The following is a 288,358-nucleotide window of genomic DNA, read 5'->3' as shown; positions in this document are numbered from 1 at the left end:
TAAAAATTATTTAAACAAACACACTCCTGATTCCCCCAGGTGGATCTCTTGTCTGTGCACATTATTGTTGCCAATTTTCATTGTGTTCTTGTTTTTGTGTGGATCCATACAGTTGGAGATTTCCTGCTGTAAAATGCAGTCCTCAAACTGGATAGAATGCAAGTAACTAGGAAAGTAGTAAAAATCAAAAGTGAGCTTAAAGAACAACAGGCCCCTAACAAAGTAACTGTCACGAAGTATGGGTTAGATAGCACGGATGAAATTTAAACTAGAGGGCGAATGTTACTATTGAGAAAGTCGATGAAGAACAATGAATGTATGTATAAAAACAAAATCGCATCTATATTTACAATTCTACCCATTGTATACCCTCACTTCAACCCCAAATCAGAAATACATAGTCAGGCAGGCTCTGAGACCCAGGCCTAAGGTCACTGAATGACAGATCACAGCTCGGCAGCAGGTACCCGGTAGACAAATGATCAAACAGGAAATCCTAGATCAATTCCACAGATATGCAAAGCAGCACCACAATGGTCCAGGGAGATAGCCCCAATAAAGCACACATGGCCAGAGGGATACACACGCTCCCAAAACACCATAAAGTCAGATGCTACATAAGTTAGGAACATATAGCCAATCAAGACACAACACACACAGTACACATAGTGATCAAGCTCTCTTCATGCAGGACATTTGGACAAGTTACCCACTGGCTGTATTGTGCCAACACAAGTTTGAGGGGCACCTGTATTCCCCATCGAACAAATTAATTTACGACTCCAAAAGCAGCAAATCGTATTCCTTACCATACAAGGATCACCAGAACCATTTCGACATTCAATGAATTGTAGAGACACACATCTCAGATCGATTATAAGTAGAGACAGTCCTCAGACCCTATGCCTGTAACTGTAATCCCGGGCGAATTGTTTAATTAAACAAACTGTTCCCGTTTTGCCAAAAGTCTCTTTTTTTCCAAGATATTTCATGTTCAAGCAACATTACTTTTCCTAACTATTTATTAATCATCAGATGTCACCATTCACTATGAAAATAGTTGCTTAAATATTTTTCTAGCTGATCCCAATCTAAGATATATTACTATTTTCATCTGGACTCTGGTTTTCAGCATTTCACAGCAAGGACTGACACAGTGAAAATTGCTTTTCAGGCCTTGTCACTGAAGGAACATGATGATATTAATGTTCTACATGTCCTACTTTCAAAAAACCATGTATCCTACTTTGTGAGCTACAAGGGGTTACATAGGAGTGACTTGTTAATATTTAAAAGGGAGTTCTTTCTCTGTTCTAAACAGGTATTTTGACAGGTAGCATTGCAGGTTTTTACAAAGTAACAGTCAGGCTAAAATGGTAGGTCTGAAGTCATGTTTTATAGTGCTTCACTGTGGATGGCACAATATATGCTGCAGTCCACAAGTTGAATTTAACAACCAGGCCTCTGGGTGCATTTTTTGCAGCATATATTAGGGATGTAGAGACAAGATAAATGTGTTTGAGAAATTGGGTTGTTGGTAAAGGGGGTTGTGAACCCTTCTCAAGCAACAGCCACAATCCTTGTATGGATGAACCACAAAGAGTCACTAAATTAACCTGTGCATAACCCTGTGGTAGCTTGACACAAAAGCAGGCCAAACTTAGAGGCAATGTGTAAGATATTTATGCAGCACAGAAACAGCAATAACGTGAAAACATAACACAAGAAAAATACCATACCAATTTTGCAAAATAGAGTAAAATACATTAACTTATTTGACACTAAAACAACACAAATCCAATCAGTAGAAATGGAGATATGCAATTTCAAAGTTTTAAAGTAAGTGTAGCACCAACAAGCACAAATGGCCCCAGTGGTTATTTGGTCATGCCAGACCAGGACAAAGTCACATGTTTAGTCTGACCGCGATGGAGCACCAGCTGAATACACATGACTGGGTTAATCCCACTGAGAATTGTACCTTAAGTCCTTGATACAGGGCGTTGTATCAGTGTTCTGTCGAAGTGCTGCGAGGGCTGCGATGCGAGGTTCTAAATTGCACTGCCTCAGTTCAGATGAGGAGGTGCCAGTGTCGCAATGCAAGGTTCTGTGTCAAATTGCGTTGCACTGTTTCAGTTCTGATAAGGAGGGTTGAGGGCTGCAGCACGAGGTCCTGCATCAAGTTGTGTCACGCTGCGTTGGTTCCAATGAGGCTGCCAATCAAGGCTTTGGTGGGAGGTCCTATGTTGCACTGGGTTAAGTTGCAATGGTTCTAGGGGAACCCACAGTTGGAGCAGAAGAAGTACATTCTGATGCCAGCTAAGGGTTCAGGACCTGGGGTCACCTCCAGAGAATCAGAATTCATTCCAGCAGAGGCCAGCATCAAAACACATGGAAGCTGGGCAGATGGAGGACAGCTAAGCTGATGCATGGAGCTTATGTCCCTGTAGTTCAGAACAGGAGGCCAGTCAGCTAGCCCTTGGAGTCACTCTGGCGGTTCTGGATTCAAGGAGCAGGTTGAGTCTTCCTCCCTGAGGCAGCAGGGCAGCCCTTCAAGTTGCAGAGTAACAGAGTAGTCCTTATTCTGAGTCTTCCACCGTCCAGAAGTGATATGAAGAGTGGGTCTGAAGGTCTTACTTTTATAACTGGTGCCAGCTATGAAATGGGAGATGTTTCTGAAGTTTTCCCCCAACACAGGAATTTCCTGCTTCCCCTCCCGGTCTGGAGACACAATAGGCTAGTATAATGCTTTTTGTGTGTGAGCTAAAGCAGTGACATTGAATTGCAAGTGTAACAGGTGACACCTCTGCTCCCTCATCAAGTCAGGATGGCCCGTCCTGCTATCACCTAGGCCCACTATTGTGATACGGTCGGTGAGAAATTCACAAAGGTGAACTTCCAACTACACCAAGCCATGTGACCCAGGAAATAGGCGGTACAAAAGGGGGTGGTGATGGACGGAGCATCCGAATCAATCAAACACTCACACCCAGTCAAAAGATCTGGGTTTAATCCATCACCGTTCTTTAGCCCACTCTGCCGCCCCAGTTCAGACATGGCTGAATGCAAATCAGTCTGACCCTGTGCCTCATGGGAACAGTCCAGCCCGAACTGCGAAGCCATGTCTTCCCTAGACCGGAAACAAGCTTCCGAGGACCGGTTTCTAACATTCCAGTCGTCTTCAGCCAGGCTTGCTTGAATCCAGTGGCAAAGTGAGCAAGGGACTCACGTCTGAGCATACCCTGCCACACTTATGGCGGCCAAAAGCCGTACAAAAGGGGGTGGTGATGGACGGAGCTTCCGAATCAATCAAACACTCACACCCAGTCAAAAGATCTGGGTTTAATCCATCACCGTTCTTTAGCCCACTCTGCCACCCCAGTACAGACCTGGCTATATGCAAATCAGTCTGACCCTGTGCCTCATGGGAACAGTCCAGCCCGAACTGCCAAGCCATGTCTTCCCTGGACCGGAAAAAAGGTTCAGAGGACCGGTTTCTGGCATTCCAGCCGTCTTCAGCCCGGCTTGCTTGAATCCAGTGACAAAGTGAGCAAGGGACTCACGTCTGAACATACCCCGCCACACTTATGGTGGTCAAAAGCGGTACAAAAGGGGGTGGTGATGGACGGAGCATCCGAATCAATCAAACACTCACACCCAGTCAAAAGATCTGGGTTTAATCCATCACCGCTCTTTAGCCCACTCTGCCACCCCAGTTCAGACATGGCTATATGCAAATCAGTCTGACCCTGTGCCTCATGGGAACTGTCCAGCCCGAACTGCCAAGCCATGTCTTCCCTGGACCGGAAACAAGCTTCCGAGAACCGGTTTCTGGCATTCCAGCCGTCTTCAGCCCGGCTTGCTTGAATCCAGTGGCAAAGTGAGCAAGGGACTCATGTCTGAGCATACCCTGCCACACTTATGGTGGCCAAAAGCGGTACAAAAGGGGGTGGTGATGGACGGAGCATCCGAATCAATCAAACACTCACACCCAGTCAAAAGATCTGGGTTTAATCCATCACCGATCTTTAGCCCACTCTGCCACCCCAGTTCAGACATGGGAAATAGGCTGCAGGCACCCAATAGTTAGGATAAGACAAAGTCAGCTTTCTAAAAATGCCTTTTGCAGAATTGTGACCTAATTGTGACTTAACTTTACTAAAGAGGGTTTTAAATAGGGGCCGTGGCCGAGATGGCGGCAGGAGTATTAGCATAACTGCACGCTCTGTTCTGGTGCCGCAAGGATCCTGCTGAAATTGTTATTTTACCCCCACCCCACATGTGAGAACAGACCACGGAGTCAACCCATGGTTCGACGCACCAGCAGAGAGTCATTTCCAGCTGTGTATTCTCACTGAACACCTCGGGAGCTGTCACAACATGCAGTGGCCTGCAAATAGCTGCAGCCATTGTGGGCAAGTTTGAGCACCATCGTAAGCCCGAGATGAGGTTGATCCGCTGGCCAGCCCTGTGGGACGCCTCTTGAGACACTGAGTAGCAATACGCAGAGCTGTGGGCCATGAGGAGGTTGTGATGGGGCCTGCAACAGCGAGAGCAGCTGAGCATTTCTCTCCCCCTGTTTTGATATTGGGAGGACTGGGACTACACAAGACCGGTCAGGTGGCCAGAAAATCCAGAACGAATTTCAGGTCCCCAGGATGAGATCGAGGTGCTAGAGGTATGGATGTGAGCTCTGGGCCAAGAGAAGATGGTGGCAGTAACCGCAATGGATACAGAGAGAGCGGGTGGGCCTCCCCCTCTTCCCCAATCAGAACAGGGAGGTTGTAAATTACACAAGGCCCGGGCGGACAGCTGGGAAAGCTCCATACCTTAATGATCAGTTCAGCAAGGCAGGATCTTGTAGCACAGGCAACATTTGTAGCCTGTTAAAGACTTTTGGGCAGATTTTGCCTTGAGGATCATAACACTGCAGCTTAGCAGTCTTCTTGGGCCTACTTGAGTTCTCTGACATAGTACTCCAGAACCCTGAATATGGACTAACTGTTGGGCCTAGGGGACTAGGCATTGTTTTGCCCCTGTAGATTTGTTTACCTTTGGGTGTCCCGCCTGGTTCTTTGCGCACCCTCACAAGACGGAGTATGCAGAGTGATTGAGGCTCACTTTGGGGGGGGGCACCCCCCTCTCTGCCCTGTCAGTTGAAGACCTAAGAGTGCCCCTGGATTGAGAAGGGAGTAAAGAAGTTGCAGCATGGGATATACCCATTGAGAAGGTAGGGGGCGATTGGGAGACATGGTCTGGCCACATGCTGGACAATAGTTGTGGTAGCATGAGGGTGAAACAGAGCCAGCCAGCCCCCTCCATTATCGGCACCATCTCTGCCCTGGTCAGGGCACCTCTCAATGCAGAACATACACTGCAGGGCACCAATGCTAAATTTATGAAGCTTCTTGCTGCTGTGAAAAATTTGAAAACGTCTCTGTAACTGAGGTTGCTAATCTTCAACATGGTGCAAGGTGGATGATGCAGAAGGCCTATCATGTCGCAATAACTCAAGGATGATGGTACTACCTGAGAAGATTGAGGTCCCAAGCATGGACCTTTATATAGAACAATGGCTTGCACAAACAGTCCTGGGAGGCAAGACATCCACTTTCTTATCTGTGGAGCGCATTGAGTGCCGGTCTTGCCCCCCCACCTGGGCCACCCTATGCCCTGCGATTGCACAGTTGTTCAACTTCCCCAACAGAGACAACATCCTGCAAATTGTGTGTACAAAAGCCCCGGGCAGGTGGAAAATCATGCACGCAGTCACAATTTTCCAAGACTACACAGCGGATATACAGAAGCAGAGAGCCTCATATATTTCAGTGAAGCAAAGACTTAGACAACTGGGGCTCAAGTATGCTTTGATATTCCCAACCAAGCGCAGGGTCCTGGAGGGAGACAAGACATTTCTCTTTCAATTGGCAGGGGAGACCTGAGAGTGACTAGAGCCCAGAGCAGATCGCCCACCTTTAGACTAGTTTGAAGGGGGGCTGGAAGACAGTGGGGAGCAGATGCTGATCTTCCCGTAGAATCTGCATTCAACCGTCCAAGGAACATGTGGCACATCCGAGAGTGCAGGTGTTTTTTTAATTCGAAAGAGTAGGAACCCCTGGTTCTGGCTTTGGTTACTGAGATGCCACTGTGTGCTTCCCTCCCAGATGAGATCCTGGAGGCCTTATTTGGGGCCCCAAAGTAACTACGATGAGAGAGGATCTCTTGTAATTACTCTTGCAAGAGCGTCTCCCTTGGGCAGTACCAGGCCCTTTTCCTGGCACGATTTAATAGGCCCTTAGGGTATCCTTGGTCTTTCAATTTTCCAGTTAGGACATCTGTCTCTCTGTAGAAATCACATTTTTTAGAACAGTTTTGGCGCAATCTTAAAAACTGGCCATATGATGTGAATCATACTTTAGTGCAGTGTTCTGCTGTGTAGGTTTCCTACAGAGTGTAGTAAAGATTCTCCCTTCTACACTTTTAATGTGATATCCAGAAAGCTTATAGCATTGTTGCTTAGGACATTGTGAATTGTATATCGGTTGATCGTCCATTCAACCAGATTTTGAAGTCAGTTAGACTCTGTTCTGCTCCTGTCCATATCATACGTACATCGTCGATGTACCGCTTCCAGACTGAAATATTATCCAGGTATGGATTGGTAAGGTCATACAGGTATTTGTCATCATAGTAGTCCATGTTGAGGTTTGCTAGACTGGAGGCAAACCCGCCCCCATTGCAACACCTTTGCATTGGGAATAATAGGTGTTCTAGAAGACAAAATAGTTCTTTGTCATGTCTATTTCTAGTAATCCCACTAGAAAGTCTGTTGGGATCCAAGTTGGTGCCGGTCGTTTCTCCAGTGTCCTACGTATCACATCCATTGCCTGGTCCTGAGGTATGCATGTGTATTGTGAGGAGAAGTCTAGCATCACAAGCAACTGTATCTGGATATCAAGGTTGATTTTCCATTATTTGAATTGTGTGTATGGTATCTCTTACGAATGAGCATGTTTCCACCACAAATGGTTGCAGAAAACTATCCAAGAATTGGTTGAGCGGCTCCAAGATTGATCCACATCTAGATACAATCGACCAATGCGTGAGCAATTGGTTTATAGGCGGTAGCCTAGCCGTGCAGAGGGGTTCTACATGCATAATTATTTAACTGTCAACTCGTGGAATATAGTGATCGTGTGGAGCAGGGTGCGTGGTACGCCGTATCTGGCAAGGTATAACCCCAGCAGGATGGTTGGAAGGATCACAGTGCAGTGCTAACATAAGTTATGGTATTCATAATACAATCGATCAAGCGGTATTAATTGCAGCAGCTTAAAAGAGTCAATAATGCAGTTAAGGGCAATCACAAACACTGTACATGATCTGGGTTCAACAGCTAATAGATGGAATATTGGTGTCTAATAGTAATTGACATGTATCCAAGGCGATCCCAACATGAGGAACATAATTGCAGTGATTATAGTAATTAATAACCAGCCAGGACGCTGCTTGGTTACGGTAACACAGCATGAGGGAAGAGAACAATCCTTAATTTATGTTCACTTGTGAGTGTGGCGATTCTAATGGCTGTGAGTGTAGGGAAGGTAGGGGCGTGTAACCCTGCTGTGGAGAACCAGACGGAGAAAGGGTCTTACGCATAACCAAGTCGAGGTAGCTTGCACGGTGAGACGGGGGCTGCTGCGTGGGTCTCCCTTCCATTTTGTTGCTGTTGCCTCATGTGTTTTTGCTGGTGTTAGCTGATCAGAGCACTGTGCCACTGCCAATCAGTGCCACAGTGCAAGTGCTCCCTGTATAAAATGTATCTCTTGATTGGATTCCATGATTGGCTTATTTGGTTTACTGTCAGACCCCAGTAAAGTGCACCAGGAGTGCCCAGGGCTTGTAAAACCAAATGCTGCTAGTGGGCTTGCAGCACTTGTTGTGCCACCCACAGAAGCAGCCTTGTAAAATGTATCTAAGACCTGCCATTGCTGAGCCTGCGTGCAGTCTGGTACTGTCATGCCGACGGGGCAAGTGCACCTACTTGCCAGTCCCTAAACATCCCCTTAACTTCATATTAGTCACCCCTATGGTAGGTCCAAGGGCAGGGTGCATTGTAAGCATAAGGTAGGACAAGCCCTGATGTATGTGGCATATCCTAATAGTGAATTACAGCCATTTTCGTTTTACACTATTGCAAGGCTACCTGTTCTGATAGGCCAGAATGGGCTGTTAGAATTGTTACATTCTATGATCCTAACAGACTCAGGGACATGGTAGAAATTCGAGTTTAGTATGCCTGAACTATATATAAAATACATCTTTTAGTAAAGTTTATTTTAATATTCTGTGTATCAACAAAGTGCTCAAGAACTGGACAGAACTAGGCAAAGGCCCCCTGGCCTCAAAGAACAAAAGAATTGTGGTATAAATATTGGGGCCCTGCTCCCATGAAATCAGATCCTGGTGAAACAAGAAGAACCTCTGCCCAACGAGAAGTACCTGGGAAAGCTGTAAGGAGGAGTACTGTCCCTGACCTGGGGGATTGGCCTGCAGTGGTTGCCTTGCTACTGAAGGAGAGGGAAAAGACTGGAAAAGACTTTGCTCAACTTGTGCTTAGAAGATCTACAAGGGCTTGTGAGTGAGCTTGCCCCCTGAACGGAGTCCCAGGACCAGTGGACTCCACCCACCTTGAGAGAAACGCCGTTCTCCTCGCAGCGCTGAAGCTGGGAGCCGTGTGCGCCTCGTAAGAAGCAACGCGCACATTGAGAAGCCCGTGCTGAGTTGTCCACCTCGAACAACGTGAACTGTGGCCCCAACGAGCCGTAGCTCGCAACGTGAAGGAAAGACTCCGCTTCACACTTCGCTTTTCCCCCTTCGCACCGCCCTGTTCAACGCGCACCCTGCCGCTGATGTGAAAGGCTGCAGCGCGTAGAGCGGCTGGGTACGTCTTGCGCCATCGCAGTGTACTGTCTACCTCGCACCGCGCTCCAAAGGATTACAAAGGCACCCGCTCTCAAGGTACGGCGCGTACGCCTCAACAAACTGCAACCGCACTGCACAAGGCACCGTCTCCTCAAGTAACGTGACTCTGGGCCCCTACCAGCCGTAGCTCGGACCACGAAAGGACGATATCGCCGCATGCACGCTTTTGCCTTCACCGCATTGTCCGTGTCGAACTCTTCAAGTTAAGGTACTGTGTACGTCTCGCACTCTGTGTTCGAGCGCATCGGACAGGAGCGTCCACTTCGTGTGTCAGACTCTGTTGGTTCATTTTATCACCGTAGGGCTGAACTGAAGGATACGAAGCACACAGACTGTTGAATTACGCATTTTTAACATGAACTCTTTTGCTAAATGAGTACTGTGGATTATTTCTGATGTATTTGGTCTTGTGCTAAGCCTTTACATAAAAGATTTTTTATACAGAAACTAGTGTGGTGTCCATGTGTGGTGTTGTCACTGAGTTACTGTATGTGTCCACAAATGCTTAGCCTGTAACGCCTCTGAGATAAGCCTTGTCTGCTCGCGCCACACTAACTAGAGGGTGAGCAGGGGTTATTTTAGAGGGTAATCCCCTTGTCCTGACTAGAGGAGAGTGTCCCTGCTTGTCACAAGTACTTACCTGTGCCAACCAGAGACCCCCAAATCTAACAGTAAACTATATAAATATACGTTTATCTAGTGGGTCAATGTGGCGCGTAACAGGAATGAGACTCACCAATAGAGTTAATTTCCAAGAAACGTACGAGGGGTGGTTCCTTGTAGCGTACTGTGATCGGCTCAATCTCCTGTGGAAGGGGGAGGGAGATTAGTGCGTCGCCTGCATGGAAGAGAGCAGCTTCGGGGGACGCGCGGCTAGCGCTTACCGTTTCATGGTAAGCTTTCCTCTGATGATCAAATAGTTACAACATACAACTGTTTTAAAACTCACACCTAAAAGCAGCTCCTTTTAAAAAATGTTAGGATGTCCTCCCTTTGTCCTGAAGATGACCAGCCCTGACGCACCCTAGAAGTGGGCTGTTTCATGGTCGAAACGTCGATGACATGCCATGTATGTCCGCACAGCCCTCATGATCACCATTTAATTTATTTTTGGATCTAGCTGCCCATGTGCAAAAAGAGACAGGACAAAACAGTCGCCAAACTTCCTTCTCCCCCCCCCCAGTTATTCCACATGTATTTGTTTTGTATCTAGTGTACTGTCTATATCACTTAATCTCTATATGTCACTTTGTTCACCACAGTCACTCATTGTTTAATGACACAATTGAATGTGTTACTGTGACAGCCCCTAGTATTTAATACTTATTCAGAATACATTATTGACTATTATAACCTGGTGTGTGTTTTCTTGGGCTGTGAATTAAATTCTTTTGGGAATCATTGATGTATGCTTTATAAAAAGTAATTTACTTAGTATTACAACAGTACTCTAAGTAATCGTATACATCCCAACAGTACCAATTGTTTTTTCTGATTCCAATACCCAGGTTCTGATGGACACCGGGTCGCCCCATTATTATTAATGCCACATTGGTTGCAATGGCAGGCTTGAAACGTGCTTTAAAAGGGCTACTTATGTGCTGCAGGCCCAATAGCAGCATTTAATTTACAGTTCCTGAGTAATGTAGTACTACTTTACTGGGGACTTGCAAGTAAATGAAAGGTGCCAATTGGGTGTATGAAAATGTTACCATGTTTAAAGGAGAGGGCAGATACATTTTAGCTTTGGTGAGCAGTGGCAAAGTGCACAGACTCCTAAAAGCCAACAAAATTGAATTCAGCCGGAAAAGAAGGGGTGAAGGCAAAACCTTTGGTAGTGACCCCATAGAGAGGGCCATTACAACAATGTGTCTTTCAAGAACAAGCCAATTTACCCATGTTTAAAAGAGGGGAAAACGCAATTTATTCTTGTCAGGAAACATAGGGTCAAGAAAAAGGTCAAAATTCATCTGGGGTGACTATGCAGAAAAGGTGGATTTCCTACAACTATTCTGAAGAGCAGTGCGTTAAGAATGGTTAAATAGAAGAAAATACACATATATACGTAAAGAAAAAATTGAAAATGTCATTGAAAATATCACGGGATCTGATTTACCCTTCTCCCTAGCGTGCCCAGAATAAAGACTGCAAAGATTTGTGCAGACTTGGTTTCATACTCAGAGAGCACCCATGGCCCTCAGGAGATGAATTAGAACAAATAAAAACAAACAACAATCCCTCTTAACCTGTCCTTCATGAGTGTGTCACAGAAATAATTTCCTTTTAGTCCTGGGTGAGCCTTCTGTGTGTTGTGCACCTCCGTGGCTTTGAGAGTTTCAAAGTGATGCAGGTGGAGGACTCAAAGTATCAGGATGTACATTCCATTTGCCAAATCCACTCAAGTATATTGGGAAGGCCACTTGAGACACTCTTATCTAGAAGGATTTCCTCTGCAGCCAGATTTGCAAGGGCTTAGAGCCTGCCTGGCCAACCTTACTCACTAGTGAAATCAAGCCTGTAGTGTGAAGTCAGTGGGATCCAGTGCATATTCAAGTGTGTGACAGAATGCTGAAGAAGGGCACAGGGACATATACGCGATGCAATGTGATTCCTGCTACCACAATCAATCAATTAATCAATCATTATTTATAAAGGGCAGCTAATCACCTGATAGGGTATGCAGGCGCTAGGAGGCCCAAAAGCTTATTGGAACAGCCAGGTCTTGAGGGCCATTAGGAGTTCTGGAAGTGAGGTTATGGTCCGGGGGTGTGTGAGGAGGCTCTTATGGGAGAGTGTCCTCCACATCTGCTTCGGTAGATGCAGGGAGTATTGGCAAGTGAAAGGGAAGCAGAGCATAGTCTTCTGGATGGTTGGTGGAAGTTCAGGACCATTGAAATGGCCCAACTGAGCCCTTGCTTTCCAGAGAAGCAGCTTGGTTGCAGATAGCTGTTTCCGCCTGTCCTTATATATTAGAGTGAGCCCTAATTTTGGAATCTGAGGCATTAAAAGATGTTTTTAAATTGACAACATTTTCTGAGCAATGACAGATGTTGACCACACTGGTTCAATCTATTCATTTATTTGCAAATAGCATTACATGTAATTTGCTCTTAACTGCAAGACACTATTAGATTGGAAGAGATGCCGAACTTCAATATATCCATGTCATCATGTTGAACATAGGACTTTATAATAAAGGACCCTTGATTGAGAATTAATATTGACTTATCACAGACCCATTTAGATGGGCCTCGGTGCTGTCTTCATACAATACAGTCCGAGCCAATGTGACGTCAGTCACTTCTAATGATTGCTTTGTGTGTTTTGCGGCACAGTATAAACGTACATCACAACAAACATTCAGGAATTGTACACTGTTTTGCATTTCATTGGATCCCTAATGTAAAATGACTTTTCATCAAATAGGCAATTTCCGCATGCCATCTTCCGAGCCCGCATGACAACCATAGCCCTCCATTGTCCACCGCTATTATTACAATATTGTTATCATCTGAGGCTGAATCTGACACTTTCTCTAAGACCTTCCAAATAACCCCTTTACTAGCCTTCAGTACCAAGCCACTCAGGGCAAATCCCTGCTTTGTGCTTGTCAGCCTTAATAGACTGGATGTCACTTCTGCCTGTAAAGAGTGCCCGCGCTCCAGCTGTCAGTCAGTCCGTGTGGTGTCAGCTGAGCGCGTGGCTGGAGCCTGCTGGATTAGACGGTAGTTACCATAGCTGTCAGACTACTGACAACCTGACACCCGCACTCCCAACTTCCTTTACTGTATTTTGGTATTTCTAGCTACATCCTTTAACCTTTTTAAGGCGGATCTTTCATTTTAAATGAGATTCCGCTTTAACAAAATATTCCAGGAAAAACGCCCGATTTTCAACTTGTGCAGTTTTTTTGGGAAATGGGGTTTGGTGTAATGTAGTTTAAAATGTTGTGAATAGTACGGATTTTTACTCACCCTTAGCCTTGAACGTGTTTGTGTCTGTAAAGGGTAGGTGTGATTTCATGACACATCTCCCAAGGTTTGTTACTTTACTTTTTATGAAACGGGCTAATCACCCGTGGAGTGACAGCAGCATATAAACTAACATGAAACGCATTGGTATATTTATTCAAGGGGTTCTGCCTTTTACCCACCATGGGAGAATACTGTTGCTACAGCAGCATTAAGGATAAGAGTGAAATGTAGTATTTTACTACAAAGCAAGCCATATATTGTGTCCTACATTGTGGGATTTTTTTCTACATTAAATGTTGTAGTTTTCGAAAATCAGCTTGCTCACTTATGCCGAACGGGCAGTGTGCTTAAACAGTGTGCTACATTGTGGGATGGGTGAATCGAGAATTGTGATTCAAATTAACTCCGGCTGGGCTATGCTCAGTTTCACTCCTCCTTAACAGCTATTCAAATAATAGGTTTTAATTGAGTTGAATGTGTTTGAAACAGCTCAAGCCCTTTCGTAACAATGCAGTTCTTACCAGGGATATAAAATAACCTGGTGACATGCTGTGGCTCTTTCTAGCAATACCAGTTTGTACATATTGTTGATGTCCCATCTAACGTATTTATTTTTTCCTAACATGAAATTCTGGAGGAGTGAAACAATTGAATGAAGCACTCACCCCTTGAGTGACGCCAGACTCAAATTGCACTGGCATTCCAATATGTTTTGCTATTCTAAATGATACCTTTGACACCCCAGTACAGTAATGCAATCTCTTAGAAGACAAGTGTGGACCAGATTTGCACTGGGCATGTCATTAGGTTAGGTAAATGTGCTAAATAAAACTGGAGGTGACACTTCAAGAGTTGTAAGTTGAAAAGTTCATGGTGAGTTGTTTAACTTCCCCATTGAGTGTTCTGGGTTCTGGAGCTCTGAGGATGGGGTGGAACGTTGCTGCCTAGGGTACTGAGGTCCTAGGGCCCAGGTCTAGGGCCTTGGGCCACTGAAGGCACCTAGGGCCCGATGTAGGTACCAAATACCGGTCGGAAACGGCCGATTTCGGCCGTTTTCGACCGGTATTTGGCCTACTGAGATGTAGGGGACCTTTTTTTGTCCGATTCGGTATTTTACCGATTCGGTAAAATTACCGAATCGGTAATTTTACCGATTTTTTAAATTTGGGATGTAGGTGGGACTACTTTCAGTCCCACAGGCCCTTCAGATTCGGTACTTTAACACCCAATCCAATTGGGTGTTAAAATACCGAATCCAGGTGTGCATGCACACCTATGCCATGTGACAGACAGACATGCCCTTAGGGCATGTCTGTGTGCCACATGCCTCACATGCCTTTTTTTGGGGTGCTGGAGGGTGTCAAAGTGACACCCCCTGCACCCTTGCACAAATCTACCGAATCTGAAATACCTACATCTCCCCCCTCTAATTTACCACTTCATAAATACCGATTCGGTATGATTCGGTATTTATGAAGTGGTAAATGTAGATTTACCTACATCGGGCCCCTAGAGTCTAGGGCATGACAAGAGAGGATCTCCATGGAGCGAAAGGTTCTCCAAGCACGTAAATCCATCAACAGATGTGTGTCAAGGTGGGTGTACATCGTATCACTGTGATTAACTGCTTCAATGTGGCATGAGGAAATGGTGTCAAAAGTATCTCTTGTGTCAATTTGTTTAGTGTTTGCTTTTTAAAAAAAAATCTTTTTATTAACAGCTTTTTACATTGTATTTCCCCCCCCCCCTGCCCCGGGAGGGGGTGAGGAACAGTTTACAAAATCAATTCCATCATATTTCATATTTCCGCCTGGAAAAAATTAGAAATAATATGTGAACTTAACGTATATACAACACATGACACATTATTGCGAATAAGACTCCTGAAATTCCTACCTCCTGCCCTAATATTTTTTACAAGCCGTATTTATCATATATACAGTATATACATTGTACTTCTTCTTCTTCTTGTATTGCATATTAATACATCATACAGCACGTAATTTCTTCTTAACTTTTAGAACCCATGTGACCCTCTCTCATAACCCAATAAGCATTACAACCTTATATACATTATGTGCATTGTGTACATTATGTTTCTTCCTTCCATTTTGATATTGGCTCCCATATTTTCAATCCTAGCTTCCTCCCATTCCTTCCTTTTCTTGAATATATTGCTTTTTCCAGACTATATATACTTAGAACCTTAGCTAACCATTGGTGAAACACTGGTGCGGTCTGGTCAAGCCAAGCTGAGGCAATACATAATCTGAACACTGCCATAGCAACAAAGATGAAATATTTCCCCTCCCCTTGCTCGCTGCTCGAATCTATTCCCAATAGTACAATCGTAGGTGATAAGCTGACAGTTAATTTCAATGCCCTTTGAAGAAACATTTCTATGTCGTTCAATACTGTCGATAGACATGGACATGTTGCAAACATATGGATCACATCCGCCTCTAGACTTCTACATCTGGGACAGTTTATACCGGTAGTAGCCCCCCATTGTGCAAGTTTTGTATAATATAACCGATATATGGTTTTATAATACTGAGCCTGGAGAGACGCAGAACACAGTATATTATTTCCTAATTCTACTGACATTTCAAAACAATCCTGCTCTATATCCAGCTTTGCCGACCAACTTTCCCCCCACTTAACCATATCGTCCGGTTTTGATTCGATTAGCTCCGCATAGAAACTTTTTATTGTACAGTTTACTCCATTATGTATTGCCTCTAGTATATGATTTTTCTCAAACCCACTCGTTCCCCCCCTTTTGTTTTGCAAATAGCTTCTTACTTGTAAGTATTTGAAAAAATGTCTTGTTGCCAAATCGTATTTCTCCTGCAATTGCACAAATTGTTTTATCCCCTGTGGTGCCATCAAGTCCCCCACTTTTAATATACCCTTCCGATGCCACTCTGTGTACACTAAATCTGAAAATATATCTTCAGGAAATGCTGTATTGTCTTTTATTCTCGTATATCTATTAATTTTCCCCAATCCATATTTTTTAGTAAAGGCCTTCCAAATATTATACGCTCCCCATACAGTCTTGAATCGCGTTCTTTTAAAGTAAGCTGTGTCAAAGTGTTTCAGAAATATATTTTTACCTTCTTCCCCCATCAATAGACCATATATCGCTAATGAACCTAGTTCATCTTCTCCTTCCGCTTCTGCTCCCCCTATTAACCCAACCATATATTGTAAGGCTGCAGCCCAATAATAAGATTTCAAATCCGGCAATGTCCATCCTCCTCTCTCCCTTGGTAATACCATATATCTAGCTGCTCTCCTAGTTTTACCTTTAGACCAGATAAATCTATTAATCATTCCTTCAGTCTTTTTAAACCAAAGGTTGTCAAACCATAACGGAATTGTCCTGAACAAATATAAAAATTTCGGTAATATTAACATTTTTATGATGTTTACTCTGCCCACTAGTGTAAAATGTAGATTATCGAGTCTATCTAGGTCTTTTCCCACCTTTTTTATAATAGGATCTATATTCAGTTCTACTACTTTTTCTAAATCTGGAGTGATGATTATACCCAAATATGTTCCTGTGTGGACCACTCGTGAATCTCGACATACTGCTTTACTATTTTTTATTATTTGTGTTTTCCCAGTGTTTAAGGAGTATCCTGACACTTTTCCAAACTTTATGGCCTCCAGCTCCACTTGTCTAATAGCCTCTGTGGGTGTTGGTGTTACGACAGCCACGTCATCGGCATAAGCAAGTATCTTACATTCCCCCCTAGGTGTGACCACTGGGGGTATACTCCCATTTGCTTCCATTCTGCGTGTTAGTGGATCTAAATATATAGCAAAAAGTAGCGGGGAGCACGGGCATCCCTGCCTGGTACCCCTATTAATTTTCACTTGGTCAGTTGTTCCCGAGTTTATTCTTATCGTGGCCACTGGGTCTCTATACAAGGTCTTTATTGCCGTGAGGAACCCATTTCCAAAACCCATCCTTTCTAGCACACTCCACAAATACACCCATGTTTCTCGGTCGAATGATTTCTCAGCATCTAGCAATAAAACCGAAAATGGTTCCCCAGAAACCTCCATTTTATCCATAAGTGTTATTAATTTCCGTGTATGATGCGTGGTTCCTCGTCCAGGTATAAAGCCGTGCTGACTAATAGTGACTAATGGTGTTATTACGTTGGCGAATCTTATTGCCAGTGCTTTTGAATAGATCTTTGTGTCGGTATTCATCAACATAATTGGTCTATACGATCCCGGATCTGTGGGTATCTTTCCTTTCTTTAAAATAACAACTATTTCTGCCCCAGACCAAGAGTTTGGTATTGACAATCCCATCTGCGCTTGTTCCATAATACGTAGCATATCCTCCCCTAACTCCTCCCAAAACACCTTATAAAATTCTAGTGGAATCTTATACGGTCCGGCCGCTTTGCCAGATGGAAGACTCTTCAAAGCACTTCTTATCTCCTGTTGTTCTAATGGGTTATCTAACCTCTTTTTTCCCGATTCATCCAGCTCGCACCCTTCATAATTACTCAAGTAGGCTGCTATCTCTTCAGGATCTTTTACGTCGTTTTCTTGATATAGATTCGTATAAAATTTCCTAAAAACCTCTCTAATTTGTTGCACGCTTGTTACAATCTTTCCTGAGCTATCTTTTATAGCTTTTATCTCTCCAAACGATACTTTTTGTCTTGCTCTGATTGCTAACAATTTACCAACGCGTTCACTCAGTTCATAACACTTTTCCCTATTAGCCGCATATTGTTTTGCTGCCTTCACAGTTATATTTTCTTCTGCTTCCATTCGTAGTTTTGATAACTTCATAAGGGCAGGATTTAGGGCATCTCCTTCGCCATTGGCAGAAACTGGACTCTTACTCACTTCTTCCTCTGCTAAAAGTATCTCCCTCTTTAGGGCTTCACTTCTCTCTTTCTCCTGTTTCCTTCTCCTAGCTCCAAAACTAATAGTCTCACCCCTTACCCCTGCCTTGAAGCAGTCCCATACCATCCCTGCAGTTGCTGTGTCTCTATTAATTGTCAGAAATTCTATTATCCACCTCTTCATGTGTTGGATATATGCCTCATCTTCCAGCAGTGCTCTTTCAAAAGTCCACACTGAAGCCCCCCTTACCACTCCCAATCCCTTTAAGGTAACAATTAGAGGATTATGATCCGACAATAATCTTGGTAGTCTCTCAATAAGTGCGCCATCGATGCCCTGACTGCCGATCAAAAAGTAGTCTAATCTTGCACTTACTTTGTGTGGTGCTGAATAATATGTATACCCATCCTCTCCCGGCTTGAGAGTGTCCCAGACATCCAGAAGCCCATTATTCCTAGCTAGAGCGCAAACTGCTTGAAACACTCTTTTCTTCCTTCCTTTATATTTAACTGGAGGTCCTAACCCCAAGCCTAGTCCACCAGCACCATTGATGTTAAAATCCCCTCCTATTACTACATATGGAGCCCAGGTTGCCAACTCAATATCGATCTGTTCAAAAATTTCCGCATCGTCCCCTGTAGAACCGTATATAGATCCAAGAGTTACCCATTGCTCTCCTACCAAACATTCTATCAGAGCCCATCTCCCCCAAGCATCCTCCCATTTTTCCTAGTAGTGATATCTCTTTGTCTTGCCATTACAGCCACCCCCCTATTCCTAGCCTCCTGTCTTGAGTACGCTAAAACAGTAAGGCCTAATTGCTCCAATAATTGAATTTCAGACGCTTGGATATGTGTCTCTTGCAGTATTAGAAAATCTAGCCTGAGACTCTTAATCAAGATAGCCACCTTCTGCCTCTTCAATTTGTCATTTAGTCCACAGACATTCCATGTCATTATCCGAGTACTCATCCTGAATTTTTTGGTAGGTCAGTATTAATTATACCATTACACAACTCATTGCTTATACGTAATGAGCTGACAGCCATATAAAACTCATAAGTTTTCCCTGTTCTACTGGTCCTTTATGAAGTGGTAAATGTAGATTTACCTACATCGGGCCCCTAGAGTCTAGGGCATGACAAGAGAGGATCTCCATGGAGTGAAAGGTTCTCCAAGCACGTAAATCCATCAACAGATGTGTGTCAAGGTGGGTGTACATCGTATCACTGTGATTAACTGCTTCAATGTGGCATGAGGAAATGGTGTCAAAAGTATCTCTTGTGTCAATTTGTTTAGTGTTTGCACTGATAAGCATGATGTCTAGTATTTGATCAATTGGACAGTGAGCAGTGATACTTGGGATGTGTAAGAGGTTGCTTGAGTTGGATGTGCAGCTGTGAGTCATGCAAATGGGGTATTTCTTCTGTGAGTGTGTGTGTAGGGGTGGTAATGTGCAGGATATGTGTCAGAGCAGGCATAAAGCGACTGTTTATTTGAGGTGCTAAAGGCATCTTTAAGGGCAAATCATTTATTTAATTTCTTTGTAACACTTATCTAGATCTCCATGGGAAGCCACCTGAAGAGCTATGAGGAATGACGTTTTGAGGATCATACAATCCATTTACAGCCACGTAAAGCAAAAATATACTCTCAAGATGACCATATGGTATAAAGGAAAAATTGCCAATTTGTTACCCTAACAAGCAGACTCCTTAGCAAAATTACTTTGGCAGAGCCTTATGAAGACTTTCATGTTGCTCTTCAACGTACAAATATAAATCACGTTATTTAGACAACATGATCGCATCCTAAACAATACGATCGATCTCACCTCCCCAGGATTGAGGAAGGGATAATGTGGCAAATTGATGGTGATATGATGGTTAGACTTTTCAGGCTGTTCATCATGAGCAGAACTTATTGTAGTATGGGCTCCTTGTAATTGATTCTTCTTGCTGGTAGATCGGTGTTTTTTGGTGGATAACAACATATAATGACTGTGGTCTCATCGCAGCTAAACCGAGCACTTGCAGCTTTCAAAATAGTTATCATGTAGGTAAAGACAAATGGCTGGAGATTCTTGGGCAGCAGATTTTCCAGCAAAGACTTTAGGAGCAAACTTTGTCATCTTGCACTGCGGATTTTTCTTGATTGTGGTTAGGGTTTTCTTCAGTGGATAGCAACATTAATTGAAGTCATATGATATGTATCATGTGACCCTTCATGGCCAATCAAAGAGAACAAATCTATTGTAAAGTTTTTTGTTTAGTGGTCTGTTGAAGATATCTATGTGTAAACTGAAAGGTCTCGGATTGAAAATCTAGAAAGGGCAATCCGTCCTTCCGGAAATCTACAAAATCAGTGGGCAATAACACTTCTTTAGATGCCAGTGTATTATAAATGTACTATGTGACTGATTTAACAGTTTTTATTTTATCACAGCTGCTAATCGGCTTTCTTCACTCCAAGCACTGAGAAATTACTTGATTTCAATATTTTTATTAAATGAACTGGGGCGGAAAAAGGAACACAAATAATCCCGCTTTCATTGCTCTGAACAGTTTCAAGAGTTCCATATTTTACATTAATGCTAAAACAGTAAATACCAAAACTAAAATGGAAACTAGGGCAAGAGGTCTAGCCTACCTAAACCTAACTAAGAAAGATGCAAAATTGGCAGCTTCATCTGAGCATTTATTTTAGCTCAGATCTTTTTGGGCATCCATTTTAGGCTTCAAACGCCTTACCCTCACGCAGCCTTCTGCACTATATTCTTCTTCTTCTGAAGATTTTTGACCAAAAAAATTCCAAAGCTAAAAGGGTCAAACCACTAACTTTTTACCCAGTCAATTGCTTATCACTGGCGAATGATGGCTAGGCAGTGGTGTACTACACCCAATAGATTAGCATTGTTGTTTTACTGCCTCCTTGTTTTTAAAGTAATGTTTTGTTTTTGCCTTAACTCTTCTGTACTTTATCTGATTTTCTTTCTTTTTGTGTCAATTTACCAATTATATATTGTTTTCATCTTCACTGTGGTATGAAAATGTTACCTTTTTATTTCTGTATTGTTGTTATGGTATTTTAGCAATGTGCTGCATTCCTTTCTTTGAGGAAAGCCTTACTTCTTGAGACAGTTACAAAGATGTGTCATATATTTCTCACACAAAACGATTTCCCTTTTTTCCAGTCGTATTGTTTGGACTTTACCGGGGTCTCATTCACAGCCCATATCAAGACTTTTGTTTTCTATCTATGATGGCTTAGCATTACCATTTCCTGCACTAACCAGTCTGGGTCTATGTTGCAAATTGTTTAAGAATTTTAGAATTAGATGAAGCCCACATTATTCACTTAGGGGCAGATTTACAAGGACTGGCGACACGCTGGAATACCCTTGCGCCACCATGGATGAGCCGCATTTACAATGCAACGCACCGTGGTGCAAGGATAGCCAGATGCGTGTTGCATCTTCTGGCGTAAGGGCAGCGCATTGCTGGAGTCGTGTTGCAAGCGTGACACAACTCCAGCAATGTTCAGGGGCGGACTATACCTAACATGCTGCATCACCCCTTATGCCTGCTTCAAGCAGGCACAGGTGTTTGATGCAGCATGGGCATAAAAGTGACTCAGTGAAATCTTGTAGATTTCACTGCGTCACTTTAATGGGGCATCCTTGCAACGGAACCCCCACCCTGCATACATTATACCTGATGCAGGTATAATGTAGCGCAGGGCTTTACAATGTGATGCATCTCACTAGATGCGTCACATTGTAAATCTGTCGCATGGTGGCGCATGTTTTACGACACCGCCGCGTCACAGAAGTGATGCAACAGTGTTGTAAACATGTCGCAAGGGGATTGTAATTCTGCCCCTAAGTTTTTCTTAGTTTCAGATATGTTAACTGATCTCTAGTATGTGTTAAGTTTAATGGGCCTTTAGGATGAGGCTGTGAATAAGTAACAAGGCAGACACTGTTTTTACTGGGTTCTGACTACCAGGTATGACCCTCTGGTCTTTATATTACTATTCCCCATCAAGCTACGTGACCGGCGCTTTCCGCTCGTGCGTGATAACACAACCAAAATAAAACCAAGAAAACAAAAATGCCATAGCCAAACATCGCACGGACCAGCGAAAATACATGAACCAATGCAGCCTCATGTGAGATAGAGGCACTTCATTCTATTCCACACAAAATCTTTTAACCTCTATGAGGCACTGGATCGAGGGCGCAGATCATATCTTCCCATTCCCTTTGACTGGGGCCACATTCCCTGCCCTCCGGCTCGATATGAGCGGGAGGAAAACCAAGTAAGTGGTCTGCACTACTGGGACTTCTCCCACCATATTCCTGGGACTCCGGTGAATCTGTCCGCCTCTGGTTATGAACAGGATAATGCTCTTCTGGCAGAGGAGAGGAGGAAGCATCCCCATGCGGGAAAACATCCTTGTTATCATAATCTCCGCATCCCGCCGTGGAACATGCACCATGAGGATTGTCCAAGACAGACTCTGGCTGCTGGTACAGTTTGAAATGGGACACATTCCTCGTGACTGGTTCTAGTCGCCTCCAGGCAGTGACCATAGTTTCTTTAATATCGCTCACTCTCCATGGCTTAATCTCAAAAGGCAAACGAAACTTGCTGCCCGGAAGCGATTTAGGACCAGCACCAAGTCACCAACTCTAAACTGCCACACTTTGGCTCATCTCCTCCTTGACATGCTGTCATTCAGCACCTTGGGTGCTGCAATCCTTCTGCGGCTTTCTCTTGAAGTGCTGATGACTCCACAATGTGAGGAATAGTTTCTCCCACCATCCGACTCATGCACAGGGCACTAGGAGACACTCCAGTTGTGGCATGGGGAGTGAGGCGATACTCTAAGAGGAAAACATACAGTGAGCACTGCATGTTCTGGCTGGTGGCTAGTGCTATTTGCAAAATTTTACTCAAAGTTTGCATGAAGCGCTGTGCTTCACTTTTGGCTTGTGGCCATTGAGTAAATTCTTTTCCGATGATGCAAGCCTTGTGACGCGAGACACTCAGCAAATTCTTTTTTTTTAGTTCAAGAAAAGTTTATTAATCATAATAAAAGGTAATAATACAAAATACAGTAAAATAATTGTGGTGAGGGAACATGGAAGGGGAGAGGTGAAGGGGAGGGAAAGCATATAAGGAAAATCAATATGCAATACAAGGATAATAAACAATGAACTCAATCTAGGTATTAAGAAAAATAATAAGAAGGGTACAATCAGTAAATATAAACAGTAAATGCCAATGGGTTTATGCAAATAAGTATGTTAACAAAAGAAGTGGAATAAAAAAAGGGCATTAAGGGGGTTTGGAAACCTCCTGCTGGGCAGGTCGTAGACAAAAGGAACGAGTCATACAATTATGCCACAAATCTGCACGTTTAGCTGCCATTTGGGCAGGAAAGACAAAAGCTGTATCAAGCCTATGATTATGACAGACATTATAGCACCATGCTTTGAAAGTAATAGTTGAGGAAGACTTCCAATTAATAGTAATTTGTTGAAACGCAACTGCTAATAATAAATCGACAATACGCACAGAAGAAGTAGTCATAACCCAGAAAGGTGAAAGACTTCCCAAAAAGAGATGGGTGAGGGAGAAAGGAATACAGGTGTGAAAGATAACATTGATTTGTGGCCAAACCTGTAACCAAAAAGCATGCACATTTTTGCAAAGAAATAACATATGAAATAAATTAGTATTGGGTAAAGAGCAAGACCAGCAAAGGTCTGGAGTGGCAGGAAATCGTTTATGAAGAATAGTAGGTGTCTGAAGCAGCCGGTTGTAAATAAAAAATATAGATGGCGTCAAGGACACCGCTCTAGAGGTTTTACGGATTTTAATCCAAATTTTGTCCCATAGAGATATCGGCCATGATGTAGAAAAATCATTTTCCCAATGTTCCTCCACTTTGGACTTGGGTCTAGGGAGTGTATGTGTGTGAAGGTGTTTCTAAATAGCAGAAGCTTTGGGAGTAAATTGTAACATAGAGTGAAGTTTGACGGGTAGGGTTAGGTGGAAGAGGGGAAGGGGTCACCTGGAGGAGCTTCGTATAAACCTCCAGAAGAGGGTATTTGGAAACAAATGAGGAAGGTAAATCAAAAGTGGAACTTAAGACAGCGAAAGGCAAAAATACGGAATGGGAGAAAAGCTGTGATATACAGAGCAGTCCTTTTGACCTCCAAGATTTCCAGTAAAAGGGCTTACCTCGAATTAGAAGATACTTATTATGCCAAATAGGAGAGGAGAGAAAATCAGCAACCTGCATAGGGGGAGGAGGATTAGAGGATAGGAGTAGTTTAACAGTGTATCTATGAATGAGGGTAGGAATCAAGGAAGGCTTGTGAGAGAAAGAGAGATATTCAGCAAAAGAGAAAGGGGAAAGAAAGAGACGTTCAACTTTGGTCCATAAAGGGCAGGGGGGAATCAGGGTCCTGTAGCCAAAAGGAAGCTTGACGCAATAAAAAGGCTTTGTGGTACGCTGGGAAATCAGGAAAGTTGACTCCACCTTCAGAAGTTGGGCGCATGAGCCTGGTAAGGGACATTCTTGGTTTTTTGTTGTGCCATAAAAAGGAGGATAAAATTGAATGTATTTTCTTTAAGAACTTAACCGGGATGGAAACCGGAATATTGGAGAGTGTGTACAAAAGAATGGGGGATAACATTGTCTTGATAGTGTCCAAGCGACCCCACCAAGACAAATAAAGAGGATGCCATCTGGCTGTGAGGTCGGATAATTTCTGGGTGCACTTAGTGAGGCATAGGGAAATAGTATCATGAATGGAAGGGGTAATGTGCAAACCTAAATATTTAATGTGGGAAGGGCTGCAAGTAAAATTGGAGGCACTAAAATCAGGTTTAAAAGTAAATTTTGTTAGGGGGAGGATCTCGCATTTATCATTATTACGTTTATAACCAGAAATGAAGGAATATTGCCGAACTTCCTCCAGGAAAGCAGGAATGGAAACTGTTGGATTTGAGATGAAGAGTAAAATATCATCTGCGTAAGCAGCAAGTTTGATGGAGGATTCCGTGGTCTGAAAGCCATGGATGTCAGGGTTTTGGCGCAGCTTGGACAAGAAAGGTTCTAAGGCAAGATTGAAAAGAAAAGGGGAGAGAGGGCAACCTTGGCGAACTCCTTTACCAAGATCAAAGTAGGGGGAAATCTGACCATTAGCATAGACTGCAGCTCTTGGGTGTGAATAACGATTCAGAAAAGGGGGTGGTGATGAACAGAGTGTCTGAATAAAGCAGACCACTCTTACCCAGTCCAAAGATCAGGGCTTGATCCATCACCGTTATTTAGCTCACTGCACCATCCCAGCTCAGAAATTGGCTATATGCAAATTAGTCTGACCCTGGCCCAGTGCATCATGGGAACAGGGCAGACTAAACTACCAAGCCAATTCTTCACCAGAAAGGAGACAAGCTACCGGGGACCGGTTTCTGGCATTTCAGCCGTCTTCGGCCCGGCTTGCTTGAATCCTGATGGTGCAGTGAGAAAGGGACTCATGTCTGAGTATACCCTGCCACACCTATAGTGGCCAAAAACGATTCAGAAAAGGGGGTGGTGATGAACAGAGTGTCTGAATTAAGCAGACCACTCTTACCCAGTCCAAAGATCAGGGCTTGATCCATCACCGTTTTTTAGCTCACTGCACCATCCCAGCTCAGAACTTGGCTATATGCAAATTAGTCTGACCCTGGCCCAGTGCATCATGGGAACAGGGCAGACCAAACTACCAAGCCAATTCTTATACTGGGAAGGAAACAAGCTACCGGGGACCGGTTTCTGGCATTTCAGCCGTCTTCGTCCCGGCTTGCATGAATCCTGATGGTGCAATGAGCTAGGGACTCACATCTGAGTATACCCTTCCACGCTTATGGTGGACAAAAATGATTCAGAAAAGGGGGTGGTGATGAACAGAGTGTCTGAATTAAGCAGACCACTCTTACCCAGTCCAAAGATCAGGGCTTGATCCATAACCGTTTTTTAGCTCACTGCACCATGGATCAAGCCCTGATCTTTGGACTGGGTAAGAGTGGTCTGCTTAATTCAGACACTCTGTTCATCACCACCCCCTTTTCTGAATCATCTTGGGTGAGAATAAAGCAGTGAGATTAAAGAGATAAAGTTAGGGCCAAATCCGAACCATCAAAGAGTGTGAAAGAGGTAAGGCCATTCAACCCTATCGAAGGCCTTCTCCGCATCTAGGGCAATTGCTGCGAGGGAGTGTTGGAGGATTTTGATAGAATATTAAATAAAAGCCTGGTATTATCAGTAATATAATGACCTTTAACAAAGCCAGATTGTTCTTCACCTAAGAGGTCAGGGAGGAGATGATCCAATCTTATTGCCAATGATTTTGCGAACATTTTATAGTCAATATTAACAAGAGATATGGGTCTATAGTTTTTACAATATTACACAGCTTTGCCGGGTTTAGGTATTAAACAAATGTGTGCATCTGAGAAGGTCCCTGAGGAGGCTCCGGACATAACAAAGGAGTGAAGGAGCGAATATAGCTTTGGAAGCAGTATTTTTGAGAAATGAAGGTAAAATTCAACGGTGAAACCATCTGGGCCAGGAGATTTGTTGAGTTTAAGACGTTGAAGTGCAGTGAGCAGCTCTTTCTGTGAAATGTCAGTTTTCAAAGAGGAAAGATCAAGAGGGAAATGCACTGGTTTTTGAATAGTGGAGAAGAAATGTGTAAGAGAGTGAAGAGAGGGTTGGGTGTCAGAGGTGTATAGGGTCTCATAGAAGTGGGAAAATGTAGCAAGAATATCAGCATCTTTGTGTTGCAAATGTGCATCAGTATCATAAATAGATTCAATAGTCATTTTGTTATGCTTAACCTTCAGGTAATTAGCAAGGAATTTTCCGGCTTTGTTCCTTCCACCATAGAATTTAGCACTTGACTTGAGTAAATATAAGGAGGCATCTTCGGTAGATTTTTCATTAAATTTGAGTTTGGCAGCGACCAGAGTTGTCAGACTGTCTTTGAATTTGTGAGGTGTAATAGGTGTGTTCCAATCGCTTAATATCCAGAAGGAGGTTTTTAGTAGAGTGGCCAGCAGCTCTGCGCTTCTTAGCAACATAGTTGATAATGAAGTCACGTGCAGCTGCTTTGAAATTGAAAGTATCCCAAACAGTATGTTTGGAGATGGGTGGAATGTCGTTCAGTAGAAAAAATTTGTCAAAGAAAGCGGTAAAGGAAGTGGAAAATGTGGGATCTAAAAGGAGGGTATTATTGAAATGCCATCTTCTGGGCCTATCAATTTTAGGGAGCACATCAAGACTAATCACAACAGGGGCATGATCCGAAAGCAAAATCTAACTAATGTCCGCTGAGTGAAGTATTTGAGCCAGATCATGGGAAACAAAAATGTGATCAATCCGTGACTGTGAACGGTGATATGGCGAATAAAAGGTATACTCCTGCAAAGTCGGGTTACAAAGTCACCAGGAGTCGACAAGCTTATGCTGGGAAATAGCCTGGGTAAAAAGTTTGTGAGAGTTAGTGGGGACATAGGTGGCATCATATTTCCTATCAACAAATGGATCAAGAGGTTGGTTACAATCCCCTGCAAGGATGAAATTTTCGTCCATGAATTGGGTGATGCGGGGAGAAAATTCTGCCCAAAAAAGGGGTTCTCCAGTGGTCGGTCCATAATCATTAAGGAGACAGATTGGAACACCTCTAAGCGATAGTCTAACATGTGTCCATCTGCCATTAGTATCGGATTCTTGGGAAATGATTGTAAAAGGGAGAGACCTGCGACATAAAATTGCAACACCATAACGTTTACCATCACCTTGCGAGTAAAAGACTTCACCAACCCAACCTCTTTTAAGCTTGGCAGATTCAATGTCAGAAAGGTGAGTTTCTTGAAGAAACGCAATATCAATATTTAACTTAGCTAGGTGTGATAAAATACGTTGACGCTTAATCGGGGAATTGATACCCTTAACATTCCATGATGTTATATTCAGTGACATAGCATACACATTAAAATAACGAGTTCATAGCAATTACAGAAGCATTGTATAAAAGCTATGCAGTAAAATAGAACGTATATGAAAGGAAGACAAAAATCCATGAAAGAGAAAAGGGAAAAGGGAGGTAAAGATAGAATGGAGGTTAGGAAAGGAAAAGGAAGAATAAAATGAGTAAGATCAAAAGGACACAATACAAACAAATATGGAAGGAACATATCATAAGGAGAAATGGAGCAACAACTTATGGCTAGTGATGTGAAAAGTAGTGAAAAACGCAGGAAAAATAATGGAAGTAAAGTGACAATCTGAAGAAAACTACAACCTGTAAAAGAAGAAGTTATAACTTTCACATGAACAAGGGGACTCAGACAGAAAAGGAAGGGTAAGGAAAAAAGGGAATAGAAGAACAAATAGGAATAAGGGGAAAACGTACCTACAAAAGGAGAAGACAAAAATGGAATCGGGGGGGAGGAGCCACCGAGGCAAGGCAACAGCATCATGCGCGGCCAAGCAGAAAGCCGGGGAGACATCATCAGACGGGGCAGGAAACCTGTGGAAGCAAAAGGAGGAAATACAAAACAATTATATGTTGGGAACATAGGAAAGAAAAAGCATGTAACAGCAATATGAAAAAGAGAGGATAGGTAGCAAAGAGAAAAACTAGGAAGAAAGGCAAACATGGTCAAAACAAGAACATCAGCATGGCAAAAGCAATCAGAAAAATTAATCAGCCAGGATGAGACGAAGAAGGTCCGGAAGAGTCCATAGCAGTGGTTTTGTGCACATTGATGAAACTTTGCAGCCGCACTGGATCTTCGTAGGTAGTCGTCTTATTATTATAGGTGACTTTGAATAAACAGGGATGGTACAACCCATATCTGGCACCCATGGAGCGAAGGACATCCCTCATACCGAAGAAGGCCTTCCGTCGATTGGCAGTCGCTTTAGCATAGTCTTGAGCAAAGAACAAAGGAGAACCAGACCATGTTAGTTTGGATGTACCATGTTACAACGCATACCATTACAACTACCTACCATTACAACGCGACCATTACAACGCATACCATTACAAGGCATAGCGCTTAGAGGTGCTGGATAGTGGTAAGTATAATTTACTATTCCAACTCAAGTCCCCGTGGACACTAGGGAAGGTGTTGGATAGTAAATTATACTTATTCCCTATCCTAGAGCGCCCCCCAGCGCAATGCGTTGTAATGGTATGTGTTGTAAAAGTTGCGTTGTAATAGTAGGTAGTTGTAAAAGTTGCGTTGTAACAGGTGTATACCGTTAGTTTTGGTGAAGCCTTAGCCGCCAGGAGAACTTTCAGGAGGTCAGTGTATTCCAAAAAATAAAGGATGATGCCTCTTGGACGTTGTGACATGGAGGCAGACGACCCAATCGATGAGCCAGCTGAATGTTAAGAGACGTTCCTTCTGGTAGATGGAGCAATTTAGGAGGGAAGGAGCTGAAGAAAGAGATTGAGTCTGAACCCTCAAGACCCTCCACTAGTCCGTAAATGCGCAGGTTATTATGTCTATTCCTGTTTTCCAATTCCTCCACCTGCTTCTGGAGGGCGCCAACCTGTGAAGTTAAGTGAGAAACTGTGGTACGAGTTTCCTGGAATGAGGCAACAGACTGCTCGACTGAGGAAACTCTGGTTTCAATTTGTGACCAATTGTCCGTAAAATTCTGAAGCTTAACATTAGTTTCCTCCATGAAAGGGCGCAGGGTACCAATTTCCTCCAGAAAAGGGCGGAAGGATCTCATTTCTTCCAGCAAAAGATCCATAGAAACAGGCGTGGACGATTTGAGAGGTGAGGGAGGATTTTTTTTTAGTCTCTTGGTGGTAGCTTTTCCTGATGCCTACTGAGGAGGATCCATGACAGTATCAGAGCTGGACGAAGTGAGAGAATCCTCTAATTTGGAAAACTCTGAGAACAATTTAGAGTTTTTCACAAAGGCCACCTTTGTTTTGGTTTTAGAGGGTAAAAGGGCATGGATTTCAATCGTCACATAAAAAACTGTAGGAAGCTATAACAGCTATGACAATCTATGAAAGGCGCACTGCCTTTGTAATAGGTATGAAATTAGGTCAAGGAGGCACAGAAGAACATGAGGTGAAGTCAATTCAGTTCAAAACGTCACTCCTGAAGATGAGAAGCTTTGCAATAAAACACAGTTGAGATTTCAGTACATCCCCTGTGACATAGGTAAAGAGAAGGCAAATACCATGGAGTGTACGGCCATGAAATGAAATCATTACAATAAAGTCAGAAGGCCATAGAATTAATGTGAGCGATGGTTGTTATGCAGTGAGTGGCATTATGAAAAAAATTGCCTGAACGTAGTCATCACAGACCAAGTAGGGAGGCAAAAGGATATGCGCATATTAAAGAAGGAGATGTCCTTGGATATATGGTACAGCGTCCTAATCTCAGAACCATAAACTAAGCTTGTGGTAAAAAGTCAGAGAAAGAGGAAAGCGGACACTCCGTGTAATAACAGCTGCGCAAATAGCGAGGTGAAACAATAGTGAATATCCTAACAGAAGCCAGCCACCACAGTAACGAAATCCAGGTAGTAAATCACCTAGATAACTGGAATTGAACAGCTCGTACTTCAGTTAATCATGAGAATGCCGGTATCACCACTAATTCTGACACTGCCAATCACCATGTCTCTGGTGAGACGAGAAGAGAGTTACGCAAAATGGCGGGTACCGGATGACAGGATGTGAAGGTCAAGCCGGAATAGCGGCATAAACAAGACAAGGGACAATGCGCAACACTGCGTTGAAAGCTGAAGGGTGCTGGCAAAATGGGAGCTTGCAGGTCTTTAAGGGTAAGAATATCGCAGGACGCACCATAAGGCGAAATTAGAGTAGAGAGAAAGCTTTGTCACAAAATGGCGGCCGCAGCGTACCTGAAGCGGCGAAAATTGTAAATGCAAGGTCTGAGTGTCAGGGCATTGTTTTGGGTCGGAAACAGCCGTGCCAGCCTCCAGGGGTGTTCTGACGTCAGGAAAGGCAGTCCAGCAGGTGAAGAGCGGTAATTAAAACATCGAAGCTCCCAAGCCTCTGCGGAGCCTCACGCCAGTGCTGCCATCGCCATCGGGTGCCAAGCCACGCCCCCACTCAGCAAATTCTTAACTCGAAAATGGGGGACCGTTGCCAGTCCTGAGTTCCTTCAACAACCAATGAATAGCCATTATTTTCTCCAAATGCCAAACCCGGAATGCTCTGTTCAGGAGTTGTGGACTACAGGACCCCAACTTGGGGATATTCTGAAAAATCAGTCATTACTACCACCGTATGTCGTCCATTGGGTCGACTGCCGCAATCCACACTTACTCAGTGCCAAGAAACAGAGGAGATCAACTCAGTAATGAGGGGTGCCGGCGATTCAGCCGGGCCAGCAACTTGGCACAATGAACACTCCTTCACCGTTCATTCAACCAAGTTATCCAGACCTGGGAACCACAGCTTACATCGTAACCTGGACTTCGTCTTCACTACCCCTTAATGGGCGGAGTGAGCAAGATCGTCCAACATTTTTTGCAGCAATACCGGAATCACTGAACGAAGACGTCTTAACAGACATCCTTCCGAGGATAAAGCAAACTCCTGTCTAACATGATACAATGAGGATAACATCATGCATGCTTCTTCGTTACGCCGAGAGGCATTTTGGGTAAGGGTGCTCCAATTTCCAGATGCCACAGCCGAGATAACTAGCTGAAGACAATGGTCAGTCCGAGTGGCGGCCACAATGTCTCTCAATGAGATGGGTAATGATCTTTTTTTTTAGATATTTTTTATTAAGCAAGAGAAGGCATCAAGTAAAAACCAATACAGTACATGTTATATGGAAATAGAAACAAAGAACCAGTCATCTGATATTCCTGAAAAGAAAAAAAAATTGGGGTGAGAAGTATAACAGTTTACAGTTTCATTCAAAAGATACGTCCAAAATTGCAGTACATTTTAGCATAGAACAAGTTCCTCTCGACCCAGCCAATAATCATTCCATATCATAAATTTGTTTTACTAACAGCCACCAATCCATCACGGTTGGAGGTTTCGGTGATATCCACACCCTGGGTTTAACTAATCTTGCTGCAACTAATAGAATACAAAACAAACTATTACAATTTATATTCCAAGAGCTGTATCCCATCATAACCTCAGATATCAACAGAGGTGGTTCTATCTCTAGCTTTTGGGTGTAAAACATCCCCGACATTCTGTCAAAATGTTGTTAATTCTGGGCATGTTAGGAACATATGTTTAATGTCTGCTGCATATAGATCACATTTTAAACGTTTTGTACGTTTACTATTAGCATTAATAACTTAACTACTCGATGACCATTTTACAATTCTATCTGGAGTATAATATAAAAGATAGATCATACGCTGCTGTTGCAGTCTTAACTTGGTCACGTGTACTGCCTTGTCTATGACACTAAAAGCCTGTGAAATAGTACCAGCCGCTACTGGAGCCCCCAATATTCCACTCCACCGTTCCGCCAATCTCCCACAATCATCGGGTCTCCCAATACTAAGCCATTTATAAGATAAATTTATCATAGATTTTGATTCATTTGTATTGAGGAAACCCCATATCTCTGAGTCATTTGTGTTTTCAATTTTTAGACTTCTCAGAAAGAATTCTCAAATCTAATAATACTTTAGAAGCATAGACCCCGGTAGCTTATGTTTTTTCTGTAAGCTCTCAAATGAGACAAAGCCATTATAGTCATGCATATCTCACATATAGTTAACTCCATATCTGGCCCACTTCCTGCCTACCAAGTCATGGAACATCTCAGGTAATCCAGGTTTCTGCAAGACAGGTAGCTCGCTGTGTTAGCAAGAAATATTCTTACTTAACAGAATTGAGCACCAGACGCTTACATCGTCTCTTACAGTCTTAAATTTACCCTCCTAAAATAGTTAGGATCGTTAAGTCTGTATAAAAACATATTGCTCTCAACCCCCAAAAGGAATTTATGGCTAAAAATAGTGCTGGCTGGATTGATAAGGCTACGTAATCTGATAAAACACGAGGCCCAAAAATATGTTTTAAAATCTGGGAACTCTAGAACCCCTTGACTAAAGAGAAGTTTTAAGAGATCTGTTGCTCTTCGTGCCTTCTTATATCCCCATATGAAACTACCTAATATCCCGTCCAATTTTTTAAGGAATATATTTGGAACCCGTAATGGGATGGAGCGAAAAAGATACAGGAACTTAGACATAATTTTCATTTTGATAATATTGACTAGGCCAATAATCACAAATGGTAGCTTATGTCATCTTTTTAAAGTCCTACTCGTCTCTTCTAATAATGCATCATAATTCAAGGACAGTATATGATCAACCTGTGCTGTTATCTTGCCACCTGAATAAAAAAACATTTGACAGGTTCCAGGTACTGGTGTCACAGGTTTATAATTAAGGAGAACTTGCGTCTTATTAACATTTAATTTATAGCCTGAAATTAAGCCAAACTGTCCCGCCACTTCTGTTATAATATCTAGTGCTTCTCCCGGTTTTGTTGAGAAAACCACTACATCGCCTGCATAAGCGACAACCTTTAAAGAGTTCACACCCAATTTAAAATCCCTTATTCGAACATCATTTTGCAAAACTGAAATAAATGGCTCTATATAAAAAGCAAATAATAAAGGTGAAAGAGGGCATCCCTGACGGGTACTGATCTTGATCTCTCTACCACCAGCCGCACATATTCCTCCACCTCCTCAGCTTTCGATCTTCGCTGACAGTTGCAGGCCTGGCGTGTCGGAAAAATAGTCTGTTGGATTCTGTAACCTTAGTTGCTATGCCAGTGTGAAACAGTATTCTTGCAACGGGAGGATCTATTTTTCAATTCTAGGGGGTGGTTTTGAAGAGGATACTATGAACAATGGTATCAATGGTTTGTGGTCCATGTGCACTACAAACTGGTGACCATAAAGATAGAGATGAAATCCCCAATGAACCGCAATGGCTTCTTTTTCAATGTGGGAATATCACTGTTCCGTGTCTGTAAGACAGGCGTAGGCTACCAGAACCCATTCACCGTTGCCCTGTTTTTGGGACAGCACGGCCCCCAGGCCGGAAGAACAGGCATCGCCAAACAACTCTGACTCATGACGAGGATCAAAGTAGGCCAGTGTGGTTTGTGGTGATAGTGTTTGTTTTGTTGCTTGAAAGGCTCTCATTCCTACACTGCTTGCGTTTTGGTTAGTTTTGGTTAGTTCTCGAAGTGGAGCTGTGAGAGTGGTCAAGTTTTGAATGAATCAGCCGCAGTATGTGACAATCCCTAAGAAGCTGCGGACACCAGTGACGCGAGTTGGGGCTGGCGCTGATTGAATGTCTTGAACATTAGCAGGGTCGGTCATGACACTGTACTTAGAAATGCACACTTTTCGCTGGAATGTCACCTTTAGCCTATCAAGGTGCTGTTCAATGAAGGGAGCATGCACCAGAATGTCATCACTGACATTGATTACCTCCTCCAGACCAGTCAACACACCCCTGATGGTATCCTGAAATACTTCAGCTGCCCTTGACACTCAAAAGCTTAGGTGTTTATATCGCCAGAAGCACAAATGAGTGGAGAAGGTAGTGATGACTCACAATTCTGGATCCAGCAGCAGTTGATGGATCCTGTCTGAAAATACATTTTCGAAAACCATTTGGAACCACTCACTTCTGCCACAGTATCCTCCACTGTTGGGGTGAGGTGGCATTCACGTCTGAAGGCTGTGTTGGGTAGGAGCATGTCAGTACAGATCCTGACTTTACCATGCTGTTTGACTTACGGGCTATCACGATTGGAGTGACCCACTGCCTAGGTCCCTCCACCTTCTCTATGATGTCAGCTTGCTCCAGTTTTCGCAGCTGCTCTTCCAACTTCGGCGCAGATGGAAAGCCACCCTGCGGTGTCACAGAGCAACCAGCTTTATTGATTCATCATTGTGGAGGTGAATGAGACAGTCCTTTAAACAGCCAATGCTTTAGATTAGTGTTGAGAATTCAGCCACCAAATCATCCACACTTCCTAGATGTATACTGAAGGCAATTGAGACAAACTGATGTTCTGCTGTCCGGCAACTCAACAGCATACCTGAGCCATTTTTGGTGAGATGGTCCTTGGCACGCATTGAGTAGTAATCATAAGCAATCTCCGGTTAAACACCCCAGACAGTGGAAGTGGTGTGGATGACCCATATGCAAAAAATAGGGTGGTAGTGGGATGCAAGATAGGATGTGTTGGGAGAGTCTTCAAAATGGACTGTGCAAGAATGTTTATGGGTGCTCCTGTGTGGATTATGGCCGGGATCTAGGGGCCTGACAAAAGTACTGTGCACTTTGGTATATGCCCTCTGGGACATTCTCCGGGCATCATAGCACTTATGAAATGTATTGCCCCTTCAACGTCATCGTCATCCATGTCTTCTTCGTCTTGGGTCATAGGGGTCCGCATGGCATTCACTGCCTTGTGTTTCTGTATCTTAGTCTGTGTAGAGGAGTTGCATACTTTTGAAAAATTTGTTGCAGGCAGAGCACCGTTTTCCCTGAGCAGGGCATGATACTTGATGAGGATAGGGACCCTGTATGTGTAACAAAATCTGGCGCTCATAGCCGGCTTGGGATGGGTCTTTTTCTTGTCAGCTCCTCTAGCTGTCACGGCATTTACAGGCTCCGTTTTTACGTGCCACTGTAGAGCTGCTTCCGTGTACACAACTCGCACTTGGATAGTTCTTTTGATCGCCCCATCATGATCATATCCGCCATGGACGTACCTGGGGCCTGGAGAATATTTCCCCTCAGCTTGACAGATATGCAGCCCTGTATAAACTGGGCGCAGATTTCATCATCTGTGTCAGGTAATGTGCAGGTACTAGCAAGTTCTTTTAGGTGAGCATAAAAGTTGTCTACCAACTCATCGGGGAGTTGCCTGGTTTGGCGTTGGAGAACATGTTCATAGCCAGGATTCGCAAGCGATTCAAAGTATACAGCAAGAGCTTGTTTCAATGTAGCATATCTAAATGGTGGACTCTCCTCCACTACCGATTTTTCCAGTTTGTGAATGGAAGCACCCCCTAAGGGCAGGAGCATGGGACGATGTCTATCATTTACTAGAGCAACTGCAGGAAAATAGTTCTCGAGTCTCTCAATCCATTCCTTCCAAAGCGCTGCCTGCGCAGAAAGGGGACCTTCCACAATAAAGGTTCAAGTACTGGTACTGACGCCATTGACACTACAACCTGGTCAAACTGAAATGGGGCGGGGGGGCAGCCTTTAGGATGAGGCTGTGAATGAGTAACGAGGCAGACATGGTTGTTGCTGGGTTCTGATCATGAGGTACATCCCTCTGGTCTTTTTGTTGCTTTTCCCCGTCACGCCCAAGCAGGTCTCATAGCGTGACGGGGAAAAGTAACTATGGGGCATATTATCAAGACAGGCGATAAAATTATCGCAGCATTTTAGCGGCAGAAAACTGCAGCTAAAATGGCTATAATGGGCTTGATAATATGCTCTATGGAATTCCAATTGAAGCCCATGTTAGATGTGAAGGACATCTAACCTGAGCTTCAAGCCTCATCCAAGACCATCATTTCTTTTGCCCACCATGCCACCTCAGATAACTATACGCAAATCAGGGGGCTGAGCTTGGCTCGCAACTACGATGGCCGATTGAGCCTTGAGCTCAATCGTACCGACTAAAGAACCTGTAATTATCTGGCTCACCATTAACGCAACTCTGGTTCAGACGACACTCCTTGCCAGAGGAGAGTCGTCGCAACCAGTGCAACTAACCCCGAGCCTCCTAGCTCCTGTCCGGCCGAAACTGCAGCGACGAACGAGCCGCTGAGAGCTGGGCTGCTGATCCCACGCTGAAGTGGGGAGTGGGGCAGAGCCGTGTCCCTGTGCCTGCGGCAGAGAGGTGCAGGGTCGGGTCGGATCCTCGCATCTCACATCTCTGGGCCGGACATGAGCGGGCACGAGTGAAGACTGAGGCACTGCGCAGTGGGGGACACCTAAGCTGAGGTGCCCAGAGAAGGCAGACTGCTGCTTGTGGACATAACGGAGGCGACAAAAGCTGAAAGCTGGGTGGTGCCGCCATTTTGGATGTAGCTGAGAAGGCCTGTGACTCCAGCAGACTCAAGAGTATATCCTGTGGGTGCGCCTGGCTGCTTACTTGAGAGCAGCGGCGGTCAGCGCTGGTAGCGGAGAGGTGATCTGCACAGCTGTGGGGGATGTGTGCCCAGGGTCGTCTGGCAACCGAGAGTGCAGACACCCATTGCGGTTCTGGGCAGACTGACATGGAGGGAGCCCCAGGCTATTCCTGCACAGTACCTGTGACTGCTGACAATCAGCCTACACGCGCAGAGTCTTTAGCCCGGGCAGGGCTGTACTGCTGAGTGAATCCAGGCGATCCATAAGCTACAGTGGCAGCAGGAGTCCGAGAGAGGTACGGGCCCAGCGGTCTTGCAGGGAGCTGCATGGCCCGCAGTTGACAGTGGGGGACTTAAGGCTGCGGCACAGCGAGGCCCACATCCAGGTACAACAGATCATTGGTGGCGCTGCCTGGGGGTCTAGGTCAGGCCGGGCAGAGCTGAAGATCACGGTGAGGTCTCTCCAGTGGGAGACCCGCAATCCATTCAATCAGTAATTCACCTGCAGATGTAACATTGCTATTCCTGGCCTCAGCGGAGTTGAGACGGGCCGGACACGGGGCTGTAAAAAGTCACCTGCTGGACTGGCCAGTGGTCCGAAGGCGCAACAGTGGGTGGTGCGAGCTACATAAACATCCCCTGGGAAGTTGCTGGAATGACAATAGAAAGCGACTCAAGTACCTACGGGAGGCGCACACTGCAGCCGTGGGAGAAAATTTGTGGTTTGTGAGTGTACTGCAGACAGCAATATCTGAATAGAAGCCCTACGGACTGTTGCATATGTAGGGCTCCATGGCCATGTTTCTGGCCGCTTGCTACTAGTGGGGTCTCACGTAACGGCCAGCGCACAATTACTCCACATAACGGGAAGCAATGGGCAAAACGGACAGGACCCAGCCCAAGCTTACTTTTGAACAGAAGCGCTCTAAGTCACACGACCCACACCTCCTACAGAAGACGAGCAGGACATTCGAAGTTTGCTGCTGTCCATGGACAGGGGATTGCAGAACGGCATCTCATCCCTGGGTACTAAAATCAACGCCCTATCCTACCGGATGGATAGAATGGGGGAACGGCTGGACAAGCACGCAGAGAGGCTCAACATGGCCGAACGACGACTCACGGAAGTTGAAGAGGCGCAACTACTTTGGACACGGATCATAAAAAACTGGGTAGGCTTATGCAGGTACTGCAAGATAAAACAGATGACTAGGAGGCCCACTCGAGGCACTGCAACCTACGTATCACCAGCCTGCCGGAGACTACTCAAACCGGGAACATGGAGCGGTTTATAGAGAATCTACTGGTTGACTCATTAGGAGCGGAGGTGTTCTCAAACATGTTTGTAGTTGAAAGAGCGCACCGCTCCTTATGTCCCCGTCCCCAACCAGGAGCCCCACCAAGCCCTATCATAGCAAAACTTTTAAATGACTGTGACAGAGACACAGCTTTACGCGCGACGAGGGACAAACAAATGCTACCATACGAGAGGTCAAAAATCCCACTCTACCCGGATTTCACCGCTCGAGTACAGGAGGCACGCCGAAAATTCATCCCCATGAAGTTGCAGTTGCGGGAGTTGGGTTTAGACTACGCGATGCTGTACCCGGCCAAGCTGAGGGTGAACTCCCACATCTTCACGGACCCTAAGGCTCTGCAGAAGACGCTTAAAGACTGGAACAGGGAACAACAAAAGAGCCCAGAACTACAGCTTCTAGACGAAGCTGCTGGAGGTTTACTTGAAGGACAAGACTGAGCCGGACCAGAAACATGCAATCGATAAGTATCCTTGGGCTGGGGGGATGTAGGAAAAAGAGTAGGGAAGATGGAAGGGTGTAGATTGCGGACATTTACAGATATTCTAACAAGCATATTTTCTGTAGGACTACTCACAGTCTGTATATATATGACAGCCAAAAGGTAATCAGGAGATCCTATTATAAGCCTTGGCATGGGTTGGAGGAATTGCTCATTAGGCTACGCGACTCCATATGATCTATGGCAGTAGGTTGAGGAGTATCACACTTCCATATGTTGCAGTTACTTGTGGTGATGGGGTGATGCTAGAAGTCTGTGCACCGAGACAAGGGAAAACGGGCAGTTGTGTAAAGAGTGACCTCCGCCGCAAGTGTAAAACACCGCCTCTGTTAACTAAGTAGAGGGCTGGAGGGGGGAGGTGTGGGAAGTACCTATAAGGGATGTTGCGCGACTCAGTTGTGGGTGGTCAGCTGTGGGTGGGGGAGTGGGGAAGGGTGGGGATAATGTTTTTCATTGGGAGGCTAGAAAGGTTAGCCATATTGTTGTTCACCGTACAGTACATATGTCAATTGCAGGACTCAGGACAACATTTCACACACAACAGACAGGATGGTAATGACTAGAGAGGTCACTGGCCAGAGACCTGTAGATTCCCTCAGAGCAATAACTTGGAATGTGAGGGGCCTCAAAGACTGCCTCAAGTTGCGCAAAGTGCTAAACTATCTCACTAGATATAATGTAAATATTGCCTTTCTGCAGGGATGCACCTCCCACCGTAGAGCCCGATGATGCGTTCCAGAGGCCTAGTGGGAAACTTTAACACTGCAGGTTTCACAACTCATGCAAGGGGAGTAATGACATGGGCTAACCCCAGGTCCGACTATTGTTTACGACTGCTGACGGCAGACACGGGCGGCAGGTTTGTGATTTCCGGCTGTCAGGGAAGGGGGGTTGATTTACTTACGGTTAACATCTACGGCCCTAACTACAACTGTCCGGAGTTCTTCACCACATTGTCTAGCACTATTGGTGGACACAAGACAGCACAAATACTTTGGGGTGGAGACTTCAACCTGGTCAGGAATCCGGGCTTAGATAGATCAGGAGGCCCGTTGAGGAGGCCCGCGACGGTAATCAGAGTGGTAGACAAGGCTATGATCAGCTTAGACCTCATAGATGTATGGAGAGAACATCACCCTCTGGAGGGTGGTTTCAATCACTACTCTGCTTACTCCAATTTACATTATTCATTATTGGCTTGTTTCATCGCCCCTCAAATTCCTGATCCGTTCTTGTGAGGTCCTGCCGCGCACTTTGTCGGATCACTCCCCTATACTACTGGTCTTGTCCACCCCTCAGAAGACTATTCCTCTGTTTACATGGCATTTCCCCCCTATTCACTGTTAGATCCTCTTTTTAAAGAAACAATAGTTGAAGCGATAGAGACATTTTTTACCGCTGATATAGGATCTGTTGATAGTTTCCAGACGGTATGGGAGGCTTTTAAAGTGTACATCAGGGGGGTGGCCATGTCTAAGCACTCAGGGGTGCTTTGTGACATTCCACAGAGACTATCTACGCTAGAGCGCAAATTGGGTGAACTGAAGACCAGTCAGCAGGCCGGTATGGATGGGAATCACACAGAGGTGCTGAAGGAGTTGTTGGAGGAGTATCATGAAGCAGCAGACAGCGAAGTGCAGCATTTGGGGGAAATATGCCACAGCGCTCACATATGGAGAGGGCGATAGGCCGGGATCCGTGCTGGCCAATATGTTGAAAGCTAAACAAGGCAGGACCGCATTACCACTATTCAATCAGAGGAGGGTGAACTACTCACTGAGGAAGTGGATATCACAACTAGATTTAAACAATATTATTCAGGTCTGTACGCTTCCCGCCTGACAGACATGGATGGGGTAATATTAGATTATCTGGAGCACATTCAGTTACCCTTTTTAACTAACACGAACAGTGAGTTCCTATCTCTCCCTATAGAAAAAGACCAGATTCTTGATGCACTGCCGGGAATGAAGGCGAATAGAGCCGCAGGGACAGATGGACTCACAGTGAACTTTTATTAGACCTTTATAGATCTTCTGATCCCACTCATTGCAGAGCTCTTTGAAGATATGTGTGTAACGGGACAGGTGCCGCAATCAGTGAGAGAAGCCATATTCGTAGCAATGCCTAAACCAGGTAAACCCCCAGAGGACAGTGGATCTTACCGTCCGTTATCATTACTAAACGTGGACACTAAGTTGTTCGCGAAAATCTTAGCTACCCATCTGGCCCTTTTGATCCCAGAACTAATTGCTCCGGAACAAGCAGGGTTTGACCCTTACAGAAACCTCACTTATAATTTGCGGACGGTTTTCGGCCCAATGCAACATGTTTGGCAGGACACAAAGGCAGTCGCTGTCTTCTTGGACATGGAGAAAGCTTTCGACTCGGTGGAGTCGCCCTTTATGCGACACTTGTTGACCAGGATGGGACTCGGCTCTGTCCTTTTGCAAATGATTGGGGTGTTATACAATACCCCTCACTGCATGCATCCGGCTGGGGGACCTGATCATGGATGCCATTCCCATCACTAGAGGAACACGCCAGGGCTGTCCTTGGTCACCGACGTTATATGCATTAATTGCGGAGCCCTTGGCGTGTGCTCTCAGGGAATACCACAGCCACAGGGGTGTCTGTTTTCCCACCTACGAAATCGTGGTTTCAACATACGCGGACAACACCCTGCTCTCCGTGAGGGACCCCAAAAGTAATTTTTCCCCAGTCTTGCGGGAGGTGGTACATTTTGGGGCACTATCTGGGTTAAAGGGCAACTGATCTAAGTCTATAACCTTTCCGTTAACCCCGTCCACTCAACCTTTCGAGATGGAGTACCCGCTGCAGTGGTCAGTCAACTCTGTTCCGTACCTAGGCATTAGATTGCACTCGGACTTGGAAATTGTTTTTAGAGAAAATTACGGGAATGCCGTAGCGAAGCTAGAGGGTGATGTTGAAACTTGGATTGGGTTGCCGCTATCGCTAATCGGTAGGTGTTCCATCATGAAGATGGTGGTACTACCTACATTCCTCTTCTTGTTTACAAATATCCAGATTGTGCTTCCGGGCTCCTTTTTCACTAGACTCACTAAATCACTGGTGAGGCTAAGCCTGGGCAGGCAAGCAGGCTTGTGTTCAATGGTGGGTTCTCACATTGCCATACCATCTTGGGGGATTGGGTGCTCTGATTTGGAACTGTACTATTGAGCAGCGCAAGAGGCGCAAGCACACAGTTGGATTCATGGTGCAGATAATGTATCATATCTTAGACTTGAGAGACTGTTCCTGGACCCTCTACTACTCCCGGACGTTATTTTTGAGCCTGCGGACCGCAGAACTGGGATTCTAGATTCCCTAAACTCAACACGGCATGCCTGGCACTGCTTATTACAGCAGCAAGCGGAGGCACTGTTATACTCTCCTAAGATGCCTGTAGACTTGGCGGTCTGGCTGTCCCCTTGCAGGGACAATGGGGTAGTACGTGCGCTCCGAGTGTTGGGCATTCACAAGGTAGGAGACCTGTTTGCAGATGGAGTCTCTAAAACATGGGACGCAGTCATGACCACTATAGATAGGCCTACCTTACTGCAGCATTTCAAGTTCCATAGAGTGCATGGAGTGCTGCAGCAGCATCTTGGGGATGACATGGAAGAGCCCCCGGAGGATTGAGAACTATCGTACCTCATTAAAACTAAATCTCCCCGCAGATTGGTCTCCAGTTTATATAATTTGGCAATGTCCCAGAGAGCAAATCAGTACACTAAAGCCAGGCTGGCCTGGCAGCGCGACTTGGACACGACAATAGATGACGACATGTGGTCATATTGCCGCACCAAAACGAAGCACATTTCTCTGCATGGTAAACATAGACTGATACCTTTTAAATACATTAATAAAGTGTACTATACCCAAGAGAGATTGCACAAGTTTGGCCTGCGAGAGAACACAGCTTGTGACAGATGTCGTTCCCCGATGGCGGATTTTTTACATTTAGCGTGGGGTTGCCCAGGGGTTTTCCAATTCTGGGAAACAATATTCCGGGAGATAAGCACGATCGCAAAGATGGAGATCCACCCTGACCCAGCGGTGGCGCTGCTGGGCTACTCTAAACAAATTGCCGAAGGCTGCTCGTATACTGGTAGATTTAGGACTGCTTATGGCAAAGCGTAGAGTAGCAATGTGTTGGCTTAGGGGTCCCTTGCCTACAGTGGCGCAATAGTCATGCGAAGTTCTTTACTGCTGTACACAATCAGAAAACTTCAGTGAACTTCTCCCTCCACAGAGCAGTCCAAAGAACTTCTGGGGACTTTATACGACTTACCTGAAAGGTGGAGGAGAGGGTACAGCTGCAGAGACACCAACAGGGGCAGCAGTGGGAACCATCACTCTGGAGTTATAAAGGGGATTGCAACATTGTGGAATAGGATGCGCTCCACAGGCAGGGGGTAATGCTGAGTCCGGATCGCAAATGGTGCTTGAACGTAGTGCGGAAATTAGCGCTGCGCAATGAAGATAGCGTGTGTGTTTTGTGGTAGATTGGTGACATAAAGGGAGCCTTATGGTCGTGTTAATACACTAAGGTCCGAGTCCTGACAGCGATCGACTGGGCGGACGCCTCCTTGTTTTCTCGATAAAATGTATATTTTGTTATTCATTTAACATCTCAGACATGCAGCGAGCATGCTTTGTACATTGACCGGCACTGGGATTTTTAAGTGCAGCATTGCCCGGCCCCTGGGATGTGGGTAGCGCGGTTGTGAGATGTGCCTTATGTATTTACGCAGCCGGCCCCAGGGTTGTAGGTGATTTGCTGCCTCTGTCAAAGTTTTTTTTTCACAATAAAAAAAAAACTATATGCAAATCAATCTCAATCCTGCTCTAATAAGAACAGCCTACCCCGAACTGCCAATGAGCAATGGCTGCAGAATTAGAGAAGGTTGAATTGGAGGAGGTTGAGATACCCAAAACATTTACCCTGCCCTTAAACCCATTCAATTGAAGGGGATTCCCATTAAGTGAGGGGAAGAGGTACAACCGGTGGTTGGAGCAGGTACATTACATACTAAGAGGTTTTTTACTCCTGGATTGAATTAGAGTCTGTTCATGCAGCAGGGTTACTGACAAAATATTTCAAGGTAGGTTGTATGATCCTTTTCTATAGATTAAAGTGCCTTTGACTTACATTGAGCACTTACTATTTTTTCAGGGAAAAACTTCACATGTTATACAGATGGTATGTTTTAGGTCCAATCACAGTGCCAGGAAACACCTGACATATATTAGATACATAAACACCACATAGACACAGCATGATCACCTTCCTATAGCAGAAACCAGAGAAATGCTTTCTGATGTCATAAATATACATAGACAATTAAGACAATACATATTACAACATCGAGGTGCTAAAACTGCAGGGACTATTCAAACACCTAAACAAACACAAGCAACAGGGGCATTGTCCAGCTGAACAAGATGAAATGCCATATCGGTTAACCAGAAACACCTACCAATTAGAAGTAAGTTTCCTTATTCTACTGAACAAGATAAAAACCAGACTTTGAATATTTGCCTACCAGGAAGCAGGGTATCAAATGGAAAACAATGTCAATCTTGGGGAGATGTATCTGCTACCCTGTATATTACTACAAATGGCATGCCATCAATTGCAGTAATACTAGAAATATGCATAACAGATGCATGAGGAACATCGAGCTTCATTTGCAGTTGATTGAAGAATGAAGCTAATAACTAAAATAGATCCAGTAGCTGAGGTAGTTCTCTGTAAAGTTACATGCAATTCAGCGCAATTGACCACTTCTCAGAAATATGTTGCAATTCCACAAAGCCAGAAATAAATTAAGCTACTACTATTACTACTATTACTACTACTACTACTAATAATAATAATAACAATAATAATATCTCAAGCTTATGTCTCTACAGGAGGAGATATCATTGAGGCAAAACCACACAGATCACAATTGAAAATTAGATCAGGGATCTAAAATCTTTCAAATTAAAGGAAGCTAGAACAGCAATGATCCAGAGCAGAGAGTACAAAGTTCAAGGATTCAAAAAGAAGTAATGAAGATGAGCAGGGAAGATATAACCTCATAGGCACGAGGGTCAAAAGAGATCAAGAGAGATATCAACCCTCTGATGAGTGCTATTTATGTCCTTCACAGTATAATGGAGGAAAAAGTTGGAGTCAAGCAAAAGTGCCCATTCTTATCTAGGACCTGCAAGTCAATCACCATGAAAGAGGAGATAGTCGGGGCTTGGGAACACCAAAGCAGCCATTTCAGAAGAAATTAGTATCTTTGGTAAGAAAACAGGACTCCTCACAGAAGGAGAGTTCTACTGAAAAGCGGGACATGGGTAGTAGCTGCTCTAAATAGTAAAACATAGATAACAATTGCCTACCAGCAGCCCTAACCCCACCAGATTGTGTAGGAGACTATATACAATAGAAACACACAATGGCAAACTGAATGTGCCAGATTTAGGGCCTGATTTAGCTCTTGGCTGACAGGCTCCCCTGTCACAACGGTGACAGATATCCCTTCTACCAAAATAAAATTTCATAGTATTGAATGGTATTTATATTTCGGTGGACTGGCTATCCATTACCGTTGTGATGGAGTAAATCGTCTGCCAAAATCTAAATCAGGCCCTTAGTTTGTAACGTCTGGATTTAAATTGAAGGAGGAATTGAATAAGCATTTTCAATCTTTTTCGGGACTCAATTGACTGACTCATGCTATAATTCTTGCAAAAGTTCTCACAAGTTAAAACTCAGACATCATTATAGGTGCAAGTTGTAATGGGAGCATTCTCTTCCCTAATGCCCCAGCCTCCTACTGTCCACCATGTCAAAAAATGTACAAGTTCGTATAGCATTATACAAAAACCAAGCGTGAATGGATAAAGAAGCAACACTACATGTGATTCCTTTAAGGGATGGACAGAAGGTTCAGAAACCCAACCAAGGCTCAAAAATATCTCAAACGAATTGAGAAAGAATGACAGTATCATGGAATCAACATCCCCTGTCCATCAACAACAAACACCCTTGTTTACCCAGTTTTGAAGCCTGATAATTCTTTGGAGAATTACATTGGACTTTCACAGTTTGACTTTGCATTGCAAAACTAATGCAGTTCAAAATACACTTAGCGCTGGATTAATGATGCAATTTACAGGCAAAAACACAAGACCACATTAGATATTACAAATGTGTTTTTTGCACAAAGTTTAGAGCCAAAATCTTATTATTTAACATCTTCCTCATTTGGGAGTGTATAAAGAGCCTATAAATACAATATAAATAGCCCCAGAGTAGACTCAGCAAATAATAGTTGAAGTATTACAGTGTGGTTTGAGAGTAGTTAAATATGTTGGTAACATATACATAATAGATGATGACTTCAATGATAATTTCCAGCATGCAGACAGAATAATCACAGTGATTGTTGAAGGAGACTACAAGCAGAATTTCAAGAAATCCAAATTGTGATTTTTGAATGCAATAGTTTTATGATATGAACTAACCAGTGAATAAAAAGGGCTCATTGACACATTTGGGGTACATGAGCATCTGAGTTATCTTAGAGAACTAAAAGCATTAATGGGATCGCTGAATTTTGGCAGACTATATTTACAATACCATGCAGATAGGAAGAAACTTCTGCAGCAATGGATCACGTTTTCATTTATCAAGAAGGATTGGAAAAATGAACATACAAAAAGACTTAGAAAGTTACAAAGATACACTATCACAACGGCACACTTACAAACAAATGATTATACTCTTGATCTCAGAATCATGATAATAATCAATCAGCCAGGACACTCTTATACAAAAAAAGATACACTATACCCATTGTCTATGAATCTAATTTTTTTGTAGCAGTGAATGGGTGATTTGCTGTGACACAAAATATACTCACTACTGTGAAAACTTCAATTATTAAAGAATAACCCACAGACCAAGGAAATAAATTAGTCTGCAGAAGAATAACTAAGCAAGGGGCAAGATGGCTCCAGACAATAGATATTCCTAAAACATGAGAACGATACATACCGAATACTGGACTTTGTTGCAAGGTATTTGGTGGCTAAAACCTACTCTGCATTTGTTAGTCCTGCTGCTAAGTCTAGGAAGCATCACAGGGAGTCACCACCACAAGTGCTGGTAGTGTGAAGGGGAAAGTCGAAGTTCTCTGCATCCACTGCGGGATCAAAGTCCCAGATCCTCTTTCTCTTCCCACACCTGCAGCCACTCAGTGTTACTTAACCATGGCACAGTCCCGGTGGAGGGGGGGGCGCTGGATTTGTTGCAAGGTGTTTGGTGGCTAAAGCCTGCTCCTCATTTGTTAGTCCTGTTGCTAAGACTGGGAAGCAACACAGGGAGTCATTTCTCCAAGCACTGGTAGCACGAAGGGGAAAGCCGGCACACTCCGCATCTGCTGTGGACTCAAAGTCCCAGATCCCCTTTTTATTCCCACACCTGCAGCCATTAAGTATTTCTTCACAAAGTCACAGTCGAGCTGAAGGGGGACATGCTGGACTTTGTTGCAAGGTGTTTGGTGGCTAAAGCCTGCTCCACATTTGTTAATCCTGCTGCTAAGACTGGGAAGCATCACTGGGAGTCACCGCCAAAAGCCCTGGTAGCACGAAGGGGAAAGCCAACACACTCCACATCTGCTGGGGACTCAAAGTCCCATATCTCCCTTCTCTTTCCACACATGTAGCTATTAAGCGCTACTTAACCAAGGTGCAGTCACACTTCCAAGGACAGGCCAATTTGCCCCCGTCTACGAGAGGATGAGTATGGGCTCCATCTCTTGGCTTTGCTACTGCCTGCAATTCAAACTGCTGACTTGAAGAGAAACTAAAAGTATTACAAGTAAGTGGATATGGTCTTATAGACCCTTCCTGTTTTGTTTGTACTGTTCTGTCCCATGGCGAAGTCTGTGAGGATATTTTGTGGCCTAATATATGGCATTTACTCTGCTGACATTAGATCGTGATACCTTGCATTATGCACAAAAGGAAGGCAATAAGTCTATACCGGGGGGTAACTCACCACAATAAACTAATTTTTGGCCAGAGCCATGAGGGTTGTATCAAAGGAAACTAACTTGGCCGAAAGACGTTTGTCCTTAGAATGTTCTGGAATAGCCCCTCCTTTCACACTGGACATAATTGACATGGTGAAGGTGGTATTTGATCCACCTAACCTGTATAGCTATGTTTTAGAACTGGACCAGGGGGCGATCTCTTCTTCTACTAATATCCCCAAGATAGTGAGGAATTTATGGTGCCTCTGTCACTCGCACCACTGCCAGCCACCAAACATAAGCAAAAGACCTGGAGAAAAGTAGACAATCGGTCAAAATGTCAGGGGCAGTAGATCCAAATTGTATGGGGGTCACGAGGATTCTGTTTGGGCCTCTATTAAACAAACATTTACGGTGTTACTTAAATGAGTGCCTGAGACCTCTGAGAGAGAAGCTGGACAAATTGGAGTCGGCAATGGGGAAAATTTTGAATGTGTTTCAGCAGCAACAGAAGACTGGTACAAGCGAGCCTATGAATATTATCTTGACCTTATTCAGCTGACCTCCTCCCTCCACAGCCCCTTCTACAACTAGCATGTACACACCCACCAGTCATATTGCCCCTCAGATATCAGGGCTCACTTCCTGGTTTGATGTTTTTTCAGATGTTGCAGCTCATGCAACAGGGCCAGCTAGTTCCTTGTGCTCCCAGCTATACCCTGCATGACAGTGCGAGAGACTCAACCCGTGTCTCTTCAGTTAAGACTCAACATGTGTCTCTTCAGTTACCTGTGACTAATCTTCCCCCTGCCTGTTGTCTATATGTTGTTGTTCTGACTGGTGTCCCCTCATTGTCTAACTCTAATCAGGAGTCAACTAATCAGCTCCAGAACAAGGTGCTCCATTGGCTGGTTAACCACTCTAACTTCAACATATAGGTCTAATAGAATATTTTGTTGGCAAGTTGTGTGGCTTGGATTGACCCCTTGTTATAACTAAGGTTTCTACCTTACATCTTTCCTGTTTCTCTGCCTCTGCTGTTCAGCCAGTGAGAGTAGAATGTTAAGTGTGGATGGTGATGTCATTGGAATGTGCGGATTGCTGTGAGTAGGACTGTCAGTTGCATCCTGGGCTGAGCAGCAGAAAGGCTGCTCCTGGTGGGGCTTTTATTACATCTTTACTGGAAAACCTACTTAACATCTAAGAACAATAAACTTATCATCTGTAACCTAACCAAGTCTACTGGAACTCCTTACTTACGACACAACATAAATTGAGGACGAGGATGGGATAACTTAGAATTTGGATTCTGATTGTGTTATTCCTAGTGAGGATTGTGCATAAAGCATACGTTCCAGAAACAGAGGATCCAGATGCTACAATTAAAGTGTTAAACAAACAATATCAAGTGCACCGAGTAATGAAGTTTGATAGCCACCCTGTTACAATGGTGTCTATTGGGAAGAATTAGCACATTAAGTTGTAAGACCAATGGAGACTAAGTTTCACATATCTTGCCTTGATTTAGTTGACATCTTGCCTAAATGTCCTTTTTCTGATGAATGGGAGTGAGACACTAGGGAGACTTTACTCACAGAGAAATTCAAATACATGCTTAAATATACAACACCAATCCTCATCTCACTATGGGAAGCCACAAGCAGGTGTTCTGCTACCATTGTGATACTGACTGGTATCTGCATATATCGAATGCAACAAGAACAATGTTTGGAACCAACAGTGGGGCACTGCCAAGTTCTAATTGAAAATGAAGCAAGGGTAATTTATTTCTAATCTACATTAAGAAGTCATAATAATGATGATTATTATACACGATTTGCTAAAGATGTTGCAAGGCAAATACCAAACAAAATAGAGACTTACGTGTAGTGCAGTTGAACTTTGGTAGGGTTGGTCTAATGTATACTCAGTAGAACACATAGGCACATTAAATGGAAACGTAAATATTTGCATTTACCTTAAAGGTACAAAGTAACAAAAAAGAATTAAACATAACTTGATTGTATGAACTGTAATAGTTATGATGCATAAGGCTGCAGCAGAAGCCCTTCAGAAAATTTGAGAAATAGACGTTGCAAATATTCAGGTAGCATCTAAAGTAAAGGCCAATTTTCATAAATGATAATACAAAATAATATCCAATTTCAGAAATTACATTGGTTGCTTTTAATATTATGAAAGGCATTAGAAAGATATAACTATGAACAAGAACAAGTCAACCCTATATTTATATTGCAAGCCGCTTTACAGGAGTTCAATTTGAAATCACCTTAAAAGCAACTTAAAGAATGCAAAAAAAGTCTATTGTTTGTGTGTTCACCACCAATTTCTGTCGACACATGCTGTTGGTATTTTAACTCTGTGCACTTGGGTACTACTGTTCAGTCCCCAGTGTATCAGCTGACCCCTAAAACATAGTAAATATGGCTAATGCCCAATTGGCTTATTTAACTCTCCTTTAGGATTATAGCACATGCTATAGAAAGGTGAATCTCACCTGTGTACTGCAGCACCTATTCTTCCATTTAATATTCCGACAAGGAAAACACAGCTTCAGACCAGCATGTGCAGCTGGACTCCTGCAGCTTTTAAATCTGTTTGCAGAACTGTAAAAAGAAACCTTTTCAAAGGAGGGAATGCCTACTTTTTAATATGACTTCAGTCACTCCTAAGTGCGCTTTGCAGCCCACAAGGTAGGGTGCCTGGTATTTAAAAGTGGAACATGTAAGAAGTTACAGTGTGCATGTTCCTTCAATGACTATATATATATATATATATATATATATATATATATATATATATATATATATATATATATATATATATATATATATATATATATATATATATATATATATATATATATATATATATATATATATATATATATATATATATATATATTACCTACTGGCGGTCGCCGGTAGGTATACATAGGGATTTCTGAAAATTCTATGTTGAATAACTTTGGCGTTGATGGTCGGAATTGGCTGAAATTTTCAGGAAAATGGCACATTTTGTTTCTGAGCGTCCCCTGAAAGTTGGGGGGGGGGGGTTTCGTCAAGCTGTGGCCGAGAAAAAAGGGGGGTCCCAAAACGTGTTTTTAACATTGAGTTTTCCATAGGGCAGTTGGGCTCACTTTTAGCTCGAACGGCTGAATGGATTTCCACAAAACTTGGCAAAATTGTAGGGACTGGTAGCCCGATGTGCCTTTGCTATGTCTCAAGATATATGCTCCAGTGGTTTTTACGAAAATTAACTTTGAAAAATATATATTGGGCTACATTGGGCTATATATATGTTAGAGCCCAAATGTAGCCCAATGTAGCCCAATGTAGCCCAAAGATGGCCACCAGAGACAAAAAAAACAAATGTAGCCCAAATATCAGCCAGATGTAGCCCAACTATAGCCCAGTGACAGAATGTCCCAGAGTGTTCTAAAGAACAACTAGAGCGCTAACAGTCTTACTTATGACAAAAGTATGGCACACCTGAAGTCATCTTGATTGGAATAAAGTGTTAACACTTAAAACATTTAATTTGCAAAGGAACAAAATGAGGGGGTTTATTTTGCCATAGAAATTATGATTAGTGCTGAAGAAAGAAAAATTAGGGCACATTTTGAGTGACTTCTCAAATCCTCTTATATTTCATTAGAAAAATTCTGATATGCAGTCTCCCAAGATGGCCACCAGAGACAAAAGAGCCCAAATTTAGCCCAAATATCAGCCAGATGTAGCCCAACTATAGCCCAATGACAGGATGTCCCAGAGTGTTCTAAAGAACAACTAGAACGCTAACAGTCTTACTTATGACAAAAGTATGGCGCACCTGAAGTCATCTTGATTGGAATAAAGTGGTAACACTTAATACATTTAATTTGAAAAGGAACAAAATGAGGGGTTTCATTTTGCCATAGAAATGTTATATATATATATATAGATATATCTATATATATATATATAGTTAGGATTTTTTTCCTATGGGATTTCTGAAAATTCTATGTCGAATAACTTTGGCGTTTGTGGACGGAATTGGCTGAAATTTTCAGGAAAATGCCACATTTCGTTTTTGAGCAGCCCCTGAAAATTTGGGGGGGTTTCATCAAGGGGGGCCGAGAAAAAAGGGGGGTCCCAAAACGCCTTTTTCCTATTCATTTTTCCATAGGGCGGTTGGAATCACTTTTAGCTCGAACGGCTGAATGGATTTACACGAAACTTGGCAAAATTGTAGATATGGTTTGCCCGACGTGCCTTTGCTATGTCTCAATATATGTGCTCCAGTGGATTTTGAGAAATTAACGTTTTAAAAAACAGATATATCTGTAACAGCGCTCCGGTTAGCGCTCCGGTTCGCGTACCTGACGCGTAACGGAACTTCGCGAAGCGAAGCTGATTGGCTCTCCAGTGTCTGTCAACATTCTAAACAGTCCGGACCGGCCGCCATCTTGTCTCTCGGTAGGATCGAGAGACAAGAGGTGGAGAAAAACGAAGGGGGAATTTAATGAAAGGGGACAAGGTAGACCCTTCCTGACCCCCTAGGAATGATGTGGGGGTTATTAAAGGGTCCCGTGGGGCAAATAAAAAAAAATCGATTTTTCGCGGTAGAAGCGCTTCCCGGTACGCGAACCGGGTAGCTCACAGGTAGCGTAACGGGAGTTCGCCATTTTGTGTTTCGGATGAAATAAATCACAAGATGGAGGGAAAACAATGCGGGAAATGGGTATAAGGGGGCACGAGAGACGTATCCTGACCCCCTAGGTTTTCTGAGGGTGGCTGAGGAGGCTCATATATGTCGGGAAAAAAAATTGCATTTTTTGCGCGGTTAGCTGCCGGTACGCGAACCGGGTAGCGAACCGGGAAGCGAACATAAGTGAAAATTAGTGAAAAAAGGTACATTCGAAATTTAAAAAGAGTAATTATAGTTAAGGTAGCTCTGAAAAGAGCTTTTGGGTTCTGTGTAAGCTCTAGGTACTTATAAGTAGGTACCAATACACAGTCTTAAATTTTGTATGAAAACTCTGTTTCCCTCATCTGAGAAGTGCACACCATCTCCTCTGTAGATATCTTGCATGTAGTAACGCAAGTTATTGTTGTAGATGGCGCCCATTCCATGGTCTCTCATATAAGCTGAAACAGACTTATTTACATGTTTCCTCGCTTTCTCAATTTGTGGACAAATTTGATTGGACCACCTCCATTTCTGTCTTTGGCATATATTGGAATATACCAAGGCAGTTTGAGGAAAAAGTGCCATCAATTGCTCAAAGGTGTCCTTTAAAAGCATTTCCAAACCTACCCCAGTCAAAGTGCCCAAATCATTTCCTCCACAGTGCACTATTATGAGGTCAGGATTTGGCAAATGTAAAAAGGTTTTCACCAATGGTATCAATTGGTGACATCTCAATCCTCTTTGGCCAATCCATTTGATTTCCACATTTTATAAATTGAGGTTGTGTAAATTTCTGTTATCAGCATACCTGTGAGCCCAGTGGATGTAGCTATGTCCAAGAATCCAGACAGAAAACATGGTGAGAGGAGGTTCTGCTGCAGTCAGATGAAGTGTGGGAATGAAATGGCAGTTGAAAGAGTAGGAGTGTGGAGTTTCAGTGCTAATGATTCACTAGCAGTGATTGGTGGATTTCCATTTCTGAAAACAGAAAGTTAGGGTGCATGGATGTGTTCTTTGAAAGATGTAATTTGAATAGTTAAGAAAAAATGATTTTAAGAAACATTGCAGTGGATTTGCAGGTGTACTGAGAGTTCAGAGTTCATTTGAAACATTGTTGTGTGAACTTGTAAACATGAGAGGTCTTTCAGGAGGTAGTTGCTATGGAAAAAGGGCAGAAAGGGCAGAGGGGGGAAGGGTGTTGATTTGAAAAAAGTGAAGGAAGAGTTTTGATTGGGTGACATGAGAGATATGTGTGATGAAATACAGCATGTCTGTGCCTTTGTTGGTTGCAGCCTCTGGAGTGCATACCCTTTGCTCTGCTAAAGAAAAATTGGTGTGTGTCTGAGACTGTTTTGAAATTCAAAAAGCATTTGCTAAGGTGAGAAAAAATTCATTTAATTTAGATATAGACTAGTATAGTTTATGGAGAAAATAAGGAAGCCAGCTGTGCATTTAAAATGTTGTTTTGTGTCAAGTGTTTTCATTATTGTTTCCAAAAAGATTTTGCTTCTTTGACAAATTATAATTATAGATAATGTGAAGTATTAGTTCTGACAGGGTGTGCTTGTACATAGGAGGTATGCTGTGTTTTCAAATTATGACCAGAAAATCGTTTTTTAACAAAAAGACATGCTTTTTACATTTAATAGAAGGATAACATGGGGTGTGCTTTTGTAAATAAATATTTCACTTCCCAACATGAATATGGGAGAATAATTTGCTTGTTTGTTGGTTTAAAAACTCGTTTCTTGAAGTCATTTGGGTTTCACAATATGTTCTGCAAGAGTTACATAATCAACATGGGGGCATATTTACAAGGCTTATGAGACACATTCACGTCATTTTCCCCATTTTAAAAGTGACTTTAAAGGTGGTGCAAGGTCCTTGTAAATACACCCTCATGAGTGCTTTGCAAATTTAAATCATTTTCCCCTGGTGTATGTGCCTTGTAAATACGCCCCTATGTGTGCTAGACAATTTTAAGGTACTTCTCCTATGAATCTGGGAGACTAATTTGCTTACATGATGTGTTTAAAAATCGTGCTAAGGTGAGAAAAGATTTATTTAATTTAGAAAGAGATTAGTATGCTTTTTGGAGAAAATAAGGAAGCCAGCTAGGGTGTGCTTGTACATAGGAGCTGTGCTGTGTTTTCAAATTATGACCAGAAAATCGTTTTTTTTTTAAAAAGAAATACTTTTCACATTTATGAGAAGGACAACAAGGGGTCTGCTTTTTTAAATAAATATTTCATTTCCCAACATAAATATGGGAGAATAACTTGCTTGTTTGATGGTTTAAAAACTCGTTTCTTGAAGTCATTTAGGTTTCACAATATGTACTGCTAGAGTTTCATAGTCATTATGATAATTATGATATACATTTAGGACTGTTTAGGGGGCATGGATATGCTGAGGCTTCTGTAATTGTCATTGGAGGAGAATTATGTACATTGCACTGCTGCATACAGTCCTCACCTTCTGCGTACTCTTGGATATGCTAGACTATATCTTCTCATTGAGATACCTAAGCGGAGGAAACACAGGTGATGTGATTGTGAAATGAGCAAAAATATTTGCACGGTTTTCAATTACATCACCTGTGTTTCCTAACATTACTAATCACATTGTGCAGATGAGGTTTAGGCCTGTCCAGGGAGACAGAGGAGGTCTGGCCTTTGTTGAAGTGTGCAGTGGACATGACTCACTTCATCTGTTGGCCTGCACATGTATTATGTCCTCTGTACTCTTCAACAAGCCAAAATTTCATCTGCAACCCTGAGTAGGCCTCACCTCAAACAAACTTTTGTGACTGCAAGACCTGCCTTTTTGCTCCTAGATATTTCTTGGTTTTACCATGGCAGACAGACAATCCAGCATACCTCTGGATAGGCCACACCTTATGGTGGTGCAAGGGCCTTGTAAATACGCCCTCATGTGTGCTTGGTAATTTTAAGTCACTTCCCCCTGGTGCAAGGGTCTTGTAAATACACCCTCATGTGTGCTTGGCCATTTCAAGTCACTTCCTCCTGGTGCAAGGGCCTTGTAAATACGCCCTCATGTGTGCCTGGCAATTTTAACTCACTTCCCCCTGGTGCATGGGTGTGGTAAATACCCGGTGCGCTAACGCGGCGCGTCATAAGACGCATTACGCGGCAATGCGATACGTCGCGTTTACGCGACGCGTCACGATATTGTTTTCTTGCGCGGCAGTTGCGCTAACGGAACGTTTCCCGGTTCGCAGACCGGGTCGCGGCACCAAATTGAGCTAACGGGAAGCTACCCGGTGCGCGGACCGGTGGCGAAACAAAAAATAATAATAAAAAAATATATATAAATAAAAAAATTATATTACAAACATACAAAATATATTTTTGCATTAAAATAAGAATACATTTTACAGCTTTTGATATTTGCTATTAAAAAACCATTGAAATTCACTGAAAAAAACATAGGTTATAGACCATATATAGTTAGGAATTAGCATTTACAAAACCTTAAAAATTCACTGAAAAAACCATAGGTTATAGATCATATATAGTTAGGGATTAGCATTTACAAAACCTTATTTTACTCGCACAAAACCATTGAAATTCGCATATATAGTTAGTTGCACTAACTATATATCGCGCACCCACAATCCACTGCTGATGATGTCACATATTACATCATTCATGACATGGTCAGTGACATCACTGATGACATCACTGATGACATCTCAAATGACATCACTGATGACATCACTGATGACATCTCATTTGACATTACTGATCACATCACTGATGATATCATTCATGTGATAATACGTTGAACCTCTTCAGACTCTAATATAACCTTACATACACTCAGTGTAAACAGACACTCACAGACTGTCACTCATCCATGGAGTTACTCACACACCTAGTCAGTCATGCAAAGAATCAATCACACCTCCATTTCCTCAACTATACAGTTATACACACCTTACTTATTCAAACATATACTAACACATATTTACTCTTTTATACAATCCTTGATTGAAGTTCACAATGATCCATACAGCCACTCACACATTCATTGGCTCTTATGCACAGTTATTTATATATGTCAACTCTCACATGTACTGTGTTTTACATATGTACTTACTTTGACATGTAGCACTGAGATATCCATTTACTCACCAATACACTCATGCACACAGTCAACTGCCCATACAGCTGTTTCCACATGCACTTTTGAACCCAAACATCTAGTGAATCAACTGCTCACACATCTATGCACAGAGTCATACACCTCCCAGCCACCCACACACATACTCAGTCTCCCATACAAATACTTGGGCAACCAATCAATAACCCATATAGTTACTCATATAGCTACTGATTAACACATGCAGCAGTTTACAGAACAACAGACATAATGATGCACAAATTAAGACAGTTTAGTCACTTACCCATGCACTCAGTGAGACACATTTAATCACTCACTCATACAGTCATTCATGCACCTACTAAATCCTTCATCCAGACACTAATACATCCACTCATTCTTCAATATGTAAGACATATTTTAACTTTACAGAAACATACAGTCACTGAATGTTGTTATCAGTGATGTCATCAGTGATGTCATTTGAGATGTCATCAGTGATGTCACTGACCATGTCATGAATGATGTAATATGTGACATCATCAGCAGTGGATTGCGGGTGCGCGATATATAGTTAGGGCAACTAACTATATATGCGAATTTCAATGGTTTTGTGCGAGTAAAATAAGGTTTTGTAAATGCTAATCCCTAACTATATATGGTCTATAACCTATGGTTTTTTCAGTGAATATATCTATATATATATATATATATATATACATATATATGTAAAGTTATACTTCCCCTGCCTGAAGTCCTTGCAGGCTAATTAGCATTGGACTGCCTGCAGCTGGCCTGCTAGTGCTGATTTGATTAGGTTTTAAATACGACTCAGTCAGGAGAAAGAAATCTTAACCAGTCAAAGGCACAAAAACTACCAGTCAGAAAAGAGAACTTTGGTATCCACAGAATTAGAATTTTCCCGCTCAGATCTTGTCCTTCAAAACCAATGGCTTCAGAAGAACCTTGTCCAGTGGATATCTGGATTTCAGAGGACTCAATCGAATGCAGCCTTCAATTTCGGCTTCCATAAAAAAGACTAAATCACACAGTAAATCTTTGACAGGTATGGCCCACTTGATCTATCCAACCTCTGCTCAATCTCAGTCAGCCTGAAATTGTGCTTAAGTCTCAGTTAACCATGAACAGTGATTTCCAAGAGAGGCTTTTCACCTTAAAGCATTCAAACTTTAAATATTCAGGTCTCCAGTCACCTTTTTGGATGTTGGTCATTTGGGGTTTTTCCTATTAAATTTCTCTCAATTTGTTGAAATTAGTTGTGCGATTTGAATTGTACTATGTTTTAAATGTTAACTTAATATTGCTGAATTTTTGACATTTTATCCTAATCTAAACCTGTCTACTCTGTGCCAATACTGCCAGATGCTGAGCCCAGGCTATTAGCCCAGTATTAGCTACTGGAACTGTGTTTTTGACAAGATTTGAAGACACCCCCCTCCCAAACTAATAACAATTTTTTTAACAAAGTGTGTCTCATGAAGCAGGACGGTGGGCGATCCCGACAGCCTGGAAGTTGATATTTTAAATATTCTTGCGAAATTCCATATTCACTGTGTTGTTTGCTTTAGTACCAATTTTTACTTTCAGGTGCAAAGAACAGTGCAATGCTTTTAGAAATATCACTAATGTAATGTAAAAATACTTTTTTCCATAATAAATTTAAAGTATCACCAAAAACAGAAGTCAATTGAATTTTAAAAACATTGAAGGTGGATTCATGTAAGGTACACAGAAAATAAAATTGCTGTTCACTCAGCAGAGGTTACACCTATTTAGTCACTATGAGTGAGGCAGCTTAACTGTGTATTTATATGCCACATCTGCCAACAGAAGAAGTATTAACCACACTTCATTGGTGAAATGCTAACAAACTCTTGGATGTGAATAATAATAATTTGACATGCATATTTTCAATATTATCAAAACAAGAGTTAGTGCTAAATAGAATGAGTGATTATCATATTGCCCATGTTTATCACAGTTTAAATAAAATAACACAATAGGCTTAGCAACACATATAAAACCAATAGGAAAAGAGGACTATTCAAAAACACAATAGAGTCAGCTCCTCCTGCAAAAGGGTACATGCTTTACCATTTTTTCACAGGATTGGTGTCTATTTAAGCAGTGGGTAGTGACACTTTACAATGCATTTTTTTGTAATATTAATCTTGAAGAAATAAAGTAACTCAGCGGACCAAGGTAGGTGTTCCAAGTGTGGGTAAATTGAATGAAGAAATGGGTGAAGGAGAACTTGGAGCATTTTTAACCTGAGAGTTGTTATCCTATGAAACATGTGAAGAATTAAACTTGACGCTCTTTTAGCCTACTGAAGAATAGCACCATGAAGCACTACGGTCTGAAGCAATAAGTAACATTTTGAACCCCTGAGCTTTTCTTTTTACTTTATAAACCAATCCAGAAAATTATATTGCATTACATTACATATAGATAATTGATAGATGTAATAAATGACTACCAGTGGTTAATTAGTTAAAGAATAAGTTCCGGGGCTCTCGTCAGGAGGCAGTTTGCACCATCCCATTTCTCCTGTTAGCGCTGCCTAAAACAGAACCAACTACTAACCATGGAAGCGGGGAGAGGATGTGGCATAATGGCCAGAGCTGCTGACTTCGTAGGTAGGGAACCAGGTTTGAGTCTCTGCATTGGCTCAACATCCTGTGATTCTAGGCAAATCACTTAATCTCCCAGTGCCTACCATAAATGAATGTGTCCTTAACTGGTGAGCTTGAAAAGCACTGGTGTAGGTGATCATGTGCCTGTGCTGAGCACCAGAAACCACTGGCTCAAACTAAGCATTAATGACTAGAGTTACAAAATTTGCTTGCAAATATTATAGAAGGTAATGAATACAACATTTTGGTAAATGATTGTCATTCTGACAATTGTTGAGGACTTTTGTTGTGACACATACATGTTACATACAAATCAGGCCTAATTGTATGCCAGTTTTTTAGAATATTTACATATGTAAAGCTTAAGGCCTAGAACAGAACTATTATGAATGGTAATGCTAACAGTGTGTGCACGAGATTTCCATATTATTTTCAGATATTCTTTTCAGAGCAACAGATAGACACTAGTTGGGATAACAATACAAAGAACTAAAAATGTCTTTTGTCTGAAAGCTGCGGGACTTTAATCATTATAGTTGCAAGGCTATTTGTCCATGCACAAATCAGGCTTGGAAGGAAGTACACGTCTCAACATTTGCCTGCCTCCCATATGTTTTTGTAACAAGACACTGCTAATGTTCTGGAGTGATGACATGGGAAGCAGCACAGCAGTTCCCCCTCCGAACTTCGTAGAAAGTCACAGTTGTTGAAGGTATAATGAGTACAGTGATTTGAGTTTGGCAGATAGGAGGACTGATTGCTAAGGGGACGTGCTTAAGAACTATGAGACTGAAGACCCAATGACTTCATAAGGTATGCGGATATACTTATAAGGCGTGGCATGTGAATAGATAGGGCATTCTAATAACCAAACAGCCAATACAATAACGATGAGCCTGATAACATATATGCCAATGTAAGGTAGGCGCTACACTAATCTAATAGACAAAGTAAGGATGTGTGATGTAAAATGTTCAAGGCACTTCTGATATTTACCTTGGTTTATATTATGACTGGTGAGTGCCATCATTCTGATACCTAAGATTTACGTACGAATTGTACATAATAATTAAATATCTATTGTAAAATACCAAAAAGTGTGTATGTGCCCACGGGCCAGGGTGTGGTTGCATGTAGGATCATGCTAAACAGTGAGTTAATACCATGGCTAGTAAGGCTAACCTCTAGATTTGACTCTCAGATACAGTGGAGACCGAGGTCTAGACCTAGCTGGAGTTTTTATTATAGCCTTATAGCCCGCCGTAGAGGGCTATAGCGGCTATTAAAGGCCCTCTCCAGCGTTAAAGGCCCTGAGCCGAAGGCGAGGGCCTTTAACAAGGGAGAGGGACTTTAATAGCGGCACAGCCTATCTACGAAGGGCTACAAGGCTATTAGAGCATTCTGTCACTAGAGGACAGAATGTTCTAACAAAAAAAACAAAGCCTTTTGGGAGCGTGAGGGGATTGGAATCCCCTCAGGTTCCCTGAAGCCTTTGTTCACAGCCAGAGCTGTGAACAAAGAAACATTGGAATGTTGGAGCTCCCGTCTTATACCAGCCATTATAAGCCCTGAGCACTCCATTGTTTTCAATGGAGCTCCCAACATTCCAATGTTCTAATACGTGTTAAATGTCACAGCATTTGCATATTCCGTTTGATATGCGTTCATGCTATTTAATGTACTTCTTGCCCCTGCACAGTGGTTTGAACTGGCATTGTTTCAACGGTTGTGGGACATTTGATCTCATTCAATGTATGGCAATGGTAATGGCAGGAATTTGTTACTGAAACGCAGGAACGCTGGACTTTCCCTAGTGGTTACAATTAAAATGTACAACAGAACGACCACCCTCAAAAGGTGGCCCGTTGGTAACATGGATCTGCTGGTGGAAGAAGTGGAAGCTTTGTTATCAGAAACATGGCACTTCCCAAAACCCTGAAACGAGAGGGAAAACCAAGAGTTTGACAGGTAGGTCATCTGCCACTTTTTCATAGACGAACCACACCTGCAAAACACTAAATTAGGCCAATTGTCTTCTTCGACCATTCTCCTACTCATTCTCTGTGTGACTTTACTATGCATCGCTTTCAATTTTCACTTGAGATACAGGCCAAGTGCAATTCACTCAACAGATGCAATCCTACTTGATTTTGCTAAAAACTATAAAAAAAAATCCTGAAAAACAACCAGCATATTTATTCAACCTTACAGAGTTTGTCAATTGTGCATTTTGGAAATGATCATCTTTTGTATGATTTACCCTCTGATTGTTGACTTGACAGATATTGCTAGTTTTAGAACTTTGCATCTGCTAGCCGGTGGTTTAGTGCCCGTGCTGCCCCTTTCAACATGATAAGATCAGCCTATCCCGATTGGCATATTCAATTTACCTATAAGTTCCTAGTATATGGTACAAACGTGTATCCAGGTTCTGTAAATTAATTGACACAAGTGGATTACAGCACCTTTTGCGACAACAATAATATAAACAGGACTGCTGGCTTGCCATGTGTAGCTTGACTGTGCAGGTTTAGACTGTAAATTCGACCTGTCAAAATAATCTCTTTTAACTGCCCTAAACCTTCTTTTTAAATATTATGACATCATCCCTAAGTAGGTCTTACTGCCCAACGCGTAGGGTGTATGTATTTAAATATAGGACATGTTACATTTAATATTAAACATGTTCTTACAGTAAAAAAACCCTTAAAGATATTTTCAATGTAGCAGCGTTGGTTCCTTCATCTGTAATAATTTTATCTCCAACTAGAAATCAGCTACAAATGTAATGCTTGGGCTTTTTTGGTATTTACTACAATCCCAATTCACTGGTGAAGTCAAATTTGTAATACATTTGTTGGAAATTGAACTTTTAGAAAGCTACCTTTTCCTTGCCTAAAGACCCTTAATGCCCTTTTGCATGAGCCCATCTGTCACCCGGGAGCTGCATAGCTCCCTTGATGAAGTGTAAACTTGCTCCCTGAGCTGAGGCAAAATCCTTGGATGTGGAGAGGTGTTTCTCTGACAGGATGCAAAAATGCAATAGAATGATGAATTTAACCTAGATCTCTTGACTGGGGGTGAATGTTATGATTTGTTCTGCATTCTGTCCATCAATTGTGTGTCTTTTGCTCTCTGACAGGATGACCATCTTGCTGGTTCCAGGAACTTAACGTCAAAAAGACCTACCTGTCACAGGCAAATGATAACTTACACCTGGGCAGAGCCCTCTTACCTGGCCACACATCTGAGGAGGGCACATAGTCTCTCTGCACAAGTGGAGAGGAGTTTTACCATTTTGGATTTGGGTGCACAGGATCACTGTGGGAACAGGTTGGTGCCAGGCATAAATGTAACATCCACAATACCCTCCTCAGAACACTTTCTGGCCCTGTGGAAGAACAAAAGAAGACTGGACCTGCTATCTGCCATCTGAGAATGGCCTAGGAGACTAGACCTGCTCTTCCTCTTGTGCCGTGGCAAAGAGCTGACTCATTAGGCTGACCTCTTGTTCATTATACAATAAGCTACAAGAGGCCTTTCCTGCAAGCACACAACTGACCAGTTCCAACTACCCAACTGAACAGTTCCAACTAGACTTTCCTTGGATCATGCTGGTGGCCTCTGCTGTGGGTCAAGAGTGACTCTTGACACACATCCAGTGTGCTGTCCACCAGGAACTGGACCATTGGCTGGTGTTAAAGTGTACTCCTGATAACTGTTCCTTAAACCTCTGACTTAGCGTGTTCCCGCTGGGCCAAAGATTCAGGCTGCGCTGCAGCCAATCCGACAGACTTCAGCCTTGCCCCAATGAAAGAATCCATGCTCCAAAAAAGGAATTAAAATTGAAGGTGCAAAAAGCATCTCAAGATGATGGACCTTCCCTGGGTGTGAAATTCATATTTTTTCTGCTACAATTCAACAGCTTCACTGACTATCTGACAATAAAGAGTCATCTTGGGCCACAACCTGCTGCTTTGCACTGCTGAGTATTTTTTACTTCAATTTCAGAGACACTAGGGCCTGATTAAGAGTGGGTCGGTGTGTTCCGACCCATATGTAAACCTCTGTTTACCCACAGGTTGAAATTACTAGTTGGAAGGTATTTAATGTATCCAATATTCAGATGCGTTAAATACCTCAACCTTCAATAAATTTCGTTAGGTCAAAGCGTCTGAAATTTAACAGGTGAAAAGCATGCATATTTACCATATTGTGCAGATTTTAGTGCATTAAAAACCAAAATCTGCATATTATTCTCCCGAAACTCATAATAGTTGCTATTTACGACACCCAATAAATAATGCAGCCTGTGGTGTAGTTATTTATCAGGAGCAATAAATGACACCTATACTTATTACCAGGACCTGAATCCGAAGGGATAACTTCTGATCAGTTTGAACCTGCTTTCTGTATTCAAGCTGCACTCCATCTCAATCAGCCTTAACTTGTGCCTAGATACCAGTAAAACACAACCGGGTGACCACGGTTGGCACTTACCGCTTGATTCATCAAGTTTTTTTGCGCTCGCAAAGGGCCAGATTCTGAGAATCTGGCCCTTTGCGAGAGCGATTTTTGCATTTGGGATTCAGCATCCCAAATGTAAAAATCGCTAATTGCGATCTCGCAATTTTGCGAGGAATTACATTTAAGGAATCTCTATTTGAGATTCCTTAAATGCAATTCATCATCCTATTTTTTTTTGCGAATTCGCAATTTCTAGGCGCAATTTACCGCGAGGTCAGACCTCGTGGTAAATTGCGAAAACTCAGAAAAATGCATTTACATGCATTTTTCTGAGTTGCATGTTACACACACACATGTCCTTTGGACATGTGTGTGTGCAACACCTGTGTAAAATGTCATTTGAGGGGTGCTACAGGGTGTCCTGTGGACACCCCTGGCACCCTTCAAATCGCTATCTTATTTGCGATTAGCAAATTGCTAATCGCAAATAAGGAATACTCCCCATTCATTCCTATGGGCCTTTTGGCCCATAGGAATGAATGGGGAGTTATTCCTTATTTGCGATTAGCAATTAGCTAATCGCAAATAAGGAATTGTAAGGAATCGCATTTTTTATGCATATCCCTACATGAATCCCGTTTTGCGAGTCCTTAATAGCGATTCGCTATGAATCGCTATTAGGGCCTCGCAAAACGGGAGCATGATGAATCAGGCGATTAATGCTTTTTGGCACTGTTTTTACATTTAAAGTTTAAACATTCCTAACTCTTGTTTCCCTTCTCGGATTTTTGTAATTCTATTTATTAAAATCTTCTCTATTGTTCTAAATAGGTTTGGTATTTTTTGTGTTGTGTTTTGTCTTTATTAATGTTTTGGTTCTGCATAAATACTTGACACACTGTTTCTAAGTTAAGCCTGTCCGCTCTGTGCCATAACCACGAATGGGAGCTCAGGTTAATTTAGTGACTTTAGTGGTTCACCCTAGTTTGGGTTTATTACTTGAAGTGGGTACTCACCCCCTCTACTAAAACCTACATTTCTTACAGTGCCTATCCTCCACTACTTAGAGAACCAGACCCCTTAGCATAGAAGATGTGTGTTACTGACAATAGAGGAGCCTGGAACTACAGTTCAGAGAGCCAGAGCTCTTGACTTTAGGAAGCTGAGAAGTATAGTTGGATCAATTACATAGTCTTTAGTGATCCTTCAGATACAATGAGCAAGTGAGGTGAATTTGCTAGACAACATCCTGAGAAGTTTCTGAAAATCATTTTGGTAGTGTTGCTACTATTTTCCAAATACGTTTACCACAGAGGTAAAATTAGAGGAATGGTGAGACACAGTTGCACCTATCTGACAAATGAATAATTTCTACAATGAAGAATGTCCTGGAAGGAGAAAACTCAAACTTACAAAATGTGCTTAGGTGACCACTTCTGTCTACAGTCCAAGTTTGAAGAGGCTTGCTTTGTAGTTCACTGGCACTGTTTGCTGGAGCTGTTCGAGGTCCAAAAAATGTACAAGAACAGAATGTGGGATTGCATCAGAAACTGCATGTAAACTCCCATCCACCATCAGACATCCAAAGGCTCCTTCTCCTAGACTGAGCTTTTATCTTCACTTTTCTTCTCTTCACTGAAGGCTGCAGCTCAGCAAACATATAGTTATGGACGTCTGGTCATATTCACCTAGGGCCCTCATCCTGCAGGAGTGATTTTGCTCCATCTTAAAGACTCAGGGATAGATTTACAAGCCCCTTGCACCTCTTTTGCGTCCACCGTTGCGTCACTTTGGTGACGCAGTGGCGGCGCAAAAGATGTGCCATGGTGCGGGGTATCAACATCGTGATGCATCTGGGAGATGCGTCACGTTGTAAAGCCCTGCGCCGTAAGGAGGCGTTCCTGCGCAGGGGGGCGTTCCTGCTCAGGAACGCATCCTAACAGTTGTTGAGTGAAATCTACAAGATTTCACCTAGTCACCTTTAGGCCAATGCTGTGTCAAAACCCTGCGCCTGCTTGAAGCAGGCGTAAGGCTTGAGGCAGCATTGAAAGAATAGGCCCCCCAGAGCATTGTTGGAGCTGCGTCGCGCTTGTGACGCAACTCCAGCAATGCGCCGCTTTTACGGCACAGATGCGTGACGCATCTGTGCCGTTTTGGCCCCATGGTGCGCCGCATTGTTAATGCGGCGCATCATGGGTGGCGGAGCTGCGGCGCACAATTACTGGCGCATCCCTGCTAATTTGCAGGGATGCGTCAGTAATTATAAATCTTCCCCAAAGTGCAAAGGTAAAATATATGACCAGCCAGGTCACCAGCTTGAACTGAGTGAGATAACCCAGGAGTTGGCCTCACATGAGCCCTAGACTCTGCTGATAGCTCATAAGGGGTACTTTTTCCGAGAATTATATCTGCCCCATTGATGTCTGTATGAATGGAACTTTAATAGAAGCCATGGAAGCTCAACAAAAAGAAAAATTATAACCGCTCCTTTCTGGTCCTACCCAGCAATATGGAACGCAATACATCTGGAAACCAGATTTAACCGCTTCACTACTTCCTTCAAAAAATAAGTTAAATTGCTACTGCTGAATAGATATTCTAAACAGTAGACATGAAAATTCTCAGAGTGACTGTTTTTCCTTTATACATTTCTGGATCTTTAATCTACTAAGAATTTACTAAGTTGTTTGCTACATTTTATATGCATTGTTTTCTTTGCTTGCTCCTTTTCGCTTTCTATGCTTAAATAGATTTGTTATTTTTACAACATTTGCTGGCTATAGCAATATCTGTTTATTGCTTGTCTTTAACTTGTTGATGCTATTTTGTATAGTGCTCTGATAACCGGATGGGTCATGTTTTCGCTATATAAAAACTCCTAAAATAAAATAAATAAATTATGATTGATTACTATTCTGTGTTTTTTATAAATGCTAAATTGTACACAGTGTTTGCCACGTTTAAGTGCTGTAAAGTTGTTTTTCCTAAATCCAAATGTAATGATACTTAATTTAAAAATATTGTTAGAAATGGGATCTCTGGTTGGCTACGGCTTGCACCAAAGCCAGGCAGAGACCACCACTCTAGTCAGGGCTTGGGAGTTACATGCCAAAGATAACCCCTGCTCACTCCCTTGGTACTTGGCACGAGCAGTCAGGCTTATCCCGGAGGCCATGTGTAAAGCGTTTGCGCCACACATACACACAGCAGCAACACACTAGGCACACCACAAAAGGAACTCCACACAAGGTTATACATAAAAATAGCCTTTGTATTACCATAAACACATTAGATCATAATCACACAATGTACACTATGCCAACTGGCACTGGGCAGTATCTACAAGGGATTATATACACATGACAGGGTCATATGGACCACTGTCAGAACCGTCACAAAGCGAACTTGGTAAAAGTAAAACAGATCATAAATGTACAACCAGTAACCACTGGTAATCACTGTACTTAGCATCAGCCTGTAACATAAACTACCTTATGCACAGTATCACATCAGGCGCAAATTACATTCTGCGCCAACCTCACCAGCATAAACCATAATATGCAAAACAACCTCATAATCATAAAACACATTTAGAGGTATAAAACAGGGTGCATAAAACATACTACAGACATTACATTTCCTATCCCCACCATCACATTAGGGCCGCCTGGCGCCCTATGAATCCAACCGTCCCCCTGGTCAACTGACTATCCAAAAAGGGGCTCAAATACCCCATGTCCCAAAAGTCAGAGCGTGCTGACTAGGCAACGAAAGTCAAGGGTGCGCAATCTGCACAGGCCTAAACGTGGCAGCTGCCCACTACTCGCTGGGCAGCTGGGAATGGATGGTGGTGAAGGAGTGCGTCTCACTCCTAACTTCAACCATGCCCCCAAAGAACTGTGCTCCTAAACTGTGCGCCTAAACTGTGCAGCTGCCCACTACTTGCTGGGCAGCTGGAAATGTTAAAAGGAGGCACGGGCTCTCAATGGCCCTCAACACAAATATGCCCAACGTTGGAGCCATATGGGACTCAGCAATTAAATATGCGAGCGTTGGAGCTCCACAGGGCTCTGAAGGAAACTAAGGCCCCCAAGCACTGTTGCCCTTGGGGGGAACATGGGCCCCTCTGGGGCCTCTATTCCAAACAGCCCCCACTCACTGGCTCCATGGGGCACAACAAGGGGTGAGAACACGGGCCCCTCTGGCCCTTTAAACAAATACGACCACGTAGGAGCGTCCCACTGACAGGCGGGCCGCTCTGACCCGGGGCCCCACACTGGGGCCTCTTAATTAAATAGGCCCCCCACGTTGGAGGGCCCGCTCAGGACCTAGGCAGTGTCACTCTGCCTTAATCAGCATCAACCCTGCCCTCACGGAGCTCCACTCACCCGTCTGTTGCGGGGACTCCCCTCCAGCGCTGCTCCTGGTGCCTGCCCTGTTCAGTGAAGCCCTCCTCACTGGGGCTCTCTGGTGGCTGTAGATGGGACATGGGGCTCTCCTTACCACCTGGGAGCCCAGCTTCGATTCCTGCTCAGTGCAGCCTGTCTCCTTTTGCTGGTGATGCTGGGGACAGCTTTCTCCTGGCCGGGGGAAGCGGAAATGGAGCCCGCAAGGCTCCTCTCTTTGTCTCAGCTGGCCCCGCCTACCGTCAGGGGCCGGCTTTGGCTTTGGTTTGGTTCTTCTCTGTCTTTGTGACAAAACAGGGTGGGCACCCGCTTGTCGATTAATCTTTTAATGCAGGGTGGACACCCGCGAAGTACGCTATTACGGGGTAGGCTCCGATCTTCTTCATAAAGTTCCTGGTGGGGTGGGCACCCGCTAGGGGTATTTCGAACAGCAAATATGCGGGGTGGAACCCTGCATGGACTATAACATCAGGGGCGGCATAAACAGCATGCTGGGCATCCGCTGTCAGGAATAAATAATTACTCCAATGCGGGGTGGGCTCCAGCTTGAGAAAGGCACAAGGGCAGGGGGATCCCCACACTGGGGATTCCCTTACAATAGTCGCAGCTCCATGCTCCGGCCAACAAATAGAAGCGCTGCTCCTCTAAAGAAAGGCACCACAATAAAGCGCTCCTCAGGAAAGGAAGATCAAGCACTTCTTCAGAATGAACAAATAAAGCACTCACAGGAGCTGCAGCCCCAAGGTCCAGGGAAAGCCTTTTGGAATGAAGGTGGGAGCAAAGGCTGGGCCCAGGCAGGCCAGATCACAGGGCCCTCCAGCAGGGAGGTAGTCCCTTGTGCTGGGTCCTCCTGATGCCCAGTAGCAGCAGCAGGCCCCCCTCAAGTCAGGAACAACAGAGAACCACTTTCATGGGGTCATAGCCCCTTCTTTTATACACATATTCCCCTTTGTCACACAGCACAGGGCTGGGAAAAACCAGGTGAAACTAGTTCGGGGTATCTTTGAAGCACTTTGTTGTGCTCACCTCCTCTCTCCTTTGTCAGGTGGGGGCTAAGTGCTCAGGCGCACCACAGGGGGTGGAGCCAGCATTGTGGAGGGAAGGCACAGCCCTATTCAGGTCCCAGGTGCAACCCCTCCCCCCCATCTACATGCAGATCTCCCTATTCACCACTGGGCAGACTCATCCTGTCTCCTGGAGCCAAGCACACCATCCAGCCCCTGTCAATCACAAGCCAGACATGCACTCCACATCAGGCAGGCAGACACACAGCACACAGAAATTCCATCTTCTAAACGTGGCACTTCTCTACAAGTCACAATAAATCTGCGCACACCATTGCGCAGCATTTATTCTCACCAATTCGCCCATACGGTACACAGACAAAATATCGATTTTTAAATATCGATATACAAAAATATCAAAGTTTAAATATCGATGGGACAAAATATCGAAGGTAAGTAATATCGACAGTCTTAATATCGATATTGGTATGATATCAGTAATATCGAAGTTGTAAAAATCGATGTCAATAATATCGAAATTAATAACTTTGATGTTACTAATATCAATTTTTAAATAAATTTAGTGTATATTATATTGTATTTATTATGTTTTATTATTTATTTTTAATGTAATTTAATTAAATATTGTCTTTTACTACTGTAGCGGGTTGTGGGTTTATAGGGGAATAGGGTGGGAAGTAATTTAATTATGTTAAATTAATTATTAATTAGTAGGAATTATTAATTAATTAATTGAGAAATAATTTTTAATTATTTTTAATTAATTGATTAATTGATAAATATGTTCTGTAGCGGGTTATGGGTTTATAGGGGAATAGGGTGGGAAGTAATTTAATAATAATTAATTAATTGATATATGTTTGTATATATTTTAATTAATAATTAATTGGTAATTAATTTCTATTAATTCGTTAATTAAGTAATATAATGTTTTACATATTTATAATTATTAATTATTTGGTAATTAATTAATATTAATTATTTAATTACATTAATTATAGTCATTTTTTATATATAATTTATTGTTATTCTTAATTAATTAATTGGGAAAAATAATATTAATTATTAAATTAAATTAATTACAGCAAATGTGCTAATATATTTACTTTATTGTTATTGTTAATTAATAATTAATTGGTAATTAAATAATATTAATTAATTTTGGGTAAAGGAGTATTTTTAGGGTTCAGGGTCAGTTTTCAGTTTTTGGGTAAAGGGGTATTTTTAGGGTTCTGGGTCAGTTTTCAGTTTTTGGGTAAAGGGGTATTTTTAGGGTTCAGGGTCAGTTTTCAGTTCATGGGTAAAGGGGTATTTTTAGGGTTCAGGGTCAGTTTTCAGTTTTTGGGTAAAGGGGTATTTTTAGGGTTTATGGTCAGTTTTCAGTTTTTGGGTAAAGGGGTATTTTTAGGGTTCAGGGTCAGTTTTCAGTTTTTGGGTAAAGGGGTATTTTTAGGGATAAGGGTCAGTTTTCAGTTTTTGGGTAAAGGGGTATTTTTAGGTTTCAGGGTCAGTTTTGGGTTTTTGGGGTACAGGGATATTTTTAGGGTTCAGGGTCAGTTTTGGGTTTTTGGGGTACAGGCGTATAGGGTAAAAACAAAAAAATATTACATTAAATCAAATAAATTACATGAAAAAAATTAAAATTACATTAAATTATTAAGTGTTTTATTTATTTTAAATGTATATGTATTCGTTTTAATTTTGTTTTAATATTTTTATTTAATAGTTGTAAAATTATATGTATTTTAAAATTATTTTTACATTATTATTAATACATTTAAAAAAACGATATTTTTGATTCCGATATTTTTGTACTGCGATATTATTTTTTCGATATTTTTGTACTTACCTAATGAAGATAGGATTCCGATATTTTTGCTGTCGATATTTTTGCTCCGATATTTTTGCATTTCGATATTCTGTCTGTCGATATTATGTCAGACATTCGCACATACTAAACTCACCCCTACACTCCTCTCATACCAGGAATTACCATGGACACACATATCCCCTATGCATTCCTATGGGAGGGCAGGCCAATCTCACTGCATGCACTCAGAGTGCGCACGCACTTTACACTGGGACACAGTGCTAAAGTGCGCAGAGGCCAAAAACTACTAGTATCAGGTCACATTAAAAGGCAAAAAGTTTAAGGGTGAACGTGCCAAAAGGGCCAAGTCCAACAAATATCAGAAGGATGTAAGACTAAGTTTTCCTTGCTGGAATCGGAACTTGTTACATGTAGGTCATAACAAATATTAGCTGCTTGAGTATTACTTAATTACCAGATTGTCAGTTGTAACTTCAAAACATTTGAGAGGTCATGGTTTCTAGCTAATACTTTTTTCCTTTATATTGAAAACTAATTTGAATGTTTAAGTTCTTTATTCTGTTTCTCTAATATGGTTTGAATACTTTAGAATCACTTAGGTTGTAAAAATGTATTTGTGCAATGGAAACAACACAGAACGTAAACATTGGAATGAGGTCCATTTGGTTGTATAAGTGCTCAAGCACAGTGCACATTATGTTTACGGAGTTTCCCCCCTACTGTCTGCCTAAAGGATTTCTCACCTTGGCACAAAGTGCTGGGGTTTTAACTAGTGTGATTAAAACATATGTACTATTAACACTCTGGAATGAGACAGGTCTCCTAATACCTCAAAGGTGATGAGGCTCTAACTGTTGAAGAGTCCAGAGTCTTGCAAGAGATAAGACCAGGAGCCTAATGGAATTCCGATGAAGGAGATTCCCATGACTGAGCCAGAGGATGACTTCAGAACAAACAAGTTGACTGCTTGGGCTTTTGGCAGCCGAGTATTTTTGGCCTGACTTGACTGCTTGAGCCTCCAGTGCTCTAATGGCTCTTATAAAGCATTCAGTATCACCTCAGAAATGTTTGAGTGGAGGACACTTCAACCCATAGGCAGCAGAAACAGACCCATGAAGTGCTCAGGGTGAAAAGGTAAACTGACTTTAATCACTTAGAGGATTTGGGTCCCAGTTGACTCATTCAGAAACACTAAACAACCTTGAGATTGAGGCCTAAGAATGAGACCCCAACAATTCTTCAGACTTCAGATTAAGAAAGTAAGAGGCACGTGGCAACTCAAGCTTGGAAAACCCAGATCTAATACACCTATTAAAGCATTGGAAAGTTATGTAAGGGACGAGGAGTCATTTGAACCCCTCCAAATTGCACATAATGCTAGGTAAATCTGACATGGTTGTAAAAAAAAGTGTTTTTGTGGACACTAATTCACAAAAGAAAGCCAACAAATATGATGAAATACAATAAATAATAGAAGATGTGGTACAATCCTATGTTCCCGGACATCTCCAAATTAAAACAGTACTCAATAAGTGTGAGTAGGCTTATCATTTGGGGCAGCAACTGCCTAGTAATACAAATGTGGAAAGCATAAGAATAAAGCTTGAAATTAAGTTGTTTTTTGGAATGTGGTAGCAGCAATATTTGACTTTAGGGTTGGTTGGTAGCCACGGAGACCTACCAAATCCTGAGATTTCTGAAAACTACACACCTGGCCGTTGTGGTTTGCGTGGATGCCACCAGTTCCTCTAACCCAGGATGCTTTGCAAACATCAAACTTTGGTTCACAAAATAGAATGCCGTCATTTCTTTGACAAAAAAGTCTTGAATTTGTGGAATATAGCAAAATGCCTACCAGTCTTATGTTCCAACCCTTCTCCCAATAAAAGCAGTCCCTCACATGTGTGGGTGAACCTATCACAATGTGGACAGGAATAGGGCAAAACTGCAACCGTGTTCTGTCATATGCTGTCATATATTGTCTTCACATGGTGAGAATTTGGGTCTATTCCTGTCTTGTGCAAAATACGCACTCATGCATGCCAGGTAGCATTTTAACAGGAGACTTCTGTGAGTATTAGTAGTAGAATATTTGCCATTTTCCAGACATTCTGGAGTTTTTGGTCACAGAAAATGTTAACAATTATTTTTTCTGCCATACTTTGATATTTGTAGAGCATTCAGGATAAATAAACACTGTGATTCATACATGCCCCATCCCCATGGATTCCACTGGGTCTTTATTTATAGGTTGCCAAGTTTCCCTGGGTGTCGGTCGAATCTGGGACTAAAACCTCAGACGTGTCCTCTGCAAACTCTTGTATCACAGTCACTCTCTGCACTCTGGTGTGCACATCCTTGGTTAGACACATTGAATACCCATGCATATTTGACATTCCTATACTCAAGAGACCCAAAGAAATAATGATGTGGTTTAAGCCTAGGCAGGGCTATCTTGCTGTGTAAGTAAGACTGAATGCCTTTACTATCTTTGTATGTGTGGATTTCTCTGCCCCAACTGGGGAGTCTCCACAGTCATAAAGTTATTATTAAATTGTTTGCTTGTGAATACCGAAAACGAGTAAACTTACACAAATGTGTTACTTTACCTTTGAATCAGTCCATTCATTGTCATACCTACAATCAAATAACAGATACCCTAAACTAGAATTTTGCTTTATGTTTTTTTCCACATCTGACAAATGCACTGCACCCAGTCTTTTGCCTCTGCTGGACATCCTGAACTCATAGAACACTTATGGGACATCCTGAGCTCATACATGTCTGGTACCCTGGAAGCCAGAGGATCAAAGTTGAGGGTCAGGCCGAAGGGTCCGGTCTTGGCAGAGATATGTTCTTGTACAAAGGCACAGAGTCACCATATTTTGGAAAAATATACTAGAAATCTGATACACAGTAAGCATCATGTTCAGAGCAATCTCCCAGCCAGCAAATCAGGGTGAATTAGGAGTAGCATCCAGCGACAGAAACCATAAGATATTAGATGTTAAAAATATATGGTTGTGACATGCTTCCATTAAGCCCTGGTGTGATATCTGTCACCAAATACCAGGTGTCTTTAGTTGCATTTTGCTTTCAGTAGCTTTCCATATTTTACAAATGCACTGTATCCAATTCATAACTTGTGGCATATTTGAACCCATAGAGGCCTGGTACCTCCATGACTATGAGACCCAGAGAACTCAATCTGAGTGCTCAGTCTTGACAGGGACATGTTCCTGTTCCAGTGAGGCTGGATGGACTTAGCATGTTTTGGAAAAAGAAGTTGCTAACCAATTGACAAACAACATGTTCAACACGTTTGTAAGACAAGAGTGGGAGCACACTTATATATATATATATATATGAGTCCAAAGTAAAGAAGTCTCATATGGGAAAATTATCCCATCAAAAATATAATAAAAAAGTAGAGTTGCAAAAACATTGCAAAACAGGAACTAGACATCACACAACATTCGGCTTTTTTCTGAGCATTCATCCTTTATTTTCTTTTCTCACAATTTTAAAAGCAGGGACAAGGACACAGCCAACACGTTTCATCCGCAAACATAGGGAATTCTTCAGGGCAAAAAGAAGTTTTTTTGATGTGGTGTCAAAAGGGTTGAGAAAGGGGTGACAAGAGACTACGAGGGTCAGGGTACTCCTACCCTGACTACTTCTCATTTTTTTTTACATTTTTTGTCGGACTCAGTTTAAGCTGAGTCCCAGGATGGCTTCCAACTCTTAGTGGTTTGAAGTGTTGGCAGCCAATCAGATTTGAGCAAGTGTTCTGTTGGATCCTCTAGGCATCCAAGGCCCTATGTAAGTTGCTATATCTAAATGCAGCAGTTCATATCCTCACTCCGTAAGTGGGCGCCAAATTGCTGAGAAGCTTGTGGAACCTCTTTAATACTTTGTTCTGCCATAGCTTCTAACAACTTCATGGATCGCCTACTCCTAACTGTACGATATGTCAAGGTGTCATATTTAGGTAAATCAATTTTCACAAAAGTACTTCAAGTAGTACTTGTCTCTCTTTATTATTGCACCTAAATATTGACTAAACAATATTGTTTGACCACATTATAATTGTCAAAATATCATAAATACAAAAATATTGTGGACAAAAATATCAAAAGTATACAATTTGTTATTGTTTTACATCAACATCTAAGTTTAAAATATTGTTTTGTATAGCAATGTTTTTTGTTATTTTGTTTTAGTGTATTGTGTAACTTTATTTCATTATTTATGTTTAGGTGAAATGTATTTGTAAATGTTTTAAAAAATATTATAGTAATATATTTGTTTTTGGGTTGTTGGGTTTATTGGGGGATTCGGTGATTAGTGTGTTTCTTATTGTATATTCATTACATTGTAAATGATTAACTTGTTAATTATAAAATGTTCTTTAATTGTTATTTATATGCTGAAATATTTGTGAATGCTTTTTTTATGTAATAAACTGACATTTCAAGCTGTCAATTTTTGGGGGGATTTGTGGATTGGGCGGGTTATGTGAAAATGGTATTCATCGATAAGTGTATTAGTTATGCATATATGTTTTTGAAAATGGATTTTTTATTTGTTAAATACTTTTGTATATATAAATCTGTCTTTGTATGCATTTTGCAAAATATATTTTGTTATTCTTTTTTATTTTAATATATTTTTAACATTTTAATTTTGCAATATTTGATATTGCTATAGATTTAAATACATGTTTATAGATTTCCAATGATATATTTTTGTTTTTGGGATATGGGATTTATTGGTGGATTGGATGGATAGTTTTAAAAACAATAATAATGTATATTAATTGTGGTAATGTAAAAAAGGTTTATATTACATACTTATTTGTTTTGAGTTCAATTATTATATATTTAAAACCTTGCCTGCGGCAGGAATTCCAGCCCGGTGCTGGACATTCCAATCGGGGCGGGGTGGTGACGGAACCCAGCCGTCATGCGCACATGCCACCCGTGGCTCATGACGGCTGGGTCCGTCATGAGCATCGAAGGGGTTAAAATTATTTATTACATTTTTTGGTCAAAATCTTTTTATTTACTTTTCTTCAGAGGATACAAACATTGTAAACAAACCATATTAGCGTTTAACTCGTCCCACAGGAGCTTAGCCAGTACATTAGATAGCTAAAGAGCATGTACAGTTAATTCACAAGTTTCAGGTTTCCCCTGCGGAGATCTACTAGGAGAGGGGGGCCTTGTCCAGGCTGCAAATGAAGAGATATAAACCTTCCCCCAAGAGGAGGACATGTCACCAGTCCCATGCACACGAATACATGAACGCTGAAAATAACATAAACAAAAACAACCACAAAAAAAGTAGAACCAAACATTTCCATGGTGTCATAGTGGCTTCAGTACTAGCATGAGGAATGGGACGGGTGTGTGCCCCCACACGACCTGTCTGAAAGCGCCCGTGGGGGTGAAAAGCCCAGGGCCCACAGCCCCCAAAGGGAGCCCTAATCAACCATATCAGGAAGAGCTGGAGGGCCCTCAGTCCGAGGACCACACGAGAACAGAGGTAGTCCCTCCTACAAGTGGCTCACCAGCGGGCTCTAGACATAATTGAAGCTTTTTTGTGAGTTTTCAATTACATCTATCAACTGTTCGAGGGCCAGGGCGCACCACAGATGGGCATGCCATTGTGTAAGGGAAGGGGTCTCTGATTTCTTCCAATCAGCGGCTATAGCCATTTTGGCTCGCCCCAAACATAGCCACATGATGGAGCAGTCCGCTTGAGTCTGGCATTTAAGGTTGGGGTCCCCGATACCCAGGAGAACTTGTTCTATAGAGTCAGCAATCAGGTAGCCTAAGATGTGTTTGATTTGGGATAGGATTTCCTTCCTGAAGGGTTGATGGTGGGGCAGTCCTGCCAGATGTGCCTGAAGTCCCCAGGCATTCTCGCCAGCATCGTTCAGAGGTGTCGGGAAAAATCAGGTGCAAATTTTGTGGTAGAAGGTACCAGTCATACATGCTTTTGTAGAGAGCTTTGCTCAAGAACATGGAATGATTATGTTTAGTGATATTTCTGTAGAGGGATTCCCATTGTTTCTCTGTGGGGGGAATTAAATATGCCCTCCCAGACTCTCTTGTGGCGCAGGTTCTGATGTAGGCTAAGGGAGAGCAGGAGAGCATACAAAAAGGAGATGCATCCCTTAGCTGTGGTGCCAGTTTTGACAAATATTCCTCTTTGGAGCAATTCTCCGGTGGCTGCACGTCGCGTCTGTGGCTGCTGGGCCCAGTATTTCAATGTTACGTAGTGGTACTCTTCGGTGTGTGGGGGGCAGGGTTTTGGATACTGTGTCCCGTACCTGGAGGGTAGTCGCTGAGGGAATACTCAGATAGGCGTTGGTCGGTCTGCCAGCTCTCTGCCTCCAGGGCACGTCCCAGATGGTTCTACCCCCCCCCCCTCTGTCCATATGAAGCCACCATTTTTCCGAGGCCTGAAGTGACTCTGTAGTACAGCAGAAAATCTGGAAGAGCCAGGCCTCTCTCTGATCTTGGTCTTTCTAGAAGGCATCAGGGAAGACGTGCCCTTTGGCCTAGCCAAATAAATGTTGTGATCATAGATTGTAGCTCTTTGAACAGCTCCTTCTCAAAAAGGATAGGTAGGCCCTGAAAGAGGTAGAGAAGGCGGGGGAGAAGATTAATTTTTATAGCATTAACTCGCCCTATCCAAGGCAAATATGCAGCGCTCCATCTCTTGGGGTCGGTCTTGAGCTGTCTCAGTAGTGGGGGAAAGCTGGCCCTGTGGATGCCCAGGTATGTGATCGCCCTACGCACACAGCAGAAGGGGGATTTCCTCTCAACATCTTTTTGTATTTCTGGGCCAATGTCAGGCTCTTCAAGGAGGTTAACCTTAAACTCTGACACCTTTTCAAACTGAACTAATTCCATTAGTATCGATGTCAGGGATTTAGCGAGATGGACAATCAGCAGAAAGACATTGTCTGCGAACAATTAGGTTTTGTGTTCGTCTGGCCCAAACCTAATACCACTGAACTCGGGATACGCTCTTACCTTTGTTGAAAACGGTTCGATACTAAGGGCAAAAAGCATCAGTGATAAGGGGCAGCCTTGTCTACTGCCTTGTGCCAATTTAGAAAGTCAGACGCCACCTCATTTACCAAAAGCCTGCACTTTGGGGAGCTGTAGTTGGCCCTCACCATCCCCAGAAAGGCCTCACAGAACCCAAAGCAATGCAGGGAGTGCAACAAGAAGGCCCAATTGACTCGGTCAAAGGTCTTCTCCGCATCTAGGGACAGGAGGGACGTGAGTATATGTTTCTTCTGGACTTTGTCTATAAGGTGAAACACCCTACGGAGGTTATCTTGGGTCTGGTGCCCCTTGATGAAGCCCGATTGGTCAGGGTGGATGAGGCTGGGCAGGACCTCCTCCAGTCTGGTAGCTAAGACTTTAGAATATATTTTAGCGTCCAGGTTTAACAAGGCGATGGGTCTGTAAGAGCACATTCCGGGGGATCCTTCTCCACCTTCTGGATTATCATGAATAAGGCTTCTCCCATGAAGGGGGACACCGCTTGGCTTGCTGCAATGTCATTGAACAGAACAGTAAGCTGGGGGGTTATTTTGATGGCAAAGGTGCTGTAGAACTGCACCGTGAACCCGTCCGAGCCTGGAGCTTTATGTTGTTTGTGGCAATCAATCACTGCCTGGACTTCTTCTTGGGTTATGGGATGACCTAGTTCTTTATTGGCTTCTGCCGAGACCTGAGGGAGCTCGAGGGAGCCTAGATATTGAATCTGGTCTGACTATAGTGGGGGTTCAACCGCATAAAGAGTGCTATAGAAGTTGTGAAATGCTCCTGCCTTCCCTTCCTCGCTCTTATGTGTAACCCCTTTCTCATCGATAATTTGCTTGACGTATTCCCTTTCCTCTTTAGCCCTTAGCTGTCATGCTATCATTGGGCCGACCTTATCCTTCCCTTCATAGCTAAATACCTAGAGCCTCAAAAGTGTCTTCTCGTATCTATAAGTGTAGATAGCTCGCAATTTCCCTCTGAGGACTGTGATCTTCCTAAGAGTTGGGGCACATGGAGACTCCTTGTGAGATTGTTCTGCATCAAGTACCTCTTGTTCCAGCGCTAGTCTTTCTTTCGTCTGGAGCTTTTTCAGGGAGGTAGCTAGCATGATGCAATACCCCCTTACAAAGGCCTTGAAGGCATCCCAATTGTTTACAAGAGAGGTATCCGCAGGGTCATTGGTCGAGAAGAAGACTCTAATCGATTTTCGGATATCATCTCTATGTAGCCTGTCCCGACACAGTATGTTGGGGAAGTGCAATTTAGTCAGCTTAGATCGTGGTGCTGGCCAATTAAGTAGGCAAGTCAAGAGTGCATGATCCACAAGACTAATGGGGAGGATGAGAGAGGCTGTGAATGCATGTAGGAGTGATTGACTAATGAAGGTGTGGTCTATTCTGGAGTATGTTCTATGGGCATGAGAAAAGAAAGAATAGTCCTGTGTAGTAGGGTTAAGCTCCCTCCAGACATCAAGCAGCCCCATTTGTTGCAGGGATGATTTCAATGTTTTACTAAACACTCCAACCATAGCTCTCTGCGGGTGTGTGTGTTATCTAGCTTAAGGTCCGAGATGAGATTGAAGCCTCCCATTAAAATATTTTCGCCAGAATTGAACCCCTCCAAGGTTGCAAAGAAGGAGGAAAGAAAGCCGGCCTGACCAGTATTAGGCGCGCAAACTGTGGCAATCGTGCAAGAGAAACCATCAATATCCCCTGATCATCAGGAACCTCCCCTCTGTTTCAGTTTTAGTATCCTCAGGGTGAAACTGTATAGAAGAGTGAAACAACAGGGCTACCCCGTTTTATCTTCTGGCGTTCACTGCTCGATATTTCATGGGACATTGCCTATGTTTCGGCCTCTGTTCCTCCCCTTTCTTGAGGTGAGTCTCCTGCAAGACCACCACCTTTGCTCGCTAATCCCCCAGAAATTTCCACAGACGTTACCGTTTGATTCGGGAGTTGAGGCCCCTAACATTCCATGACATAAGCTTCACTACCATTTACATTGGTACATTGCAGTGCCTCCTGTGGGGTTGCAACTCCAGCACCCTCCCCGTCTCCCGGGGTCCCTCCCTTTACCCCGCCTCCATATTACGCTCAAGATTGATACCCTGGACAGAGCACAAACAAGTAAATTCACCAAACAAAAAACAGAATAAGGTTGGAAGTCTGCAGAGTACCGACTGGACTTCATCTTCCGGCGGCTTCTGGGGCAAGACCATTCCCGCTCCCAGAGCCCCGCGAGTGTTCTTTATTGGACATTGTTTCTGGAGTGTTCCCTGCTGTGGCCCAAGTTAAACAAATGGCGTTTGCACAGATATGGACTGGCTCTGTAGCAGGGGAGAGAGGAGGGGGCTCTCCCATCATTGCCTTTCCAGAGCGTGCAAGCACCTTGAGATCAAATCCTTGGTACATGAGGTCTCGTCTCTTAACCATGTCCCTCTGTAGGGTAGTTGATGGCGCCCTATTACTTTGTGCAGAAGCGGCCTGGTAGGTGTCATCAGCACATCATCATCTTGCATCCCTTCTTGGGTGGCTGCCGGGGGCTGGGGGCCTCCCTCCCTGAGGGCCGTTCTGTTCTTGCCTACCTTGCGGATGCCTCCCTCTGTGGAGAAGCTCTCCCAAGGCCAAGGAGGGCCGTCGCCTCTCCACGAAGTCCTGCTGTTTGTTTTTGAGGGAGAAGGCTGTTCCAAATGAGTAAGTTCAAAAGGTATTTTATTTGGTGCTCCCTGGGGGTTGTTGTAATCAGACACTATTGTTGACGCCTCATGAGCATGGTCTGGGCCACATCTTGGTAGAAAGCACAGGACGCTCCCTGATACTCCATCGATGTGCTGTTTCTCGCCTTCCGGAGGATCAGTTCCTTGATTTCGAAGGAGGTGAATTTTGCTAGGATACCTCTTGGGCATCAGCTCTCTCCCTGTTTCGCTGGGCCTACCCTGTGTACGCTTTCCAGTCACATTTCAGCCATGTCCTCACCCAGGATGCTAGAGAACAGGCCCACCATGTATGTGTCCAGATCCGATCCTTCTTTTTCTTCTTCCAGACCACGCACCCTAATGTTGTCTCTCCCGGAGTGGTTCTCCGAGTCTTTGAATTTGAGTTACGCCAAGTTCAGCTGGGCAAAAAGAGAGTCCGCCCCCTCTTCTAGAGGTTGGAGCAGGCCTTCTAAGTTCTGACATTTCACCTCCAAATCCAGAATGCGTGTCCCAATTGAGTCCACATCTGCCTGGAGCGCGACTATTTTGGTCCCCATCTCTGCTTTGAAGGTCTCAAAGGATGCCCCCACGTCTGCCTTGTTGCCTCCCGGAAATCCCTTTTAAATTCTTTCAGGGTTGCACGGAGGTCTTCTCGGGTGAGAGCAATCCTCTACCCTCGGGATGCCCTTCTTCCTCTTTCTTCCCACTCGGTTTGGAAGCCCCAAAATAACTGGATACCTTGTTGGGTTGTGCTTTTATCGGTGGCATAGAGGCAGGTCGTACGGTCTGACCTGCACCTCTCGTCATGTAGCTTGAGCGGTTAGATGAAGGGGGTGGGTGTGCTGTGAAAGTTGTTCCTCGTCGCCCTAACAAAAGCTGCAAATCAGGGATTCTTGTGGGCACCCTGAGAGATCCAGGGGCAAGATCCAGGGTTCTCCTTCTTAGCCTCTCAGTCGCTTGGGATAAGCACGTCCTATCTCTGGGCTTTTGCGCTGGTTTCACTGTTTTCCTATTGCTGCTTATTGGGCGCCATCTTAGGGTCAGATATAGGCCTCGGTAACCCTCCCGATGATCTTCATTTCCTCGAGTGTGCGCAGCAGCCTGGGGGGCCGTCATGTGTGCCTCGCCGGTCCCCCACTCCTGCAACTTCAGAGCTTGCCCCTTGAATGTCCCCCTCTGTGGTGCGCTTTCTGTGGGGGGCTGTTCTTACCGCCCGTATGTTGCTTTGCTGGCTCTTCACTACCCTTCCTCCTGCATGCAGATCAGGAGTTTCTTCAATTTTGGAGGGGGCCTCAAGACACCCCCACGGCCTCAGTTTCTACTCTGGTGGGCCCCCCTCTGCCGGGTCCACACCCTTGGGGAATCCTGATGAAGCCTTTAGATACTGTGGGAAGTGACCGCCATTTCGGGCTTGTAGCGCCGCTTCCCGTGTTGATCAAGGGGTCGCTGCTTTCAGGGGTCTTGGCTGCATCGGAGGTGAACAGCTGTCTCCATGCCCCTAGTCTCTGCTACAGGTACCGTCTGCTACTGGGTCTGTGCCGTCAGGGAATGCTCTCCGTTTGCATGGAGCGGCAGCCATTTTGGCTCAGCAGGTCTGCTCCCCGCGTCCTCCAAAAGGCCGGTGTTGGACACCCACTCTCCTTCTGGAGTGTCCTCCCACATGGGCAAGCTCAGTCCCGGCCATGATGGCTGGCCACACCTTTATTACATTTTTATTACAGGTTATGGGATGTATTTGGGGAATGGGCAGGTTGTGTTTTTTCTAAAAAAAAAATTATATTGTATTATTATTAATTAAACATTTAAATATGTAAATTTTCTATTTGGAAAACTATTGTTTTAGTCTTGAAAAGGATTGTGCGTTATAGGAGATTTTTTTGTTTTGCATGAATACGAAATCCGACCCGATCCATGTATGCACTTTACACAATGTTTTTAGACTGGAATTGAGTTAGTAAATCTGACACCTCCCCCCCCCCCCCCCCAGATTAGACACCTTTTCATATTTTATTAGATTATAGTTCAAATCTTAAATCTCCCCTCCCTGTATGCACTTTCCCATTCTTAGTTAGGCAGGGTGTAGAATAGTTAATATAACACCCAGAATGACATATGCACGTACCTCAGTGTTTGTTGCACTGTTGTTAACATAATAAATCTGACCACCTCAATGTCTACATTCTCCACAATGATTGTAAAAAAAGAGTTACAATAGGAAATCAGCTCCCCCAATTGCACCTACTGTTCTTATTGTTCATTAGATTGGAATTAGAGTAGCACAACCCACCATGTGTTATATTGGAGTTAGAACAGAAAACCTGTCTCCTATCATATATGTACTTTCCTCAATGTTTCTTAGACTGTAGATAGAATAGTAGACCTTACCACCTGCCAATGTATGCACTTTCACCAATGCTTGTTAGACTGGAGAATTGTAACCAAACTTACTCCTCTCACAACATATGTACTTCCCCCAATGTTTGTTAGACTGGAGTAATAATAGTAAATCTGCATTCCTCAATTTGCTTAATGATTGTTGTAGTGGAATCATTATTGTGAATTTGACTGTCAAATAAATGCACTTTCCCCACGTATAGAAAGGAATAAGAATAGTAAATCTAACTTCCAGTATATGCTCTTTACTCAATGTTTGCTAGACTTGAGTTACAGTAGTAAATCCAACCCACCCCAATATATGCACTTTCCCAAATGTTCTACATTATATGTACGTAAAGTGCTTATTTGCCTTGTTCTTATTTGACAGCAACATTTTTGTGCCTCAATATTTTTGAGACAGATATTGTGTTTCTCTTTAACTCTCTATATTCCTCCTCAGGCTATCTTCTCTGTAATGCACACACAACAATAAAAACAGTAATGCTGACTATGAAGCTCTGTTCCCTGTAGTGCGCTCAGTCCTCACAAGGTGTTTGTCTGGTTAATTAAGGCTTTATCGTTGCATGAGGACTTGTTTGGAACCCATATTGTTTGTTCCAAAGTAACCCCCACACACACACCCAAATGCCTTATTCAACAGAGCTGCTTAGGACACAATGTTGATCATCCTACTAAATTCTCTACTTACATAGTTGTTATTTTAGTTGCTATTGAAAGCTGTGCTAAAACCTTATTAAGAGAAACAAAACATTCCTTTGTAACCTAAACACATATTGTTCAGTGTACACTATTTAGAGTTTCCTGATTTCTGCTGTTTGCATTGCATTCACTGTGGACTGTATTCACAAATGTAATTTACACTTGTCCATATGTTTACAGTTTTAAGTAGATGTACTGCTTTCTGGTATTCACCAACTACAAGTGTAAGTTACTACTAAAAAGAATAATACGTCTAGCACTACACATGGCCACCCACTGGAACTGCAACACATCTATAGAAAAGAAATAGATTTAGGGACTTCAAATAAAACCCAATTGAAAATGTTAAATAAAAATATTTTTAAAAGTTTTTTAAAAAGAAAAATATATATATATTTTAATATTTAAAAAATATTCTTGGAACTTATTATTACAATGTTTGCAACTCTCAACTCTCCATATTATATGATATAACTCTATTCTGTTGGAAATCAATCCAAGCATAGAAATCTTTTGCACTATGCTATAATTCTAAGATATTAGGGGCCAGAAGTCCAAGACAAACTGTGTTTGAAAGAAACACCAGCTAGTCTGTGGAGGGCCAGCTCTAGGGCGGTGCGACTGGTGCCACTGCACCAGGTGCTGAGTTTGCATGGGGGCGCCTGTTTGCTAGGTTATATTGTGCTTAAAAGCACCTGCTGCCACATTCTTGGCTTCCAGCAATTTTCAGGCAACAATTAAAATGTCAAGATAATTCTGGTGAGTAATGTTCTTCCTAGGAGAGATCGGATTTTTGTTTAGTAGAAGTTTTGACTCCTGGAGGTTTTGAGTCACGGCTGCACATCTGGCTCTCAATCTCCCCAGAAGAGCCTCTTCTGCAAGAGCTATGGACGACCTCCACTGGTTACCAGTAGAAAAAAGAATCTTCCACAAAGCTATTGCCGGAGAAATACCTAGTTATCTTCATCATATGCTAATGTCTTATCATCATGCCCGCAATTTGAGGTCGGCTGGAGCTCATCTGGTCAAAAACTCAAAAGTTCAAAGGGCCAGAATGGGAGCGTGCTCATTTGGCTACTTGGCAGCCAAAAAGTGGAACACCTTACCTCTCTCCTTGCAAGCTGAGCCCTCAGAGAACGCCTTCTGTAAACGCCTTCCGTAAAAGATCAAAAACTTGGCTTTTCCATCCTTGAGTCTCTCATTTGCAACTCTGCTCTGTTTAGTTTATTGGCTTCTTTGTTTCCTGCTCCCTACAGCAGAATGGAATCCAGCGTGGGGACACACCGTTGGGGGTAACCAGGCGCTCTGTAAATGGAATTATTATTGGTTTTATTATTATTATTTTGTTACTTGTAGTTTATAAGTTAAAATCCTAATGTAGAACAGTGTGCTATTAACTGTTATCGAATAACTGTTGCAGACTGCAAGGTATTGTTTATTTCCCCAGACTTTCATTATTCTAATGTTGCAAAAAGTGTTTCTTTGGGTACAAATCAGTTCTTGTTATTAAAGAGAACCCCAATCCATACTGTTACATTTTAAATTCAGACTTTGTGCTTCTCCTGACTAAGTACTCTTCAACTATACTGCCCATCACTATGGATGTAATGTGAATCCACCCCTTGTTGTCCTTTGTCTTATGTAACATTTTCTTTACACTGATTTACACACCTATGATTTATTGTCTCTGTGTAATGTGTGCGTTATGTAAAGTGCTCTGATAAACTTCAGTTTTATTAGTGACTCTATAAAACGCATTAAATGAGAGAGAGAGTGGTTATGGACACTGTTTAAGGGTGGTAGTGAGGGAATCCGTGGCGAAGGTAGTCACTGGGGGGCGCCAAAAAACATTGTCGCACTGGGCGCCACCAGTGCCAAAACCAGCCCTGGGTCTGTGACCTCATCTTAGTACATTAGACCTTAAGAGGATAATGCCCAAAGTAGAAAAATCAGCTGGAGGTGTAATGCGTGATGAGATACCTATGGGTAAAACGGGACAGAATAGCACACGCACAATCCCCACTGCCTATTTTCGACTGATGATTTTAACACAACACCAAATAATGAAATGATTTTGTGGTAACTTGTAAACAAAATAGTAGTCACAGCATAAGGCAATAAAGTTATACAACATGGGTTGTATTGCTATGAACTACCTTGCTACTCCAAAGGTGTATTTTGTCCTTTGTCAATAAATAATTATTTTCTTCCTGCTTGTTGTCTATGTAACATACACAATTAAGCATTTTGAGCCAAACAATGAAGAAACAGGCCTGTTCAGAAGTTCAAAAGCGATCTGAAAATGCCCTAGTTGATCAGGGGCATTGAGAAAATTCGCCTTTACAGTCTACTTTTATTTGGTTATACTATTTTTAACAGCCAATTTAAAGTGAGACCAACATCCTGGCTCGGGCAAAACACACATTTTATTGGTGATCTCTGCCACTCTTAAACATCTTTAATCCATTTTGAAAATGTATCTTTAAATAAAGTGCCCAGACTTCAAAGTTGAGAGGTCCTGGGCCCGAGTTATGGAGCGCGTGCTTGGGTTCACTTGATGTAAAGATCTGAATATGTGAAATTTGCTATAATGGTGACAAACACAACCACAGAGGAACAAATGTATGATGTGAAAAGTTGTTTCAAACATGTGTACTGGGATCCAATCAGAAAATAAATGCCAGTGGCCAATCAGATTATACACAGTAAATAAAGGATCTGAAATGAAAAATGCCCAAAGGGGTCGTGTGACATTATTGGGCACATAAAAGGTAAACAGCTATGACTTAGTTTACATTTACTTCAGTAATGGGAATTGTTCCAGGAACGCCAGCCATATATGTTCCTTCTGAATGCACACACGACAATGCATCTTGAAATAAAGTACTCATTTTTGGGTTCCATGCATAAGATAATAAATGATAAAGACAGGCCTGCAAAAGTTCATTTCGGATTCAAATCTACCCTGCTCCCTTCCAGAACCATATTATTTTATCAGAATCTAATGATGTAATTTATTGCTAATTCAGAACAGAGCCACACAAGACAAAATATAATACTGAACCCACACGTAATTGAAACATTAGACTGCCAACTCTACAAACAACTGAGGGCCATATGCACAAAGAATTTTGTCAGAAACAACCTCAAAAATGCTTTCTCGTAAGTGCAAAGAACACATAGCAAATCGATAACATGTTACTGAATAGCAATTGTGTTTAGCGATTTGGTATTTGGACGGAGAGTGTTTAGGGCGCCCTTTCCAAATACAGAATCGCAGTGGTGTGGTTGAATCATTTGCGACCGAATTACGGTTGCAAAACATTCATATTTAAGCAGAACCTCAAAGGATGTGGTAACCATTCACAAATAGGAAGGGGGTCCTCTAGGGACCATTCTCCTTTGTGAATGTTGAAACAAATATTTTTTGAGAGTAGGCAGTGGTCCCATGTACCTCTGCCTATTCTTAAAAAATGTAACTTAAACATTTCATTTTTTTCTTTTTTTAAATGCCTCCCACTTTCCTTTAAGGAAAGCAGGCAGGAAAACGGTCAGCCTTTCAAAAAAAAAGACACAGACATGGCAATCTGCTAACCCCAATAGTCCACTACTCCTATGAAGGCCATCATTCCTAATAGGTCACACACTGTGAAGTACCTCATTAATATTTGTGAGGTAGGTCGATTTGCGACCCAGTAGGAAGCACTGTTTTAAAATTTCACGTTTTCTTACCTTTGGAATTGCAAAGGTAAGAATCACAATATGGCTGAGATACCAGCCACCCCCTCTCAACACAATCCCCAAATGAGGGAAACCGGAAACGGTTCTTGAAGTTTTTGGAAGTGGGAGGGAGTGACCCTCCCGGCCGTATTTATTAAAAACAAAAAATTAGAACATTTAAACATTAATGTACAATTTCATACCACACTGCGATGTTTGGCTAACCTTAACAGATTCTCTAATACAGAGGTTCTCCTAGCCGATCTAACATCCTACAAAACATTTACTTGAAATATTGAAATTGTACATCCTAACATTTAAGGGCCAACGGCAAGGTCGTAACCGGTGTCAAGATCCCTAACCAGACATACCCCCCCCCACTTGGGAGGGGCGACAGCACTGAGGCGTACTCACGTGCAACTACTACAATTTCCCTTGTCTTGACGGGGGCACTTATCAACTCGACGCCAGTTAAAGGTCGTTCGAAGACTCGTGTGAGGTATCTAGAAGGTATCGTAGACCTCCCCCCAACCCCACACAACTTACCGCATCTGCCGTCGCAGATGTCACTGGCCCCGGGAAATTCCCCAGGAGGGGGCTGTAACCCCTCCTACACAGGAAGGGGCCTTGACCGCCTTTCCTCTTCTTCCGGCGACCCATCCTTAGAAGGGACCGCCTCCCCGTTGAGGGGCCAAAGGCCACCTCCCCCGAGCGCTCCCATCCGTGTTGGGTGACGCCCACTCATAGGGATCTTCCAATTAGTGCTCACCGATCATGACCTCACCGCCTACCGCCTGACCGAAATAAATACGACAAGTGCTAACTAAACGAAACTACATTGGCCACTATGACCGAAAAACCTGTGTCTAAATGGACCTTAAATCCGACATACTTTAATCACCAACTTGTAACATTATACCAATCTTTATTACACATTAAATATCAACATAACACCAAAACAACCTGAAAACGAAATATAATAACTGATCAACTTTATTAAAACAACTAGCTGTCCCCAGGGGCTGGTGGGTGGGTCAAAATTGGCTCTTCGTTCCGTCTCGAGCTCACGTGCAGCGGGGAGGTGCAGCTTCAGAGCACAGGAACAAGAGGATGTCTTCTGGTCTTGCGTCTCTTTTTATCCATCTTCAGGGCGGGCGTAAACCCGCCCCTGCCTGCCCCGAGGGCGTGGCCGGCGGCGTCCGTGTCTAGGCCAGCCCACTCAAGGGCGGGAAAAAGCGCGCCCCGGCTACGCCGCTTCGGGCATACCAGCCGAGACGCGCCTCCCGCCCAAAAATGTCTTCCCGGGGGGATCGAGGCACTCTGCCATACGTTCGGGGGGACCGAGTGGTCGCCCCTTTCCATATGGCTGAGATACCCGCCACCCCCTCTCAACACAATCCCCAAATGAGGGAAACCGGAAACGGTTCTTGAAGTTTTTGGAAGTGGGAGGGAGTGACCCTCCCGGCCGTATTTATTAAAAACAAAAAATTAGAACATTTAAACATTAATGTACAATTTCATACCACACTGCGATGTTTGGCTAACCTTAACAGATTCTCTAATACAGAGGTTCTCCTAGCCGATCTAACATCCTACAAAACATTTACTTGAAATATTGAAATTGTACATCCTAACGTTTAAGGGCCAACGGCAAGGTCGTAACCGGTGTCAAGATCCCTAACCAGACATACCCCCCCCCACTTGGGAGGGGCGACAGCACTGAGGCGTACTCACGTGCAACTACTACAATTTCCCTTGTCTTGACGGGGGCACTTATCAACTCGACGCCAGTTAAAGGTCGTTCGAAGACTCGTGTGAGGTATCTAGAAGGTATCGTAGACCTCCCCCCAACCCCACACAACTTACCGCATCTGCCGTCGCAGATGTCACTGGCCCCGGGAAATTCCCCAGGAGGGGGCTGTAACCCCTCCTACACAGGAAGGGGCCTTGACCGCCTTTCCTCTTCTTCCGGCGACCCATCCTTAGAAGGGACCGCCTCCCCGTTGAGGGGCCAAAGGCCACCTCCCCCGAGCGCTCCCATCCGTGTTGGGTGACGCCCACTCATAGGGATCTTCCAATTAGTGCTCACCGATCATGACCTCACCGCCACAGGCCGGATAGTTGACCGGCTATCCGGACCCCCCACAAAACTCCTACCTAAAGGTCATGTTTCAAAGATTTCAACCATGCTAAGAAGTCTCCTAAGAACAACTCATTCCCCTCCCAAGACAAATGCACACCATCCCCCGAATACATCCTGTCATCATTAATACAGCTATGAGAAATAGAATGCAATGTCCTGGAACGGAACAACCTACTCACTTTATTGTTAAGCTTCCTAACAGAGTGATTCAAAGCAGGTATAGAGATAGCCCCCCGCCACACCTTTCGTGGAATCAAATGGGACCATGCAATCGTGCACCCCGGAACTCTCCTCGCCAACCAACTTACCGTGGAAAGCATTGCTTCCAGGAGTAGTCGTCTACCGATGGTGACCAAATCATTGCCCCCAACATGCACTATAACTATAGACGGCGGTGACCTTGTCCGCCCTAACAAACCCTCAAAAAATGTTTGAAACTGGTCAATACAGAGACCGCCCCTTCCGTAGAAGGACATCCTGTACCCGTATTCCCCAGCTACGTGAATCATGTCACCTGCTTTGAATACGTCTGCGGCACGCCTCACGTATGAGTGGCCCACGACCCACACCTCCTTTTTCACAGCCGGTGATGTCTGACCGCTGGCCCGGTGTAAGGTCGACTGCATAGTCCGCCCCGCCTCGTAGGCTTGCGTAACTGAAACCAAACAAAAACAAGAAGCGTGAGTACAGAGTACATAATTACAGCTTCACAACATGTGCAACCGCACATATCTTTTATAACAATTGGAGGACCAACGCCCCATTCGTTTCACTTGCTCCACATTAAGACCCCTGGCTGTAGCTTCCGTAGCAGCCCCTATCCGAAAGGAATGGGTCCCAAATTCGCCCGGGTTCAAGCCCGCAGCGGCAACTGACATCGCAAGCACCCGCTGAAACTGAAATTTCGTCAGTGGGGTGGCGTCCGCGTGTCTTAACAAAGTCCCCCCCCATGATGCCACCCTTCGTGCTAGGTAATCCTCTAAACACTTTACCGGACATATGGAGTACCCTGGAATCCTGCGTATGATGACGCAGTCACCCATCCCATCCTGGTCAGTCTTAGACCTTACAAAGGAGACAGTCATTGTTTCTCCCCTGATCTGAACGTGTTCCCGGCACAAACCCCCCCGCCACATCCAGTTTGTTCCTTGCAACTAGTTCGCCTACCCGCATTGCTCCGTGAAATGCTAGCGTAAACGCGGCTCGGAACAGCACTGCCTCAAACTGAGATGAACATGTGGCAGGAAGTGTAGCCAACAACTGGGACAATCTATCCAAACCTATCGGGCGCCTTTCATCTACTCTGCGACCCTCAAGGCGTTGCCACCCACGCAGCGCTTTCTGTACAACGAAGGACGCTGTTGGGTCCTGGATAGCGTGTGCTCTGGCAACAAAGGAAATGGCAGCACGATGCCTCTGGGCCGTAGCCACCGATTTCCCAGCCCTACGTAAGGACATCAGGAAATTCACCACCCATTCCTCATGACCCCAAAGTCGCTCTCTATCACTCCCCAAAAAGGCTAAATAGGCCCGAAACGCCCCTTCATATGCCTTCCTCGTCCTTGGTGCTAGACTCTCTCCCACGAGGTGACGAAGTTCGGGGCACCGAGAGACCAGAGAGCTTCGGTAAAGGGTGCCGGCTCCGGGTCCGCTGAGGGAAGGAAACCCGCAAAAGCCTGCATTTGAAAACGAGACAGTGCGTCAGCTGCCTGATTCATCACCCCTGGCACGTGTTTTGCTCTGAATAGCACGTTCAATTACATACATAGTAAAACAATTTCTTTAAGCAGTCTTAAGATCAGTTTACAACGTGCTGCCTGACTATTGATGCACTCGACCACAGTCATATTGTCCGACCAAAATATGACCGAGTGATTTTTGAACCCATCGGGCCATGTTCTCAAGGCCACCAAGATGGGAAACAGTTCGAGGAAAGCAATATTACTCGTCAGACCCTTCTCGTGCCACCAAGTCGGCCATCTTTGTGCCGACCATTTTGTGCCGAAAATGGCGCCAAAACCTATGCTTCCCACCGAATCTGTCCATAGCCCCAGCTCCTCAGAAGAGACGGCTGGTTTGTTCCAGACGATTCTACCATTGAAATCCGCCAGGAATGCTAACCAAATACGCATGTCCTGGCGGATCTCGGCCGATAGTCTCGTGCGATGATGGCCTTCTTTAAGGCCGACCATCGCTTGGGCAATTGAACGGGAAAAGGGGCGGGCCATTGGTATCACCCTCAGGGCAAAATTCAACTGTCCCACCACTTGCTGTAATTGTTGCAGCGTAACTTTTGATGCATTTATACACAGTTGCAGCGCAGCCCTGAACTTCAACACTTTCTCGGCTGGCAAACGGAAACACCCCTCAATGGATTCCAACTCGATCCCCAGAAACTCGAGGCAAGTCGTAGGACCCACTGTTTTACCCGGCGCCAATGGCACGCCTAACTGTTTCATTAACACACAAAATTCGGCCAAGGCCCGGCCACATTCAAGACCCCCGGCTGCCCCCAGAAATAAGAAATCATCAAGGTAGTGCATTACATCTTGGAAACCCGTTTTCTTTGTGAAAACCCATTGTAGAAAACAACTGAATTTCTCGAAATAAGCACAGGATATAGAACACCCCATTGGCATACACCTATCCATGTAATAACAACCCTGAAACATGAAACCTAGGAGACGCTGGTCGTCTGGGTGTACCGGGAGCAATCGGAACGCTGACTCGATATCTGACTTCGCCATCAGCGCCCCGGGCCCCAGGCGATTCAAAATGGCTACGGCCTCATCGAAGGATGCGTACCGCACCGAACACACTTCTGGATCGATTGCCTCATTTACGGAAAGACCTCGTGGAGCTGATAAGTTATGAATTAGTCGGAACTCTCCAGGTTCTTTCTTGGGGACTACCCCTAAGGGAGAACAAACAAAATTCTGGACTGGGGGTACACTAAACGGGCCAGCGACCCGACCTCGAGTCACCTCTTTTCGGATCTTTTCCTGTACTACGGTTGTATGCTGCAGGACGGAAAGTTGGTTTTTACTCTTATCCACGCCCTGAAAGTCCCCTACCGGGATGCGGAAACCATACGAAAAACCGTTTCGCAGCACCCCAGCAGAAGTACGATCCGGGTAGTCACTGAGCCAAGGGATCATTGCCAGGGTATCAATGGGAGTGGGTAAAGGCGCCCCTCGGACTATATTAGACCTGTTTGGCACCTCCTCTCCCCCCGTTATCACCCGTTCTGGCTCTGCACGAGGCTTCAGGATGGGACGACCCACAACCACTACATTCATGTTTGAATTTACACGATCCCTGCGGTCTCGTACATTTACCTCTGTTGTAATTAAAACAGAAACCCTTTCTTCCGGTATTTCCGGTAGATTTCGAGTGATCGTCGGCCCCCGAACCTGACCGAAAGGGCGTCCCCGCATATTGTCGGGAGGATTCACCCACATTACTTCCCACCAATGGCATTTTTAACATCCCTGACTCCTTCATTTTATCCCAGGTCAAGGCATCATAACAATCCCAGGTTAAACTTTTATTATGCTCCTTTTCCTTTCTGAACATATTATCGTAACAAAACCAATGATTCCCCTGATGCGATGTCGAGTACCCCATGATTCGTGATTGGTAGATTGGGAACTCGGAAAGCAACTCAGGCCTACGTTCGCCCAGGATTGATGTAAAGATTCCCCAGGCATTGCCCCAATTGGCGATATTCTCATTCACTTTAAAGGCGGCCATTTTTGCGCGCCAAACACTCGGATGCATTAAGTCCTTCTGACTCTTTACATGCTCCACCTCATAATGATCAACAAGTAACGAAAAAATGTTCACATACTCCCCCGCCCAAATCTTTTCCTTAATTGCCAAAGGAACATGTTGCCCCAACTTTTCTCTCCGAGAGGGTGTTGACTCATCCCTCGCAATCGGCAATGGCCGCTTACCTGCACCTGACGCTGCCTCTGTGGTCGCAACCGTCCCTGGTGTCTTGTCCCCCACTGCAGCCGGCACGGGCACCTTGGCTGCTTCCCGCTTCTCACGCAATTGCTTAACCAGCTCCTGCGCTTCGACAGCCGTGGCGCCCTCGTTACCTTTTCCCAACCACGCTGCCAATTGTGCTGCCAACTCGGGCGGCATATCATCCTCGGACACGGGGGTGATCGGATTCCCCTCCTCTGGCACGGGAGTTGGAGCCTCGAGCGGGGCACTGGGACCGGGGATCTCCTCTCCCGCTGCCCCCCTCCTGGGCCTCTTGTTTTTCCCTCCCGGGGCTGCTCCCGCCAAAGGACGTTTTGGACCCCTTTCCTCATTCATGTCCACCCGCTTCCTTAGCTCGGACATCTCCTTCACGAGAACACGCAGCATCTGGTCGGTATTCATGCGCTTTCCAACCTTCTTCGGCATTCTCCAACAAAATAACTGCAAAACAAACAAGAACGATTAAAACGCTCAAAATTGGCTCTTCGTTCCGTCTCGAGCTCACGTGCAGCGGGGAGGTGCAGCTTCAGAGCACAGGAACAAGAGGATGTCTTCTGGTCTTGCGTCTCTTTTTATCCATCTTCAGGGCGGGCGTAAACCCGCCCCTGCCTGCCCCGAGGGCGTGGCCGGCGGCGTCCGTGTCTAGGCCAGCCCACTCAAGGGCGGGAAAAAGCGCGCCCCGGCTACGCCGCTTCGGGCATACCAGCCGAGACGCGCCTCCCGCCCAAAAATGTCTTCCCGGGGGGATCGAGGCACTCTGCCATACGTTCGGGGGGACCGAGTGGTCGCCCCTTTCCATTAGAAAATCGCCAATCCTTCTTTTTGTAGATCAAACCCCAAGATACAACAAATCATCCTTCCATAAATCAGGAGAAATAATTAATTGAACCATAGACATTCATTGTCGAGCATTTTACACCCAAAATACTTTGGAAAATGTGTTCTTGTGTAAAAATGTACACAAAATTCCCAGAGGTATATCTTTTCCAGGGCTCTTTTAATGCCCTCATACCAAGTAGAATAAGGATGTTGTTTTAGTGGCGGCTCATAGGGAATGGGGCAGGGTGGGCAGTGGGGTAGAAGATCTTCAAAAATGAAGAACGCTTACCTGTGTTCGCAGCCACCACCTCTGTCACCGGAAGCACCCAGGTTTCCCAAGCCAAATTGCAACTCTGCAATGCAGCTTTGTAATTGGTCTGAGCACCATAGTTCGGTGCTCAGATGTGGACAGGGAGCTTGTGCATGTTCCGCACCAGGCTGTGCATTGCATCCTGATGGCGAAGATGCCAAATGTGCATAAACGGTTTGGTTGGCCCAAGTGGCCGGTCAAACAGTTCATGTGCATTTAGGGAGTGAAAACCACTCCCCCACCCCCTGCTCTGGCCAGCCACGCCTATTCCTGTACCTAGGAACGGAAAAACAAAAGGATTAAAACATTCAGTTATTATCATTTTATTTTTATTCTGCACTGCTCTCAAAGCAATGGGGCGACACTCCTCTGCCTTAGCAGAGGAGCTGCCACTGCATTGTCTACATCCTGAAAAAAACAATTTATATACCACCCAGTAAAATACAGCACTCACATAAGGTCACCTGCTGTGTTTATTAATACAGAATATGAGCTACAAAAATCTCTGAACAGCTACGCAAAATTCATGGGTGACCTAGATCTTCATATAAACATAAAGAAAACATATGTTATGGTAGCAGGCCAAGTCAGGAAACATGGAAAAAGTATTTTTCTCAATAACGAAAAATTAGAATCAACCCCCCAATACCCCTATTTAGGGATCACGATAGATGAGAAGCTCAACTGGAGAGCGGCCATAGAAGCACGCAAACATCAACTTTTGCGCTCTATTGCTGCACTTATGAAATTTGCCCAGAAATTAGGGAAAAAGCCCCCGGATGAACTACTTCAGATCTACAGAGCCAAGTGCCATTCCATCGCACTTTATGGGGCGGGCCTGTGGGGTCACAAAAACACAAAAGCCCTTCAGGTAGCGGAGAACACCTTCACGAGATTCTTATTGGCAGTCCCAAAAAGAGTTTCCACCTTTGCCTGTCACGCAGAACTAGGATTGCCACATATTGAGGACCTAGCAAAATTGAACCTGTACTTCTCTGGCGCCGAATATGGGTGTCAACAAAAAACACTCTTACCAAAGACATTGTTGCGGACTGTATGTCTCTAGATCGTGATGAAAAAATAGACTGGTTAATCTACGTAAGAAATCTTCTCACTGACTTAGGATTGGCTGAGCACTATTACAACCCTGAAACGATTTCTGAAATTCCAAAAAAAGAGCTAAAGGCAAAGGCGTTGAGCCATTTTGAAGAGTTACGTATTACTGCGGAAATTAAGAAACCATCCGTACAACACTCTCTAGCGGTCATGTCTACTCTAGAAATGGAACCATACTTAACTTTTGTTGATTCGCAGTTTGAACGATTCTTATTAGCGAGATTCAGGCTGAACATCTTCCACAGGGTTGTAGCATTTCCTAATAGAAACAGCTGGGAAGAAAGTTTAATGGCCTGCCCATGCGATGAACAATCCGAACAGTCAACAATTCACACCGTACTGTTCTGCAAATATTACTCCGCACACCGCAAGCTTTGGCTAATTCCCCTGCTGAGAACTTTAGGCCTCAGAAAGTGTCGTCCTGCCATGTTGTGGCTGCAACTTTTAAGTTCTGAATATGTATGTAAAGTTGTAAGCACCTTCCTAAAATGTATTTTTAAGCATAGGCTAAATCTCCAAAATAACAATTCTTAATCATTCTGATCAAGCGACAGTGATATAAATTTTAAATGAATTGAATATGCATTAGTAATGTTAAAACGTATGTAAATGAAATGTATAAATGCTTTTATGGTTTTTCAGGTAAAATTGAAACCGAATAAAGATTTTACTACTACTAATTCAGAATGACATTTTTACTTAAAAACTCTCTGCTGGGTCATGGTCAAGCACTACAAAATGTATATGTCTGAAAAAAGTTAATGTTGTACAGCTTCAAGGTGCATAGGTACACGGACCAAGATAGGCACGATTAAGGAATCTCGAGTCAATTGGTTTACCATGAATTGTGCCAATGCTGCACCCACTATGTTTTACTCACAAGTGCCAATCACTCTTACCACTATCTCTAAAGTCCTGATGACCTGTTGTTGACCTATTTCTTATTCTTAGTCTTCTCATAATCCTGTGCCCAAAGTATAACACAATTTTCCAGTTTATCCTACTGAGCTAGTCCACAGAAGATTGATCATGTCGATCATAGCTGTATGATAGTTAAAGGGGTAGGATGTAACCAGTGCAGGACAGACTTGGAGGAGTCCATGCTTGTTTTCAGGGCTTGTTTCACTGCAAGACTGAGGACACTTTTTGAGGTTATGGGGAGGTCAAGCAGGATCAGGTTGCAATGGTCATTTTTAATGTTGGCGAGGAGGGTGTGATTGACTACTTGAAGGGTCACTGCCTCCATGCTGAATTGTGGTCTGAAGTCAAACAGGTAGTCCACTTGAAACCTGTTGCTGTTGATCTGTTCCAGGAAAAGGGTGGCAACTTATTTTGTGATGATCTTTCCAAAGAAACATGGCTGGGTAATATGACATAAGTAGACCAGATTGTCTTGGTCCAAAAGCAGCTTTTTTAGTAATGACTGAATATAGTCTGTCTTGAGAGCATTTGGAAAGGTCCTTAGCTTTGGGGGGTAGTGACAATGATGAGGATGTGAGTGAATGCATATTCATGAATGGAGTTAATAATGAAAGGTGGTAGAATATTGTCTTCATGTGCTGTGGACGTCAGTGAGTTCAGGATGTTGGTGAGTTTTGTATGAGAGAGGAGTTTGAAGGTTGTGCTTAGGGTAGTAGAGTGATGGGGAAAGGAGGAAGATTAGTCATTGTTATTGTATTGTTGATGTGGGAAAAAACGATTGGTAGCATTACACTTGTCAGCTGACTGAGGTTACGAAGAATGGGAAGAGGATTGTAAGAATGATTAAAGCCTTTAAAAACAGCTTTACTTTAGTTAATAAGTTCACTGATATTAGGTTTAGAAGGTTTCTTTAAAAAAGCTGTTGTTGTCTTTGCATAATGAGGTGAATACTTTAGATTGGGTAAGTTCATCTTAGACCTTAACTATCCCCTCTAGATGACTGTGTCTCAGCACGTATTAACAGACTGGGGCTGTCCCCTCTACCCGCCCCTCTCCCTTCCCCTCCGCCGTCCTCCACCTCCACCGACTCGCCCCGTCCTGTCCCGGTGGCCCGCCCTTCCACCTCTTCTGTATCTGCCTTTTACCTCAACACCAGGTCAGCCGTCAAGCACTACCACAAACTTTTCACCCTACTGGACCTGCACAAACCCGACCTACTGTTTCTCACAGAGACTTGGTTTTGTGACATCTCCCTTCCCTCCCTACTGGCCATGCTCCCTGCATCATATTATGCACTTCGTGTCGACCGTCCCCCCGGCAAATCGGGCGGCGGCGTTGCCCTGATCGCCCGCAAAGAAATCGTCTTCCAATCTTTACCTTCATCCCCTATCGGATCATCAGACTATTTAGTGGCCCGCACTCTCTCCTTCAGCACTCCGCTCACCTGTGTGCTGCTGTACCGTCCTCCCTCTTCTCTTCAACTATTCTTGCCAAGCTTTCTAGACCTGGTGGCAACCCTAGCTGTAAACAATTCTGCCATCCTGATACTAGGAGACTTCAACTTCTGGCCTTCAGATCTGGCCGAATGTTCCACATCAAAGGAGTCTCTCCGCTCTCTTAACTTCTCTCCAGATGTGCACTACCCAACCCACTGTCAGGGCCACATCTCAGACCAGATCTGGTCCCTCAACTGTCCGGTGTTGTCCTTGGCCATTTCCCCTTGCACCTGGTCCGACCATTTTCTTATTTCCTTTTCACTACCCATCAGTCCAGCTCGTAAGTCCTCCCTCCCCAAAAACATCTGGGCGCGCTCCTGGAACCGCGTAGATGTGACCTCTCTATCTGCCACTCTCCTCCCCTCCTGCCCAGATCTCCACGGGCTGTCTTCTCTCGAACAAGCAGACGCCATCAACTCTTGGCTCTGCTCAGGTTGCGACTCAGTCGCCCCCCTCAGGCGTGTATCCGTCAAACGCGCTAACGACTCCAATCTCTGGTTCAACCAGGAACTCAAAGACCTAAAACTTAATGTCTGCCGGGCAGAACGCTCCTGGAGACGCGGCTACTGCCCAACACTTAGAAATCAATATACTTCTCTCCTGGCCCAGTATAAAAAATCCATCTTAGCAACCAAGAGCACCTACTTTTCTTCCAAAATTTTAGCCGCCGAGAATCAGTCCAGAGAAATTTTCACGATTGTGCACGATCTCGCCTACTCCGATAGGGCCTCCCTTAAACCTTCTCCCTCCCAGCATCTCTGCGACTCCCTCAACACCTTTTTTCTCGACAAAATTTCTACCATCAAAGCAAATATTCCCCCCTCTCCCCCTTCCTTTGTAAATCCATTGTGTCCCCCCAACACTGCTCGTCTTGACTCTATTCCCCTCCTTACAGAAGAATCCTTCCTTTCTCTTCTACCGCTGATCAAGTCCGGCTCCCCTCTAGACCCTTGCCCTGCATCCATCCTGGAACAGATTTATTCTACCTGCACCCTACCCCCTCTCTCCCTTCTCAATAGCTCGCTATCACAGGGCACTGTCATCCCACCTCTCAAAACGGCCGTCATTCTAGCCATTTAAAAAAAACCTGGAGCAGACCCCTCTGCACTTGTCAACTATCGCCCCATCTCTCTCTTACCTTTTTTGGCGAAAGTCCTTGAACGCCACGTAACCAGGACACTCAGCACCTTCGTGGAGGAGAATATGATACTAGCGCCACGGCAGGCAGGGTTCCGCCCCTCACATTCAACGGAGTCTGTGGTACTCTCAGTACTTGACAACCTCAGAGAGGGAATGGACACCAGCCATCCCCAGGCCCTGGTCCTCCTCGATCTTTCCGCCGCCTTTGACACGGTTGATCACTCCATCTTACTGTTTCGTGTCAAGGCGGCGGGAATCGGCGGTGCTGCCTTGGTCTGGCTGTCCTCCTTTCTAAGTGCCCGCACCCAAGCAGTACGCTTGAGAGATTTTGCTGCAGACTTCCTGCCGGTCAAATGCGGGGTACCCCAGGGCTCATCCCTGTCCCCGCTATTATTCAACCTGTACATTACCCCTCTCATCTTTGCCCTTCAACAGCTGGAGGTCTCCGTTTATAATTATGCGGATGACCTCCAGCTTATCTTCTCCCTATCTTCTTCCTCTGAGTCTATTTCCAATTTTCAATCTGTCATGACCTTTATCCGGGACTGGATGAACCACAACCACCTGAAGCTCAACCCGACAAAACGGAGTTGGTGCTGACAGGTGGTAGCTCCAGTCCCTGGTCCTCCTCTTTCTGGCCCCCCTCTTTAGGTTCCCCCCCCAACCCCTTCTTTTTCTGTAAAAACCCTCCGCTTCAAACTAGATGACCAACTCTCACTCCACTCTCAAGTCAGTTCTGTGGTGTCCTCATCTTTTCACTCCCTTCGCACCATCCGCAAAGTCTCTCGGTTCTTCTCCTACCCGGCTCTCAAACTCATAGGCCTTGCAATGATGATCTCCCGCCTGGACTACGGCAATGCCCTTTATTGTGGCATGCCCGCATACAGCTTGCGCCACCTCCAACTAGTCCAAAACCAGGCGGCTCGCCTTGTCTTCAATTTATCCAAGTCTCACCATGTTACTCCCCTCTTCAAGACTCTTCACTGGCTCCCCATTCGAGAACGAGCCCAGTTTAAACTAGGATGCATCATCTTCAACGCCCGCGCAGGCTCAGCCCCTGCCTTCATCACTTCCTCAATTCACTCCTATGTCCCCCCCAGGGAGCTGCGTTCCTCCACCCAACAACTGCTCCTAGTCCCCCGATTCAAACGTAAAAAGTGGGGTGGCTCCAAATTTTCCACACTCGCCCCCACCTTCTGGAATTCCCTCCCGGCTCATCTGAGATCTCTCTCCCAATACTTACTCTTTCACAAGGCCTTGAAAACTTTCCTCTTTACACAAGCTTTTCCCTCTTAATACCCCCCTCGCCACCCTCCCATTTCTGAAGCCTCAGGGATTCGGCTCAATTAGCGCCATGAAACCGTCAGGTGTACGCGCGCCTAAGAAATATTTTAAACTCAAACTCAAACCCATTACTTTTTCATATGGTGTGATTGTTGTTGGAAAGTTCTTGGGGGTACCATGGTGCAAAGGTTTCAGTTTCAAAGATCATGTTTTTGAGGAATCATTGTATGTGTTTTTTCAGTGTAGTGTTGTAGATGTCTGGTATTGACATCTGGTGCAGTCTGGATAGTTTTAAATACGTTGATAAGGTCTTTTTAGAGGGCATGCATGGGAGAACCCTGACAACGCAGAAAGTTGGATTTCATTCCTTTGGTTGCCCTCGGTGTAATATTGTGGTGTGGAGGATGAAAAAAAAAGAATGGTCTAGTAATCCATTTAATTCAGGAGTAGTGGGTTCATGCAGTGTATTTCAGGGGATGCTGTCAGGATGAATTTAAAGATGTAACCTTTGGAGTGGGTTGGTTTCACATGTGCTTTTTGATGCCCAGGGCATTGAGGAATGTGAGAGATTCCTTCATTTTTGATAAGGAGTAACAGGGTTGGTTGAAGTCGACAAGAAAGGCAATATTGGAGGGCTGCTTGGAGGATGCAATGATGAGCTCTTGGAATTTCACACAGACAAATATTCAAGTTCTTGTTGTCTTTGGGGCACCTGTGGATGAGGTCTAAGGAGGATGTGTGAAATCCAGGTGTGGTGCATTAAAGATATGAATGTTGATTGAACGTTAAAGGCACAGGGTCAGAAGGACTTGTGAATGATGGCTAGTACAAGTGATTGTTTTGCCTTGGTATGCCCTATGTTGATGATGTCTGGACCACAGGATGCCCTTGGAGGTAGGCATAAATATGGCTACTGGTAGGCTGGGTTGGGTCGCCAGCTGACAAATGTCTTCTGTGATGCTGTACGGAGATGTTCTCCAGTGGTGCTATGGTCTGTGAGGACTGATTGAATAATATTTGGATGATCAGACAGAAGGAAAATGTGAAAGTGGCTGCTGATTGGCTTTTTAGAGGGTCACCTAATGGAGGATGCAGAGCTTCCTGTGGAACTCTTCTGGTAGTGCTGTGTGTAGGTATGGGCGAATTTTGCGAATCTCGCGTTCGCAAATTTTGCGGATTTGCGAACTGCCAATCCGCAAAATCCGCGAATTCCCGCAAATTTGCGGATTTTTTTTATTTATGTTCGCACGGGTTTCTGCAAGTTCGCAAGGGTTTTGTACAATTTCGCAAATTGCGAAATTGTACAAAACGCGTGCGAACTTGCAGAATCCCGTGCGAACACAATGTGCCCAGTAGGGTATGTGCCTCTTGTGTGAATAAAGGTCAGAGAAAGATCAGTTCAGCACATGAAGAGAAAGAAGCTCGGGTATTGCGCTCGTGAAAGTCAAGGATGCAAAGCCTATCCAGCATCACAGCTGATTTTCCACGGTAGATTTGGGAAGAAGGCACACCTGTCCAGCCTCGGCGACGCTCACGATTGTTTTTGGGCTAATGAATGAGTCACTGAATTTGAGCATCAACTAGTTCGAGCGACCATGTGTGTGTTACTATGCAATCGCCCGAAGGGCGCAGGGGTCCCTTGAGTGAGCTGCAGACCTGTGCCCAGCCATGCAACTATTTTACAATGGCGCCAGCAAGCTGCCAGCGCCGTTGTAAAATAGTAACAAAGTTAGCTTGCACAGGAAGCACTGAGATAAAATAAAGCAGCACCTGCTTCGTTTTATCTAGTGGTTCCTGTGCAAGCTAACTTTGTAACTATTTTACAACGGCGCTGGCAGCTTGCTGGTGCCATTGTAAAATAGTTGCATGAGTGGGGGTTCAACTTTTGAACCCGTTACGTTCGCGGATTTTTTTTTGCGGATTTTGCGGGAAATCCGCAAAATTCGCGGATTGCGGATTTCCCAAAAATCCGCAAAATCCGCGAGCGTAACGGATTTCCCGCTCACACCTAGCTGTGTGTCCTGGGACTGATGATTGGTCATACATTGACTGTCACTGATATCTGGCTGATGGGTGCTGCTTAAGGTGCTTATTTAGTTTTATTGGTCTTTGTAGTAATGCCATTCATGCTGTTTTCCAAATTGTGTCACCCATAGAGTCATTGTAATGCATGTTTTACTCTCATTTCCAGTCCCCCTCCAATTTTGGGACTCTGTTTTTCAGAGATACATTAAACTTCTGCAGATCATCTCCTTCACAAATTCTGGCACACGCTAATACGCAAGCACTGAAACAAACAGAATTCTCGCAGTGTGCCTGCACCTGACTTGCGATAGGTATACTGGTACATTAACACTGACAATACAATATACTCTTGAAAAGCATCTCTGTTCTCACCCATAGTGTGCAATGTAATTTCTGTACTGTTCTGTTTCTGATAAGCTAGTTCAGGGGTTCAGCACATCTGCTAAATAGAGCTCTGTAACCTTATCCATTTCCGTATGTAGGTGAATATTATTAAATTGCGTAATACCATTACTTGATATTTCCGACCTCAATTTAACTCTGTTCAAATGTGATAGTTAAGTGAAGCACGGACCACTGTTCGTGGTTTGTAAAAAGGTGTATTTGCATTTGAGGTATTTCTAAAGCGCATTAGACCAAACGGTATAATAGTGCTACGCATCAGGAAGGGCAAACAGAGCAGTGGATCACATAAACAGGCAGATTACCTACACAGGCCCTACCAATCTACTCTGCAAATATCCAGGTTTTAATTGGCTAACGAAAGCTCAAATGTGAGGTTTGACTCCTGATAAATTCCAGAAGAGAGCTCCACAATTTAGCAGCCGCTACAGTAAAGAAGTATTCACCCCACCTAACTTTCTTGCAGTGTGGAACCACTACTTTATACTGTTCGGCCAAACTCAAAAATCTCCTGGACACATTCCAATTTAAGGAGGATTTCAAATAGTTCGAACCTGTGGATTGAAGGGCTTTGTGTGTTAAGCACAATGCTTTAAACAACACTCATTTCCTTATTGGCAGCAAGTGAAATCTTTCACTAACTGAAGCATAATGGGGTACTCCCTGGACCAGGCGAGCAACTGCATTCTGGATGACTGGGAGCCTATTTAAAGAAGATTGATTAATATTTAAGTATAGGGCATTGCAATAGTGAGGTGATAAGTGCAATGACCTAAGATCCTTTGGAAGCAAAGGTTGAACCTTCTTTAAGATCCTGATCATCCAAAAGCAGAAGCTCACCATTATTCACCTGGGAGTCGAAGGTCAAAGTGTTATCGAACCAAATCTGGATATTTTTTATCCTTGTCACACGAATGGGATGAGCACCCCAGTTATCGGGCCACCTTCGATCAGTCCAGATCGTGATCTCTGCTCCAAATACTACAATATTGGTCTTTTTCCCGTTTATTTTTAACCAATTTACCCTGACCCATCTACTGATTTCTTGCATTCAGGCCTAAGCCTGTCTTCTAGCCCTTCCCAGTCATCCATGATGGAAATAATGATCTGTGTATCATCCATATAGGATGACACCTGGAATCCAAAGGACCGTATCAATTTCGCCAAAGGGATAAGGTACAGGTTAAACAGGGTAGTTTTAAGGGCTGAAACTTGAGGGACACCACAAGGAGGCTGAAGTGGGGCTGCTCTAAAATCACCACAACTAACAGTGATAGTTCTATCATGCAAGAAAGATGCCAGCAATTTAAGGGCCACACCCTTCAGCCCAACCTGCAGCAACCTTTAAAGCAACAGAGATGGAGATATGATGTCTAAGGATGCTGACAGGTCAAGTAAAACAAGGATGGCTGCTCCTCCTTGATCAACTTGCCTACGGATAGAGTCAGTTGTAGCGATAAATGCAGATTCTGGACAATGATTCTTCCTGGACTCATTCTGTGAAGTGTCCAGGAGTTTGTGCTCAAGAAAATATTTGGCAAGTTCTTGGTTTACATGTTTCTCCAATATTTTCGCCGGAAAGGGCAACAGAGGAATTAGACACAGATTTTACATGTCGATGAAAAGAGGAACAGCTAAGCTATTAAAATAGCTTATTGAGTTGGCCCCAATGGAATACCTATTGATTTATATAAATCCAATTTAGAGGTCTGGGGCCCAATCTTAAACCTACAAGCATGTTGCGCAAAAGGCTTCATAAACACCTGGTCTGAATCAATCATCGTCCCTATTTTTAAAAAAGGTGACCGCGAATATCCTGCGTGCTACAGACCAATATCATTATTGGACTCTTTAATGAAGGTGGCAGGCAGGATAGTCTTAGATAAACTACAGACATGGATCAATGATGAGGGTATTTTAAGTGATGTTCAGTATGGTTTTAGAGTGGGGGTAGGAACAAATGAGCAAATTTAAAATCTTAGTATTTTAATAGGTAAATATACGCAGGCCAAAAAAGGGAAAATGTATTTGGCCTTCGTAGACCTCACAGCTGCTTTCGATTGTGTTATACACAATGAACTGTGGGGGTTCTTAATGAACTAAAGGTCAATCCCATTTTAATTCAATTTTTAAAGGAGTTATATTCCGGAGCAACAGCAAAAGTCCGTTATGGAATAGAGGGTGAGTGCACAGCTCCATTTAAGGTAGAACGGGTTGTGAGACAGGGGTGTGTCTTAGCACCTCTCCTATTCTCATAATACACCAATGCCCTGGAGCAGGAGTTGGTGTCACACACCAGAGACCCCCCGGTAGTAAAGAAGCGACCAATATCATCTTTATTATACGCTGATGACGCAGTACTAATGGCCCGTACCCAGATCAGCTTGCAGAGGGCACTCTCCTTCTATACCTGTTTCATGGATAAGCTGAGCTTAAAACTGAATGCTAAGAAAAGTTTTGTAATGTCATGTGGGGGTGGGGAGATAACAAATAAAAGCTATCGGGCAGGAGGAGACAAGGTGGAAACAACAAATTTGTTCAGCTACTTGGGCATTTTATTTGATAGATCCGGTTCCTGGGTCCCAGCAGTTAAAGCCAGGAGCTTACTTTTTAGGGAGTCTACTGCGGCTCTGGTAAACTTCTCAAAGAAGCTGGGGAAAAGGCCCCCAGAAATCTTATTAAAAATCTATTGGGCAAAATGCGTAAGTGTAGCTGTGTATGGGGTTGGTGTTTGGGGTTTTAAAAATAGTTGTTCAATGCTATGTATTGAAAAAGCCTTTTTAAGATTTGTTTTATCAGTCCCAACAAGTGCGCCGGCTGGCATACATTTCTGATTTAATCCAGGCCCAACCTCCACTGCTTTGGCACAGAATATGGTCTACAGAGAGTACGGGCCTGAATAGAGAAATGATAAAAGATGTTATGACCTTAGAAAATGCCCATAAATCACATGGCTAAATTATATTAAAAATGTTATGCATGGAGGAGCTTCGCGGGCAACCAAGATGGCCGCGTAAGCCCGGAGCTCCGCGGACCTTCCGATCCTCCTCATATATCCTGCCTGATATCCTGTTCCACGAGGGTGGATTCTTATTGCTGATGGTCTACTGAGGCGAGAACTGCTTTCCGTTTTCGAATCGGTGGTTCCTACGCTGTGCTACGTCGAGTGGAACTCCGTGCCAGTACTGTGCCATTGTCTCTCCAGATTATAATCCCTGTAAAAGGTTTGACAGAGTAATAATCCTGGTCCTTAGATCTTTGTGTCATACTCTTCAAGTCATGATGATTTCCAATCCCAGTAGTAATGGGCAAGTGTTTCTGTATATAAGTGTCAGATCAGAGATTTGCAATCCAGATAGGCCATCTCGACTCTTCGTCCTCTTGACGGTGAAAAATTGTGCATTTGAACTACTGTGGCATGCTTGCACACGTAGTGCATGATGTCAGCACTTATCATAAAATCAAAATGTAAATTCTCGACCAAAATGGCCTCCTTTTTAACTTTCTCTAATTGAACGGTCAATTCTGGGAGATATTTAACATGCTTTGCATACAGCACTCCTGCTCCTTTTTCAGTCTTCGAAAATAAATGCGTCTGGTTTTACAGCTGTAATATAGCTAAAGGGAAAGATATTTGTATTAATAAGGAGGAATACATGTTGAGAATCTTGGCTTTGTGCCTGAGATTGCTTCAGGTATGTTGGGAATACTTTCTCAGGACCAAACCTAAAGATACTGGACACTCATCTCAAAGGTGTACTGGTACAGGGACAGGAAAAACAATATACTTCAATTTGGTAATTTAATTCTATGAGCGGAAAACTGAGCAAATCTGTTTTCCGCCGCATTGAAGACCCTCGGGTGACAGAGGATGCCAAATACGAGGAGCCTGTTGTGGTGTTTGCCTCCTTCACAGACTTGATGGGTATCCCGCCTGCGGCGTCTGCCATATTATAAGAGCCATCGAATATTTTGCACTTGTGTTACAGTTGACAGGATGTCTGCTAATTTTGTGGCAGAGTGGCCTGTTTGCCAGACTCTACATCAGGCACAAAGACATAATCTGATTAGTGGTCACCAGAGAAAAGAGCGGGCAATTGGCAATGGGCAGCCTCTGCATGGCTTGCAAGGGTTGTCCCTGAGCTTTTGTTACGCCACTGTCTATGGGTCCCTGTTCGAACCTGATGGTGGAGAGAGGCTATTTGAGCATTTCATCGAAATAATAAACACCAAGCCACCTTAGTCAGTGAAAGGTGAGGTGCTTTTCCTGCACCTTTAAAATAGTGGTTGGAAACAGCTTTCATAAGTGACCAGAACAGAGAAGCCAATGAAACGCTACAGACCCTAATAAAATGTGATTTCTTGTTTGTGATGGGTTTGAGTACTTAAATGACAACATTTTGGTAGAATGACTTTAATATCTTTCCGCTAACAATGATCTGGGACATGCAACTCGGGCACAACCCATTCAAAAAACTAGTCTGGAAAACCATCAAATCTCTATCCTTACTAGAGGATAAGGCCACATTCGCCAAAAGAAACCATGCATGGATGACATTAACCCCTTCAGTGCTCATGAAAAAGCCAGCTCGTCATGGGCGTTACCTGCGCTGCGCGCATGACGAGCTGGCTTTGTTATGTAACGCAGGTTTTTTTAATTTTCAGCACACAGCGGGAAAAGCTGCAGCACTCATGCAGTTAAACTCGTATAAATCGCTGACACCACAATCATACTTCAGTCAGGGTTATCCTAAGGCCACAAAACTGAAGTTCTTGAAACACAGACTAGGGGTTTTGCCCAGTAGAGAGCATCTTCCACCATGGCTCAGGAGCAACGGCCACGAACGTTGCCCGCTTTGCAACACAGACAAGGGCGACATACTTAACATGACCTGTCTTTGCGAAGAGCTACGGCCAGCCCGCCAACAGCTCTTAAAGTCCCAGTTCAAGCAGCTAGGGACTCGCACTAGAAGGCAAGCGGTGCTCGCCTGCCTGAATCCTTCGACTACGATACTGAACTGCAGATATGTTAAGTTCCTTGCAATGATCAAGCAAAAACTGTCAAAAAAACCTTCGATCATTGACATAGGCAACAAGTAGGCGGTCAACAGGACTCAAGGGAATAGGCTGCCCCGCCTTAAGATAAATGCTCCTGGACAATCAGACTGGGTCCTTTAGTGTATGCTTTTTAAAAATGATTATAATGAACACATTTTTATGATATTTTAAAACTTTTTTTGTAAAATGTTTTGCACTGGTTTTAATATATAATAAACTTACTACTGCTAACAGCAACATGGTTTCAGAGTAGATGGTTTAGACCTAGAACTGTCAGAGTTTTCTGATGCTTCAGTATCTTATTTTTTGATATATGGAAACAAAACCATTCAGAGCAAGCCGAAACGACCGCCCAGCATTATATACGTGATCAAAGTACTCCCACTGTACTGGCAGAAGGACTTTTATTATAAATGCCCCATCGTGGGGGCGGAAAACTAAAACCATGGCGGCAGTCTGCACACAGCTCTGCTCAGGCAGACTGGTAAATTAAATTACACCTTTAGTCTACAAGTAAATGGAAATCTAAAATGTGTTTTACACCGTTAAAATTAAATATTATATATGATTTAATGTTTGGTAACAAGTAGCATTAATATTCACTTTGGATTAGTTTCTGTGGCACTTCTCTTGGTCTATCTCAGCAAAGAAGGAATAGGAATTCAGGTTCTCTAAACGATGGCAGTATTTTGGCTGCGTTTTTTAAAGATTTAACTAGGAACTGCAAGAACTTAGCAAATGGCAACACGGTAAATATGTAGGTATTAAAGTGTTTCCGCAGAAAACAGAACCCTATTGGAACACATTTAAAGTTCATATAAAAAAAGAAAAAAATGGTCAATTATGCCATTAATATCAGCATAGTAAACACGAACACGATATGGCGTACAGCAGGCAGCATAGACGACTGAACCGAGATGCTGTGGGCTGTAGCAGAGTAGAACAGAGTTCACTTCTCATGGGGCTGATATGATCGCTCAGCTCAAAGACAAGCAGGCCCTAGGCACACATAGAAGGCAGAAAATGTATTCGTTCATTTCCAGTATGGATGACTGAACACTAGCGCTCCATCACATGTTGCCAACGTAAATTCAGGTACCTACAGACCATCAGCGTTTTGAAATTCTTAGGTGACAGTTTCTTTCTGAAAGCTGGTGCGTAATCAGGGATTCAAACTGCACGTGCTGAAAATGTATACTTGTAGATTTCATGTCTTTTGTTGTAAAAGATAGATTGTACACAATCACTAATAAGCACATAAGCACAAGTATTTTGTGCTTGAAAACACGCGACAATTTGAAAATTGGGCACTAATTTCCTGATGTCTTGAAGTATTTTAGAGTCACAAACCGTGCAATTCGCAAAATCACAGGGTTTGGGCCCACCAAATGACATGTTAGTGTTTAATAAACCACATTTGTGATTCGGAATAGACTTTTAGGTTTTACAAATTCGAATTGCAATTAGGAACGGGAGTTGACCCGGCAGCTTCTAATTGCAAACGGTATCCCTGTTTTGTGACCACAAATACTGCGCCAAACCATTCAAATGTTACCAGCTCCTCAAAAGAGGTGTATCCCGTGCATAATATGTAATAATAATATTTGCCTTTACCCAATTTCTTTCTTGAAGCGAGCAGACGACGCAGACGAATGCCAGGATTGCTGAATACCAATCGTAGTCTGAATTCAGCCTCATACATCTTTCTTCCTCCGCCAGACTTTCTCCGCACCTTTATTTCACATATGCAGGTTTTTTTTTCTTCCATGCTTTTACCACCGTTCGCCATTTTCCCCTTACTCCTCCATTCCTCCACTTGTGATTTTCTCTCTTTTGATCTGGGTGAAAGTCTGATGGGTAACATACGTGTCGGTTCCCAAAAATAAGTCCTGGTGGCCCCACATGCAACCACCTACTCAAATTAAGCTCTGGGTGTATCTGATTTGCAAACGGGAAGCTGTGACTGTGGGACTGACAGCTCCTCCTTTGGGAATCATGTTGGGCAGTTTCATAGAAGCAGGAAGGGTCCAGGGGATGACCCTTTCACACCAAGGTTTCCTTTACCTGCTCCACTCAACAACTTCCCAATTAGCCAATATTTTTTTTTAAAAGTAGCACCAATTCGTTTAACCCCTCCCCTGCTGATGACGGAACCGCTCCATCATCAACCGCGGTGGCGCTGTGCTGATGACAGAGCGGTTCCGTCATGGCCGGCCCGACGCTCCTGCGCGGCGTGAATTCCGCGCCTGCGCTGAGCATTCTATTGAGCGGGCGGGCCCATGACGGAACCGCTCCGTCATAAGCACAGAGCAACCGACGCTGGTGACGAAGCGGTTCCGTCACCAGCATGCGCCCGCCGCATTTCCGCCCCGCCCCTTAGGACTGCGACGGAATAGCCGCCGCAGTGAAGGGGTTAAGGAACAAAGGCTGCTTTAAAAGAAATGTTTTCAAACAGGGGTTTTGAACTGAGAGCCTGAAGCTCACTCACCCTCCTGGCTGAGGTAATAGCCACAAGAAAAACAGTTTTAAAAGACAGGAGCCTCATAGGACAACTATGTAAGGGTTCAACCGGGGAACCCATCAAGAAAGTCGAAACAAGATTTAAATCCCATTGACGCATAACAAAGGGGGAAGGCGGAAAACTATTGGTAAGGCCCTGATAAGTCTCAAAACAATGGGAGATTTAAACAAAGACGGCTGATAACAGTGGCCACAGCATAAAGCTGCTGAGCCAAGAAAAGTGAAAACTGAAGAACATCTGAAAAGTGTTTTTTCTTTTTTTTTTTACAAAAAAAATAGAAACAGAAAAAAAATGTTTCCATTTGGAACTGCTAACACAGGGATGGAGGTCTGCTGTTCCTGCAGGACCCCATCCCTGTGTTTGTAGCCACTCAGAGGGAGAACAAACTGCAACCTCCCTAATTAATATTCTTTCGCTGGTCATTCTGCGTTGCAGCTTATTAGTACGTAGGTTGTGTTGCAAAATCAGAGACATGTCTCGAATATAATCTGTGCATAATTAGCAATCACTGTTTACTACCTCTCTCTTTCTATATCTACACCTATTTAGACAAAGTATCGGAAAAAAAATTGAGGAGCAGAAATATTGTGATGCCAAATATTGTGTACAAAAGTATCATTGACAAGGATATCGATTTTAGGGTAAGTAACATCGATGTTAAAACATCTATGATGTTAATATCGATGTTAAAAATATCCATGTTGTTAATATAGTTTTCAAAATATTGCTGATTATAATATTGATTTTCATATTTTGTATGTATTTTAGTATATATTTTAATTGGATATTATATAACTTGTTTGTATTGTGGGGTTTATTGTGGTACAGGGTGGGAAGTAAATTAATTATTATTAATTATTTAATTGATAATTAATTATCTTAATTGTGTAATTAATGTTTTTAATTATGTTAAGTTTTAGGTGCAGGTTGCTGTGTTTGCAGGGGAAAAGGGTGGGAAGTTAATTACATGTAACTAATGTAATATCAGTTAAGTGTTATTAATTGTTTAATGATAATTAATTATCTAAATCATGTAATTAAGATTTTTTTAAACATACATTAGGTGCATGCTGTTTGATGTGTAGGGACACAGGGTGTGACGTTAACTAAATATAATTATGTAACTATTAGTTAATTACTTTTAATTCTTTAATTGATAATTTCTTATGTAAAATTTGTAATTATTATACTTTTGAGATATATTTTAGGTGTGTGCTGTTTACTTTGTAGAGGTGTAGGGTCCAAAGTAATTTAAGAAATAATAACCGCAAAAATTGTTATTTATTGTTTTTAAAAAATGTGTTATTTATTATGTTATGTGTTGTTTGTGCTATGCATTTTAATGGAAAATAACATTATATTTGTTGGTTGTTATAGTTGTGAAAATATAGTGTGGTATTTTATTTATAGTATAATCATTTGTTTTAGTTTGAAATATTAATCAAACATTGTAACAAATATGTTATTTTTTCATGAGAAAAATGTACATATATATATTTTAGATGTAAATATGTATATTTGTTGTTATTTAATGTAGTTGTTAAAATATTTTATTTGTTTGAAGTGAACTGCTCTCTTTCTCCTGTTGCACAGACTGGAGTGGGAATAGTACATTTTATCTGTCCTGAGTCCAGCATTTTCCCTACTGTTGCAGCAACTGAAATGGGAATATTAACTTCTACCCTTACTGAGTCCAGAGCTTTCCTTACTGTTGCACCATCTGGAGTGTGAATAGTAAATTTGACCCCTTCTTAGTCCAATGCTTTCCCTACTGTTGCACTGCTGAGGTGGGAAAGATAATTTGAATCACTCCTGAGTCCAACACTTCCCCTGTTGTTGCAGAGATTGGAATGGGAATAGTGTATGTATTATTCCTACAATGGTCACATTTATATTATTATGATGTTTCTGTTTATGTAACATGATATTAGTTGCATTTAATAATGTTTGTAATATGCAATATTTTTTTAGTTTTATTGTGTTTTCCTTTTATTAAATTGGTATATTTTTTTGAAATGTTTCCAGTTTATTTGTTACAGGTTGTAATTTATTGTGTATATATGTATATATTTTTGAAGTTTATAAAAAGTTAGTAAATTGTAACATAAATTAAAAATATTATTTTATAATTTAAAATTATATATGTTTAAATAAACATACATATAGATGATTTTTAAAATAAGTATAAAATGTATTTATAAGTTTAAATTATTTAAATATATTTAAGTTACATGATGTTTCTGTTTAATGTTATTATATTTATTGTTTACTCTGTTTAACTATGGTTATATCAAAAACTATAGTTTTGTTTTCAAAATGTGTGTATAATGATATTTTTTAACAATATTTTTGTTATTTACATCATAAGTATCAGATAACAATATTTTTGTGCTCTATATTTTTGACACAATATTTATGTCCTACAATATTTGTGGTTTTGATATTTTGTTAGTGAACCGTTCCCTTACAGCAATTCCAGAGTTCTGGCCAACATACAAATCATGAAAGGTCACAAAATATAGTTTCATGATGCTTAAATTATATTTTGTGTGAAACCATTTTTACTACTAAATACAAGTTAACTATGATGTTTTTGAATGCCTAACTGTAAAGATGAGGTTCCAGCTGTGTGCTTAACATGGGACAATATGTTTTTGTTAACAAATATTTATTATTTGGGGCCTGTTGCTTTCCATAGATTTACTACCATGCATCTTTACATTACTTGACATTTTGCCTGGCAGATTAATAGAGCTTGGCCCAAACGTCTGGACTATATGTCAAGAAGTGTCATATTGTTTCAGGTATTGTGGACATTTCCACATTTATATGCTATAAAATCTTGAGCCTGCTGTACTATTGTCGATTTGCATCACAGAAGTGATTTTTGCACAGTATCTGAGATATTATAGTGCTGCAATTGATGCTTTATTGTGCCAAACAGAAAACATGGCTCTCAATTGGATTCATAGAATCCATGGCCATTAGTATTATTAAACCAAGAATTGCATTTGCAGATCTGTCCGAATGCCTGCAAATGCGTGAATGGTGTGAGGGACAGAAGACCACCAATACTGCATTTTCTTTTGCAGACTCCCAACATTTCATGCCAACAAGATATACCTGTTGCTTAAAGAACAGGAGATGATGTACAACTTACATGCCCTGGACAGCTGTCTGATACCCCAGTACACCTAGCTGTGATCCAGAAAGGGGAAGCAGCTCATTATGGACAGCTTCCACTTGACAAATTCCTAGTGCCTGTTGTGAAAAGCAATGGCATCTCAATAGTGTGCAACTACAATTCACAATGAATGATTGATATGTCTTTCACTCCTCCTTAAAATTGTGATTTGCAAGGAGTAGCAATGCGTACATTGTGAGTCAGAAAATCAATTCCAGCTCGCAATGTACATTTATTACATTGCGATTCACCTTTTTGTGGTCTCAAAGCCTACAACTTTATGAATCACATGCTTTGCAACCACAAAAAGCCTATGTATTTCAGGACCCTTGAATTGACTTTCTCTTTATCATTATTGATTTAAGAGAAGACTTGATGTAGTCTTACTTCTTGAAATCGGAGAACAGTTTTGCAGTTTAGGTTCCTTACATTTGTCTTTGGAAATAGTGGCATGTATAATACTGCACTAGTCCATCAGCAGCACAAATAATGCTTGTTATTTCAACTGAGTGTTTTAATAATAGTGCAGCATAGTTGACCAGTGAATTTCATCAGGTCTTTGTGGTAATAATGGGTAACCAACATTCATTGGTTAAGTTCGACTCACATACATTTGTGAGCCTTCTTCTCTGAAAAGTGTAGAATTTATTAAATTCATTAGTCCCCTACGTAGTATCTTTTATATTATGTGCTCTAGGACTCTTGCTGCCATGGGTTGACTCTAAACAGAAATTGCATAATTTGCTGGGAGGTGTTATTGCGTGGTTATGAAAATTATGACACAATGAGTACAGAGTGTGATTTTATGTTTAAGAATAAAGACATCTGTTACAGAGCTCTGTGTGTTGATTTGCATGCTCCAAGGATGGGGGAGATGCTACAACTGGCAACAAATGATGGATAGATCCCCTGAGAAACAAGGCAGTTCTCCCTGAGAGTTTGCTATGGTAGAGCAAACTGCTCATGCGTGCCACATGCACCCCAAATCGGTGCAAAGCAGTCTGCAGTTGGCTTTTGTATAGTCAAAGCTTCACGCCAGCCCATACACAGCCATTGAAAAAGTTGAAGGACATACAGAGGGGCAAATTTAATTCGCCCGCAAGAAACACATTGGTAAGGTTGCTGGTAGAAATGCAATGACATGCCATAACATTGAGGCATCATACAAAACAAATTCTAAAGGCAGTGACAACCAGGCTCGAAAGCAGAAATGTACTTACCAGCACAAGTGATTGAAGTGCTATATGACCTCATAATCAGGTGAGATGAGCAGACCCAAGCAATGAAGGTCTTGTGTGGAAAGTTTGCCGCTCCTGCTTTGCACGAACAACGCTGCCTGAACAGCACATGCTCTCAATGGCAGCAGAGGGGAGCACAAAGTCCAATGTGGCTACACCACCACTGTTTGACACAGCAAAGAAGAACATCATATTGGTGCCAGCTGGACTGCATGGATCAAAATGATTGAAGATTTCATAGATGTGCCAGAAGAAGAAAATTATAAGAAAATCAATAAATATTTGAAAAACCTTGCCAGTGATGTAGTGAAAGAAGTACTAAAGAAAGTCTCACAAATTGATTCAATATTGTACCGAAAGATAAAAGAAGAGTTGGAAGCCAAGTTCAATCCAATGCCGAATGTTGACTATGAAAGATACATTTTCAACCAAGCATGACAATAGGCTGGTGAAACGATGGAGCAGTCTGTTGAGAGACTTGATGCACTCATCAAACACTGGAAGTTCTGTGATTTTAATGACGAATAAGCCATGCACCTCAGATTCAGTGATGAGTCTTTTTCAGATTCCTTTAGAAGACGCATGTTGAGAGAGACACTCAGTTTAGAGAAAACACTAATAACTGAAGGGTAGAAAAATGAGCAGATCGACAAGCTGCTAATGTGGAAGCAGGAACAGTGCGTAATGAATCAACGTTGGCCATGAAAAGCAATCATAAGAACAAAATAAAGATGATGAAATTGGTATGCTTCCGATGTGGGTTTTAGTTTCCCCCTGAAATTACGAGCCATAGAACAGATCTGCAAATGCTTCATTTCATAACGGTCTGCAAAGCAAAGAAAAAAACAAATGTGTCACAGAGAGAAGAGAAAATGGATGCCAAAAGATTCTAGAAGCATTCTTGCCATGGCCACAAGGCCAAAAGGAAACATCAGTTACGACAAGTAGAAACCAAGCACAGTCGATTATCACCAAGTTCATCATATAAAGGCTGTTCAATGTCATTATCAAGTGCTAGCGAAGAAGATGGTTGTGCTTTGATTATATCGGCTAAGAAACAACATGCACATGTAGGTTTAGCTGCTTGCACAAAAGATCAAAAGTCAAAGACGAATCACCAAAGGAAGTGACAAAACTCATTTTCACACTGTCCTAAAATTACGTTAAAGGTGAATGGTTGCCCCATGACCTTCATTATAGACAGTGGTGCATAGATTAACATCATGCCAGTAGAAAAGTTCAATAACTTATATCCTGTGCCATGCCTTTCTTCGTCAAACAGGAAGGTATACATGTGGACTGCTTCTAAACCATTACAGTGTCAAGGGTCATTTACAGCAACCGTGCAACATAACAGGAGGTCAGTGCAAGTGCCAATTTATTTCCTTCGGGGAACTTCATCTAGTCCATGCCTACTTAGCTTTGCCACTGCTGCTGACATCTCTCAACTACAACATCCGTGCTCAGTCTGAAGTTGTTAGTCAGTTCCTGTCGCTGTCTCATGACTTACGAAGACTCAAGAAGATGAAAGCGCCACTTCATATTAATGAAGACTTTCCCCCTGTTGCCCAATAGCACTACAGAGTCACTTTTAACTTACAAGAAGCTGTTGAGAGAGAACTAGAAATTGAACGCTCCACTGGTTCTATGCCAAGAGTCTCAGCTACAGTTGTGGTGCCAAAAAAGGACAGTGATGGTGCAGTGCGCATTTGTGTTGGTATGCACAAGGCCAAAAAAGCAATCAAGAGGAAAATACATCTTGGTCTGTACATAGCAGACCTGATCATTCAACTGAACAGAGCCACATTCTTCTCCTGTCTTGACCTGAACAAAGGATCCCATAAACTCGAGCTGGAAGAGAACTGTAGGTACATTGCAACTTTTTTACTCTTTCTGGTTTGTTCAGATACAAAAGACTGAGTTTTGGAGTATCTTCAGCTGCAGAGATATTTCAGGATGTTCTTCACTGAGTTATTCAACCTGTTACATGTTTTCAATTACAGTGATGACATACTGGTATTTGGGACAACACAAAAGGAGCATGACTAGTCTCTTACACAAGTGTACAAATTACTTGCTAATGCATGTCTCACTTTCAAAGCACCAACGTGTGAGTTTCTCAAAACCAAACTTAAATTCTTTGGGCACATATTCTCTGATGGGGGAATGACTCCTGACCTTGATGCAGTGCAAACACTGTCATCTACTTGTTCCCCCCCAAGATGCAACCATGCTGTGATCCTTCTTAGGCATAGCCAGTTATTGCTGAAGGAACATTTGTGACTTTGCGACAGTGATTGCCCCATTGAGAGCCTTAACAAAGTGGAATGTACCATTTCAGTAGTCTCATGAATGCGATCAAAGTTTAAAAAGAAATAACACATGCGATTGAGAATACAATTAAAATGGCCTATTTTGACCCCAAGTTAAATACTGAGATCACAGACTGGTGGGGCTTGGGGTAACCCTTGCTCAACACAATGACCATCTGAATGCCCAGAGACATATTATGGCCCATGCCAGTAGAAGACTGTCTGAAACAGCGCATGCTTATTCTGAGCCAGAGAAGGAGAGTCTGGCTTTAGTGTGGGCCTGCAAAATTTTTATGTGGAAATATTTAACTTTCATCATAGACTACCAGGCATTGTTTGCTATCTTTGAAAACCTGAAAGTTAAGATACCCTCTTGCATCACGAGGTGGGGGTTGTAACTGCAAGAGTAGGACTATGCAATTGTGCACAAGCCAGGGAAAGACCAAAACCCTGCCAATTACTTTTCAAGAGTGAAACTACATCACCACAGTTCGACATCCAAAGTGGCTGAAGAGTATCTAAACTTCATTGAGTGGACCAGCACACCAGCTGTTCTATCCATTGAATAATTATTGCTGCTACCAATACAGATAAAGACATGCTCATCCTCAAAGACCTCATTGCAACGCAGTCTTGGAAGAAAAGTATGCAACCCTTTGCTGATGATGTTGAATTCCAAAAATTCTAAAATATACAGGCTGAGCTATCTGTCACCCAAGAGGGTATCATATTGTGAGACTAGAGAATAGTCATATCTGAGAGCCTGAGACAACAAGTCATTGAGCTAGCCCATGAAGGACATCATGACATTGTAGCTACCAAAATAGTCCTAAGAGAATGAGTGTGTTTCCCTCACCTAGAAGAACGAACTGAAAGCGTGCTACCTTTGTAACTGTTTATCCCCCAAGGTGACGCTGCTTCCACTGACAATGTCTGATTCCTGGGAGAGAGTTACAGTTGATTTCTTTGGGCCTTTAGGAAATGGACATTATCTCATGGTAGTAATTGATAGATATTTGCATTTTCACTTGGTGAAAGACTTGTCACCAACAACCAATGACAAAGTCATTGAGCGGCTTGATGACATCTTTACAGTGTGCGGTACAAAAGGGGGTGGTGATGGACGGAGCATCTGAATCAATCAAACACTCACACCCAGTCAAAAGATCTGGGTTTAATCCATCACTGTTCTTTAGCCCACTCTGCCACCCCAGTTCAGACATGGCTATATGCAAATCAGTCTGACCCTGTGCCTAATGGGAAAAGTGCAGCCTGAACTGCCAAGCCATGTCTTCCCTGGACCGGAAACAAGCTTCCGAGGACCGGTTTCTGGCATTCCAGCCGTCTTCAGCCCGGCTTGCTTGAATCCAGTGGCAAAGTGAGCAAGGGACTCACGTCTGAGCATACCCTGCCACACTTATGGCGGCAAAAAGCGGTACAAAAGGGGGTGGTGATGGATGGAGCATCTGAATCAATCAAACACTCACACCCAGTCAAAAGATCTGGGTTTAATCCATCACCGTTCTTTAGCCCACTCTGCCACCCCAGTTCAGACATGGCTATATGCAAATCAGTCTGACCCTGTGCCTCAGGGGAACAGTCCAGCCCGAACTGCCAAGCCATGTCTTCCCTGGACCGGAAACAAGCTTCCGAGGACCGGTTTCTGGCATTCCAGCCGTCTTCAGCCCGGCTTCCTTGAATCCAGTGGCAAAGTGAGCAAGGGACTCACATCTAAGCATACCGTGCCACACTTATGGCGGCCAAAAGCGGTACAAAAGGGGGTGGTGATGGACGGAGCATCTGAATCAATCAAACACTCACACCCAGTCAAAAGATCTGGGTTTAATCCATCACCGTTCTTTAGCCCACTCTGCCACCCCACTTCAGATATGGCTATATGCAAATCAGTCTGACCCTGTGCCTCATAGAACGCAGGTGGTCACACTGGGGCCATACCAATCGGCCAAGCTGTCATTACCGTGTGGAGTTCCTCAAGGCTCATCCCTTAGTCCGACACTATTTAACATCTATGTGTCGGACCTTGCTTGTGTGATCAAAGCATATGGGATGAGCCTAACCTCCTATGCAGATGACACGCAACTGGTGTTGGCCATTAAAGGTGACGGGCTGGAGGTGGCAGAGTGCTTCCAAAATGGAATGATGGCCATTGGAGAGTGGATGGCACGTAACTGCCTGAAGCTCAACTCCGATAAAACGGAGGTGGTCATCTTTGGAACCCTCTCCCCGATTTGGTCTGCATCCTGGTGGCCTCCAGCCTTTGGCATCCCTCCTAGCCCGACCCCAAAGGTCAGGAATTTGGGAGTAACCTTTGATGATCATCTCAACTTCATGGCACATGCGAACCAAGTAGCGGCCACAGCCCATCATAAACTTAGAATGATAAGGAAAATCATCCCTTTTCTACCTGATGCAGCGGCTAAAACATTGGTCAGCTCCTTAGTTCTATCATCCCTAGACTACTGCAATGCACTTTTTCTAAATGCTCAAGCCAGGGTAACTAAAAAGTTGCAGACAATACAGAATGCAGCAGCACGTCTGCTGGCTAGAACACCCAAGTTTGCACCCATTTCCGATACTATAAGGACATACCACTGGCTGACGATCCAAAATAGGATCAAGTTTAAATCACTCTGTATAGTCTACGAGGCACTCCACGATCAAGGACCACTCCCCCTTAAGGACCAGCTTATACCCTATAAACCGGCCAGACAGCTTCGATCCACAACCCTCAACCAATTAGTGGTTCCACGTTCCAAAACGGTCTCCTGGGGTGATCGCCGCTTCTCAGTTGCGGCTCCTAAGGTATGGAATACCCTGCCTCAACATATCAGAACCAGCCCCTCACTTCTGCAGTTCCGGAAGAGATTAAAAACCTGGCTCTTTAACCAGTGACATTGCCCAACAATTCTCCGCAGTCATCAATACCTTGGGGAAAGATAGCCGAATAGTCTAGCACAGAGACGCCCACGGGTATTCGTTCATGCTCAATAAATGTCAGAAATAAATAAATAAATAAATAAATAAATAAATGGGAACAGTCCAGCCGGAACTGCCAAGCCATGTCTTCCCTGGACCGGAAACAAGCTTCCGAGGACCGGTTTCTGACATTCCAGCCGTCTTCAGCCCGGCTTGCTTGAATCCAGTGGCAAAGTGAGCAAGGGGCTCATGTCTGAGCATACCCTGCCACACTTATGGCGGCCAAAAGCGGTACAAAAGGGGGTGGTGATGGACGGAGCATCTGAATCAATCAAACACTCACACCCAGTCAAAAGATCTGCGTTTAATCCATCACCGTTCTTTAGCCCACTCTGCCACCCCAGTTCGGACATGGCAATATGCAAATCAGTCTGACCCTGTGCCTAATGGGAACAGTCCAGCCCGAACTGCCAAGCCATGTCTTCCCTGGACCAGAAACAAGCTTCCGAGGACCGGTTTCTGGCATTCCAGCCGTCTTCAGCCCGGCTTGCTTGAATCCAGTGGCAAAGTGAGCAAGGGACTCATGTCTGAGCATACCCTGCCACACTTATGGCGGCCAAAAGCGGTACAAAAGGTGGTGGTGATGGACGGAGCATCTGAATCAATCAAACACTCACACCCAGTCAAAAGATCTGGGTTTAATCCATCACCGTTATTTAGCCAACTCTGCCATCCCAGTTCAGACATGGCTATATGCAAATCAGTCTGACCCTGTGCCTCATGGGAACAGTCTAGCCCGAACTGCCAAACCATGTCTTCCCTGGACCGGAAACAAGCTTCCGAGGACCGGTTTCTGGCACTCCAGCCGTCTTCAGCCCGGCTTGCTTGAATCCAGTGGCAAAGTGAGCAAGGGACTCGCGTCTGAGCATACCCTGCCACACTTATGGCGGCCAAAAGCGGTACAAAAGAGGGTGGTGATGGACAGAGCATCTGAATCAATCAAACACTCACACCCAGTCAAAATATCTGGGTTTAATCCATCACCGTTCTTTAGCCCAATCTGCCACCCCAGTTTAGACATGGCTATATGCTAATCAGTCTGACCCTGTGCCTCATGGAAACAGTCCAGCCCGAACTGCCAAGCCATGTCTTCCCTGGACCGGAAACAAGCTTCCGATGACCGGTTTCTGGCATTCCAGCCGTCTTCAGCCCGGCTTGCATGAATCCAGTGGCAAAGTGAGCAAGGGACTCATGTCTGAGCATACCCTGCCACACTTGTGGCTGCCAAAAGCGGTACAAAAGGGGGTGGTGATGAACGGACCATCTGAATCAATCAAACACTCACACCCAGTCAAAAGATTTGGGTTTAATCCATCACCGTTCTTTAGCCCACTCTGCCACCCCAGTTCAGACATGGCTATATGCAAATCAGTCTGACCCTGTGCCTCATGGGAACAATCCAGCCCGAACTGCCAAGCCATGTCTTCCTTGGACCGGAAACAAGCTTCCGAGGACCGGTTTCTGGCATTCCAGCCGTCTTCAGCCCGGCTTGCTTGAATCCAGTGGCAAAGTGAGCAAGAGACTCACGTCTGAGCATACCCTGCCACACTTATGGCGGCCAAAAGTGGTACAAAAGGGGGTGGTGATGGACGGAGCATCTGAATCAATCAAACACTCACACCCAGTCAAAAGATCTGGGTTTAACCCATCACCGTCCATCACCACCCCTTTTTGTACCGCTTTTGGCCGCCATAAGTGTGGCAGGGTATGCTCAGACGTGAGTCCCTTGCTCACTTTGCAACTGGATTCAAGCAAGCCGGGCTGAAGAAGGCTGAAATGCCAGAAACCGGTCCTCGGAAGCTTGTTTCCGGTCCAGGGAAGACATGGCTTGGCAGTTCGGGCTGGACTGTTCCCATGAGGCACTGGGTCAGACTGATTTGCATATAGCCATGTCTGAACTGGGGTGGCAGATTGGGCTAAAGAACGGTGATGGATTTTACCCAGATCTTTAGACTGGGTGTGAGTGTTTGATTGATTCAGATGCTCCGTCCATCACCACCCCCTTTTGTACCGCTTTTGGCCGCCATAAGTGTGGCAGGGTATGCTCAGACGTGAGTCCCTTCTCACTTTGCCACTGGAATCAAGCAAGCCGGGCTGAAGACGGCTGGACTGCCAGAAACCGGTCCTCGGAAGCTTGTTTCTGGTCCAGAGAAGACATGGCTTGGCAGTTTGGACTGGACTGTTCCCATGAGGCACAGGGTCAGACTGTTTTTTATATAGCCATGTCTGAACTGGGGTGGCAGATTGGGCTAAAGAACGGTGATGGATTTTACACAGATCTTTTGACTGGGTGTGAGTGTTTGATTGATTCAGATGCTCCGTCCATCACCAACCCCTTTTGTACCGCTTTTGGCCATCATAAGTGTGGCAGGGTATGCTCAGACGTGAGTCTCTTGCTCACTTTGCCACTGCATTCAAGCAAGCCGGGCTGAACACGGCTGGAATGCCAGAAACCGGTCCTCGGAAGCTTGTTTCTGGTCCAGGGAAGACATGGCTTGGCAGTCCGGGCTGGACTGTTCCCATGAGGCACAGGGTCAGACTGATTTGCATATAGCCATGTATGAACTGGGGTCAGATCGGGCTAAAGACTGGTGATGGATTTTATCCAGATCTTTTGACTGGGTGTGAGTGTTTGATTGATTCAGATGCTCCGCACATCACCACCCCCTTTTGTACCGCTTTTGGCCGCCATAAGTGTGGCAGGGTATGCTCAGACGTTAGTCCCTTGCTCACTTTGCCACTGGATTCAAGCAAGCCGGGCTGAAGACGGCTGGAATGCCAGAAACCGGTCCTCGGAAGCTTGTTTCCGGTCCAGGGAAGACATGGCTTGGCAGTTCGGATTGGACTGTTCCCATGAGGCACAGGGTCAGACTGATTTGCATATAGCCATGTCTGAACTGGGGAGGCAGATTGGGCTAAAGAACGGTGATGGATTTAGCCCAGATCTTTTGACTGGGTGTGAGTGTTTGATTGATTCAGATGCTCCGTCCATCACCACCCCCTTTTGTACCGCTTTTGGCCACCATAAGTGTGGCAGGGTATGCTCAGACGTGAGTCCCTTGCTCACTTTGCCACTGGATTCAAGCAAGCCGGGCTGAAGACGGCTGGAATGCCAGAAACCGGTCCTCGGAAGCTTGTTTCCGGTCCAGGGAAGACATGGCTTGGCAGTTCGGGCTGGACTGTTCCCATGAGGCACAGGGTCACACTGATTTGCATATAGCCATGTCTGAACTGGGGAGGCAGATTGGGCTAAAGAACGGTGATAGATTTAGCCCAGATCTTTTGACTGGGTGTGAGTGTTTGATTGATTCAGATGCTCCGTCCATCACTACCCCCTTTTGTACATCTTTACAGTGTGCGGCATCCCAGCTATTCTCAAATCCGATAATGGCCCGTATTTCAACAGCCAAGAATTCAAGCAGTTTCTTGTTTGACTCTATGTCAAGCATCACAAGAGTACATATCTCTGGCCCCAAGCCAATGCTGTTGTTGAACGCTTTATGGGCACCCTGAAGAGGGAAATTCAGCGAGCATCGATTGAGGAAATCGATCCAACCCAAGCCATATGTCAAACCCTTCATGCCTATAGATCAACTCCTCACTACACAACTGATGAGAGCCCTGCCATCTTGTTAATTGGGAGAGCCATCAAAATAAAAGTACCACAATGGACATCGGCTCAATCGATGAATGTCAATAAGGTTTGTGTCACAGACACTTCTTGAAAGTGCAAACTGAAAACAGATGCCCATCAGCGCCGGCATGCCCAGGAAAGTCTTTGATAAAGGGGCCTGGGTACTGGTCAAACAGAAACAGAAGTGGAAAACAGACAATCCATTTACTGTTGACCCTTTGAGTATTGTAACATGTAAAGGTCACATGGTGACAGTGCATCATCCCAGAATGTCCATCACACAGGACGCTTCACACTTTAAACACCTCCCTCAATGTTCATCAGCTACTGAGATCACAAGCGAGGTGACCCCACCTGAATGTCTAGATCAACCATCTAAGACTGTGTCATCGGTGCCTATTCAAGATGCATCTAAACTGCTTCATGCCACCTGATCTGGAAGAACAGTGCAAACACCTTAACAGCTCATTGTGGAAATGTGATGCTAACATTGTCTGTACTTTTTATTTAACAAAGTAGGAGATGTAGTGTCTTTGATATTATGTTAGCCCTATGGCCCTTGTGGCTTTGGGCGGACTCTAAACAGGAGTTATGTAGTCTGCTGGGAGATGTTAAGGTGTGGTTATGAAAGTTATGATGCAATGCATACAGGATACAGCATATGATCGAATGCTGTAGAATAAAGACGTCTGTTACAAAGCTCCATTTGTGGCATGTTCATTTGCATGCTCCCCAGCTGCAGAAGACGCTACACCTTGTAGGGCGGTACAAAAGGGGGTGGTGATGGACGGAGCATCTGAATCAATCACACACTCACACCCAGTCAAAAGATCTGGGTTTAATCCATCACTGTTCTTTAGCCCACTCTGCCACCCCAGTTCAGACATGGTTATATGCAAATCAGCCTGACCCTGTGCCTCATGGGAACAGTCCAGCCCGAACTGCCAAGCCATGTCTTCCCTGGACCGGAAACAAGCTTCCGAGGACCGGTTTCTGGCATTCCAGCCGTCTTCAACCCAGCTTGCTTGAATCCAGTGGCAAAGTGAGCAAGGGACTCACGTCTGAGCATACCCTGCCACACTTATGGTGGCCAAAAGCGGTACAAAAAGGGGTGGTGATGGACGGAGCATCTGAATCAATCAAACACTCACACCCAGTCAAAAGATCTGGGTAAAATCCACCTTGTAGGGCAGCACAGAGGTTTTATAGTTTTTAAAAAGCACTGTGTGCATAACACAAAGGGCAATGCATCCTTTAACAAGATTTTTTAAAGGTTTGTGGATGATGGCAAGCTTAATTCGAGAAGTGCATCACTTTTATTAAAGATCCGTGTCGAAGTCCAAGCTCCTGCATGGTAGTGCAGCATTTGTGTTGTCAGCTGTTAATTCCGTTTGTAAAAATTAATGTTTGCTTTTAATATCTGCAATAAACAGATTTGAACAGTTTACATAAAAATCAAATCTGACAGTTTTTTCTTTTAAAAGTATGATGTATTTATGTCAGACTCTGGAGAAAAAGCCTGGTGTGAATATTAAAGATTCCATTCTAAAAAATACCACTTCATACATCCATGGTCACAGCTGATTCTCGCAGACAATGATGTGTAGAGCATGTATTTCCTAATTTACAAAATTAGTGTTCAAACTCCCTAAGTGAAAACTAGGGTGCAGGTTTTGGTATGACATAATTACGCTGAGCTGTGTTCGAGTAATTCAAAACTGGTGGGGTGCCAGTTTTAAATGGAGAACGTTGGATGTAGAATCATTGCCCATAAGGAATATCCTGCACTCAGGTTGTCCAGATTTCAAGAGAAGAAATGTGCCATTCTGGACTAAGACTGTGTATAACCTATCATTATCTTAATTTGAGAGACAGTTTGAAATTTGGTGATATTCTCAATGATCATTTTAATAAAAGTGAGAAAAACATTTGTAAAGCCCTTTCGGGGGACTCTCGATTGTCATGTGGGTGCCTACTGTAGAGACCCGGATTCTGAGAAGTAAAAATGTCTTGGCTCAGATCTTTTTAAGGATTGATTATATCATATAGGAGTCCCCAGAAAGCAGTAGCAGCTCACAGAGGTAACACTGTGGGGAGGTGAGGCGGGCAGGGCAGGGCTGGGTGGCGGGGTAGTGGAGTCTGACATACGATGGCAAAGGTGAAGGTAAATAAATATCTGCTGTCGTATGTTGGACTCCATTACCCCCCGCCCTACCACCCCATGTTACCTCTGCGAGATACCACTGCCATAAATGCTCCCCAAAAGCATGGTTTTCAAACCCATTTGCATGCTCAGATAATGCCATCACTGAACTCTTAAAGGGGCTCTGGAAATATTTTGAAATACAATATGAAGGCAAATGTTCATCAGAATAGCTAGTTAAAACACTTCAAATGTTCTTTCTCAACTAAATCATAGACATCTGTTCTAGAGTCTGAAGTTCATTAGTCACTCCCATTAGTGCAGCATTAGTGCAGCAGACAGAAAACTTCCAAAATCACCACCCTTTTCAGTTTTACTACTCACCTCAGTTAATAAATACATGAAAGAGGGAGCTCCTTTTCTCTCTCGCTTCCACCCTTTTCCAGTGGTGATAGCCAAAAACGTACTCATGGCAACCTTTACACTAGCCATTGCTTCCATTGAATATTCCTCTTTACGCCGCATCCCATTATCACACATGCTGTCACAACGCAGTCGTAACAACGACAGCGTTGTGACAACGCATACCATTACTCCGCAAGTCATTACAACGACTTGCGGAGGGGGGGCGCTGGATGTTGGAATAGTAAAATGTACTATTCCAACTCCAGTCTGTGTGGACTTTAGGGAAGGCGTTGGATTTTAAATCCAACACCTTCTCCCCCCCTCCGCAAGTCGACTTGCGGAGTAATGGTATGCGTTGTCACAGCGCGGTTGTTATAACAACCACGTTGTGACAGCATGCGGGGTCAGGGATACGGGTTGAAGGTGCTTTACCCTTCCATTATCAAGAGTTTCTTCATTGGAAGAGGCAAACTTGTGCAGCTGAAATGTGCCATCATCACCCCATTATTTGAATGTTTGCTCTTGATGTTTTGGAAACACAGTAAAATCTTTAACTTTCAATTAAAGTGGTTACCTAATCTGCTGATGATGAAGATTTAAATTTACCGAAATACTTAAAACATCATTATTAATGATGAGGTGAACTAATGTCTTTTACATGCTAAGAATCCAAATAAAATCTAATATGCTAATAATCCAAATAGCATAAAATGAACATTATTAAAATTGAAAAAAAATAGTGAACTTTTCTCATTAAAATACATGATATCTTCAATTAAGAGGGCATATTAATTATTTGCTGGCTGTCACAATTTTTTGTTCTTTGAAATGAGTGATCATCACATCCCATGAGTGCCCTGGAAAGTAGGAAAGTAGAAGACACGGCACAGCACTAACAGGTAGAATTCTAGGGTCTGATTTTTAATCCTATCACACAACACAACACAGCAAGACAACTTGCTGAACTGTGTTATGTGTAAGGGGGAGGGCATGAATGCACCATGTCTAATGACTTGTGGTGCATTCCTGCTCTTTGCCTGTGCTCAATCTACTGCTAGCACAAGCAGGCACCCTTGCTAAGTGGTACAATGGATTTTTGTTGTGTAGGAAAAGACACCTTCCTGTATTATAAACAATCCTCTGAGACTTTCCCTCTTTGCAGAACACTTAGAAAGAGGAAACAATGAGGTAAAATATTAATTTCTCCTCGTTGTGCCTCCCCTGGGAAGGAATAACATTTTCATGCATTCCCATGTTTACCAGTCTTGGTAAATCTAGGATCGCATCAAAACCTATGGGTGGGTGCAATGGAAAACCCATGCTTCACCCATGGAACGCCTTCCAAGGGCAGTGTAACACAAGGCAGCAACTTGTGCTGCTTTATATTACTCCAGATTTACCAAGCAACACAAAGCCATCGAAGGTGCCTTGCGTTGCTTAATAAATCTGACATTAGTATTGCATTGCCCTTGTGGCACTAAGTGTGACACAAGGGCAACGCAATACTATGATATATCTGACACCTATTCTTTATAGTTACCTCTTTCTTGCCAATCCCTTGACATATATTGTGACTGATGTCTTTTCCATAGACTCTTCAACATTCACAGGATCCCCCTCAAAGCTATTATCAAGTGATTCCACCTTTAATTTCAGTTGTATATTAGAACCCCCCCTTATGTTTATGATACTAAAAAGTCAGTTCAGTGAATCCATCTAATGATGCCTTCAATCCATTTAGACCTCTACGAAATGCAGCTGGCTAGCATAAAAGGGGACAAAACAGATAATTATGTTGCCTATGTACTCAATGTCCTGTTTTCTTGGCCTGATTCTCCAGGATATCCTGTGGTAAAATCTTCATCAGTCGGGAATATAGGAGTCACCTTTGACTACTAAATAGAATTCAACACCTATATGAGTCAGATTTCCAAAGTCTACTTTAACATCTGTATTGCGCACAATGCTCCCTCTTCTCCTCATCAAACACTAAATATTGCCCATCAGAGCCAGCATCTCATACTGGCTTGATTAAGGTAACACCTTCTTTGCAGAGCTCTGATCTTGCCCATCAAAAGGATGCAGTCATTCAAAAGGGTTTCTTAATTTCAAGCCTTACAGCCACATCAATGCTGCCTTTAAACGCCTTAAAGTTGTTTTACTTAAGCTAACTTACAGTGCACAACATCCACAAAGGAATCTGAAACAAGAATCCCTCCTGTCTCTGCTCTAGAATATAATGGCTCTATGCAACCGGGACCATCCAGTTCTGTCAAGCCAATCATCTCACCCCTTCTAAGACCAAGAAATCCAGGGTAGGTGGTAGGAAGAATGGCCTCATGGCCTCAAATCTGTGGATTTCTCATTGCACAAGTATCATTGCCTAAGGAAATCAACTCACCTACAGGAAGAAGTTGAAGATCCACCTCTTACAATGATACCTTCTCACTGTTGCCGCCACTGATACACACTGTAAAGTATGTGTGCTCTGAATCAACTGACCTCAGATTGCATGCAGCATTTCAAACTAAGGTCCCAGGAAGACCGCCAAGTCTGTGGTGAGCCTGCCTGCTGGATAACGACTACCAAGGCAGGCGGGCAGTGTTGGGGTGGAATGTATGTCTAAACAACTACTCCCTAAACCACGACTTCCAGAACCACGAAAGCTTTACAACGAGCTATGCTAAATCACTATTTTTTTTACAACTACTTCCTAAACCACGAAAAGAATCCCCTCGTGACTGCCCAATGGATGGCAGTATTGTAATAACAATACTTCCTTTAAATATTTTTAAATTGCTCGGTACCCATTTCTTAATTTATTCTAAGTATATTTTAATATGTCCTCATATTTTTTTTTTAAACCTGACGAACTCCAAATATTCTATATTTTTGTAAATGATATTATTCTAAAATATTAAAATGCATTTAAATACGAAACATCAACAATTTCTATTTAATGATATCGATTACCATGCTGACAGTATGATGGCTGGCTGCTTCCCCATGTTCTTCTGACCCCGTCTTCCGGATATCTTTATTCAAGTGTCAATTTGGGGGTGGGGGTCGTGCTACAATACAGGATATGGGCTGGCAGCATCCCTGCGCTGCTCGGAGTCTGCGAGACAGGAGGCAACACGTCCAATTCCATGAGTGAGGCGGAGAGAAGAAATATGCCACACATTGTGCCAGGGAGCAGAGTTCAAAATGTCATTCCTTTTCATATTTCGTTGCCCGTCAGATCGCCTCACTTCCGCTTCTTATTGTAATAAAGGGGTTGGGGTGGAGAAGAGTGACATGAGCAGTCCGGGGGGCTGAGCCATAGCAGCAGTGGGGGGTGAGTGGGAAGTGACGTGCAATGCAGAGAGTCGTGGTTCAGGACTTCGTTGTTCTGGACTTCGTTGATCATGATTAATCATTGTTTGGAATTCGTTGTTAAGGTGAGTCGTTATTAATACTTCATTGTTTAAGATGTTTCCCGTTGCGGTGGCAACACAGCAGGCGTATGTTAGGCTCATAGGAGAACCTAATTAGCATACTGTCGCCATGAGAGAACCTACAGCACATTCCTGCACAGTGTGGCATGCACCAGGTCATGCATGCCACATCATGCAGGAACAAGGGTGCAATTCCAGGGTGGCACAACATGTGCCCCCCCTGCATGCACCTCAGGCCCAGAATCGGCAGGGCCTGTTATGGCCCTCTTTCCTGTATGTCTGCCACACTTTTTATGGCAGGGTCCTAGCCATGAAAAGGACAGTGGATATGCAGGTCGGAATATGCTCGGCAGTGCCGGCATTGGCACCGCCAGCACATTTAGGCCGTTGTAAGAATGCTGCTGCAGCGGGGTCCTTGATCCCAGCGGAGGCTTGTGGGAGGGCCAGGACTGCCGTATTTGACTAAGGCCGTAAACCTGATGTAATAAAATATATTGCATTGTAATGCATCTGTGTTAAGAGTATTTGTTAGTAAGTTAAATATCTGTTACTTTCACTTAATGTATTGATGACATGATCTATAACTGTAACTTGCACATCCCAGTAGTGCACTTCTGGATTACCAATCTCTTGTGTAAAATTTACAGAGCTGGAAATGGATTTCAGAAGAACTTCAAACTCTAGTAACATTACAATCATTCCATATACCAAGTACATCATCATCAATACAATATCAAAATATCATGCTCAGTAAATCAGAACCATAGCTGCCGCATACCTTTTTGTAAATCCAAGAGTGTCTGAATTTAGGTGTACTAATATGCATTCTATCTTACACTGTTTTATGAAAATACCATGGTAATCAGTTATTATTTGTTTATTATTTTAAGTCATTTTGTTGGCATATTTATCCATAAAACAAGACAATCATAGAGCATCACATTTAAAATGCAATATTAAGCTCACTTTGTGTGCCCGTAAATATCTATGGAGTAAAATATAAAAACACAGACATCCAGCGTGGCCTTGTTTGGAGGTGTTAAAAAACAAAGGCAACTGAAATGGTCATCTTATTTGAGTTCAGTCCCAGTAAAAAATCGAAGTCTGAAGCAAGATATGCAAATTATTTCCAACGAGTAGGAGTGTCAGATCTCTAACGACTTAAGCCCGCCCATAATATGAGCCATTTCATCAGTTCATGGCAAAGGGCTAATAGTTTTTGATAAAAATGGTGGCCCCAGTTGAAGTGTGTCGATTGAGGTTCACCCCTAGTCTAACTAATAAGAGTACATAGGGAAGGTGGATTAGAACCATTCAGCAGGTAATCTGCTCACTTGGGGCCTCCTTGACTTCACAGAAGTGTAGCAGGGATTTTTGTAAATTTTCGATGTATGATTCGTCTACTCTGAATTAAATCTCTAGCGTAAATCAATTACAAAAGAGTTTATAAACTAACCATATGTACATTATTGTTTAAATGTTATCATTCTACAGCCTCCATCTTTTCAACCTGGGAGGCATAAAACGTTAATGCGGCAATAGTACACACACTTCTCATCAGAAGCAATATGGCTAGATATCAAATGTTATAGGAAATCATTTGTGTCCCTAATGTGTTTCACTAATAGCGCAAGAAAAGTGGTAACATATGTTGTCAATGGTTGTAATAAGAGTGCTGGCAATGAATGTTAATTGTTACAATATCCAAGAAAATAATTTATGTGAATAGATCTAAATTATAGTCAGACTAAAAACTAAAAGTGTATCCTTACCCTACCTGCAGAAAAACCTCCAAATATCTCTATTAGCTAAATTCAATAATAGTTGGGTGAAATCATCAAATAGTTTACTGCATTTCATGCCTATAAAAATTTACTTGACAACTAGAACCAGTTTGTAACATATAGAGGTTCAAATACCAGATACCACAGGACTTAACCTTGACCTCAAAATGTAGCCATCAACGCCTTAAATATTAATATATAGGAACTTAACGCCTCGAGAAAGAGCTTCAATAAATTGAGGTTATTCAAAATGTGTAAAGAATGCTAAGGAAGTCATCTCCCATTATGCAAGGGTTACAGTCTTAATAATTATATATTTAGAGAATAATAGTGGCTGGTCCGGCCATGGGAGTGCCCCACCGCTAGTGCTGGTGGGTCTTCACTGCCATTGGATTATGAGCGGTATGGAGAACGGAGGGGGCCTGTTACATTGGAATTATAGGCAACTGCACAGTACTGGACAATTTTCCTTACCCACTTGGGATTAAGATTTTCTAACGGCGCACAGAGGCACCCATTGGGTTTTGCACGGAGTTAAGCAACTTGAGAACTGCATATACCACAATGCCTTGCTTGAGCCCAACAGGGCGTAACTCTGCATATTCAATAAATACACGTGCAAGTAATCTGTTTGCTGTTGAGCCGTTTGTCTGCCAGTGATCAAGAGCGCATTGACGCTCGAAACGCGTTTGGCCTTGCAAGGGAAGATTGTTGCTGGCTGTGCCTTTGCTACCGGTGAAACGTGTGCGGTAACCCTTCTGAGTGTGGCACTCCTACAGGGGGCAACCTTTTTGGAGAGAATAATAGTGGCTGGTCCGGCCACAGGAGTGCCCCACCGCTAGTGCTGGCGGGTCTTCACTGCCATTGGATTATGAGCGGTATGGAGAACGGAGGGGGCCTGTTACATTGGAATTATAGGCAACTGCACAGTACTGGACAATTTTCCTTACCCACTTGGAATTAACATTTTCTAACGGCGCACAGAGGCACCCATTGGGTTTTGCAAGGAGTTAAGCAACTTGAGAACTGCATATACCACAATGCTTTGCTTGAGCCCAACAGGGCGTAACTCTGCATATTCAATAAATACACGTGCAAGTAATCTGTTTGCTGTTGAGCCGTTTGTCTGCCAGTGATCAGAGGGCATCGACGCTCGAAACACGTATGGCCTTGCAAGGGAAGACTGTTGCTGGCTGTGCCTTTGCTACCGGTGAAACGTGTGCGGTAACCCTTCTGAGTGTGGCACTCCTACAGGGGGCAACCTTTTTGGAGAGAATAATAGTAGCTGGTCCGGCCACGGGAGTGCCCCACCGCTAGTGCTGGCGGGTATTCACTGCCATTGGATTATGAGCGGTATAGAGAATGGAGGGGGCCTGTTACATTGGAATTATAGGCAACTGCACAGTACTGGACAATTTTCCTTACCCACTTGGGATTAACATTTTCTAACGGCGCACAGAGGCACCCATTGAGTTTTGCACGGAGTTAAGCAACTTGAGAACTGCATATACCACAATGCCTTGCTTGAGCCCAACAGGGCGTAACTCTGCATATTCAATAAATACACATGCAAGTAATCTGTTTGCTGTTGAGCCGTTTGTCTGCCAGTGATCAAGAGCACATCGACGCTCGAAACGCGTATGGCCTTGCAAGGGAAGACTGTTGCTGGCTGTGCCTTTGCTACCGGTGAAACGTGTGCGGTAACCCTTCTGAGTGTGGCACTCCTACAGGGGGCAACCTTTTTGGAAAGAATAATAGTGGCTGGTCCGGCCATGGGAGTGCCCCACCGCTAGTGCTGGTGGGTCTTCACTGCCATTGGATTATGAGCGGTATGGAGAACGGAGGGGGCCTGTTACATTGGAATTATAGGCAACTGCACAGTACTGGACAATTTTCCTTACCCACTTGGGATTAACATTTTCTAACGGCACACAGAGGCACCCATTGGGTTTTGCACAGAGTTAAGCAACTTGAGAACTGTATATGCCACAATGCCTTGCTTGAGCCCAACAGGGCGTAACTCTGCATATTCAATAAATACACGTGCAAGTAATCTGTTTGCTGTTGAGCCGTTTGTCTGACAATGATCAAGAGAGCATCGACGCTCGAAACGCGTATGGCCTTGCAAGGGAAGACTGTTGCTGGCTGTGCCTTTGCTACCGGTGAAACGTGTGCGGTAACCCTTCTGAGTGTGGCACTCCTACAGGGGGCAACCTTTTTGGAGAGAATAATAGTGGCTGGTCCGGCCACGGGAGTGCCCCACCGCTAGTGCTGGCGGGTCTTCACTGCCATTGGATTATGAGCGGTATGGAGAATGGAGGGGGCCTGTTACATTGGAATTATAGGCAACTGCACAGTACTGGACAATTTTCCTTACCCACTTGGGATTAAGATTTTCTAACGGCGCACAGAGGCACCCATTGGGTTTTGCACGGAGTTAAGCAACTTGAGAACTGCATATACCACAATGCCTTGCTTGAGCCCAACAGGGCGTAACTCTGTATATTCAATAAATACACGTGCAAGTAATCTGTTTGCTGTTGAGCCGTTTGTCTGCCAGTGATCAAGAGCGCATCGACGCTCGAAACGCGTATGGCCTTGCAAGGGAAGTCTGTTGCTGGCTGTGCCTTTGCTACCGGTGAAACATGTGCGGTAACCCTTCTAAGTGTGGCACTCCTACAGGGGCAACCTTTTTGGAGAGAATATATATATATATATATATATATATATATATATATATATATACATTCACTGAAAAAACCATAGGTTATAGACCATATATAGTTAGGAGTAAGTATTTACAAAACCTTATTTTACTCGCATAAAACCATTGAAATTCCATATATAGTTAGTTGCACTAACTATATATCGCGCACCCGCAATCCACTGCTGATGATGTCACACATTACATCATTCATGACATGGTCAGTGACATCACTGATGACATCACTGATGACATCTCAAATGACATCACTGATGACATCTCAAATGACATCACTGATGACATCACTGATGACATCTCATTTGACATTACTGATCACATCACTGATGATATCATTCATGTGATAATACGATGAACCTCTTCAGACTCTAATATAACCTTAGATACAATCAGTGTAAACAGACACTCACAGACTGTCACTCATCCATGGAGTTACTCACACACCTAGTCAGTCATGCAAAGAATCAATCACACCTCCATTTCCTCAACTATACAGTTATACAAACTTTACTTATTCAAACATATACTAACACATATTTACTCTCTTATACAATCCCTGATACAAGTTCACAATGATCCATACAGCCACTCACACATTCACTGGCTCTTATGCACAGTTATTTATATATGTCAACTCTCACATGTACTGTGTTTTACATATGTACTTACTTTGACATGTAGCACTGAGATATCCATTCACTCACCAATACACTCATGCACACAGTCAACCGCCCATACAGCTGTTTCCACATGCACTTTTGAAACCATACATCTAGTGAATCAACTGCTCACACATCTATGCACAGAGTCATACACCTCCCAGCCACCCACACACACACTCAGTCTCCCATACAAATACTTGGGCAACCAATCAATAACCCATATAGTTACTCATATAGCTACTTATCAACACATGCAACAGTTTACAGAACAGACATAGTGATGCACAAATTAAGACAGTTTAGTCACTAACCCATGCACTCAGTGAGACACATTTAATCACTCACTCATACAGTCAGTCATGCACCTACTAAATCCTTCATCCAGACACTTATACATCCACTCATTCTTCAATATGTAAGACATATTTTAACTTTACAGAAACATACAGTCACTGGATGTTGTCATCAGTGATGTCATCAGTGATGTCATTTCATTTGAGATGTCACCAGTGATGTCATCAGTGATGTCACTGACCATGTCATGAATGATGTAATGTGTGACATCATCAGCAGTGGATTGCGGGTGCGCGATATATAGTTAGTGCAACTAACTATATATGGAATTTCAATGGTTTTATGCGAGTAAAATAAGGTTTTGTAAATGCTTATTCCTAACTATATATAGTCTATAACCTATGGTTTTTTCAGTGAATTTTCAAGGTTTTGTAAATGCTAATTCCTAACTATATATGGTCTATAACCTATGGTTTTTTCAGTGAATTTCATTGTTTTTTTAAAAGCTAACATCTGTAGCTGTAAAATGTATTCTTCTTTAAATCCAAAAATATATTTTAGATGTTTATTAATCATTTTTTTTTAAATATTTTTTTTCTTCGCTTCCGGTTCGCGAACCGGGAAGCTTTCCGTTAGCTCATCTTGATGCCGCGACCTAGTCCGCGAACCGGTAAACGTTTCGTTAGCGCAACTGTGACGCGTCGCGGAAGCGCGACGTATCACTTTGTCGCATAATGCGTGTTATGACGCGCCACGTTAGCGCTCCCGGAAGTGCTCCGGACCGCGAACCGGAAGCGATCCGGGACGCGGCGCGCACCGCGTAACGTGAGCGGAACAAGTCATGTGACTTGTTTATAAAACTTTTCATTGGTTCGTTTCACTTTTGGTTTCCAAATGATGTAAGACTAGGTCATATGACCTAAAAATAACACTTTTCATTGGTTTAGAACTTTTGCTTTTCCCAAATGATGAAAACCCCTCCTTCTTTCCTCACTCTGACTTTCATCTTGGTGAGAGAAAGACCATTTTCCTATAGTTGAGCAATGGCTTCTGTACTTGCTTCAGCTGCTGCACCCCCACCACCACCTACACCTCCTCATGGGAAGAGATGACCACCATCTCAGTTCATCACCAACACAGAGGAGGAAGAGGATGAACTAGAGGAAGAGGAGACAGAAGAACCACAGTTTTTACAGGAGTTGCCCCGTGTTTCCCGTCAGAAAACAAGTTTCATCTGGCAGTTTTTTTCAATCCCTCGAGGGGAGAAGAAAGTGAATGCAAAGTATGCCACCTGCCTCATTTGCAAACACAGATTATCAAGAGGCACTGAAAAAAAGTATAGCATGGGAAACTATACCATGCATCGCCATATGACCAGGTGGCATCCACTCAACTACAGCCGTGCAGAGTTGCGTGACCTGCAGGATAATCCCCTAACAACTCCTGTGGCCAGGTCAACCTTGCATATCTCTTTGACAGGAGGAGAGGCACAGGAAACCGTGCCAAACATTCAGAAGAACTTTAAACACATGAAACTAACCTGCTTGTATTGCGGTGCATTGCTTTCATGTGGGAACATGAGCATAAAGTTAATGAACATTGCTTACGAAAATCACAATTGCCCTAACCAACCCAGACAGTAATTTTTTTTTTGCTCCTGTTGAGCCCTTTTCAATGCCTGTTTTTTGTTGTTTCCCCTCCATCAAAAACAAAAAAAAAACATAAAACTGTTCAAAAAATACAAAAAAAACAAAAAATGTTTAGAAAAATAAATAAAAAAAACAACAAAAACATAAAAAAAAGTTCTTTTCAGAACTACCTCCCCTTTCAAATAAAATTGCTAGAATGTTTAGCACTCTGGCAAGCTCTATTTCTTTTGGTTCGCTTTCCCGTTCGCTGCCCGGTTCGCGAACTAGAAGCGAACCAAAATTTTTTTTTTTTTAAAAAGAAGAGTTAGTATAAGGGAAGTAAACAGAGAGTAATGTTAAAAGAAAGACAGCTATAGGGAGTAAACCAGAGATACTGTTTAATAGATCTATTTACCGAAGAAAAGATGGAAGAGGGTATAATTGCGAAAAACAAAATGGATAAGGAAGTGAAAGAAAAAAAAGAGAGTAGAACAATAACAAAGAAGAGTTTCTTGGAGAATGTGAGTGAATGTTCAAAATAAGATTAAAACATGTGGAATAACAGAGAGAAAAAATAGAAAACAGAAAAGAAAAAATAACAGAAAAAGATTAATTGAAACAGCAAAGAAATGTAAATAACATAGAGCCATATCATCAACATAGGCAATAAAAGTTTTGCATTTTTTATCAGCAGAAATATGTCGCCAACGCATTCTAATTAGCTTGATACATATGACCCCAAGTGAGGCCTGTCTTGCAACATGGTGCATCTTTTTCATCACTGCTGCATCGGTTTCATGTGGCACGGTTTTAAAACAGCATGACACATTTGCCTAGATGCATCAATTTGTAATTTTGACGCCTCATAACATATCTTTTGCACCGCCACTGCATCACAAAACTGATGCACAGTGGCGCAAAAGAGGCATACATATATCATAAATCTGTCCCTAACATTTTAAATAATTAATTCAGGATGACGATAAGGTGTGGTCTCTCCTGAGGTTTGTTTAAGGTGAGACCTACTCAGGGTTACAGATCAATTTTACGCTTGTTGAAGAATACAGAGGAGATAATACATGTGAAGGCCTACCAATGAAGTAAGTCATGTCCTCTTATTACATCATTCATGACATGGTCAGTGACATCATCAGCAGTGCATTGTGGGTAAAAAGAGTAGAAAACATTTACCTTATAATTCTTGTTAACTTTTAAAAATATTTTTTCATACTTTCAATCTGTAAAAGAGAGAACAAACATTTCCAAAAATATTAAAACATGTATTTAAAAATTAGAAAAGAGAAGGGAAAAGGTTCAAAAACAAACAGTTTTTCAACAACTTTGACATTTACAGAAGCCTCTGCTTCTCTACGTCCCCTACACAATCCTAAAGATATATATTTTAAACAAACAGTATCTTCATGCTGATGAAGTGAGGCCTATTTTGGAACATGGTGCTTCTTTTGCACTGCTGATGTCTCACAATAGTGATGCAATAGCAGCGCAAAAGAGATGTAAAGCCATCATAAAATTGTGTCTAACATTGTAAATGATTGTTTCAGGATGCAAATAAGATGTGTCCTTTCAAGAGGTTTCTTTGAGGTGAGGCCTATTCAGTTTTTTTTTTAAAAAACAGTACCCAGAAGTACTGCACTGTAAGCATTAACTTTGACACTTACAGAAGACTCAGTTTCTCCATATCTACCTCACATTTCTAAATGTATATCATAAGTACAAAAAGCAGAACATTAATTATACATGTTAAATGGTTTATTTTTGCTGTTCTCAGAATGTATCAAATTTCACTTAAATCAGTGACTTGAAGGTATTCATCATGTAACAGCGGGGGAAAAAAAACACAATCAAAATGATTGTGTTTAAAAAACCCGTACAACCTAAGAAATCTGAATTCAAAACTCCTTAAAATTAACTTACTTTCCATAACGTCGAAGGATGTCCTATGAACAGCGTCCACTCTGTTGTGCTATAAATATTTTCAGCCCGCCACTTTCTGAAAGAAAACCTCCATCGTTTTGAAAAATATGTTACATACAATAAAACACTTCTCACATTCTACCACATGTTTCCACTTGGCCAAATCATGTTGCAGCGATTCACAACTCTTGTAATTCTTCCAATCAAATCCCGTCATTTTCTATTTTCGCAACTTTCAAAAAGAAAACATTTAAGATTATTTTCACAATCCTGGACTACTAAAATCTTACCCTTCTTTCTCACTCATGTTCTCCTTTTCCTATGACACTGATACTGCTTACTATGAAGCAGACTTACTTGCATCAGGTTTATATAGTTGGATTTTTAAATTGACATTATAATTAAAAGTTTTGGACCAATAATCTAGACAGCATTGCAGACTTACATTCCCTCTACTTCATGAACGTTTTGCAATTCCTCAGAGGAAATCCCAAGATTCTTTCCTTAAAATTTTGGTTTTAAAAACACCAGGTAAGAATTTTTAAGGTCAAACGGCAATTTTTTTTTGAAAGTTACAACAGAATCGTTGCAGAATGACCAGCCGTTTCGAGACTTTAAATAAGCTGTGTAATGTCCTGATGTTGTTGAAGGACCATCGTGATAGATAATTGCTACAGTTACAAAAGTCCTTCCTGATATTGACAGCTGAGAAGCAACACATTTTTTTATTAAAGTTGACAATTTTGATCCATCAGGCCTACATCGTTGGATCATTAAAATGACATACTGGCCATATCTTCGTATAAATAATGTTGACATCATTTCAGATTTACATTGGCTACACTCCATGTTGTGATCCGCTGCATTTACTAGCTTATTAAAGGAGACTGATTTACTGTCTGGCAAAGTTAAATATATAAATCTTTCTGAGTCTACACTAGTAGTACTTGATACCATACAGTTCTCGCAGTCATGCTGCCATTGATAAGAAAGCCCAAACAGGTGATCTACATCTACACCCTCATCTTGCAATACATCAAGCATATACATTAAAAACTTCTGACAATCCTGCTGAATATTTTCAGAGAAGTCTGTTTGACCTGAACATTCATCTAACAGATAACGAACTTCAGACACACTTTCTACTTTTGTTCGATCAGTGCTACATTTCTCTAACACAAAATTCAACAAGGAGCATAAACTTTGTTCCGAATGGAACACAATCTGTTCTTTTAAAGTCTCTAGTGAAAAGAGAACATTAACCACTACATTTGCATAGCAGTTGACACCAGAACTGTTTTCAAATTGAAAACCGACAACATCTTCAACAGAATCCACTTTCTTTCTGCATACAATTTTCGGTTCATCGACTTTTGGGCTTTTTGCTACAACCTCCCTACTATTACTGATATTTCTTTGTTTCCGGCCTACCACACGTTTCTCAATCAAAGGATATTGAGGCAAATGTGGCGCATACTCTTTTCTTAACCTATTGTATTCCTTAACACAATCTAGATCCGCACAAATGTTTGTGACATCACAGTCAATCAGGTACAATCCCGATAAAGTTCTAACTCGTGACAATGCCACATATGCCATACCCTCCTTGAACACAGAACTGCCAATATTCACCAATGCAGTATCTACACTTAAACCTTGCGATTTATGGATTGTCACCGCATATGCCAAGCAAACAGGAAACTGTTTACGGCGAACATATAAATCTTTAACAAGCAAAAACCTAGCAGAACAACTACCAATTAGCTGTACTTCCTCAATGCCATCAAATTTAATTTTTAAAAATTCAATTCCATCTCTACTTCTGTATTTCTCAAAATCAACAACATTACACATTGATCAGTTTACCAGACCTCTTTCAACATGTAAATTCCTTCTCAAAATGATTCGGCAATTTAAACACACATTCAAAGTCTTTTCAAAACCCGCTGTTTTAGATATAGTCTTCTCTAATGAATCCAATTTTGATTTCAAATTCTCAGATAAAATAATTGTTGATCCCATATGCTCTATTTTGTCAATAGCTTCAAGTTTCACAATCTCTTGCTTTTCTAAATTCAACATTTTGTTGTTGAAGATGGCACATTCTGCAAGAGTTGGCATCAAACATATTCCGGATTTCTTCTCAGTAATTTTCTGAAAAATATTCTCAGGCACAATGTCTTGTTCGGGATATAAATTTGACAGTAATCGTGCATTTAAAGCTTCTTTCCCATGCTCGGTCACTTTTCCAATTCTAATATCTTGTAGAATATTCTTGTAATCTTCATCCTTCGTCTGACGCATATTTTCATGCAGTTCAGCATAATTGAAATTTAACCATATATTAACGTTGCCAATGCTCCCTAGGCACTTCCTGGTATCTTCATGCGTGAGTATTTTGAACACAGGTTGTCCTTTCACTGGTGTCAGCTGCAGAAGATCTCCAAAAACAATGATGTGTTTGCCACCAAATAACACATCATATTCAGTTTTAAGAACTTCTTGCATTCTCAAATGCACAAAGGCAAGCATGACATTGGAAACCATGCTTACTTCATCAATGATAAGAAGTTTCATTTTCCTCAAGACTCTTGAAACTTCACAACAAGCATCTCCAGATAACTTGTGGTATTGTAATTTGTTGTCATGCTCCACCGGCAGCATCAGTAGACGATGCAAAGTAATCCCTTTAATGTTATGTGCTGCCAATCCAGTAGGAGCAGTAACAACACAAGACAACGATGTCTCAGTCCTTTCCTGCAAATAACAAGAAATTGCTTTAATGAGGAAACTTTTTTCAGTTCCCGCTTCTCCACTCACGTACAGTCGGACAGGCTTCAACGATGTACATGAGCACTCTTTCTTCTCATGACTTAATCCATGCTCAATTTGCTTGGTAACTTCATCATATATTTTCCTCTGCTCAACGTTGAGTTGTTTTTCCAAGTCTTCTAAGTTAACTGCATCCTCCTGAGCATGTGCCATGGCTCTTTCCACTTCATTCATAGCAGTGGCAGCTTCATTTTCGATAATAGGTCCTCCTAGTAGATACTGACTCAATGAAACAGAACTCTGACTGTCCTGAGAACTGTCTCTAGCAATCTCAGCTGCAATCGTTGCTTCCTGCTCAATTTCCAAAGTCAACATTTCTTGATATTTGGGAAAAGCAGTACATTCTATGGTCTCCTTAGCAGCAGTGAAAGAGTCTTCATAACAGAGGAAATCTCCAAGCAGTTCCTCTTCTGCACGCCAAGGCTTGAAAAGTTGCAAAAGTGCTAAATAGAAAAACTCCTTTTTTTCTGGAGATTCGCCACTCAATTTTCGATGGTTTACTAATTGGCATTTTCTTTGCTTGACCAGATATCCCTCACTTCCAATTACAGCATACACTCCTTTCTCAATATCTTCTTTGATGTTCCTCTTGAATATATAATTTTGTAGAACCTCATATAGACAAACATTCTCAAGGTGACTGCTTTGATTTGGATAATATGTATCCAACATGTTGGTCTTCAAAATGTCGGTACTGTTTGGTTCCTTTTCTGCCAAATACTCAATTTCCCGGACAGGTTTTAGAACTCGATTTCGCGTTGCAGCAAGACCAAGACTCGCCCAAACGATACTCCTGGATTTGGCATAGAGACTTGCTGAAGACAACCGGTCACAACATTCGTAAGCTCTGATTTCACGATGCGACAACATCTTCAGACTGAAACTGTACAACTTCTTGCTGAGGCTCTTTTCATGGGAAATGTCCTCCCACATATCCTTCAATTCTGTCTTTTCTTTTTTGATGATGTAAGATGTCACATACCGAGCCACAGCCATACAGTTGTCAGCCACAAACTGTATATCCATGTTAGCATTCCACATGGACAAAATCACTGGGTTGTAGTCGTTGATGTACTTGGACTCTTCGTTCCTTTTCAAATTGCATGTATTTTTGGGTGATTTCCTCATCACATTATGTCGCAGCGAAGACATCAAACTGTTCACTCTTCCTTTAGAAATCACCGGTCGTGGAAAGTTGAAACGACATTTGGTGTAGAACTTGTCCTTGTTTCTGAATTTACGACGACAGTACTTTCCACAACGATGGCTTTGGAAACGTAGAACTTGTTCTCTTAGGCTTTTCTTCTCCGTTGCGTTTGGAACAGCACACGTAGAATACTGTTCTATGAAATGTATCACTAAGTCATCCGGATCTGTTCCAAATTTAGGTGCATCCTTGATCCACAACAACATATGTATATGAGGAGCACCTCTTGCTTGGTACTCCTTTCTCCAGAAGAAATCCAACACCTCTCCAAGAGGTGGATTCTTCTTATTTGTGATGAAAGACATCATAGCTTCAAATCTATGATTGAAGTACCTGCATACATTCACTGGATCCAAAGAACACAGTTCTCCAGGTGTCTTGAATTCAATATTTTCAATATTTCCATTTGCCTCTCGTAGAAATTCAAGTAAGTCTTCCCAGCCATACTCGGCACAGCTCAAAGTAAGGAACCATGTTGGAGTTCCTAAGTTCCTCAGCATACATTTTAAATCACCATGACGACGGTACCAGTACTCATTAGTACCACGCTGACACGCCATGAGATTAATTAGGTGAGAATCCAAAATACTGTCTTGGACATTGACTTTATGCATAAAATCACTTGCCGAGATGTTTCGCATCTGTATACCACTTTTTAAGATGTGGTTCACTGCATATGACAGTCCAGACAGATCGCTTTCAAACAGGAGATGAAACAAATAGGGAATGCATTGACGAAACCTAGGATCTTCTGCATACAATCGTAAAGTCCGGTATTCAGACGCAGGAATTTGATGAGGTCGCACATCATATCTTCCTCCTCGACCTGTGGGAAATAGCTGTGGGAAACACCGAGCTTCCAAACTTTCCTCCCAAACACTAATGGGACTCCCTTTGGCTTGTTTCATTTGAAACAACTCAATTGCATTCCCCATGACTTCCTTGGAATGCAAAGGATGAACACTATAATGTTCATATATTTCTTCACTTTTAGAGGCCTCTACTTTCTCAATTTGGCCAGCACACAAATCGCTATCCTCTTCATCACTTACTTCCTCTTCTGCAACATATACATTTATATATAGTACTTATTATTTTTCTTCAAATACAATGTTGCCTTTTTGACTTTCCTAACATCCACTAAATCTTGCCATATTTTCTTATTCTTTGTCGGAACACCATTAACCAAGATAACCAAAGGTTCCTCTTCAACTTTTTCTACTCCAATTGTGTTAATGCTTTTGTTCAAATCTAGAGGCAAATAAACAACTCTTCCCTTTAATCCTCTCTGTAAATCTGCTGGAGGCAACTTCCCTGTCTTTGGCTCCATTCTTACAATAGCCTGAAAGGGATGAATACTTTGAATCAAAATAGATTCATAAGTATTTAAATCCTTCAATTCAGAAGGAATCTCAACTAATTCAAGATTATTATGAACCGCCCTAGCAGGCATCTGGTTTTTGTTTAATTTGTTACAACAATAAGTACACACACGTTGATCCGATCCCAAATTAAAAGAATTTTCTACCATCAAGTATGTGGCAAAATCCTTCCATTCACTATTATTTTCCCTTTCACTTTTTGCATATAAATCTACTAACTTAGTCTGATTCTTATAATAAGTGCGTCGACAACACACACAAGTGAAATTAGGCCTCTCACTTGATTTCATCTGAAACATGGCAATTTCCTTCTGAAAATTATCTGTACTGGAAACCTGTACATTATCTTCAACATTACCCTCTACTTCTGGGTCAATTTGAACATTCTCATCTTTACTACCAAAGTAACAAAACTCAATTTCTTCACAAATATTCTTCACATCTATTTCAGAACCATGCAAAAGAGCAGCACATAATTGTTTAAGCATAATTGCTGGACTCTTAGCATAATACAACATTCTCACTAATTTTCTCACTTTATTATGATGCACTGCTAGCATCATTAAATGATGAAAAACACTCTGGCATACTCTCCTGGAAAGACAAGCCAGTGAATGACCACGCAAACCTGTCATTTGTCTCACTCTGCAAGGATCTAAATCTTGCAACAACTTCATTTTCTGCTTCAAACTTTTCTTATTAAATGTCCGTATAAAATCACAAAGCAAATTGATGGAAACCTGTCGCACACTGCAAATAGAACTACACTTCCAAATGTACACAGGACCCTTAGGACGTCTTCCTAAAACCTCATTACCTAACACCTCATCTGTCTCTGTTGTCACAAGTTTTTCTTTTTCAACTGGACAACCATCCTTCACTTCATAAGCTCGACCAATGGTGTCAACTGCAAACACCAAATCATTATCCTGAAAATAACTCTCCTCATTAAAAAATGCCTCAAAACTTGAACTATGCATCCATTCTCCGGAAAAAACTTCACAAAAGTTACTACGATTTACTACTCTCTTCCATCTACTTTTTGTTTTAAAATCAGAAATTACCTTGCTTAGTTTCCTAATTCTATTGATTACCAAAATAAACAACTTTTGCTTAATTTCAAAAGCATGATCAATAATTTTCTCTACATTTTTCTTCTTCTTATAAAATGCTACTTTCTGTTGGCCTTTCTTAATATTTTTTAATAAATTAACTATTATCCTATTGCGGAACATTCGTTTTCGAATGTCCCTAAACTGTTGTTTCCTTCTACTATCATGCACAGAGTTATCTCTTGCTCTACCAGTAACATTTTTGATTGGTCTTTCCTTTCCATTTAAATTGCTTTTCTTTTTCTGAACTGAAACATTTTTTGGATAAATACTTTTTTTACTACAAATATTTCTTAAGAATGATTTTGTGCTCTTACCCGGAGCTTTCTTGGTGATTTCAAAAGTATTTTGGGGAGAGGACTGCTGCAATAAAAGATCATCCTGCTGTCTTTGACATTTTCTAGCCTTTCTAATTCGATTCTTAGTTGGCATTTTTCAAATTTAGAAAAGATCTGTAGTTGAATCTGTGGAAAAATATAATAAAAAATGTTATTAACCACTATTACCAAACAGTAAATGAATAACAGTCATCAAAAACTTAACGCCCTACTTATTATTTAACATAGCAAATCTTTTGCACCAGCACTGCGTCACAAAAATGACACACAGTGGTACAAAACAGGCATACAACAATCATAAATCTCTCCCTAACATTTTAAATGATTAATTCAGGATGACGATAAGGTGTGGCCTATCTAAAGGTTTGTTTAGGCCCAGATCTTTGGACTGGGGTGAATGTGTGTCGTTGATCCACATTCGGTCCATCACCTGTTTTGTTTGTTTGAGGTGAGGCCAACACATGGTTGCAGATAAGATTTTCACTAAAGAAAACAAAGGAGATAATACATGTGAAGGCCTACCAATGAAGTAAGTCATGTCCTCTTCACTCTTGAACAAAGGGCAGACCTCTTTTGAATCTGTGGTTACACCTAAACTTCATCTGCACAATGTCATTCATAAACTTAGGAAACACTAGTGATGTAATTGAAAAATGTGGAGTTTATTTTCCTCATATCAGAATTACATCACCTGTGTTTCCTCATTGACTTAAAATATCCTTAATACACATGAAAACGTTTTTTGGAATGCCCTAGCACCATTTTTGGGACATTATTAACATGGCTAATTAACTCCCATAATCAAAATCTAAATTTGCCAATCACAGGTGGGAGCGTATTTACAAGAAACTTGCCCCATGAGGAATGCTTTCCATTTAAAAAGGGTAAAATAACATAATAGACACTCAAATGCCTTATAAATATGACCCAAAACAACCTATAAAGCTCTAGCAGTACATATCCAGAAATGTAATTCATTTCAAAAAATCGTTTTTAAACACAGCATATAAATCAATTGTATACCTGCATTCAAGAGGAAATGACTGAAAATGTCCTTGAGACACATGAAAGCGTTTTTTGGAATGCCCTAGCACCATTTTTGGGACATTATTAACATGGCTATGTAACTCCCATAATCAAAATCTAAATTTGCCAAGCACAGGTGGGAGCGTATTTACAAGAAACTTGCACCATGAGGAACGCTTTCCATTTAAAAAGGGAAAAATAACATCATAGACATTCAAATGCCTTATAAATATGACCCAAAACAACCTATGAAGCTCTAGCAGTACATATCCAGAAATGTAATTGATTTCAAAAAATCGTTTTTAAACACAGCATATAAATCAATTGTATATCTGCATTCAAGAGGAAATGACTGAAAATGTCCTTGAGACACATGAAAGAGTTTTTTAGAATGCCCTTACACCATTTTTGGGACATTATTAACATGGCTATGTAACTCCCATAATCAAAATCTAAATTTGCCAAGCACAGGTGGGAGCGTATTTACAAGAAACTTGCACCATGAGGAACGCTTTCCATTTAAAAAGGGAAAAATAACATCATAGACACTCAAATGCCTTATAAATATGACCCAAAACAACCTATGAAGCTCTAGCAGTACATATCCAGAAATGTAATTGATTTCAAAAAATCGTTTTTAAAAACAACATATAAATCAATTGTATACCTGCATTCAAGAGGAAATGACTGAAAATGTCCTTGAGACACATGAAAGAGTTTTTTACAATGCCCTTACACCATTTTTGGGACATTATTAACATGCCTATGTAACTCCCATAATCAAAATCTAAATTTGTCAACCGCAAGTGGGAGCGTATTTACAAGAAACTTGCACCATGAGGAACGCTTTCCATTTAAAAAGGAAAAATAACATCATAGACACTCATATGCCTTATAAATATGACCCAAAACAACCTATGAAGCTCTAGCAGTACATATCCAGAAATGTAATTGATTTCAAAAAATCGTTTTTAAACACAGCATATAAATCAATTGTATACCTGCATTCAAGAGGAAATGACTGAAAATGTCCTTGAGACACATGAAAGCGTTTTTTAGAATGCCCTAGCACCATTTTTGGGACATTATTAACATGGCTATGTAACTCCCATAATCAAAATCTAAATTTGCCAAGCACAGGTGGGAGCGTATTTACAAGAAACTTGCACCATGAGGAACGCTTTCCATTTAAAAAGGGAAAAATAACATCATAGACACTCAAATGCCTTATAAATATGACCCAAAACAACCTATGAAGCTCTAGCAGTACATATCCAGAAATGTAATTGATTTCAAAAAATCGTTTTTAAACACAGCATATAAATCAATTGTATATCTGCATTCAAGAGGAAATGACTGAAAATGTCCTTGAGACACATGAAAGAGTTTTTTAGAATGCCCTTACACCATTTTTGGGACATTATTAACATGCCTATGTAACTCCCATAATCAAAATCTAAATTTGCCAACCGCAAGTGGGAGCGTATTTACAAGAAACTTGCACCATGAGGAACGCTTTCCATTTAAAAAGGAAAAATAACATCATAGACACTCATATGCCTTATAAATATGACCCAAAACAACCTATGAAGCTCTAGCAGTACATATCCAGAAATGTAATTGATTTCAAAAAATCGTTTTTAAACACAGCATATAAATCAATTGTATACCTGCATTCAAGAGGAAATGACTGAAAATGTCCTTGAGACACATGAAAGCGTTTTTTGGAATGCCCTAGCACCATTTTTGGGACATTATTAACATGGCTATGTAACTCCCATAATCAAAATCTAAATTTGCCAAGCACAGGTGGAAGCGTATTTACAAGAAACTTGCCCCATGAGGAACGCTTTCCATTTAAAAAGGGAAAAATAATATCATAGACACTCAAATGCCTTATAAATATGACCCAAACAACCTATGAAGCTCTAGCAGTACATATCCCGAAATTTAATTGTTTTCAAAAATCGTTTTTAAAAACAACATATCTGTTTCAGCTTACATGAGAGACCATGGAATGGGCTCCGTGTACAACAATAACTTGTGTTACTGCATGCCAGAATGCTACACCGAATATGCAATTAAAATTTAAAACCAAAATCTATTTGTATCACTTGAGACAAAGCCACATTTTAAAAACACAGCTTTCTTCATCATTTTCTCCTTAAATCATACTATTCTCTATCTAAATTAAATAAATCTTTTCTCACCTTAGCAAATACTTTTTGAGTTTCAAAACAGTCTCAGAAATACACCAAATTGTCTTCAGCAGAAGAAAGAGGATGCACTCCAGAGGCTGCAGCTATTGAAAGCACAGAAATACAGATATTCAATACACATATCTCTCATATTAGCCAATCATAACTCTTCCCTCACTTTTTTCAAATCAAAACCCTTCCCCCCTCTGCCCTCTCTGCCTTTTTTCCATAGCAACCACCTCCTGGAAGACCTCTCATGTTTGCAAATTCACACAACAATGTTTCAATTGAACTCTGAACTCTCAGTGAACCTGCGTATCCAGTGCAATCTTTCATTAAATGTTTCTTCCTTGACCATTCAAATTACATCTTTCAAAGAACACATCCATGCACCCTAACTTTCTTTTTTCAGAAATGGAAATGCACCAATCACTGCTAATGAATCATTAGCACTGGAAATCCACAGTTTTTTTTCTTTACAAACTCCTACTGTTTCAACTGCCCTTTCATTACCACACTTCATCTGACTGCAGCACAACCTTCTCCCACCATGTTTAATGTCTGGATTGTTGGACATAGTTACATCCACTGGGCTCAAAGGTATGCTGAGAACAGAAATTGACCTAACCTCAATTTACAAGATGTGGAAATTAAGTGGTTGGGCCAAAGAGGATTAAAATGTCACCAATTGATACCATTGGTGAAAACCTTTATGCATTTGCCAAAACCTGACCTGTTAATTGTGCACTGTGGAGGTAATGATTTGGGCACTTTGACTGGGGTAGGTCTGGAAATGCTTTTAAAGGACACCTTTGAGCAATTAATGGCACTTTTTCCTCAAACTGCCTTGGTATATTCCAATATGTGCCAAAGACAGAAATGGAGGTGGTCCAACCAATTTTGTCCACAAATTGAGAAAGCGAGGAAGCATGTAAACAAATCTGTTTCAGCTTACATGAGAGACCATGGAATGGGCTCCTTGTACAACAATAACTTGCGTTACTACATGCAAGATATCTACAGAGGAGATGGAGTTCACTTCTCAGATGAGGGCAACAGAATTTTCATTCTGAATTTAAGACTGTGCATTGGTACCTACTTATAAGTACCTAAATGTACCATAAACCCAAAAGCTCTTCTCAGAGCTACCCTTCATCTGATCACTCACAATTATTATTTTTTTCTAACTTTTTTCACTAATTTTCCACAAAATACGCTCCCCGGGGCGCTACCCGGTTCGCGAACCGAAAGCTAACCTCGCTGAATTTTTAAAAAAAATGTTTTTTCCACACATATAAGCCTCCTCAGCCACCCTCAGAAAACCTAGGGGGTCAAGATAAATCTACCATGCCCCCTTCTACCCATTCTGAACATTATTTGCCCTCCATCTTGTATCTTAATGCGACCAAAACACAAAATGGAGGACTCCCGTGACGCTTAAAGTTCGCGAACCGAGCCGCTTCCCGGGAAGCGGTCCAAAAAAAAGGTGGGAAAGTAATTTACAGAAAAACGACTAGAGACACTCTCACCAAATATAGATTAGCTCATACTACAAACAATCCCTTTCATTTTCACAAATTTGATTGAAATTCCATTTAGCCATTAAGCCTGTAGACCTCTCTAAATACCGTGAGGTAAATTACTTCACAAAACACATCTGAAGTGTTGGAATTGACAACCAATGAAACTGTTACTTTCATTTTCTACTTTTATTACCTGACATTTGATTGGTTATATACCTGAATATATATAAAGGAAGAGAAGGAAACACAGCCATTTTGACTACTACTTCTGGTTGTATGTATCATTTGGAATATCACTAATCACTTCAACTTGTTTCTAAAGGTAAGTTGTTATTTTTAAAACTGAAGTATATTGTGCACTATAAGTAAATATGGTAAACTTTTTCAGATAGTTATATACTATCCCTCTGTAGTAGTTATAGATTTAGATAGACTTCTCTGTTATAGTTATGGATGGACTTAGACTTCTCTTGTATAATTATAAACTTACTTACATTAAATCACATACACTTTTTTATATTCCTACTTCCACTCTGATACTATACACTGCCCAAAGATAATTTCACTGATAAAAAATGCCTAAAATTATTCCCAACAGTGCCCTATCTCTACTAATATATATTTTTTTAATCCAAATTTCAGGCAAAATGGAAGGCGAAAACAAAGTTTCTTTTGAAATGGACCTGCAAGAGAGAAGCCAAGAATTGATTGATACAATTGATCAAATTGACATTGAATTTATGGACGAAACTTTGGACAAAGAACTACTGCAATGTGTCCAAGCAGTAGATGACCTCCTTGAAAATGAGGACATTTTACAACCTCACAGATTGCAAACAATATTCCAAGAAAATAATGACATTTCAGACACTGAAATGTTAGAAAGTTTAATAAATTATGAAACACAAACAAAATAAAAAAAAAGCTTTAAAAATAAAGAAAACAAAAAAAATCAACAAAAACAACAAACAATTAACATACAGTATTTGAAAAGTCTATCATTCTTTTTTCCTTATAGTACACTGCCCAGAACGCTTCCCGGTTCGCGAACTTGGCGCTCACCACGCAAAAAAAAAAAATTTTTTTTTTTTGACCCTGCTGGGCCCTTTTAAAACCTCCACATAAAACCTAGGGGGTCAACGAGGATCTACTATGCCCCCTTATGGTAATTTCCCCCTTTGTTTTGGCCTCCTCTTGTCTCTCGATCCTACCGAGAGACAAGATGGCGGCCGCGCCGGACTGTTTAGAATGTTGACAGACACCGGAGAGCCAATCAGCTTCGCTTCGCAAAGTTCCGATACGCGAAAAGTTCGCGAACCGGAGCGCTACCCGGAGCGCTGTTACAGATATATATCTTGTTTTAAACGTTAATTTCTCAAAATCCACTGAAGCACATATATTGAGACCTAGCAAAGGCACATCGGGCTAACAGTCCCTACAATTTTGCCAAGTTTCGTGGAAATCCATTCAGCCGTTCGAGCTAAAAGTGAGGCCAACCGCCCTATGGAAATTAACATGGGAAAAACGCGTTTTGGGACCCCCCTTTTTTCTCTGCCCCCCCTTGACGAACCCCCCCCAAATTTCCAGGAGCTGCTCAGAAACATAATGTGCCATTTTCCTGATAATTTCAGCCGATTCCGTCCACAAACGCCAAAGTTATTAGACATAGAATTTTCAAAAATCCCATAGGGAAAAAATCCTAACTATATATACCTACTGGCGACCGCCAGTAGGTAATATATATATATATATATATATATATATATATATATATATATATATATATATATATATATATATAGTGAGATGTGAATTAAATTAGTCGGCTCCCCTGAGGGAATACCTACATAGGTTTAGGTATAAAAACATATTGCTTCCTTGGTGATTCTTTACCCCAGGGAATTAAAATATGACAATAATACATACAAGGATCCTTTTCTCTGCAGTTTTATAAATGGAGATATGCAGAGTGATTTTTTGGTGTTCTGCCAGCCAAAGCTAGTGAATTGAGTGTATTTTGGCTTCTTGAAAATAAAACAGTCTGTTGCGCTGTTTTTTTTGCAGTCTTTTGGAATACTATTGAGAAGCTCTTCTTGTAAATATGACTTACAACTAGTATTTACAAATGGTTTGGTTTAAGCACAGTCTGTGGGCTGTCCTTTGTTTCTGTCCTAAGTGTTGATCTATGGGTTAATCATGTGTTTACATGTCTATGTGGTTCGTGCTTTTCCCATTAGTGATACTTCTGTGAGTAAATAGCAATTGCGCTCTTTGTGTAAAAATGGCTAGCCTTAAGCGCGCTGTGTCATGTGTTTTGAGTGTATGACCCCTTCTTTAGATGTAATGTAATGTCATGTAATGATGTCTTGTAAAGCGCATGAATCACCCCACGTGGGGTATCCTCGCGCTGTAGACCGCTGGGGAACCCGTCCTGGCTTTCCCTGTGAGATGGACCCTACTGGGTATCTCAAGGGTGAAACCAGGCATCCCCGGTGTATGTGGGGGGCCGTTGTGGAGATGAGGCAAGCTAATGCCCAGAGTTGCAGAGTATGATCCCTGGTTAGAGTATTCACGAGGCAAGAATTATCGAGTCCGCTGACCATGGTCCACGACCATGCCGCGTCGGGAATTGAACCCTGGTCCCGGGCCGTCCTCTGCTTCCGGGTCTGCCGCCTCTAACCAGTTAGCCACACCGCACCACTATATGTCTGAAATTAGCTCAATGTGTTTATTTGTGTTTTTCTGCTGTCTTCAGTCTGTTATGCAAAATGTCATTTAATTAATATTAAATAAAAATTAAATAAAAATCCAGAAATGAACCATATGATACGCTAAAATAACTACATGTTACTATTAAATTGATAGAGTAAGCAACTATGTACATGTACAAACTGCCAATGCTTAAAAGATAAAATTGGAATTCACATTTAATAGGAATAAAATAGGCCTCAAAAACGAAATTGTGTGTTTTGCAATAAATAAACAATTATAAGATGTTACAACATTTTCCTTAGATACATTGTGTTAGAAATAAACAGGCAAACACATCATCTGAGTAAATTGGATGTTGCTGAACTAAAACACATATTATAGAACATGCATTGAAATGCCTCAGTTTGAAATAGACTGTCACCCTGCTTACATTTCAACACACAAAAAAGCTTTCCAACAGCTGTGTTTTAACTGCCCCTGAGCAAAAGCTGTTGTTTTGATTGTAGGCCACAAAGAGACAGGAATGTTGACTCATATAGGATTTTGTCAGTTAAACACGGGGTAAAACCCTGCATTTCAGACTGCTGTCTTAAAAAGTTACAAAAATGAGGTTCATTATTTTGGATAACAGGAAAACATTTAAAGTAGGGATTTCCTTCCTTAAGGCCTTTTTACATAAGCACATTCTTGGTTCTGATGTTAAATAATGATTGTCCTTTTAAAAAAGTGGCGCAAAATGTTTCATGTTTCAAGTTAGGCTTCTGTGCTTAGGCTTATGAATGAATGCGTCTAAATATGAAAGAGAAGGAATGAAGCTTGCTTTTCCTACGTGGAATTATCAAAATGATTGGTTTTATTAAAACATTTTTTTTTATTAATTATGAAAAATATTATTAAAAAAATAAATGCTTTTAAAGTCGTTTTTTAATATTTATAAAGCTTAATTCTCATACTGTGACCTCTTAGCATTAAAATTAAATTTAAGTTGTGTTGTACTGCATAATGGGATAATTTGCATATGAAATATCACTCTGCACAGGCGTAAAAAACTAATTTTTATAAGGGTATATATGATATTTCTGTTGCTCAATATCTGGAATTTGTAGAGAACATTCTGAGGATAACTATTTTGCAAACAAAATTTTAGGATATTCATTTTTAAGTGCCCTCAAAGTCACTGGTATTTCTGACTGCCCGGTCGTTGAGCAAGCAGGGAACGTAGAACACAGGGGTGCAGTGGGCCCCTTTATGACGAAGTGTGGAAGCTAAAGAACAGTCGGAAGTAACAGAAGTTGCGCAAGGCGTGCCGCCAAATGTTGTGCAGATAAATCCAATGAGGCCTTGCAAAAGAACGTTAAAGTTGTCCTGATAAAAATAAAAATTATCTACGGTGGTGAATTTAAACACTCCGAATCATAAACACAGAAATAACAGCGTAGCTGAATAGGATGAACCTACATACAATAAATAGAAAGAGTGATTCTGTGAAATCAGATGAACAACAGGAATCCCGGTTTGCCTAATTGAAGCAGACGTAAGTGAAAAAGCCCTGAAGAGAATCCGGGAACTTGTTTCCCCGGACTCGAAACGCGTCGGCATTTGTGAAGGAGGGATTAATATCATTCATTGTGGAAACCAGCAAGTGCTGGGTTCACAATTGGTCGCCCTTTTGTGGAATGACCTCTTTTGTATTTGACTTTGTCCTTGAATCGTTTGGATATTGTCTTGTATATTGATTTGCTTTTTGAATATAAATCTCACAAAGATTAACTATTTGTTTGTTTAAATTAGCACACATAGGATTTATTTGGTCTAATGTAGATGTGGAATGTATATATGTGTATGTAAAATATTGTTGAATACATGTATAGATTTTGTTGAATGTATCAGTGTTTCTTTTCATACATGAAAACAATAGGAAAATCATAAAAATAATTCAAAATTCTAAAGGGTATAAATAAAGGTACCCAAACAGACTAAAAATTAATTTTGTTTGTTCCTCAAAGCATATTGTTTGTAAGTAGGATAGGTTTAGGCATTTTGTGTGTTGTTTGACTATGTAACCCTAAGCATATACAAGGCCCCAGTTGTCTGTACTCCTTAGACTGTGTCATTCAGTTGCTAAGACTTCTGTGTGACGTAGTCTCCCTCATCTGAGGTGAATAAATGCATTACTTTTATATTTCAGCTTCTGCGCCAATTTCTTCTGTGTTGGTTTAAAAGGACCAGGTATCAGTGAGACCCCTGAGAAGGTTTCTATGTTCTTCAGCTGGTTAGAGGTTTAAATATATATAGTGCACAGCTGAATGTAGTTGTGCATTGATAGTGTTTGGGTTACTTAATCTTACCTTGACAGTAGTACATATCAAAAAATGCTTAACATTTTTTTCAGTTATTATAAGTGTTTATGTATTGGTAGAGTAATAGGATACGTAGCTAGTGCTGGATGGGTGATTGGAGAAATGTATGGGACAGACAGGAGGATTCCTGCACTGCATAGGTACTAACTGTATATTTAGAAGAGCGCATCAATAGTATATAGCTCGTTAAAGGTCGGCATGCATAGAGTACAAAATATTGTACCTGCATTTATATGAGTGGCTAGGACATTCGTTAAGTATATGACTAATAACTGGAGTAATTTCAGTGCTGCAAAGAGAGTGCATGCTCAATTTATAAGTGATTAGGTATTGGTGAAGTGATAGGATACAAAGATAGTGCTGTATGGATGAATGGAGAACCGCATGGGACAGACAGAAGAATTCCTAGACTGTATAGGTACTAACTGAGTATTTAAAAGACTGTATCAATGCTATGTAGCAGATTAGAGGTCTGCATGCATAGTGCACAGAATATTGTAGCTGTACTAGTTTTTCTGGCTAGGCCATTCCTTAGGTACTTGACTAGTAACTGGAATAATTTCAGTGATGCAAAGAGAGTACATGTTGAATTTATAAGTGCTTAGGTATTGGCGGAGTGATAGGATACGCAGATAGTGCTGGATGGGTGATTGGAGAAATACATGGCACAAACAGAAGGATTCCAACACTGCATAGGTATTAACTGGGTATATAGAAGAGCGTATTAATAGTATGTAGCTTGTTAGAGATCCGCATGCATAGTGTACAAAACATTGTACCTGTACTTGGGTTAGTGGATAGGCCATTCCTTAAGTATATGTCCAATAACTGGAGTAATTTCAGTGCTGCAAAGAGAGTGCATGCTAAATTTATAAGTGCTTAGGTATTGGCCGAGTGATAGGATACGTACATAGTGCTGGATGGATGAATGGACAAGTGCATGGGACAGACAGAAGGCTTCCTAGACTGCATAGGTACTAACTGAGTATTTGAAAGATTGTATCAATGCTTTTTAGCTGATTAGAGGTCTGCACACATAGTGCACAGAATATTGTAGCTGTACTAGTATTGGTGTGTCTATGGTTTCGAGAATGGTAGTCTGTATTTTAGTCTGTATTTTAGGGTGTGAGGAGGTGCATCAGATGATCAAGTGGATGTTGTCATCAGTGATGTCATTTGTGTTGTTATCAATGATGTTGATAGAGCGAGCTTTAGAAAATATTTTATTCTAGCTCGTGATGTCATACTCTCATAATTTGAATTAATATATTAATAAGTGTTTGCATGATTTGTTTGATTAAACCAACCTAGATTAAGCTTGCACCACACATGAACATGCGGGAAACTAATTAAATGTGCTCTTGTTGCATTTGCAAGTCTGTTTTTGTAACACATTATTATTATTGTCCTGTTTTTTATGTTTGTCCTATTGTCTTTGTCACTATTAATATGCAGCTGATCATTCATGGCATGTGCTTTTATATGTGCTTACATGTATGTCCTATGTTGTGTTTGTCTGTCTGTGTATTATTTAATCATCTTTTTACTCTTTCAGAAACATAAAGCTGGATTACATGAAGAATGGTAGTTATTATATGTGTTGCTTTATTTGTTTGCTTCTGCTAGTTGTCATTTATTAATGGGTTAATTACTAGCAGGGAAAGGGTGGGTAACAGAAGGGTTTGTTTTACCTGAATTAATTATTCTTTTGTGTTTGTTTAAATAATAGTTTTCTGAAAAAGTGACGCAGGCAGAAAGTGGCGCAGTGACGCAATCAGAAGCAGCGCAGAAAAGGCCTGCTGATGCAAACCCACATGAGACAACTTTATTCTGAAGTGGAAGAAAAGCCTTTTATTATGAAAGTTTTAAAAAATGAACTGCTAAAGACAACTCTGTGGAGTGGGTTTGGATGTGCCACGAAAGTTTAGAACGGTCTGGCTCAAGGCTAAAAGGAAGAGACGTGACAAGATTTCCTATTGCTTGAACATTTTTGCTACAAATTGTAGCGGACTATGGAACTATTGCCAGGATTCTGTGCATGAACAATGACTTTGTGTAAAGCCTGGTCTCGTGGTGGAAGATGTCACAGTTTACTGTGGCGTGAGGTGATTCAGCCAATGGAGAGCCAGAATTCAGCTGTTGGAATGTGAAAAATAGTTAGCTCAGCTTATTTTAGAGTATAAGAATAGGCGTTAGCTGCAAACTTTTGGCTTACGCTCTTGATTCCAGAAGGACGTGTTCTGCTGTCCGTTGATTACACGTAAGAAATGTAACTTTTAAGACTTTGTTTTCAGGCGATGAGGGTAGCGACAGAGAGTTAGTTAGGTTTTGGAAATGCTCTTCCTTTTCACTTATATCTGTTAATTAATAATATTATCTTGAATTAAGTTCTCTTTATAAAATGCTGAATAAAACTTTCTTATGACTTTTCCTAATGCTTGCTTAATAAAGTTCCAAACCTAAGTTTTCTAAATATGTTTTAATAAACTTTTTAAAATGACAAGCTGGTTTTGTTTTTTGAAAAGAGTTCAATTACAACATATAGTATCCATTCACCTCACTCTCTATGTTTATGGGCCTGGTATTGATTGGTAAGTGTGATAGTGGATTGTGTCATCATTTATAAGGAATTTTAGTTTTTGGGCTCCATCAATTTGGTAGCTTCAGACGGTTTATATGCTGTTTTTGACATGCATGTTACATATATGTTGGTATAGACATAGGATTGATGTTTAACATTTGTTAAGTTTTGATTTTGTCAGGTTGTTATATGTAGTCTTAAGGAATTTTTCCAGTAGTGTGAAAGATTCCTGGTTAATTGCCGGCCAGCAAGGTAGTGTAGCTAGAAGAGTTACACAGTGCATTTGTCTGCTTCAAAATTGTGGTATAGCATATATCACGTGTTGTGGGCGTACAACACATGTTTAGGGACCTTAGATTGCATGGTTGAATGTATAGTGAGGATTGCCTATGAAATTGTAGCATTAAGCAGAGGGACCTGGTGAGCCTGTTTTAAAACTTTCTGTGAAGAGAGTAGTAGATATATCCAAGCTTGTGTGAAGGGTAAGGGTTGTTTTCTCTTCCAAGGTTAGAGTCCTAGGAAGAAAAATAAGCGTTGATTTCTCTTCCAAGGTTAGAGTCCTGAGGAAGGAAATAAGCGTCGTCTATTCTTATCAACGCCTGACGTTTTCTGTGGTTGGTTCAAGTCCTGCCAAGAATTTGTGTGTATGATCAGGGTTTTCTGTGTGAAAGTGCGTGAATGATTTGTAATGTCAACTGGGTTGAGTTTGAACTTGCTGGATCTAGGTGTCTGCTTTTAAATGAGACTCTTTTTGATTATTACCTGGTAGAAGGGTAGGGTAAGAATTGCCTTACTAGTGAATGAGACTATTCTGTGAGAATAGCGTCGTCTATTCCACATTGAGAATACTTGTATGAATGTGTAAAACTATCTCTTTGTTAGAGAAGCAGACAAATGGTTTGTTTTTATGTTGTTATTAATTGCGTTTTATAAAAAATGATTAAAAGTGTTTCTAAGCCTTTATGGTGAAGAATACGCTATTTTAGGCATTGTGCGTTATTGTGAACATTCTAAAAGCATTTTACACTATTTAAATGCTTTAAAAACTGCCTCGATCAAAAATTGTAAGGGAGGGGCTGATTTGGAGGAGTGAAAGCGTGTGAGGAGACTTTGCAGCTGCAGCCTGCTGCATACGTCAGAGCTTGTTGCGCTCTGATTGGTTGGAAGTCTTAGCAAGCGCTGCCATTGGTCAAAATACGTTCTTTATTTAAATACTGTTATAAGTATAAGTATTTTATATTGATTCTAAATGTGTGGATTTGATTTCCTCAGATTCTTTGATTATGCGCTTGTTCATTTTTATATATATATTTTTTTTTTTTTAAAGTTTTTTACAACCCGCCTAACTACATGCGTTGTTCACCTCGAGCCTATCTAAATATTTTGCTTGTTTCCCTCTAAATTGTGAGTTGTTTTCCTTCCTTCGTTTTCTTCTGTATTTCACCGAGCGTTCTCGGTGTTTGTAAAGGAGGGGGGAGGCCTGCGAGTGAGTGGTGAGAGGCTGACAAGCTGCAGCGGCTGATTACGTCAGCCGCCGCGCTGTGATTGGGGGACGCGCCGTCGCGTCATTCAAAGGCCGCGCTCTGATTGGGCGAGGCCGGCGAGCCCCCACAGAGGAGTCGGCAAGCTCCCACGCTGTGATTGGGCGAGGTGGTCGAGCCCACGGAGGAGCCGGCGAAGCTCCGTGTGTTGTGTAGGATTAGGAGGAGCCGCGCGCCGCGCTCTCATTAGGAGAAGCTTTACTCGTATTTAGTTTGAAGTTGGCAGCGCGTCCAGGTTTTAATTAAAGTCCGCTTGCATTCTTGCTCAGCTGCGCTTCCAACGCGTCGCATCATTGTTGAAGTTGTGCCCCCATTGGTTACTGGAGCGTCGCGTCACAGGAGAGCCGCGCTCTCATTGGGCGAGGCTTCGTGATTGAAGCCAAGCGAGGTTTTGCTACGATCGCGCTGTGTGAGCGCGAGTGATTTTGAATTAACACGCGAGTAATTTTAAATTGACACGCTCTGAGGAGCGAGTGTTAGAAGTGCGCAGAATTTTTTTTTTTTAGGAGCGAACACTGTGCTGTGGTGGCACGCCCTTTTGCTTGTTGGTATTTGTTTGGGTTCTATTAAGGAGCTGAGGCTGGGAGGAGGTTTGGTGGGGCTCCTGGGGACGAGGTGCATCACGAGGGATAGGGGGAAGCTGGTAGTGACGTGTGCAGTCACATGGAGTCTAGCTTTGTGCTGATTGGTTGTTGACACTACGGTGTCACAGAGAGGCTGCGACCGGATTGGTCGAGAGACTGTAGGCATTTCCATTGGTTGAGTGCTGTGTGTAGCCACATGGTGATTGGTTGAAATACACAAATACATTGTTTACATTTCCCTGAAGTGATTTTCCCATGCTATTAATGCTTAAAGCTTTAATTCTTTAAATTGAAAAAAATAATTTGATATTTATCATTGATAATTAGTAAATAATACAGCAATAAAGACCCTAATTAGGATATTAGTAGCAAATGGTGATTAAAATAAGGACATTAATTATTTAATTAGTATATTATTAGGTAAAAAAAAATTGTTTAGAGTTATAAATAAAATTATAGTATTAACAGCACGAGCACATTTAGGCTTATTTTTTACAGGTATATGTTCCAGATGGTGTGTAAGTAAAAAATAAGTACATTTAAAACACATGTGAATATATGTTGGTTTTTATTGTTGTAAATAAATGAATATTTTGCGTTGTTATTGTTTTTGCAAATTTATGTTTTTCTTTCCAGGTTTATTAAAATTAGCGATGCAGGTAAATTAGGAGTTACATTAAATTGATCAGGTTATAAAGTTATACTTCACCTGACCTTGTTAAATTAATTAATTAATTGATCAGTAAACGCTATTAGGCCAATCAAGTGAACGTAATTACTTATTGTAATTGTTTTTAATTAATTTTAATAAAGGTAAGTATTTTAAAATATGGATAGTCATTATTTGAAGAAGAAAACATTTTTCTGCTATCAGAAAATGGAAAATATTTTCAAAAAAGTTAAAAGGGTTGTTGCTACGTGTGAGAGCAAATTAATGAATACACAAGTGAGTAATGAAGTAACTGGTCATAATAAAAATACAGATGCTAAAGATGCAGTTTTAAATGACACATATTCTGAAAGAATACCGTCTCCCCCAAAAGAAATCATTTTTAATGAAAATTCGATTCCCAAATTAGCAAATGTAAATAATAAATCTGTCAGAGAAGAATTAATTGATCATTATAAAAATTATGTTGTAAATACAGATAAGGACAGAAATAAAAGCAGGTTCCCAGAACAGATTAATGTGACGCCAAAAGAGCAGATTAATGTGTCGCCAAGAGTTCCAGTTCAGATTAATGGAGTCCCAGTCCATACCTCTTCTCAAGGTGTCACAACAGGTAGGTATGATGAGATGCCTAGTACCTCTAAAATTAATATTCCTGATCATGTAAGTTCTACAGGTGATTTAATTGAGCAGTTAACATCAGACATGGAAGCAGTGATAGTCCCTGTGATAATTGGACCTGTTCCCCCAGTGCTTGGAAAAGATGAAACTAGTCCCACAGCTTTAACGGTCCCAATTCAAAAGTTTGCTGAAAAACTTTATTCTAATGTACCTGAAAATGAGTTAGTAATGATTCATACTCAGCAAGAGAGAGTGATGACTCTAGTTTCACCTAGTGAAAATACTGATGTTGACCTGACACAGCCTGGTGAGTATAAATTACTGAATAATACAATCAGTACAGACAGATTAAAAAGATTGCAGGATGATGAGGACATGGAAGACTTGAACAATACAGGTAGGATTGCCTCTGTCCATATAAAAGATTTAATTTGGGCTTTGAGAAAAAGGGGTAGTTTGAATAAATGGAAAACAAAATGGACAAAGAAAAAAGAGAAGGAAAAAGTGACTTTAGCTTTTGTAGGTGAGTGTAAAAATCCACAGATGCAGGATGAGATAAATCAGCAGCAACAGTTGCTGAATGAACAGCTACAAATTCAGCGACAGGTGGTGATTCAGCAGAATGAGATATCTTCGCCGCCATTTCTAAATTATGTTAATGAGCAGAAATACAATAGAGATACAGGATTTAGTGGAGTCGAGGAAAATAGACCTGATATAGTTAAAATTGCAAACAAGCAGGGAAAGTCATTTCCTAATGTTCCACAGTACAAGATGAGGCCAGAAACAATTCCTGTTATTGAAACATTCTTTAAGCAGGGTGTCCTAAAAGAGATTGAGAACAGTCTTTGTAATTCACCAGATATGGGAATTAGAAAGCCAGATGAAATGCACAGAATAGTACAGGACCTGAGAAAGGTTAACGAGATAGTTATCGCTTGTTGTCCTATTGTGCCTAAACCAGCAGAGATCTTTTATCAGATACCACATGAGGCTAAGTGGTATTGGGTTCCAATGCACCCAGAGAGTCAAATAATTTTTGCTTTCAAGTTCCAAGAGAGAATTCCCAGACAGGTAACTAATGAGAAAATAAAAATAATTGAGGCAATGGAATGCACAAAGTCGCAAAAAGAGGTAAGAATGTTCCTAGGCATGGTTGGATACTGTTGCCAATGGATTAGTGGTTTCTCAGTAATTATGAGGCCATTGCAAAGACTGACAAAAGCAGATATAAAAGACCCAATTGTTCTGACAGAAATTAAACTTGAGGCCTTTGAGCAATTTAAAAGGAGTTTGTGTGAAGCTCCTGTTCAGGGCATGCTAGACTTCAATAAAGAAATTGAGCTTCTTGATAAAATAGCAGTGATAAAATGTGCTGCAAATGGAGAGAAAAATAATTTTGTCTCAAAAGGCAATGAGCACGCAGGTACCATTGTTAAATTTTGTGCTCAGAAGAGGGTTGCAATCAAAGGGGAAAAATTCAATGAACATGTTTCAAGCATCCTCATACTAACGTTTGCAATTCAGACATGGCAAGAGTTAAAACAATTACAAGATGAGGCACATGTTGAGGAGAAAAACACATGGCTCAAAGAAGGTTGCAGACAGCGAGAAGAAGATGAGTGGGTTTACAAAGATGGCGGACCTATTATGCTCAATTGCATAACTGCTGACATGGCACAGATGTACCATGGTCCAAGTCATTTAGCAAGAGACACAATGATTCAACTGTTCAGGGAAATATGTCTGACATGTCAGAAAAACACATACCAGAAAAACAATACAGATCGAAAGACATTTGAGAATTTGGGAACCATAGGTCGGGAGGGTGGTTCATTTGCAAAAATTCAAATAGATTTCTTTGAAATGCCCCAACAAAACAAACTGAGATATGTCCTAGTCATCATTTATTTATTTACAAAATGGGTGGAAGCTTTTCCAACAAGAAAGAATGATACAGTTTCTGTATTCCATCAGTTGGGAACAGATGTGGAAGAGGAGCAGGCTCATGATCTATTGCCAAAAGACTTGGTCAGAACAAAGGTTCATCGGAGGAGAAACTGTCTAGTGCCCAGGTGGCAGAAAGCAAGTCAGGTGACAACAGATACTGGATGGATGCATATCAGTAATACCATTTGTGCACCTGTACCTGATAACACTGATGAAGTTAGCGAAAACACTACAACTGATTCAGACTCTGAAGAAATTCCTGAAGAAAATCCAGATCTTGAAGATCGACAAGGTGGTCGATATCTGGATGATGATGTCAATGTGAATGAAACATTGAATGAAGAAGATCTAGAGATTGTGATTCTAGATTCAGAAAATATGCTAGAAGAATGTCAAGCAGAAAGAGAAGATTAAGAAGCAGAAAATTCTGAGCAAGAAAATAATGAAGTCCAGGAGAGTATTGAAAAGCAGAAGAGTAGCTCTGTGTGTGGGAACAAGAATCCTGAAACTGGGAAGCTAAAGGTAATCCCTGAAGAAGAGGAAGAATTACCAAGTACCAGCTGTAAGGATGATGTTTCTAATGGAGTGAAGCTGCTGAGTAAAGAAGTTCCTTGGTACAGATTTAAAGTCTCAGAAAATGTTACAGATGGGAGTGAAGAGTCTGAAATAAGAAAATTCGGAAAATGGGCTTGGAAAGCTGAATATAAAGAAAGCAAGCCTAAGAAGAAACTCTTGAGAAAAGGTGATGTCTGGCCTAAAGATTTAAAATTCAAATATGAAGTGTTAAGTCAGAAGAGTGATTCAGACAAAAAAGAGCAAACTGAAGAAAAGATTGAAATGATTGCTAGGAAAAGCAAAAGACCATTGAGACCAAATGTAAAATACAAGTCTCTAGAATGGGCCTACATAACTATCTCTCCAATAGTTGAGGAGCGCAGTAGCAGTCAGGTGGTCTTGAAAGAAAATGGTGACAATGACTAAGTTTAGTTTTCTTTAAGTTAAGGTTTATTTTTGGCATAAGGCTGAAGAAATTGTGTTAGTTTTCTTTAAGTTGAGATTTATTTTTGGCATAAGGCTGAAGAAATTGTGTTAGGGTGACACAAAGTCGAAGAAATTGTGTTAGCTGGAAACACTTCTATGTAAGACGCAAGGTCGAAGAAAACATGTTTTAGTTTGAAAAAAAAAAAAAAAAAAAAAGAGGGGGTATATACTATGTACTAATTTTTCAAAAATTTTCAAAAAATTTACTTTTGTTTTTTGTTTTGTTTTATAATACTCAGATTGATATTTGTTTTGTTGGTGCAATTCAAATGTAGTTATGCAATTTTAAAACTTAGTTACCTAAATTCATTGGGGGTTGGGGATTCAAAGGTGGAAAGGATCCAACTTAGCTGAATAAAGAAAGGGTAAAGGATACAGAATTAGTAAGATGTAAGACTCAATACTAATTATGAGAAAAATGAAATTAGAGCTTAAATACTAATCCAGAGTAAGCCTGAAACATGTTCAATAGATAAAAATTTTAGTTAAAAATTTTTGGGTGTTGTTTGGTGATTTTGAAATCACCAGATGAGGGAGTTGATAGAGCGAGCTTTAGAAAATATTTTATTCTAGCTTGTGATGTCATACTCTCATAATTTGAATTAATATATTAATAAGTGTTTGCATGATTTGTTTGATTAAACCAACCTAGATTAAGCTTGCACCACACATGAACACGCGGGAAACTAATTAAATGTGCTCTTGTTGCATTTGCAAGTCTGTTTTTGTAACACATTATTAATATTGTCCTGTTTGTTATGTTTGTCCTATTGTCTTTGTCACTATTAATATGCAGCTGATCATTCATGGCATGTGCTTTTATATGTGCTTACATGTATGTCCTATGTTGTGTTTGTCTGTCTGTGTATTATTTAATCATCTTTTTACTCTTTCAGAAACATAAAGCTGGATTACATGAAGAATGGTAGTTATTATATGTGTTGCTTTATTTGTTTGCTTCTGCTAGTTGTCATTTATTAATGGGTTAATTACTAGCAGGGAAAGGGTGGGTAACAGAAGGGTTTGTTTTACCTGAATTAATTATTCTTTTGTGTTTGTTTAAATAATAGTTTTCTGAAAAAGTGACGCAGGCAGAAAGTGGCGCAGTGACGCAATCAGAAGCAGCGCAGAAAAGGCCTGCTGATGCAAACCCACATGAGACAACTTTATTCTGAAGTGGAAGAAAAGCCTTTTATTATGAAAGTTTTAAAAAATGAACTGCTAAAGACAACTCTGTGGAGTGGGTTTGGATGTGCCACGAAAGTTTAGAACGGTCTGGCTCAAGGCTAAAAGGAAGAGACGTGACAAGATTTCCTATTGCTTGAACATTTTTGCTACAAATTGTAGCGGACTATGGAACTATTGCCAGGATTCTGTGCATGAACAATGACTTTGTGTAAAGCCTGGTCTCGTGGTGGAAGATGTCACAGTTTACTGTGGCGTGAGGTGATTCAGCCAATGGAGAGCCAGAATTCAGCTGTTGGAATGTGAAAAATAGTTAGCTCAGCTTATTTTAGAGTATAAGAATAGGCGTTAGCTGCAAACTTTTGGCTTACGCTCTTGATTCCAGAAGGACGTGTTCTGCTGTCCGTTGATTACACGTAAGAAATGTAACTTTTAAGACTTTGTTTTCAGGCGATGAGGGTAGCGACAGAGAGTTAGTTAGGTTTTGGAAATGCTCTTCCTTGTCACTTATATCTGTTAATTAATAATATTATCTTGAATTAAGTTCTCTTTATAAAATGCTGAATAAAACTTTCTTATGACTTTTCCTAATGCTTGCTTAATAAAGTTCCAAACCTAAGTTTTCTAAATATGTTTTAATAAACTTTTTAAAATGACAAGCTGGTTTTGTTTTTTGAAAAGAGTTCAATTACAACATATAGTATCCATTCACCTCACTCTCTATGTTTATGGGCCTGGTATTGATTGGTAAGTGTGATAGTGGATTGTGTCATCATTTATAAAGAATTTTAGTTTTTGGGCTCCATCAATGTCACTGACCATGTTGTGAGTGATGTAAAATGTGACGTCATCAGCAGTGCATTGCAGGGATGCAAGTTATAGTTAGCACAACTAAATATAACGCCCGAATTTCTCTTGCTTTGTACTAGTGAAATGTCCAACTAACTATGAAGCCCATGAAACCTGTTTTTTTTTCAGTGAATTTCTGAGGTTTTCTAAATGCTAATTTCTAACCATAATGTCCCTGAAACTTGTGTTTTTTTAAGTGAATTATATATATATATATTTATATATATATATATATATAAATATATATATAAATGTATTTAACCTCCTCTCACTCTTACAAGGAAGAAATCAGCACTGAGGTTGTAGTTTGGAAGTATTTAATCTGTAAAGGGCGTGATCAACGCGTTTTGGATCGTCCGAACCTTGATAACGATACAAGACATCAATGTAGCATCCTTATTTAAATGTACAAATGCCTCCAATTGCTAACAATAACAAAGGATTACATATTACTTTAATCCAAAAAGCTAGTGGTCATATTAGCCTGGTCACAATGTGAAAATTCAGAAATTGATACAATAAAGAAAAAAAACAAGTGTTAATATGCACACAATGTCATTTCAGCATGTCTTGCCCCGTGATCGCCATACCTGTATGTTCGTCAATGCGACTTATTCATAATAAACATACTTAGGATTGCAAACATCAACATAAACAATGGACTTAACATTACTTTAAAGTGAAAGGCTATCGACCATATTAATCTGGGCATGTTGCGTATTATATTGGTTCTTACACGAAAGAAAAGAAAAAAAGGGGTGTTAATATACACACACTATCCCTAAATAAAGTTCTAGCGAGTATATTTCCATTCCATTCACAGCTCATTTGAGATGTCATGAGTGATGTCATGAGTAATATAATTGACCATGTCATGAATGATGTAATGTCTGAGGTCATTAGCAGTACATTGCGGGGGCGTAAGTTATAGTTAGCTTAGGTAACTATAACTGCTGAATTTCACTGGTTGTGTATGAGTGAAATCTGAGTGTAACTATGCCGTCCTGGAAATCTTTGTTTTTTTCAACAAATTTCTAGGTTTTTTTAATGTTAAGTAAGATGCATATCAGAATGGATGGTGGGGGGTTTGAAGCAGGGCTTGGCATTGTGCTGCCCCCACCCAAGCTTGCTGCTCCTGCCTTCCCTCCTCCTAGCCATCCATTGTCCAAGTCCATGTCCCTGCTCCCTTATTACAACCCTGTGTGGCCGTTGTTCTGCCACTGGCCTTCCCGCCTTCTCTGAACAGTTAGCTTGCTGCCCCATCCACCTCTTCCCTATCCTCTGTTGTCTGAATCCATGGACTAGCCTCCTCCCTCCTGCCAAGCATGGTCTTATGTTCTACCACTGCCCTCCATTTAGCATGATGTACCAGTCCACTCCTCCTGCCCTCCATTTCCCAATTATGTGCCCCATCATTGACCTCCTGCTTAGCCTCTGTGCTTAGCTTGCTGCCCCTATTCTCTTCCCCCTGCCCTCTGATGTCTGTGTGCATGCCTCTGCTCCATCCTTTTTGCCCATCATGTTCCATGGACCTGCCACTCCTATCTACTCTGAGTGTTCTGTTGAGCTGCCACTCCCCTCCCACCTGTCTAGCATTGTCAGATGACTGTAGCCTGTCTCTGCCACCTCCACCCTGCCTGTCCACATTGCATGCCCCTATCCCTTTCCTCCTGGCCTCCATGGTCCATTTTACTGCAACACCCATCTGCCCTCCCTGGTCTGTTGTGCTACAACAGCTCCTGCTGCCTGCCCTGCGTGGTCTGTTGTGAGGCCCCTTCCCCTGAACTCTCTTGTCTGTGCCCAGGTCCTGACCCTCCCTTCTATCCTCCATGGTGCTTTGTGCATGTCCCAGCACCCTACTTTTTGCCCATCATAGCCATTGTCCTGCCACTAACCCTCTCGCTTGCCATGCATGGTCTTCTGTGCTGCCCCGGCCCCACCCAACTTCCCTGTGTGGTCTGCTAGCTGCCTATGACCCCCTCCCACCTTCCCTTCATGTTCTGTGTGTATGCCATTATAGTCTCACTGTTGCTCTCCATCGTGTGTCTTGCTTCTAGTGCCCATTCTGCCTGACCTCCATGGTCATCTTACCTCTCCTGCCCTGCCCCCTTACCCCCAGCCCTCTGTTTCAATGTGCAGACCCCTATTCCCTCCCTCCTGGCTTGTCTGTTCCATTGTAATGCCCCTGACCCCTCCCTCCTGCCCTTTATGGTCCGTTGTGCTACAGCTTTCTCTCCTGTCTGTCCATTATGGTCAGCTAGTTCCACTGCCTCTTTCCCCTCTGTTCTCTGTTTCCATGTGCATTGTCCTGTTCCCTCCCTATTGCTTTCTATGGATTATTGTGCTGCACTCCCGTTCCGCATGCCCTGTGTGGTGTATTGTGCTGCTGCAAAGCCTGATGCCTGGCCTGTAGGGTCAGTTTGGTGCACCTCTCCATGTCCCTCCAGTCCTCTGTTATCCAAGTCCATGTCACTACCCCAATTCCTCCTGCCTTCCATGATCCAATGTACCATATTTGCTAACATTTTGAACTTGGTAAGAGGGAGATTTTGAAAAACAACAGGGGTATTGATTTTGCCTTTTGACTTACATTGAAAAAGAGGAGATTGTAGACAGGAGACAGATCAAATAAAGCTCATTTGGGCTAAAAACATTGGACGTTTCCTGGCTGAATCGGGTCTGTTGGAATGTATGGTTGTACTACCAATGCCTCTTCCTTCTGCCCACAATGGTCTATTATATTGCCACAGCCTCTCTTGCCAGTCCTGTATTGTTGATTCGTTGCCCCAGCCCCCATTTCCACTCCCCTCCATTGTCTGTTTTGCTGCCACTGCCCTTCCTGCCTGCCCAGTGTGGTCAAATTGTTGCCTCTGCACCCTCCTACCAGCCTTCAATTTTCAGAGTCGGTGCCTCTGGCCTGTGCCTCTCAACAGTATCCTAATGAACAACTAGATTGCTAAAATTCTGTATTTATTACAAAAGTGTGGAACGCCTGATGTCATCTTGATGTAATCAAAATTGTAATACCTAGAGCATTTCTTTTAGAAATTACATATGTGAGAGGGTCATATTTGCATCAAAATTATGGTTAGTGCTCTAAAAAACTAAAATGTGGACATATTTTCTGAGTTTTCAAATAGCGACAAAGCATAAATTATTTGTTATGTTTATGTTTTTTTATCCAGTTGACCACTTGATTAAATGCTTAATGGCGTTTTTCGTTGCTGCTGCTGCGGTTAAATTATTTCAAGGCTCCTGATGAAAAACGAGAGTTTGAAACGCGTTGGGCCACGGATTAATGGATTGAGAACGAGAGGCTGTTTTGTGCTGCTTTCACACGCCTTATCGAGTCAACCCTGAGGGAGGGCGTCCTCACTGTAGCAAAAACTTTTTTGGATGGATATATATATATATATCTTTAAAAAATGCCGCTGTGACTTGAAAAAGCACTCCACAATTAGGTAAGTGTCGATTCACTTTATTGCAGATTAGGAAGATGGCTTTCCACTCGTAATTGTCCTTTTGCCTGCCTACGCGTTTCGGAAGCACAGTTCCTTCTTCTTTGGCTTGGCAAGTGAAAGGCGGAGTCGGCAGTTCTTTACAGTGTCCTGTGATTCATAGCGCTTGGTAGCGGATGAATTCTTTTCAAACTGTAGTAGCTGCAAAGTATTATGGGCACTGTAGTTTAGTCCTGCCTCATTCATTACCCATCGCGGGTTCCGCAGTCCACTATATTGGTGACAAGGTTCAGGGGTTCTGTACGAGTCCTCTGATACAGGCTCTTCAGTGCGCCCGAATGGAAAAACACTTCCTTTAGTGATGAGCCCCTGTCGTGCTGTCTAAAGCAGGGCGTTGCCTGCCTTCACGGCCCCATGTTGTCGGCTCCTGCCGTCTATGGGTGGTGCTTCTTCCACGGCCAGAAGCCGCCGTGTAACATCTCTTTACAAAATGCCTCTGTGACTTGAAAAAGCACTCCACAAGCAGGTAAGCGTCGATTCACTTTATTGCAGATTAGGAAGATGGCTTTCCACTCGTAATTGTCCTTTTGCCTGCCTACGCGTTTCGGAAGCACAGTTCCTTCTTCTTGGGCTTGGCAAGTGAAAGGCGGAGTCGGCAGTTCTTTACAGTGTCCCGTGATTCATAGCGCTTGGTAGCGGATTAATTCTTTTCAAACTGTAGTAGCTGCAAAGTATTATGGGCACTGTAGTTTAGTCCTGCCTCATTCATTACCCATCGCGGGTTCCGCAGTCCACTATATTGGTGACAAGGTTCAGGGGTTCTGTACGAGTCCTCTGATACAGGCGCTTCAGTGCGCCCCGAATGGAAAAACACTTCCTTTAGTGATGAGCCCCTGTCGTGCTGTCTAAAGCAGGGCGTTGCCTGCCTTCACGGCCCCATGTTGTCGGCTCCTGCCGTCTATGGGTGGTGCGGTCGCCAGTAGGTATGTATATAGTTAGGATTTTTTTCCTATGGGATTTCTGAAAATTCTATGTCGAATAACTTTGGCGTTTGTGGACGGAATTGGCTGACATTTTCAGGAAAATTGCACATTTGGTTTCTGAGCAGCCCCTGAAAATTTGGGGGGGTTTCGTCAAAGGGGGGGCCGAGAAAAAAGGGGGGTCCCAAAACACGTTTTTCCCATTCATTTTTCCATAGGGCGGTTGGAATCACTTTTAGCTCGAACGGCTGAATGGGTTTACATAAAACTTGGCAAAATTGTAGATATGGTTTGCCCGACGTGCCTTTGCTATGTCTCAATATATGTGCTCCAGTGGATTTTGAGAAATTAACGTTTTAAAAAACAGATATATCTGTGACAGCGCTCCGGTTAGCGCCCCGGTTCGCGTACCTGACGTGTAACGGAACTTCGCGAAGCGAAGCTGATTGGCTCTCCGGTGTCTGTCAACATTCTAAACAGTCCGGACCGGCCGCCATCTTATCTCTCGGTAGGATCGAGAGACAAGAGGTGGAGAAAAACTAAGGGGGATTTTAATGAAAGGGGGCAAGGTAGACCCCTCCTGACCCCCTAGGAATGATGTGGGGTTTGTTAAAGGGTCCCGTGGGGCAAAACAAAAAAAAATCGATTTTTTGCATTCGAAGCGCTACCCGGTACGCGAACCGGGTAGCTACCCGGTCCGCGAACCGGGTAGTTCACCGGTAGCGTAACGGGAGTTCGCCATTTTGTGTTTCAGTCGAATTTAATCACAAGATGGCGGAAAAACAATGTGGGGAAATGAGTATAAGGGGGCACGGGAGATGTATCCTGACCCCCTAGGTTTTCTGAGGGTGGCTGAGGAGGCTCATATATGTCGGAAAAAAAACTTTTTTTTAATTTTTTGCGCGGTTAGCTGCCGGTACGCGAACCGGGTAGCGAACCGGGAAGCGAACATAAGTGAAAATTAGTGAAAAAAGGTACATTCGAAATTTTTAAAGAGTAAGTATAGTTAAGGTAGCTCTGAAAAGAGCTTTTGGGTTCTGTGTAAGTTCTAGGTACTTATAAGTAGGTACCAATACACAGTCTTAAATTTTGTATGAAAACTCTGTTGCCCTCATCTGAGAAGTGCACACCATCTCCTCTGTAGATATCTTGCATGTAGTAGCGCAAGTTATTGTTGTAAACAGAGCCCATTCCATGGTCTCTCATGTAAGCCGAAACAGACTTATTTACATGCTTCCTCGCTTTCTCAATTTGTGGACAAAATTGATTGGACCACCTCCATTTCTGTCTTTGGCATATATTGGAATACACCAAGGCAGTTTGAGGAAAAAGTGCCATCAATTGCTCAAAGGTGTCCTTTAAAAGCATTTCCAGACCTACCCCAGTCAAAATGCCTAAATCATTTCCTCCACAGTGTACTATTATGAGGTCAGGGTTTGGCAAATGTAAAAAGGTTTTCACCAATGGTATCAATTGGTGACATCTCAATCCTCTTTGGCCAATCCATTTGATTTCCACATTTTGTAAATTGAGGTTGTGTAAATTTCTGTTATCAGCATACCTGTGAGCCCAGTGGATGTAGCTATGTCCAAGAATCCAGACAGAAAACATGGTGAGAGGAGGTTCTGCTGCAGTCAGATGAAGTGTGGGAATGAAATGGCATTTGAAACAGTAGGAGTTTGTAAAGAAAAAAAACTGTGGAGTGTCAGTGCTAATGATTCACTAGCAGTGATTGGTGGATTTTCATTTCTGAAAACAGAAAGTTAGGGTGCATGGATGTGTTCTTTGAAAGATGTAATTTGAATGGTTAAGAAAAAAATGATTTTAAGGAACATTGCAGTGGATTAGCAGGTGTACTGAGAGTTCAGAGTTCATTTGAAACATTGTTGTGTGAACTTGTAAACATGAGAGGTCTTTCAGGAGGTAGTTGCTATGGAAAAAGAGCAGAAAGGGCAGAGGGGGGAAGGCTGTTGATTTGAAAAAAGTGAGGGAAGAGTTTTGATTGGGTTACATGAGAGATATGTGTGATGAAATACAGCATGTCTGTGCTTTTGTTGGTTCCAGCCTCTGGAGTGCATACCCTTTGCTCTGCTAAAGAAAAATTGGTGTGTGTCTGAGACTATTTTGAAATTCAAAAAGCACTTGCTAAGGTGAGAAAAAATTCATTTAATTTAGATAGAGACTAGTATAGTTTATGGTGAAAATAAGGAAGCCAGCTGTGCATTTAAAATGTTGCTTTGTGTCAAGTGTTTTACAAAAATATTTTGCTTATTTGACAAATTATAATTATAGATAATGTGAAGTATTAGTACTGACAGGGTGTGCTTGTTCATAGGAGCTGTGCTGTGTTTTCAAATTATGACCAGAAAATCGTTTTTTAAAAAAAAGAAATGTTTTTCACATTTATGAGTAGGACAACATGGGGTCAGCTTTTTTAAATAAATATTTCACTTCCCACCATGAATATGGGAGAATAATATGCTTGTTTGTGGGTTTAAAAACTCGTTTCTTGAAGTCATTTAGGTTTCACAATATGTTGTGCAAGAGTTACATAGTCAACATGGGGGCATATTTACAAGGCTTATGAGCCACATTCACGTCATTTTCCCCATTTTAAAAGTGACTTTAAATGTGGTGCAAGATCTTTGTAAATACACCCTCATGAGTGCTTTGCAAATTTAAGTCATTTTCCCCTCGTGCATGTGCCTTGTAAATACGCCCCTATGTGTGCTAGACAATTTTAAGTTACTTCTCCCATGAATCTGGGAGATTAATTTGCTTACATGATGTGTTTAAAAATTGTGCTAAGGTGAGAAAAGGTTTCTTCAATTTAGAAAGAGATTAGTATGCTTTTTGGAGAAAATAAGGAAGCCAGCTAGGGTGTGCTTGTACATAGGAGCTGTGCTGTGTTTTCAAATTATGACCAGAAAAACGTTTTTAAAAAAAAAAGAAATACATTTTATATTTATGAGAAGGACAACATGGGGTTTGCTTTTTTAAATAAATATTTCACTTCCCAACATGAATATGGGAGAATAATTTGCTTGTTTGTCGGTTTAAAAACTCGTTTGTTGAAGTCATTTAGGTTTCACAATATGTACTGCTAGAGTTTCATAGTCACTATGATAATAATGATATACATTTAGGACTGTTTAGGGGGCATCGTTATGCTGAGGCTTCTGTAATTGTCATAGGAGGAGAATTATGTACATTGCACTGCTGCATACAGTTCTCACCTTCTGCGTACTCTTGGATATGCTAGACTATATCTGCTCAATGAGGTACTTAAGCTGAGGAAACACAGGTGATGTGATTGTGAAATGAGCAAAAATATTTGCACGTTTTTCAATTACATCACCTGTGTTTCCTTACATTACTAATCACATTGTGCAGATGAGGGTTAGGCCTGTCCAGGGAGACAGAGGAGGTATGGCCTTTGTTCAAGTGTGCAGTGGACATGACTCACTTCATCTGTTGGCCTGCACATGTATTATGTCCTCTGTACTCTTCAACAAGCCAAAATGTCATCTGCAACCCTGAGTTGGCCTCACCTCAAACAAACGTTTGTGACTGCAAGACTTGCCTTTTTGCTCCTAGATATTTTTTGGTTTTACCATGGCTGCTAGACAATCCAGCATAGCTCTGGATAGGCCACACCTTATGCTGGTGCAAGGGCCTTGTAAATACGCCCTCATGTGTGCTTGGTAATTTTAAGTCACTTCCCCCTGGTATAAGGGTATTGTAAATACACCCTCATGTGTGCTTCGCCATTTCAAGTCACTTCCTCCTGGTGCAAGGGCCTTGTAAATACGCCCTCATGTGTGCTTGGCAATTTTAACTCACTTCCCCCTGGTGCATGGGTGTGGTAAATACGCCCTCATGTCTGCTTGTCAATTTTAAGTCACTTCCCCCTGGTGCATGGGTGTGGTAAATACGCCCTCATGTCTGCTTGTCAATTTTAAGTCACTTCCCCCTGGTGCATGGGTGTGGTAAATACGCCCTCATGTCTGCTTGGCAATTTTAAGTCACTTCCTGCTGGTGCAAGGGCCTTGTAAATACGCCCTCATGTGTGCTTGGCAATTTTACCTCACTCCCCCCTGGTGTATGGGTGTGGTAAATATGCCCTCATGCCTGCTTGGTAATTTTAAGTCACTTCCCCCTGGTGCAAGGGTCTTGTAAATACACCCTCATGTGTGCTTGGCCATTTCAAGTCACTTTCTCCTGGTGCAATGGCCTTGTAAATGCGCTCTCATGTGTGCTTGGCAATTTTAACTCACTTCCCTCTGGTGCATGGGTGTGGTAAATACGCCCTCATGTCTGCTTGCCAATTTTAAGTCACTTTCCCCTGGTGCAAGGTCCTTGTAAATACGACCCTATGTGTTCTTGGAATTTTAACTCACTTCCCCCATGGTGCAAGTGCCTTGTAAATACGCCCCCTTTGTCTATGTTGTTAAATTACTGTAGATAAAATTGACAACTAGTGTGTTAATTGTTTGCCTACTGTTATTGGTTTACTGTTTGGTAATAGTGGTTAATATCAATTTTTTACAAATTTTTCCACAAATTTAACTGAAGATCTTTAGAAAACTTTAAAAATGCCCTCAAGGCAGAGAAAACAAAAAGAAGCAAAGCGACTTACACTCCAACTTGGTAAAGATTTGCAGCAGTCCTCTACTATTAAATCGTATCAAGTCGCCAAAATAGCTCCGGGTAAGAAAATAAAATCATTTTTTAAAAGAATTTGCAGACAAAAAAATACCAGTATTGAACATGTTTTAGTGCATAAGAAGAGAGACAATTTAAAGGAAAAGGAAAGGCCCGTCAAAAAAGTTTCTGCTAGAGCAGGAGATAAGTCTGTGCATGGCAGTAGAAGGGTAAATCAGTTCAGGGACATTCGTAGACGAATGTTCCGCAACAAGATAATTGTCAATTTGTTAAAAAATTTTAAGAAAGGCCAACAGAAAGTGGCATTTTATAAGAAAAAGAAAAATGTAGAGAAAATTATTGATCAGGCTTTCGAAATTAAGCGAAAGTTATTTATTTTGGTAATCAATAGAATTAGGAAACTAAACAAGGTAATTTCTGATTTCAAATCAAATAGTAGATGGAAGAGAGTAGTTAATCGTAGTAATTTTTGTGAAGTTTTTTCAGGAGAATGGATGCATAGTTCAAGTTGTGAGGCATTTTTCAATGAGGAGAGTTACTTTCAGGACAATGATTTGGTGCATGCAGTTGACACCAGTGGTCGAGCATATGAGGTAAAAGATGGTTGTCCGGTTGAAAAAGAAAAACTTGTGTCTGCAGATGCAGAAGAGGTGTTAGGTGATGACGTTTTAGGAAGACGTCCTAAGGGACCAGTCTACACCTGGAAATGTAGTAGTATTTGTAGTGTGCGACAGGATTCCATCAATTTGCTTTGTGATTTTGTTCGTACATTTAATAAGAAAAGTTTAAAACAGAAAATGAAGTTGTTGCAAGAATTAGATCCTTGCAGAGTGAGAGAAGTAACAGGTTTGCATGGGCATTCACTGGCTTGTCTTTCCAGAAGAGTATGTCAGAGTGTTTTTCATCATTTCAGGATGCTTGCAGTGCATCATAATAAAGTGAGGAAATTAGTGAGAATGTTGTATTATGCTAAAAGTCCAGCAATTATGCTTAAACAATTAAGCAGTGCTCTTTTGCATTGTTCCGAACTACATGTGAAGAATATTTGTGAAGAAATTGAGTTCTGTTACTTTGCTAGTAAAGAAAACAATGTTGAAATTGACCCAGTAGAAGAAGGTAATGTGGAAGAGAGTGTACAGATTTCTAATATAGATAAGTTTCACAAGGAAATTTCCTTCTTTCAGGTGAAATCAAGTGAGAGGCCTAATTTCACTTGTGTGTGTTGTCGACGGACTTATTATAAGAATCAGACTAAGTTAGTGGATTTATATGCAAAAAGTGAAATGGAAAACAATAGTGAATGGAAGGATTTTGCCACATACTTGATGGTAGAAAATTGTTTTGATTTGGGATCGGACCAACGTATGTGTACTTATTGTTTTAACAAATTAAACCAAAACAGGATGCCTGCTAGAGCGGTTTATAATAATCTGGAATTGGTTGACATTCCTTCTGAATTGAAGGATTTAAATACTTATGAATCTATTTTGATTCAAAGTGTGCATCCCTTTCAGGCTATTGTACGAATGGAGCCAAAGACAGGGAAATTGCCTCCATCAGATTTACAGAGAGGATTAAAGGGAAGAGTTGTTTATTTGCCTTTAGATTTGAAGAAAAACATTAATACAATTGGAGTAGAGAAAGTGGAAGAGGAACCTCTGGTTATCCTAGTTAATGGGGTTCCGACAAAGAGTAAGAAAATCTGGCAAGATTTAGTGGATGTTAGGAAAGTCAAAAAGACAACATTGTATTTGATAAAAAACAATGAGTACTACAAGAATGTATGTGTTGCAGAAGAGGAAGTAAGTGAAGAAGAAGACAGCGAATTGTGTGTTGGACAAATTGAGAAAGTAGAAGCCTCTAAAAATTAAGAAATATATGAACATTATAGTGTTCATCCTTTGCATTCCAAGGAAGTCATGGGGAATGCTATTGAGTTGTTTCAAATGAAACAAGCCAAAGGGAGTCCCATTAGTGTTTGGGAGGAAAGTTTGGAAGCTCGCTGTTTTCCACAATTATTTCCCACAGGTCGAGGAGGACGATATGATGAGTGACCTGATCAAATTCCTGCTTCTGAATACCGGACTTTACGATTGTATGCTGAAGATCCTAGGTTTCGTCAATGCATTCCCTATTTGTTTCATCTATTGTTTGTAAGTGATCTGTCTGGACTGTCTTATGCAGTGAATCACATCCTGAAAAGTGGTGTACAACTGCGAAATATCTCAGCAAGGGACTTTATGGATTAAGTCAATGTGCAAGACAGTATTTTGGATTCTCACCTGATTAATCTGATGGCATGTCAGCGTGGTACTAATGAGTATTGGTACCGTCGTCATGGTGACTTAACCCCTTCCATGCTGATGACAGAACGGTTCCGTCATCAGCGTCGGTTGAGCTGTGCTGATGACGGAACCGTTCCGTCTTGACTCCGCCCGCGCAAGGCGGAGTCAGCATGGGTGGGGAATTTGCGCCGCACGGAAGCGGTTAAAATGTATGCTGAGGAACTTAGAAACTCCCACATGGTTCCTCACTCTCAGCTGTGCTGAGTATGGCTAGGAAGACTTACTTGAATTTCTAAGAGAGGCAAATGGAAACATTGAAAATATCAAATTCAAGACACCCGGAGAACTGTGCTCTTTGGATCCAGTGAATGTATGCAGGTACTTCAATCATAGATTTGAAGCTATGATGTCTTTCATCATGAACAAGAAAAATCCACCTCTTGGAGAGGTGTTGGATTTCTTCTGGAGAAAGGATTATCAAGCACGAGGTGCTCCTCATATACATGTGCTGCTATGGATCAAAGATGCACCCAAATTTGGAACAGATCCGGATGACTTAGTGATGAATTTCATAGAACAGTATTCTACATGTGCTGTTCCAAAGACAAAGGAAGACAAAAGTCTAAGAGAACATGTTTTACGGTTTCAAAGCCATCGTTGTGGAAAGTACTGTCGTCGTAAATTCAGAAACAAGATCAAGTACTATACAAAATGTCGTTTTGGATTTCCACGATCGGTGATATCTAAAGGAAGAGTGAACAATTTGATGTCTTCGCTGCGACATAATGTGACGAGGAAATCACCCAAAAATATGTACAATTTGAAGAGAAATGAAGAGTCCAAGAACATCAATGACTACAACCCAGTGATTTTGTCCATGTGGAATGCTAACATGGATATACAGTTTGTGGCTGACAACTGTATGGCTGTGGCTCGGTATGTGACGTCTTACATCACAAAAAAAGAAAAGACAGAACTCAAGGATATGTGGGAGGGCATTTCCCATGAAAAGTGCCTCAGTAAGAAGTTGTACAGTTACATTCTGAAGATGTTGTCGCATCAAGAAATCGGAGCTTACGAATGTTCTGACCAGTTATCTTCTGCAAGTCTCTATGCCAAATCTAGGAGTATCATTTGGGCAAGTCTTGGTCTTGCTGCAACGCGTAATCGAGTTCTCAAACCTGTACGGGAAATTGAGTATTTGGCGGAGAAGGAGCCAAGCAGTACAGATATTTTGAAGACCAACATGTTGGATACATATTATCCAAATTGAAGCAGTCACCTGGAGAATGTTTGTCTGTATGAAGTTCTACAAAATTACATTTTCAAGAGGAACATCAGAGAAGATATTGATAAAGGAGTGTATGTTGTAATTGGAAGTGAGGAATGTCTGGTCAAGCAAAAAAAATGTCTATTGGTAAATCATCGAAAATTGGATTGCGAATCTCCAGAAAGAAAAGAGTTTTTCTATTTAGCTCTTTTGCAACTTTTCAAGCCTTGGCGTGCAGAAGAGGAACTGCTTGGAGATTTCCTCTGTTATGAAGACTCTTTCCATGCAGCCAAGGAGTCCATAGAATGTCCTGTTTTTCCAAAATATCTAGAAATGTTGAATGCAGAAATCGAGCAGGAAGCAACAATTGCAGCCGAGATTGCTAGAGACAGTTCTCAGGACAGTCAGAGTTCTGTTTCATTGAGTCAGGATCCACTAGGAGGACCACTTATCGAAAATGAAGCTGCCACTGCCATGAATGAAGTGGAAAGAGCCATGGCACATGCTCAGGAGGATGCGGTTAACTTAGAAGATTTGGAAAGACAACTCAACGTTGAGCAGAGGAAAATATATGACGAAGTTACCAACCAAATTGATCATGGATTAAGTCATGAGCAGAAAGAGTGCGCATGTACTTCGTTGAAGCCTGTCCGACTGTACGTGAGTGGAGAAGCAGGAACTGGAAAAAGTTTCCTCATTAAAGCAATTTCTGGAAAGGGGCGACCACTCGGTCCCCCCGAACGTATGGTGGAGTACCCCGATCCCCCCGGTAAGCCATTTTGGGCGGGAGGCGAGTCTCGGCTGGTATGCCCGAAGCGGCGTAGCCGGGGCGCGCCTTTTCCCGCCCAAGAGGACGTTGTCCTAGACACCAACACCGCTAGCCACGCCCTGGAGGCGTATTGGAGGTGGGTACACGCCCGCCCGAAGAAGGATAAAAGGAGCGACAAGCCAAGGAAGCATCCTCTTGTTCCTGTGCTCCGAAGCTGCACCTCCCCGTTGCACGTGAGCTCGAGACGGAACGAAGAGCCATTTTTGAGAATTAATCGTGTGTTTTCTTCTTTCAGTGAGTTCGGGGCTTTCTGCTTAGGACCTTTGAGGAATATTCGTGGACGATGCCTAGCAAGAAGGTCGGAAAGAGGATCGGGACCGATCAGATGCTCCGTATGCTGATGAAAGACATGGCGGATATGAAAAAGCAGATGGCGGTAATGAATGGTGTGGGGGGGCCTAAGAGAGTCATCGGACCAGCATTGCCGGGAGTAGTCCCTAGCGGGAGAGGCAGAAGGGCCAAGAAGGGGGCGTCGGGGGGGGGAAGCCCCGGTGCCCGAAGTACCCCCTGCGCACCCGGTCACCCCGATCGAGGCCCCAACTCCGGTCCCAGATGTGGGCCAACCGATCCCTGTGGTAGTCACTCCTGTGAACGGGGAGGATATGCCTCCTGAGCTGGCTGCCCAGTTGGCGGCATGGTTAGGCAAAGAAAACGAGGGGGCCACGGCTGAAGAAGCCAGGGCAATAAGGAAGCAGTTGCGGCAATCGAAAGATGCTGCGAAGGCACCATCTCCTTTTGTTTCCCTGCAGGCTCCCGTGGAACAACCAGTGTCGGGCGTTGGTTTGGCAGGAACTACGGTCACAGTGGCCGGTTCAGGTAAGCAGCCATTGCCGATTGCGGGGGAGGGATCGGTACCTTCAAGGAGGGAAAAAGTTGTTCAACATATCCCGATTGATGTAAAAGAAAGGATATGGGCTGATAAATATGTGAACATGTTTTCCTTGTTGACCGATCACTATGAGATTGAGCATGTGAAAAATCAAAAAGAGTTTCTGCATCCTAGTGTATGGCGCGCCAAGATGGCCGCTTTCAGAGTGGATGAGTCGATCGACAACTGGGGCAGAGCGTTTGGAATGTTCATTGCAATTATGGGGGAACGTAGGCCCGAATTATTGGTGGGATTAGCCGTGTATCAGACATGTATCATGGAATTTTTTGGAACATATGGTGGCAATCAATGGTTGTATTACGATAGCATATTTCGTAAGTCCAAGGAGCACGACTCATCCCTGACGTGGGATTGTTTCGACTCCATTTCCTGGCAGAAAATGGAGAAGTCAGGCACGGCGAAGTCGCCATCTTTAGGGGGGGGTATGGTCGAGTTTTCCCGCCATTCGTCTGGGACGCCCTTTCGGGCAGGATCGAGCAATGATCAGCACACAAGGAATAATGGCAACTCAGGAAAAGAAGGGGTCTGCTGGGGCTTTAACAGAGGTAAATGTACTAGGCCGCAGGGATCTTGCAGGTTTAGGCATGAATGTACTGGGTGTGGGCAGTCCTCTCACCCGGAGACCATGTGCAGAGCCAAAAATGGTGATCCGGGAAGTAGAGGGGGCGCCAAACAGGTCTGAAATAGTCCGAGGGGCGCCTCTCCCTACCCCGATTGATATCATGGCAATGATTCCTTGGTTGAACGAATATCCGGATCATATCTCCGCTGGGGTGTTGCGAGATGGTTTTTCATATGGTTTCCGCATCCCGGCGGCGGATTTTCAGGGTAAAGCGCAATGCAGGAACCAACTGTCGGTTCTGCAGAATACGGCGGTGGTACAAGCTAAGATAGGGAAGGAGGTGACCCGAGGTCGGGTTGCCGGCCCATTTGACATGCCGCCTGTTGCTAATTTTGTTTGTTTGTTCGCCTCTGGGAGTGGTCCCCAAAAAGGACCCAGGGGAATTCAGGTTGATACATAATTTGTCAGCCCCAAGGGGTCTTTCTGTGAACGACGCGATTGACCCGGGAGTTTGTTCGGTGCGGTACGCATCTTTTGATGAGGCTGTCGCCATGTTGAATCGCCTGGGGCCCGGAGCGCTGATGGCCAAGTCGGACATTGAGTCGGCGTTCCGGTTGCTCCCGGTACACCCAGATGATCAGCGTCTCCTTAGTTTCATGTTTCAGGGACGCTATTACGTGGATAAATGTATGCCAATGGGTTGCTCCATTTCTTGTGCCTATTTTGAAAAATTCAGTAGTTTTTTACAATGGGCGTTCACAAGAACAACAGGGTTTACACATGTTATGCATTATCTTGATGATTTTCTATTTCTGGGGGCAGCCGGGGACATGGAATGTGCACAGGCTTTGAATGAATTTTGTGATCTCATGACCCGCTTTGGCCATTAACGATTAAGAAAAGGGGGTGGTGATGAACAGAGTGTCTGAGTTAAACAGACCACTCTTACCCAGTCCAAAGATCAGGGCTTGATCCATCACCGTTATTTATCTCACTGCCCCATCCCAGCTCAGAACCTGGCTATATGCAAATCAGTCTGTCCCTGGCCCAGTGCATCATGGGAACAGGGCAGACTAAACTACCAAGCCAATTCTTCACCAGAAAGGAGACAAGCTACCGGGGACCGGTTTCTGGCATTTCAGCCTTCTTCGGCCCGGCTTGCTTGAATCCTGATGGAGCAGTGAGAAAGGGACTCATGTCTGAGTATACCCTGCCACACCTATAGTGGCCAAAAACGATTAAGAAAAGGGGGTGGTGATGAACAGAGTGTCTGAGTTAAACAGACCACTCTTACCCAGTCCAAAGATCAGGGCTTGATCCATCACCGTTATTTATCTCACTGCCCCATCCCAGCTCAGAACCTGGCTATATGCAAATCAGTCTGTCCCTGGCCCAGTGCATCATGGGAACAGGGCAGACTAAACTACCAAGCCAATTCTTCACCAGAAAGGAGACAAGCTACCGGGGACCGGTTTCTGGCATTTCAGCCTTCTTCGGCCCGGCTTGCTTGAATCCTGATGGAGCAGTGAGAAAGGGACTCATGTCTGAGTATACCCTGCCACACCTATAGTGGCCAAAAACGATTAAGAAAAGGGGGTGGTGATGAACAGAGTGTCTGAGTTAAACAGACCACTCTTACCCAGTCCAAAGATCAGGGCTTGATCCATCACCGTTATTTATCTCACTGCCCCATCCCAGCTCAGAACCTGGCTATATGCAAATCAGTCTGTCCCTGGCCCAGTGCATCATGGGAACAGGGCAGACTAAACTACCAAGCCAATTCTTCACCAGAAAGGAGACAAGCTACCGGGGACCGGTTTCTGGCATTTCAGCCTTCTTCGGCCCGGCTTGCTTGAATCCTGATGGAGCAGTGAGAAAGGGACTCATGTCTGAGTATACCCTGCCACACCTATAGTGGCCAAAAACGATTAAGAAAAGGGGGTGGTGATGAACAGAGTGTCTGAGTTAAACAGACCACTCTTACCCAGTCCAAAGATCAGGGCTTGATCCATCACCGTTATTTATCTCACTGCCCCATCCCAGCTCAGAACCTGGCTATATGCAAATCAGTCTGTCCCTGGCCCAGTGCATCATGGGAACAGGGCAGACTAAACTACCAAGCCAATTCTTCACCAGAAAGGAGACAAGCTACCGGGGACCGGTTTCTGGCATTTCAGCCTTCTTCGGCCCGGCTTGCTTGAATCCTGATGGAGCAGTGAGAAAGGGACTCATGTCTGAGTATACCCTGCCACACCTATAGTGGCCAAAAACGATTAGGAAAAGGGGGTGGTGATGAACAGAGTGTCTGAGTTAAACAGACCACTCTTACCCAGTCCAAAGATCAGGGCTTGATCCATCACCGTTATTTATCTCACTGCCCCATCCCAGCTCAGAACCTGGCTATATGCAAATCAGTCTGTCCCTGGCCCAGTGCATCATGGGAACAGGGCAGACTAAACTACCAAGCCAATTCTTCACCAGAAAGGAGACAAGCTACCGGGGACCGGTTTCTGGCATTTCAGCCTTCTTCGGCCCGGCTTGCTTGAATCCTGATGGAGCAGTGAGAAAGGGACTCATGTCTGAGTATACCCTGCCACACCTATAGTGGCCAAAAACGATTAAGAAAAGGGGGTGGTGATGAACAGAGTGTCTGAGTTAAACAGACCACTCTTACCCAGTCCAAAGATCAGGGCTTGATCCATCACCGTTATTTATCTCACTGCCCCATCCCAGCTCAGAACCTGGCTATATGCAAATCAGTCTGTCCCTGGCCCAGTGCATCATGGGAACAGGGCAGACTAAACTACCAAGCCAATTCTTCACCAGAAAGGAGACAAGCTACCGGGGACCAGTTTCTGGCATTTCAGCCTTCTTCGGCCCGGCTTGCTTGAATCCTGATGGAGCAGTGAGAAAGGGACTCATGTCTGAGTATACCCTGCCACACCTATAGTGGCCAAAAACGATTAAGAAAAGGGGGTGGTGATGAACAGAGTGTCTGAGTTAAACAGACCACTCTTACCCAGTCCAAAGATCAGGGCTTGATCCATCACCGTTATTTATCTCACTGCCCCATCCCAGCTCAGAACCTGGCTATATGCAAATCAGTCTGTCCCTGGCCCAGTGCATCATGGGAACAGGGCAGACTAAACTACCAAGCCAATTCTTCACCAGAAAGGAGACAAGCTACCGGGGACCGGTTTCTGGCATTTCAGCCTTCTTCGGCCCGGCTTGCTTGAATCCTGATGGAGCAGTGAGAAAGGGACTCATGTCTGAGTATACCCTGCCACACCTATAGTGGCCAAAAACGATTAAGAAAAGGGGGTGGTGATGAACAGAGTGTCTGAGTTAAACAGACCACTCTTACCCAGTCCAAAGATCAGGGCTTGATCCATCACCGTTATTTATCTCACTGCCCCATCCCAGCTCAGAACCTGGCTATATGCAAATCAGTCTGTCCCTGGCCCAGTGCATCATGGGAACAGGGCAGACTAAACTACCAAGCCAATTCTTCACCAGAAAGGAGACAAGCTACCGGGGACCGGTTTCTGGCATTTCAGCCTTCTTCGGCCCGGCTTGCTTGAATCCTGATGGAGCAGTGAGAAAGGGACTCATGTCTGAGTATACCCTGCCACACCTATAGTGGCCAAAAACGATTAAGAAAAGGGGGTGGTGATGAACAGAGTGTCTGAGTTAAACAGACCACTCTTACCCAGTCCAAAGATCAGGGCTTGATCCATCACCGTTATTTATCTCACTGCCCCATCCCAGCTCAGAACCTGGCTATATGCAAATCAGTCTGTCCCTGGCCCAGTGCATCATGGGAACAGGGCAGACTAAACTACCAAGCCAATTCTTCACCAGAAAGGAGACAAGCTACCGGGGACCGGTTTCTGGCATTTCAGCCTTCTTCGGCCCGGCTTGCTTGAATCCTGATGGAGCAGTGAGAAAGGGACTCATGTCTGAGTATACCCTGCCACACCTATAGTGGCCAAAAACGATTAAGAAAAGGGGGTGGTGATGAACAGAGTGTCTGAGTTAAACAGACCACTCTTACCCAGTCCAAAGATCAGGGCTTGATCCATCACCGTTATTTATCTCACTGCCCCATCCCAGCTCAGAACCTGGCTATATGCAAATCAGTCTGTCCGCTTTGGCCATTGGCACCAGGTAAGACAGTGGGCCCGGCTACTTCGCTCGAGTTTCTTGGAATAGAGCTCGACTCCCTGTGTGGTGTATTGTGCTGCTGCAAAGCCTGATGCCTGGCCTGTAGGGTCAGTTTGGTGCACCTCTCCATGTCCCTCCAGTCCTCTGTTATCCAAGTCCATGTCACTACCCCAATTCCTCCTGCCTTCCATGATCCAATGTACCATATTTGCTAACATTTTGAACTTGGTAAGAGGGAGATTTTGAAAAACAACAGGGGTATTGATTTTGCCTTTTGACTTACATTGAAAAAGAGGAGATTGTAGACAGGAGACAGATCTAATAAAGCTCATTTGGGCTAAAAACATTGGACGTTTCCTGGCTGAATCAGGTCTGTTGGAATGTATGGTTGTACTACCAATGCCTCTTCCTTCTGCCCACAATGGTCTATTATATTGCCACAGCCTCTCTTGCCAGTCCTGTATTGTTGATTCGTTGCCCCAGCCCCCATTTCCACTCCCCTCCATTGTCTGTTTTGCTGCCACTGCCCTTCCTGCCTGCCCAGTGTGGTCAAATTGTTGCCTCTGCACCCTCCTACCAGCCTTCAATTTTCAGAGTCGGTGCCTCTGGCCTGTGCCTCTCAACAGTATCCTAATGAACAACTAGATTGCTAAAATTCTGTATTTATTACAAAAGTGTGGAACGCCTGATGTCATCTTGATGTAATCAAAATTGTAATACCTAGAGCATTTCTTTTAGAAATTACATATGTGAGAGGGTCATATTTGCATCAAAATTATGGTTAGTGCTCTAAAAAACTAAAATGTGGACATATTTTCTGAGTTTTCAAATAGCGACAAAGCATAAATTATTTGTTATGTTTATGTTTTTTTATCCAGTTGACCACTTGATTAAATGCTTAATGGCGTTTTTCGTTGCTGCTGCTGCGGTTTAATTATTTCAAGGCTCCTGATGAAAAACAAGAGTTTGAAACGCGTTGGGCCACGGATTAATGGATTGAGAACGAGAGGCTGTTTTGTGCTGCTTTCACACGCCTTATCGAGTCAACCCTGAGGGAGGGCGTCCTCACTGTAGCAAAAACTTTTTTGGATGGATATATATATATATATATATATATATATATATATATATATATATATATATATATATATATATATATATATATATATATATATATATATATATATATATATATATATATATATATATATCTTTACAAAATGCCGCTGTGACTTGAAAAAGCACTCCACAATCAGGTAAGTGTCGATTCACTTTATTGCAGATTAGGAAGATGGCTTTCCACTCGTAATTGTCCTTTTGCCTGCCTACGCGTTTCGGAAGCACAGTTCCTTCTTCTTGGGCTTGGCAAGTGAAAGGCGGAGTCGGCAGTTCTTTACAGTGTCCTGTGATTCATAGCGCTTGGTAGCGGATGAATTCTTTTCAAACTGTAGTAGCTGCAAAGTATTATGGGCACTGTAGTTTAGTCCTGCCTCATTCATTACCCATCGCGGGTTCCGCAGTCCACTATATTGGTGACAAGGTTCAGGGGTTCTGTACGAGTCCTCTGATACAGGCTCTTCAGTGCGCCCGAATGGAAAAACACTTCCTTTAGTGATGAGCCCCTGTCGTGCTGTCTAAAGCAGGGCGTTGCCTGCCTTCACGGCCCCATGTTGTCGGCTCCTGCTGTCTATGGGTGGTGCTTCTTCCACGGCCAGAAGCCGCCGTGTAACATCTCTTTACAAAAGGCCTCTGTGACTTGAAAAAGCACTCCACAAGCAGGTAAGCGTCGATTCACTTTATTGCAGATTAGGAAGATGGCTTTCCACTCGTAATTGTCCTTTTGCCTGCCTACGCATTTCGGAAGCACAGTTCCTTCTTCTTGGGCTTGGCAAGTGAAAGGCGGAGTCGGCAGTTCTTTACAGTGTCCCTTGATTCATAGCGCTTGGTAGCGGATGAATTCTTTTCAAACTGTAGTAGCTGCAAAGTATTATGGGCACTGTAGTTTAGTCCTGCCTCATTCATTACCCATCGCGGGTTCCGCAGTCCACTATATTGGTGACAAGGTTCAGGGGTTCTGTACGAGTCCTCTGATACAGGCGCTTCAGTGCGCCCCGAATGGAAAAACACTTCCTTTAGTGATGAGCCCCTGTCGTGCTGTCTAAAGCAGGGCGTTGCCTGCCTTCACGGCCCCATGTTGTCGGCTCCTGCCGTCTATGGGTGGTGCGGTCGCCAGTAGGTATGTATATAGTTAGGATTTTTTTCCTATGGGATTTCTGAAAATTCTATGTCGAATAACTTTGGCGTTTGTGGACGGAATTGGCTGACATTTTCAGGAAAATTGCACATTTGGTTTCTGAGCAGCCCCTGAAAATTTGGGGGGGTTTCGTCAAAGGGGGGGCCGAGAAAAACGGGGGGGGCCCAAAACACGTTTTTCCCATTCATTTTTCCATAGGGCGGTTGGAATCACTTTTAGCTCGAACGGCTGAATGGATTTACATAAAACTTGGCAAAATTGTAGATATGGTTTGCCCGACGTGCCTTTGCTATGTCTCAATATATGTGCTCCAGTGGATTTTGAGAAATTAACGTTTTAAAAAACAGATATATCTGTGACAGCGCTCCAGTTAGCGCCCCGGTTCGCGTACCTGACGTGTAACGGAACTTCGCGAAGCGAAGCTGATTGGCTCTCCGGTGTCTGTCAACATTCTAAACAGTCCGGACCGGCCGCCATCTTATCTCTTGGTAGGATCGAGAGACAAGAGGTGGAGAAAAACTAAGGGGGATTTTAATGAAAGGGGGCAAGGTAGACCCCTCCTGACCCCCTAGGAATGATGTGGGGTTTGTTAAAGGGTCCCGTGGGGCAAAACAAAAAAAAATCGATTTTTTGCATTCGAAGCGCTACCCGGTACGCGAACCGGGTAGCTACCCGGTCCGCGAACCGGGTAGTTCACCGGTAGCGTAACGGGAGTTCGCCATTTTGTGTTTCAGTCGAATTTAATCACAAGATGGCGGAAAAACAATGTGGGGAAATGAGTATAAGGGGGCACGGGAGATGTATCCTGACCCCCTAGGTTTTCTGAGGGTGGCTGAGGAGGCTCATATATGTCGGAAAAACAACATTTTTTTAATTTTTTGCGCGGTTAGCTGCCGGTACGCGAACCGGGTAGCGAACCGGGAAGCGAACATAAGTGAAAATTAGTGAAAAAAGGTACATTCGAAATTTTTAAAGAATAAGTATAGTTAAGGTAGCTCTGAAAAGAGCTTTTGGGTTCTGTGTAAGTTCTAGGTACTTATAAGTAGGTACCAATACACAGTCTTAAATTTTGTATGAAAACTCTGTTGCCCTCATCTGAGAAGTGCACACCATCTCCTCTGTAGATATCTTGCATGTAGTAGCGCAAGTTATTGTTGTAAACGAAGCCCATTCCATGGTCTCTCATGTAAGCCGAAACAGACTTATTTACATGCTTCCTCGCTTTCTCAATTTGTGGACAAAATTGATTGGACCACCTCCATTTCTGTCTTTGGCATATATTGGAATACACCAAGGCAGTTTGAGGAAAAAGTGACATCAATTGCTCAAAGGTGTCCTTTAAAAGCATTTCCAGACCTACCCCAGTCAAAATGCCTAAATCATTTCCTCCACAGTGTACTATTATGAGGTCAGGGTTTGGCAAATGTAAAAAGGTTTTCACCAATGGTATCAATTGGTGACATCTCAATCCTCTTTGGCCAATCCATTTGATTTCCACATTTTGTAAATTGAGGTTGTGTAAATTTCTGTTATCAGCATACCTGTGAGCCCAGTGGATGTAGCTATGTCCAAGAATCCAGACAGAAAACATGGTGAGAGGAGGTTCTGCTGCAGTCAGATGAAGTGTGGGAATGAAATGGCAGTTGAAACAGTAGGAGTTTGTAAAGAAAAAAAACTGTGGAGTTTCAGTGCTAATGATTCACTAGCAGTGATTGGTGGATTTTCATTTCTGAAAACAGAAAGTTAGGGTGCATGGATGTGTTCTTTGAAAGATGTAATTTGAATGGTTAAGAAAAAAATGATTTTAAGGAACATTGCAGTGGATTAGCAGGTGTACTGAGAGTTCAGAGTTCATTTGAAACATTGTTGTGTGAACTTGTAAACATGAGAGGTCTTTCAGGAGGTAGTTGCTATGGAAAAAGAGCAGAAAGGGCAGAGGGGGGAAGGCTGTTGATTTGAAAAAAGTGAGGGAAGAGTTTTGATTGGGTTACATGAGAGATATGTGTGATGAAATACAGCATGTCTGTGCTTTTGTTGGTTCCAGCCTCTGGAGTGCATACCCTTTGCTCTGCTAAAGAAAAATTGGTGTGTGTCTGAGACTATTTTGAAATTCAAAAAGCATTTGCTAAGGTGAGAAAAAATTCATTTAATTTAGATAGAGACTAGTATAGTTTATGGTGAAAATAAGGAAGCCAGCTGTGCATTTAAAATGTTGCTTTGTGTCAAGTGTTTTACAAAAATATTTTGCTTATTTGACAAATTATAATTATAGATAATGTGAAGTATTAGTACTGACAGGGTGTGCTTGTTCATAGGAGCTGTGCTGTGTTTTCAAATTATGACCAGAAAATCGTTTTTAAAAAAAAAGAAATGTTTTTCACATTTATGAGTAGGACAACATGGGGTCAGCTTTTTTAAATAAATATTTCACTTCCCACCATGAATATGGGAGAATAATATGCTTGTTTGTTGGTTTAAAAACTCGTTTCTTGAAGTCATTTAGGTTTCACAATATGTTGTGCAAGAGTTACATAGTCAACATGGGGGCATATTTACAAGGCTTATGAGCCACATTCACGTCATTTTCCCCATTTTAAAAGTGACTTTAAATGTGGTGCAAGATCTTTGTAAATACACCCTCATGAGTGCTTTGCAAATTTAAGTCATTTTCCCCTTGTGCATGTGCCTTGTAAATACGCCCCTATGTGTGCTAGACAATTTTAAGTTACTTCTCCCATGAATCTGGGAGATTAATTTGCTTACATGATGTGTTTAAAAATTGTGCTAAGGTGAGAAAAGGTTTCTTCAATTTAGAAAGAGATTAGTATGCTTTTTGGAGAAAATAAGGAAGCCAGCTAGGGTGTGCTTGTACATAGGAGCTGTGCTGTGTTTTCAAATTATGACCAGAAAAACGTTTTAAAAAAAAAAAGAAATACATTTTATATTTATGAGAAGGACAACATGGGGTTTGCTTTTTTAAATAAATATTTCACTTCCCAACATGAATATGGGAGAATAATTTGCTTGTTTTTTGGTTTAAAAACTCGTTTGTTGAAGTCATTTAGGTTTCACAATATGTACTGCTAGAGTTTCATAGTCACTATGATAATAATGATATACATTTAGGACTGTTTAGGGGGCATCGTTATGCTGAGGCTTCTGTAATTGTCATAGGAGGAGAATTATGTACATTGCACTGCTGCATACAGTTCTCACCTTCTGCGTACTCTTGGATATGCTAGACTATATCTGCTCAATGAGGTACTTAAGCTGAGGAAACACAGGTGATGTGATTGTGAAATGAGCAAAAATATTTGCACGTTTTTCAATTACATCACCTGTGTTTCCTTACATTACTAATCACATTGTGCAGATGAGGGTTAGGCCTGTCCAGGGAGACAGAGGAGGTATGGCCTTTGTTCAAGTGTGCAGTGGACATGACTCACTTCATCTGTTGGCCTGCACATGTATTATGTCCTCTGTACTCTTCAACAAGCCAAAATGTCATCTGCAACCCTGAGTTGGCCTCACCTCAAACAAACGTTTGTGACTGCAAGACTTGCCTTTTTGCTCCTAGATATTTTTTGGTTTTACCATGGCTGCTAGACAATCCAGCATAGCTCTGGATAGGCCACACCTTATGCTGGTGCAAGGGCCTTGTAAATACGCCCTCATGTGTGCTTGGTAATTTTAAGTCACTTCCCCCTGGTATAAGGGTATTGTAAATACACCCTCATGTGTGCTTCGCCATTTCAAGTCACTTCCTCCTGGTGCAAGGGCCTTGTAAATACGCTCTCATGTGTGCTTGGCAATTTTAACTCACTTCCCCCTGGTGCATGGGTGTGGTAAATACGCCCTCATGTCTGCTTGTCAATTTTAAGTCACTTCCCCCTGGTGCATGGGTGTGGTAAATACGCCCTCATGTCTGCTTGTCAATTTTAAGTCACTTCCCCCTGGTGCATGGGTGTGGTAAATACGCCCTCATGTCTGCTTGGCAATTTTAAGTCACTTCCTGCTGGTGCAAGGGCCTTGTAAATACGCCCTCATGTGTGCTTGGCAATTTTACCTCACTCCCCCCTGGTGTATGGGTGTGGTAAATATGCCCTCATGCCTGCTTGGTAATTTTAAGTCACTTCCCCCTGGTGCAAGGGTCTTGTAAATACACCCTCATGTGTGCTTGGCCATTTCAAGTCACTTTCTCCTGGTGCAATGGCCTTGTAAATGCGCTCTCATGTGTGCTTGGCAATTTTAACTCACTTCCCTCTGGTGCATGGGTGTGGTAAATACGCCCTCATGTCTGCTTGCCAATTTTAAGTCACTTTCCCCTGGTGCAAGGTCCTTGTAAATACGACCCGAGTGTTCTTGGAATTTTAACTCACTTCCCCCATGGTGCAAGTGCCTTGTAAATACGCCCCCTTTGTCTATGTTGTTAAATTACTGTAGATAAAATTGACAACTAGTGTGTTAATTGTTTGCCTACTGTTATTGGTTTACTGTTTGGTAATAGTGGTTAATATCAATTTTTTACAAATTTTTCCACAAATTTAACTGAAGATCTTTAGAAAACTTTAAAAATGCCCTCAAGGCAGAGAAAACAAAAAGAAGCAAAGCGACTTACACTCCAACTTGGTAAAGATTTGCAGCAGTCCTCTACTATTAAATCGTATCAAGTCGCCAAAATAGCTCCGGGTAAGAAAATAAAATCATTTTTTAAAAGAATTTGCAGACAAAAAAATACCAGTATTGAACATGTTTTAGTGCATAAGAAGAGAGACAATTTAAAGGAAAAGGAAAGGCCCGTCAAAAAAGTTTCTGCTAGAGCAGGAGATAAGTCTGTGCATGGCAGTAGAAGGGTAAATCAGTTCAGGGACATTCGTAGACGAATGTTCCGCAACAGGATAATTGTCAATTTGTTAAAAAATTTTAAGAAAGGCCAACAGAAAGTGGCATTTTATAAGAAAAAGAAAAATGTAGAGAAAATTATTGATCAGGCTTTCGAAATTAAGCGAAAGTTATTTATTTTGGTAATCAATAGAATTAGGAAACTAAACAAGGTAATTTCTGATTTCAAATCAAATAGTAGATGGAAGAGAGTAGTTAATCGTAGTAATTTTTGTGAAGTTTTTTCAGGAGAATGGATGCATAGTTCAAGTTGTGAGGCATTTTTCAATGAGGAGAGTTACTTTCAGGACAATGATTTGGTGCATGCAGTTGACAGCAGTGGTCGAGCATATGAGGTAAAAGATGGTTGTCCGGTTGAAAAAGAAAAACTTGTGTCTGCAGATGCAGAAGAGGTGTTAGGTGATGACGTTTTAGGAAGACGTCCTAAGGGACCAGTCTACACCTGGAAATGTAGTAGTATTTGTAGTGTGCGACAGGATTCCATCAATTTGCTTTGTGATTTTGTTCGTACATTTAATAAGAAAAGTTTAAAACAGAAAATGAAGTTGTTGCAAGAATTAGATCCTTGCAGAGTGAGAGAAGTAACAGGTTTGCATGGGCATTCACTGGCTTGTCTTTCCAGAAGAGTATGTCAGAGTGTTTTTCATCATTTCAGGATGCTTGCAGTGCATCATAATAAAGTGAGGAAATTAGTGAGAATGTTGTATTATGCTAAAAGTCCAGCAATTATGCTTAAACAATTAAGCAGTGCTCTTTTGCATTGCTCCGAACTACATGTGAAGAATATTTGTGAAGAAATTGAGTTCTGTTACTTTGCTAGTAAAGAAAACAATGTTGAAATTGACCCAGTAGAAGAAGGTAATGTGGAAGAGAGTGTACAGATTTCTAATATAGATAAGTTTCACAAGGAAATTTCCTTCTTTCAGGTGAAATCAAGTGAGAGGCCTAATTTCACTTGTGTGTGTTGTCGACGGACTTATTATAAGAATCAGACTAAGTTAGTGGATTTATATGCAAAAAGTGAAATGGAAAACAATAGTGAATGGAAGGATTTTGCCACATACTTGATGGTAGAAAATTGTTTTGATTTGGGATCGGACCAACGTATGTGTACTTATTGTTTTAACAAATTAAACCAAAACAGGATGCCTGCTAGAGCGGTTTATAATAATCTGGAATTGGTTGACATTCCTTCTGAATTGAAGGATTTAAATACTTATGAATCTATTTTGATTCAAAGTGTGCATCCCTTTCAGGCTATTGTACGAATGGAGCCAAAGACAGGGAAATTGCCTCCATCAGATTTACAGAGAGGATTAAAGGGAAGAGTTGTTTATTTGCCTTTAGATTTGAAGAAAAACATTAATACAATTGGAGTAGAGAAAGTGGAAGAGGAACCTCTGGTTATCCTAGTTAATGGGGTTCCGACAAAGAGTAAGAAAATCTGGCAAGATTTAGTGGATGTTAGGAAAGTCAAAAAGACAACATTGTATTTGATAAAAAACAATGAGTACTACAAGAATGTATGTGTTGCAGAAGAGGAAGTAAGTGAAGAAGAAGACAGCGAATTGTGTGTTGGACAAATTGAGAAAGTAGAAGCCTCTAAAAATTAAGAAATATATGAACATTATAGTGTTCATCCTTTGCATTCCAAGGAAGTCATGGGGAATGCTATTGAGTTGTTTCAAATGAAACAAGCCAAAGGGAGTCCCATTAGTGTTTGGGAGGAAAGTTTGGAAGCTCGCTGTTTTCCACAATTATTTCCCACAGGTCGAGGAGGACGATATGATGAGTGACCTGATCAAATTCCTGCTTCTGAATACCGGACTTTACGATTGTATGCTGAAGATCCTAGGTTTCGTCAATGCATTCCCTATTTGTTTCATCTATTGTTTGTAAGTGATCTGTCTGGACTGTCTTATGCAGTGAATCACATCCTGAAAAGTGGTGTACAACTGCGAAATATCTCAGCAAGGGACTTTATGGATTAAGTCAATGTGCAAGACAGTATTTTGGATTCTCACCTGATTAATCTGATGGCATGTCAGCGTGGTACTAATGAGTATTGGTACCGTCGTCATGGTGACTTAACCCCTTCCATGCTGATGACAGAACGGTTCCGTCATCAGCGTCGGTTGAGCTGTGCTGATGACGGAACCGTTCCGTCTTGACTCCGCCCGCGCAAGGCGGAGTCAGCATGGGTGGGGAATTTGCGCCGCACGGAAGCGGTTAAAATGTATGCTGAGGAACTTAGAAACTCCCACATGGTTCCTCACTCTCAGCTGTGCTGAGTATGGCTGGGAAGACTTACTTGAATTTCTAAGAGAGGCAAATGGAAACATTGAAAATATCAAATTCAAGACACCCGGAGAACTGTGCTCTTTGGATCCAGTGAATGTATGCAGGTACTTCAATCATAGATTTGAAGCTATGATGTCTTTCATCATGAACAAGAAAAATCCACCTCTTGGAGAGGTGTTGGATTTCTTCTGGAGAAAGGATTATCAAGCACGAGGTGCTCCTCATATACATGTGCTGCTATGGATCAAAGATGCACCCAAATTTGGAACAGATCCGGATGACTTAGTGATGAATTTCATAGAACAGTATTCTACATGTGCTGTTCCAAAGACAAAGGAAGACAAAAGTCTAAGAGAACATGTTTTACGGTTTCAAAGCCATCGTTGTGGAAAGTACTGTCGTCGTAAATTCAAAAACAAGATCAAGTACTATACAAAATGTCGTTTTGGATTTCCACGATCGGTGATATCTAAAGGAAGAGTGAACAATTTGATGTCTTCGCTGCAACATAATGTGACGAGGAAATCACCCAAAAATATGTACAATTTGAAGAGAAATGAAGAGTCCAAGAACATCAATGACTACAACCCAGTGATTTTGTCCATGTGGAATGCTAACATGGATATACAGTTTGTGGCTGACAACTGTATGGCTGTGGCTCGGTATGTGACGTCTTACATCACAAAAAAAGAAAAGACAGAACTCAAGGATATGTGGGAGGGCATTTCCCATGAAAAGTGCCTCAGTAAGAAGTTGTACAGTTACAGTCTGAAGATGTTGTCGCATCGAGAAATCGGAGCTTACGAATGTTCTGACCGGTTATCTTCTGCAAGTCTCTATGCCAAATCTAGGAGTATCATTTGGGCAAGTCTTGGTCTTGCTGCAACGCGTAATCGAGTTCTCAAACCTGTACGGGAAATTGAGTATTTGGCGGAGAAGGAGCCAAGCAGTACAGATATTTTGAAGACCAACATGTTGGATACATATTATCCAAATTGAAGCAGTCACCTGGAGAATGTTTGTCTGTATGAAGTTCTACAAAATTACATTTTCAAGAGGAACATCACAGAAGATATTGATAAAGGAGTGTATGTTGTAATTGGAAGTGAGGAATGTCTGGTCAAGCAAAAAAAATGTCTATTGGTAAATCATCGAAAATTGGATTGCGAATCTCCAGAAAGAAAAGAGTTTTTCTATTTAGCTCTTTTGCAACTTTTCAAGCCTTGGCGTGCAGAAGAGGAACTGCTTGGAGATTTCCTCTGTTACGAAGACTCTTTCCATGCAGCCAAGGAGTCCATAGAATGTCCTGTTTTTCCAAAATATCTAGAAATGTTGAATGCAGAAATCGAGCAGGAAGCAACAATTGCAGCCGAGATTGCTAGAGACAGTTCTCAGGACAGTCAGAGTTCTGTTTCATTGAGTCAGGATCCACTAGGAGGACCACTTATCGAAAATGAAGCTGCCACTGCCATGAATGAAGTGGAAAGAGCCATGGCACATGCTCAGGAGGATGCGGTTAACTTAGAAGATTTGGAAAGACAACTCAACGTTGAGCAGAGGAAAATATATGACGAAGTTACCAACCAAATTGATCATGGATTAAGTCATGAGCAGAAAGAGTGCGCATGTACTTCGTTGAAGCCTGTCCGACTGTACGTGAGTGGAGAAGCAGGAACTGGAAAAAGTTTCCTCATTAAAGCAATTTCTGGAAAGGGGCGACCACTCGGTCCCCCCGAACGTATGGTGGAGTACCCCGATCCCCCCGGAAAACCATTTTGGGCGGGAGGCGAGTCTCGGCTGGTATGCCCGAAGCGGCGTAGCCGGGGCGCGCCTTTTCCCGCCCAAGAGGACGTTGTCCTAGACACCAACACCGCTAGCCACGCCCTGGAGGCGTATTGGAGGTGGGTACACGCCCACCCGAAGAAGGGTAAAAGGAGCGACAAGCCAAGGAAGCATCCTCTTGTTCCTGTGCTCCGAAGCTGCACCTCCCCGTTGCACGTGAGCTCGAGACGGAACGAAGAGCCATTTTTGAGAATTAATCGTGTGTTTTCTTCTTTCAGTGAGTTCGGGGCTTTCTGCTTAGGACCTTTGAGGAATATTCGTGGACGATGCCTAGCAAGAAGGTCGGAAAGAGGATCGGGACCGATCAGATGCTCCGTATGCTGATGAAAGACATGGCGGATATGAAAAAGCAGATGGCGGTAATGAATGGTGTGGGGGGGCCTAAGAGAGTCATCGGACCAGCATTGCCGGGAGTAGTCCCTAGCGGGAGAGGCAGAAGGGCCAAGAAGGGGGCGTCGGGGGGGGGAAGCCCCGGTGCCCGAAGTACCCCCTGCGCACCCGGTCACCCCGATCGAGGCCCCAACTCCGGTCCCAGATGTGGGCCAACCGATCCCTGTGGTAGTCACTCCTGTGAACGGGGAGGATATGCCTCCTGAGCTGGCTGCCCAGTTGGCGGCATGGTTAGGCAAAGAAAACGAGGGGGCCACGGCTGAAGAAGCCAGGGCAATAAGGAAGCAGTTGCGGCAATCGAAAGATGCTGCGAAGGCACCATCTCCTTTTGTTTCCCTGCAGGCTCCCGTGGAACAACCAGTGTCGGGCGTTGGTTTGGCAGGAACTACGGTCACAGTGGCCGGTTCAGGTAAGCAGCCATTGCCGATTGCGGGGGAGGGATCGGTACCTTCAAGGAGGGAAAAAGTTGTTCAGCATATCCCGATTGATGTAAAAGAAAGGATATGGGCTGATAAATATGTGAACATGTTTTCCTTGTTGACCGATCACTATGAGATTGAGCATGTGAAAAATCAAAAAGAGTTTCTGCATCCTAGTGTATGGCGCGCCAAGATGGCCGCTTTCAGAGTGGATGAGTCGATCGACAATTGGGGCAGAGCGTTTGGAATGTTCATTGCAATTATGGGGGAACGTAGGCCCGAATTATTGGTGGGATTAGCCGTGTATCAGACACGTATCATGGAATTTTTTGGAACATATGGTGGCAATCAATGATTGTATTACGATAGCATATTTCGTAAGTCCAAGGAGCACGACTCATCCCTGACGTGGGATTGTTTCGACTCCATTTCCTGGCAGAAAATGGAGAAGTCAGGCACGGCGAAGTCGCCATCTTTAGGGGGGGTATGGTCGAGTTTTCCCGCCATTCGTCTGGGACGCCCTTTCGGGCAGGATCGAGCAATGATCAGCACACAAGGAATAATGGCAACTCAGGAAAAGAAGGGGTCTGCTGGGGCTTTAACAGAGGTAAATGTACTAGGCCGCAGGGATCTTGCAGGTTTAGGCATGAATGTACTGGGTGTGGGCAGTCCTCTCACCCGGAGACCATGTGCAGAGCCAAAAATGGTGATCCGGGAAGTAGAGGGGGCGCCAAACAGGTCTGAAATAGTCCGAGGGGCGCCTCTCCCTACCCCGATTGATATCATGGCAATGATTCCTTGGTTGAACGAATATCTGGATCATATCTCCGCTGGGGTGTTGCGAGATGGTTTTTCATATGGTTTCCGCATCCCGGCGGGGGATTTTCAGGGTAAAGCGCAATGCAGGAACCAACTGTCGGTTCTGCAGAATACGGCGGTGGTACAAGCTAAGATAGGGAAGGAGGTGACCCGAGGTCGGGTTGCCGGCCCATTTGACATGCCGCCTGTTGCTAATTTTGTTTGTTCGCCTCTGGGAGTGGTCCCCAAAAAGGACCCAGGGGAATTCAGGTTGATACATAATTTGTCAGCCCCAAGGGGTCTTTCTGTGAACGACGCGATTGACCCGGGAGTTTGTTCGGTGCGGTACGCATCTTTTGATGAGGCTTTCGCCATGTTGAATCGCCTGGGGCCCGGAGCGCTGATGGCCAAGTCGGACATTGAGTCGGCGTTCCGGTTGCTCCCGGTACACCCAGATGATCAGCGTCTCCTTGGTTTCATGTTTCAGGGACGCTATTACGTGGATAAATGTATGCCAATGGGTTGCTCCATTTCTTGTGCCTATTTTGAAAAATTCAGTAGTTTTTTACAATGGGCGTTCACAAGAACAACAGGGTTTACACATGTTATGCATTATCTTGATGATTTTCTATTTCTGGGGGCAGCCGAGGACATGGAATGTGCACAGGCTTTGAATGAATTTTGTGATCTCATGACCCGCTTTGGAGTGCCATTGGCACCAGGTAAGACAGTGGGCCCGGCTACTTCGCTCGAGTTTCTTGGAATAGAGCTCGACTCCGAAGAGGGGTGCTTCCGTTTGCCTAAGGAAAAGGTAACGAAGTTTAAAACATCACTTGAAACATGTATTGGTGAGACGAAGGTAAATTTGCATCAGTTGCAGCAAGCTGTGGGTCAGCTGAACTTTGCCCTTAGAGTAATACCGATGGCTCGCCCCTTTTCCCGCTCTATTGCTCAAGCCATGGTCGGCCTTAAGGAAGGGCACCACCGCACAAGGCTCTCGGCAGAGGTCTGCCAGGACATGCGCATATGGTTGGCATTCCTGGCGGATTTCAACGGTCGTGTCGTGTGGACCTAACCAGCGGTCTCCTCCGTAGAGCTGGGGTTGTGGACGGACTCGGCAGGGAGCGTGGGTTTTGGTGCCATCCTGGTTAATCATTGGTCGGCACGGACATGGCCGCCATGGTGGCACGAGAATGGGCTGACAGGTAACATTGGGTTTCTCGAACTGTTCCCTATCCTGGTGGCCTTAAAAACATGGCCTGAGGATTTTCGTGATCGCTCTGTGGTTTTCTGGTCGGATAATATGACCGTGGTTGAGTGTATCAATAGTCAGGCAGCACGCTGCAAATGGATCTTGAGACTGTTGAAGGAAATTGTCCTGCTGTGTATGAGACTAAACGTCCACTTTAGGGCGAGACATGTGCCAGGGGTGTTAAATCAGGCAGCTGATGCACTTTCTCGTTCCCGTATGCAGGCCTTCTGGGGTTTTCTGCCCTCAGCTGACCCGGTGGCGGCACCATTTCCCGAAGCTCTCTGGTCTCTCGGTGCCCCGGACTACAAGACCTCGTGGGAGAGAGTTTAGCACCCAGGACAAGGAAGGCTTATGAAGGGGCGTTCCGTTCTTATTTGTCCTTTTTGGGTTCAGCTAGGGGGGAGCTGTGGGGCCAAGAAGAGTATGTCCTGAACTTTTTGTTATCATTACATCAGGCAGGCAAATCAGTGGCTACGGCCAATAGGCACCGGGCCGCCATTTCTTTCATGGCACGGGCTCATGGCATACAGGATCCCACGGCGTCTTTCTTGGTGCAGAAGGCGCTGCGTGGGTGGCAACGCCGTGAGGGTTGCAGAGTGGATGAAAGACATCCGATAGGTCTTGAAAGGTTGGCCCTGTTACTGTCCGTACTCCCTGCGACATGTTCGTCTCAATCAGAGACAGTGCTATTCCGGGCCGCTTTTGCATTAGCATTCCATGGGGCTATGCGGGTAAGCGAGCTGGTAGCGAGGAACAAGCAGGATACGGGGGGAGGTCTCTGCCGTGAGCACATCCAAATTAAGGGGGAGACAATGGTAGTCTCATTTGTCAGGTCCAAGACCGATCAGAAAGCGATCGGGGACAGTGTAGTGGTTCAGCGGATTCCGGGATCTCCCATGTGCCCGGTAGCATGCGTTGAGGAGTATTTGGCGCAGAGGGCGGCATCATGGGAGGGAAGCTTGCTGAGGCACGCCGACGCCACCCCGCTGACTAGGTTTCAGTTTCAGCGGGTGCTAACGATGGCGATCGCAGCGGCGGGCTTGAACCCGTGCGAGTTTGGGATCCATTCCTTCAGGATAGGGGCTGCTACAGAGGCTACAGCCAGGGGTCTGAGTGTGGAAAAAGTGAAACAGTTGGGGCGTTGGTCCTCGAATTGTTATAAAAGGTATGTGCGGTTGCACATGTTGTGAAGCCTATGTCTTGTACTCACGCTTCTTGTTTTTGTTTGGTTTACAGTGTCGCGAGCTTACGAAGCGGGCGGACTGTGCAGTCGACCCGACACCTGGGAACCAGCGGTCAAAGATCACCGGCTGAGGAAAGAGTGGTGTGGGTCGTGGGCCACTCATACGTGAGGCGTGCCGCAGACGTATTCAAAGCAGGTGACATGATTCACATGGCTGGGGAATACGGATACAGGGTGACCTTCTACGGAAGGGGCGGGCTCTGTATTGACCAGTTTCAAAGTTTTATCGAGGGTTTGTTAGGGCGGACAAGGTCACCGCCATCTATAATCATAGTGCATCTTGGGGGCAATGATTTGGTGACCACTGGTAGACGGATACTTCTCGAGTTGATACTATCCACAGTGAGTTGGTTGGCGAGAAGGGTTCCAGGGTGCACGATTGCATGGTCCCATATGATTCCACGAAAAGTGTGGCGGGGGGCTATTTCGGTGGCTGCTGTAAATCATTCAGTGAAGAAGGTGAATAACAAGCTTGGTAGATTATTCCGTACTAGTACATTGCATTCTATTCCGCATGGGTGTATCAGGGGGGACCAAATGTATCTAGAAGATGGAGTTCATTTGTCCCGGGTGGGGAATTCTTTACTCATAGGAGACTTCGTAGCTTGGTTAAAGAGTTTGCAGCCATGACCTTTAAGTAGGAGTTTTTGTGGGGGGGCCGGATAGCCGGTCAACTATCCGGCCTGTGGCGGTAAGGTCATGATCGGTGAGCAGGAATTAGAAGATCCCTAGAGGTAGGGCGTCACCCATTAAGGATGGGAGCGCCCGGGGGGAGGCGGCCATTGGCCCCTCAAACGGGGAGGCGGTCCCCTCTAAGGATGGGGACGCCGAAAGGGAAGGCGGCCATAGGCCCCTCCCTGGGAATTTCCTGGGGCCAGGACATCTGCGACGGCAGATGTGGTAAGTTGTGTGGGGTGGGAGGGGGGTCTACACTACCTTCTAGACACCTCACACGAGTCCTCGGACGACCACTAAAGATGGCGTCGAGTTATCAAGGGGCCCCCGCTAAGACAAGGGAAATTGGAAGTTGGCACAGAGGTACAGTCCTCTGTGCGACCGCCCCTCACAAGTGAGGGGGGGAGTTCTGGTAGTGGGGATCTGACACCGGTTACGACCTTGCCGTTGGCCCGTAAATGTTAGGATGTACAATTTCAAAGTTTGAGTAATGCATTTGCAGGATGTTTAGTATCGGCTAGGAGAACCTTTGTATTAGAGATGTGTTAAGGTCAGCCAAGAACATCGTAATGTGTAAATGAAATTGTAAATGATATGAAACTGTTATTTTTAACGTTTTAATTTTGTTTCATATTTTAATAAATACGTCCGGGAGGGTAACTCCCTCCCGCCTTCCACAAGTTCAGAACTGTTTCCGTCTTCCCATCCTTGGGGATTGTGTTGAGAGGGGGTGGCGGGTATCTCAGCCATATGGAAAGGGGCGACCACTCGGTCCCCCCGAACGTATGGTGGAGTACCCCGATCCCCCCGGGAAGCCATTTTGGGCGGGAGGCGAGTCTCGGCTGGTATGCCCGAAGCGGCGTAGCCGGGGCGCGCCTTTTCCCGCCCAAGAGGGGATTGTCCTAGACACCAACACCGCTAGCCACACCCTGGAGGCGGATTGGAGGTGGGTACACGCCCGCCCGAAGAAGGATAAAAGGAGCGACAAGCCAAGAAAGCATCCTCTTGTTCCTGTGCTCTGAAGCTGCACCTCCCCGTTGCACGTGAGCTCGAGACGGAACGAAGAGCCATTTTTGACCCACCCACCAGCCCCTGATGACAGCGATTTGTGGAATAAAGTCGAGTGTCATGATATGGTTTTTTCTTACAGGTTGTTTTGAATAAAGTTGGTAATTTGGTGTGTAATAAAGTCGATAATTTTTCCTTTTCAGCATGTTTTATTCAGCAAAATAGTTGCAACGGATGCTCGGTAGAGATTATACTTCGATTCGCTTAAGTATAAATTGTTTTCTCCATTTTTAGTCTTAGATTGTCGTATTTATTTTGGTCGGGCGGTAAGGTCATGATCGGTGAGCAGAAATTAGAAGATCCCTAGAGGTAGGGCGTCACCCATTTAGGATGGGAGCGCCCGGGGGGAGGCGGCCATTGGCCCCTCAAACGGGGAGGCGGTCCCCTCTAAGGATGGGGACGCCGAAAGGGAAGGCGGCCATAGGCCCCTCCCTGGGGAGGAGGGGCTAGGGCCCCTCCTGGGAATTTCCCGGGGCCAGGACATCTGCGACGGCAGATGTGGTAAGTTGTGTGGGGTGGGAGGGGGGTCTACGCTACCTTCTAGACACCTCACACGAGTCCTCGGACGACCATTAAAGATGGCGTCAAGTTATCAAGGGGCCCCCGCTAAGACAAGGGAAATTGGAAGTTGGCACAGAGGTACAGTCCTCTGTGCGACCGCCCCTCACAAGTGAGGGGGGGAGTTCTGGTAGTGGGGATCTGACACCGGTTACGACCTTGCCGTTGGCCCGTAAATGTTAGGATGTACAATTTCAAAGTTTGAGTAATGCATTTGCAGGATGTTTAGTATCGGCTAGGAGAACCTTTGTATTAGAGATGTGTTAAGGTCAGCCAAGAACATCGTAATGTGTAAATGAAATTGTACATGATATGAAACTGTCATTTTTAACGTTTTAATTTTGTTTCATATTTTAATAAATACGGCCGGGAGGGTAACTCCCTCCCGCCTTCCACAAGTTCAGAACTGTTTCCGTCTTCCCATCCTTGGGGATTGTGTTGAGAGGGGGTGGCGGGTATCTCAGCCATAATGTTATCTGCAGAAAAGGACTGACTCATCACTGTCTTGTGTTATCACCGCTCCAACTGGACTGGCAGCACATAACATTAAAGGTATTACTTTGCATCGGCTACTGATGCTGCCAGTGGAGCATGATAACAAATTACAATACCACAAGTTATCTGGAGATGCTTGTTGTGAAGTATCTAGAGTCCTGAAGAAGATGAAACTTCTTATCATTGACGAAGTAAGCATGGTTTCCAATGTCATGCTTGCCTTTGTGCATTTGAGAATGCAGGAAGTTCTTAAAACAGAGTATGATGTGTTATTTGGTGGCAAACACATTATTGTTTTCGGTGATCTTCTGCAGCTGATACCAGTGAAAGGACAACCAGTGTTTAAATTGCTTACGCATGAAGATACCAGGAAGTGCCTAGGGAGCATTGGCAACGTTAACATATGGTTAAACTTCAATTATGCTGAGCTGCATGAAAATATGCTATAGGCGAAGGATGAAGATTACAAGAATATTCTACAAGATGTTAGAATCGGGAAAGTGACCGAGGGTGGGAAAGAAGCTTTACATGCACGATTACTGTCAAATTTGTATCCAGAAGAAGACGTTCTGCCAGAGAATATTTTTCAGAAAATTACTGAGAAGAAATCGGGAATATGTTTGATGCCAACTCTTGCAGAATGTTCCATCTTCAACAACAAAATGTTGAATTTAGAAAACCAAGAGATTGTGAAACTGGAAGCTATTGACAGAATAGAGCATATGGGAGCAACAATTATTTTGTCTGAGAATTTGAAATCTAAATTGGATTCATTAGAGAAGACTATATCTAAAACTGCTGGTTTTGAAAAGACTCTGAATGTGTGCTTAAATTGCCGTATCATTTTGAGAAGGAATTTACATGTTGAAAGAGGTCTGGTAAATGGATCAATGGGTAATGTTGTTGATTTTGAGAAATACAGAAATAGAGATGGAATTGAATTTTTAAAAATTAAATTTGATGGCATTGAGGAAGTACAGCTAATTGGTCGTTGCACAGCTAGGTTTTTGCTTGTAAAAGACTTATATGTTCGCCGTAAGCAATTTCCTGTTTGCTTGGCATATGCAGTGACAATCCATAAATCACAAGGTTTAAGTGTAGACAGTGCTTTGGTGAATATTGGCAGTTCTGTGTTCAAAGAGGGTATGGCTTATGTAGCATTGTCACGAGTCAGAACATTATCCGGTTTGTACTTGGTTGAGTGTGATGCCACAAACATTTGTGCGGATCTAGATTGTGTTAAGGAATACAATAGGTTAAGAAGAGAGTATGCGCCACATTTGCCTCAATATCTTTTGTTTGAGAAACGTGTGGTAGGCCATAAACGAAGAAATATCAGTAATAGTAGGGAGGTTGGAGCAAAAAGACCAAAAGTCGATGAACCGAAAATTGTAAGCAGAAAGAAAATGAATTCTGTTGAAGATGTTGTTGGTTTTCAATTTGAAAATAGTTTTGGTGTGAACTGATATGCCAATGTAGTGGTTAATGTTGTCTTTTCTCTAGAAACTTTAAAAGAACAGATTGTGATCAATTCGGATCAAAGTTTTTGCTGTTTGTTGAATTCTGTGTTTGAGAAATGTAGCACTGATAGAACAAGAGTAGAAAGTGTGTCTGAAATTCGAAATCTGTTAGACAAATGTTCAGGTCAAACACAATTCTCTCAAAATATTCAGCAAGATTGTCAGGAGTTTTTAATGTATATGCTTAATGTATTGCAAGATGAAGGTGTAGATGTAGATCATCTGTTTGGCCTTTCTTATCAATGGCAGCATGACTGCGAGAATTGTACGTTATCAAGTACTACTAGTGTAGACTCAGAAAGATTTATATATTTAACTTTGCCAGACAGTAAATCAGTATCCTTTAATAAGCTAGTAAAAGCAGCCGATCAAAACATGGAGTGTAGCCAATGTAAGTCTGCAATGCTGTCCACATTATTTATACGAAGATATGGCCAGTATGTCATTTTAATGTTCCAACGATGTAGGCCTGATGGAACAAAATTGACAACTTTAATTAAAGATTTTGTGGCTTCTCAGTTGTCAATATCAAGAAGGACTTTTCTAATTGCAGCAATTATATATCATGAGGGTCCTTCAACAACATCAGGACATTACACAACTTATTTGAAGTCTGGAAATGGCTGGTCATTCTGCAATGATTCTGTTTTAACTTTCAAAAAAAGATTGCCTTTTCACCTTAAAAATTCTTACCTGGTGTTCTTACAACCAATATTTTAGGGAAGAAATCTCGGGATTTGTTCTGAGGAATTTCAAGATGTTCTAATGGCTCCTACACTATATAGCCTTGTGGATAAGTGTAGTACAGAGCGAAAACTGTTTGTTTTAATAAGCTATTTCATGCTGCAGATCAAAACAAGGAGTAGAGGTAATGAAAGTCTGCAATGCTGTCCACATTATTTATAGAAACTTATGGGTGAAATGTAATTTTGCAATTCCCAACTATATAAACCGGATGTAAATAAGTTGTCAAGTCTAATTAAAAATGTTTTGGCTACACAGTCGTCGATTTCAGGAAGAACATTTGTAACTGCTGCTATTATATGACATGATGGTCCTTTGACAACATCAGGATATTACACAGCTTTTTTGAAATGTAAAAAATGCTGGTCTTTCGGCAATGATTTCCATTTGACTAGGAAGCAATGTTGCCTTTTGACTTGTTTTCAGAAGTGAGAATTTAGGGTAGGTAACTGGACTATAATGATTCTAGGTGTTGCTGTAATTTAGTGTGTTGTTTTAAATTGCTTTGTATGTCTCATTTTTCTCAAAACGATGGAGCTTATCTTTCAGAAATTGGCGGGCAGAAAATAATAACAGCACAACAGAGTATAAGCTGTTCATAGGACATCCTTTGACGTCATGGAAAGTAAGTTACTTTTGAGGAGTTCTGATTTCTGATTGGTTATATTATATGGGTTTTTTAAACACAATCATTTTGATTGTGTTTTTTTTGTCCCACTGTTATATGATGAATACCTTCAAGTCACTGTTTTTAGTGAAATTTGATATATTCTGAGAACAGCAAAAATAAACCATTTAATATGTATAATTAATTCTGTATATTGAATTGTGATTTTTAATATGTACTCATCTTGTCTCATGCTCACTCATCTTTTACTACTTTCTAACAATTTTTAAATTTTTGTTCTTTCTTTCACAGATTGAAAGTATAAAAATAACAAGTGACTAAGTTAACGGCAATTATAAGGTAAGTGTTTTGTACTCTTTCCGTTACGTCTCTATCACATTTAATTTCTATTAGTTCCACTGCTTCATTTCTTTAACCCTCAGTTTCCTGCCTTTGCTACTTCCCTCATTCCTTTTTCTATTAGTTACTTATTCTACTCCTTCCACTCCTTTTCTCAGTCCCTCTGTTCTCATAGTTCCTCACTCTTGTTCACTCACTCCATCTCTATTACTCTCACTGTCTCTGACTCATCACTCTTTAAAGTAACTCTTGTTTATTATTCTTCTACACTCTTTTTTTCTTTCACTTCCTTTTCTATTTTCTTTTTCTCAATTTTTCCCGCTTACAACTTTTTTTTGTATAATTATCTATTATACAGTATCTCTGTGTTACTCCCTCTAGCTGTCTTTCTTTTAACATTATTCTCTCTGTCTCCTTCCCTTATATACACTATTTTTTTTTGGTTCGCTTCTGGTTCGCGTACCGGGGCGCGAACCAGGAAGCGAATAAAAAAAAAAGAGAATGCAAGAGTGCTAAACATTTTAGCAATTTTTTATAAATGGGAGGTAGTTCTGAAAAGAACTTTTTTTTTATTGTTTTTGTTGTTTTATTTTTTTAATTATTTTTCTGAACATTTTTTATTTTATTTGTATTTTTTGAACAATTTTTTTTTTGTTTTTTTCAGGGGGAAGAACGAAAAACAGGCATTAGAAACGGCTCAACAGGAGCAAAAAAAAAAATCACTTTCTGGGGCGTTTTGAGCACTTGTGATTTTCAAATGCTCTGTTCATTAAGTTTATACTCATCTCCCCATAACATAGTAGTCCCCCACAATATCTACACACCAGCTTGATATGTTGAAAATTACTCTGGATACAGGGGACCGCCTCCCTCGCCTCTGGTCCCGAAAGACTTTCATGCGTTGAGGTGGTGGCCACAGGAGTTGGTGGATTTTCACGTAGGTTACGCACCTCCGCCGCACTGTAATTTATTGGATGCCACCATTGCATGTGGCGATGCATTGTATAGTTCCCAAAGCTATACTTTTTATCAGTGCCTCTTGACAGAACTTCTTTACATATCAGGCATGTAACATGACGGGCATTCACCTTTTTTTGGCCTTGAGGAAATGTAAAAAACTGCCAAATGAAATTCTCCTGGTGGTGTGATTCCCGGGGTTCTTCAGGCAAAAATACTATGTGATGTACATCCTGTTCTTCTTCTTCCTCCTCTTCTTCAGGGTTGGGAATGAACTGGGGAGGTGGTCCATCCTTCCTAGGAGGTGGTGGTGGTGGTGGGGGTCCACCAGCTGCAGCTACAATTGAAGCCATCTTCCAATAATCAAAATAGGTCTTCCTCTCACAAAGATGAAAGTCAGAGTGAGAAAAATAGGAGGGGGCTTTCATCATTTGGGAAAAAAAAATGTTCTAAACCAATGAAAAGTGTTATTTTTAGGTCACATGACTTAGCCTTACATCATTCAGAAACCAAAAGTGAAATCAACCAATGAAAAGTGTTATTTTCAAGTCACATGACCTGTTACGCTTACGTTACGCGTCCCGCTACGCACCCGGAGCGCTTCCGGGTAGCTGCGCTTCGCGCCTCGGTTCGCGTTCCAGAACGCTTCCGGGTGCGCTAACGCGGCGCGTCATAAGACGCATTACGCGGCAACGCGATACGTCGCGCTTACGCGACGCGTCACGAGGTTGTTTTCTAACGCGGTGGTTGCGCTAACGGAACGTTTACCAGTTCGCGGACCGGGTCGCGGAACCAAATTGAGCTAACGGGAAGCTACCCAGTGCGCGGACCGGTAGCGAAACAAAAAAAAATAAATAAAAAAATATATACCTAAAAGAATTATATTAAAAACATATAAAATATATTTTTCCATAAAAATAAGAATACATTTTACAGCTTTTGATATTTGCTATTAAAAAACCATTGAAATTCACTGAAAAAACCATAGGTTATAGACCATATATAGTTAGGAATTAGCATTTACAAAACCTTGAAAATTCACTGAAAAAACCATAGGTTATAGACCATATATAGTTAGGGATTAGCATTTACAAAACCTTATTTTACTCACACAAAACCATTGAAATTCGCACTAACTATATATCGCGCACCCGCAATCCACTGCTGATCATGTCACATATTACATCATTCATGACATGGTCAGTGACATCACTGATGACATCACTGATGACAACTCAAATGACATCACTGATGACATCACTGATGACATCTCAAATGACATCACTGACCACATCACTGATGACATCATTCATGTGATAATACGATCAACCTCTTCAGACTCTAATATAACCTTAGATACACTCAGTGTAAACAGACACTCTCAGATTGTCACTCATCCATGGAGTTGCTCATACATCTAGTCAGTCATGCAAAGAATCAATCACTCCTCCATTTCCTCAACTATACAGTTATACACACCTTACTAATTCAAACATATTCTAACACATATTTACTCTCTTATACAATCCCTGATACAACTTCACAATGATCCATACAGCCACTCACACATTCACTGGCTCTTATGCACAGTTCGGAACTTTTAAAAACTCATTTATTCCCCAGGCTAAGATAATCACTCTCTGACCCTTCTCTTGATTGTGCTTCAGGACCTGTTAGATCTCAGCGCCAGGATGCCCGTTGGGTGACAGCAAGCGCTTTACAAGTGTGTTATACATACATACATACATACAGTTATTTATATATGTCAACTCTCACATGTACTGTGTTTTACATATGTACTTACTTTGACATGTAGCACTGAGATATCCATTCACTCACCAATACACTCATGCACACAGTCAACTGCCCATGCAGTTGTTTTCACATGCACTTTTGAACCCATACATCTAGTGAATCAACTGTTCACACAACTATGCACAGAGTCACACACCTCCCAGCCACCCCCACACACAAACTCACTCTCCCATACAAATACTTGGGCAACCAATCAATAACCCATATAGTTACTCATATAGCTACTAATCAACACATACAGCAGTTTACAGAGCAACAGACATAATGATGCACAAATTAAGACAGTTTAGTCACTAACCCATGCACTCGGTGAGACACATTTAATCACTCTCTCATACAGTCAGTCATGCACCTTCTAAATCCTTCATCCAGACACTTATACATCCACTCATTCTTCAATATGTAAAACATATTTTAACTTTACAGAAACATAGAGTCACTGGATGTTGTCATCAGTGATGTCATCAGTGATGTCACTGACCATGTCATGAATGATGTAATATGTGACATGATTAGCAGTGGATTGCGGGTGCGCGATATATAGTTAGTGCAACTAACTATATATGCGAATTTCAATGGTTTTGTGTTAGTAAAATAAGGTTTTGTAAATGCTAATCCCTAACTATATATGGTCTATAACCTATGTTTTTTTCAGTGAATTTTCAAGGTTTTGTAAATGCTAATTCCTAACTATATATGGTCTATAACCTATGGTTTTTTCAGTGAATATATATATATATACATATATATCTCAAACAGGAACCCCCTTAATTCGAGGAAGTACGAGCCACACCAATCCAGTCTTTGGAAAAAAGTATTTATTTTCGGCCAAAAAAGAAGACTCATTTCGAGCTATCCAGCTCTTGGTCACATGACCACAGTTCCAACTTCAGGGTTTAAGTGCATTAAGAGAAACATAAAGAAAAGACTCAAGATTGCCATCTACATTCGGAGCAATTGTAAGTATTAACCTACAATACTTTTGTATATTCAATACTTTGTGCTAAAGTACAAAAAAGGACTTACTATTGCATAGTTACATTGTTGTAAGCTCCAGTCAATTATAACGTAAACAACACATTTGCGGTCTAGTACCCAAGTGTATAATTAAGCAGAATCCCAGCATTATTCACAGTTTACATATGAAATAGAGATACATGTTACTGTTTGTGGGTTCTAGTACCCAACTGTGTGAATTTATATTTATATATATATTCACTGAAAAAAAACATAGGTTTCAAGCAGGTTATAGTTAAATGTAAATGTATTTGAGCTTATATAGCGCACAGCTACCCACAAAGGGTTTCCCGGCGCTTGCTTAGGGAACCCGTCCTGGTATTCCCCTGTGAGATAACCCCGGCAGGGTATCCACAAGGTGAAAGCCAGGCATCCCGCCACGAGGGGCCGTTGTGGAGATTAAGCAAGCTATTGCCCAGAGTCGCAGAGTGTGAACCCGTGAGTTGAGAAGGCACCGGAGCGAGAATTATTGAGTCTGTGGAATTTTTGAGCCCAAGACCCGCCGAGGCGGGGAATTGAACCCTGGTCCAGGGCCGATCTCAGCTTCCGGGTCTGCCGCCTCTAACCCCTGAGCCACATTTATCATTTAAAAAACCTTAGAAATTCACTGAAAAAAACATAAGTTTCAGGGGTGTTATAGTTAGCTTGACATTTCATTCATACAAAATCATTCAAATTATAATATTGACCACTTCCCCATATTTTCAACAAGAAACCAAATCTCAATCAATCAATCAAATAAACTTTATTCGATAGCAAGTATCATAAAATCATTACAAATTCATAAAAGGAATATAAAAGTTTGACAGTGCATAAAAGTATTACAAATTAAAAACAGAGATTTAAAACATTACACTTCTTAGCCATCCTAGGGGGAAACATAATTTTTCAGAATAATAAATAATAAATTGCCATTACCAGGTAAAATACACAGTTTCTTTTTCAGATATCTCATGCGTGTCGCTAAGCATCAAGGTTAACAAGGCAAAAGGACATGGGGCTGAGTCCGCTGAAACAGTGGTTGTTAGGCTACACCTTCGGACCTACTACCTTATAATTTGTTTTTAAGCGGATAATCCATGCACAGCCCAAAAACTTGGCAACTCCACAGACAAACAGAGGCCTTGAGGCATCAGTTCGCAAAATACGAAGTGCCACTAAATGATTTTTTGTTCCCAGTTAGGCACAAATTGGCTTAAGCCATTTTGACCTTGCCTGTTTGTAAGCAGGGCATGCAAATAATAGATGGGCTACCGATTCTTGCTGGGCTTGGCAGCATGGACAATGGGCTGAGGTGTATTTATTTGGCTCCCATTGTGCAAGCGTGGAATTTAGAATTAGGGATCCAAATTGGAACAGCATGTAAAGTGTCCTATCTCTAGGGATTCTAATAAAATCTAGGTATGGCTCCTGATAACCTACTTGTTTGTGGAGGAGAAATTCATCAGTTAATCTCCCAAGCCTAGGGTGTTGTAGAAGCTGGTGATTAACCCAGTTCCAGTAGGTCTTTTTTAGCTCTGCCTTAGTCAAAGGGGCCTGATTCTCCCAAGATTCGGCTAGGCCCAATTTAAACATGAGGTCCTTCAAATGCCTTAGCCATTTGATTCTTTTGTTAGAGTCCAGGGTGATCAGCTCAGAAAGGCCAGCCGCATAATGTGTTAATTCAGGGGTGCGTTGCGTCTTAGTCTAGCCCAATACAAGAGGGGACAGAGTCTGGTCACCTCACTGATCAGGCGTCTGCCTATGTCAAGGAACAAGGGTTTTATTGGAGTATAAATAGGAGCAGAGACCAAGTCTCTGATAAATTTATTCTCAGATCTTTGAATCTCTGCTATTTTTTCAAAACCCCAGAGTTCGGCACCATAGGTTGCCGAACTCACCGCTTTGCCTTCATATACTACCAAAGTCGGGGCAATTAATGTACATGAGGAAGAACGTTGCTCTCTTGAGATAGCTCCTGCGACCCGCTTATGGTTTAGAAGCATCTTACTCAGATGGGGCCCCCATAGCATTTTATCTGAGAGCCTAATTCCCAGATAATCAAAAGAGTGAACTCGCTCAAGAAGAGAGCCATTAAGTGCGAGTTTAGGTCTAAAATGGTTCCCAGGGTTAAAAGCCATGAACTTAGTCTCGGAAATGTTTATAGAAAGACCCCTTGCTGAACAAAAAAGATTGAAAACGGTTAAGGAGTTTTTAGAGACCTATCGGAGTTTTTGAAATTAGACGGGTATCGTCGGGAAAAAGGGTGCCAATTTTTTCTTCCGCCAGGGTTGGAGCGTCAGCTGGAACTTGGCTCAAAAAATCGACCACACCCCTCACATAGAGTGAAAAAAGTGTGGGAGCCAATACGCAACCCTGGCGGACACCCTTGTTTACTGGTATCCTCTCCGTGGTTTGCCCTTGTTCCCCCCAACTAACTTGCCCGTAAGTATCCTCATGGAGGTGAATTAAAAGTGATAGAATGTAGGGGGGAATACCCATGTCCTGTAGCACCGACCATAGCTTTGCGTGTGGGACCAAGTCAAAAGCTGTCTTGAGATCGATGAACGCAAGATATAGGCTTCCCTTACCAATGACTACCACTTTCCAATAAAGGAGAAGTAGTCTAAAGACTTGATCAACTGTGCTTGTTGCCTTCCTAAAGCCTGCTTGGCAATTGGAAAGGATCCCCTCCTCCTCCATCCAAAGCTGAATCCTATTTAAGAGGGTTCTGCCTACCACTTTCTGCATGCAATCTAATAAACTAATAGGCCTGTAATTGGCAGGGTCCTGACGATCGCCTTTTTTGTAGATGGGTATTACCTCTGCTTCTTTCCACGAATTCGGGACTTCCGCTCCTTCCATTATACTATTGATCACGAGTAGAATATATTGGGCCCACTTGTGTGGTTCTAATAAAAACAGATCGCCCGGGATACCATCTGGGCCTGCCGCTTTTGCAGGTATGATACTGTTGATGGCACTCACGACCTCAGTCAGACTAAATGAATTTGTGGCTTCGTAGAGAGTTGTGGTCTGATTACCGGGCAAATTTTCTGGTTCCCCCTCAACTTCCTCCGCATATAGATAAGCAAAGTGATCCCACCAAACCTGGCTCCCAATATGATTAGGAATGGGAGGATTATCACTCCTTTCTCTCTTCTTAATTAGTACCCAAAAGGAAGCAGAATTTCTCTTACTCAACGCCTCTTTTAGGTCCTCCCAGTGAGCCTCCTCCCAATCACGCTTAGCTAATTTCAGGGATAGTTTGTAATCCTTTCTCGCTATTTTGATCATGACAGAGTTTTTCTGCTTTACAGCTACTATTAAAACATGCCTTTTCTCTTTACAGGTCTCTGTGAACCATAAATTAGGGTTTCTTTGTTGCCTCTTCGCAGGACCTGTACGGCAACCTCCTACGAAGTGTGCACCAATCGAACAAATGGTTTCTCGGTGGATTTGGGTAATCTTCTCCCTCCCTTGCACTGATACCATGGCTTCCTCCAAATCATCTATCTTTGTAGTTAAAATTGTGGAGATATGCGCAATCTTTAGATCCTCCCCCGCCACCTTGGGCCACCTTTGGCGCCTGCCACAATTTGACACTATTAACTCCTTAGTGGGAAGTTGGGCCTTCATACTAGAGGATAGATTTATAGATTGTGGAGCCCATCGATAATTCATTTTTAGTGTTAATGGGTTGTGGTCAATGTCAACGGTATGGCCCACCTCCATATCTATGACATCTACCCATAAACGCAAGTCCACCAGAATATAATGAATTCGGGATGGGTATGCTAGTTTGTTAAAAGTATTTCCCCCCATGTGTCAGAAGGGGTTCTGCCATTGGCAGCTATAAGCCCAAATTCCAAAATTATGGCATTTACTTGTGTTATAATCTCGGACCATCTTTTAAGAGTCATCAAAGCTAAGGGGGGCACACCCCATTTACTGTCCTCATCCATAGTATCAAAAAGATCTTCATGGCTCAAAGGCTAAAATGTACAATTAAAATCGCCAGCTACAATGATTTTAGCAGTAGGATGGCATTTGGATAAAAGATCTTCCAGCTTGTTCAGAATTACAGAGGACTTGCCACTCACGGTCCCCCTTATATAAACATGGAAAAGTTCCAGGGACTCGCCACACTTAGGGCCCTTTAGAGTTAACCACATGATATCGTGGCTATCGCTATCATGTATAGATGCAGACCACCCCAAATCTATTCTAATCCATGCTGTTAAACCTCCAGACGGTCTGCCTTTTTTTCCGCAAGTGATGGCAGGGGTATGGAATGTGGTATAGCCTGAGTTGTATAACGCCCCCACGCTCCAAGTTTCCTGGAATAGGCATACATCATGGGTTCCCACAAACCCATTCCACAATGGTACAGACATATTTTTCTTTAGACTGGCTATATTCCATGAAAGGATTTTCAAATGTTTCTGTGCTTGAGTGTTTTGGTGGGGAGCGTCGTTATTATTAACAGTGTTTTGGGGTATGGGCAAAGGGGATGCCAGGGGCTGCCTGTAGTGATGCGAACCTAAGGATTCATAACATATGGGACGATACCTGCTTTCAGTTGCCTCAGAAGAATTGTAATAGAGTCAATCATTTGCGTCCAACGCAGACGAAACTCCTCCACTACCTGGGACGAACTCATATGCCGCACTACAAACAGGTATAATTGGGTAGCGTCTGAGCTGAATACGCAGGAGTCTGGGGATGACGTTCTAAACTCAAGTGCAACCAGATTATCAACCAGAGTAGCATCCACTAAGGTTAACTCAATATTATCCAATAGAGCGTTGGGAGAGGTGCATCTCTTAGCTTTAATAATGTCTTCCCTGATAATAGAGCGGCACCCTCGCACATGTCTGATCCAATGGATCGATTTGTTAATTAGAGAATCGCTGGTTTCGTATCTACTAGGGTCGGTAAGTTTGGGAACATTGGCCATAAAGACTACATTTAAAGGTGTGCTCACAACCCTGGTTTGCTTTGGGCCTAGGGAGGATGCTATGGTCCGAGAGGCGCCAGTATTCTGTGCTTTTTGCAATTCACTTTGGGGGGTAACAAGGGGAGATGATCTATCTCCCCTCTCGGGCCATTATGAGGACCATTGGATGTGTTGATTCATGCACTTCCTATCCCCCTAGATGGTTCTAGCGTGACCCCCAATATACCCAAAGAATTCATTTTTTGACCCCCATTTAAATATGAAGAATCTCGGACAGAGTGTAGGTTTTGACCACCTTAGCTAAAATTGGGTTTCTGAATGTGTGAGGAGGAAACGGGAGCAAGGAGTTCCATCAGCATACTTCGCATCCTCACAATCTCCCCTCTGAGTTCCCCAATAACCGCTACTAAATCCTCAGAAGAGTGACTACAAGAGCAACATTGTGTCATCCTCGAACTAACCGAGGACGGGGGAATTGGTATGAGGACGGGGACGGGTAGGTCGCTTGGTGAGGCTAGAGGAGCATATCTATTAGTGCATAAAACAATGGGGTCCACCTCACTTAACACCCTCTTCTCTGTCTGTGCTTCCTCAACATTATGAACATGGGGTTCTGGATCTAACTGTAATTGATTTGCTGCCCCCTTTTTGCTGCCCTGTTTGGATCTGTGAAACAATTGCGGGATTACTACTTTTTGGGGATGAACTGCTAGAGTGTTAGTTGTTGGCTCTACCACTTTAGTACTGGAGTCTTCATTTAGAATATCTTCACATTCCTGGATGACACTATCTATCCTATCCATTACACAATTTGCGGCAGCGCTTTTGGCTATTTTTCTTTGCCTCTTTTTGCTACTTTGGACTATTAATGGCCCATTAGCTCCCCCAGCTCCCTCCATTGCTTTCCTCTTCCCCATTGGTAATGGCCAGCACCCCCTATGGGACCAAATCTAAGAGCCATCACGCTGTAAATAATACAATGAGAACTTTCCAGTGAAACTCAATAGCATTATTCCCACTCAAGGTACAAGGACAGGCTTCACAGGAATAATAGTCACAGTTATACACCAAGGAAGCAAAGGGAACCGTATACCTGAGCAGATGTAAAGGTCCTGACCCAGCCCTGCCTCTGACTACCTCGGACGGGCTCAAACGGGCCCGCCCTTGGCCCAGGCTTGGCCCGGCGCCCGCCCGCCCGTGTCCCGCGCCGCGGGAGTCAATTGGATGTTAAATAGTCCCCTATGTAGGAAGGGGAGGGGCCGCCGGTGCTCGCACAACAGCGCTGGGTGCTGGGGCTCCGAGTCCTGCCCCCGTCAGCGCTGATGCTGTGGAACGCAGCGTCTCCCGCGGAGCGGGAGGCGCAAGTAGCAGTTGAAGCCCTCGGTGAAGGAAGGGGAGGGGCCGCGGGTGATCGCACAGCCGCGCTGGGTGCTGGGGCTCCGACTCCTGCCCCCGTCAGCACTGGTGCCGGTGAGTTGCTCCCCAGGTGTGGAACGCAGCGTCTCCCGCAATGCTACCTAAAAAAACAGGCAATAGTTACACTTACCACTAACAAATCAACATCAACATTTAAGTAGTGTAAGGATGTCGACTATGTACTGCGTGAATTACATCTAAATCACACCCATATTTAAAGATGAATATGTGAAAGAGGTACATGCACCTCCGACACCCAACAAAATCACAACACCCAGCACCACCACCAACACAACCACCCCCCCGGACCCCACCCCCCTGCTACCTCAGAGGCAACGCAAAACAAGACAATGGACCATCCCTAGATACCATATCCTCGCAAGCGCACAATAGCTGAATGTTCATAGATGTTGCAACCAACTATGTATAAGGGAAGAAACTTGCACATCAACAATAATTAACACAATGCCAAGACTACCAGTGAAATGCTGTACACAACTCACTATAAAAACCAAAAACGTTTCCATGTGTAGATATACTATTGATATGTGTAGTGTACTGCACAATGGACGCAACCATATTATCTCAGACACTGGGGAATATTTCGGTCATGTATCTGTGTTCCCCCCCATGAAGCAGAAGCTGAGTGGGCTGGTCCAACGTACGCAACATCAGCATAAGACTATAAATAATTAGGCTACGCCTTGGGCGTGGTTCACTTCTGCAAAGAGAATGGAAAGGGGCGACCACTCGGTCCCCCCGAACGTATGGCAGAGTGCCTCGATCCCCCCGGGAAGCCATTTTGGGCGGGAGGCGCGTCTCGGCTGGTATGCCCGAAGCGGCGTAGCCGGGGCGCGCTTTTTCCCGCCCTAGAGTGGGCTGGCCTAGACACTGACGCGGCTGGCCACGCCCTCGGGGCAGGCAGGGGCGGGTTTACGCCCGCCCTGAAGACGGATAAAAGGAGAAGCAAGACCAGAAGACATCCTCTTGTTCCTGTGCTCTGAAGCTGCACCTCCTCGCTGCACGTGAGCTCGAGACGGAACGAAGAGCCAATTTTGAGCGTTTTAATCGTTCTTGTTTGTTTTACAGTTACTTTGTTGGAGAATGCCGAAGAAGGTGGGAAAGCGCATGACTACTGACCAGATGCTGCGCGTTCTCATGAAGGAGATGTCCGAGCTAAAGAAGCGGGTGGACAAGAATGAGGAAGGGGGTCCAAAACGTCCTTTGGCGGGAGCAGCCCCGGGAGGGAAAAACAAGAGGCCCAGGAGGGGGGCAGCGGGTGAAGACATCCCGGGTCCCAGTGCCCCGCTCGAGGCTCCAACTCCCGTGCCGAAGGAGGGGAATCCAATTCCCGTTGTGGTCACCCCCGTGTCCGAGGATGATATGCCGCCCGAGCTGGCGGCACAATTGGCAGCGTGGTTGGGTAAAGGTAACGAGGGCGCCACGGCTGTCGATGCGCAGGCGCTGATAAAGCAATTGCGTGAGAAACGGGAAGCAGCCAAGGTGCCCGTGCCGGCTGCAGTAGGGGACAAGACACCAGGGATGATTGCGACCACAGAGGCAGCGTCAGGTGCAGGTAAGCGGCCATTGCCGATCGCGAGGGATGAGTCAACACCCTCTCGGAGAGAAAAGTTGGGGCAACATGTTCCTTTGGCAATTAAGGAAAAGATTTGGGCGGGGGAGTATGTGAACATTTTCTCACTGCTTGTTGATCATTATGAGGTAGAGCATGTGAAGAGTCAGAAGGATCTCATGCATCCGAGTGTTTGGCGCGCAAAAATGGCCGCCTTTAAAGTGAATGAGAATATCGGCAATTGGGGCAATGCTTGGGGAATCTTTACATCAATCTTGGGGGAACGTAGACCTGAATTGCTTTCCGAGTTCCCAATCTATCAATCACGAATCATGGGGTACTCGACATCGCACCAGGGTAATCATTGGTTCTGTTACGATAATCTGTTCAGAAAGGAAAAGGAGCATAATAAAAGTTTAACCTGGGATTGTTATGATTCCTTGACTTGGGATAAAATGAAGGAGTCAGGAATGTTGAAAATGCCGTTGGTGGGAGGTAATGTTGGCGAATCCTCCCGGCAATATGCGGGGACGCCCTTTCGATCAGGTACGGGTGCCGACGATTACTCGAAACCTGCCGGCAATACCGGAAAAAGGGGTTTCTGCTTTAATTACAACAGAGGTAAATGTACTAGACCCCAGGGATCGTGTAAATTCAAACATGAATGTAGTGGTTGTGGGTCGTCCCATCCTGAGTCCTCGTGCAGAGCCAAAACGGGTGATAACGGGGGGAGAGGAGGTGCCAAACAGGTCTAATATAGTCCGAGGGGCGCCTTTACCTACCCCAATTGATACCCTGGCGATGATTCCCTGGCTCAGTGAATACCCGGATCGTACTTCTGCTGGGGTGCTGCGGAACGGTTTTTCGTATGGTTTCCGCATCCCGGTAGGGGACTTTCAGGGTGTGGAAAAGTGTAAAAATCAACTTTCCGTCCTGCAGCATACGACCGTAGTACAGGATAAGATCCGGAAAGAGGTGACTCGAGGTCGGGTCGCCAGCCCGTTTAGTTTACCCCCGGTCCAGAATTTTGTTTGTTCTCCCTTAGGGGTAGTCCCCAAGAAAGACCCTGGTGAGTTCCGACTGATTCATAATTTATCAGCTCCACGAGGTCTTTCCGTAAATGATGCAATCGATCCAGAAGTGTGTTCGGTGCGGTACGCATCCTTCGATGAGGCCGTAGCCATTTTAAATCGCCTGGGGCCCGGGGCGCTGATGGCGAAGTCAGATATCGAGTCAGCGTTCCGATTGCTCCCGGTACACCCAGACGACCAGCGTCTCCTAGGATTCAGGTTTCAGGGTTGTTATTACATGGATAGGTGTATGCCAATGGGGTGCTCTATATCCTGTGCTTATTTCGAGAAATTCAGTAGTTTTCTACAATGGGTCTTCACAAAGAAAACAGGTTTCCAAGATGTAATGCACTACCTTGATGATTTTCTGTTTCTTGGGGCAGCCGGGGATCTTGAATGTGCCCGGGCCTTGGCCGAATTTTGTGTGTTAATGAAACAGTTTGGTGTGCCATTGGTGCCGGGTAAAACAGTGGGTCCTACGACTTGCCTCGAGTTTCTGGGGATCGAGTTGGACTCCATTCAAGGGTGTTTCCGTTTGCCAGCTGAGAAGGTGTTGAAGTTCAGGGCTGCGCTGCAAGTGTGTATAAATGCATCAAAAGTTACGCTGCAACAATTACAGCAGTTGGTGGGACAGTTGAATTTTGCCCTGAGGGTAATACCAATGGCCCGCCCCTTTTCCCGTTCAATTGCCCAAGCGATGGTCGGCCTTAAAGAGTGCCACCATCGCACGAGACTATCGGCCGAGATCCGCCAGGACATGCGTATTTGGTTAGCATTTCTGGCGGACTTCAATGGTAGAATCGTCTGGAATGAACCAGCCGTGTCTTCTGAAGAGCTGGGGCTGTGGACAGATTCAGCAGGAAGCATAGGTTTTGGCGCCATTTTCGGCACGAAATGGTCGGCACAAAGATGGCCGTCATGGTGGCATGAGAATGGTCTGACGAGTAATATTGCTTTCCTGGAACTGTTTCCCATCTTGGTGGCCTTGAGAACATGGCCCGATGGGTTCAAAGATCACTCTGTCATATTTTGGTCTGACAATATGACCGTGGTCGAGTGCATCAATAGTCAGGCAGCACGTTGTAAACTGATTTTGAGACTGCTTAAGGAAATTGTTTTACTATGTATGCAATTGAACGTGCTATTCAGAGCAAAACATGTTCCGGGGGTGATGAATCAGGCGGCTGACGCACTGTCTCGTTTTCAAATGCAGGCTTTTTCGGGTTTCTTCCCCTCAGCGGACCCAGAGCCGGCACCCTTTCCCGAAGCTCTCTGGTCTCTCGGTGCCCCGAACTTCGTCACCTTGTGGGAGAGAGTCTAGCACCAAGGACGAGGAAGGCATACGAAGGGGCGTTTCGGGCCTATTTAGCCTTTTTGGGGAGTGATAGAGAGCGACTTTGGGGTCATGAGGAATGGGTAGTAAATTTCCTGATGTCATTACGTAGGGCTGGGAAATCGGTGGCTACGGCTCAGAGGCATCGTGCTGCCATTTCCTTTGTTGCCAGAGCACACGCTATCCAGGACCCAACAGTGTCTTTCGTTGTACAGAAAGCGCTACGTGGGTGGCAACGCCTTGAGGGTCGCAGAGTAGATGAAAGGCGCCCGATAGGTTTGGATAGATTGTCCCAGTTGTTGGCCACACTCCCGGCCACATGTTCATCTCAGTTTGAGGCGTTGCTTTTCCGAGCCGCTTTTACGCTAGCATTTCACGGAGCAATGCGGGTAAGCGAACTAGTTGCAAGGAACAAACTGGATGTGGCAGGGGGTTTGTGCCAGGAACACGTTCAGATCAGGGGTGAAACAATGACTGTCTCCTTTGTAAAATCCAAGACTGATCAAGATAGGATGGGTGACTGCGTCATCATACGCAGGATTCCTGGGTCCTCCATGTGTCCGGTACAGTGTTTAGAGGATTACCTAGCACGAAGGGTGGCATCATGGGGGGGGACTTTGTTGAGACACGCTGACGCCACCCCACTGACGAAATTTCAGTTTCAGCGGGTGCTTGCGATGTCGATTGCCGCTGCGGGCTTGAACCCGGGCGAATTTGGGACCCATTCCTTTCGGATAGGGGCTGCTACGGAAGCTACAGCCAGGGGTCTTAATGTTGAGCAAGTGAAACGAGTGGGGCGTTGGTCCTCCAATTGTTACAAAAGATACGTGCGGTTGCACATGTTGTGAAGCTGTAATAATGTACTCACGCTTCTTGTTTTTGTTTGGTTTTCAGTTACGCAAGCCTACGAGGCGGGGCGGACTATGCAGTCGACCCTACACCGGGCCAGCGGTCAGACATCACCGGCTGTGAAAAAGGAGGTGTGGGTCGTGGGCCACTCATACGTGAGGCGTGCCGCAGACGTATTCAAAGCAGGTGACATGATTCACGTAGCTGGGGAATACGGGTACAGGATGTCCTTCTACGGAAGGGGCGGTCTCTGTATTGACCAGTTTCAAACATTTTTCGAGGGTTTGTTAGGGCGGACAAGGTCACCGCCGTCTATAGTTATAGTGCATGTTGGGGGTAATGATTTGGTCACCATCGGTAGACGACTACTCCTGGAGGCAATGCTTTCCACCGTAAGTTGGTTGGCGAGGAGAGTTCCGGGGTGCACGATTGCATGGTCCCATTTGATTCCACGAAAGGTGTGGCGGGGGGCTATCTCTATTCCTGCTTTGAACCATTCTGTTAGAAAGCTTAACAATAAAGTGAGTAGGTTGTTCCGTTCCAGGGCATTGCATTCTATTTCTCATAGCTGTATTAATGATGACAGTATGTATTCGGGGGATGGTGTGCATTTGTCTTGGGTGGGGAATGAGTTACTCTTAGGAGACTTCTTAGCATGGTTAAAATCGTTGAAACATGACCTTTAGGTAGGAGTTGTGTGGGGGGTCCGGATAGCCGGTCAACTATCCGGCCTGTGGCGGTAAGGTCATGATCGGTGAGCACTAATTGGAAGATCCCTATGAGTGGGCGTCACCCAACACGGATGGGAGCGCTCGGGGGAGGTGGCCTTTGGCCCCTCAACGGGGAGGCGGTCCCTTCTAAGGATGGGTCGCCGAAAGAAGAGGAAAGGCGGTCAAGGCCCCTTCCTGTGTAGGAGGGGTTACAGCCCCCTCCTGGGGAATTTCCCGGGGCCAGTGACATCTGCGACGGCAGATGCGGTAAGTTGTGTGGGGTTGGGGGGAGGTCTACGATACCTTCTAGATACCTCACACGAGTCTTCGAACGACCTTTAACTGGCGTCGAGTTGATAAGTGCCCCCGTCAAGTCAAGGGAAATTGGTTGTAGTTGCACTTGAGTACGCCTCAGTGCTGTCGCCCCTCCAAGTGGGGGGGGTATGTCTGGTTAGGGATCTTGACACCGGTTACGACCTTGCCGTTGGCCCTTAAACGTTAGGATGTACAATTTCAATATTTCAAGTAAATGTTTTGTAGGATGTTAGTTCGGCTAGGAGAACCTCTGTATTAGAGAATCTGTTAAGGTTAGCCAAACATCGCAATGTGGTATGAAATTGTACATTAATGTTTAAAATGTTTATAATTTTTTGTTTTAATAAATACGGCCGGGAGGGTCACTCCCTCCCACTTCCAAAAACTTCAAGAACTGTTTCCGGTTTCCCTCCTTTGGGGATTGTGTTGAGAGGGGGTGGCGGGTATCTCAGCCATATGGAAAGGGGCGACCACTCGGTCCCCCCGAACGTATGGCAGAGTGCCTCGATCCCCCCGGGAAGCCATTTTGGGCGGGAGGCGCGTCTCGGCTGGTATGCCCGAAGCGGCGTAGCCGGGGTGCGCTTTTTCCCGCCCTAGAGTGGGCTGGCCTAGACACTGACGCGGCTGGCCACGCCCTCGGGGCAGGCAGGGGCGGGTTTACGCCCGCCCTGAAGACGGATAAAAGGAGAAGCAAGACCAGAAGACATCCTCTTGTTCCTGTGCTCTGAAGCTGCACCTCCTCGCTGCACGTGAGCTCGAGACGGAACGAAGAGCCAATTTTGACCCACCCACCAGCCCCTGATGACAGCAAGTGGTTTTGAACAAAGTTAATGGATAACTCTGATTTTCGTTTACAGGTTGTGGTATTATCGTGATGATTTTGAGTATGTAATAAAGAATGTCGATTTGTGGTACGTTTTGCAAATAAAGAAATTCTGCTTTAGTGTTCATTGGTAGCATGCTGTTAATGAAAGTATAGTTGCTACTGTGATTTTAGTTAGTCATTTAGTTAGCATTGTCGTATTTATTTTGGTCGGGCGGTAAGGTCATGATCGGTGAGCACTAATTGGAAGATCCCTATGAGTGGGCGTCACCCAACACGGATGGGAGCGCTCGGGGGAGGTGGCCTTTGGCCCCTCAACGGGGAGGCGGTCCCTTCTAAGGATGGGTCGCCGAAAGAAGAGGAAAGGCGGTCAAGGCCCCTTCCTGTGTAGGAGGGGTTACAGCCCCCTCCTGGGGAATTTCCCGGGGCCAGTGACATCTGCGACGGCAGATGCGGTAAGTTGTGTGGGGTTGGGGGGAGGTCTACGATACCTTCTAGATACCTCACACGAGTCTTCGAACGACCTTTAACTGGCGTCGAGTTGATAAGTGCCCCCGTCAAGTCAAGGGAAATTGGTTGTAGTTGCACTTGAGTACGCCTCAGTGCTGTCGCCCCTCCAAGTGGGGGGGGTATGTCTGGTTAGGGATCTTGACACCGGTTACGACCTTGCCGTTGGCCCTTAAACGTTAGGATGTACAATTTCAATATTTCAAGTAAATGTTTTGTAGGATGTTAGTTCGGCTAGGAGAACCTCTGTATTAGAGAATCTGTTAAGGTTAGCCAAACATCGCAATGTGGTATGAAATTGTACATTAATGTTTAAAATGTTTATAATTTTTTGTTTTAATAAATACGGCCGGGAGGGTCACTCCCTCCCACTTCCAAAAACTTCAAGAACTGTTTCCGGTTTCCCTCCTTTGGGGATTGTGTTGAGAGGGGGTGGCGGGTATCTCAGCCATAGAGACTCCACCACAGTGAAGGTCCTTACCCTGCCACGTGGTTGCTGCCATGACCAAGTGCCCCCTCGATACAGGCCCATTGCGAACTCAGCGCAACAGCACCGAAGACTTATGTCTGTATCGACTACTGCCTTTGATCTACACTGCGAAAAGCAGGGTTCACAACTCGAATTCAGCTTTGGATCTACACTACGGAGAGCATGGAAGCTAGCCTTGATTTGTGTAAGGCAGAGACAATTGTACTCTATGTCTTCAGACTTTCTTAAAATAAGTGCCAAAAATTCTTCGTCAAATCTGTGCTGACTACTGCCTTCGATCTACAGTGCGGTCAGTAGAGTTTACAACTTGATACCAGTTGCGGATATGCACTATAGACAACATTGAATTCAGTTTCTTTTTATTTAAGGCAGAGACAGTTGTACTATGTCGTCAGATTTTGTTAAAGTATGTGACAAAAAAGCATTCCTCAATATCTGTGTCAACTACTGCCTTTGATCTACATTGCGGACAGCAGGGTTCACAACTTGAATTCAGCTTCCCAAGTACACTCCAGAGAGCATGGAAGTTAGCCTTGATTTATGTAAGGCAAAGACAATTTTGTTAAAGTAGGTGACAAAAAAGCATTCCTAGATGTCTGTGCCAACTACTGCCTTCGCTCTACACTGCGGACAGCGGGATTCATAACTTGAATTCAGCTTTGCATCTACACTATGGACAGCATTGACGTTAGCCTTGATTTATGTAAGGCAGAGACATTTTTGTTAAATGATGCACAAAAAACATTCCTCAATGTCTGTAATGAGTACTGCCTTCAAATGTACACTGCGATTTCAGCTTTGCATCTACACTATGGACAGCATTGACGTTAGCCTTGATTTATGTAAGGCAGAGACAATTTTGTTAAATGATGCAACAAAAAACATTCCTCAATGTCTGTACTGAGTACTGCCTTCAAATGTACACTGCGATTAACAGAGTTCACTACTTGATACCAGAAACGCTTCAGCTCTACAGACAATATTATATTTATTCTCAATTTATTTAAGGCAAAGACAATTGTACTGTGTCCTCAGATTTTGTTAATTGTGACAAAAAAGCATTCATCGATGTTTGTGTTGACTACTGCCTTCGATGTACACTGCGGACAGCAGGGTTCACAACTTGAATTCAGCTTTGCATCTACACTACGGACAGCATTGACATTAACCTTGATTTGTGGAAGGCAGAGACAATTTTGTTAAATGATGCAACAAAAAACATTCCTCAATGTCTGTACTGAGTACTGCCTTCAAATGTACACTGCGATTAACAGAGTTCACTACTTGATACCAGAAACACATCAGCTCTACAGACAATATTAAATTCATTCTCAATTTATTTAAGGCAGAGACAAGTGTACCGTGTACTCAGATTTTGTTAACTGTGACAAAAAAGCATTCATCGATGTTTGTGCCGACTACTGCTTCGATGTACACTGCGGACAGCAGGGTTCACAACTTGAATTCAGGTTTGCATCTACACTATGGACAGCATTGAATTTAGCTTTGCTTTTTTTAAGGAAGAGACAATTGTACTGTATGTCTTCAGATTTTGTTAAAGGATATGACAAAAAGAATGACTTGATGTTTGTGATGACTACTGCCTTCAATCTACATTGTGAGGGTTCACGATTCAGGTGGAATGGCGATTGAACATGACGCATTCCAGTAGGCAAGAGACATTGTACCTGTGCGACCGGCCTGATGCACAAATCATCGCAGGGTGTGCATACGCTGAGTTCTTCAGGTACCACTAGCTCACTGCACCACAAGTCATTTCCCCGTGGCCATATTAAGGCAGATTTCCCTAAGCAAAAAACATTGCTTCTAGTGTGGCATGCCCTGACCATGCATCATCGCAGGTTAGGTACACGCTCAGTGCCAAAGCTACTACTAACTCAGTGCACCATAATTCACCACCACGTGACCGTATTGAGTCAGATGTCTTATTTTGACGAAAACATATCATAGTTTTTGGAGATCTACTGCAACTTACTCCCATTAAAGGACAACCAGTATTTATAAGAAAAATTGATATTAAAGAGTTTGCTACCAGCGCGTCCTGCTCGGACCACGCATCATCGCAGGCTCCACAGAACCTTGTTGCTTCAGGTGCCACTAACTCTGTGCACCACTTATCATCGCTGGCTGCACACACACTAAATTACCAATACTGTGCAGCTCTACTCAATGCCACGTGGCCATGAGCTCTTGCTAACTGCTGCCTCCTGCCTACACTGCAGTCATCAGAGCTCACAATTAATTAGACTGTTGATTTATTATTTGCAGAATACAATACCAAACTATAACATTTATCAAAGCCAATACAATATCCCTTTAGTATGCTTCCTCTAAGAACTTCTTTTATATCACTTATAGATGTAGTTGAATAATAAAATTCACGCTGCAAGTGCAAAGGCACACTTAATGACAGTCTACACTATGGACAGCATATGTCACAATTTGAACCTCACTTCTTCTTCATTGGAAACCTGAATTATTTTTTCGAGACAAAAATGGTTACACCATTGGAAGAATCATCTGATTCTGATCATGTTGTTGCTGAAGAAGTGATAACCATCCATGGTATTTTTTTTCTTCTACTCAAAGTTCATGCAGTCCAGAATGCAACAGTCAATACTTTGAGTGCAGCCCGTTTAGACCAAGCATCATCGCAGGGTGAGCTCACGCTAAACACCAGATGTCCCACTAACTACACCATAAATATTCTCCACAAGGCTTTATTAAGGCAAAATTCAGTAGTCAAAAAACATTATCCCCAGTGCGGCCTGCCTCGACCACGCATCATCAAAGTTTATGTACACGCTCAGTCCCAAAGTTAATACTAACTCGGTGCACCATAATTCATCACCACATGGCCGTAATCAAGCAGAATTCAACTGATTCTTCATTCATTATTTTTAGAGTGCAGTACCAAAAAAAGTATAACGTTCCTCAAACTTACACAATATCCCTTTAGTAGCCTTCCTTTAAAAACTTCTTTTATATCAGTTCTAGGTTTAAGAGAAAAACAAAATTCACGCTGCAAGTGCAAAGGTACACTCAATGGTAGTGTACACTGCAGACAGCACAGGTCACAACTTGAACTATAATATCTCTAAAACATACATATTTCGACAATGTATTCCATACATGTTTCATCTTTTATTTCAATCGTGATTACAGATCATAGTAGGCAACACGCTGCGTACCATACGTACCACTAACTCAGTACATAATAAATCATCGCAACATGGCCTTATTAAGGAAAAATTCAGTAGCCAAAAGACATTCTTACCAGTGCGGTCTGCCTGAACCACACATCATCGCAGGTTCCACACAAACCGACCCTACCTTAGTGCACCACAACTCATGAACCCTTTACGATAGAATCTTCTGTGTATTATTTCACATGTAGTGCTCCTACCTTTGTACATCAGAAGTCATAAACCGTTTACAATTGAATATCTATGTATGATATCATGATTACTATTCTACTTGTTACCAACAGCAACATAATAAAATGAAGTCGAGCACACGTGCCCGTACACACTTCAACTATCTATCTGTGTCTGCGTATTTATTATGTTTGTAAAATGCTGCTCCTTCGCCCTACCACATTATATTGTGCTGTAAATAGCGTTTACAACCATCTTACCTCTGACAGTAAGTGTGGGCTATTCCTCCTTTTTTTAAATCATATTTATATAGTGCAAAGTCAACCCAAAACTATATCAGCAATTTACATGAGCACTGTATTTACAGTACATTATCAGGCACACGTAGATTATGTCATTACTCTACAATAACAGGATGTAAACGCAACTCTGAGCCTCGAACACTGATTTCCAGCACCAAGTTAGACAGTATACCTGAATGACCACATACGTATATATATTATCTGCCTTTCATGTGCCAAAAACTGCAAGTTAAACCTTTCACAGCCATGTATTACTACAGCTCAACACTCCACTGAATTTACAACAAACATTCATATTTGCAAAATACATCATGTCCACCATCTTTTATATGTGCAACTATGAATGAATATAGGGTTAGTGATACCCTGTACCTTCCAAGTTAGCCATATTGTGGGACTTTACAGACATAATGACAAATTTGCGTGTAAGACCCGGGTGATGGCAGCACTACAACAAGGACACCCAAATCAGTTGATTTCTCATATAGCTCACAACGGAACCACGCCCATAGCTCCGGAGTCATCTTCACAGCCTCGCACAGCACTGGCATACGTCAGTCCAGCCCACTCCGCTTACGCTACCAGGAAAATACAACAACAGTACAAACATGGCCCAGATTCCCATTGTAGTGATTTCTTACTTCCAGGTCTAGTTGTCACAACGGCAAACACACACTCCCTCATGGCTGGTATACACCCACACCACACCCATCCAGCACATACGTCACAACACACGTGACCCTACAAATAAAAATGACTTGGCGCATGTGCTCTAAGCCATTTTAGAGTTGATCCCATCACAAGCGCTATGATGGCCCGTTCTAGTGGTTTGAACACCTCATGTAGGCACGAACTACCAAACAATGGGCCCACCACCACGTGCGTGGCCTCTTTGGTAACAGAGTTTTTGGTACCACAAAGACTGAGCAGGTAAGGAACCTGCGATGAAGATAGTCGCAAGAGTATGTCCTTTGCCACAGTGATATCAACACTCAGCACCAAATCTGAGACTTCATGGTGGCAGAGCGGGACTGCATGAAGCAGAAGGTGCCCTGTCCAGGAAAAGGTGAGCAGTGGGGTCTGGGTGCGCAGCGGAAGGAGTACATCGGGTGCAACAGACTGGATGCAAAAAGGCTAAGCAGCGATTTAGGTGCATGCAGTCCTATATATCGTACCGTATCTTATTGCATTTGTACTTTTTTTTCCAATAGCAGGAAAGTTTTTTAAATCGGTCAAATGTCTGGCGCTCTTGATGATCGAAACCACGTGCATTACTGCGCCCCACTTACTTTCACAACTGGATAAAAACATTACTACTATAGTAATTTTTCAAAAATCGAAGCCTATTAAACAAGTTGGAATTGTACAAACAGTTTTTTTTATTAAATGCGTGAGGGAAGGTGTGTGAAATGGCAATGTAATTCTACTCCACATTAAGATAGTAACAATTAGCAATCATAACATCTTTTTTTTACTATCTTTTAGACGTAAAGCCTCAGGGTGCATTATGTCATGGTACGTGGTGAAAGACATACCTGTGACAGAAAGGTGAGCTGCGAATATTCTTTTCAGTCACTCTTTCACTTCCTCTCTCATTTGATAAAGAAATTACGCACAATATTAACTTCCTTTTTATCTTACAGGTTGTGTTTCACAAATTGGCGTCCCCCGTCCAACACCTCCAAAGCTCAACGTTCGAGGATTCTGTGATGATGCATGGCCATCTTAACAACGTCTGAGAAGACTGCTTCGACACATGGTGCACCCTCTTTGAATCATGCCAATGGCACCAGGTGAGCAAAGAAGCTTGTTTCTGAAGCAACAACAAGTCACCAGTGAGCGGAGAGAGTGGGTAGTGTGCAGCAGCTTGACTACGTGGGAATGTAAAATTACCTTCGAGCAGTGAGAATAGATAGGTTGCCACAATCTCAGGAGCAGATTTACAAGTCCCTTGCGCCACTTTTGCATCACTTTTAACATGGGAAAAGTGATGCAAAAGTGGCGCAAGGAGCTTGTAAATCTGCCCCTGAGTGCGCAAGAAAAGACACTCACCTCCGGACTCTGGGAGTCAATGGGGTGCAACAGTCTGGGTACGCAGTAATAAGAACTCACCACTATGCAGTGGGAGTGCATGGGGTATAGTACTTTGGAAGAAAAACATCGCACAAACACCTCCTTGCAGGGGAAGTTGATAACATACAATATCCTGAGTGTACAAAGACATAAAACAAAAATATACTTGTGCAGTTGTATGTACTATGCTATTACTAACTCTATACTATCTTTCAGATCACTAAACTGGAGGGTGCACTATGAACCGGCACGTGCTTGAACACACAACGAAGGCAAAACGGTGAGCTACAAAGATTTTCTCCAGTATTAACTGCTCCATCTATTACTTTCTCTCTCTCACACTTTTAATGTCGTTGTTTCTCTTTTTCTCTCTCTTACTCTCTATCACCTTGTTTCTCTTTCTCTTTTAACCCGTTAAGCACGCCGAAAATTCCGCCCCAGTGCGGACGTTCGATCGCGCTAACGGGATTCTGACGTCCAACGGTCGTGCGCAGCACTAGCGAGGTAGTGCACGCGACGACCGTTGGACGTTCGCAGCACTGAAGGGGTGAAAGTTATGGACACTGCTGTCCACTCTGCTGATAAAAAAAATAAAGGCTGAATTTAATACAGTCTGCCGTGTAGAACTAAAGCTGAGTTCAAGTTGTGAACTCTGTTCGCCACAGTGTTTACACAAGGTAAGAAGAGCAGCCTACATACACACGGCCTCCGATTAAATGTGTTCCAAATTAAGAATAGCGTCCTGCATAATGAAGTAATTTCTCAACTAATTCTGTCTCATCTCTGAATCATTTTAAAGACCTGTTGGTCCATATTGTAAATCTGATGCAGTAGGCACTTCTGTACAGACACCTCTTCAACGTGGGCTATAAGAGAGGTGGAATGTATCAGGCACACTACAGACGTGCAAATTAACAAATATTGCCAAGTGTTACCTTGATTTGTGATCGTTGACCTCATTCAGTCACATCGATCTAATTTTAAACACTTATTTTCATTTTTTGTTTTGCCATTTACCTACCCTCCTTGCATTGGAGTCCATCGAACATTTTGTTTATTATATTGTTACGTTAAAGTTATATTTCTAGTTATGTATTATATTGTTATTTTAAAGTTACTTTTCTAGTTATTTATTGTTGTTTTAATAAAAGTTCATTTAAAAAAGTATATACGTCTTCTTTTTCTGACAACATTTCACTATTATTTACTGTGATAATCATATGCTTACAAAACATTTAACAATTAAAATAGAAATTATGTTTATAACTAGAAGTATAATACTGAGGCTAACTCTTTACCAGCTCTTTACCAAAGTCTCCACCTGGGATTAACGGTTCCTATGGAACATTTTAAAACCTCCAGCACAGTAACTGTTTGGATTAGCAACATTGTGTGGTGAACTTGGAACCTATGTGCTCACTTAAGTATTCCATGTACTGTTGCTATTATAAAAAGGCAGTAAGCAGTTTGGAGGTAGGGTTGAAAGGTACTTTCTGTACAGAAACCGTTATATTTACCCCGGATCCTCTACAATACAGAAAGGAAAGCAAACTAAGACAGAACACTGTGTAGCAGATTTACAAGCCCCTTGCACCACTTTCGCGTCACTTTTCCCATGTTAAAAGGGATGCAATTGTCACGCAAGGAACTTGTAAATCTGCCACATCGCATATTGAACATGCTTAAGTCTACTTCAGAACAGATGTTAGGATCCGACATAAACCGCAATTAGCGAGAGTTTTCCTATCGGTCCTCAAATCCAGGGCCGCCTTGTAAATACAACGCTATTGTCATACCTCACTCTTCCTTTTTATATTCTCATAGAAACACTTACCTTCCCACTGACAACACCTACATTGCAACTCATTGGAGATACGAGGCGAGCCCTTAGCAAACCGGCTGAAAGCATGTATTAATGCATTTTTGCGTCACCTAGTAAATAGGGCAATATAACTTTCACCGCATTTTTTCCTTTTTTTAAAAATGTGGTGAAATGGCACTCCCGCCCTGCCATAGCAAACAGCAGTGTCCCGGGAGTAGACACTCCCAGACACAGTAGGAGCCGCTCCTGGGGGTGGTGTTTCCCAAGGCTTTCGACTGCTCCAGACGGCAGACCACGCGGCCCTCCTCTCAAAATATAAAAAGCCCCACAGAGTGTTAATCCCCGAGGCTTAGATGGACCTTTGAGCTCCCTCACCCATTTATTTTGTAGCACCAAGGAATGGTGGTCCGCGGGCTACAGGGCCCCTCTGGAGCCCCATCAAATGTAATATTTTAGACCCCCGGATTTGGCCCTCCCAGGTAGCTAATGCTTAAACAAGTACAGGAGCCCCCGCTTCCTTTTTATTTTTATTACAGTGGATCCATGCACCCAACGCACATTTCTCAGTTTCCCCCCCCCAAAAAAAATTGGGGGGGGACCTTAGGGGTCCTTGTGGAACCCCATAAGCAGGTCTAAAGGATCAAAATATTTCTTACATGCCCCCTTTATACCTTTTAAACACTTGTCCCACTATTTTCTAGATCCTCGCTTCAACAGAGGCACAAAATGGCTACCAACAATTCCTGGTTTTGAATGTTAACAACCACTTGACAGCCAATTAGCATTCAGTGCCTCATCGGGATGGTACGCTTAGAGTGCGCGCAAGATGTGCGGATCCACCGAGGTCATAGGTATATATGTATTTTTAATTGTAATTTTCTCAGGAACTACTGAACGGATTTACACCATTTAAGCAAGGCACTAGGCACTAGTATGAACCAAGGACTACCACTTTGCCAAATTTGGTGTAATTCCGTTCAGCCGTACATGGAAGGAGACTCTCTCGTTGAGGTATTTGGGTCTGATGTTGTTGATGGATTTGTAGGTGTGGGTGAGGAGTTTGTAGGTGACACTCTTCTTCCGGTGTATAGGGCGTTGCCGTTGGCTAGTCTGCTGAGTATGAGAGCGTGGGTGACGGTTCTTCTGCAATTGAGGGGATCCATTTGAAGGTATTGCGGATGATGCGCAGGCAGTTGAAGCTGGTGGTGGCAATGGCGTTGATCTGGCGGTTCATGGAGAGAGAGGAGTCGAGGATGATGCAGAGGTTTCATGTGTGGTCTGTAGGGGTGGGTGGCTTCTTGAGGGTGGAGGGCCACCAGGTGCTGTCCCAGGTGGAGGAGCAGGGGCCAGGGAAGAGGGCCTGGGTTTTCTCTGAGTTGAACTTCAAGCAGCTGTCCTTCATCAAAGCTGCAATGTCCTTCATTCCTTCGTGGAAGCAGAGTCTGGTATCTTCTGAGTTCTTTGTGAGTGAGAGGATGAGCAGGGTGTCGACTGCGTAGGATACTATGATGAGCCCATGCCGTATGACGATGGCGGAGAGGGGGGCCATGTAGATGTTGAAGAGCATCGGGCTGAGGGATGTTCCTTGGGGTACTCTGCAGTTGATATCAGTGGGTTTGTAGAGGAAGGGAGAGAGTCTGATACTCTGGGTTCTGCTGGAGAGGAAGGACTGGATCCAGTCAAGGGCAGCTCTTTGTATTCCTGCGTTGCAGAGTCTGGCTGTGAGCGTGCAATGAGAGACAGTGTCGAAGGCTGCAGAGAGGTCTAGGAGGATGAGGGCCGTGGTGTGTCCCTGTTCAAGTAGTAAGCGGATGGGGTCCTTGGTGGTGTGGAGAGCAGTCTCGGTGGTGTGGTTGTTGCAAGATCCAAATTCCAGATTACATCAAGGATGGAGTTCTTTGCAATGAAGGTGGTCAGCTGGCCGTTTAAGAGTCTTTCAGTGACTTTATCTGCGAAGGAGAGGAGAGAGATGGGCCGGTAGTTTTTTAGGTCGGTTTGGTCGGCTGTTGGCTTCTTGAGAAGAGGTTTAACCTACGTCTGCTTCCAGTCATCTGGGAAGAAGCCAGATCTGAAGGAGGCGTTGATGGTACATCCTAGTTCGGATGCGATGGCGGCGGTGGCCCTGTGGAATATGTGCAGTGGGCAGGGGTCCGTTGGGGCCCCTGAGTGTTTGTTTTCATGGTTGTGGTGATGTGCTCAATGGTGGTGGGATTCCAGGTCGTGATGATTGGCTTGTCTTTGGTAGTGGAGAGGGGGGTGGTGTCCGGCGTCTGCTTGCTGAAGTTGTCGTAGAGGGTCTGGATCTTCTGATGGAAGTAGGAGCTGAGCTTGTTGCAGAGTTCTTGGGAAGGTGTGACAACTGTGGCTTCGCTGGGGCGGATTTGGTGAACTGCTGAATGATGTTGAAGTTCCTTGGCGTTGGCCGCATTGGTCTGGAATCTGTCTCCTATGAAGGTCCGTTTGGTGTCTCTTATGCCTGTGGTGGTCCCGTGCTTCGGTGGTTTTCTGGTTTTGCCAGCTTTTGTCTAGGCGTCTGCATGAGTGCCTGGCTTCTTGGAGTTCTGTGGTGAACCAGGCGGCCTTCAGAGGGCATTGTTTGTAGGGGTGGTGGAGGGGTGCAGGATTGTCGGCGCAGCGGCAGTCTCAGCGGTGAAATTCTTTGGCTGCGGAGTTGGTGTTGGTTGTGGCAGTGGGGGGGTCTTGGAGGAGTGTGCTGTTGAGGAGTTCTTCTGTGACCTTGCTCCAGTTCCTTCGTAGCGGGCGTGGGGCGGGTTTGGGTGCAGTGGTGGTGTAGAAGGTAAAGTGGATGCAGTGGTGGTCCGTCCAGTGGGGCTGGGTGATGTGGCTGAAGCGGATGTTAGTTCCTCCAGCGAAAATGGGGTCGAGGGTGTGTCTGGCTATGTGAGTGGGCGTGTTGACCAGCTGCTTCAGTCCGAGGTTGGCAAGGTTGTCAAGGAGGGTGGTGGAGTCTGGATCGTTGCGGTTGTCGAGGTGGAAGTTGAGGTCTCCGAGAAGAATGCAGTCTGTGGAGGTGATGGCTATGGGTGCGGCAAGCTCGGCAATGGTGGTAGTGAACTGTGTGCGGGGTCCAGGTGGTCTATAGATGAGGGTGCCCCGTAGCGTGGTCCTGGGGTTGGTCTGGATCCGGAAGTGGAGGTGTTTTGTGTTGGAGTGAGGGTCACTTGTGCTAAAGGTGAAGAGTCAGGGGGGTCTTGTGTGCAATGGCTACTCCTCCTCCTGGGTGGTGGGGGCGGTCCTTTCACTGGATCTTGTAGCCATTGGAGATGGCAGAGGCGATGTTGGGCCTGAGGTAGTGTTTGTCCAAATTTCTGTGAAGAATGCGACGTTGGGTGAGAGGGTATCGATCAGGGAGCGTACATTGAGGAGGATGCATGTAAGGGTTCCAGCGGTGTGTCCATCAGGCAGGCCTTTGGTGGTAGTTGGGACTTTGTCGGTGGTGAAGGATCTATGGCAGGATTTACACGAGAACTGTCCATGGGTGGTGTTCGGCAAGGATCTTTCGCACTCTGATCGTCTTCCGGGATTGAGTGCATGGAGGGTTGCGGAGTCATAGTGGTGGGGCCCGGGAGTGCCAGGGATCCTTGCACTGCCTGCAGTCGGGATGCGGATGTGGACAGTGATGGGCGCAGACGGGCTTGCCTATGGCGCGCCAGCAGAGCGACCGCGCAGCGGTCAGCATTATGTAGAGGCAGGGAGGGGCGCTCAGCTGAGAGGCAGGAATTGGGTGAGGGCAGGGGGGCAAGGCCACAGGTCAGCAGCGGCAGGAACAGGAACGGCGAGGGGACGAGAGTGGGGACACAGATACAGCCAACAATTTAAATGACAACAATGTGGAAGAAAAACAAAGAAAACTATTTAACTGACACTAGCAGTTTTAAATGACAACAGTGTGGGAGAAAGATGGAGACAACACTTTAAAAGACACCAGCAATCCCAAATGACAACCATGTGGGAGAAACAGAGCTAAAACAGAGAACAGCTATGAGGGAAAAAAGCACAGAACGAAGCAGCAGTAATTAGTGCAGTTACGGCATCGCGGCAGGCAGGGGGAAGAGCAGCGTAGAACAACCAGGCAAGAGGTTCAGCGGCGGAAACAGACCAATGGAGCTGCCGGGGAGAGTGCAGGCCTGTGACTGAGGTCAAGGTCTTACAGGGTTTCCTCAATCCGCAACATTGGAATGAGTTTCTGGAAGATTTTGACATATGTGTGCTGCAAAAAACTTGTAGCACATAGCCAGTCTTTAGGTCAGGATACCTAAGTTACTAAGTTCCCGCTACCCTCATTTGGCAAGAGTGGCCCTCTGGAGGGTTGTTGACCTGGGTGAAAATCTCACTTAATTGTTCCATTGGCCAGCTATCTATCAATTGCCCGAACATCTCAGGAATTCAAATAAAGAGTCACACGAATGCCACCATGCACATCTATAACATATATGCAAGAGGCGCCAAAGGTAGCAAGCAATCAGAAACCCTGCAAATATTAAAGGAGCACATGCATAAGAGGGACCCCAAACACTATCTAATCCTGGCAGGTGACATCAATGTCACCTTCGAACAGCTGGATAACATATTCATATCAAAAGAAGAAGACGTACTGTGGTTTATCCCATGTTTGGATCTAATCCCAGGGAAAACATGGTCCTGAACTGCACTCCAGTTGAAGATCCTGATCCTTGCGTTTGGAAACCAATGGTAGAACCACATTCAACAAGACAGGGGCATCTACATTGAACAGAACCAACAGTATGAGCTGCATTATGTCCTGGTAGACCTGAGACTTTGGCACAATGACAAGGACTTGGTAATTAGGAAGGGATTGGAGAGCGACCACAATCCTAATGCCTTAGCTTATGGTTTTTATGGTACGTACAGGCAGTCCAATGTCTCCTACTCACATCATCTAACACAGCATGTGGTACTGTCTAACAATAAATGCCACCTTAAGTGGCATCATCTAGCCACACAGGAGCCTACCCTCCTAAGTATTAACCTTGACCTACTAGAAAGTATAACTGCATAGATGGCTTGCAGGCTGGGGAAGGACGGCTAAATGCAGGCCCAACCACTCACTCTTGTTTCTGAGCAGCTTGCATTGTATTTCACAGTGCCTATATCCCACTCCAAAACTCCAACTCATGGTTCAATAAGGAGTGTAGGCAACTCAGAAACCAATTGACTGCTCATAAAATCTAAAGACATTACTTCAATATGGACCCCTAAAAAGGCATATACGCAGACACAGATTATATCTAAAAGGGAATGGGATGAGGAGAGGTGGCGGGGCATCAAGGAAGCATACGGAAGAAAAGTTTCAAACAAGTTCTGGTCCCTGGTTACCTAGGGGGCAGCAATGCTGCTTCTCAACCAGACAACCACATCTCCACAAATGACTGGTTTAGCCACCTCAAAACTCTCTATACAGATGAAAGCCAGTTACAGCTACAGGAAGCCCTCCCTGCACCTGACCAGTCGAGACATGGGGATCTGTTTAACCTGGGAAACATAGAAGCTCCATTAGATGCTATCATACGTGCCAACGCCCCAGGCCCAGACGGCTTACCAGAAGATATCCTCCTACACAAGAAGAACAACTGGTAAACATACATTTTGATATTGTCAAATGCATTTACAAGAAGCGCCCTATTACCTGGGTCTTGGAAAGGAGCCGAGGTGGTACCTATATTTAAGAAGGGGGACAGGAAAAACACATCAGTTATAGACCTATTAACCTCATCGACCCTATTCAGAAAGTATTCTGTCGTGCTCTCCTGTCCAAGATTCAGGACTGGAACATTGAAAATGACGTTTTAACAACCTACCTCGCTGGAGTTAGGAAAATAAACAGTACAATTGGCCAGGTCTTTAACTTCTTACTTTTGTTCGGGAAAATCATTGCAATCTCGAATTTCAGCCTTTACTTCGCCTTTGTTGACTTAAATTTGCATCTGACCTTGTCCCAAGATATAATCTCTGGCTTACGCTGTGCAACATGGGAATGCCACTGGACATTCTATCTTTAATCATTCATCTACTCTGGGATAATTTTTCTAGGATATTCTGGGGTCAGCAAGGGCAGTCAACAAGCCGATCAATGTAAACCGGGGCATCCGCCAAGAATGTGTTTGAGCCCCAACTTGGTTTCCATTATACCTGAACAATGTAGTCTAATTTCTCTCCACATATCCAGGAGATGCACCCTCCCTAGGTAAGGCAAACATCTCCACATTTCTTTTCGCTGATGACACCTTATTGGTTTAAAAAAAAACCCTGGCGGTCTCCAGCAAATATTAAACTAATTTGAGGTACTGTGCTCGATACATCAAATACCAAATATATGGTGATTAACCCAAATAAATATATGAAGATAAATACATCAAAGACCAAATATATGGCGATTAACTCTTATACAGGGTGAGGCCTACACTGCGGTGGTGCTGTACTAGAAAGTGTACACAGCTTTGAGTATCTGGGTATAAAACGTACAACCAGTATGTCTTGGAAACCTCATGTGGTAAAGGTAACCATGAAGCACAAGCACATTTTTGGTGTGCTATTGAATTAACATCATGCATCCACTAGCAAACCAGTAGCAGCCGCATTCCAGATTTATGACTAGAAAGCAGTGGGCTAAGCACTTTAAGAGGCTGAACTTTGTGGTTTTGTCAACCCCGTTAATTTGACAAGAACTGAATATATGTTTTAAGGAAACTAATAGTCTTGCTGCTAAGTACCCTACTTTATCCCCTAAAGCTTGACGTGGGTAGAAAATCGATTGTTGTTTTGGAGGAGAACCAACTCTACACCTGAACTGTCCTCCAATGCCGACGAGCTTCAGGAAGTCAGTAATCTAGACATTTCCAAAAAGATAGCGTGGATCAGTAATATAAGGAAGCTGTTGTCTTCCCAGGGAATGCAAGAGGTCTGGGATCTCACTACACAAGAGTCCTTTCCATCCAAAGACCAATTAAAGACATGCTACTGGGAGTGGGTAGAGCAAAACGAGTCTAACGCTAAAACTAGAGCTTCACTAACTAGTGAGTTTCTGGATTTCAAACCAGCTCGCGCATTGAACTTTATTTTGACACTATTGCTGTGCCAATGGATAGAAAGCGCTATATCAAGTTCAGGATAGGCTCCCTTCCTCTCAACTCATTCACTATCAAATGGTCAGCAAAGCCATCCACATCCATGTTGTGCCCAGGCTATCAAGCCACCAACTAAACTGTAGCAAATGTTCCCTTTTCTTGTGCAGCATATGCGTGCCCACGCTCTATGTGGATCAAACTGGCTAGCAGACTGAGGGGCACACAAAGTCATGCAACTGCCTTGCAAATATTAGGATCTGATCCCAGTCCTTTATTTGCCTGTGCTAATGCTAAATTCCTGTGAAGGATGTGGATTGTTAGAAGGAACTCCACTCGCATCCCCCAAAAATATGGGGAATGTTCCCCGGGCACTGGGTTAGTCCTCGTTAAAGGTTTCAACTGTTTGGAAAAGCTGAGTTTCATTACATGATTCTTTAGTTCAAGTAGTTTTTAATATTCTTGTTCTCATCACAAGCAATTTTTTCAAAAAAACTTCAATTCCCAGAATGCATCATTATTGATGCTTGGTTTAACATTCCATCAAGCTTTCACTCCCAATGGCCTTCATCAAGGGGATTGTCTGTAAGTGAATAAATGACTAATATGAATCTATGTTATACAATGGGAGACCACATTACCATTCGTGATCATGAGTGAAAAGAATGAGTGAAAAAATGTGGTTCATCATGCTGTGCTGTTGTGATCGAAAATACGTAGTGAAAGTATGTTTTGTGATGGTATATGAAAAATACTCGAGCGTCAACCAGTACGTTATGTATTGCGCTCATCTCTTTAGTAGAGAAATGGTAAGGGGTTCTCCTTTTCAAATCCGTGTGAATATTGATACTAAATTATTTACGCGTTTTTCACATGGAATTGTGATTACTACTTATTGTTTGAATTTCCATCGCAGCACACTATTCATGGTAATTTATCGGTGAGAGACATTTTTTTGCGACTCCTTATTTATGTCCTGCTCACAAATAATGCATCACATTTTTTGCACTTTTTTAAAATTACTTTATTGCACATATTCAATCCGGTAATACAGACGCGCATAGTCTGTTTCCACTGATCACTAACATCCAGTGACAGAGATTTAAACCGCACATCCGGTTTATGACACATATATCGAATCCCTTCATGGAGGTTGACGAGGTACACACGCCGAAAAAATCGGGTTACGAAATATAACGGTAAGCGCAAAGTAAGATAGCGTTGTGTTAAAGTATAAGCAGCACTGAGCTTTTACCATCTTTTGTTGATTAACGTGATCCGAAATTGCGCTCGCCACTTACGCCACGTTTGCACGGCATTTCAGCCCAAACAAAGCATTACAAGTGTTTTTTTAAGTTGATCACAAAGCACATTGAGCACTTTTTAATTCACATGTATTTGAAAAGGAGAACTCTTCACTGTTTCTCTACTAAAGAGATGAGCGCAATACATAACGTACTGGTTGACGCTCGAGTATTTTTCATATAACATCACAAAACATAACTTTCTCTGCGCGTTTTCGATCACAACAGCACGGCATGTCTAACCACTTTTTTTCACTAATAATCACGAATGGTAATGTGGTCTCCCATTGTATAACATAGATTCATATTAGTCATTTATTCGCTTACAGACAATCCCCTTGATGAAGGCCATTGGCCGAAATGCATTGGGAGTGAAAGCTTGAAAGAATGTTAAACCAAGCATCAAGAATGATGTATTCTGGGAATTGAAGTTTTTTTTTAAATGTGCTTGTGATGAAAACAACAATATTAAAATCTACTTGAATTAAAGGATCCATTTAATGGAACTCAGTTTTTCAAACAGTTGAAACCTTTAACGAGGACTAACCCAGTGCCCGGGGGACATTCCCCGTATATTTGGGGGATACGAGTGGAGTGATATCGTTTACACCCTGTTCAGTGGGTGATACTCTGGAGCACGGAACAGCCACGTTTACCCACATTAAAACACAGCAGTGCACGAGCTGACCCAATATCGATTATTAGAAGGAAGACACTAACAATCTGGGTGGAATGATAACAAAGTCCACATACCTCACATGACTACCAAGCTCACAAGTAGAGCTGCCGCTTTTTATTATTATTAATTGAGTTTTATTAAGCGCAAACAACCCGGGGGCCTCGTAGCGCTAAGTGTTGCCAAACTTGGACAGAGAGCGAAAAACTAAGATTAGATGAAAAGTAAAGTTTTCAGTTTCTTCCTAAATTTCAGAAGGTTCGATTCGCTGCGCAGGGTAGTGGGCAGAGTGTTCCAGGCCTTGGCGGCATTCCAAGAAAAAGAACGTCCGCCCCATCTGGTTCGTTTGATCTTATTGATGATGGCCAGAAAAGCAGTGCTAGATCGCAAAGTTCGATGGGGGAGATACGGAGTTGCTAAGGAACGAATCATTGCTGGCGCGGTCTTCCACATGGCCTTGTGCATGATGCACATAGATTTGAACAGTACTCTAGCCTTAATAGGAAGCCAGTGAAGTTTTTTGAGAGCCTCTGTGCCTGATTCACGATGGTTAAGGCCCAACAAAAGGCGGGCTGCCGCATTTTGAGTGACCTGGAGCTTCCTTGTGGTAGATACCGGGGCCCCAAGGTATAAGGAGTTCCCGTAGTCCAAACGGGACAAGATGATGGCTTGTACCGTTATTCTACGGCTTGGGGGGGAAGAAGAGGTAACACCTTCCTAAGCATGCGCATAAGGCCAAAGCAGGTGGCAGACAGAATAGTTGCTTGTTGTGTAAAGTTTAAGTTGGCATCTAGCCAAATGCCCAAGCTTTTTATATGGGTTTTTGGTTGTGGTGGGGTACCTAAGCATGTAGGCCAATCCAGCAGAGGAGTAGAAATAGAAGGATTGCCCAGAATCATTAGCTCAGTTTTTTCTCCGTTGAGCTTCAAATGCGAGGTGGTCATCCACTGGGTAACCACTATCATGCAGTTACTAAGATTGTGAGGGGAGGTATTGGGCTGATTCAGAGATACAACCAGTTGTGTATCGTCGGCGTAGGTCACTATATCTAAACCGAACGAATGCACTATGTCAGCGAGAGGTTGCATGTAAATATTAAAAAGGGTAGGGTTTAAGGCAGAGCCCTGGGGCACACCTTGGTCGAGAAGCCAGGTTTTTGAGTGGACAGTGTCTTCTATTACCTCAAAGGAACGGTTCTCCAGAAAGGACTGAAACCATTGAATGGCCTTTCCTGCGATTCCTATTTGATGTAGGCGGTGAAGGAGGATGCTAGTGTTGACAATGTCGAAGGCGGCACTAAGATCAAGCAACATAATTGCTGTGGAGCCGCCTTCGTCCATCTGTTTCCTGGCCAGTTCAGTTACCTTCAGCAGGGCGGCCTCAGTTCCTAATTTAGGACAAAATCCTGCCTGGGAATCGTGGAGCAGATGATTATTTTCCAGAAATTGAGTGATGGAGGTATTGATATGTTTTTCTAGTAGTTTACTGCCCCAGGGAAGTAAAGAAATAGGTCTGTAGTTGGCCATATTTTCAGGATCCAAGGTGGGTTTCTTCAGCAGTGCCCTAACTTGGGCACATTTCCATGCTGAAGGAACTAGGCCAGTGGTGATAGAGGTGTTTAGTATGTTAAGAATAACAGGTCTAATAGTGTCTGAAATCTTTACTAGATGGCACGGGGGAGCGGGGTCAGTGGGGGACCCTGATTTAACTTTCCTCATAAGGATATCAAGAGAATCATCATTAAGCAGAGGGAACTCTTCCAATTGGTGATACCTAGTGCACGGTGGAGACATTCCCACATCAGAGACCAGATTGGGTGGGGCAAAAGTAGAGGAAATGGTCTGTATTTTCGTGTAGAAATATTCAGCCTGTTTATCACAGCGCATCTGAGCTTTACTGGGGTCGAGGGGAATAGGGGGAGTGTCAATAAGGAATTTAGCAATTTTAAAAATTTCTCTCGGGGAGTTAGAAGCATTAGTAATTTTTCCTTCAAAGTAGGAGGCTTTCGTGCTTCGTATTTCAGCTTTGTATTTTTTTATTGCTTCGTGATGTTTTGCTTTATCTAAATTGCTACGGGATTCCCTCCACGTTCTTTCGAGTTTCCTACAGATTCTCTTCAGTTCCTTGAGTTGGGGGGTATACCAAGGTGAGTCCCTTGATTTAGTCTTCTCTTTAAGGGCTGTCTGGGGTATGATCGCGTCCAAGGATGTACATAGCCAATTAGTATAGCTGTGGTAGAGAGATGTGGGGTCAGCCTCAACTTGGGAGGGAGCAGGGGACAGGGATTTAATCCACTCGTCAGTGGACAGTTTTGTCCATTCTCTCCCTTGCAAAATAGTACGAGGACGTACTAGAGCTGAGGTGACTGGCAGCCACTGTATGGGAATCAAATAATGATCTGACCATGTAAGAGGTAGGGGAGTCCATACCTGATGTCTTGGATCATTACTAAATACCCCGTCTAGGAGGTGACCTTTTTCGTGAGTAGGTTTAAAACCCTTCTGTGTGATTTGTAGGGCCTCCAAATTGTCCAGCAAAGACTTGGTCACTGGGTTATTTAGATCATCCATATGGATATTAATGTCTCCTAACAGAGAAAAGTGAGGTCTGATGACTACAGCCTCTGCAACTTTGGATTGAAGAGAGTCAAGAAATTCTCCCATTTGATTAGGGGGTCGATAAATAAGGATACCGGAAAAAGTGGCAGTGGGAGCAAAGTCCAGCGCAAAATGCATGCTCTCACAATTAGATATTGTAGCAGGGCTGGTCCTACAATGATAGTGGTTTTTGAAAAGTATGCCCAGGCCTCCTCCCCTGCCCTCCGGTCTGTCCACCCTCTGGAATCCATATCCCAGTTGCCGCTGACTTTGGGGCCCTTTCTTCTTGCACTACGTGCTTTATTTGATAAATGATCAAATATTGCACTTTATTGGTCTAATGCCATTCATTCTATGCTCCTGATGTATCAGGTCTAATTCACAAAGGTAAACTTCCACTATTTTGCAGGTTTACTATTTTTTGGTATTCACAAACTATGAGTATAATTTAGTAATAGTAATTTTACAACTGTGGAGACTCCGCAGTTGGGGCGGGGAACTCCACATATAAAAAGATAGGCCAGTAGATCTGTCGAGCAGCCTCCTTGTGTGACCATCAAAAGGTGTTTTTTTTGTCCAGGCTAAGGGGGATCCCTCTCCTTAAAAAATCTACATCTGACCCAATACCTCCTGCTAGCTACAGGCCAAAATTGCTTTTCCCTACAGTAACTAAAATGCTGGAAAGATTGATTAATTTGCATCTCTCTTCAACTGTTTAGAATAGTTTGGTCTAGCACATCCCAGCCAGTTTGGCTTCATACCCCGACAGAGAATGCCCTTTTGGATGTGTGGAATTTGATCCAATATGCTCTTGATCAAAGCAGCAACACCGCCAATATTTTGTGAACCCTTTTGGTGGTGGGCACTATGGTCTCTCATTGCATTCTCCTTCAATAATAGGCAGACATTGGCGTTGGCAGGTCGGTGTTGGGTTGGGTTGGGACTAATTTTTTCTGGAGTCTAGTAAGCAGACTATAGGAGATGCTCCCTTTGTCTGTGACAGTGAGCCTCTAAACGTTGGAGTATGGTAGGGTTTGTCATTAAATCTAACTTTATTTAACATCTATACGGCCCCTTTGTCCCCCATTGTTGAGATATCCATCTTAAACGTCATCTCATTTGCAAATGACATGCAGCTGAAAATGATAAAGGGATCACAGACACCCTGGAGGCGTTTGAAGTCTGCTTATCCAGTATATTAGCGTAGATGATGGAAAGCAATCTTAAATACAATTCTTATAATATCCAAATTATACTCTTTGACTCTACTCAAGACAACTGGTTAGAGAACCGGTGGGGGCCACCATCCCTAAAACCGGCCACATTTGCTTGGATTTTGAGAGTAATATTCTGCAATCAACTCTCTTTCCGCCCCCCTTCACATCAGTTGCCAGCACCTGCTTTCTACTGCACCGGTGGATAAAGATATTTCTCTACTGCTTCCGTTAGAGATGTAAAAAACAGAGTTTCTACAGAAATGTTCTTTATCTGGGCTTTTCTGCTTACTTGATTAAGCAACTTCTGACAATTCAAAATGCAGCAACATGCTTAATTCAAAAAATATCATGCTTGGCTTCTGTCTTTCAGCATTGGCTGCCTGTCTTTCACAGGATCCATTTCAAGGCACTGTTATTATTACATAGAGCCTTACACGCTACAGGACCCAAATTTCTGTCCAATCAGGTGTCTATACACCTGCTAGATTGTTCTGATCCTCAGAGGCTTTATTGGCTGTTACACTCAAGGAGGAGAGGTGTGGTGCAGCTGCCGGAGCAGCTGACTCCAGAGCACAGGGCTTGCAGTTCAATCGCTGGTGGCAGCTTGGATCAGAATCATGTGACTCTGAGCAATAGCTCAGTTAGGGCCAGATGTAGGTAATCTCAATTTACCTGTTCTTAAATACCTAATTATACCGTTTCGGTATTTAAGAATAGGTAAATGGGATGTAGGTAATTTTTCGTTAAAAATTACTGAATAGGTAAGTTTCGGTAATTACCGAATCGGTATTTACCGATTCGGTAATTGCCATTCATTCCTATGGGCCTCAGGCCCATAGGAATGAATGGCAATTACCGAATACGGTAAAAGGGGGAAAACATTAAAGGGTGGCAGGGTGTCACTTTGACACCCTGTTGCACCCCTCAATTGTGTATGGGTGCACATGTGGCACACATACATGCCCTAAGGGGATGTGTGTCTGCCACATCGCACTGTTGGAAAAGCAAAAAAAATGCTTTTTCAAAAGTTTTCATTATTTACCCTCAACTTGTAGTTGGTGGCAAATAACGAATCCTTAACAGAGGAATGCACCAACTTGAGTGCTCTCTACATCCTGGATTCGGTAATTTACCGAATAGGTATGTTAAGAATTTGGTATTTTACCGAATCCCTAAATTACCGATTCGGTAAAATACCGAATCCTAAAAAAATGCCACCTACATCTAAAAAGCCCAATACCGGTCGGTAACGGCCACCTACATCTGGCCTTAATCTCCCCAACGGCCCACCACTGCCTTGCTCACTGGTTAGAGCAGGCAGACCCTGAAGCAGAGGTCAGACCCGGGACCAGGGTTCAATTCCCGACGCGGCAGGGTCTTGAGCTCAAATGTCCATGGACTCGATAATTCTCGCTTCGGTGCCTGACCTAATCATGGGTTCACACTCTGCAACTCTGGGCATTAAGCTTGCTTAATCTCCACAACAGCCCCCCGCGGCGGGATGCCTGGCTTTCACCTTGGGGATGCCCTGTAGGGGCTATCTCACAGGGAAAAGCCAGGACGGGTTCCCAAGGCAAGCGCGGAGATACCCCTTCGGGGGTCGATTCTGGCGCTATATAAGAAACATAATAATAATAATTATTATTATTATTTAGGCAGGCCAGGATAGGCAAAGGTACTTTTCTGTTTTGGTAACTAGGGCCTGGAACAGTCTCCTAGCATGCCTACCTCATATCAGTAAGGAGAAACTTGGTGGTTTGCCTCCAGCAAATTCCTGTGGAGTTCTATCAATGAGAGGCTTTTTAGCACTAGGACCCTCGCTGGAGCTGCTGCAGGCTTTACAAATAACATCTTTCATTCATTCACTCATTACAGTTTGGAGTCTGGAAGGTCCTGTGCAGTTAAGATTGGCGTTGGTCTGTGGCGTTGCAGCACTCCGTTTATCTAGCTTTCCTTTTATGATGACCTTTTACTGATTGCTTTGGGCAAGGGAAGTGAGTGAAACAAAATGCTATGATTGTTCACCAGAACTCCTCTTTACACAAAACTTTATTATATAACCTTATACTCTAAGGACCTTGCCTCACCAGTGGGTCCACCCTGGTGACTTGTGACATTGATTAGGAGGCTTACTGCCTTGATGGACAGTACAGAGAGTGCTGATAGAAATGTCGGCTCTATTTGCACTTCCTGCAGGATTAAGAATTTTGGTGAGAAAGAGTAGACTGTAACGAACACTACTGGCAAGTCATTCACCGGAGAGATACACTTCAGCTACATCCCAAATTATTTGCTACAGCCTACCTATCGCTCAGTAGAATTGATACAAGTGGAAGCAACATTGCAAGTATTCCGGGCTTCAGCTTCCTCTTGGCAGGAACTGAGGATACGCCTACAGTTGCTATGTGCAACAACACCTGTAGTGTATTTCATATTTTCTTATAAATAAGGGGCATGATTGCACACGATGTGCACGTCCACACGTGGTTCCTCATTTTACAATTGCAAACCAGGCTATAAAGCAAAATGGATATTTCATCTCAACACCGCTTTTTAGAAACAAAAAAAAGAATGAAGAACATTATGTTAAAATAATGGACATCTGTTTCTAAGACACTCAACATGATGAATGGATACTTATCTGCAGAGTAACCCTCTTTTGTGAGGATCTTAGAAATACTCACTACAGGATATAATGATGGATGGGATCTATTCAGAGACCTGTTGTGCATTTTTTCATTGTATTCATACATTTTCACGTAAATAAGGAGTTGTTCAATTTGCTTAACTTCTGTTCCATATTCTTTACAGCCCACCGCTTGCAGCTATTCCTGTCACTGTTGCAATATGCTCTGTAGGGTGGTGATGCCCGTCCCAAAAACATTGTTGTCAGAGAAAAACGAATTCTTCTAAAGTTTTAATGAACAAACTAAATTAACGAGTCCGAATTCTGGTAGCTAAAAATTATTGTCAAAGAATAAAAATGAGGGCACCACAGTATAGCCTTGTCACATGGGGCAAGCCTATTTAATCCGCTGATGGATAACAGGTCTTTATTGACTCATCTGAAAATGTTTGTTGCCAAGAAAGATACAAAACATTCTATAGTGAGAAAGATATATTCAACATAAGACAAGTAATAGCACCGAGGTGTTTTGAAATGTATTGGGTGTGTCTGTTCGAGTTTTGCCCACAGTAATGGGGCATTAGATGCCGATTTTGGTGAATTCTGCTCCAAAATCCACATATCCCGTTATTTAGTATGCCGTTTACAACTATAATGCTCCAGCAGGTTTAACCAACAGAAAGTATTTTTTTTCTCATAAAGTTGTATTGGCATTTATAAGTAATAGCATTACATGTGTCTGCATGAGCATCATTTACCTTCAATACCATTTATTGACAACTTGCTGCAGCACACGATCCATGCTAAGATACTGCATACAGAGTGTATCAATAAACTAACTCCCCTTCCCCCACCCTCAACCCTCCCTTCCCCAATTGAGTCCGTGGCAGGTTACATGGTTAAATGCACAATACAAAATACTTCTGTTTGTTGGAATAATAAACATGGTCTTGGCAGTTGTCCACTCTTATTCCCTGTTTTGGGAATTCTCCCCTCCCATGACCTCCTGAGATGTAGGTGTTTGGTCCCCTTGCAGGTCCCCCAACATAGTGGCCCACGCTAGTAATTCTTGCTCCCCCAACCATATCATCCGCCCTCACAAATTTAATTCATAGAGATTTTGCAGTCGCCTATTCGCTCACATCCCTAATCCAATCGGCAAGCCTCGGGGGCCGAGGACACATCCACACTATATACACGTCTCCTAGCTAGGACCAGTTCCAAATTAATAAATTGCCTGCTTAGTTTCTTGCATTTTGGCGTGGGCAACACTCCAAATAGAGCATTCCGAATATCTCTGGGAATGATGCAGCCCGTGGCTCCTCGCAGACCTGCAAGTACCTCCTCTCAATAAGGGAGTAACAATGAACAGGACCAAACCGTGTGGAGGAAATTCACCCTCCGCTGTCTGCATCTGGGACACTCATCCCTATGGTCGGGATAGATTATATGTAATGAGCATGGAGTGAGGTACACTTGATGTATTACATTGTATTGGAGGAGCTTAAACCGTTCATTTCACTGACCCTCTTGACCCCTTCATGTGCTCTCTTCCATTCGCTCTCTGTCATCAGGGGTTCATTCATTAATGCATCCCACTTTTGCAGGATTCCCAGGGTTTCGCCTGGTAAATCATCTCTCAGTGCTCTGATGAGAAATTAGCCGCCTATCCTGCACCATGTACAACATGACTTTCAGAGTATTAGTGCTAAGAGGTTCCTCCGGGAACCCTGGCCAAAGCTCACAGGCAGCACTAGAGATTTTCCTGTACTGTAGGAATTGACCTAGTCCTAGATCAAAAGTATCCTGTGCCTCCTCCACCATATGGAGTTAGAATAATAATTTTAACCCCTACACTATCCAACACTTACACTACTATTACATTCCCATTAATAAAAAAGAAAATACTTACTCATTCTTACGTTGTAATGGCATGCGTTGTAATAGCAGCTGCGTTGTAATGGCATGTGTTGTAATGGCATGCGTTGTAATGGATCCTGCGTTGTAAAAGTTTTATGGTAATGCAATGCATTGTGAATGTATGCGTTGCAACGGGGGTGTAATAGCGGGGTAAGTGTTGGATAGTGTAGGTGTTAAAATTACTATTCTAACTCCAGGGGGGCGTAATAGTAGGGTAAGTGTTGGATGGTGTAGGGGTTAAAATGTAAATAAATACTTACCCATACTTACATTGTAATGGCATGCTTTGTAATGGCATGCGTTGTAATGGATCCTGCGTTGTAAAAGTTTTGTTGTAATGGTAGTGCGTTGTTTTAGTTGCGTTGTAATGGCTGTTTCCCGACAAGGGAGTTAGAGACAAATATTTATCTTCAAGGGCTGACCCTGATGCAATATATTGAGGTTACACTGCAAACATACTAGTAAACAAATACTCAAATTAATGTGATTCCTTTGATGATGTGATCAAGTGTTAAGGATGGTGAGTTTATTTGCATAATAATTCTAGTAATGGCCTTCAAATAGACCTAAGATAGGATGGGTTGATTATGGCTACTTGATCAACACCTTGGTCTTCTTTCATTTATACGTTTCTTTATGTGTACAACATTTACCATAGTCCCGAAGCAGCCTGTAAGACTGCTAGATAACAAAATCTTGTTTTTCTAACATGAAGAAAACAGGCTTTCCAAAACTAGCATATAGACGGACAAAAATCAGAAACTGGTATCTTTGGACCTGATTTTGAGTTTGGCAGACAGGTGACTTCCCACAAATGTGATGGATACCCAATCTGTCGTATTACAAATGACATTCGATTGATATGTTTGTGACATATTAACCCATCCGCTGAACTCTAAATTAGGTCCTTTGTTACTTGGTTTGGAAGTGATTGCCTCTAACATTATTTGCAGCAAAGCAGTTAGCAATTTATTAATGCATAGAAATACACCTCAATGTGCTTATTAGATTGGCGAAAGACTATGAGTCAGGACCATCCACTTATAAACCAAAACATGGATCCAAATGAGTCAGAAAGAGAGAGTCAATAAGTGAGTGACTTAGTGATTGAGTTCGAGAGAGAGCGAGTAGGAGTAAAAGATTGACTTAAAGCAATTTGATAGCACACACTGCCATATTATAAGATCTACAGATAGATGCCAGCTAACCAGAAAGTTTTATGTGGGGTTTAGTCAGGAACCACAATGGAGAAACCTATTCGAGGCACTCCTAAACCACCAAAGGAGTGGTGCGTTGAGTTCACCCAGGAAAGACAAAGGACCATTATGGAAAGGGGCGACCACTCGGTCCCCCCGAACGTATGGATGGGTGCCCCGATCCCCCCGGGAAACCATTTTGGGCGGGAGACGTGGCTCGGCTGGTATGCCCAAAGTGGCGTAGCCGGGGCGCGCCCTTTCCCGCCCAGGAGGGGTTGTCCTAGACACCCGCACGGAAGACCACGCCCAGTAGGCGTACCTGAGGAGTGTCCCCGCCCTCCCGCAGACGGATAAATAGAGCGGGAATCCGAAGAAGCGTCCTCTTGTTCCTGTGCTCTGAAGGCTGCACCATTCGTTGCTCGTGAGCCCTCGACGGAACAAGCGGCAATTTTGAGAACTTGTAATCTTGTTGTTTCTCTTTCAGTTATCTGGAGTACGAAGGATCTGGGACCTTGTTGAATCGACTAGAGCGGAGTAAACGAAGCTATGGCCGGCAAAAAAGCGGGAAAGAGCTCCGAGCTGGAGAAGGTACTGCGCACCTTGTCTAACCGAATGGCGATCATGGACCGGAAACTCGGTAAAGTTGATTCGATCGGTCGAGGTTTGGCCGAAGTTAAAAAGCAGTTAGCGGCCCAGAACAACCCCTCGGGCCGCCCTAAGAAGGTAATAGGCCCGGCCTTGCCGGGAGTCGTCCCTGAGGGTAGGGGGAAGTGTATTAAGAAGAGGGCGGTTTCAGGGGAGAACCCGGTTCCTGAGGTGCCCCCAGCCGCCCCCATCACACCGGCAGACAGCCCAGTACCGAGTCCAGATATAGGTCTATCAATCCCGGTGGTAATTACCCCTGTTAATGATGATCAGATGCCCCCGGAACTGGCCATCCAGTTAGCGGCAGTATTACCCTGGCTCAAGAAGAAAGCGGGGGGGGCAGTGGCCGCGGGGGACCCGGCCGAGGAGGCTAGACTAATAATCGAGCAGTTACGGCAGTCGAGAGAAGCCGGGACGGCAAATGTTCCTTTTGTTCCCCCACAGGTGGCGCCAGGAGTACCTACGGTTAGCCGGGAAAAGGCAGCAGATACGACGGTTGAACCCGGTAAGCACCCATTGCCAATGGCGGGGGAAGGTTCATTACCTTCAAGGCGCGAAAGGGTGGCCCAGCACATCCCTGTGGCCACAAAGGAAATGATATGGGGGAAAAATATGTGAATATGTTTTCATTATTGACTGACCATCGCGAGATGGAATATGCAAAATCCCAGAAAGATTTATGGCACCCCAGTGTATGGCGGGCCAAGATGGCGGAATTTAGGGTGGATGAGACCGTAGCAAACTGGGTAAAGGCCTTTTCGATATTTACGGCAGTCATGGGTGAACGAAAGCCGGAAGTGATGACCGAGTTGTCCTGTTACCAAAATAGGATTATGGATTTTTATACCATGTATGGGGGGGACGAGTGGAAAGGTTATGACATGAAATTCCGAAAAGCGAAAGAGTTTGATGCAACTTTGACCTGGGACTGCCTCGACTCGGTGTCATGGCACAAGCAGCTCTTGCCTGGTGCGGCGGGTACGTCCTCGCCGGGCGGGAGCGGGCCGGGGTCCGTTCGCCAAAAGCCTGCGTTGCCCTTTCTGTCAAGCGCCGGTGGGGAATTTCAGCCCAAGACCGGCGGAAATGGCGGCAAGCGGGGGGTTTGTTGGGGCTTCAATAGAGGCAACTGTAACAGGCCCCAGGGAACATGTAGCTTCAGGCATGCGTGTGCGGGCTGTGGGAACTCCTCACACCCGGAGAGTAGCTGCAGATCAAAGAACAGCGGAACGGGAGGAAAAGGGGGATCTAAGCAAGAGTGAGGTGATGCTTGGGAACCGATTGCCTACACCTGTCGATATCATGGCTTTGACTCCTTGGTTGAACAAATACCCTGATCATGTATCCGCCGGGCTAGCAGCAAAGACAATTTTCCAAGAAGTCAGCTTGGGGCGGGTGGCGGGGCCTTTTCAATGCCCGCCGGTGGCGGATTTCGTGTGTTCACTGCTAGGAGTGGTTCCAAAGAAAGACCCAGGGGAGTTTAGACTCATTCACAACTTGTCTGCCCCAAGGGGTTCCTCGCTGAACGAAGCCATTGACCCGGATATTTGTTCGGTTCGGTACGCATCGTTCGATGATGCCGTTGCCATATTAAACCATCTAGGCCCCGGAGCGCTGATGGCGAAATCGGACATCGAATCGGCATTCAGGCTGCTCCCGGTACACCCGCGGGACCAGCGCTTGCTAGGTTTTGCGTTTCAAGGGAGTTATTACATGGATAAATGCATGCCTATGGGTTGCTCCATTTCTTGTGCCTATTTTGAAATGTTCAGCTGTTTTTTAGAGTGGGCGTTCACCGAGACCACAGGGCATAGGCACGTTATGCACTATCTGAATGACTTCCTGTTCTTAGGAGCGGCCGGCGATACGAAATGTGCGCAGGCGCTGCAGGACTTCTGCATCCTCATGCGGGAGTTCGGAGTCCCATTGGCACCAGGTAAGACGGTTGGACCATCTACTTCACTGGAGTTTCTGGGAATTGAGCTCGATTCTGTGGAAGGATGTTTCCGTTTACCAATGGAAAAGGTGGCCAAGTTTAGGGCTTCCTTGACCCAATGCCTGGGCAAGGAGAAAGTGACCCTGCACCAGTTACAGCAAACAGTGGGTCAGCTTAACTTTGCCTTAAAGGTGATACCAATGGCCCGCCCCTTCTCACGCTCTATTGCACAAGCTATGGTTGGCCTCAAGGAGGGACACCACCGTACGAGACTGTCGGCAGAGGTTCGCCAGGATATGCGCATTTGGTTGGCATTTGGTTGGCATTTCTGGCAGACTTCAACGGTCGAGTTGTGTGGAACAAACCACCAGCATCATCGGATGAACTAGGTTTGTGGACCGATTCAGCTGAGAGCGTGGGCTTTGGCGCCATCTTTGGTAATCGATGGTCGGCGCAAGAATGGCCGACATGGTGGCACTCCAGCGGTCTGACAGGTAACATTGGGTTCTTGGAGCTATTTCCCATTTGGGTTGCTCTGATGGCATGGCCAGACGATTTTAGGGACCGCTCGGTGGTGTTTTGGTCTGACAATATGACTGTGGTTGAGTGCATTAATCAGCAGGCAGCCCGCTGCAAGCGGATCCTGAGATTGTTAAAAGAAATTGTTTTACGTTGCATGAAGTTGAATGCACAGTTCAGGGCAAGACATGTGTCAGGTGTACTGAATAATGCAGCTGATGCACTCTCTCGTTCACACATGCAGGCGTTCAGGGGCTATCTACCCACAGCGGACCTAGTGGCGGCACCGTTCCCCGAAGCGCTATGGCTAATCGGTGCCCCGGATTACAAGACCTCGTGGCAGCCAGCTTAGCTCCCAGGACAAGGAAGGCTTACGAAGGAGCGTTTCGTTCCTACTGCACATTTTTGGGTCCAACAGGGAGACAGAGCTGGGGTCTGGAGGAATCCTTCCTGGGGTTCCTGGTAGCGCTGCACAGAGAAGGCCGATCAGCGGCAACGGCCAATAGATATAGGGCGGCCATTTCGTTCATGGCACAGCTGCACGGCATAAGCGACCCGACGGGTTCATTTTTGGTTAAGAAGGCACTCCGCGGCTGGCAACGCCTCGAGGGTCGCAAGCAGGATACGAGGCGCCCGATTGGCTTTGACAGATTGTCTCTACTTTTAGCAAAGCTGGATGAGACGTGCTCCTCCCTTTTCGAAGCAGTTCTGTTCCGGGCAGCTTTCGCCTTGGCATTCCATGGGGCTATGCGGGTAAGCGAACTCGTGGCAAGGAACAAGAAGGATATGGAGGGAGGCTTGTGCAGGGATCACGTACAAATAAGGGGTGATTCGATGGTAATCTCGATAGCCAGGTCCAAGACAGACCAGGAAGCTATGGGAGAGAGTGTTGTCGTGCAGCGCGCACGAGGGTCCCCCACTTGTCCGATAAAGTGTTTAGAGGAATACTTGGCACAGAGGATGGCTGCATGGGGGGGGGAGCCTGCTTAGGCACAATGATGGCACCCCTCTGACGAGATTTCAGTTTCAGAGGGTGCTAGCACTGACAATCGCTGCCGCGGGCATGGACCCGCGCGATTTTGGGACCCACTCATTTAGGATAGGGGCTGCTACTGAAGCTACGGCCGAGGTTCAGAGTGCGGAGGAAGTAAAACAGCTAGGCCGTTGGTCCTCGATTTGCTTCAAAAGGTATGTGCGATTGCACCTGTTGTAAAAGTCAATTGACGTGCACTCACGCTTCTTGTCTTTTGTTTGAATTACAGTTTCGCGAGCCTGTCACGCGGGGCGGAATTGGAAGTTGACCCAACATCGGGAGACCAGCGGTCGAGGATCACCGACTGGAGAGAGAGTGGTATGGGTCCTGGGCCACTCATATGTGAGGCGCGCCGGGGACGTATTCAAGGCAGGTGACGCGATTCACGCATCTGGGGAATACGGGTACAGAGTGACTTTCCACGGGAAGGGCGGCCTCTGTTTTGACCAATTTCAATCGTTTTTGGAGGGTCTTTTAGGGAGGCAAAGGTCACCGCCATCTGTAGTCATAGTACACCTGCTGGGAAGACGAGTGTTATTAGAACACATCCTGTCGGCAGTTAGCTGGTTGGCTAAGAGACTCCCGGTGTGCACGATTGCCTGGTCCCACATGATCCCCAGGAAGATTTGGCGGGGGGGTCTTTCAGTGTCAGCGTTGAACCACTCAGTGAAGAGGGTCAACAATAAAATTGGGAAATTGTTTCGCTCCGCGCAGTTGCATAGCATTCCTCACGGGTGTATTCGGGGTGATCACATGTATCTGAATGATGGGGTTCACCTGTCCAGGGAGGGGAATGATTTACTCATAGGAGACTTCATAGCATGGTTAAGGGGTTTGAGTAAGCATGACCTTTAGGAGGAGTGGGGGGTCCGGATAGTCGGTCAACTATCCGGCCTGTGGCGGTAAGGTCATGATTGGTGAGCAGTAATTTCAAGGTCCCTAGAGGGGGGCGCCACCCAGAATGGATGGGAGCGCCCGGGGGGAGGCGGCCATTGGCCCCTTCCACGGGGAGGCGGCACCCACTAAGGATGGGTCGCCTAGGGGGAGACGGCCATAGGCCCCTCCCAGGGGGAGGCGGCTAGATGCCCCTCCTACGAATTTCCCGGGGGCCGGATATCCGCTCTGGCGGAAGAGAGTGTGGGGATGGGGGGGAGTCCACGCTGTCCTTCCTACAGATACCTCACACGGGAACTCGGACGACCTTTAAGATGGTGTCGAGTGAAAGGGGGCCCCCACGACAAGGGAAGTTACAGTTGGCAATGAGGGTAAAGTCCTCTGCGCATGCGCCACTCACACCGTGAGGGCGGGATTTTGGTAGTAGGGATCTGACACCGGTTAAGACCTTGCCGTTGGCCCTTAATGCTAGGATGTATAATTTTAATTTAGAATGTATGCATTTTCAGGATGCTAGACTCGGCTAGGAAACCTTTGTATTAGAGATCTTTTAAGGTTAGCCAAAGAACATGTCTTCATCAAAATGTAATAAAAGTAAAATTGTACATAATTCATGAAACTTTTTATTTAATGTTTTAAATTTTGTTTCATATTTTAATAAATACGGCCGGGGGGGTAACTCCCCCCCGCCTTCCAAAAAGCTCAAACCTGTGTCTGTCTTCTCCCATTGGGAATTGGTGTTGGGAGGGGGTGGCGGGCATCCCGGCCATATGGAAAGGGACGACCACTCGGTCCCCCCGAACGTATGGATGGGTGCCCCGATCCCCCCGGGAAACCATTTTGGGCGGGAGGCGTGGCTCGGCTGGTATGCCCAAAGTGGCGTAGTCAGGGCGCGCCCTTTCCCGCCCAGGAGGGGTTGTCCTAGACACCCGCACGGAAGACCACGCCCAGTAGGCATACCTGAGAAGTGTCCCCGCCCTCCCGCAGACGGATAAATAAAGCGGGAATCCGAAGAAGCGTCCTCTTGTTCCTGTGCTCTGAAGGCTGCACCATTCGTTGCTCGTGAGCCCTCGACGGAACAAGCGGCAATTTTGACCCACCCACCAGCCCCTATTGCAATGTTTGTTTGAATAAAGTTGTCGAGGATATCTGATAGTATTAAAGAGATACAGTCTCGCCTTCAGTAATTATATATGCCTTGGATTAAAAGAAGTGTATAGGCCCTTTTTTTTTTAGGAAAGTAGGGGAGTGTTTCATATAATGATGTTGCTTCGGCTTTTAGGACAATTTTTTCCCTTTGTAGAAAGATAAAGTTGATGACTCGTCAAGGCTATGTCAGAATTTTTTCTTCCCTTAGTAGATAAAACAACTGTCCTATTTATTTGTTGGTCGGGCGGTAAGGTCATGATCGGTGAGCAGTAATTTCAAGGTCCCTAGAGGGGGGGCGCCACCCAGAATGGATGGGAGCGCCCGGGGGGAGGCGGCCATTGGCCCCTTCCACGGGGAGGCGGCACCCACTAAGGATGGGTCGCCTAGGGGGAGACGGCCATAGGCCCCTCCCAGGGGGGAGGCGGCTAGATGCCCCTCCTACGAATTTCCCGGGGGCCGGATATCCGCTCCGGCAGAAGAGAGTGTGGGGATGGGGGGAGTCCACGCTGTCCTTCCTACAGATACCTCACACGGGAACTCGGACGACCTTTAAGATGGCGTTGAGTGAAAGGGGGCCCCCACGACAAGGGAAGTTACAGTTGGCAATGAGGGTAAAGTCCTCTGCGCATGCGCCACTCACACCGTGAGGGCGGGATTTTGGTAGTAGGGATCTGACACCGGTTAAGAACTTGCCGTTGTCCCTTAATGCTAGGATGTACAATTTTAATTTAGAATGTATGCATTTTCAGGATGCTAGACTCGGCTAGGAAACCTTTGTATTAGAGATCTGTTAAGGTTAGCCAAAGAACATGTCTTCATCAAAATGTAATAAAAGTAAAATTGTACATAATTCATGAAACTTTTTATTTAATGTTTTAAATTTTGCTTCATATTTTAATAAATACGGCCGGGGGGGTAACTCCCCCCGCCTTCCAAAAAGCTCAAACCTGTGTCTGTCTTCTCCCATTGGGAATTGGTGTTGGGAGGGGGTGGCGGGCATCCCGGCCATATGGTGGAGGCACTGTTAAACCACTACGGACTATTATATGGTGTCTATCCAGGAGCAACATGGAGAACAAGAAGAGCAATCCATTGGAGGCATTGTTAAAATACAAAGGAGAAATCCATAGCATTAATTTGGAGTGACAGAAGAACATCCCATTGGAAGCACCATTAAACAGCCAGAAATTATTACATAGGGTCTGTGTATGTATGCATATAGATGTTATTTCTATAGCGCGAACATAGCCAAAAGGCAGTGGAGTGCTGTACATGATCAAAGGCAAGCTTAAAGTTGGGGAGTAATAAGAGAGGACACTGAGTTAAAGATGGTTAAAGGACTGTGATATTAGTCTTTAAAAAGGTGAGTCTTCAACGCTTTCCACTTATGGAACAGCGTTGTAGCTAGGTTTGAAGATGGTGGGGGCTGGCAAGAGGAGCCAATGAAGTTTCATCAGGGTGAGGGTGATGTGATCATATTTCTTTAGCCCCTGGATGAGACGTGCTTTGGCGTGTTGGATGACCCTAAGGGGTGCCTTTGTGGAGAGTGGAATGCCACAGAGTAGGACATTACCACCATCCATATGCAAGAGTTCAGGGTCTTGAAAAGCTGTTCTAGCGTTGCTTTGTGAAAGAAACACTTTGACTTTATTTAGAAGAAAGAGCTGGTACCAGCCATCTTTATTTTTTTGGCAATATGTTCCTTGAAGGAGAGGTTGATTTTCGAGGTGAACCTAAGTGATTTGGCATTAGGTGACAGATGAGGTTTGAAACCATCAATGGTATGGTATACAGTCAGGTTTATACTGTATCTTGTTTGTTGTTTTTGACAAATAAAATGAGTTCTTTCTTAGTTGGGTGAGCTTCAGAAATGTGCTGGACATCTAAGTCTGAAAGATGTGCAGGCAGTGTTTGAGGCATTGGATGTCTGAAACAGACATCAATATGCCAAATATTGATGCTGTTATCTGTGAGTATAGCAACTAGTGGCACCCTGTAAAGGTCCAAGATGACACTGTGCAGAACTCTATCATAGATAGAAATCTTTTGTGACCTCGAGGTACACATGTGGAAAAACCAGTCTTGGTTGGAAACATAGGAGGAGATTCAGTGAAGAGCACTGCCAGTGAATCCCATTTGTGACTTGAGGTTACATATGAGGGTGGGATGATCGACTATGTTGAAGGCAGCTGAGAGGTCAGCAATATATCCACAGGCATGGGTCATCTTCATCTGTGGAGAAGAGGGCATTGTCTATGATGTGTATGGCGGCAGACTCCATGATGCAGCCTGATCTGAAGCCAGACTGGGAGTTGTGCAGGAGATGGTTAGCATTTATGTGGTCAACCTAGGAGTGACAGTATAGCAAACCATTGGAGGTATTGTTGAGCCATCAAAGGAGGAATGTATGGCATTTACCTAGGAACAAAACAGGAGGATCCAATTTGAGGTGATACAGCGTGACACCAACCTGCGGACAAATATCACTAAAATGCACACATTCGGGCCCATATGCCGCTCTCACTTACAATATCCGGTCAATGAAACCTCACTGGAGATCAATTTTAGGGCTTTTCTATGTGTTGCTGCCTAGTGCATTGAACCTATTTAATTTCTAAGCCCTTCCTTACTCTGGATCTATTTTAGTTGAATTAGAGTTGGTAATTAATGACATTTAAACATTTACCTGTTTATTCATTGAATAACCACAGACTCAGTTTGGTTTTAAAGTTTTATCTGAAATATTTTAGTGAATCGAAAACAAATTACAGTGTTAAATCCACTATTCTGAAGAGGTACAATTCGATACTTAAATTAGAGTACTAATTTAAATGACGAGTACCTCAGGAAAAAGAGGACAGAGAGAAAAGGCACATTAACACAATACACAGATTGTATTTACCTAGGATGGTGCAAGATCAGACCCCTCTGGCCAAGGGTTTGGTCCCCTCGGAAAATAACAGGTAACAGGTTCAGAACAGGATTAGGACAGGACAGGTCACCTCTTCTGGATTTAAGGCCAGTGTCAAATCCCTCTTTGATACTAGTTTCCCTCCTCGGATGTCTTCCGCAATCTCATTCCTAGTTTCCTTGCCTCCTCCGTCCTCTTCCACAAATCTCGTTCCTAAATTTATTTGTAAAATTCTAAGTCTGCATTCCAATAAATTGATCAGCAATCAGACAGCATCTCTATCTCACAGCATTCTGGCAGCGATTAGGCTACTTCATTTAGCTGCCGATCCCAATTATACTTTTTTGTGGCATGTTCCACCCCCAAATGTTTCAACTTGTGAAAATTGTGAATTCTGATTGGACAAGCGAAGGGGATGACCGTCACACCATAATAAGCTTATTACTTTACTTAAAAGCATTGTATTATGTTCCAGCCCATTTAATTTGTTTCGCTCAAGCTTTATTCCCACCCGTTTTCATATTACTTCTTTAACATCATCTTTCTGTCTATGAGAAAAGGTCGTCCTTGATCGAGTTTTAAGACTTGAGATCTCAACTCCAGGGCTGCTTTCCCATGCTAGTGCTCGCACTACCCATGTGGTTTTGACCCTCGTCTCTCATTTTAGGCTCAAATATGAACTAACTGTGAAGTCAAAAAGGCAAGACGTTAGATTTAAATAAAATACCTTCACAGTATACCACTTATGTCTACTCTAATCCCATTTAATCAAAATAATTATTTATGCATTAGCACTTAGTATAAAATACAGTTTAGTTTCAAACAGAGCAGATGCTTAGCATGAGTTCTGAAGCAGCTATTTTTGGTATTAGTGCGCAGAAGCAAATCTTTCCCTCCAAGCGTTATGACATCATGCATTTGGCGCAAGCACAATTCAATTCCCGCGTTTTTTGCGGCCATTTTAGTCTCAATTCGATTACTTGTTAGTAGACACATAGGCAAGCTTCCCCTACTCCTACATTGCTCACAAATTTCCTGTAAATTAGTATAACAAATGTTTATTAATACTTTATTACAATTTTATAATTGAATTCATACAGCAAGTTGCTTACATGTAAATCCATCAATCCCTTCTTTGATGGCATGTATGCCATCAACAACTACCCATACCCAAATCAAATGCCAACTTTAGCATATTTCCATTCCCTTCTCTAATTTGTCCATTTCTATTTCTTCTTTTCCTTCCATGTTCTTTATTTTCTTATATAATTCACCTTTTAAATCTTCAAACCAAAGTTCGTCATGTTTTCTCTTCTTTCCCTGTTTATTTCTCTCTTATTTTCTTATCTTTTTATTGTATTTGCACCAAATCATTAGTATTGAACATATCAATGTTAATCCAAGTATAGGAAGTATTATGTGAGCTTCAACTCCTTTACCAAAACTAGTAAACCATAAGTCTTTTCCATACACCATCAACTTCCAGTGGTTTTAATTCTTCTTCCAAATTAGTAATATTCTTAATATATTTTCCAATTTCTATACTTTTGTCAGGTATGTAAGAGCTACAATGTTGCACCTTCAACATTTTACAGAGTCCACCCTCTTTCGCTAATAATATATCAAGGGCAAGTCGATTCTGCAAAACCATCGATCTGATTGCAACCATTTCAGTATTAATCAGCAGTGTCAGTCGATAATTGATCAACTACTGTGGATAATTTACAAATTCTTTGTGTATTCAGAATCACTCCCACTGAAGGTATCAATGCACTGAATATATCTCCTACAATTTCTGCAAAACTACTCTTTTTCTACTTATTAGTTCTTTATTGCTTTCATTGTTTCCAGTGATTTTCTTTACATGGTAAACTTTAGGAAATACTATTCCAAAATAGCAACTCCTGTACCACTTTCAGGTAGCTTAAAATAAGCTTTGTTCCCATATATATAATAAATTCCAGAAAATACTGGATCGGTTCCTTCTTTTAGTCCCCATCCTCCAATAATCAAGAAATTATGTTCACATTCACTGGAACCAATAACTAGATTGTTAAAGTCAGTTTTCAACCTGTGGAGACAATTTTCCCTTTCTTTTCGAAATCTAATGACATTGTAGCCTGAACCTTGCCAGGTGTATACATTTTTCCTTTCTCCACCCATGATGGAATGTTTGGTTTCTTTTCATTGGCTTTCTTCTGGAAATCTTGTCTCCTGTCTTCTACTAAATTCAAAAATATATTTTCTTCTTCTTTTAGTGAATATGTTAAATTATGTTTATGAGATTTTGCTATATGTATTGCATTTTGTGCTAGGAAAAATTCTTCCATAAACTGTGCAGCTAAACCGGTGAGCACTGGGTTCATATTCTTTTGAAGATGAACCTCTGGAAATATCACATCTAAGTTTGAATAATAATACTGCAATGTTCCCTTTTCATAGAACAGACTGGTTAATACACTACATGAAATGCCATATAAATGGTGATATGTAACACCTTCTGCTACTGAAGCTGATAATTTCATACATACATACATAACAATCACCAATCTCCATAGTATTTACATATTCAAACAATAACTTTGTGAAAACATTTAAATCTGTGCTATTATCTGTTACTGTGTGATGTATTTCTAAATCATCTGTTGCTTCTAGTTCTACTTTATTTCCTTTATGTTAGCTAGTTTTCCATCTGTGTTTGTATTATTTTTCCTTTCTATACTCATTAAATATGGTATTGCTATGGTTAAAACTAACCATACTAGACTTACTAATAGGATGCTACATATACACATTCTACAACATTTCTTCAAACAATTTTGTTTTGGTCTTTTAGCAACTAATTATGTAGCCATTTTAAGAAGATCTCTCTTCTTTCTTTACTTTTTTTCAGCAAACGTTAAGTTTTCTTGGCTCCTTTTCAAGGAGGTCTGACCTCTGCTTCATCAATCTGATCTGCGATTATTTCTTCATCACTTTCTTCATTTAAACCTAAATTTTCAAGTTCTTCAAGAAACACATAAGTCCATTCAGGTCCTTGAACTTATTTTTCAATATTCTTTGTCTCTGGCTTCTTCGTTTTTGTTTCTCACTATTCTGTCCCGATTGACTAGAGACTTCATTCACTTGTTCAGGTTCTTCATTAATAGTCTTAAGGTGATACCTCAATTTTTTGACATATCTGGGCCATTTATCACCATTTCTGACTCTTTTGGGTTGCACTGTATTTTCACTCTCCTCGTCACTTTCAAGTATTGTTTTACTTGTATTTTGTTGTGGCACACCTTGATTCTCTTCGTCTTCTGAATCCCTCTCTAGTTGACCGAATTCAGGATTTTTTGAAGTACTATTCTTCACTTGAACATGTTCCGCATTGTCTAACTGACCCTGCACTTATTCCCTATTAACTTGTTCTTTTTCCTGTTCTTGTTTACCTATTCTTGTTTGGCTTGGATTACGTTTTTCTTTTTCAGAATTATCTCTCAAATCAGTCTTTGTGTATTTTTCTGTTCTTATCTGTTCTTGTTCAGAATCTTCAATTTCATTCTCTATTTCCTGAACTTTATCTCCTATCTCTATCTGATCCTCATCAACTTCTAGCTTCTCTGCTTTTGTTCTGCTCCTTGTTCTGACTTCTGCATCAGGTAAATCACCTGCTGACATCCAATCCTCCTGACTAGCGCTTATTGTTCTTGATGAGCTACTTCAGAATTTGGTATTCTAAGGTTCTTTAGCTGTACAACCTTCTGCACCTTCAACTTCAATTCCTTGTTGTTGATTTTCTTCATCAGGAACTGGTACTTTCTATGTATGGCTGGCATGTATCCAGTTAGGCAAACCTGCACATTTCACTGTGGTTGTTGTAACCAATATGACCTGTTTTGGAGTACTCCACATGGGTGCGAAACATGTTTCTCGGGTGTTATTCTTCACTACCACCCAGTCTCCTGGAAAGGGGCGACCATTCGGTCCCCCCGAACGTATGGCGGAGTGCCACGATCCCCCCGGGAAGCCATCTTGGGCGGGAGGCGAGTCTCGGCTGGTATGCCCGTAGCGGCGTAGCCGGGGCGCGCCTTTTTCCCGCCCTGGAGTGGGCTGGCCTAGACACTGACGCGGCCGGCCACGCCCTTGGGGCAGGCAGGGGCGGGTTTACGCCCGCCCTGAAGACGGATAAAAGGAGCAGCAAGCCAAGAAAGCATCCTCTTGTTCCTGTGCTCTGAAGCTGCACCTCCTCGCTGCACGTGAGCTCGAGACGGAACGAAGAGCCAATTTTGAGCGTGGTAATCTTTCTTTTTGTCTTCCAGATACTCTGTCGGAGAATGCCTAAGAAAGTCGGGAAGCGAGTCAGTACGGATCAGATGCTCCGCATGCTCATGAAAGAAGTAACCGATCTGAAGAAGCAGATGGCAACTAGGGACGGGGAAGAGGGACCGAAACGACCTTCGTCGGGAGCAGCTCCGGGAGGGAGAGGCAAGAGGCCCAGGAGGGGGGCATCTGGGGGGGAAACCCCGGTTCCCGATATCCCACGTAAAGAGCCAACTCCAGTACCGAAGGAGGGGAATCCGATTCCCGTGGTGGTCACTCCCGTGTCCGGGGATGATATGCCTCCCGAGTTAGCAGCACAATTGGCAGCGTGGTTGGGGAAAGATAGCGAGGGCGCCACGGCTGACGACGCACGGGTGTTAATGAGACAACTGCGTGAAACTAGGGAGGCGGTGAAGGCACCATCGTCAGTTACCCCGCTGTCTCCGGCGGTAGAAAAAGCAACAGGCCCAGGTCCGGCGGCAGATGCAGCTTCCGGTTCAGGTAAGCGGCCATTGCCGATTGCGAGGGAGGGGTCTGCACCTTCACGGAGGGAGAAGGTTGCTCAGCATGTTCCTCTGGCAATTAAGGAAAAGATTTGGGCGGATGAGTATGTAAACATTTTTTCTTTGCTTACCGACCATTATGAGATGGAGCATGTTAAGAGCCAGAAGGAGCTCATGCATCCGAGTGTTTGGCGCGCAAAGATGGCCGCCTTTAAGGTCGACGAGAACATTGGCACTTGGGGCAGGGCATGGGGAATCTTTACCTCCATCATGGGCGAACGTAGGCCCGAGTTGTTGACCGAATTGCCTATTTATCAGTCACGGATCATGGAGTATTACGTATCGTATGGGGGCAATCAGTGGTTCTGCTATGATAATATTTTTAGAAAAGCGAAAGAACATGACAAAAACTTGACATGGGATTGTTACGACTCTGTTTCATGGTCAAAAATGGAGAGTACAGGAATGTTGAAAGTACCATTGGTAGGAAGTAGCGGGGGAGAGTCCTCCCGCCAATATGCTGGGACACCCTTTCGATCGGGTGCAGGTAGCGACTACCACTCTAAGCCAAATGACAACGCAGGTAAAAGGGGGATCTGTTGGAATTTTAACAGGGGTAAATGTACGAGGCCCCAGGGTTCATGTAAGTTTAGACACGAATGTGGGGGGTGTGGGCAGCCATCCCATCCTGAGTCCATGTGCAGAGCCAAAACGGGTGATAATGGTGGTAGGGGAAGCGCCAAACAGGTCTGAAATAGTCCGAGGGGCGCCTTTACCTACTCCGATTGATACCATGGCAATGATTCCTTGGCTCAACGAATACCCGGATCATGCTTCCGCTGGGGTGTTGCGGGACGGGTTTTCATGTGGTTTCCGCATCCCAGTGGGGGATTTTCAGGGTGTAACCAAATGTAAGAACCAACTGTCGATCTTGCAACATACGACCGTGGTACAGGCAAAAATAGGGAAGGAGGTTGCTCGAGGTCGAGTCGCCGGTCCATTTGATGTGCCACCGATGGCTAACTTTGTTTGTTCCCCTTTAGGGGTGGTCCCCAAGAAGGACCCGGGTGAGTTTCGACTGATACATAATTTATCAGCCCCACGTGGTCTTTCCGTGAATGATGCGATAGACCCGGAAGTGTGTTCGGTGCGGTACGCATCTTTCGATGAGGCCGTGGTCATGTTGAATCGCCTAGGGCCCGGTGCGCTGATGGCAAAATCAGATATTGAGTCAGCGTTCCGGTTGCTCCCGGTACATCCAGACGATCAGCGTCTCCTTGGTTTCATGTTTCAGGGTCACTATTACATGGATAAATGTATGCCAATGGGATGCTCTATATCTTGTGCTTATTTTGAGAAATTCAGTTGTTTTCTGCAATGGGTCTTCACAAAGCAGACGGGTTTTCGAAATGTTATGCATTATCTCGATTACTTTTTGTTTCTGGGGGCAGCCGGGGATCCAGAATGTGGACAGGCTTTGAATGAATTTTGTGTCTTAATGAAGCAGTTGGGTGTGCCATTGGCACCAGGTAAGACTGTGGGTCCCTTGACTTGCCTCGAGTTTCTGGGGATCGAGCTCGACTCAGAGGAAGGTTGTTTTCGATTACCGAGAGAAAAAGTGTTAAGATTCAGGGCATCCCTGGAAATGTGTATTAGAGAGTCTAAGGTCAAACTGCTTCAATTACAGCAATTGGTGGGCCAGCTGAATTTTGCCCTGAGAGTAATGCCGATGGCCCGCCCCTTTTCCCGCTCGATCGCTCAAGCCATGGTTGGCCGGAAGGAGGGTCATCATCGCACGAGGCTGTCGGCAGAGGTTCGCCAGGACATGCGCATTTGGTTGGCATTTCTGGCGGATTTCAATGGTCGAATAGTCTGGAACAAACCGGCGGTTTCCTCCGAGGAGCTGGGGCTGTGGACAGATTCGGCTGGGAGCATTGGTTTTGGTGCCATATTCGGCACACAATGGTCGGCTCAAAAATGGCCGTCATGGTGGCATGAGAGTGGGCTGACAAGTAACATTGCGTTTCTGGAACTTTTTCCCATTCTGGTGGCCCTGAAAACTTGGCCCGAGGGATTCAGAGATCACTCTGTAGTTTTCTGGTCTGATAACATGACCGTGGTTGAGTGTATCAATAGCCAGGCAGCACGATGCAAATGGATTCTGAGATTGCTCAAAGAAATTGTGTTATTGTGCATGCAATTGAATGTGCTGTTTAAGGCGAGACATGTGCCGGGGGTAATGAATCAAGCGGCTGATGCGCTTTCTCGTTTTCGTATGCAGGCCTTCTGGGGTTTTCTGCCCACAGCGGACTCAATGGCGGCACCCTTTCCCGAAGCTCTTTGGTCTCTCGGTGCCCCGAGCTACAGAACCTCGTGGGAGAGAGTTTAGCACCCAGGACGAGGAAGGCAGATGAAGGGGCGTTCCGTTCCTATTGGGCCTTTTTGGGGGCTGCTAGGGGGGAGCTTTGGGGCCAGGAGGAGTTAGTAGTAAAATTTTTGCTGTCTTTACATCAGGCAGGCAAATCAGTGGCTACGGCCCAGAGGCATCGGGCCGCCATTTCCTTTATGGCAAGGGCTCATGGGATCCAGGACCCGACTGCGTCTTTCGTTGTGCAAAAAGCGCTACGTGGGTGGCAACGCCTTGAGGGTCGCAGAATAGATGAAAGGCGCCCGATAGGTCTGGATAGGTTGGCCCTGTTATTTTCTGTACTTCCTGCAACGTGTTCATCCCAGTATGAAACAGTGTTGTTCCGAGCTGCTTTTGCGCTAGCATTTCATGGGGCTATGCGGGTAAGCGAACTGGTAGCGAAGAACAAGCAGGATGCCATGGCGGGACTGTGCCGAGGGCACCTTCAGGTCAGAGGGGAGACAATGACTGTCTCGTTTGTCAAGTCCAAGACCGATCAGGGTTCGATGGGGGACTGCATAGTCATACAAAGGATTCCCGAGTCTCCCATGTGCCCTGTGGTGTGCGTAGAAGATTATTTAGCGCAAAGGGTGGCATCATGGGGGGGGACCTTGTTGAGACACGCTGACGCCACCCCACTGACGAGGTTTCAGTTTCAGCGGGTGCTTGCGATGTCGATTTCGGCCGCGGGCTTGAACCCCGGCGAGTTTGGGACCCATTCCTTTCGGATAGGGGCTGCTACAGAGGCTACAGCCAGGGGTCTGAGTGTTGAACAAGTAAAACGTGTGGGGCGTTGGTCCTCGAACTGTTATAAGAGGTATGTGCGGTTGCACATGTTGTGAAGCTGTAATGATGTACTCACGCTTCTTGTTTTGTTTGGTTTTCAGTTGCGCGAGCCTGCGAGGCGGGGCGGACTGTGCAGTCGACCCGACACCGGGGGGCCAGCGGTCAGACATCACCGGCTGTGAAAAAGGAGGTGTGGGTCGTGGGCCACTCATACGTGAGGCGTGCCGCGGACGTATTCAAAGCAGGTGACATGATTCACGTGGCTGGGGAATACGGGTACAGGGTGTCCTTCTACGGAAAGGGCGGGCTCTGTATTGACCAATTTCAATCATTTTTTGAGGGTTTGTTAGGGCGGACAAGGTCACCGCCGTCTATAATCATAGTCCATCTTGGGGGCAACGATTTGGTGGCCACTGGTAGACGACTTCTTCTTGAGGCGATGCTTTCCACAGTAAGTTGGTTGGCAAGAAGAGTTCCAGGGTGCACGATTGCATGATCCCATATGATCCCACGAAAAGTGTGGCGGGGGGCTATTTCGGTTTCTGCTCTGAATCATTCAGTAAGGAAAATTAATAACAAAATGAGTAGATTGTTTCGTTCAAGTACACTGCATTCTGTTTCGCATGGTTGTATAAAAGGGGACAGTATGTATTTGGGGGATGGTGTTCATTTGTCCCGGATGGGGAACGAGTTACTCATAGGAGACCTCATAGCTTGGTTAAGGAGTTTATAACATGACCTTTTAGGCAGGAGTGTTGTGGGGGGGTCCGGATAGCCGGTCAACTATCCGGCCTGTGGCGGTAAGGTCATGATCGGTGAGCAGTAATTGGAAGATCCCTATGGGTGGGCGTCACCCATTACGGATGGGAGCGCTCGAGGGAGGTGGCCATTGGCCCCTCAACGGGGAGGCGGTCCCTTCTAAGGATGGGCCGCCGAAAGGAAAGGAAAGGCGGTCAAGGCCCCTTCCTGGGTAGGAGGGGCTACAGCCCCCTCCTGGGGAATTTCCCGGGGCCAGGACATCTGCGACGGCAGATGTGGTAAGTTGTGTGGGGTTTGGGAGGGGGTTTACGCTACCTTCTAGACACCTCACACGAGTCCTCGGACGACCTTAAAATGGTGTCGAGTTTATTGGGGCCCCCGTCAAGTCAAGGGAAATTGGTAGATGCACGTGAGGTACACCTCTGTGCGGTCGCCCCTCACAAGTGAGGGGGATATTTCTGGTTTAGGGATCTGACACCGGTTACGACCTTGCCGTTGGCCCTTAAACGTTAGGATGTACAATTTCAAGTTAAATGTTTTGAAGGATGTTAGTTCGGCTAGGTAGCTTTGTATTAGAGAATATGTTAAGGTTAGCCAATTATCGCAATGTGGAAATGAAATTGTACATAAAATGAAACCGTTATTTGAATGTTTTAATTTTGTTTCATATTTTAATAAATACGGCCGGGAGGGTCACTCCCTCCCGTCTTCCAAAAGTTCAGAACCGTTTCCGGTTTCCCATTCCTTGGGGATTGTGTTGAGAGGGGGTGGCGGGTATCTCAGCCATATGGAAAGGGGCGACCATTCGGTCCCCCCGAACGTATGGCGGAGTGCCACGATCCCCCCGGGAAGCCATCTTGGGCGGGAGGCGAGTCTCGGCTGGTATGCCCGTAGCGGCGTAGCCGGGGCGCGCCTTTTTCCCGCCCTGGAGTGGGCTGGCCTAGACACTGACGCGGCCGGCCACGCCCTTGGGGCAGGCAGGGGCGGGTTTACGCCCGCCCTGAAGACGGATAAAAGGAGCAGCAAGCCAAGAAAGCATCCTCTTGTTCCTGTGCTCTGAAGCTGCACCTCCTCGCTGCACGTGAGCTCGAGACGGAACGAAGAGCCAATTTTGACCCACCCACCAGCCCCGGAGGACAGCAAGTGGTTTTTGAATAAAGTTTGATGTGGTGACTCTATTTCTTGCAGGTTGTGTTGATTATCGTGATAACTTTGAATATGCAATAAAGAATGGTCAATTTATAGTAAGTTTTGCAAAATAAAGTAATTCTGCACTAGTGTTGATCAGGAATCATGCTTTTAATAAATTGTAATTATTACTGTCATTTGGGGATTTAGTTATTTAGTAATTTAGCTAGAATTGTCGTATTTATTTTGGTCGGGCGGTAAGGTCATGATCGGTGAGCAGTAATTGGAAGATCCCTATGGGTGGGCGTCACCCATTACGGATGGGAGCGCTCGAGGGAGGTGGCCATTGGCCCCTCAACGGGGAGGCGGTCCCTTCTAAGGATGGGCCGCCGAAAGGAAAGGAAAGGCGGTCAAGGCCCCTTCCTGGGTAGGAGGGGCTACAGCCCCCTCCTGGGGAATTTCCCGGGGCCAGGACATCTGCGACGGCAGATGTGGTAAGTTGTGTGGGGTTTGGGAGGGGGTTTACGCTACCTTCTAGACACCTCACACGAGTCCTCGGACGACCTTAAAATGGCGTCGAGTTTATTGGGGCCCCCGTCAAGTCAAGGGAAATTGGTAGATGCACGTGAGGTACACCTCTGTGCGGTCGCCCCTCACAAGTGAGGGGGATATTTCTGGTTTAGGGATCTGACACCGGTTACGACCTTGCCGTTGGCCCTTAAACGTTAGGATGTACAATTTCAAGTTAAATGTTTTGAAGGATGTTAGTTCGGCTAGGTGAACCTTTGTATTAGAGAATATGTTAAGGTTAGCCAATTATCGCAATGTGGAAATGAAATTGTACATAATATGAAACCGTTATTTGAATGTTTTAATTTTGTTCCATATTTTAATAAATACGGCCGGGAGGGTCACTCCCTCCCGTCTTCCAAAAGTTCAGAACCGTTTCCGGTTTCCCATTCCTTGGGGATTGTGTTGAGAGGGGGTGGCGGGTATCTCAGCCATATGGATTTAGATCATGTGCTTGATCCGTTTGCCGGGCCTCTGTGACTTCTCCAACCTGGTGAGAGACAGAATGCAGTACGTCAGCTAATCTTTTACAATAATCCAATACCAGATTATCAGTTATGCTTAACAATCTGTGTCCAGGTATGAAAGCTAATCTCATCTTTCTTCCCATGAATATTTAATAGGGACTCAACCCGGTATTTCTATAGAGGATGTTTCTGCATCCCATAAGAACAAGAGGCAATGCATCTGGTCAATACAGTGAAGTGGATGAGCACACTTTCGCCAATGTTGATTTTATTGTGCCATTCAATTGTTCCACCATCCCAGAAGCCTCTGGGTGATAGGCACAGTGCAACATTTGTTCAATCTTGAAAGCTTCACAGATCAATCGAATTATTTCATTATTAAAGTGAGATCCTCCGTGTGATTTCACCGTTACTGGAAAACCAAAACGCAGAATAATCTCCCGCAACTGTTATGCTGTCATTTCTCCTGGTTAGGTATGCTTCCACCCATCGTGAGAACAGACACACTATGACTAGTATGTATTTTAGTCCCCTACATGTTGGTAAATGAATGAATTTAAATTGTAGCCTCACAAATGGTCCTTCTGCTTTTCCAATTCTTCCCCAACTGACCACTGTTTTCCTACCCGGGTTATTTTGTCGACAAATTAAGCATCTGTGGCAAAGGCTCTCTGCAACAATTCAATTTTCAAATTGTACAAATCTTATCAGAAAAGTCTGATCATAGCATCCCTACCTATGTGTGTGTCTCCATGATACATTCTTGCTAATTGTAAAAGTAAAAAATCTGGCATTATTGGTCTTCCATCTGGATAAATCCAAACACCACCTGCCTATCTTCTTTGGCGTCCTATTTTAATCCACTCTTCTTTCTCGCTTACCTCTACCTAATCTTGTAAATTTTTCACTTCATCCCATGTTTCTAATGCTGAAATAAGCATAAGTTGGCATCTGATTCCTGTAGTTTCGATGTTCTTGTTCACTGCCATTTTTGTTTTAGCACAGTATTGAGCAATTTGGTCAGCATACTGATTACCAGCAGTCACATAGTAATTTTCTGACTGATGTGCAGCACATTTGATCACAGCTACTTCTTTTGGCAACTGTATGGCTTCTAAAAGCTCTTTCACATATTGTCCATTTTTGATAGGGGTTCCTGATGAAGTCATGAAATTCCTTTGCATCCAACGTTGGCTAAAGTCATGCACAACCCCATACCCATACTGACAAATGGTTACTCTCCAATTTTTCCCAATATTTGCATGCTTTAATCAAAGCAATCAATTCTGCTACTTGTGCAGACCTGACTCCAGGTAAACAGGATGCTTCAATTATTCCAGCCAATGTACAAATAGCATAAGCAGCACTCAATCCTCCTTCCTCATGCCTCAGGCATGAGCCATCTACAAGAAATTCATTTTCACAATTGTTCAATGGTTCTTCTCGAATGTCTGGGTGGGGTTATGTATAATATTCGGTTACATCTAGGCAATCATTATCAAAATCATCCCTTTCTTCTTCGCCGTACACATCAGGTAATAGAGTAGCTGGATTTAATTTAAAACTGTGCAACGAATTACTGTCACATTTTCTGCTCCCAAAATAATTCTCTAATATTTTGTCATTCGAATTGGGGTGAGATACTAGGTTTGCCTTCTTGTAGTGTAGTTCCTATATCCCTGATAGGCTCTGCGCATTGGAATAATATTCACTATAGTTTTGACATAGGACTGAGGTCAGTATGTCCCTATCGAGTACATTAAACTTAATTACTTGTGTGTGCAGCTAACTCCGAATTCACTAGAAACTTCTCAAATGAACAAGAAGGGATTCGTTTCTGACAACCGCAGAAACATGACAACTTTGTTTATCTTAGAATCGGAACAATCTCATAATCGTGGAAACAATAGATAACCGTTTCACTCTGTCAATCGTGCATGCTTCGTTTCTACAGAGTTGCACAGAACGGCCATTTCAATAAAAAGGGGTTTATTGAACAGTCCTATTTCTTATGCAAGAGATATGAACTGCTACAATCGTAAGACAGAATGCGAAGTATAATACATACAGCGTTAGCAGTAAGATGAAATAATACAGCAATAGCATGGCTTGTAGCTATGACATATATTCATAAAAATACATATATAAATAACACAGGCTAAAATTCTCATCTGGTGCTTCAAAAATAATCTTACCCCAGTGTACCTAACCTAAGTGTAGTACAAGGGAAGAAGTAGGTGCTGTTTAGCTATAGTCTAGTTTAGCTATAGTTGCCAAGATTTGTCAAAAGTCCCTCTAGGTTCTAGTCCGCTCCATACCTTAGAATGAGTGAGGTTGGAATCTCTTTTCAGGTCTCGATCTCTAACACTCCGCAAGGGGAGTCAGAAACACTGGAGCTGCGTTGTGCAAGAAGGCAGCCGAACCGTGGACCGTGATTCGCCATGGCAAGTGAAGGTATATTTATACCTTGAAGGTGTTTAGGAATGCCAGTATTGATGTAAAAGTCGGGCATAAGAACGTTGTGACTTAGATGTACGGATGTAGGTGGCCATGCCTGTATTTGGTTAGCATGGAGAATGGCTAAACAAGGGCTGGATTTCTATGCTTAAATAAGGGCAATGTGAATTGTACCTATATAAGGGCATAAATCGGGAAATTTATATACGGAATCTAAATCGACACACAACATTGTTAAAAGAATTACAACAGGATGCCCCATCACAATCTGTTCACTCTGTTCAAGACTTGTGCAAGTAGCAGCTACTGCTTTCAAGCAACCAGGTAAAGCAGCGTCTACCGGGTCCAAAGTGGCAGAAAAGTATGCCACTGGTCGTCTCATCAAACCATGTCTTTGGGTCAATACTGACAAGGCACAATTATCTCGTTCACAACAAAATAATGCAAATTCTTTTGTGTGATCTGGCATTCCCAAAGCAGGAGCATCACATAGACATTGTTTTAAGTTTACAAAAGCTCTCATGCTTTCATCATCCCATTCTACAGGATCTTTTGCTAGTTTTTTTGTTAACTGTATCAAAGGTTTGGCCTGTACAGAAAATCCTGCAATCCACTGCCTACAATATCCTATAATCAATCAATCAATCAGTGACACTTATAAAGCGCGCTACATACCCGTAGGGTCTCAAGGCGCTGGGGGGGGGGTGCCGCTACTGCTCGAACAGCCAGGTCTTCAGCTTCTTCCTGAAGGAGAGGTGGTCTTGGGTCAGGCGCAGGTCGGTCGGGAGGGAGTTCCAGGTCTTGGCGGCCAGGTAGGAGAAGGACCTTCCTCCTGTAGTCGCTCTTCGGATGCGGCGGACGGCGGCGAGGGCGTGGTTGGCTGAACGGAGGTGGCGTTTGGGAGCGTAGAAGTTGACTCGGCTGTTGAGGTAGCTCGGGCCTTGGTCGTGTATGGCTTTGTGTGCGTGGGTGAGGAGGCGGAAGGCGATTCTCTTGCTGACGGGGTGCCAGTGAAGGTCTCTCAGATGTCCGGAGATGTGGCTGGTTCGTGGGATGTCGAGGATGAGTCTGGCTGAGGCGTTCTGGATCCGCTGGAGTCTCCTTTGGAGCTTGGCGGTGGTACCGGCGTAGAGGGCGCTGCCGTAGTCCAGTCGGCTGGTGACGAGGGCCTGGGTGACGGTCTTCCTGGTCTCGGTGGGGATCCACCAGAAGATCTTCCGTAGCATGCGTAGGATGTTGAAGCACGCCGAGGAGACGTTGTTGACTTGCCTGGTCATGGAGAGGGAGGAGTCCAGGATGAAGCCCAGGTTGCGTGCATGGTCTGTCGGTTTGGGTGCGGTGCCCAGGGCGGGAGGCCACCAGGAGTCGTCCCAGGCGGAGGGTGAGGAGCCCAGGATGAGGACCTCCGTCTTGTCCAAGTTCAGTTTCAGGCGGCTGGTCGTCATCCACTCGGCTACCTCTTTCATCCCTTCGTGCAGGTTGGCTCTGGCGGCGGCGGGGTCGTTGGTCAGGGAGAGGATCAGCTGGGTGTCGTCGGCGTAGGAGATTATGCTGAGGTTGTGTTTGCGTACGATGGCCGCGAGGGGGCTCATGTAGACGTTGAAGAGGGTGGGGCTCAGAGATGATCCTTGGGGGACGCCGCAGATGACTTCGGAGGCCTCTGACTTGTACGGTATAACACCAAGAAACGTTCTAATTTCCTTCTGAGTCTGGGGTAACTGAATCAGTTTTATTATTTTAATTCTTTCAGGTGTCACCATCCTTGCTCCTCTTTCTAGTTGATCTCCCAAATATTTTACATTATTTTAACAAAACTCTAATTTTTCTGGTGACACCTTGTGCCCTCCATCTGCAAGATGGTTTAACAATGCAATAGAATCCAAGACTCAATCTTCTCGTGTTTTTGATGCCACTAACAAATCATCTATATATTGGACCAAAACTGAATTCCTGGGCATTACCAATGATTTAAGGCACTTTTTAAGAATCTGATTGAAAATTGAGGGACTTTCGGTGTACCATTGAGGACCACAATTCCACACATAAATTTGATTTTAAAATTTTAATGAAAAGAGGTATTGACTATCTGGGTGTAATGGAATAGAGAAAAATGCAGGACACAAGTCAATTTCTGTGAACCATCCTGCGTTCCATGGTATCTGAAACAGAATCTTTGCTGGATTTGGCAGAATAGGACAACAAGGTATCACTGTTTTATTTATTTTTCTGTGGTCTTGCACTATTCTAAATTTTCTGTTGGTTTCTTAATGCCAGTTATAGGTGAATTACAAAGGCTGCTCATTATTTCTACTATGACACCTGATTTTATTTCTGGACTCATTTTATATTGTTTTGTATTCGGGTAAGTGGCACCTTCCTTTACAATCACTTTCACTGGGTCCACATCTGCCATCAATCCTACTGCTTTTCCAGTAAAATCCCATACTTTTGGATTCACTGTCAATTGTAACTTGTCTGATAGGTCATATTTTGTCATCATGGAATACATCTTATCTACCTCTGTTCCTTGTTTTGCTAACATCAATTTATAGATATTATTTGGATTGTCAGAACCATCCGGTGTACAGTATATGGTAAGGTTCATTTTACATAGTAAATCCCTACCTAATAAATTTACAGGACTAGAATCACAAACTACAAACTTATTCATCTCTTTAAAGTTCCCTTCACACACTTCCATTGGTTCTGTAGTTGGGGTTCTGATCTGTCTGTTAGAAACTCCAACCACTTGGATGGCTTCACCTGACGGGTGAGTTTGGGATGTCTGCCGTTCTCACAGTAGACCAGGTAGCACCAATGGTAATATCCTTTCCTTCTACTTTTCCATCTATATATATTGACCTGACTGATCTACCGGTAAGGATGCACCAAGTACGCATTCCTCTTCCCCCCTCCTCAGGCACCGTCATAATTCATCCTCCGATGAACTACTATTCTGCATAAGAAATTGAGAAGTTACAGAAATTTCTTGTTATGCTTCTACATATGAATAATATCTCTTCTTTAAAATATGTATTTAATCTGTCTATTCCTACATTTCCAGCTATCAATTCTTCTAATTCCATTTTTAATCTAATAATATCCCAAAATCTTTGGTGATGGTACTGTTTTATCTACTGTGCATACCAATGAACACCTACAGTCTCACTCATGTGTTTAATACCTCAACAAGAAATGGCCCTAACTCTCTCAAACCAACTTAAGTGTAATTAAGGGGGAGACATCCCTTAAGGATTAGAACCCTCACTCCCCCGAAGGTGACATGCTTCATCATATGGGTCCTCCTTACCAGTGGGGAAAACCTAGTCGCCACTGGGAGCTACTACTTCGTAGTTACGGAAGGAGCTCAGAGATGTTTTTTTATATAATAGGATGGATACTATTCCCATATGTGAGGATGATCGGTGTAGTGAGGTGTGCAGCGCTGTGTGAAAAAATAGAAAAGGTGAGCTAAAACTGTCTAGGAAGAATCACTAACACTCGTTTTATTAATGTGTTCCACCTGATAGGATTAAAAATGAAACAGCACAGTGGTATGGATATATAACCACTGTCACATTGTGGTCGACATGTTTCAGCCTATTGATCAAACCTATGTATCTGCGGCTTTCTTCAGGACCAGATATAAAAATGATATTGCTGCTGCAACAAGTGAAATCAGAATATATACAACACCGGTATTCCTGCTTTTTCTTTTTTTTCAGGTTTATACCCAAGGTATCCTCTGCCGTAGGATAGCCCTGCCTCACCTTAACCTGACAGGCTGCTCAGGAAGGAGGCCCCGCTCTGTCCGTCGGTACCCGGGGCGAGCTCTCTTACGAGACGAGGTACCGACGGACAGAGCGGGGCCTCCTTCCTGAGCAGCCTGTCAGGTTGAGGTAAGGCATTAAACAATATACAAACAGATTTGTTAATACTTTAATCTGATAACCTTACTGTTTGAATGTAACCTAAAGCTAAGTACCCAATGCTACTATCTTTGATCACAGCTCTCAACCTCGTCAGCCTTCCCACATGTTAGCTCTGCCCACCTCTATACGATAATCCACTTTTCTGCTGATATGCAACAGTTTTCCTTGCTCGTAGGATTCCTTTGCTTATCCTTGTTTTTTTCTATGTCCTTTTGTTCTGTATTTCTCCCTTTCATTAGCCCTTTAGCCTTCCATTTCTACTCAAAGCTAGCTCTTTCTCTCCTCTTCTTCCTTCTGCCCCTCTAATCTCTCGCCTACCTTTCTGTAGCCACATCCACTAGAAGTCTACACCTCATCTGATCACTCTGGCGGTTGATATTCTCTAATATTTTTACTTATTCACCTTGTTGGTTTATATTAGATTAAAACAGAGTGCACCATAGATTTGTGAACGGCATGCTGGCACCTTGAGCTTGTGTGTACTCTATAAGAATGTAAAAATGAATGAAATTAAATGAATACCTAATCAGTAAGTCAAGCTGATGGGTCTGAGGAAAGATTCACACCTATAAATCTTGCATTTTACAGATCTCACAAATGTGACTTCCCACGAACCAGAATGTCAAGGCAGTGGTGCCTAGTGAAGGAGTGGACGAAAGACCATGTTGCAGATGAGGACAACAGCCACACACCTGGACAAAGCGGAGGAAGCAGCCTACACCCTAGTGGAATGCGACTTCATTCGTCACGCTATAACACATTTTGATGAATGGAATCAGACAAAAGCAAATCGTCCTCTTCTAGCCTCGTTTGCCCTTCTTGTGACTGGAAAATACAAGGAAGAGGCGATCATAAGTATAATGTTTGCTTGTTTAATTGATCTAAAAACTCTACGTAAACAAAAACACTGTTACTATACTTTCTTAAATATAGATTTCAATTGCTCTCCGTGACATCAAGACAAAAGTTTATGCTTGTCCTGTTATAGTGGACTTGGAGGCCTGGCACGCAGGACACACCTGTTGGCCCATAATGGTCTTTTTTCCCCTCATAAGGCCTTGACAGCAGGGCCCTTTCTAAGGTACGGGGAGGGTGGCGGTCCGGGGGCCCTCCCTCACAGATCGTAGAAATCTATAATGTGGGATGGAACTAATCATATTGCGAATAATAAGCAAAGTCGTTGGAATAAAAGGGGCCCTGCACACAGACTGAGCAGACGCACTAATAGCAGGGATCACATTTCTAGGACGACCTCTTAGTTAGGGGCTTGTCTCTCCTTTTTTCCCTCCCCGTGACTGCTGTCAATACAAATCATCCGCAAGAATCCGAACCCATATAGCAAGGCAACGGGAAGACGAAAGGGATGCACGTGGAGGTTCTTCAATAGCCTCAAGCAACAAATATTTGGGTGTGGGTGGCCGCACTTTGGTGACCTAAATACTGAACAGCTCCGGAAAACTATTACAGCATGACTATGGGATGAGACGGACTGAAGTCCTCCTATCAAACAAGGCTGGACCATACATAGATTGAGGAGGGAAAATAGGAAACAAGCAGATACGGAGACTGTGTAGAATCCATCAGAGACCTAGGCGCTAGTGGGTGAGCAAATCCAAGCAGCCCTAGAGCACTCTAAGTAGAAAATGTGCATCTTCTCCATAGAAGTCACCTGTTGAGGCTAGTCCTTCGCAAGATTGTCATTTTCCTATTGTGAGATATGTTTCGACTTTTTCTACACCATATTGTGTATTTTGGCTAGCTTTAATTTTTCAACAAATTGGAAAAGGTCTCTGTGAGTCTGTGTAAAATCATAGTCAGATGTCGGACAAAATATTAAACCTAGACTGAGGACCTCGATTTCCATTACTTCGTTATGTTATGTTATGTTATGTTATGTTATGTTATGTTATGTTATGTTATGTGCACTTGTAGAGCGCATGGCTGGCCCAACAACAGGGTGTCCCAGCGCTACATCTAACAGAAAGCAGACAGTCGAGGAAGCTAAAGGTTGTTGAAAAACTACATCTTGATCATTTTCCAGAAAGCCCAATGGTGTTGCGTGCTGCGGGCTGCAAGAGGGATGGAATTCCAAGGGGCAGGTGCCAGTGCCCTGAAAAAGTGCCCCCCTGCTCTTGCCCTGCCATGTAAGGGACACAGGCCAAATGCAGGTCTATGTAGTGCAAGGCTCGGGCCAGGACATACAGTGAGCATAGCTCGCTCAGAATTTGTGGACACTGGCCATACAGATCTTATGTGTTGCACACAGAGTCTTAAAGTAGACACTCTGCTCTATAGGCAGCTAGTGGAGCCGGCGAAGAAGATCTGAGGCATGACAATACTTAGGTAGTGTAAAGAGCAGCCACGTTCTGCACCCGTTGAAGTCTTTTGGTCACAGCTTTATTAACACCAAGTATTAGCCCATTACAGTAATCATTACAGTAATCTAGCCGAGACAGCACGGGGGATTGGACAATCATCTGTCGGGTGGGTTGGTCAAAAAATTCCCCAAATGGGTTTCTGGCCGCATAAGAGACTAGAACATGTAGTTGCCAGTGCCTTAGCATGCCCCTCAAATGAGAGAGCGCCGTGCATCAATACTCCCACATTCTTGACCTCGGATTTCGGTTGAGGGAGTTCCATAGGCCACAGGCCACCATTAATTGCCCAATAGATGGGTATCTCGGCCCACCAGGAGCACTTCTGACTTGGTGGAATTCAGTTGCAAGTAGTTATCAGCCATTCATTCAGAGATGGCCGTAAGGTTGTCTTGTAATTTTGCCTGATCCTGCTTATAGTTGCTGGAAAAGGGGAACATCAATTGGGTATTATCAGCATATGATACCATGGCAATGTTCCGGCTTTGGCCAGGAGACAAGAGGGCAGACGTGAATATTAAATAGAGTGGGATTCAGGGCCGATCCCTGTGGAACACCACAGCAGAGAGGGTGTGCACTGGAGGTGAAAGGGGGAGCAGAGACATGGAAAGAGTGATCGGCCAAGAAGGACGAGAACCAGGCCAAGGCCTTGCCATTGACCCCAATCTCCTCTAGGCAATGTAGCAGGATCCTACCTGACACCGTGTCGAAGGCCGTGCTAAGATCCAGCAGGATCAGGGTAGAGGTTCTGCCCTCATCCAAGGCAGACCGTAGCTGCTCCGTGACTGCAAGTAGTGCAGATTCGGTGCTCTGTCTAGGGGGGAAGCCGTTTTGTGACATATCTTGGATCAAATTTGCTTCCAGCTATTGAGTCAAAATGGTGTTGACATAGGACTCTGTGATTTTAGCAAGGTACGGGAGCAGAGATATTGGATAAAAACTTTCTGGCAGAGATGCATCCAGCGTAGGTTTTTTTAACAGGGGGATAGCTTTGGCATGTTTCCAGGACTTAGTGATCACTGCCACTGACTGTGACCTATTGATCAGCTCCTGACCCTCTGATAGAAGACAGTTGTGGAATTTTCTAAAAAGGTCTGGTTTCGGACAGTTGTCATGTGATTTTTACCTTAGCCGACAGGGCCTCCATGTCTTTAGAGGACATGGGCAGGAGATCTTGGAGGTAGTGAGACATAGCATCCGTGAATAGATTCTCCTGAAAATCAGAGGAAGCCTTCCCCAGGCAGAATGTGCTGAATATGCTTTCCACCTTACCAATAAGAAATTTAGCCAGTGTCTCGCATTGTGAATTGGTGTTATGGTGCTATTTCTTAGCGTTAAGCCGCGCTAACTGGCTTAATGCTGCTTTGTAAATAAGGCTAAGCTCTGATGGCACCCACAACTTTGGTAAATGTAACGTTGTGGCAACGATAGGGGCTTGTACATATGCCCCTGTGAATATTATACCCATAGAAATATATTTGATTCAACATAGTTCATACTTATCACATCTTTTTGCCCAAAGCTTGCATTTACAATAATGCCTGCCTAAATTAGCTTTTTCTATCCAATTATCTCACCATATATTTCATATTAGACAGACTCAATTATCTAACAATTCTTATTCTTTCATTCTCATAGACACAAATGTTACTAAATTCTAACAAAATTGGCTAATCTTGTCAAAATATCTTGCTGTGAAAATTTTAATTTCTTGATTTATCTACTTCCAATTGTTCTTTTGCATGGAATACATTAATATGTGTTAAAACCAAATTTAAAAAGAAAAGAAACTGAAAAATATAGACACAATCTAATACAAACCATGTATAGTTTACAATGGTAAATGTACTGCTAGTTCTTCAAAAATGTTCAAATCAATAGGCTCACAAGCCTTCAAATTAATAATATAATGTGACTTTAGCCTGCATAATCTTCAACATTTATTTTTCATTTTATCTATCCTAAAGAATGTAAATTTCATCCAATTCCTGTGATGGGAATTTTCCAAATGGCACAGCACTACGGGGCATATTCACAAGAAGCTATTGCAGAATTAACTGCACTCTATCACAGCCAAAGTCGTGACAAATTTACCCCACCATTCACAAGCAAGCGCTAACAGTCCACAGCACCATTTTCCTGTGATAGCAGACGCAAAAAACATTTCCACAGAGGACACCGGAAACCATCGCTAATTAGATGCAGTAGGCGTTCCTGCGACAAAAGCGGAGATAACACCACACATCAACATTCACAATGACCAGACAGATCAGCAATAAGAACACAAAACACGCAATAAGGTGTGTTAGAAGCAGTATTTTTATATCTGCTCTGACCTGGTGTAAAGTCGGACCACAGCCTGCCCCACAAAAGGGAGCACAGCACAGGGCGTCATCGGAAGGGCAACAGAAGCCATGGAGCAATTGATTATGCAGGCCGGACACCCAAGAGGGCCACAACACCCACCGCCAACAACCCCAGGACCACCCCCCTGTCCACTACTTCGCCAAAGACATGCCACATCAGCTAAATCTAAACATGTACGAAATAATCCGCCTGAAGTCGCACAATCACAACTGGTGACATGCATGTGTCATCACAGAAATGAGCATCACACATTCACTTTCGAAGCAAACAATGAAACTTTATTGAAACAACACAGAAATTAAATGGAGACACATGGCGTCTCCTCTCAACACAATCTGTAGGTCACAGTCTGCAAGACAAAAAACATAATGGGAAGGTGTGTCCTGCCCACATCAAAGGACAGAGAGAGAGCAAAGGAGAGAGGGAGAGAGAGAGAGAGAAGAGAGAGGAGAGAGAGAGAGAAGAAGACAGGGAGAGAGAGAAGAAGAGAGGGGAGAGGGAGAGAGACGACCCAGGCCACACTGCTCACCTGCTGCCACTGGTGTGTCTCCAATCACTTGCCAGTACGTAGAGCTGCACACCAGGTCACATATCTGAGACAGAGCCGTCCTCTGAAACAGAGTCCAGGGACATGGGACATGATTGGTACATTACACACAATGAAACATCACCCACCCGCCGATGCACAAACAGCCAGAGGCATCCCAGGCCCTCCTGCCACCCATCAGAGCTTGCCCGCCCATGCACACATGGGCGACACTGCTCACCTTCCACCACTGGCGGGTAGACTGTAGGACCTACCATGTGCCGCTGCAAGCCACAAACCCGGTGGTCGTAGACATGGGACCCTCCGCACCATGCATCCATGCCACGCTGGCCACCAGGTAACACGTCTGGTGCTGGGGCCATATTACACCATGGCATGGTATGAACCAGGGCACCCGGAAACATTGCAGCCTGCACAGCCGCTCAGCCCAATTGGTGCCACTAACTCTGTGACCTCGAAAGTGGGGCACGTTGCGTTAGGCCAATGCAGGACGCTGGCACGGCCTACACTGCGGGCCTAACGCAGGAAGTGTTGACGGTGCCCCGGCAATGTGAAGGGGAGATGGTGTATTACAATATGTCCACATGTATGTAGCCACATGGTACATGTTGACATTCAGACAACATGGCATTGTACATTGTAACTGTAGATCTGGGTGAGTACCCAGAGTTTTTGTGGGTGTGCACTGTGCTCTGCTTGGTTGTGCATGTGTGCCATTGTGCCCATCTCCACCCATCCCCCCAGTCCCTGGTGGTCACTCACCCTGTTGCGGTTGTGTTATGTCCTGTCGAGCAGTGTCTGATCCCCTGACTCCAGCCACTGTCTCCTCACTGATGACTGTTGACACCAGCTCCTCCAAGTCATCCAGCTCGAGCTGTGGCGCTGGGCCCCCACCTCCAGTCCGCGTTGCTGCCTTCCGGTTGGCGGAGAATTTCTCCTTGGTCCGCCGCTTGATGTCATTCCATCACCTCTTGACCTTGTCCATTGTCCTCTTGTGCTCCCAGACGACATTCACCTTGTCCACGATGTTCCGCCATATTCCATTTCTCTGGGGCCCAATGACACGTTGGAGGGGATGAACAGTTGTTGATTGTGTTCCATCACCTCCGTGACTATGATCCTGTTCGCCTGCGGACTGAACTTCATCTTCCTCGTCTTCTTGTCCTTGCCCTGCCCTGACCCCGAGGTCCTGGGTTGGTCGTCCCGGGTGCGGGTGAGGTTGCACTCGTCATCTGTGCCTGCTACAGCAGCCTCCATGGTGCTAGGGTGTTGGTCAGTTTGTGTTTGTGTTTTTTTTCTACTTTTATGTTCATTTTTCCCCCCTACCAGGTGTGTGTTGCAGGTCTGGCGCTGGTTATCGCTGGTTTCCTCATCGCGCTGCGGCCCATGGCAGGTTTTTTAGTGTTGCGGTTTGTGTTTTTGTCTCCATCAAGGTGGTTGTATCGCGGATGTTGTCCACGGTTTCGGCAGTCTATTGCATGCTACCGCTGTGTTGTGAATTCCACCTTGACACAGGTTATTTTCCCGCGATAGGCTGCAATGGTAACATTTGCGTTACGCTACTCTTGTGGTAGTTATCACACGTTCTTGTGAATATACCCCTGAGTATTTTAGGTTTCTGCTGGAAATCACTTGGATGTATTCCCAATATGCTCTTTCTTTCTTTGGACACAGTGTTCCTAATACACACATTTCTGCGAGGTCATTTGATAAAGTAAATTACATATATAAATAGAATAAAAAATAAAAATGTATTATAGAAGCAAAGCACTCCTTCTTTTTCTCATAGGCAACACTTTCCCCCTCCGGTTGTGGTACTTATGCCCACCAGGTGAGAGATTTTCAACACACATCAGGGAACGCAAACAAAGTTACAAAGTTGAAAGCGCAAACGCAATATATATATATATATATATATATATATATATATATATATATATATATATATTCTCGCTCCAAGGTTGTCCACCCTTGAGTTGCACGCGAGCAGCAGCTTTATTTATGTGTAGGTGAGGACGGGGTTCCGCTTGTAGACGCCGCTCCGTAATGGATCTGCCCGACGCGTTTCGAAGCTCCATCTGCTTCTCTTCAGGGGCTTTAACGGAAGCGGTGTGCGCACCCGCTACACTTCTCCAAATACGTATAACTCACCCGCCGATGGGAGGCTCCAATGAGACTTCTGGGAAGTGTAGTGCGGAAAGCCCACAATCAAGTCCTGGATGGACTCCACAAGTGGGCCTGTCCTCGATCCCATGTACGGCTGCTACTTCACTGCCGTGACCCCCACGTTAACGGGGTGGTGCATACTCTGCGGCTGGACTGCCGCATATAGATTCTCGCTCCAAGGTTGTCCACCCTTGAGTTGCACGCGAGCAGCAGCTTTATTTATGTGTAGGTGAGGACGGGGTTCCGCTTGTAGACGCCGCTCCGTAATGGATCTGCCCGACGCGTTTCGAAGCTCCATCTGCTTCTCTTCAGGGGCTTTAACGGAAGCGGTGTGCGCACCCGCTACACTTCTCCAAATACGTATAACTCACCCGCCGATGGGAGGCTCCAATGAGACTTCTGGGAAGTGTAGTGCGGAAAGCCCACAATCAAGTCCTGGATGGACTCCACAAGTGGGCCTGTCCTCGATCCCATGTACGGCTGCTACTTCACTGCCGTGACCCCCACGTTAACGGGGTGGTGCATACTCTGCGGCTGGACTGCCGCATATAGATTCTCGCTCCAAGGTTGTCCACCCTTGAGTTGCACGCGAGCAGCAGCTTTATTTATGTGTAGGTGAGGACGGGGTTCCGCTTGTAGACGCCGCTCCGTAATGGATCTGCCCGACGCGTTTCGAAGCTCCATCTGCTTCTCTTCAGGGGCTTTAACGGAAGCGGTGTGCGCACCCGCTACACTTCTCCAAATACGTATAACTCACCCGCCGATGGGAGGCTCCAATGAGACTTCTGGGAAGTGTAGTGCGGAAAGCCCACAATCAAGTCCTGGATGGACTCCACAAGTGGGCCTGTCCTCGATCCCATGTACGGCTGCTACTTCACTGCCGTGACCCCCACGTTAACGGGGTGGTGCATACTCTGCGGCTGGACTGCCGCATATAGATTCTCGCTCCAAGGTTGTCCACCCTTGAGTTGCACGCGAGCAGCAGCTTTATTTATGTGTAGGTGAGGACGGGGTTCCGCTTGTAGACGCCGCTCCGTAATGGATCTGCCCGACGCGTTTCGAAGCTCCATCTGCTTCTCTTCAGGGGCTTTAACGGAAGCGGTGTGCGCACCCGCTACACTTCTCCAAATACGTATAACTCACCCGCCGATGGGAGGCTCCAATGAGACTTCTGGGAAGTGTAGTGCGGAAAGCCCACAATCAAGTCCTGGATGGACTCCACAAGTGGGCCTGTCCTCGATCCCATGTACGGCTGCTACTTCACTGCCGTGACCCCCACGTTAACGGGGTGGTGCATACTCTGCGGCTGGACTGCCGCATATAGATTCTCGCTCCAAGGTTGTCCACCCTTGAGTTGCACGCGAGCAGCAGCTTTATTTATGTGTAGGTGAGGACGGGGTTCCGCTTGTAGACGCCGCTCCGTAATGGATCTGCCCGACGCGTTTCGAAGCTCCATCTGCTTCTCTTCAGGGGCTTTAACGGAAGCGGTGTGCGCACCCGCTACACTTCTCCAAATACGTATAACTCACCCGCCGATGGGAGGCTCCAATGAGACTTCTGGGAAGTGTAGTGCGGAAAGCCCACAATCAAGTCCTGGATGGACTCCACAAGTGGGCCTGTCCTCGATCCCATGTACGGCTGCTACTTCACTGCCGTGACCCCCACGTTAACGGGGTGGTGCATACTCTGCGGCTGGACTGCCGCATATAGATTCTCGCTCCAAGGTTGTCCACCCTTGAGTTGCACGCGAGCAGCAGCTTTATTTATGTGTAGGTGAGGACGGGGTTCCGCTTGTAGACGCCGCTCCGTAATGGATCTGCCCGACGCGTTTCGAAGCTCCATCTGCTTCTCTTCAGGGGCTTTAACGGAAGCGGTGTGCGCACCCGCTACACTTCTCCAAATACGTATAACTCACCCGCCGATGGGAGGCTCCAATGAGACTTCTGGGAAGTGTAGTGCGGAAAGCCCACAATCAAGTCCTGGATGGACTCCACAAGTGGGCCTGTCCTCGATCCCATGTACGGCTGCTACTTCACTGCCGTGACCCCCACGTTAACGGGGTGGTGCATACTCTGCGGCTGGACTGCCGCATATAGATTCTCGCTCCAAGGTTGTCCACCCTTGAGTTGCACGCGAGCAGCAGCTTTATTTATGTGTAGGTGAGGACGGGGTTCCGCTTGTAGACGCCGCTCCGTAATGGATCTGCCCGACGCGTTTCGAAGCTCCATCTGCTTCTCTTCAGGGGCTTTAACGGAAGCGGTGTGCGCACCCGCTACACTTCTCCAAATACGTATAACTCACCCGCCGATGGGAGGCTCCAATGAGACTTCTGGGAAGTGTAGTGCGGAAAGCCCACAATCAAGTCCTGGATGGACTCCACAAGTGGGCCTGTCCTCGATCCCATGTACGGCTGCTACTTCACTGCCGTGACCCCCACGTTAACGGGGTGGTGCATACTCTGCGGCTGGACTGCCGCATATAGATTCTCGCTCCAAGGTTGTCCACCCTTGAGTTGCACGCGAGCAGCAGCTTTATTTATGTGTAGGTGAGGACGGGGTTCCGCTTGTAGACGCCGCTCCGTAATGGATCTGCCCGACGCGTTTCGAAGCTCCATCTGCTTCTCTTCAGGGGCTTTAACGGAAGCGGTGTGCGCACCCGCTACACTTCTCCAAATACGTATAACTCACCCGCCGATGGGAGGCTCCAATGAGACTTCTGGGAAGTGTAGTGCGGAAAGCCCACAATCAAGTCCTGGATGGACTCCACAAGTGGGCCTGTCCTCGATCCCATGTACGGCTGCTACTTCACTGCCGTGACCCCCACGTTAACGGGGTGGTGCATACTCTGCGGCTGGACTGCCGCATATAGATTCTCGCTCCA

Source organism: Lissotriton vulgaris, chromosome 2_1 (genome assembly GCF_964263255.1).
Source record: "Lissotriton vulgaris chromosome 2_1, aLisVul1.2, whole genome shotgun sequence".
In the NCBI taxonomy this organism is placed as follows: Eukaryota; Metazoa; Chordata; class Amphibia; order Caudata; family Salamandridae; genus Lissotriton; species Lissotriton vulgaris.
Note: the sequence above shows the minus strand (reverse complement) of the source record.